This window comes from Aphelocoma coerulescens, chromosome 7 (assembly GCF_041296385.1).
Source record: "Aphelocoma coerulescens isolate FSJ_1873_10779 chromosome 7, UR_Acoe_1.0, whole genome shotgun sequence".
Lineage (NCBI taxonomy): Eukaryota > Metazoa > Chordata > Aves > Passeriformes > Corvidae > Aphelocoma > Aphelocoma coerulescens.
This window is the reverse complement of record NC_091021.1, coordinates 27,474,784-27,763,141: the sequence shown is the minus strand read 5'-3', so window position 1 is coordinate 27,763,141 and position 288,358 is coordinate 27,474,784. Positions and strand designations below refer to the sequence as shown.

Genomic DNA, 288,358 nt, shown 5'->3' with positions numbered 1-288,358 from the left:
CTGAATCAACAGAACAAGGCTGCAATAGACCTGCCAGAAAGCAGTGACCAATAATCCGATTACTTAAGGTAGGCAGGACACACTGAGTTCTTCTCTGAAAGTAGGATCTTAAATAATGTTAATTATGTAAAAAAGCACAATATCTACTTAATTATAGAAGCTGGCTTGTATCTATTTTCTTCAATAATAGATGAAGCAAGTATAACTCTCTCTGCATCCAAAATTCAGGGCCCCTATTTTGTCAGAACTCTTCTCAAATGTGATACTGTATTATGCATCCCCCATTCTCAATCACAAGTAATTTCTGCTTTTCTCAAGCTGACTCATTCTTCATACCTATTAGCTGAATTGTTGATGAAAAGGGATCTCTACCCGTGAATGGAATGCTTGTGTATTGAATTTTTACTGGTTTGGCTAGTTTTGATCAGACACATAGACCACAAATTCTTCTTCCTATTTCCAATCTGGAAGAGAACACCAGGGCACCTTATTTCAAAGCCTGTTTTTCACAAATATTGTCTAATGTTGGATTAAAATTTTCAGCTTCTCAAACACTATTACCATTACACTTAATGGGTTAATAATAGGAACTACAGATAAGAGGAGACATAAATGAAGAGCTATAAAAAAAAACCCCCACCAAAACTATTTGCATTTCTTTCTTGGGTTTGGTTTCAAAGTCTATAAAAGTCACAGAATTGTCTTCTTTGTTCTATTTGTACTGGACAACTCCTGCCTGCTTTTCAAAAACCCTTTGAAAAGCAGCATCTCTGTCCCTGATAGAGGTCCACAGACACAGTGCTATCTTGTAACTGCTCATCACTTGGCATCAGGAAATTTTCTGAAGTCTCTGAGGAAAACCTCTTACTCTCTAGCAGAAGCTGAAAGCAAAGTTGGAGTGGTAGTCTGGTCAGTCTCAGACAGTTGATCACTGATGACATAGCCCTAGTGGTAAAGTGCAAAATATGCTCATAGTTAACATTTTAAGAAGATAAACCCCAAAGGAAAACAACATGATAAACTGCAAGTATTGACTCCAAAGAGGAAACAGAATGTCCTTCTTGGAACATGTCTCCTTGGCATCTTACCTGAAACATTCTGTCTAGCCTGCAATTCAGTAGGCAAGATGTGACATTCTTCTTTACAAGTACAACATGTTAAATTACTTTAAATTTGTTTCTATAAATATAGCATGCCAATGCTTACTGACTGACTCTGCCACCTAGGAGCTTTATTTGCATTCCGCAATGAAGCAGTTGAATTTTTAAGGTATTTTGTTGTTAAATTTCAGTTAAGTTGTAAGGCTGCCTGCACCACAACGTCCTATTCATTACATGTGGCAAAAGTCTTTATAAAAATCTTTATAAAAATCTGACCACAGCCTTTTGCTGCTTGTCTAACCCACACTAAAAATACCATATGATACAAAGTACTGTATAAGGCTGTGTAACAGACAGCTGTGTCAGTACTCAGGTTTAATAGGGAGCAAGCCATGGTAATATTATTTCTGCATTCCCTTTTTTCCTGAGCCTCTTTAAGTCTTACACCTATGTACATATTTTCTGGGCCATTTATTCTATCTGTGCTGAAGAACACTATCAAGCAGGTGAGATGGCAAGGATTGGAAAAATTTATGTATGTCCTATCAGCATAAACAAATCTGTGGGCTGTGCTCAGGAAAGCTCTAAAGCTGCTGGAGCATTTCATTAGCCTGAACAGGGGTACTGTTCATTTAAACAGGTCTGCAAGAATTGCATCTCTTTCTCCAGCAGTTTATTCAGAGATGACCCAGCATGTAGTTCAGAACTGCACTTCTAAGCACATATTTGTTAAGATGCTGTTGCTCTTTTGTGCTTCAGGATACATTTTCATTTAGTCATGACAGCGTAACCAGCAGTCTATCTTTTGCTTTCCGTGGGCCAGTAACTTTAGTGTACTCCATTAATTAAAGCTATGGGTATTATTAAGTGGAACGGCCTTATCCTCTTGAGAGTATGAAAAAAAGTTACGTTTACATTGGCAGAAGGAGATTGCTGTGAGTTTTAAGTGCATTTGTAAAGTGCATTCCTTTTTTTTTTTTTTTTTTTTTTTTTTGTGGGGATCTTCTAGGTAATACTTTTGAAGTTCAGGATCACTGTAAACAAAACATATTCAGCTGATAACCTGAAGCAATATCTGAACAAGAAAGACTAAACAGGTCCTAAGCAAGGAAAACTTTTGTAAATATTTCAGCATTGCTTAGGTGATTAAAATATAATACTCCAACAGGATACTGAGAATAATTATTTTTATAGATTAAGGAGTTCATTCAACTTTAGAGTTAAGTCTAGTTTGATGATTAAAATACAGGGAAAAGAATGAGAAGGCATAAAGTCTATTTTCAGCATTAGCACTGACTCACTGTGTGATACTAAGCAAGCCACTTAATTTACTGCCTCGCTCTCTGTCTCACCTGTAAAATGAGGCAGCCTGCCTCACAAATTCTGTGTGGGATTACTCAATTAAACATTTGCTATGCACTTAACATTTCTTGAATGCAAGGTGCTGGAAAATTTATTTTTGAAGACATACATAAACAGGATACAAGAGCAGAATTAGATAGTTTCTATAAAGGAAACTCACATCTCTTTCATCTTTGGATTTCTTAAGGATGACAACAAAATAATTAACTACAGAACCTGCTGGTCACCAACACAAGTGAGCTAATTGGTGACATCAATATTGGTGGCAGCCTGGGCTGCCATGATCATGCACTGGTGGAGTTTGCAGTCCCCAGTGATATGGGTTAGGTGAAGGGTAAAGTCAGGCCCCTGAATTCTAGGAAAGCAAAATTCCACCTCTTCAAGGAGTTAGCAATAGGAGCCCCCGATAAACTGCCCTCAGAGAAAAGGGACCAGAATAGAGCCGGCAGATCTGGACATTTTCCATAGAGTGCAAGAGCTCTCAATACCCAGGTGTAAGAAATCAGGAAAGGACATGTGGGACAGGGAGGTGATTTGAGATATTCAGAGTGCTTCATCTAGGGCAAGTGGCCAACCTGGTGGCCTGACTACATCACATATCCTAGAATTCTAAAACTGTGAGTGAAGCCCTTGAAATAAGTTTATGAATTGAAAAAAAAAAGCATAGCCACAAACTAGACAGACCAAACTATAAGTAAGAATAAAAATATATCATTATTCTTCTGTAGATCACACAATTGAAAGACTAAGGTGAGTTTTTTCCATGATGTATAAGCAAATTTATATCCAATGGAAGTGAATGGCAGCGACTTAAATCCAGAGAAAGGAAATAATGTTCTTCTAAACCCCCGGAGTTTTTACTGAACTGATGGCCACATAACATTTTTGGAACCAAGATCTCAGTAAATTCAAGAAACAAACATTTATATGGAAATATGAACATCCACTGTGACTTTCTATTAAATGAAAGAGTTACAAATCCCTCTTGTTGCACAGTACAAGCCAACTACTAACTGGTAGGCTTGCAAAACCAGCTCCTGTGAAGCCTATTTGACAGCTGATCTCTCTGGACTTAGCTGCAGCTGGATCAGAAGCACCTGGTACAGGTCACTGCGGGAGGCAGAACCCTGGAGGAGGTGTTCTAATGGTCACCTCTGCTACAGCACTCTCGATGCTACTGAGGCTGAGCAGCACACAGCATATATTAAACATCCTGCTACTCTTATCATAACTGTGTTTAGAAAATGTTCTGTCATAAAATTAACTAAATCAGCAACTTTTAACCAAAGAGAAGTTTTCACCTCACAGTGCAATTTAGCAGACAAAAAAAGCAATGGTTTTTACTAACGCTGTGCTCTGACCCCATGAAGGAGCTGATCAAAACCACAGTAAGCAAATTAAAACCACAAAGTAATGTGATCAATGACATATGCAAAGGTTATGTGTTTCCTGTATAGTTGCTCACATCACCAAGGACTTTTTGAAGACAGTTACTGTTATCTCAAGTAGTCACAAAAATATCACTGCTGCTTTCTGTTGGTTCCATCTAATCCTAAATTGAGGCCTTTATGTAAGGCATGGTCATAAATCCTTTACAACCTTGGAATGAAGTTAGTGTTTGGTATTCTATGAGGACAACAGAGACAAGAAAATTCAGATGCTCTATCCTTTTAAAAGCTACTTTCTAGGTTAATAAATAAGTTCTACAATATCACTTGGTAGATATAAATGCATGACATTTATTTACTTTCATTATAACATTTTTTACACTGTGAAACATGGATCATACTACCTTATTCATACATATATTAAATAAAATCATAAATCATAACTATATTATTGATACATTTACCTAGTTTCTACTAAATTAGCATTGCAGAGACATCTAGACAAAACCTTAGGCCCTCCACCAAGAGTAACAGAGCCTTTAGCTCTGCATTTCAGAGCTACAGACCAAGATGGAAAAATGCAGCAGTAACACCACCACAGGTTATAGTTATACTAAAAAGAGCCAATGACTCACTGTGAATATTTACTTGGCCTGCATGCTTTAGGGATGAGTGAAGATTACTGAAGAGAACTATTTCTTTTCTTTCCCTTTTATTTTGCTTATTACTAGCTAGTACTACTACATTCTTTATATGAAACCAGATTAAGAATAAACAAGAGGTGCTTGTCATCCAGCATTAATACAATACCATGTGCATGGTATTAATACAATACCACAGCTGCTTGTCTATACATTTTAGCAGCTGCTTTTTCTTGTCTGTCTGTCCATCCACAGCAAATAGGTATGTTGCCTGGCACAGCACATGTACCTTGGCCCTTTTCTACACCTAGCCACACCTTTAATCCGATCTCTGCACCCTGAGAGCCTCCCATGTTGCTGCTGTTGCTTTTCTCACCCCAGCTGGGCCAGGGAACTCCCTTCTCTTCTTCACGTCAGTATCAAATACTGACAGTGAGTTGTCCTTTTATTTGTATCCCAAGATGCACATAAATGTAAATACATGGAGCAGTGATCAACTTGACAAACTGGATAAATTGGTTGCTCTCTCAGCTGATACTCACGGTGCTTAAAGGGTCGTTTGTCCTAGAACAGCAGTTTCTTAAGGAGCATGAATTAGGCAGGCAGGAGGTGGCAGAAGGAGCTCCTCTACAGTCTTGCACTCCAATTCACATGATGACTGTAGCTGGACTCCTCCTAGTGTCTCAGAAAGTTACAAGAAAAGGGAAGGGCTCAGGATATGATATCATGCACTCATTCTAAAAACAAGGAAACTGTTGTAGATAATTTAAAAAGTAACAGCTTAAAAATCCTGAATGGCCAATAACAGAAAATTACTTTTCTAATTCATCTTTCCTAGCCTTTCCAGTGAAAAGTTTCAATGAATAAAAATTACAAACTTAGAAATCTATGTTTGCATCATCACTAGGACTAGCCTAAGAAACCTATTACAACTGAGGCAGCTCAGAGCAATGCTTATTGCTGCCTCTGTCAGATTTTAAGCTTTCAGCTTATTACCAGCTCTGTTGAGGCAAATGTACCCAGCCCCAACACAGCTGGGTCTGCAGCCACAGCTGGGTCTGTGTAAGCAACAGGGACCCACGTGTATCCACTGCTTCGTAGTATCCTGACTTGTCTAATTGCCTTTCTCAGCAAAAATAAAATCTTTTAAAGCATCTAAGTGATTCAGGAATCCAATTAATATTTTCTAAAGCAATGTAAGCGAACAGGTTTTTAAATCTCACGGAAAGTCAATGTGATCTTGTGCAGATTTGCAGGGTTAAGTTTTACTCCTTAGATCTTTTTCTAATTGCAAGTCTGCTTCAGAAATAATAATCCATTTTCAGGGATATATTACTATAAATTTATTTACCAGGTCATTGTCTACAGCCTTTAAAAAAGAAAACAATAAACATTTGAAGCAAAGTCCTAACTTAGCACAATTGTTCTTTACCTGGGTTTAGCTTTGAATTTTTCTGCTTTTATTTCAGATCCAAAGCAGCATTTGAGTGCCTGGAAGGTTCTCTGTCCCTTCCACTTTTATCAACTGGTCTAATAAGCCACTCATTTTTCTTTCACGTTGTCAGGATAATTTTGTTTCTGTTATAATCCCATAAAACACACTCAGGGGAAAATTTAGCCCAGATTTCAAGCAAGCAACGTTTTTATGTAGTGTTAGGAATTGCAACATTCTCTGTTAGGGTGGTCATTGTGCTTAGCTTTCAAATGTCTTCTTTTTGTGTTAAAGATTTCCAGTGATTTTGTTAATGCAATTCATCCCAGACTCAGCATTAAGTCCACCCATGAGTGATACAATATTGTTTATCATCATTTTCATGCTCCTGTATTGGCTTTTAATTTAATGGCTTGGATTTGGAGGAACCTTAAATTAAATCAGTTTAGGGATCAGACATTTTATGTTTCAGTATTTGTCAGTACCCTTCTACTGAGCTGCACAACAGGGTGTTGCTCTTGCAGCTCTATTGTTAAAGAAGAAATATTTTGCTGCCAGATTTCTTGTTCTATTTGTGCCTTTTGTTACTGGACTTTCAATTTCAGGAACTTGTTCTATTTTAGAGGATGGGGAAGAACAATACTTTATAATATAATATTTATTAAACAGATGGTGGTATTATCAATGCTCATTTATCTGGCAGTGATGCATCTCCCAAATAAACAGCAGTAGTAGTAGAATAAACCAGAGCACAGAACCATTTTCTTCATAAAGATTCTGGGGATTTTTTAGCTACTTGTACTCTGGAATGAAGGATCTGGAGTTGTTCTGTCTAGTAAGGATCAGCTACTTCTCAAATTGTTTCTGAGTTTGAGGAGTGTGACTTAAGATCACTAATACATTAATTTTTGTAGAATTTGGGAAGTCGTTCTAAAAAGACTGTGATATAGTTTACATGTATATTTCTGTTTCTCTGCTCTCACCTTGATTTTTAGTAATACTATAAAACCTACATAGGTGATCACCTGGATTTGAAAAGATTTCCTAAAAGAGCAAAGGCTTGTCACAGCTCTGGATTTGAATTGGACATTTCATGTATTCACATACTGGACTGCAAACCATAATTTTAAGTGTTCATAAGACAAGGGAGCGGGAACTGCTCCTTGCCATGAAGAGGGCAGGGGCACCTCTGGTGTGCTCGTACTCCTCTGTGGCCCCAAGAGGGTTACCCTCCAGTGAACATCTGGCTGCAGCACCTGGGTCATTGCTCACCCCAAGCTCTGAGGAGGTGGGTACTGCCTGCATCATGTTCCTGCTCTGAATCTGCAGGAAATAAAATGGATGGTGCCTTGGAATATTCCAGAGGAGGATATTCTGAAGACAACACACATATTTCTAACCAGGCTTTGAGGTCAAACAGATGAAGTAAGTCTTGGCTAACCACAAGCACATTGGTGTTCATTCTCTTCTTGGTTCTCTGCAGATTTTAACATCTCTCTGCATCCTGAGTTACTTCAGTGTGAGCATGAGAAGCAGGATAACTGTGCACAGCTCTGTTTTGTTCTGTTGTATTCCTTTTGCTTCTTGCCATAAAACCATACTTTTCTTAAATTCTTGTGTGTTCACTCTCTTCCTCTTTTTCTTCAAGATTTAATTAGAATTATGAAACAATTTTGATTAAAAGGAATCACTGGACATTACCTCATTCTTTACCCACTCAAAATAGAGCTTCAAAGTTAGGTCAGGTTGCTTAGCACTTTGCCTGGTCCAGGTGTGAATATCTCCAAGGGTGGACATTCCAGTCTTCCTGGGCACCCTGTTTAAGGGTTTGACCACTCTTACTGTGAAGTCCATATGTAGTGTAAGTCATGTTCCTTTGTACAGGCCGGGAGGTTTCCTTACTCTAACATCCAGCATCTGGTAAAAAACCTGGATAAGGAAGTAGTTTCAAGCTTGGGAAAGAGGTGGAAGGGATTTATAGGACGGGGAAATGAGGAAAAGCCAAGATTTTACATTTATAGTAGGAGATACAGTGATGAGCAGGCGTAAAAAGAATCATGGCAGGAAGGGAGAAAAGAAAGGACTGTTTCACAGGTCAGGCAAGGTTGTGTGTGGGAGGAGAACTTGGATGATGACAAGGCAGGACCATAACTGAAGTGGTCACCACCCCCAGATTTGGGTACCTCTTACAACCCTAAATAAATCTTAAAGAGTGTGTCATAGCTAAAAATATCTTGCCAGTTCTGGCATGAAGTTGATTGCAGGAGCTTCCAGAGCATTTTGCTCTCTTGGCTCCCTGTGCAATTTCAGTTGGATAGTACACTTCACATTTAAAACAGTGCTGATCTTTTGGTCTGTTGCTGTTATGTTCCAGAGAAAGTTGCTTTTTTGAAGAAAGAGCTACAGGTCCTGCAGCATGCAAACACAGGCAACACATAATATTTTTACAGGAGATTGTTTATAGATAACTCCAGTTTCAATCGTAGTTAATTTTCTTAAAGAGTAGTGGAACTAAATCATGATTTATAAATATATGCAGATATTCTTCTTCATAACAATGCCAAGGAGTTAGAGCAGTTATGAGAAATTTTAGTAGTGAGCAATACGAGGTAGAAAACATTTTCCAACACTGATAAAAAAAGAGAACAGAAATTGAATAAGAATTATTTTCTTTTGCTGATTATTTAATTGTCCAGGAAAATACAGTGTGATTGTTAAAACTGTTCTCAGGTGTACAAAAGCAATGCTGGCAGCAATTGCACTTTGAATAGCAGAATGCAAAGAAGAATATAGATGTGTGAAAAGAGGGAGAAGATTTTTAAGAAGGGTGAGATCAGTTTGTGTTCATAAGAACTGAAGCATAGGTGATTTATAATAGGAAATCACTTCTAGTGATATAAACATGTTAACTGATGATTCCTCTCAAGACTCTTGTGAAGCAGGGAAGGATTGTGCCTTGTTTTGACAGATGGAGAAAAGGCTAAGTTCTTACCAGGAACTTCGCCAGCTCCTTTCAAAGTAGTTTCCAAGGAAGATCTTTCCCTTCAGAAAGCTTGACGCTACAGACATCTCTCAAAAGCTTCCCTCCGTTACTGTGGGAGAGCAGAGATGGTCACAGGTGTTGATGCTACTGGCCTGGCCTTTTTGGACCTCTGACTGGATGCAATCTGAACACAGAACAAGCAGAAACAACCTTTACTATATGATGACTCACCCTGCCAGAGGAAGATTAGTCAATGGAAATGTGTGTGCCTGTACTAGTCAGTAAACATGTACCCATCCCTGCACAGAGCCAGGGGCAAAGCACCAGGGCAGTGGGAGTGGAAGCCTGAGTGGAGGAGTCACAGCTTTTTTTGCTGTTGGCATGCCAGCATCAACAGAAGTTAGAGCAGAGGAGTCCTAGGCTGATTTCCAGCATTGTAACAGACTTCACGCGTGAAGGATGTCAGGTGCTGAGCTCTCCCATTTACCCTTTCTGCTCACAATCTGTCCAAGGCATACTCCAACCTTTCCCCAAAACATGGTCTTTTCACCTAATCTGGGGCCAGTACTGTTAATTTTTCCTAGATCTTTTCACAAGGAAAATTATTCACTCTAAAACTCATGTAACTCTATGTTCATTTTCTACTGCCCTATTAGTCAGTAAAGTGGTAATGTGATAACCAGAATCTCACAGTGGTAAAGGTAAGTAGAGATATAAGAAGTTCTCATTTAATAAATATTCATTAAAAAGCAAGTCTGCTTCTTTTTCTTCATTCTGGTCATTGGCCACACTTGCATCAGGATAGTTCACATGGTCAGGTGTACTTTAGCTTTGCCATTCTTTCCCAGAAGTTTCTGAAATAGAAAGAATTATTTGCCAGCTAAACCAACTTCAGCTCACATTTTCCTAATACTAGTTTGAATGTTGCCAGCAACCTGGTATATCCATGTTTACATCCTAAATGTAGCCTTCACTAGAGATCCAAACAGAAACATCCTTTCAAGGTCTCTTCACGGCAACTTCTCTCTACAATGAACTATCGTTGAAACAAATCTGGAGATAAATGGGACCTCAACAACATAACTGTGTGCCTCCTAGTTCACCTAAAACTTCAGGAGTTTAAAACCTCCAAATTCAATCACATAAATAAAGACTGCTAATACCTTTCTATAAAGAAATATTTTCATTAGTGATCCAGGAGCTGCCATATTCTCTCCTCTACTCATTAATTGTAGGACATTAATAAAGTTCCTGCTTCCAGTGTACCTTGATGAAACAATAACCAATAACAATAACCAATAACAACCCCCACCAACACCAGCCCGAACTACTGGACCCAGTCTCTGTGTTCCAAGCTCCTAATGCCATCTGAGCAGTGTTTAGATAACTCTTCCTATATAATTTTAATGGCACACACAGAGGCTGAGAATCTCTCCCTGAACCCTAGCACAGGGTCTTCAGAGGGGCTCCACATGGAGCTGGGCTGGAAGAGCCCTTTGCTTACTTATTCACCATTTCCTTGGCTTAACTATCAAGGCCTAGCTTGATAATTAAGCTTCTATTTTAGCCTGTTCAGAGGAGAAAGGGAAGACAAAATCCACTTGGCTAGCGAAGGATTTTCTTTATTATCACTCCTTACTCTTAAAAAAATTCCCAAGTTACACATCTTTGCAAAATAACAAGTGATTCGTCTTTTCTCAGTCTACTCTCACTCCTGTGGCTTCCAGGTTTTATCAGCATTTCAGGTGAGACAGAATGCCTCCTGTTGCTCTCTCCAGATTATCTGTCTTAATATTTGGCAGTGACTTGCTCTTATATGCAGCCTCCCTCTTTATATGTAGGCTGCCTTCTTTAGTCATATGCCCCAGCCAAAATACTCCAGCTCTGTCTGCATCAATGGAATTTGGTTTTTTGTGGGGTTAGGATGGAAACGAGACACATTCAGAGATGACAGCCCTTGACTGCCTGACATTGGTCTCTCAGTTTTAGTTATTGCAGGCTGAGGGGTCAAGTACTGTCCTGGTCTGAGCATCATAATAGACTTCATCCATCCAGACTTTTAGTACAGACTAGAAAAAGACAGAATGGCAAACCTAACACAAATGGGCTCACAATACAAAACCAGTGTATAATTCAATGCAGATATTTTTGCTTCTCTTAAGTGCACCTCATCTCTTGTACTACAACTATTGGGATGACAAGTAGTTACTAGTTAGGATAAGAACAAAAGGCAGAGAGGAAAACATGACTCAGAGTGGGTTACTTGTTAAAGAAACTCATTATTTAAGTATTAAAATAGGAAGCACATTGCAGAGAAATAAAAGGTTCCATTTAACTGCTCTTGACAGTTATTCCTTGTCATGGAAAGCTATCAGGTATCACAGTCTAATTAATCACATCCTGAATTGCCATGCATGAAATGAATTTGTTGGTTTGGGGAATCAAAAAAATGTATAAGTCTGTGTTGTGTGATTTGCTTCTGTTTCTTATCCACATATTCTGTATCCCAGCTTCTCCTAAGGCAAGAGGATGTTCTGTCCTCCTGAAATTAGGTACTGAATACATTTAACCTGTGTAAATTTCAAAGTCAGCTCACCTTTTCAAAGAAGATAGAAACACAAAAATAAAATTAATCGCAGATTATTTGACTCTTAGCTAAAGCAATTACATATATTCAAATTACATTTCAACCACTGAGACAGTGTTTAATTTTCACTGAACTGCCTACTTTGCACTACACTGTACCTTTTGGGGCAGGACATCTTCCTTTGCTATGTTCCATTGAGCCACTAGATGTCCCTCGTTCCTACGTAAAGCTCCAGGTAGGAGACAATCCATGAGGAAAAGCGGGATTGAGGTGGAACTCAAGCAGTGCAGAAGCACGTTTGTATTCACATCGTGCAGGAGTTTTCTGTAACAGGTGCTGGTCCTTTGAATCACACCACTGAGTGTGATTCTGTAAGTCACAGCAGTTCCAGATATTTGTGTTCCAAACAGGCAACAAATAGAACTGTGTTTAGACAAACCAGAAAATCAAGAGTCATCAAGATAGGAAAAGGCCTTCAAGATCATCAAGTCCAGCCTTTGAACAAGTATGACCATGCCCACTAAACCATATAAAAAAGTGCCATGTCTACTTGTTTTTTGAACACTTCCAGGGATGGTGGCTCCACCACTTCCCTGGGCACACTGTTCCATCCTAACAAGTCATTCAGTGAAGAAATTCCTAATATTTACTCTGAGCCTCCCCTTGCACAATGAAGTACATATATGGCAAATACTAAAATCAGATGACACTGAAGAAAGCAGATGAAGATGGCATTGAGGAAAATAGACTAGAAACCCAGGGATAACAGAGTAAACTGCGTCATTCTATTCTATACATTGACAACAGCATTTTCCATATACACGTTATTACTGACTTTTTTTGGCTACTCATGAAGTAAAATGTCACAGTCTCTCTTGGCAGTCAGACTAGATCTTATTTAATGAAAGCATACATTTAGCTGTAGTCTAGCTGGGGTATGGAAGGACCATATCACCCCGTAGGTAACTCCAGCCTAGCCAGGGAATGGTCACATCAGTATCCAGACTGTGAATGCTGGGCAATGTAAGCCAGACGTGACACAAGTAACAGCATTTGACTTACACTGGCAATGATGAAAGCAAAGTCAAACACTGCTCTGGAGGAAACAAAATGTTTGACCAAGTAAATAGTGTCAGGAAGCTGCTTGCAACTCCCCACGAGCTGTACAACTCCCTTTTCCCTTCCTGCGCCCTATCTGCCTTTCGCAAGTTTCCTGACCCCATCAGTTAATTTATACCATCAGCACTTTGCAAGATCCTGCCACAGAAAGTGCTGCATCTCCAATTCTGTTTTGGAAACTCTTCCTCAGATTGGGACTCACTTCCTTGGTATTTTAAATTCATGAAGTGGAAGGGAAGGGTCACATCTAAGGAAAAAATTGAAGAAACCATTCCTCTGGATTAGTTTTGCTTTTTAAGTCATGTGAGTGATGGCAAATTACATCCATAGAAGAAACAGGACTCCAAGGACCCATTGGCTTTTTTATGTAACCAAAATATTCATGACAGAAGTCACAACATGTCCTTTTCCAGTTGTTTTCAAAACAGGGGTGCTGTCATTTTTCAGTAAGGATACATATAGAGGGTTCTGCCAATTCAGTGTACTTGTTACCTAATTTTAATGCCACTGACTGAATGATACAGATTTTCCTTGTTAATTAAATATTATAATAAAGATTATGGTGCATGATCTCAATGTTATTCATGCTTTTAATGCCTGATGATTTCAGGAGGAGCATAAGCAGCTAAATACCTTTATGAGTCTTGATCCTGTTCTTAAAAGATGAAGGGAAAAAAATATGCAGTTCTAAAGAATGTATTTGTTTTTCCAAGGTATTGTCAAACCACGGAGAGCTGGGAATGTAAGAACTAAAACCTACAAAATATGCTTTTGGTCTTCTCTACAGGAGGCCTTTGAACTCTTCTTCTTATTCTCTCTCCCAGCTGTTCTCAGACTGACTCCACTGGAGTGAGTGATGGTTGAAAATACAGTTATATACAACCATTGCTGGCCTTTTGATTGCTGCATTCAGTCTGGAGCTGTTCAGATCAGAGTTAACAACAGTCTTGCTACCAATATATTGTGTACTGGTGACCAGTTTCCACCAGGCCATCTATCAGCAATACCAGAGAGGGTCAAATCCAGAGCCCAGTGGCCATCAGCGTGAAATGTTATTTTGTTTTCAGTGGGATTTGTTATTTCCACTAATGAAAGATAAACTATTTGGGGGCTAATAAATCTTACAGTTTCACATAATCCCTGGTGTTCTTTCCAATGCTTAATAGCTCTGCTCTCACCAGTTATCTAACTCAGTCTGAAGCTAAATGGATTTTTTTCACAGGCCAATACACACATTACACAGAATCTCCTTTCCCCTCCTGCTTACTCATGTTGTTGGCCATCTTTTTAATAGGAAACTGAGAACTAAGAAATTGAGAGAACAGAATGACCTATTGAACCAATTTTGCTCCACAGCAGAGCTGACAGGAAAACGACTGCCTCAACTCAGGGTTCCAGGAATGGAAAAACAGATGTTTCTGAACTACATTTAACAGATGCTATTCCAGCTTGAAACAACATTTTAAAATGCAGATCTCAAGAGTTTATGTATTTCCAAAGTATTCAAAGAATGGGAAAGTAGAAATTTCTTGCAAGTCTTCAAGTAGCACCAAACATGCCTTTTTTTCTTCCCCCCCCCCCCGTATTTTCCTAAACTAACTTCTCCAGTTTAGCATTCCTGTGGCTGATACATGCACCAGAACATGCATTGGTGCCTACATGCCTTAGGTAATCAGATCGGGTAGATTCACACTGCCACAGAACCCGCATGTGACCTTGGGCAAATCACTTGGTTTCCCCGGATTTCAGTTCTCCACTTGTGCTACCTAGAGCTTGTAACCTTTCCTTGAGAGCATCTCTCTCAACTACAAATACCTAGGGTAGCCAGTACATAGAAACCACAAACAAGAACATAGCCCTGGGGAATTGCCATAAAAGAGATTTTTAAAATTAAGTTACCTACCAGCTATTCAGTGAATGGCAAGGGTACATAACCAAGGTGGGCAAGACACACGTTCTTTATAAAGGAATTGCAGACTATCCTGTCAGCTGTGAATGTTCTAAGTCTCAGCATCAAGGGTAAAGATGGAAGGGCAGAAATGTGAGAAGACAATAGTTTCCAGGAAAGGTGTGTTGAGACATTCTTACCCTGAGCCTGTCAGGTTTGCCTCTGAGTATGTTTAGCACATGTAAGGAACTCTTCTGTCAAGCATCACAGAATTTGTGGGTTATTACTCTCATACTACAAATTGAGAACTGAAGTGACAGCAAGTGATAGCCAAACATATACATTAAAGATCCCAAGCCCATGGAACTGTGTATTTCCCAAGAATAAGCTTTAGCCCATATTGACACAGTTTCCTTCTTCCAGTTATGCCAAATAATTCACAAGAGCTGCCTGTGATAAAACACTCTGAGCACTTCCTTCCCTGGCTGAAACCAGAGATACGCTACCAGCCCCGAAACAGAAAACACCTCAGCTTAAACTGGTTACCAGCTCTCTTGATAGTTTCAGTCAAAGTGAAGGTAGAGATGATGACTTTACTGAAGGAGTTCTTGAACTTGCCAGATATTCCAAATGTTTAGAGTACTGTGCAGTTTGGGGTTGGGGAAATGAAGCTCTTAGTGGGAGAGAGGTGCCACCATCTTTACCAACAGAAAAGGAGCAGAAGCACAGATTTAAGGAAAATATTTCCCTCATGTTCCAATGTTCTTGCAGAAATCTCCCAGTGTTCTCCCATACACCCCACTGATACACAACAAGTGTAGAGAACATTAAACTAAATGAGTTATCTTTACTAAAGAGTTATTGTGAATAAGATTCTATTCCACTAGGGAGCTGAAAAAAATCACCACTTTTTAACAATGCAGCTTTAGTCCAAAATTGATTCCTTTTCAAAAACCTAAATATTTTCTGGAAAAATGTTGACTTTCACAGAATGATTATTCTATGGGGGGGAAAAAAAAAAGAGCCATTTTTCAAATATTTGAAAATAAAACCATAATATTTGGGATTAGAAATGATTGAAACACTCTCCAAACATTTTAAATATATATACTGGAAACCTTAGACCAAAGGCTTCAAATGCTGACTTTCAGAACTAAGGTAACTTCTTGTTTTAAGCCAGCCATAGTAGAATTTTCTTGTACCTTTAAAGAATACTGTGTATAATACAGCAGCCTTAAGGGTAAAACCACTGACATGTAACAAGGCATTAAAGGTCAGTGATCAGAATTTAGTGTAGATTGTAACAACACAGAAGAACTGAAGCTGGGTGCTCTTGGTCTTTCATGGCCAGAGCCCTTATTCTTGCTCCTTGTATTTAAGTCTCATAAATTGTTCAAAACTTTATCGATTGAATTAACAGTTAAAATATCGCTTCTCAACATCTGGTTCATATTCTTGTCCCAGCTATGCTGGTGCAACTCGAAATGAAACGAAATGCCTTAATGAAGCCACTCTGAATTTATGATGGTATTCGGAAGAAGTGGACTTGGTTCTCAGTCTTTAAAAAACGTCTGTGCAGCCAAATAAAATCACATGTGGTTACAGCCTCTGTGGCACAAGATTGCCATCCAGTGGTAATTCCCAAACCTGTAGTCGCTGAAGGCATTCCCAGAGAGTTGACCAGCAGCCGGGGTTGCTTATACCTACCAACCTGTTAGCTGTAAATTCAAACTCCTGAGTAGCCATTGCTAGGCTGAGAGGAACATTCCTGTTAAAAATTGATGACTTATCTCTTTTTTAAAAAAAATCAGCTTTCCATATTGAAATAGTTTAGATGATGAATGTAGATTTTTGCTTCCTTAAGAGCAGGAACATGCTGAAGGGGGAGGTCCCTGGCATACCTATACTCAGAGGTACTACCACCATCCTAACCCTGCATCTCAGCTACTTTTCCACCCCCTCTGCTGGCACAGCATTAGTCAGATCCGAGAGGAACACATCAGTGCTCATTTAAGCATCCTTGTATAGAGCTTCACCACCTGCTCTGGAGTGCCCTGTGCACGCAATGGAATTGCGGCTGTGAGTGATCAAGCTTTGAGGCTGGTTTCATGTGAATACTTACACACCCAGACATCAATATGACTACTGGTATCTCTGATCTGCAAAGAACAGGCCCTGAACTTAGACCTTCCACTTCCTGGATAAATGCATTACCTGCTCTGGTAGATCACAGAAATGTGTTTTAGAGGGAACAGGTACGGCTGCAGCTGTGGAGACTTGGCCTGGCTGGCATCCATTAGAGGGGTTTGAGGATTACCTCTTGAACTGAGCCTCTCTGGGGAACTGAATGAAGCAACACAAAGTTTGTAGCTCCTGATTGAGCCAAGATATGAAAGAGTGCCAAGCTGCTGAGCCTTGTTGAACTGGTGCACATCTAGGCACACAGAGAGGCATTCTGCATACAGCAGAATACAGCTTATGTATAAACAGGAAATGTGGTTTGGGAATCTAGGTGTGATGCAAGGTCAGACACAGCTCACTGGGGTTTTTCCACCATCTCTGTTGTAGATTTAGGAGCTCAAATTCTGCCCTAAACACTTATTTTTTGGACTTGGCCTGTAGCAAATAAAATAAATTCTAAAATAAAATAAATTACCCCATGTATTTCATGGAAATTGTACTGATCTACCTTATTCTCTGTTTCACCCTCCCCACATCTGTAATGTTTTCCTCTGTAGTTAACTGTATCTCTTGCAACGCGGATGTTTATGAATGATTCATAGATTTGTTTGGCCTGATTGCCCAGAGATTAAATAATTTCATACAATGCTCCCATTAGCATCGCAGGCATCTTACTTCTAAACAGGAATTAAGTTATCTGGGGTTGTGGAGGCACTATTGCCATTAATACTTGCAAGGTAGAGCTCATCCCAATGAGCAGCCATTTCTGCCAGGTCTCTTTAGGAGATGCAGAAACAGGAAAAACAGTACTTTTCCTTCTAGGTAAAATTCCATTTTTATACATCTCTTGCAGTAACATGTGAAATGCGATGTTGAAGGTTCAGGTTGCTCCTAAGAGCAAAACAACAGTGGAGTTTCTCCCTCTAACTTCTGAAAGAAATCAGTGGGGTGCACATAAAACTGAGAATTTCCCATTATTTCTATAATAATTTATTTCTTCTACTTCACATTTCACTCTGTTCAAGAATGGCAAAGTATACACTAAATTAGTACAAATAAATTTTACCTCAAATTGGTCCAGCCTAAATAGTCATATTCAAAATTATATAAAATATTAACAATTGTGGAAAAGAAAATAAAAAAAACCATTTTGCATTGAAGAATAAAGACTCAAATGCTGAAAATAAGACTCATTCTTCAGGACTAAAATTGATGAGTTGACCTATGAATTTAGTGTGGTACAGTTGCTTTGAGACAAGGAGAGTGAGAGACTGGTAAATCAGCTCTTTGTGTACTTTGTAGCAATATTCATATTACAGAGATGTGGTGGAATGAAACAATGAGTCATTTATGTGTCTTAGATTCACAGCAGGTAAGTCAAGAACAAAAAAATGTATCGTCAGACATTTTCAAAGCAGTTTGATTCATTTTCTACTTATGAAACGTGTGCTGCAATCCACAATTCATTCAAAATTTTAAAAAAAATCAGAAAAAAAGTAAGAAGAAAAAAAAATTCAGAAAAAAGAAGTCCTCCCTTCAAAATAAAGCAGAACCCAAATGCTTATTATCAGAAACACAGGTATTACTTGGTGTCTATAGGATTGATACCGTTTCCTCACATTTGTCCAATAAAATGGGACAAATATTTTGCTAGTCTTTTCTTAGGTAAGCAGCTTTCTCCTAGATAAAATTTTACTGCTGGCTCCTGTGCACAGGGAAAGGAAATTATCTTCTTGGAATGGAAGTGCTCTGTCAGTGCAAAAGACTGCAGTGGGCAGTTGCAGCGACAGGATTAATACTGCCTTGCTGGCAAGGGAAGCTTTGGAGCAAAGGTGGGATATGGACACAATCACAATTTACATTTTCTGACACCTTTTCTGAAGCTTTCTACTCAGGAAATAAAAAATATTGATTGAGGGTGTCTAAATTTAGTGAAACCTTCATACTTTTCATATTTGATCAGAGCAGAAATTAAAAGACAACTGGCAAAATCTCACCCTTCCAGGGTGCAGACCTCAAAGGAAGAGCCAAAGACAAGTACAGATCTGCCACCTCCTGTTTCTAGTGTGGACAATACAACGACGGAAATAATTAGCTAATCTTTCATTTAAATAAAGCCTTTTGGGGGAAAGGCTAAAAATAAACACTGATTCATTCCTTGTCAGGGAAGTTTCTTCTGTCAATTATCACATTGTTACTGCTGTTTTTAATCTAGTCAGATGGTGAGATTGGCAATCCTTTCTGCAGGGGCTTCTGGGTGTTATTTTGTGGAGAATCTTACTTGAAGGACTGATTACTGCTTTTATGGGAGCCAGTGGGAGTTTGGCCACGGTCCTTCATGCATGTTAATTTGAGGGACTTCCAAATGTTAGCTAATGATCTCAGAGTTCTTTTTATGAAATATGTGTGGGTTTGTTTTGGGGTTTGGGTTTTGTTGTTGGGTTGTTGGTGTTTTTTTTAATTCCTAGGAGAACACAATTAAGGCTAGAGAAAGTGCTGCACTGTAGCTCTGGACTGGCCTCTCAATAACATCTGAGCTCTAGAATGAAAAAATTCAGAAGCACACATCGCTACTACATGCAGATATATTATACATAATATATTAAAATCAAATGTATTCAAATGTAAAAATGTATTATTTATACCGTTCAGACCACACACTTTGCATTGCTACGGACTGGGTCTATCTGTGGCCTTCACTTGCAGCTACCTAAAAAGTAATTATGCTTTCTCTTTTTTAGTAACAATACTAAGGGGAAAGCAGTAGCCTCCGCCCCAAAGCAGGGAAATATGTCAGCATGGAAAATAGAGGCACGTGTGGGTGGGGGAGTTTCATTCCTGTTTTCTGAAGCCTTATGTATCTGTAAATGAGAAACAGGGGAAAAAGCGAGCCGGTGGCAGCTGAACAGAAAGCCAAGGACACAAGTCCAAACAAGCGCTGGGGCTGCGGCTCAGTGAAAAGCGTGCAAAGGGGTCTTTGGGCTAAACACTGACTTTAAAGGGCTTGGAACGGAGCACACAACAAACATAGCTCTCCGTCCTCCCCCTCCCCACCGCCGCTACCACCCAAAAAAAAAAAACCCCAAAGTTATAGATATGTTTGCTTCTGGCTGCGTTCAGGCCAGGAACAAGATTTTGCACTTTTCCCATGACTAACAGGGCAGTGAACGATTACGAGACGTTCTTCCCCGCAAGGAACACAGCCCGCAGCCTCCCGCGCATCCTCGGCTCAGCCTCCCCGCCGCCGGGCAGGTCCAGCCGCGCCCCGGCCGCAGGGACACGGACAGGGACACGGACAAGGACCCGGACCCCCGGCCGCTCGGCCCCAGCGCATCCCCCCGCGGCGCCGCGCAGGCTCCGGGCAGCGGCCGCCCTTCCGCCCGCCCCGGGCTCGCTGCCGGCCCCGCCGCCCGCGGCAGGGGAGGGAGGGTAAGGCCGGGGGAGGGCGGGCGCGCCCGGCCGCTGCCCCGGGGAGGACGGGGGTCGCTGCCGGGGGCTGCCGGCCATGCGGCTGCGGTCGGGGATCTCCGTCCTGCCCCGGTGGGGTGAGTGCCTGGGGCGGGGGCTGCCCGGGCGGGCGGACCCGAGGGGCGGCAGCGGGCGCGGCCAGGCTGAGTGCACCCCTGGCCCCATGCCGGCTCACGAGACTATTTTTCCTTCTTTTCTTTTCCTCCCCCCTGTCTCTGTGAGGACGAGCCCAGCCCTGGTGGGGAGCAGAGGAGAGGGCGGTGAGGCCTGCCCGCGGGCGGGGGCACCTGCAGCAGCCAGAGCCAGCCCGGGGCCCGCCGAGGAGCAGCGCCCGCGGCCCCGGGCGGAGAAGGGGCGCAGAGGGAAGGCGGTGAGGGCACGGAGCAGCGCTCATACACACCCAGCATCCCAGGGAACACCGGCACAGCCTGGCCGTGCACACGGCGGTGCTGCCGGGCAGCGGGGCTGTGGTACAGCTGTGTGCAGCTGTGCACAGAGTCGCTTTCACTCAAAGGTACGAAAGGAAACAAAGCGCGTGAAAGGAAGGAAGCGCCGTCAGCACTCAGCAGCCAGGAGACCGCTGGGGACAGGGACCTGCCACTTCCGCGATGCTGCGCAGGAGGTCTGTGGTAGGGATTGCCAGAGCTCTTACTGCCTGCTTCCAATTTAGGAGATATACCACCCTCCTCTTACTCATTCCCTTTTCCACAGTCAAAGAGCATAAAGCACCAAATGCCTTCTACCGAGCAAAAGACAAACAAAGAAATGCAACCATCCAAAACCCAAGCCAAAGTGCATCTGGCTTGTGATGAATACTGGACCATGTCAGCTGGGAGTGAGAATTTTTCAGAAGGCCGGACTCCAGTCCAAAATGGACCCTGTCATTTGGAGTCTGAATATGAAAACAGCTTGCAAAACATTTTTTCAGGCTTCTGACAAAAGAGTTGGTCCTTCTTTTGCTCTGGTATCTAGGCTACATTGTGCAGGCTCATGCATATCACTGGTTTTATTCACATGAGTAATTCCATTTGAATTTGGAGCGACAACGTGTATGTGTAAAGTTACTCATATGCTTTCTGTCTCCTTTATATATTGAAATGATGTGGGTCTGTTTTTTTTTTTCCATTTGATGGTGCAGCCCAGTAACTGTTGGCATCAAGGTTATTGTGAACCATCACAGTTATTATTGCTGTTTGTCAGCTGACACCTTTGTTTTCCTTGCCAGATTAAAATCCAGCTATTCCTCTCTATGCAATCTATTCCAGCTATGCAATTATATCATGTTTTTATGCAACCATCTTTCACCTGATGGTGTAAATTCATCTTCCCTATAAAAGATCTTTTTGTACTCAGCTTTTCCTCCAGTCATGACTGACAGTCATTCCAGTTGTGCCATCTGAGTCTTTCTCACACAAATCTCTCATGACTTCTCCCATACAGTATAATCTAAATTCATACTGATTCTAACAGGGTATCTGGATGTTTTAATATTTGCCAGCTGGAACTTTGTATTATTCTCATTGCCAAATGCCCTCTCTTTCCTCCTTCATATTTCTTCAAGCTACAGCTTCTGCTATTCTCATAACCTTGTATATCTTCTCTATCTCATTGCTGTATGTTTGTCTAAGGGCAAAATGTCACGGGGACAAGAAAAACACAATGTCTATCTTCCATGAAGTGTGGCATTAAGTTTTAAGTGTGACTGAGTGTTTTATTAGATGCTTCTTTTCCTCAGTCAGGGAATATAAAGAACAAACAAGTAAAATTCAGTGCAGACGTTTTGTTTTTAATGGAAGATAATAGCTTTTCACTGATATACTCTCAGCTGTCAGGTGTATACTCTAGTACCCTAATTCATGCCTGAGGAGAGTAGACAGGCTGAGCAGCCACTGACTCCTTTGTCAACCAGTCTTTCTTCCTAACCTAGAAGATTTTGTATATTAGTGCGAGTAGAGTCTCCCTTAGGAAATAAAGTATTTTGAAGTTACTTCAGCTGCAGGTCACAAGCTGTCAAGAAGATGCATTCAGTCACACCTAAGGACAGATTTATTACATTCAATCTCCAGGGCAGCTGCCTACTGTATCTTGAAAGAATCCAGCTAGTTAGTTTTTGTGAAATCCCCAAATGATGCCTTCTAGGAACACTGAAAACTGCTATTTCTGGGCGAAGGGGTGATGACCTGTGCATCGAAATGACCTGCTCCAGTGGTGACAGTACAAATTACTTCCAAGGAAAGGGTAAAAGGCCAAATACATCTTAAGACTGCCCTGCGAACATGGTGGGAATTTCTCATTTCTTTTATCATAAAGTCTGAGAACCAGGAACTCTCTTTCCTCCCTCTGTCATATCTAGAAGATGAAAAATCACCTGTTTGTCTCCAGTAATTTCTGAAGAGCCTCCTGCTGCAGCGACACTTCACAGGCAGGGTGTCCATTCCATTTTATGTGGTAAGACCACAACAGAGACTGAGTTGTGCCTATGGGTGGAGTCACCAACAGGACCCTAAATAAGATTTGAAAAGCAGATTAGGTTCCTGAAGTAAATATCCTAGTAAGGACCATAAATAAATAAAACCCATACACACATTGATTACGAGCCTACACTTTTGATCAGGCTGGTGCCCTGGATTTATATATCCATAACGTGCTATACTTGTGCCACCCATGGATGTGTATTTAGAGAAGTTCTTTCTCAGAAACTTCATTCAAAATTGAGATCCAGTCAAATGATTTATTGCAAATGTAAATTGTAATTAACAGATTGCCTGGGAAGATCTACTAATCAAAACTATATTAATTTTTAGTTTATAAAAAAGCCCCATTCTTTAAAAAAACCCTATCAAAAAACTAACAAACAAAAACCAAACAAAAAATCCCCAGGAAATGAAGTTTTAATTTACTAAGGAAACTAAGGTGGTAAAAATGTATTAATTTTCATCTGCACCATGAAACGTATTTAAATACAGTGGGAAAGGTAATTTCCTGATTCATATGCTAGAAGTGTATATAAAAATGTAACAATCCCAGAAATATTTTAAATACTGAATTTCTTTTTTCCAGGTACTTCCTCCTCTACCATTTTTGGGAAATAGATGAAATGTTTACTGTATTATTCTAAACCGAGTTTTTATTTTTGTATTTGTTTAGTTAAAAATAAGAAATATACCTAGCATACAGAAAATACTACTGCATATATTTATATTTATTTAGTAAGTTAATTTATTACTACTTAAGAGATCACTTTGTAATAGAGATGAAATAGTGCTACAAAGCACTAATGGCTAAAGGATTTTCATTTCTGGGTGAAAGCTTCCAGAAAAAACAAAAGACAATATATTAATAATGGAAATTTGCAAAATTTAATTTTGGAATGATATGCAAACATAAATTTATTATGAACTTCTAAAATTAGAGCTTTAATATTAATGTGATCTGAATTAAAGAAAAGCAGTATCTTGCCTGCAGAGCTCCAGAAACAGGCAGTGAGCTTTTCTCCGGGAGAGATCGATGATGTTTTCGTCTGTTGTGCAGTGAAGGTGCCAATGCCCTCGGTGCTGTGCCACTGCTCACTCCAGAAGGAGCAGTTACACACCGAGCCTTTCAGCGTATAGAGACTGTAATTATATGTGGCTGTTTCAGAAGAGTTACCCTCTTTAAAATACTTGTTCATGTCTAAAAGCATTTTGAAGCACTGAGATATCGCAGTGATAATGTTTATGAATACTGCCCTAAACTTGTTAAAATTCTCCTAAGAGCTACTCAAATAAAAGCCTCTCAGTTTTTTTGTCAGTTTTTAGTATGTCTGCTCTAAGCTTTATACAGACAACAGGGTTGTTATTGTTTTACCTGAAAGTACCTATCATTCTTGTGATGTCTGAAATCAGGATGGAGCTGTGTCTTCTGCTTTGATTTGTCATTTTACAAGTCCTCTTTCTGTCCTTCAGCTTCTCCCTGTAAGAAGCAATACCTCTTTCTGTTCCCTTCCTTTTGTCTTGACTCCTGCACTTGTAAGCTCAGTCATGTGGTAACTGCATGTTTTACAACACGTGGCAACGCCAGGCCCTTATTTCAGTTCAGAATTTTAATAATACAGAACTGTCACAGACACCCTATGGTCCTAGAGCCATTCACACTTTCAGGTTGAAACTCTGAAGCTGAGCTTCTCTGAAAATTACTTCCTGTATTTTGAAAAAAAAACCCAAACCAAACAAAAAAAACCCCCACCACAGAAACAGTTCAGGTTATCTTGAGTTTAGGAAAAAATAAAATAGCAAACGAGAGGATACTAAATTTATCACACATAGTGAAGCACTGCAAATAAACATGATATACTGAAAAAATAAAAGCCTTTTTCTCTATTCTAAACAAGTTGGGTTTGTTTCTAAAACTTGTTAAGGGCCTTGCAAGTCTCCAAAGTTTCCTCATTCATGCAGGCAGTCCCATTAAAACAAGACTTACAATAAAACCACCACTAGAGCCAAGGTTTCTAGGATAAGTGCAAATGGGAAGATCTGTTATTATTTTTGAAGAGCAGTAACACATCAAGTTGTCTAGTGAGAAAATGCAGTGTTCTGCCTTGAAAGGTTCAAGGCTTGAGTTCAGAAAACTGGGTCATTAACAAAAAAGCCCCAAAACAGAACAAGATTTCCTACTTGCCCCCCCCAGTGGTTTCATATCTCATTGTATTCCAAAAGGCTTGATCATTTTAAAAAGGAAACTTTTCTGAGCATACTGAAAACAGATGGAAATGAATCAAGGGGCCAGAGGTAGAAAAAAGCTTTAATGAAGATCTATTTAAGCAATACTTTAAATAAATTAATCATTTGTCTGAGAAGCCACATCTATCAGAAATATAAATAATTATATAATGAACATATAAACTACATTTCCTGAAGTAATTCCTGTCTTGCTGCATTTCCTGAATTATTTGTATTATGAAACAGTAGTGGGGCACCATTAATTGATACACGCTCAGTGCTATAGTTACTGCACTAATTGCAGCTCTCCAGGCCCTCGACTCTGCTCCTCCAGCCCTTTAACAATTGGGATTGATTGCACAGGAGCTATTTTTAGAATGGAATGGCAGAAGACTTTGGAGAGCAGCAGACATTTTTGTGTGTGCTACAGCTGTTTCAGGAAAAAAACCAAAAAGTTGGATAAAAATGTTTAGAGTTGTCTTTTTGGATTTTTTTTTTTTTTCTGAAGTCAGAGCTTCCTATTGGATAACTGATGTTGTATCAAGTTGAAACTGAGGTCAGTGGTGCATGACACAGGACATGGCTCTGTGACTTGTTCTCAGAAGAGGAGCAGCTTTTCTTTGGAAGTGGGACTGCTGAGGTTGACAGTAGCTGAACTCTGGTGGGCTGGGTTCTATAGACAGGCAATCCAGGAGTCAAGTTTGCAGTTTAAAATACCAATGATGAAAGGCAAGATTCATTATTAACTTGGTGGGGTTTTTTCCCCAAACCTGAAGTGGAGCAGTTAAGTGATTGTTAGGGACTGTAAGTCTGCTTCCAAGAATGCTTTTGCTGAGAGTAAATGGCCGAGATTCACAAGGGTCAGCCGATGCTCAAAAGGTGTCACTGGGAGGAGACACCCATTCAGTCCATCCCAGCTTGGCCTTTTGTTATCCCATCCTCCTCGCCTGCTTTGCAAGAGTTCAGCTGGGGTAGATAAACAATTGGACAGGACTTTGTTGCTAATCTGTTATATGAAATCAGAGCTGTCATCTTCTCTGAACATTTGTACAATAGGAGGCAAGGCTTGGAGGAAGAATAACAAGCAGAAATATGTAGGAAGAAGGATAACCAGCTTTATAACTGAGAAAAAAACCCCAAACCACAAGGGGACAAGCCTGTTTTACCTCTGTAAAGTATTAGTAACTAACCTATCACCCTTTTCAGAGTAAATTATATCAATAGCAGTAATACCTTGGCACTGTTACACAGCACTGCATCAGCAAATTTGAAGTGTTGTACTAAGGAAGTGACTGTCCCCATTTAGCTGTGGAAGTGAATGATTTGGCTGTGGTTGCACAGCATCTTAGCAGAGTTAGGGAGATAATCCCTGTTTCATGCCTTCAGCTTCTTTTTCCTTTCCCAAAGGATGCCAGAAAGCATTATGGACTTACACACCTATAATGTGTCATTACTTCATATCTGTTAATTCCCTTGGACATGAGAAATGCACACCTTGGTAAATGCCACCCATCTTTGTAATCCTTCAGAGAAAACATACAAAGAATATACTTCAGTTTCTACAGTAATAGCTTACAATATTGGTTTGCTTAAAAAAAGCTCCAACAAAATTGAAGTAGTTAATCTTGCCTGAATATGCTGCAAGAGATTCTCTCGCATCTTTTGGTCACTGAATATATATGCCAGTCTTTAAAAGGGTAAATTTTAAGAGATTAATTGGATGGTAAATTAAGTTAGATACAATCATTTCATATTAATATGAAATATAGCTAGCTTTTGTATCTAGCTTGTTTTACTGTAATCTTTGTTCTTCCTCAAATTACGTGAAACTTGCCCTGGACTTACACATTACCATCAGATAAATGACCATTTGAGCAGGTAGTGTGTGGTATAAAGACCATCCTTCTTTCCAGAAGATTTGATGTTGGCTCTTTGCTGGCAGGTCCTTCCTTCCTTCAGCAGTGGCCATGTGGGAATGGCCACAGCCACAGTGTGGCTGTGAACTGGAGTGGCTGAGTTTTGGACACACACCTTGCCTCTGCACCTGGGACAGCAGCAGCACATTGGAGCAGTGATGGCTCTGCCAGTGCTCATCTGCTACAGTCGTGAGGGAGGAGGTGGCATCAATGAATTTGCTGCATGATCATTCTGTTGAGCTGTGACTGTCTCTGACTTTATCCACTGGGAAGTTAAATACACACCTGCTTAAACCAGAGGAGTTAAGGGTGTAGAACAGTGTACCTGTGGAAAACAGGCATTACTTTGCAGTGCTGAAGAGTTAACTAAGTGGCCATACTGACAGACTCTCCCCTATTGATTTCCATCCTGGGTTCTCAATGCAGCTGGAATCTGGCTTTCACTGAAAAGGTCTTGGAACTGGGAGACTTTGTCACCTCAGACACATTACCAACACAAATTCCAAAATTTGGCCTAATCTTGGGGGCTTTTTGGGTGTGCTTTGTAAAATAATCTGTGTTAAAATAAGCCACTGTTTTGAAGAGGATTAATAGAAGAATGTTTTTCTGGTGCTTGTGTCTTCACAGAACACAGTGACATCTTGTGGCATGGGAAGGGCTGGTGTCATTTTTTTCCAGATGCATCCTCATTTCAGCAGGTTTACAGATAAAAGTCTAAACAAATTCTGGACAACTGCTAATGCATTGCTTCCATCTGTAATAGTCACTCTTTCAAAAGTTTTTTTTAAGTACAGGTTTGTCTAAAGTACTCTTTTAGTAGTGAAAAAAGACCAAGCCTTGGTATTGCAAATGTAGGGTGTTGGAGCTTCATTTCAGTTCACTGATATTTCTTGGAAAACTTTCATCTCCAGGAATGTTCCTGTCCCAACCTCACTGATACAAGAATCTGAGTCAGAATTTCAGGTGCTTTACTCAAGTTAGTGTATTATCACAGATGGACAAAGTTGTCATGTTGATTTTGATAGGATTGAAAGAAAACACAGTAACATTTTATCACAAGGTGGACACTTTTCCTTTTTCCCTATTGTTTTTTTTTTTTAACCTTAAACTTATTTTTTCTTTTTGCAGACCGAACAGGGTCTAGGCCCCGTCCCTGATATTTTGGGACCCTCCTCTGACATGGCTGCCCTTTGCGAGTTAATCCTTGGCTAAGATCCTGGTTATCAGCATGAAAGGGAGAGCTGCCCGCTGTGCGGGGGAAGGTGCCCGCGTGCAGCAGCCGCGTCCCTGTGACCGCTGCAAGCACGCCTGTGCTGTTTGCAGAGGGTTTGTTTATCTCTACGGAGGGCGCAGCAGCACCACGCTGAGGGACTTCTGGAGATACCACACAGGTGAGTTGGCCCCTTTGCTTGTATGGCAGGATTCTACATCCAGCCATCATGAAATTGAGGATACATTGTACTTAACGTTATCCTCATTTAAAGTCTTTCTGTCACAGGGATGGATAAACTGCTTTTTTTTTCATTGGGCAGATGGGGGTGTTTGTTCCTCTTGCAGGTGTCCCACAACGTTTTGAGTTCAGTTCAGTTCCTTTTGGGTTTTTATCTTTTCTCGACCATAAATATTGAGTCACTTAAAATGTCCTGGCTCTAGCAAGGGATATCAAAGAGCTTTCCTGACTCTCTAACACAGAAATAGTTCATGCATGTAAAGGTGCACAAAGGGAACACATGAATACAATACCTTGTAGGTTTGTATTATCAATGCCCTATCAAATATAAGCCTTTGTAGTTTTTGACTTGATGTATGGTTTTCCCTGTTCAGTTGTTGTTACTGGAATAAACCAGAATTGTGCTGCACTTCATGCTCATGGACTTGTCAAGTTTTGATGAAGGTAACAATTAAAATACAAGCAGTAACAAGTATTACATTTAAATATAATTATTACTCTTGTATTTAAATTTGCTAAATAGAAAAATGCATGTATTTAATTTCTGGGAGAGTATCTTCTGAACTAACAGAGAGGAAAGATGACAAAACAACACTTAATTTTGAGCAGCACAGCCACAGTCAAAGTCCACCTTTTCACCTTTTCCCAGCTGTTTATGTGTTGAATGCACCACTATCTTAACTTCAGCTTTGATTTATAGTGAAAAATGAATGGGAAATGTTGGATTGCTCAAGAGATGGTCCAGAAGAACTGGAAGAACATTCAATGGTGGCTTATAAGGTAGTAGACCAAGATTTATATTGTCCATATCCTGACATTTTATTTCCTGCTATACAGTGCAATAAAATGCCATAGATTATTATGCACTGAAATACTATGCCCAGAAGGTATTTTTGTGTTGGTGCAGTTCTGGATGTAGCTGTACCAATGTTTGGGAATCTTTCCGAACAGAGTGACAGTAATTCAGCTCTGCAGCAGCCCCCTGGTTTCCTCAGCCAGTGCTCAGTAAGTAGCAGTAATACCAGATAAAGACCCTGGCAGCACATTCTCTGACTTATCTGTGCAGTTGTAACAGTTGCTCTGAATTCATTTGCATGATCAGCTACGGCATAAAAACATTCACTCACTAAAGAACTCGTGTAGAAGAGGGACGGGGGAGTGAAGGGAAGTAAGAATTACAGCCCTGCCTGCGAGGGGAAGACAGAATTTAGGATATCAGGAGCTACAACACAATGAAATATTTCTACAAACATGCATAATCCAATATTACCTGAGCAATGCCTCAAGAGAGCTCCAGATTCCCAGCCCTGAAGCTGCCCCAGGCTGACGAGGAATGAGTGGTTCTGAAATGCCGTCCCCGTTAAACGGCAGAATGTTCATCAGGGCTTCCCACTGGGAGAGAATAAAGAGAGAATAATTAAAAGTTGGTGGCTTTTTGGGATTAATTGTTAAAAAGATCATCATGTTGTTAACTATATTTTGCTGATAGCAACCTTTGCATTTAAGAATTGTTTTAAAAATTATTTTCATACCATGTGCCTTCCTGTAAGCAACAAATATTTTTGCATTTTGCAGGGCAGACTGTATATTTTTGGTGGGACGGTGGATTCTGCTTTCACACAAGCAAGAACTCCTCTCTGGATATATGACATTGGTAGGATACACAATAGCCAGTTTTTTCCATGGGAAATTCCAAGTCCATAGGCAGTAATAAATAGTAAGAACCAAACTGGTTTCTGCTGCTTGTAACAGAGCCTTCCCTAAGCTAAGTAATGTGTGTAAAACTGTGTGTGTATTTTCCCCCAAAAATTAGGCTGTTAAGATATCAGAGAGTCACTTCTTACTTCAATTAGAGAGTATTTTATGGGAAAAATTTATGTATTTTAAGGTCTCAGAATTGCCATTCCTCCCTCTCTCCTTCTTAAATTTACTATTTGATCATAAGACCTGATAATTCATGTATTATTTAATTTTTATTTTTTATGCTATATACATTTTAAAAACCAAGCTCTTATGGAAGAAAGTAGATTAGTAATGTATATCTCATTTTGTACTTCTACTGAAGAAACACAAGCTGGAGCAGGAGAAATCAAATATAATTAAATAAGGTGGGAAATTAACATCAACATTTTATAACACAGATTTTTTTTTTTCTCCTAAGAGAAAACATTTGGGATCTCATAAGTGTACATTCGAATAAAAACAGTGCAGCATTTGGATTTAATAGCAGTGTCATACACCATGGATTTTCCCTTTGGAAATCCTGTGTACAGTAATGGCTGTTATTTTGATGTCAGATCGGGAGGGGAGAGAGAGGCTCAGTTCTTCTTGTGCCAGTAAATCTGGTGTCCAGACCAAGATTTGTGTTTCCTGGCTTCTTTTGCTACTTCACTATGTAACCTTAAGTCAATGGGGTTTTTTCAGTCCTTCCTTTGTGTTTTCCACCAGTTGTCTGAGATAACCTGCTGGAAGAAAGAAAAGCCTCAGAACATATTCTAAAGGAGAAAGCATCTTATTACTCACAGAACAGTGGAAATTAGAAATGAGTTATTCAACATTAGTTGTGTGTCTAGCAGTTTCATAGTTATTATTTAAAATCTTTTGGCAAGAACAGCTTTAAGTAATGCAAGCTTGCACTGATTTCTCATTGTACCTCTGGTGCTGGGTATCTGATATTTCCTCTCCTTCACGGTGATCCCAGATCTGTGATTTCTGGCTGTTATTTGAGGGCTGTTTAAAGGACCTGTGAGAAAGAACAAGAAAGAATAAGTCTGCCATAATAAGGTGTATGTGGTAAGTAGAAGGAACCATACATCCATCAGGAAATCTGGGAGTCCTACATGTTCATAAAATGATGAAAATCATAGGTTATTTCTGCATTGTGAAATTTAGCTTGAGGAAACAGGAAAACAGTGTGGTACCTGTGTGATTCTGTATCAGATAAGGATAGAGGAAAACTGTTCAAACTGTGTCTCCTGCAAGTCTCTTGGTGCTGCTGTCTTAGCGGGATTTCTTCAGCCTTGTCAGTAGAAAACACCAGGACGAGACTTACTTGAAAATGAGCTGTGTAATTTGAACAATTACTGTGGGAGGAGTGTCCTCTTGTGGTGCGGGATCTAAACTGCGCTTTATTAACTCAATCCCCCAGATTCCGCAAGATGGACAGAGAGCTGCAACGAACCAGCAGAGACGGAGGTAAGGAGCCAGGAAGTGGGGAATGTGTGAATCAAATGCCTGTTGCTTTGTTGATTAAACAGATTGCTTTGAAATATGTTCCCCCAAACAGTTCCAATCTCATCTCTTCAGAGACATGTGGCTATACTTTATTTCTTTGCACTTTCAATAACTTACGGCTTTTTCCTTCTTCAAAACAGTGTTTAAAAATACTGCTCTTAAATTTTAAGTCCTATATAAGAAGTTAAGTCTTCTCCTCTGCTGCTGCTTCTGTTTTTCTGAAATCCTTATCAAGAAAACTAATTTTAAATGGAGTATTGCAACCATACGTGAAGCCTGTGCTTTTAAAAGTAGGGTTGTGAAAACAGATTGGCAGCCACGCTAATACGTTTTGGAACGTGAAGTGCTGCAGCATTTTTTATTTCTTCAGTCTGAACACGTGGACTTACTGAGTTACTGCCACTTTTAATTGAAACCTGAGTGGAAGCATTTATGGCTTGGGCTTTTGAGATTGGTTTTGTATCACTACACATAAAGAATCACTAATTTTTGCTACTGAAACTTCATCTTCACAATGCTTACATACCTTGAAATTACACCCAAAAAATTATTAAGATGTGACACAGTTATCACTCTGGTTATGTGTGCTTGATGGAGGAGTCAAGAGAAAGTTTGGGACTGCAGGGTTCATTTGTGGGGGAAAAAAAAAAGGTGTATTTCCGAGACAGACATTGCTGCTGATATGACTTAGTAGGTTTTTGTCTTATTATTGAACTGTTCTAGAGCTCTGCACCAGCTAACAGAAAAGGTCACAGTGCAGTTGTGTACCATTCCAGCATGTACATCTATGGGGGATACTTTGGCATCAAGGGCATTTCTCAGGAGTTTTGGGCATTCCATTTTGGTAAGTTAAAAAAAGCAGGATAAGGTTTTGATCCAGTGTAAAACAACAGCTGCAGCAGGAGAGCATGGCTTGCTCTGCTAAGAAAATTCTTATCAGTAGAAACGCTCTAAGTTAGTTTTGGCTTCTCTTTGACAACATTTAGTGGTGAGTTCTGTCAATTCAATTAATTGCTGGCTGAAATTAATTAGACTATTGCACTGGAAGAAGTTTTGCAGTATTTACCAGTTTTACAGGTGAAAATCAGGGAGAATGTTTGTTTACTATTCACTAAAATTCTTCAGGGATTACCAAAAACCTTCAGATGCAGCAGAGACCCTGATTTCAGCCTATTAATGCCATCTTTTGATCTCAAATCTCCAACTGACCACGGGGAGCCAAACCTGACAGGAGATAGTTTATTAGCATATTCATTACCGGTCTGGTCATTGCAAACCAGATGATTTGCAGAGATTTCCTAAATGCATAACTTGTTATCTGATGGCCATTCTGTCACTATTTTGAAACAAATGATGGGTTTACCTCATCCTTCCTTCCCTCACAGAGAGAATAAGCAGAGACATTAATGAATTAAGGTTTTTGTTGACTGATTTCCCCCCTCTAACAGCCAGGAAAGTATCTTTCTGTGTCAGAGTTAATGAACTGACAAAGTTGTAGGAAAAACTGCTCTGTAAATAAAATTTCCATGGCATCTGTCACATGGCATCTGACATTTTCATTAAAAGTTTATTTCAAAACTGATTTTTTAAAATGCACATTTTCAGTGTCAGATTTTAACTCATAATAAGCTTAGAGCAGAAACCCTTACTCTCCAACTGAATAGTTACCTCCTCCATGAAAGAAATCCTTTTTCAAATAGTCAGATAAATTTGATCCATCTATAAATCAGTATTTTTGTTTCAGATACAAGGAAGTGGTTGTATGTCTCCAGCCCCAGTCACAGCAGCAGCCCCGGAGCTCGGCACGGCCACTCGGCTGTGGTTTATCACACAGCCATGTACCTCTTTGGGGGGCTGATGGGGCTCACTGAACAGAGGGACTTGTGGAGGTGGGACTTTGGAAGCAGCAGCTGGTCCAGCATCAGAACAAGGTAAACTATTCTATTTGTTACACTTAAAGAGCAGAGAAAGAGAGTTAATCTATTTGATACTGCGTGCAGGCAGAGAGGGGGACGATGCCCTCTTGGTTATTGTAGGGATTGTTCAGATCAGGATACAGTGCTGCTGCCATCCTGGGGCTCCAGTTGGCTTTGCTTGGGAGAGCTGTTGGCAAGGTGTTGATGCAGCTGTCAGCAGTGTAATTTTGATGTCCCAATGCAGCTGTTCAGCAGTCATCCTTCTGAGTCAAAAGGAAAACAGAAGCTAAAATCAGTGCTAAGTTTCTTGTTGGTCTCCTCTTAACTGCTGGTTTCTCTTACCTTCAGCCAAGGACCTCCTCCAGTGGTAGGTCATGCTTCGATAGTCTGCAAAGACTCTATGCTGGTTTTTGGTGGAGGGATTTCAAATTCCAGCCCTAATGATGACCTCTGGAAGTATCATTTCCACACACAGACATGGAAGAAGCTTAGTAGTACTACAAAGGGAAACTTTTCTCCTAAAATGTATCACTGCATTTTAGGAATTGGTGCAGCTTTCCAAACTACCTCAGATTTCACTGATACATGCCCCAGCCCCTGGATGAGGGAGCAGAAGGACCATCCCCAGATGGTGCCCATCCTGAGGCACTCTGGCTTTTGCAGCTACTTCCGCCCACAGCCCACGGAGCGGAGCAATGCCATTGAAATGAAAACCTTCAGCCTGCCCCTGGAGCCAGCAGAATTCCCTGCCTTCCAGACCACTTCAGAGGCAGGACTAGGCCCAAACAGAGACAGGAGCTCCTTGTCCAAGGACAAATCTCTCCATCTCTTGCTCTGTTCGGGAGAGGCTTTTGCTGCTGCTGAGGCTGTGGATGAAGAGGAGGGAACTGACTGCAGGTGCACGGCTGTGGGGGGTGAGATCAGCAGTACCAACACACTGCTGCTCATCGGGGGCAAACCTTTGTCCAGCTTCTCTGAGATCTCCTTCAGGCAAATGGAGTTTGATTGCTTGTGATTGCTTTGCTTGCAAAGTGAAAGAATAAATTTCCACCACCGTGGCAGTAGGTGGAAAACCAACTGCTTGCAACTGTCTTCAGCTTCCTATCAGCACGCTGGGGAAAAAAATAATTAAACCTTCTCATACTTGCTGTGAACAGATTTTTTACAATGTTAACAAAACCCGACATATATTTAAGTCACAACTTGCGTGTAAGTTGTGATTTCTGAGAGGAGCTTGTTGGAATGCTGCTCTTTTTGTTACTTTTCTCCTGGTCACTTCATATCCTTTCAAATTGCAGCGGCCGATGCTGCCTTGAAAATCAGAACTGCAGTAACCCCTATAGGCTCCACAAGATGCCATTTCAGGGGCAAAGCTTGCTCGTTTTGCACTGGCATAAGAGAGAAATACAGTCACATTTGAGGGATTCAATCTTAATAGGAACATTCTGTGAGATTTTTAAGATTTTATTTTCTTGAGTGTTCTTTGCACAACATATTTGCAACATGAGATGGGCTACAACAAAGGAACTCAATAGACAAATCAGCAACTGAATTCTAGAAGATGTTTAAGGATTGTATATAACCTTGAGGAATTGAAACAATGACTGCCCCCTGAAAATCATCAGCAAGGACCAGAGGAAGGGCACTATACCTGTAAGAAAAAAGGATTTGCCAAATAAGTGTTGGCTTTTATGACAGAGCACAGAATCAAAAGGGTTTGATTTCCCATGGCAGGGTGGGGAGGGAACAGAAAGAGGAGGGCTTGACAGAGTGACACAAAGCATGGGCTGTTTTGACTGGTAACTCACGCTTTAGGCACAAAGGGATTTCTGCCTTCCCAACCCCATCTCTGTTTTGCCAGCCTAGGTAGTACTGATTACACATTTCCCCTCTATACTAATAAATTCTGAGTTCATGTATGGTTTTTCTTTGCTGAAAAGAAAAAGTGCTTGTTTTGCAAGGTAATATTGTCCAGTATTCAAAGCATTTCTTTCCATAGAAGTTACTAAATACTGGCCTTCTGCTAGAACTGCAGCTGTCTGTAAGAGCTGCTGGTGTCTGAAATTACTGGAAAGTGTAAGTTAATACTTCCAAATATTTGAAAAGATCACTTTTCAAAAGTTTCATAGGAATAATGACTTTCAAGTCATTTACAGATTTCAAGAATATTTACAGATACTTTCATCATCTCTTCACAAGTAGCTGTCACATGAATTCAATAGGAAAATTATAGATGGATTTGCAAAAAGCTACTTAAGAGTTGTTTGGACCATCCATGACACTTATCTGGAAACAGAGAGGACTGTACACTGCCATGTGAATAAAGCCTGCTCCATTTCCTATCACTGTGTGTTCATTTTCACCTTTATGAGTCTAAAATATGTGTTTGTATTTTCAAACTGAGCAAAGACCTTACCTTTCTGACCAAGGAACATGATCCTGCAAGCCCCAGTCATTTCCTTGCACTTCGGCCGGCTTCGAGGGCTGCCCAGGCTTTGACTTTCTCCTCCAAGAACAAGAATTTCCCAGTTGGAGGAGGTTTGTTTGGAAGGGACATCAATACAGTGACTGAGCTGAGCATGTACTCAGCACTGCAATCTTAAATCAGCAGCTTGTTTTCCTTTTGCTGACTGACATGTCTGTTTTGGCATTATCCTGAGAGCTGCCGTAACACAGCCTTTTATCTGGGATTGACAAGGGAAGGAAATTTAACTGGAAAGGGCAACAATAAACCAGTGATTTTTCCAAGTCACGCAAAGGCCTCCTGCCAGGTAGCAGTTTCCTGGGGATGTGCAAGAGCCCCAGGAAAATGCCATCCAGCCTCTGCCATTCCTTTCTTCCTGCCCCCTCAAACTCTCTTCCCTTTGGCAGCCCCATGAAGGGTTTAACATTTACTCTGAGCCAACGCAGGCGGGACATGAGCCAGCCCAAAGGCAATGGCTTGGAATGGGCAGGAAAAAGCAGCTTGGAGTGTGCCCATCTCCCCCGTTCCCTCCCCGTGTGCCAGGTCAGGTGGGGCCACCAGCAATGGCAGCACCACACCCACGCCATCACCTAAAAGACCCCAAACCTCTCGAGCCGGCCCTAAGGGCCCCGCTGTGCCCTGCCCCTGTACAAGACACGAGTGCAGGGGCTCGGGAAAGGCCTGGCACGAGAGATGGGGGCTCAGGGCTGGCTTGTGGGAGGCTGAGCCGCAGCTGGCCCCAGTAATGCTGTGGAAGGGGAGAGAGCCCTGATGCTGAAGTGGGGCTCTGTGCCACAGCAGCTTTGCTGAAGCCACTGGAGGCTCTTTCTCCCCTTGTGGCCATTCCCAGGTCTCTGAAAAACAAGGGTGAGCTCAAGCTGGAAGGGAAGGAGTTTGGGATTTGAAGTGACTGTATCCCACAGAAGTGCCTGGCACCTCAGTCCACTCTGGGCATGCACGACCCATACTAAGTGCTCTCCAGTGTCAGGACCTAGGGACACAATTCTTGCTTACACCATTGTGACACTTCCTGGGTCATACCCCCTTTCAAAACTCAGTCAGTGCTATCAGCTACACCCACAGGGTTCTCAGAGCACCTCAAATGGTTTCACTCCTCTTTTCCCACCACAGTCACCTTTTCAGAGAGGGAGGAAAGAGCCTTCATGGATGTGCTTATGGTATTTCTCCATAACTGTAGCAGTTAATGAGAATTCATCCCAGGCCCAAGCAAGTGACTAAAAGCTGCTGCCATCTGAAAGCTCGGTGGTGGCCTGCATGAAATAATGAATGGAATTACTTCAGCTAGTGGCAAATATTCAGAAACAAAACAAACCACACCATTTTGGCTAGGACTGAAGGGGCTGCCTCTGAAGTTGGCTGTTTAGAATGTCTCTGAAAAGCAGGGAATTTGCACGTATCTGATATACTCACAGAAATTCAATCCACAGAACAAAAGCAAAAGGATGCAGCATTCTTGGCAATCTCATGTGAGACACAAGATGCGCTGTTGTATCATAAATTGTATATAAGAGAACAGATTGATCAGCGCTAAACATCTCAATAAACTCATTGTCTGTAATTAAGATTTGCTTTCAGAGCATTAAAATGCATGAATGGCAGAAATGTTTTCTTCTAAAATGCAGATATTCAAAGAGGGTTTTTTCAGTTAATAATAGAAAAACCTAAATATTTCATTCTTTTGAGTTGTAAGTGAATTGGTAAGAACAATTCAGTGATTTATTTAGTGGGATCACAGCTTGAGCTATACAAAAAATTATGCCACAAGAGAAATTATTTCCTATGAGCTTAGTCATTAGGATGGAATAATTTCTCTTCCTTTTGATACTTTCCAAATAGTTTTTGAGAAATGAAGATGATCAAATGGTTTAGTTGCCCTTTGCTGCCTTCTTTAGCATTTCCCCAAAGTCAGGGCTTGCGAGTAGAATTTCCTTTAAACAATCATTAGCAATACTGTACTTGAAAACACAGCCCAGTCCCTTGCTGGAGACAAGAGCGAGGGTGCTCCGTTAACTGGACTGCACTGGAACCACACTGGGCAGCTCGGGCTCCCCTTCTGGGCACACCCCTCGGGGCTCTGCTGTTCAAAGGCACTGGACACCTGACGGTCCCCCCGGCCAATCTCAGCTCTGTTGGAAAAAAGCCATCTCATTCTTCAGCATTTACCTGCAAGCTTAGTGCTGTCCTAAGTTCTGCTTTAACTGACAACAGAGGAAGTTTGGAGCAGCAGCCCAGTGTCCCAAGCCCCAGCTGACCCACCTCTTACTGCTGTGCCGGTGTAACGCAGCGGGGCTGAAAGATGACTCTGTGAGACTTTTGCACTGACATGGTGTATTTAAGACAAAACTACAGTATAAACATTCCAAGACTGGGTTGAGTGGACTACAGATCTACTTGTTCCCATGTACAGTTTCAATACAGATCTCAGTGCAGTGCCTAAGACAGTACATACATCTCCAGTGTTGTCAAACAGAAGCAAGAGGGTGCACTTCGTTTTATAAAAAACCCAACAAATAAATTATACATTGAGAGCTATTGCCAAGCTTTACATATAAAAAGTAAAAATACAGTAGTTAGTGCGGCTTTAACAAAACAAATCTAGCTAAAAAAATATTCTTATATACTTTAAAAATAAGTTTGTCCAGTTATATAGGTGGGGGAGGGGGTGTGTGTGTGTTTATGGAGCAGAGTGCCCAAGCGAAGCAGTCGAAAGGAGGTGAATTGTGCAGGAGAATCCTGTGGCTCGGGGCTCTGTGGGTGTGGCAGCGCTGCAGGGCAGTGCCTGCTCCTCACAGCCAGCAGGAACACAGAGCCACTGTGACACCGAGCCGGGCCCTGGCTTTAAGGGGCCGTGCTGAGCCCCTGCATCTCCCCACAGCACTGCCAGGAGCCACTGCAGCTCTCGCTGGGCTCCCACCACCTCTGCCTCTGCCACGGCGCTGAGGGGAGGGCCCTGCACTCGTGTCTGCGGTGCCAACACCCGGAGCAAACACACCCAGATCACACCTGTGTCACTGAAAGGCCATCAGCATGGATTGATCCTGTTTTTTGGTTGAAAAATTACGATTGTCCAGCTGCATTTGAAAGCTGTGACATTACAATGTCTAACAGCTACGTATATATGTATATAGATACTACAACTTCCTAAACTCAGGAACACTCTGTGCCCAGATAGAGCTTTAAATGCTAGCTGGCTGTGGAACAGAGCTGCTAACACTTCACCAGTAGATTTGGGTTGTACCAGAATATGTTCACAATGTGAAAAATACATCCAGTGCTGTTTGTGAAGGACATGCTCATCCCAACAGTAAGTCTTTGCTCATGAAACAAGAAGGAGCAGGGTGCAGACAAAGGCAGAACAGGCAAGGACTGAAAACAGTTTGTATAGACAGACCCACACATAACTGGACTGTTCATTTGAACTCTTCTAACAGGGCTGCAAATTTTCTTGCCAAAGTTGCATCCAAAAAATTGTCCAAAACATCGCTCTTACACAGCTGTCTTTGACAAAGTATGAGTAAAAATTAAGTTTAAAATCAAATACATTCAAGCTAATTCATTAACCATGACTGATTAACAGGTCAGTAGGTAATTTATGTTATATAACTTACCTAATACTAAACTCTATTACCACTGAACTAAAGAAGAGATTCCCTTAATTCTGGTGTAAGAAAGCCTCAACTCCCACATTTTAGTGCCCATTTCCTAAGCCTGTAATTGCACACAGCACGTGCAGACTCTGATGGTCTTAAACGGGTAAGACTGAAATGCATCTCCTCAGGTTAATCAGTTTGAAATAAGGGCTAGGATGCTCTTGTTATTATAAACACCAAGATTTCTATAAAACCTTTTACTCCAATCACAGAATGTGACTGGAGTAAAATCACTTTTACTTTTAGAGCCAATCACTTAGCATTCATTCATTCATTCATTCCTGTCAACTCTTTAAGTGGTTGGCAGACCTGCCAACATCCTGACATCAGATTCACACAAAAGTTTTATTTATAGATCTCTTTAAATAAATACCAAAAAATAGACTTTAAGAAAACACTTGGACCCTACAGCCAATCAATCAATAGTATAGCAATGGTAAGAAAATCCTTTTTTCTCAGTAGCACACAGGCATCAATTAATACTTCATAACACTAACTGTAGGAACAAACTGTAGGAAAATCCCTATTTGTGATTGATAAAATGCAGGTGATGAGTAATGCTGTATTACCTGCTAGTCAGTCATGTTGTAACACAGTATCCCTAGCTGCAAGGCAGAACAGTAATGCCAAACTACGGGATGTTCAGATCACAAACCTGTGTCACCTTGGTCTTGCCAGCCTCCTTATATAAGCAATGATTTGGGTTAGCTAAGTAAGCCACCTCGAGATAAATGGAGTCAGTATTTGCTCAGAGTATCAGATATTGCTGGGAAGAGTTGTGTTTGTAGCCCCAAATCTGTTAGAAATTCCAAGTTCCCAATTTACCAGTTGAAATGTCTGCATTTTAATGTTAAGTTTCTGAAAATTACAGAAAGCCCTGCCCCTTTGAAGTTTCTCTGTGTGTGCACCTGTGTAATTACAACATTCCCCTCCAACCACTGCTATCCTGACCATGCTGAAATAACAGTTGGTTATTTGGAACCATTTAGATTTTAGGGGACACACTCACCACACGTTATTTACTTGTTACTTGCTGTGATGGCTCGGGAGGAATCTAAGGATGGTATTCAACATGCAGTGCCGGAAAACTGTAAACTTCTGTTATTCCAGTTTTGGGAGGCATTCAAGATGACAGTTCACAGAGCTCCTGAACCCAACGGGAAGAGTCAAATATCAAACATGCCTAAGAAAATGCTACTGCATTCTGTCTATTTACAAACCCAACACATGTAGCTGGCGAATGCCAGCTCAGCTGCTGAGCAAACAGATGAATAGCAAGTGCCAAGTTTCCACACACAGTCCTGGCTTTGTGCAGGAAGCAGACTGTTGCAGCCATTGCTTCCCTTTTCCTGCAGGAACTTTGCTGGCAACTGCATTATTAATCCAGAATAAGACATTTGATATTCAAATCGGGAATATTCTACCTTTTAATAAGCAGTAAGGCTCAGACTTACAAGTATAAAAAAAGCCAATACTCAACTGGAAGTAGCACTGAGAGAGCTGAAGGGCTGGGAGCAGGAACGCTGGGACAGCAGCTCCACTCGCGGCAGTGCGGGAGCGGGACCTGCCCGCGCTGCTCCGGGCGCTGGCTGGAGGGGCACCCGCAGCACCTGCCACCAACCCTGAAACCCTGGCTCTTGAGGCAATGGCTACAAATCACTGCCTGCAGAGCCACTCTGGTGTGTCAGTCCAACAAGCTTTCTCTGGTCCCTACATTTCTCTATTAAGGCCTTGGGGGTTTTGAGAAGTGGCAGTGGGCCATGTAAAATCCACATGGCTTCTCCCTTAACACTCATTCAGCATCTTGCAAAAAGAGCACGAAAGTAACAGCAGCATGAATGCCTTGGTCTGAATGCAGCAGCCTTGCTGGGCCCAGATTACTTGCACAACCCATAGTGGTTTGGTCCAAACCTCTGTTTATACTGAGACATGTGCACACAGCCAGTGGGCAGAAATGAAGTTGTGCATACAGGTTCTGGAACCAATTTTCACATTTGTTTCTAAGAACACATGCATACAAATATCTATAAACAGCGGCACCATGCAAAAAGCATCCTCCAATCCCAATCACAGGTACAAACCTCTTCCTAAGAAAGATCCCGGTCGTTTCATCTGTGCTTCCCTGTTAGATGTGGGATTCATCACCTTTGTTTCTTCTCCCTCTGACTCTGCATTACTTTTTTCACAGGCTGTATCCCCAGGGTCCATTTGATGACACTGCTGCCCAGGGCTCAGATGATCTCTGCATTGTACACAGTGTACCCCAAACTTCACCTGAGCACCCTAAGACCTTCACCAGCTCTGTGGAGTGTGTGCTCTTACCTTCCTTCTACAGAGAAGTGAATTGCTAACAGAAATTTTTCATCCTTTTTTCTTGTTTTCACCCTATTCTTTCTATTATTTGTTCCACATATAACTATTAGATGACGCTTGGAACAGGATTCAAAGGGGTGTTAAGAACTGATCTAGTTGTACCCTCATACTGCAAAAATACCTGGTAAGTAATCCTGAAGGACAGCATCTGGAAAAAACACCCAGAAACAGCATGAAGAGAAACAAGAAAATTCTTTTCCTTTCTAGTCCTAGAAGACAACAAAACTAATCGATAAGCAGTTCCTGAAGTAAGCTGCACTCACACCTTCACTGCTTTGGCTTTTAAAATACACAGATCTCTAGTCTAAAATGCATGTATTTGAGTCATGTAGGAAATGAAAGGATCAGTGTCAAATGTGGGACCCTCTGCTGTATTCTGCTAATGCTACAAGCTGTTCGGCAGGTTAATTTGCATTTTCCTGGTTGCAATGAGCAGCAGCTCAAATCCAGTCTATGTAGCTGGTCACTGATGGGACTAGATTTTCATGCTTTCCAGGTACTGTAACAGGGTGTGCAAGGATTACTAAGGGGGTTAAGGCCAAAAAGGAGAGTATGTGTTGGTAAAACAAAGGAAAACCAGAGTGAATAATTAAACAGAAGAAAATGTCCTTGGCTGTACAGGACATTGACCACCATGGAGAGCCCTGTGCACGGCACAGCCACGAGGTGGCCCTGTGAGTTCTCCTCATCCCTGCGATGTTCATTATTCCACAGCCATCAGGGCCCTGCGCTCACACCCCACAGCTCCGAGACACCTTCCAGCAGCACCAGAGCCAGCTCAGGGTAAGGAATAACTAACCCAGCACGAACAGAACACAACTATTTTCTTTTCCTCAGTTCAGAACTAGCTCCAGTGCGACATTTCGCTTCTCCTGAGGGAGAAGATCAAATGTGCATGTGGTTTTACATCCCGGTTCAGGCTGCAATTCCAGTTAGATTGCAATAAATGGAGAAGTCTCTTCCTGGATCCTGGCATACCAGCCGGCTGTCTGACTCCTGTTCAGCACGAGTTTGATCCCAAGCAAGTCTTTTGGAAGGGTCCCTTGGAGATATGTTAGAAGATTTGAGTTTTTACAAGGTGAGAGTTTCAGAAACTTCTTCTAGAGTTCAGTGGTGAGCAAACATTTTGTTCTTATTGTAGCATCCTCAGTAACTGGGCTAAAGAGGAGGGAAAAAACAAGGCTCTGTAAACACACTCCTCCAGAAAGGTTTGCCACGATGTATTACAAGAGATGAGTATTGCTTTAAAGGGCATTCATGGCTATTCCCCTTGTAACTTAATGAGACAATGGACAAACCTTCCTAATGGACAACTGCAGAAGAGCAAACCGAATCAAATTCACACAGTGCAGCAGTACCACCACTGCCATTCTTTTAAGATGGTCACTGCAAGGCCTGATGATGTCTGCCCTCATGCTCCCTCACCACCATGGCAGAATGGAATAGCAATGGAAAAGGCCTCTCTACCAATCTGGTTTTCTGACACCCTTTCAGCTTGGAAATAACTGGGTGACATCCCTCTTCACCCCCACCAATCCTCTGGAAGGTACTGAAACACTGTAGAGATTTCTCAGAAAATTTTTCTGTACCATAACTTAAGTCCAGTATTAGAACATGTGAGCAGATAAGGAAAGAAACTGAAGTGAAATTATAATATACACACATCTGCTTATTTGTAATATTTCAAATGCTATAAAGTGAGACAGAACCACAGTTTATTAGCACAGCAGAACAAGGCACTGTGTCTAAATGACCCCTGTAACTATGTCAGTGGAAGCAATAAGAGTGCCCACACAGACTTGTGGAGTGAGCTGAAGAGACCTCACCTTGCAAGGACTTCAGGTGTCTGCTGGGATGGTGTCAGTCCAGCTGAGGACATCAGGGTCTCCGTGCTGCCTTTCACTGCCTTCAAAGATAAGGCAACATTATTTCCCAAAGGCCCGTTGGAAATCAGTCCCGTCTGAATGGGGGAGAATGAAAGAAGAAACTCAAACACCTGCCAGGCCGCTAACATTTCAATATGATTGAAAAGAAACACCTGCTAAACTTTTCAATATGATTTACTTACAACTGGCAAAAATAGGATTCATTAACCTCCAGTCTGGGCTTTACTAAATACAAATTCTTTAGGAAGTTTTATGGCATTTACCTGCAGTGCAATACAGCAAAAATGAAGTTGAACTATCAACAGGGTATGTTGCCTGATTTACTCCAGCTGAATTAGTTTGCTTTACTTTTGATCTGGTACTTTATAGACCTTCAAATTATTAAAATTATCTTGTATTTTACTATTTAACTCGAACTCCCGTTTCCTAATCATGACAAAAGCTTTATTTTTCTCTTTGTTAAGAAATAGTCAAGTAACTCACTGGCACTATCCACCTCGGTGTTACAATGGGCTGGGAAGATACCTACAAAAAGCAAACAAAAGCTCAATGAAAATGTTGAAAGGAGCTGAGAACACTCTCAAAATAGTATTGCCTCCCAAAACAACACTTCCCCCAAAACAATCCCAGATATTTGCCCCTCGTTAGCCTTTGAATCACACTAGTGATTAGCAGGAGATGTGGCACCCACTGAGCACAGAGCCAGACACTCACTGGGAGCAGTTTCAACTCAGTGCTCCCTTGCAAAGGAAAGAATCCCTCACCTTTTAGTGCTTTGTGCGAAACCTTAACCCAAAGCACACAACTGTGAAGAGTTTAAAGGCCCTGCTTCTTCCCCCTTTCTATTGGTGCATGCAATGCAACTCCATTTTGCCAATAAAAAATTTCTTTTTATCTATATAAAAGGGTTGATTTGTATTAAAAGTTTACTTTTCAAGTATTTGTTTTTTGTGTATATCTGTATATAATACAGACATATACACATGTACATACACCTTCCCATATAATTTCTGAAGCCTTATGTATCTCCAAAAGTGTGAGAAGCAGGCTGGCACTTGGAGGTCCTACTAAAACAGTACTAGAGGTTCCTGTGGCACAGATACAAATTCACTCTTCAGGTTCCTTCATTTCCCCTACAAAGCTGTAAAGTCTACATCCCTACACCAGCCACCCTGCAGGTGGGGGCCATATGAGCAAGTGATCCCTGTCCATCCCTTCATTCCACTGCTGCAGATCCAAGACTGGCAGACAAACACTAAAGCCAGAGGAGAGTTCATGAGTAAAAACCACTGTTACGTGCAAAGGAAGAAGTTTGGGTTTGAAATACATTTACCCGAGGTGTGGCTTCTGTAAAGTCAATTAGATTCTCTGGCAGTGATGTTAAGGAAACGTCCTGGTCATCTGGAGTGCTCTATGGAATAAATCAGTTTTGAATTGAATTCCCAGTAGTAGCCACATAGGTCTACTGAATACTCTAGTGGCTTCCTGAGTTATAGACCAGTATCTTTAATAAACACCACTTTTTATCAGGCCCATTTTTTCAAGTCTTTCAATTTGATCTTTTTTTAATTGCCTTTTAATTTCCCTTATTCTCATCAATGTACTGGAAACAACATCATTCCCATTGTACGCAAGCAGTGAAACTGTCCCTTCACCACTGCAAAGGTGGGGTACTGCACCATTTGAGATGTCAGCAAGGTCTGTGAGTGGGGTGTTTGAACTCAGAAGGTGAAATTATGACTGTTCAGCGGGATCAACTATGTAATACGGTTTAGAGGCACAAGAGCTACAGAGCAGGGTGCTTTAGTCATCCAGAGCAAGTTGTCGAGTCTGCTCAAGTAAAGGCAGCACAGGTCCAATGCTATTGGACTCTGCTTTTCTTTTGGAAAGGGACAAAAGAAAGTTTAATCCCCTAATTTGTGCTTTTCATGGAGTCCAGTTAAAAATTACCTTAAGGTACCTAGAATGTAACAAATGAACTTTGAATTTAAACTTTTCCTTCTGTGCTCCTTTTGATGGGGACTGCCTGTGTCAGAATTTCATCCCTATAGCCTCCTTAGAGGAGCATAAAATCGTTGGGATGTAAAGGGCTCCCTACCAGTGTAAGAAAAACAATCAGTTTAGAAAAATTAGAGTCACACCAAGAACCTGAAAGGACAGGCGGAAATGGCCTTTGGGAAGATCTGTGCAGTGTCCCTGCCTGCTTTAGAAAGCACTCTCTGGCATTCCTCAGTCCCTGGCATTCACAGAGTTATGAGAGGCATGCAGCAAGGTCTGCTGGGCTTGCCTGGAGGCATCGGGAGCTCAGAATGTGACACAGAAACCTTTCAGGCTGGCAGGTGGTGATACCTTTGAAACAGCAGCCTCCTCAGTTGGAGCCAGATTAGCTGGAATTAGCAGGTCCTCGTGGTTAGAGTCACCATTGTCCTCGTTCAACATATTACTGGAAGAGGAAAACATTCTCATTAGCACCCTGCCTGGATAGCGCAGAACAGTGCTGCTTCCCAGATAGCCCAAAACCTTGACACTAGTTCCACTGAGGCAGACAAAAGACTGATGTTGGTATGTTAACATAAATGCCTTCCAACTACCTCCACAGATTACTGCTCTCTCTCATAGTTCCAGCTACAGCTGTGTATAGACCCAACAGTATCGATGTCTTCTATCTCAATGGAGTTTCTTCAGCCCTTGAGTCTAATTTGCCTGAAGCCTTTCCTGTCATCCTCTTATCTTCCTCTTTAGAGCCAGGGGCAGCAGGATGTCAGGAATCTCAGTCCTTTCAGAAGATGAGAGAGATTCACTTGCTGCTTGCAAGGATACTCACCCCGAGGCCTGGCCTACACCGATTAACTGCCGAAACAATAATTAAAAATGCATCCCTAAATCTGTTTAGTTAGATGTAGCCTAAATGCTCAGCAACTGTTCCTCATCTTTTCAGACCTTTTCAAGATAATCTCCACGTGGACCCCTTACTCCAGAAATATGTTTTTCCAGAATCACTTACGGAACAAAGGTGTTTGAAGCAGGGGTTGCTCTCAGCAGCTCTCTTGGATCTTGAAATACTGGACTGGTTGCTGGGGGACTGCTCTGTGATTTACCTGACAGGAGAATGTTCCTGGCACAAACCAACAGAAAAACAAAACAGCAAACAGTTACAACCTTCCATGGAAAGCTCATTATGAATCACTTGTTAGAGCACAGTTTTGGGACTGCTAATGTACATTTTATTTACAATATTACCCTCTGCTCTTTGAGGTCTAACATGTGCATCTTCCCAAATGGACAAGAAATTAGATGTTGTAATCTTCTGAACTTTTTAAATGCCTGCAATTCCACTGGACGCTGAAATAATTTAGTATTTAGTAATTCTCAGGAAAACTACTGTCACTGTCAGGGGTTTGTACACTATGTTTTTTCTCCACTAGAAAACAGCTACTGTGAAGAGACACATCCCCTTTCCCCACACTGAAGCTGATCACATTTCAGAAATAATTAGTGATTGAAATTGCTGTTCCACCAATGGTTATCAAGTATGGGAGAATAAAGAGCATCTGTATTATCTTGTATATGATAAAACTCAGCAATTACAATCCTGGTTTTCATTTCAAAACCACTTCACAGTCATGAGGTTAAGGTACCCTATGCAAGATAAAATGCAATGATGACTGAGCCACTGGCAGACCACACCGAACTGCAGGTTCTCAGTTCTGTACTGGGGTAACTACACCACCACGTTTCTTACAAATCTCTTCAGTACCTGGCAGCAGCCTCCTGAATATTGGAATTCTTGACACCTGTCATGCTGTCATCTTTTCCAACCTGAGAGGAAGAAATGGACAGAGAAATATATTTCTGATACCTGTTTCCATCTTGTGTCAGTTCTGAGATACACAGTAGAGCTGAGTGTCTCTATCCCAGCACAAAAACGTTCTGTTCATCTATAGCTCAGGGACTTAGAGCATCAATCCTATGTGACAACTTCAGTGCAGAAATAAAAATAATTCACCAACATAGCCAAATAAAATACCATTATTTGCTAAGGAATGTACTACAACATGCAAGAAGCACAGTCTTAGTGACAGAGTAATTGCTTGATTAGAAGGCAACCTTTGGAGGTTACCTGTCTCAATGACCACTCAAGCCACTTGTCTCAGGGTCTTGTCCTGTCACCTGTTGAGTATCATCAAGGACAGAAATTCCTCCTTGGGCAACTGTTCCAGTACAGGACCATTATCACTGTGAAGAAAGGCTGAAAATCTTTCTGACTCTACCTCGGACAGGCTCTTGGAACACCCTTATCTGCAAGGCACCTTCTCCAACATCGGGCAGTTGAAGAGAAATAGAACATTTGAGAGTGTCACAGCCCTGTTCAGTCAAGTATTTACCTTGTGCCCTGCTTCTGCCTGGGCCTTCAGGATATTGCTTTTGAGATCTGCTGGAAGCCACTTTGCTGCTACGATTGGGCTCTCGATTGCGTTGTTAAGACATTTATCTGTCAACTTCACCACTTCGTCCTAGACATGAAAACATCTTTATCAGAAGCAGTTTCCACATGGGCAAGTATGGGCTGAAGTTTATCAACATCTCTAAATAACAACAAGGCTCTGAAGCCCAAGAAAAGTCAGCAGATTTATACTGAAATGAAAATGCAATTTTTTCCTTTATTTTGGAATTCAGTTGTAAAGTCACAGCAACACAAAGTAAAAAGAAGCACAATGCTTAAATGTGGATATGCAAAACGCTGTGCTAAAAATGCAGTGTGCAAGAAATGAAGTACATCCTGAAACTGCAGCCTAGTTTACTGATAGGAGATCAATATAACAGCCACTATATCATTTCAGTACAGCCCAAGTAAAGTTGATAATTTACTCTCAAATGCAAGTTGGGAAGATTTTTAATTTAAAATCCACTTATAAATTAGAATAAGAGTTTAATTAAAGTGCTACTAACCACCTCTCCCACCACTGATTATATCAAACTGGCAGCCAGATACACAATGAAGAGAAATAAGAATGAGATACCTTTCACTACAGTGTATTTCATTATGTGCAGTGCATTTCTTAATTATAAAATGTTAATTAAGCATTCAATCTACTAATTGCTATTTGATTAGTGGCAGAAGTTAATTAGCTGAGTGAAAACTAAACCCTGTGACCTTCCTTCTGAGGGTATGACTCAGCAGGGGGAGACAGAGTCCTGCTTTCCTCACCATATGCCATGGTCTATGGCAGGCTCTTCCCAGGAGGGAAGTGCTGCAGGACTGCCCGGAGCAGGGACAATCCTGCTGCACTCCTACTTGCACCAACCACAGCACGCCCAGGAGGAATGACGCCCATCGGAGAGAGAGAGAGAGCAGTGCAGAGAAGTTAAAAAGAGCTGAACACCTGTCCCCCCACTGCTCTCCATCCACCTTCAGCTTGTTACATTCCCTGGAAACACTGGTGAGAACTTGTAGTTATTTGGTCTTTCGAGAGGGGAAAAACACTGCCTTTTTTTCTCTCCCTCTAAACCATCTTTAGGGATATCCAAATAGGATCTTAAGAGACTATCTAAAGGAGAATCTGTTTTCAAATTTTGACCCCAGTCAGCAATGCACTTCACAAAATATTCAAGGGTCACTGTCAACATAAAAAGCTATAAGGACCAAAAACCAAGTGCTGCTAATGACTATTGCCAGCAGATATTAAGAGGTGCATCTTCACGTAATTCATGAAGATTAACAATTATTGGACACTGAAGTACTTTCATTTTAGAGAGGCTCCTGGAATTGCCAAAAGGAATAATAACAACCAAATTATTATTATTTTTACAGCTGCAGCACCTAACCTAATCTTTAAGTCTTTACACTGGACCTCACTGAACCGGATGCTGTGTGTAACAGCACCTGCACAGCATTTTGAATGCATTATTCCACTAATACATTACATCTCACCATTTTAACTGAGCACATCAGTACACTGGTGCTTGAAGTACCATTTTATTTAACTTCCTCTCAGCTTCCTCCACTTTAAATTGGACAATCAATTTAATTAGGTCACTCTAGTCTATTAACAATTAGACTCCCTACTTTTGAAAAGCTTAGTACTATCACAGAATATTTTAATTTAGTAGAGTGTAAGTTTCATTCCACCAAGGAACTATTTTCCTCAATATTAATGATCCATTTTTCTCAACCCTGTCTATTTTGAAAAAAGCATGCAGATAGAGGGGAAAGCATCCGGCACCTGCTAACCCCTCAAGATGTGTAATTTACAAGACATTTCAGTTGTTCACACAAACAGTAAAGCTGCTGGGGTTTGTCATTATTCTAGCTCATTACGAATGTTTGTTGTTTCCATGGACTAGACAAACTACACTTGTACTGTGTTCTTCAATCAAAACATGAAACTAGGCAGCGATGCAAAAAGGCAAGGAGAGATTGAAGACAGTAACAAGGCATATGATCCCAATCCTTTGTGCTTTTGAGTTGTCTTCCTGGTGCCACTAAAAATCACTTTGTGCAGGAAGATGGAGCCTAATACAGGCACATTTTGGAGCAACTTCCATGTATCTACAGATCACAACAAATTCAGAAAAAGTAAACCCTCATGGCCTTGCATTTCTGACTTGGGAGCAGACTTTGAACACGGGCAAACAGGGTGAACCTTTATTGTTCATTTCCCTTCAGAAGCTGATGAAAGCAGAGCGTTGGTGTATTTAAAGCTATTTGCTCTCTTTGTCAGATCTGGTCACTGCACTAGTGAAAGCTGGGAAAGGACAAAGTCGCATTCTTCCATCCCAACAGATTTTGGCAGTGAGCAGCAGGGAAGAATGAAGCCATTCATTCCCTCGCTTCCTCTTTTTCCCTAGGAGAACAGGGGTAGCTAAATAAATATTTCCCTATCAAAGAAATCAATCAGGATTGATTGATTGCAAGTATAGAATTACATAAAGATGACTGTCAGGCCATCTCTGTCCCCCGATGGAAAACAGTTAAAGATTTTTAATTAACAAAGCTGAAGTGAGTTGGCATAAAACAGTGTCATGAAGTCCAGAATGCAGCTCTGCCTTCGTAAGTAGAAAGATAACACTTCACCCCAATGCATTTTACCAAACCTCTTATGCACTGCAACAGTTTCTACATAGGTAAGTATGTTATGCACTGATAAACCTCAAGTGAGATGAGACGTGCTGAAATTTGTAATTGCACACATTCAGAGAGAATGCTGCAATACTGCCTTCCCTCTGAAGTAACAGCAAGCTCCAGGATCTAAGCTTATTGCAAGGTTTTAGTGGATATATTGCAGTCCCATGCAATTCTGCCAGAAGAGGATACCACAAACACCTCTTTTACTAAAAGATTAAAGAAGAAAAGTAACTACAGGAGAAGAGCCCATAGGTATATTTTATAACCAACACCATAAATGAAAGCTTCTATTTTTTTCTAAAGCAATTTCTAATTTTTTTCTATTTTTTTTTACTTTTTCTTCAAAGGCAGGAGCAAAGTATTTTTAATAGTGACTTTTAGGTCACTCTTTCCAGGACTGGCTTCCAAACCATTAACCTTTCTTCTCTGAAGGGTGTGCTCATTTGGTGCTACTGTAACCTACATGTCTTTGCAATCTGAAGCATTGGGAATTTCAAGTATGCAGAGAGTCTCTAATCTTTGTCTATCTTTTTTAAACAAACACTCTCAAGTGACTTCTTAGTAAGCTACATCATAGGCAGAAAAGTTTTATTCTATCTCTTCTACCCAAAAAACCCTCAGATGATCTACTCTTACATTTTCCTAATAAAATTTACATTTCCTTCTTGAAAGCTGAGCTCTCTTTTACCCACTTATTGGCATACTGTTAATCCATAATTCTCCGTTATGCAAATGATCTTGCTCTCTAATCAGGTTACTGTTCCCCCAGTATCTATAACCTCTAAAGTTACTTGGCACCTCATGTGACAGCAGCTGGATGACTGTGACTGTACTGTATTGGCAGCTGTTTGTTAGATTAGCTTATTACAGGAATCTTAGCTTGCTTACTATAAATCAGCCACAATTTAAAAACCACTGAAATACTTTTGGTCTGTTCTCTTCAATTAACCAACTAAATGTTTTTCCCCTCTCTGTCTGAACTAAAGTGGAGCTCAACAGGCTAAAATATTCTTAAATAAACGGTGTTCATTTGCTTTAGTTTATGTAGAAGCAGTGTTTCAGCATAACAGGACCTACAGGCTACTGACTAATCTTCTTAGAGACCTGGTAATCTTTGTAATGCACTCACCAAGCAGAGAGGTGCACCAGGCAGCCCTGACAGCAGCCCTTAAAGGGGACATGAGCCAAGCAGCCTGCAGCACCATCCACAGCAGCAGCCTTCTCTCACATGGAGGTGAAGAACAAATGCTTAGGAGCGGGCTTAGCTCAAACACACACTGCTAAACACCTCCTGGCACCTGGCTCCTGTTAGTATTGAGGCAACAAGAAAAATCATAGCTGCTTCACTCAAAGTTAGGTGAATCCTCAGGTCTCCCTACAAGGGAGAGTAGTCCAAACAGAGATAACACTGCCAGGTGTTTTACTCTCTCTGCTTGCCCAAAACACAAAAATCTCCCAAAGCTTTTGCATCAGAGAAAGCAGAGTAATGAAAACTAAATTTCACATTTTTTAAAGCTCATTAAAATACTCCAGAAGAATATCCTGTGTGAGGGTGGTTGTCTGATAACCAGTGAATCTATCAAAGTTCACTGCTGTTGTAAGGGAGGATCTTGGCCTCTCCATCCCTTCTAGCAACACTACTTATTTTCACTATGGTTCTGGCATTTCTTTGACCCCTTCCATGAACCTATTTAACTCACTATTTACCAACTTAAAGAACAAACTAAAAACCTAAAGAAACCCAGCACATCAACAAAAAGTTCAAAACAAAAGCAGGAAAAAAAATTGTTTGCCAGTTTGCAGATACATTTGTTCACTGAAACCTGCAATGATTCCTGCAGGTGACAGAGGAGAGAGGGAAGCTGGGGAAGAAAGAGTGAAGAGGAAGGAGGGAGAAGAGAGCCCTCGCCCTGTTCAGGGCACTCAGGCTTGTACTTTGGCTCAGCTGCCCATGAAGTGCAGCCTGATTTGCTCAGAGGGATTTGAGAGCAGTAAATCAAACCACATCACTCCTCTCTATGTAAACACAGAGCACCAACACCTACATCAGAGAGCAGGTACAAACTGGTTACTTAACAGGAGGGATGGATCACCGGCAAACCTGACTCAAAACAAAACGTCAAAACAACCTTCTCGGATTGGAAAAATGCCAGCAAAGCAGCTCAGCCCTTCCAAGAAGAGGATGAACTACACCACACCATGCAGGTAGTAGCCTACAGATAAAGACAACTGAGAAACATTTCAAGTGTTTATGACTTTTATTCCCACTAATTTTAGAAAATCTCACCAGGCTGCAGTCTCCACACACATGCACTTCTATGACGATCTTTATCTCACTGCCCCCTCACACGCAGGTTTATACACCATAAAGCATCTGTATTTCCTTTGCTATCTCCCAGTATTACTCACTCATAGTCTTAAAAGTCTTGCAAACAGACCAAGGCAAGTGGAAGACTTTTCAGAATGATCTGAACAAAATTCAGGGCCGTAGCAGAGAGCATGAAGGCCAAGTACCTGTATGTTTATGTTTACGTTGGGACGCTCAGTCGGCACGGGGCTGCTGCGCTCTGTCTCCAGCTGTTTTAGTTTTAGGAATGTGTCTTCAAATGCTGAAAAAGACAAAAAAGATATCATCATCATAATCCTAATGTTACTGTGGAGTTATTTGACTTGCAATTTGCATTATTCCTGAATACTAATTATATAATTTGGAAGTGTGCAAAAAAAGCATAGGGATGGGAGAATCTACTTGTTCAAGCTTCGGTGCAAATTTCAAGCATGCAGACTGTGTGCACCAAATCACAGCACTCTGCACTCCTGTGAGCTCATTTACCCAGCCATCCTCGCAGTCAGGGAGCAAACACAGAGTTAATTGCTTAGATGGCTGCACTTCACTGTATTTGTGGACACAGTCACATCCAATGAAGAACTGACTTTTCCCTCGTTATCTCTGTCCTTGTTGTTCCAGTAATGGGTAAAACTGTCCTTATGGATATAATCTAAGGGAGCTTCCTAAAACAGTTCTGCATTCTTTGTAAGAAACAATCGCATATCAACCTCATAATTTAATCTTGATCTCACGCAACATAAGGAAGAATCTGTCAGTTTGCTTACGATTAGAATCTGCTTTTTCCGCAGCAGTTTCCTTCGTGTCAGAAGGAGGGCAACTAACAGCCTCTTCTGAATCTCCTGTTGCCAAGCCAACAACTGGACGGCCCACAGCATCATCCACACAAGTTTCTGGCAACTCTGTGCTGTCTAGCAAATCAACAAGAGGTATGCTGCAAAGGCAGAAAGATGGGCAGAGAGATGCACAATCATGTTACCACTCTTCCTGTAACAAGAAAAAGCTTTAACACATGCAATTTCTTTTTTCAAGCTGTCTTCTGCTGACCAGACACAATCTAGAAAAACTGTTTCAGGTAACTAAAAGACACTGGCTTTCAGTGAGCTTAAAAAACAAGAAAAAGGGAACATTTCTTGTCTGTATAAGTGACTTCATAACAGAACAGGTCCATGTTGCCTGCTGTGTCATCACATAGCAGTTGGAAAAGTGAAGAGAGGAGGAGGGAAGCTTTTATCCATTAAATACACTTTTTGGAACAAACATCTGAAGTTTTTCTAACAAACTCAAGGTATCCTTTAGGATTTTTACAAAAGAAAAAGAAAAGTTAGGGGGAGGGAAGTTGGTACCACAAAAAACTGCTCGTGCAGCACTTCACCCAACACTTGTAAGCAAAAGAGAGGGCAGAAAGGTGCACTGCCCAGGTCTGCACTGACACTGTTATGGTCAGGCATACCTAGGACGAGTTTCAGTTTTGTTAACTTAGGCAGAGTTGTGAATGAAACCTTAACAGCCAGTGTTTTAAATGAACTATAGCATGTACTCTGTACCCTGCCAGGATCACTTCTTTCACTTCCTCTGGTTTCTGATGGAAACATCTCCTTTTTATTTTCCCCTGTGAGCTGTATTTTCAATGAACAAGTAAAAATAATTAAAAAACCAAAAATTATATTATGATGCTTATGTTGTGCAAGTAGTCAGGAGTCTCATACATCTCTCTCTAAAGCTTGGGAACAGCTAAAGCTATCCTAACAGCAAACTAACAAACACAGAAACCACTGCTGCACAATGCAATGGCTAATCAGACAGCCTGTGCACACAACTACAGCTTTACTGCTGCCCAGTTCAGTCAACAATCACCCTCACAGTTTGGCTGCAATGTTGGTTTAAGAAGAAAAATCTACGAATCAGTTTTGCAAGTCTTGTCCCAAATATGAGAACGATGATACCAAGCCCATACTCACCACAACAGAACCTACCCTCAAGCACAGACAGGTTTTCTACTTGACAGTTTAGACCAGCCTCTCCCTTACTACTACCAGGTTAATGCCTCATGCCTCTCCAGCCCTGGAATCTGCAAGCAGTGCCCTATTGTCACTAGAGGCTCCAGGAAAAAACTCCTTCCCACCAGCTCAAGCACACAAAAGAATCCTTTCAATGTTAAATATATACCTCTGAAACAGATTACAGGATATCACCGTTTTAGTGCTAATAATGTACGAATCGTTGTAAGTCAATTAATTGCTGAGGCCAACTGAGACCACTGGCCTGATTCTCAAAGCAGTGGAATAAGAAGCTACTAGCAAAGCAAATAATAGAAAAAGATTTCAATCACTTTACAGCCTCTCTCTGCCCCACTAATGGGAAAAGGCAAACAGCACACAATTTTGCAGAAAGGGAATTACGGACACAGAGATTTAATTATTAGAACTAACAGACAGGAATAGATGCTCTTCCAATTAAGGCAACAAGGATAGTGAGACTGAATCCCATACCTTACTGATACATGAGGGAAAATGTTTTATAATCTTCACATGGAGACAACAATTTTCTTCCTATTTTCTCACAGTTTTCTGTAAACAGTCTCCAAAATCTTTAATATGACAACCTTAAGAAGGTCAGATTTTACCTACAGCATGGAGTTGCTGACACCATGACATTTTGAAGCAACTTGGCATTAGCCAAGATAAACTCAAGGAAGCCTCCTAAGCCAAGATTCAAGTTGGAATTGACCCCATCTTGCCTTCAGACCCACTGAAACATCTCCTTAGCCACCCTGAGATGGGCAGTGAACAAGAGGAAAGAGGAACTTGGGAGACCCTCAGCCACTGGAATTTGCACGCATGAGTTCTCCGAAGAGCATAAAAACCTTTGAAGCCTCCCAGACTCTTCACTCTCTTCAGAGCACCAGGAGGAAGATTACCAGGCAGGCTTCATAAATGGCCAAACTATGAAAGCAAAAAGCACAACAAACTTGAATCACTGCACTGAATTTCTGACACCTCTTATAAAACACCGACAAACTGGGACATCAACCATAACGGAAATTGTCAAAGGCTTCCCAGGAAAAGTAGGGCTTCTACAACAGTCAGCTCTCTACTCAGGAATGGAACAGGCATTAGCCTTCCACATTCCTGCATTTACCCACATACAAAGGGATATTTTGAACTTTGCAAAGTAGTAAATGCCAGGTTTTATGTCTTCAAATCAATTTCTACCAGCATATTTTACAAAATACTCCCTGGGAAATGCTGATAAAATATACCAGGAATTCAAGCCACAAAAATAATTATGAATATAGGAATAATGAAGATAGTGCATGTAAAGGTTTGGCAACCCACTAATAAGTCATTACATGCTCAGGGAGCTCACACAGTCAAGGGAGCAGCTACTGCATTATCCCTTCTTTTTGCCTGACCAATATACTGGTATAAACATGTACCACACAGCATTTAATGTGTAACACGACTGAGAAAGCTCGCAGTTACATGTGCTGTGGGTTTTAACTTCCTAGTTGAAAAGCAAAGCAGTACCTCATGCTAGTTTGTGAAATACAATCTTCAAAATACAGTAACTGAGTCCTACAAAAGAGGTTGTTCTCTTGGAAACAATCTGATTTCCAACAGCACGGAGTACCATGCAAGCTCATTGATTTTTTCAAACTGGTAGTGACACAGATTAGTCTCTCACATAGACTCTGCAAGGTAGTACAACAGTATGAAATTCTTTGTTAATTTCCTTAATTTTGGAGCAACCAATATTGTAATTGAAGGTAAGAGCAGTAGTGAATTTGAGTCTTTTCAAATTGTTTTCTCCTGAACAAAAATGCAAAATATTAAAAAAAAAAAAAGAAAAAAAGAAAAAAAAAGCTTCCTTTTCCAAGTGAGAAAAGCAAAAGGAAAAATTGTGGGGATGTAAGATCCTACAAATGGAGACAGCTCACACACACTGACACACAGTTTCTAATCAAGCAAGTCCCATATTCCAAGACTTCTGCTGTCTTCCATTTGAGGATAATTCCAAATACTGACACAGCATAATATATACAAGTCAACAACTACAGGAAAGGAAAGGAAACATGCTTAGGAAAACATGCTGGCTGCAGAACCTTTGGGCATATTAAGCAAGGGTGTATCACCACAGAAAAACATCTGTGTGCTTCCTCACTGCAATTCACAGAGGACGGGACCCGTCCCTGTAAAAATGCAGCTTGGTGGTGGCTGTACCAGTGTGATAGAATTTCTTTGTCTGCTATTGAGAGCTGTCTCCCACCCTAATAGAGACCAGGATAATAATTCTCCCCAAACCATGAAGTCTTACCAATATAATACCAGCACAGAGGAAAATGGACCCTCAGGATGTATGCAAGAGTCAAAGCCATGTGGCAAAAGCATGCAACTGAAACAAACTAGTTCTAAAGGTAGGTGGGTTTCATGCTGCCTCCTCTATCCTGAGTCAGTCATGGGAAAAATTCACAAAAACCTGAGCCACAGCTTTGATTACCAAACTTGCTGTGAATCCCAGGGCAGTCCATGACCATCATTAGGGTCTCCAGCCCTCTGCTCAGCACTAGTGAGACACCCCGGAGTGCTGTGCCCAGCTCTGGGTTCCCAGGATGAGAGACACATGGATATACTGGAGGGAGTGCAGCAAAAGGCCACAAGGACAACAAAGGGTCTGGAGCATCTGAGCTAGGAGGTGAGCTAGGAGCTGGGACTGTTCAGCCTGGAGAGGAGAACAGTCAGAAGGATCTCAACAATGTGTATAAAAACTTGATGGAGGGAGTAAAGAGAACAGCCAAACTCTTCTCAAGGGAGCCCAGAGAAAGGACAAGAGGCCATGGACACAAACTGAAATACAAAAAATTCCACTCTAAACCCAAGAAAAAACCTGACTTTTCTTCCTGTGAGGTTGGTGAAACAGATCTCTGGAGGGTGTGAAGGCTCCATCCTTGGAGATACTCAGAACCTGGCTGGCATGGTCCTGAGCAACCTGCTCTACTCAGCCCTGCTCTTACCATGGGAGTGGACTGCATGATCTCCAGGGGCATCCTCCAGCCTCAGCTGTTCTTTAATTCTGCGACAGCTACGCAAAACTTCTCTGATACATGAGGACTCAGCCACTACTTGCAGTGGCCTGACCTCGACAAAAGCACATCTGAACTTAAAACTGCAATAAAACAGTCATTTCTTATTGCAGCAGTGTTCTTGAATTTTAAATACAAAACTAGCCCAAGTTCTTCCATTCAAATTAGCTTCTTCTCCCTCAACTACACAGACATGATACGATACTGTAAAGTTAAACAACCTGTTTTCATTTGCATATTCTTATGCAACTTTATAAATAAGAAAGAAACAAACGGGTTTGCTTCACTCCAGAAGTTTACAACATTCACCATTCAAAACCTAAAACTAAAAAGAGCACAAGAGATTGCTCCTTTCAACTTGGTAGATCTCACAGATCTTTAGTATACAGCTTACTCATACTTTTTTTTTAAGCAGAGTTGTAAAATAGAGACTCATATTTCATTAGCAAACCCCTTCCTCCCATCAGATATGGAGGGGAGGAGGCTAAAATACCTCAGGCAATATTAAGTTATGTCCTGGCTGACACTTACTTCTTTGGTTCTTCAGGTCTGGGTATCTGAAAACAATAGTTTTTTATTTCTGAGCTATGAGGTAATTTGAAACATAGTGAAACAATTTGAAAATCATTCAAACAACTCCTTTATCCTAAAAGCTAAATATAAATTAATTTTAAAAGCCCTCTGTTACAACTTTTCCTCTTTTTTTTTAAAGGAAAAGAATATTGCAATTTAAAAGCAACAAACTTCAGAAAACACAAGAAAACACAGTGTGTTCAAGGGTAAAGGTTTGTTCCTCATGTTGTTAAAGGCCCCCAAGAATACCAATGAGCCATGAAGCTGGAGTTTTAACCTCTGACTTAACAATTAACCTCATGAATCATATGGTAGGACTGGTGTTTGTCAGGAAATATTTCTGTTTCTTTTCAACTGGACCAGAGAAGCAAAAAAGAAAAAAAGAATTGTAAAAAGCAAATAATAATAATAAAAAAAAATTACTCTTTGCCTTTTTGAGAATTCTGATAAATTTATTCTTAAAAAATTGAAAATAATTCTGCTCCATTTCCAAACAGTATTTTTCAGAAGAGGTCTTACTGAGAAAAAAAAAAAGGTTAGTTTTCAGATCAACCATGTATCTTAGATATTTTTACACGATCATGGTTCAAAAGGAGGGGCAGTTACAACCTCTATTTCTCTTAGATTTTTGAACCCATATTATAACCCACTAGTTGCATGTGTAGCTTTACAGCAAATCTGACTTCCTGCATGGCTCTCAAACATAAACCCAGCTTAAAAAAATGAGTCTTTCTGTCACTGAGAAAAACTTTAACACAATTTTAAAAAATATATCTATCTATATGAACACATAGATAGATATGTACTGCTTTTAATGTTAGAGTGATGAGTGGTTTCTGGTCTATATGTTGTTTTTCTTTAAAGACTAAATACCAACAGCACAATCCGCAGAGCCTTTGTAATAAAAGCTTCTGCCCCTCTATAGTCAGCTTTGGGTCCGTTGTCCTTATCCCAGAGCGAGCTCAGGAGGTCATTTGCCAGCCTCTGCCGGAAAGCAGTCCCTTGCTCCAGCAGGGCCCACGTCTCAGAGACTGCTCATGGCGGTTTGGGCAGCGCAGGCACCGGCAGCGCCGGGCAGCCCCGCGTTCCTGGCGGCGCGCTCGTGGGCCAGCGCGGGGCACGGTCCGTCCGCAGCGCGGCTCCTCGGCGGGGCCCACGCCTCCCACGCGGCTCCAGCACGGTGACAGCGGCCGGCGGCGTCAGGGGGCCTGGAGCGTTGGGGAGCGGGAGGGGGAGAATTAGTCAATGGGCACGGAGGAGGAAGAGGGCGGAGAAGTAAAGCAAAGGCGAGGACAAGAAGATGGATGCGAAAAGGCAAGGGGCATTCCTGGAAGGTGAATTCTGGAGGGAAGAGGCATGCAAGTACACGTGCACATGGCGACACTGCCAAATAAACCCTTTTTCCGCAAAGCGCCGTGCAGGTTTTTGCACAAATCTGAATTGACAAATTAAGCTCTCTCATGTACATTGCTTACACTTCCCAAATGTAAAGCACTTCATATTTCAAACAGAACTAAGCAAGAATCATGTGCATTTTACAGATGGGAGAAAATAATGTGTTGGAGGAACAGACCTCTGAAACATACGACACGTTTTATTCGCAGAAAACAAGTTTAAATGGCAGCTCTAAACATACACCTGAAACAAGTATCTATAAGCAATACCAGTTTTCAAAGTGACTGGAAAGGGCAGATTCTAAAGCAAATTTTTTAAAATAAGGAGAAGAAAATAGAAACTCAGAAGAAAAATTAACATTACTGTGCAGAAGCAAACAGTAAACAAATCATCCACAATTTAGGTGACTAAGGGACTAATACTACTGAAGAAGTTGCTTGCAACTATAACTTGCATTAACATAAAAAATTTAATTGAAAAAGAACCATTTTACAAAAGGTCACAACACAAACTAAGACCTCACTTTCTAATTTTAGATATGAAGGCATAATGGTTTGTAAATTTTAAATTTAGAATTCCTAAAATCAAATCCACAGAAATGCTGTGCACAGTTATGGCCAGTCTTTGCCACAGGTGGAATAAAGTCCTCCAAAAGCTAGAAAGAGGAACAAGGGAGAACACTCATCACTATAAAAAGTGTTTTGAAAAAAACTATTATGCAGGAGCCCCTAGCCAGGAAATTGGATGGCTTTAGGCACAAGAATCTCCAAAGCAGCAGGGATAAGCAATTAACTGAAAACAGCCAGATTTTGAAATGCTTTAAAATGGACAATGATCTGTTAACTGTTGTCTGTGTAGCACTAGGATCCTTCACTCATATGTTTTAGGAGAGGCTGATACAAGGTACAGTCACATATCAAAAAAGTGCTTGGAAGAAAGCAGTTCATAAACTACTGAAAGTAAGGAAATTCCTAAAAAGAAGGTATTCCTTCAGTTTAATGTAAAAGATTGGACTTAATGAGCCAAATCTAAACAAAGTGGAAGGATTGTTGCTGTTCACATAGAGGGGTCAGATGGCCTTCAGCTCAAATTGCACCTTCTCATGATCCAGATCAGCCAAGTAGACAGCTGAGTTGGAAGATCACACGTGTTAAGGCAGGCAAGCAGAAAAGCATGCAGGATTCACAAGAGAAGTAAACGATTAACATTCAGGGATAGTCTTCCCTTAGAAAAGAGACAGGATTTGTACAAAGGTCACCCATGTGTATATTCAGAAGTTTGGTTTTTGTGAAATACACTGAGGAAGTGACCCACGAATACGGAGGGCTCCAATCCCCAACAGTTCATTCCTTTAATTTTACCATTTCTGATGTATGTGGCTATATCCACTAGCAAAAAAAAAAAAAAAATTCTCTCTACTTATCCCACAGTAAGGAAGCAAATATTAAACCTTTGTCTCCTGTCCTATCTTAGCACAAAAAGAGCTTCCTGGGGAAAGACTAAACTTGGAAAGACACTGATCATATTTTAGGTTTTCCAGACTTGCAGCTAATATTCCAGATCATTTTCAGATCCTGCAGAACAGTACAGCTTTCCTGTGCTGACAATTTTACAGGAATGAAGCAAAGGAAAAAAAAAAAAAAAAACCAAACCAAAAGAATTAAAAAAAAAATAAACCCAGAAATACTAAAATCCTTCCTATCTGGCAAAGTACTTTCTACAATCTGGCACAATTGCTGTTGGCAGCTGCCGCATTAACATTTTAAATTAAAGGAAACATTGACATTAGGAAGGGATCTAAGCTGCAAGGTAGCCAATACAGGCATCTGCCAAGCAGAGTATGGAAACCCACGAGGTCAGGACCTTACTTCTAAACCCCTTCAATCTAACTATCTACAAAATCCACAGTCCAAAAGATTTTGGTGTTCTCAACAATCTTTGGCAAGCTCTCTCTAAAAGAAGACTATTTTTCTGACAGAAAGCAAAGATAATTCATGCAGAAACAGGCCAATTAAAGACAGTAGCAGTTGAAAGGAGATCTTGTTAGCAGCATCTAGACACCCTTGCAGGCACAATAGCCAAGTCACAGCCCCCAGCAATAAATATGTATGTTCTGGCAATTACATTAACGTAACCCCACTTCCCATCTAGGAAACCAGAATGTAGCTCAACTCCTGACTCAGCTCCAAACTGCCTTCTTTTTCCTACAGCTGCATTTGCCCTTTATTACAGGCAGAACTGTTTCCAGTGAACACTCTAAAACCAGCAGACAACTACTTTCAGTAACAATGTCTCAACAAAACATAACACAGACACAGTAGAAGCACTGCACTCTCAATTAAAATGCACCAGTTGCCACGAAGCTTGTCTTCTTTAGGACACACTGTTTTGGGTTACATGCAGGTGTATTTTGCATTCACTCCCACTCTTCTATACAAGCACTACATCCTGCAGCAGCTGGCATGTAACCTGAGATTCCTGGACAAGGTTAATACAGACAGGCTCAAGTTCTCAACCCTAACAACAGGCATAACAAACCCAAAACTGAAACAGAGTGGCTATAGAGCCCTCTCTGCTTCAGAACCAAAGCAGCCGGATTTCAGTAAGCAACAGCAGCCTTGCAGACATGAGCAGGAACATTAGCCACAAATCAGATACCCAGGAAAAGCCGTCTGGAGCAAAGTCAAACATTTCCACCAAAGGAAATACAGGTGTCTAGCACTCATCTTGCAATCAGGCCAAAAGAATCAAAATAAAACCATTTTGAGAATGCTGAAGAGTAAAGAAGCCACCACCTTTCACCCACCACCACGGAAGGAATCGAGCGATCAACAGGATCCCACCATAGACAAGCACAGATTTCAGATACTAGATAAATCAAGGGCAAAAGAAAGAAAAAACAGCATTGATCACATGTTCTGATTGAAATGTCAATAAAATGCAACTCAAAGCAGAATTATCATCCCTCTTATCATTCAAAATTGATAGTATTAAAAGCCTTTAAACACAATTTACAAAATTAAAGTATATTTGTCATGTCACTGTTAGAAACAGGTATCATCTACTTGTAAGAGATTCTGAAGCAAAGCAGGTTCATATGCCTGACAATGGGAGAAAGACCCTTTCTCTTGAGGGCTGAAACTGCTTAGGATAAGAGCTTTCATGTCACTCCATTCCACCACTACTGCTCCTGATGAGTCTGGCAGAAGCCAGGATTTCCCTACTCGGATAAGCCATAGGCATGAGAAGCCAAAGAAGTTGAGATGACCTGTGCACAAGTACTGGGTTGATACATACCAGTTTTGGTTTGAAAATAGCTTAGCAATATAGAATCAGTGAAAGAAAAGATAAATGACATGTACATTTATCTATCTTCAAACAAATCCTCTTCATTTTGAGATGCATCCAATCAATAAAACAAATACTCTGATTACAAGAAATCAAAGCTCTTATCTTCAGCTTGTGTCATTTTCCTCAAGCTCCCATTCTACCCAAGCTCATGAGAAAAGTCAGTTTGCCTATTTCAGAAGGTTCAAAAAACAATTCAAAAAGATACTAGTTTACAAGGTTTTCTATTATCCTAAGGATCAAGGTAAGTCCTTGGGCCCCACGATACCAAGCAAAGGTTTACAAGGTCATGGCACATGAGAAGGACCCAACTCTCTCCAAGATTTGAAAATGCTACTCCTGACTTAATTCCTTTAACCCTTGAAGAAATTTTCTTTTGGTTGGCAATGACTAAGCATGTTGTCCTCACCTCTCCACACACGATGCACAGGAAGAAATCAGCTGCATCATCACTAACTTGATTGTCAACTTACATTACAGATACAAGGATGGCAGCTTATTTAAGTACAGATAAAGGAAAAGCTACTTGAATCATGTGCAAGCAAGCAAAATTCATTTCCCAGCAAAGCTGAACATACCACTTCTTATCTTGCTGGCTGGCTCCTGGACTCCTTGGGAGGTTTTCTATTTCCACTAAGACTGGTGCAGAAGGAACTGCTGTTAGGACAGGCAGGTTTGGCTTTGCATTCCAGCTCTTTGGAGACAGAATAAAAACAAGTTATTATACACGCATTAATGAAGTGATGACACATTAAAGAGAACAAAACATATCAACACTTCCTCTTAAGCACAAAGCCAAAGCAAGGCCATTTTCTTCCCTTACTTCCCTAGCACTGGATACCTATGCCCAGCCTTTTCCAGCACTGTACACAGTAGTTACCTGTAACTTTCAATTGTTCAATCACTGGATTTCAAGAGCAAATAACAAAATCCTCAAATCTGTTGAGACACATGAAAACTGCCTTTTGAAAGAATTAAAGAGAGTCCTTACTTGTGATCCATTAGTTTGGCTGGTAATGGCGTTGTGCGCAGCACTGAAAGACAAGAAGAATTTAAAACTGAATCTGATCAACAAACTGCTTCTGCAGGCTGGTAAAACTGTAAGGACTTTCAGAAAGAAACAGAGTCTAAGATATTTCCCAAGTACTAATCTCTTCTCAAAAAAACCTTCAACATTTCTGCTTTAGGTCAGTTGTCTTATTCTAGGTAACTAAGAGCTTCAAGTTATTTTTTCTTAGTTCAAGCTAAGTTTATCTACAACTCATCTGTTTTTAACTCTTCCTTCCCTAAGCCAGTTTGGTTTAAGAAGTCGTCCTGATTCAGCAGTAAGATGCGGCACTTCTGAAGCAAAAATTAAATCATTTTAATTAAAACATCCAGCAAAATGTATCATTGTCAAAATGCTGTACATTGTCTACATGCTGTAGATACTATGTTCGTTCCATAACTAGAACCCTCCTGATTTGAAGTTTCACATCACAAAAGTGTATCAGAAAAATTAATGAGTTTCTTGTGCATACAACCTCTAATGGACTTAAAAGTAGCTATTCAAATTTACATGCACAGCAACTCAGCACAGCACTAATAATAATTTATATTATTAAATATTTACTATATTTGATGAATTAAATAAGACCCATATCCCTTGATGATTTCTGAACCTGCAAGAGACATTTCACATTTCTGAGAGACTTAGAAGGAGTAATTATGCATTATGGATCTCAGGCAAAGCAAACTTTTTCCCCAGACTTCTAATCTTTTAAAAAAGGTTCCCATCTCCTACGACCCGTTAATTTTCTGATTTATGGTCTGGACAAGAGCTATCCAACTTGGCTAGCTGACAATTCAAACAGATTTCTGTATTTACTTCAGTGACTCTTTAGAATTTATTTAAAACACCGTAATGTCAACACTGAGCAAGCTGTTCCTTGCCTGTTTGCCCCTTCACCCCTTCTCTACTGAGAGAATGTGCGAGAATTAACAGAAATATCAAGGAATGCCTTCTAAGTAGCACATTCCCCTGTGCTGGGTTAACACAAAAGAATGGAACAACATACATCTTTCATGATGCATTTTAATTAGCAGCACTGGAGTGTAGAGTTTCAGAAATGGCATAGCTTGCTGTGGAGACACAACAGTGCCACACCTCAGTGCAGATCAGGAGACCGCAGTCTTATCAGGAGGAGAAACTGCATATGAAGTTTCTCTTCCCACTCTCAGAATGACCTAAGCAGCCTGAATCTTGGAGAAGGACATGACAACACAGCATGACAAGAGCACTAATTAATCAAACAGTCATATTTTGCATGCAGAGGATCTTAATGATACCCAGTTTAGAACAGTACTTTCCCATTGTATAAAAAGAAAAAACAGTACAGGAAGTCACAGAGAGTAACTGCAGCCTTGTCCCCACACTTCCTAGACTTTTCCCCCTCTCATGCAAGAATCAGCCCTGCTACTACAGACAGAAAATGGTAGGCTGTATTAAACCTGTTGTTTTGAAATGTTATTTTGGCATTCCTTACCCACCTCACCATGGTGCTCAATATCTATGAATACTGATTTTTTAAAAAATAATTTGGTTGCAACTGATCATTGCAGTGTTCACAAGTTATTAGGGCAAAGGACAGAAACCACAACTGAGTGACCTAAGTTTCTTCACTACGAGGTAGTTCCTTTTAACCTGGTTTCCTCTCTTCCCTTAAGGAAGGGTATGAAAATTATATGCTTCAGATACATATGAGTAATTTACATTGCAACAGCAAGTATGAACCGACACATCCAGGAAGACTTTTGGTCTTTATAGAAATAAAGAACCAAAAGGCTTCTCTTTCAATGTTGATCATGAATAAAAATAAATGCAAGTGTCATACAGAATATAAAACCATCTACTTATTTCAAAAATATTCATTTTACTGTCTTTTCCCTGTCTTTGACCCTTACTTGATGATGTATTTAAGTCACACCGCCAGAGCAGGAAGATTTCAGGAAGAACACCTCCTCATACATTTTTAGCTGATCTCTTTACATGGCAGCACATGAACTACAGCTCATATCCAGCAAGAACCAGAGTTAGAAATAAACAAACTTCCTTGTTAGCTAGTAAGAAAGTCTTGCAAAATTGTCTATGTGACAGCAACACAGGAGCTTTGCTTTGAACACTAACTTTCATGTAAAGCAAACAAACACAATACCCATGGCAAAACCACAGTTAAGAGGCCAACACACTATATCCTCCTCCTTCAGACACGTGCTCAAGTACAGGTGCCAAACATCAGGGACAGAAATTAAAATATTGGAATGCATCTTACCTTGTTTCTTCCAGTTTAGCAGTGTATGCTGCAGAAATATAAAGCATTAATTAAAATTTAATTTATAATTAGGTTATAAGTTAAATATTAATTATATGATTAATAAAAATAGCCTAGCACTGCCTAAAAGTAGGCAACCAGAGCAAAATTTGCACACATCCCATGTATAACATGTGGAAAAAAAAATCTAAACTGGAAAATAAAATAAAAAAATCGGAAGAGCAAGCCAAATTCAGATTTAAGCAAGTATCTGAAGGCAGACATGGCTGTCACACTTGACCTATGCAAGAGTGGGAGTCAAAAACGAGGTATCACATGCTGTCAGATCATGATAACGAAGTGCAACTCCTAACAACAATGAAGAAGATTTCAATAACAAAAACTTCCAACTCAATTCAAATACTATCATTAATATATCACTTTTTCCTGGACCCAAGTTTTCCATCTTCATACCGAGACCTACTGTGTAATTTTCATGGGTGTTTTACATGCTATGCAAGCTGGCTTGGACAGGCTTTGGACACAAGCTTTTTCTGATAAATACATGAGGTCTCCTAAATAAGTCAAAGAAAACCTAATTTTGAAAATTCAAGAGAAGGGCAAACAACTACAGGAGAATTCCTACCCAGGATTTTTAAAGGAGACGATTACCTGATTCTCACACTGGATTATACTTCTCAGAATAGACCTTCTTTTACCTTTCATTTGCAGTGTTCGCCTTGAGTATCTCTTGCTGGGCCTTCTTTCAAAGGATGCTGATCTCCTAGCTTTGTTGGTCTTTGTGGTTTGATATTCCGTTTTCCCACTAAAAATGCCATGTTAAAGTACAAAGCAGAAAAATAAATCACTTTTAATGACAGAATAGAGACACTGCTCATCGAAACATCATATTTCTATTTTAAATTCACAGCTTTCTATCTGGTGTCAGTTCTAATAAAACATCCCAAACTTCACACCTCAAAAGGCCTTTAATAAAAGAGGGTAAGAGTTTTAGAAACATTCTCTTCTTCACCCCATTTCCCCAAGACAAATGGCAGAAGCAATGACTTTTTAAACATTAAGCTACTGATAAAAGCCTTTGAGTATTTCTGTGGTCCCAGTATATGAGGTTTGGGAGAAACTGAAAATTCTAGAAGAGAATAAAGCTTAAGTAATACTGCCCAAAGTCCTAGAGAAAGACAACAGGACTAGAACTCAGCATGCAGGAAAAGCAAGGAATGACAGAAGACATGTGCCAAATGACAGATGACACGGACCTGTACCGGAACCGGGATCCCAAGCGAATGAAGCCAGATCGACTGGAGCTTTTCTGGACAGGACCTCGGAGCCGGAAGAAGGCATGGTGCTCCACTGCACATTTCCACAAGTGTTTGCAGGCTTTGGGATGATCCAGTCTAAAGACAAAAGTGTGCTCCTGCTCCTTTCCCTTAAAGCACACAAAGTACACTGATGACTTACAAGGGGCTTAAATAAGTCAAAGCTAAAATTTCATGCAAGCCAAATGAAATCTGGTTTTTATGATTCCTAATATATATATATTTAAAAAAATGTTTTAGGCAGAAAAAATGAACCTTTTCAGAAACTATAATGAACAACTGCTACATTGTCTAAGGTTGGAAAGGAGTTCATATATTTAACAAGTCTGAATGATTACAAATTAAAGACACCATTACAACAGGAAGATACTTGTTGATGAGGCTAACATGGTTTCACTTCCAAATCAAACCTTCTCAAATTACCAGTGCTCACTTTTTGTGAGCACTGGTATGCAGTTGTATGCAATTTCTTCCCCATAGGAATAACTCTGAAACCTGCTTAAGTAATTAATTCTACAAAAGGTGGTATGTGGGCTTTTTCTAAATGTTCTTAGGCAATGCATGCTGTTTCCAAAGTACCTGCTCTAGTTTTCACCAGGTGTTCTCTAAAAAAAATAGGTGACAAAAGATTTACTTTTTACTTAAGTCCCTGCATTTCCCTTCTCCCCTCCAAGTCACAATCAAAGATCTTTCAGGCATCTACATTAATTCTCAAAACTTAAATATAAGGAAAGAGATTTAGGAATATGTAAACTAGTACTGTATAAACAAGACTGAGATTTAACTAAACAGATATTTACCTACCTGTTCATCATCTTCAACAACAACCAGAGTGAGTTTGTTCTTCTTGAAGTCAAGCCTTGTTATCTTTGGCCTGCCAGATGAACAGAAAGTGCAGGTTATGTCTACTTTCAGTAACCTACTGAGAAGGTACATCATATTCATGGTGTTCTCATAACCCAAACTTTTTTTTTTGCTATCATAAAAGAAACACAAGAACCAAAATCAAAAATAGATTTTAATGTACAATCAGAGACCTTACCAGAAAAACAAACCAATCTTTGTGTCTCCTTCAAAGACAAGAACTCCTGTAGGTGTTAGTCCCAGGCTGTAATCATTGCCATCTCTTGCCTAATTGCGACAAAATAAAAATTATATTCACTTTGGTGTTTGACCCTCTATCCAATTTACTAGAGTGACTCATGTAGTTTGTTTTCCCAGTGTTATAATTACACACATATCTGCTTATCTTATACAACAAAACTCTAGAGTTTTGATGATCTTACAAAATGCATTTTTCTTGTTTGCAACACTTCAATAAAGCTGACTAAAGAGGAAAATTAAAGTTTCTTGATTTGTCTGTGTAATAAAGACATCCTTATGCATTTGCTGCACTTGCTCCTCCACAGGAGATCTAGGCTTATTTGTAGTTCTTCAGGTGGTAGCTAACTGCACCCCAGCAAATTTTAATTACTATGGTTTTTCACAAAACTTAAGTCTAAATACAAACTGTAGTACACACTTCCACATCAATCACACATTTAACACAGAGCAGATATGCTTGGACTCAAGTTATACCTTCAAGAAATATATACCAAAACTGGAATGTTGACACAAAGCCAGATCACTTGTTATGTAGATTGCATGAGAACAACATTCATTTTCTTTCTCCTCTCAAAGTAGAACCAGTGTTGAAATGTAGCACAATACTAACAGTATCATTTCCAAAGGTCACCATGCTGTGGTTAAACATACCTTGACTATGTGCATGTCTACACCATACATTTCCAGCCACTTAGCTTTGTTTAAGTAGTTAGTTTCAGCCTGTGCTGGTGTTTGCCCCCTGAAATAAAATTTTTGCTGTTACGTAGATGCCTGAAAAAGCACAGAAAGGAAAAACTGGCATATGAGGAAAAAGGAAAAGAACTTCCTGAAAGTTTGTGAAAAACCTAAACACTGGTGAGACTTGTTCACTTTAATGAACATCGAGGTCACTTTTTGTAGTTTTAATCTGAAAATGCTGCTGCAAAAATTACTGTGTTTCAAGATTTTGTATCTCATCATTTTACTCAGACATTTAAAAAGCTTCATTTTTCACATTATATTCTCTTACAAAATATGACAGGACCATATTAAAATTCTGTTTCTGAACAAGACCGCAGAAGAAGCGTCAGCAGTATCTTTTTAACAGAGTCTCTTCACAGAAAAATCAGTGCAAACAGCTGGGTAGCATTCACTGGAAGATGTAGTACCTGCATTCCTTCCACTTCTCAAAAACAGCTAATTCCATCTCTTCAGTCTGAGTGGGAACAAACCTAAACTCAGACACCAGCTCAGGTACATGTTCAGCAGGATCATAGTCTCCAAGTTCAGCTACAAAAGAACAACACTGTTAAGCACTGTTCCAAATAAACACAGTGGATATTTCTGCATAGAGTGGAACTTCTGCACTCTTTCCTAGTTAGTCTAAAATAGTAAATTTATTTTTGCATTCCTCCTTCTCCTCCAGTTCTCCCTATTTTTGAAGTGGAACCTTTTTTGACAGGGAAATTATGGACACCGAACCAATGGTTGTGCTGTCTGCACAAAAGTTTTGTATTTATGTTTACAAAGTATTATTCACATATTCCTTAACAAGCTTCCTATAAAGGGGATTTATCACCATCATTGAAACTCACCTTTTTTCTTTCTAGCAGAAAGTTTTCAACACTTTTATCTCTGAAGCATCTACTGAGACGACAGCTGACTAAAGTTAAAAGGAATTTTGCCTTAAAGAATTAAAACAGTATCTCTTGAGATTTATAAAAAGCAAAACCAGTTCTTATGTTTTTCATGAAACTATTTGTCCATCCTACAAATCAGTTTCTGGTTTTATTATTCTATATGGCCCTGTCCTGCTAAAATTACTCTGTATCAGGGCACAACCATGCAGCTGTTATTTGTTGGTCTCCTTTTCATCAAAGGACATAATAAATGCCCTCCTGGGTTGGTCAAATGGCTCATCGAGTCCACTGCTGCATGCTCAGAGGGGCAGTAAGAGATGCTATTTAGAAAGCATACTGGAACACATCAGTCAAGGGGTGTGCCACATCAAAAGCACAACTCCATCTTCCACAGATGCTAACAAGCCCAGTTTTAAAGACAGATAGATACCTAAAATGCTGAAACTCACAGCTATAAACCTTTACAAAAATGTCCTGATTTCCACAGTCACTAAGCACTGGCTCCTCCCACTAATTTCAAGTTGCTTCTTAATGTTCAGCTCATAGTCAAAAAATTAGGAATAATTCTGTAACTTGGGACTTTGGAAGTCTGATGCAGGCCAGTAATTGCTCTGTCTGAAAAATGAAACTACAGATGTTTGTAGAGAAAAATAGTGACATCTTTGGGAAGACCTGGAAAAGTCAAATAAATGCCAGTATTCCACAGGTACAGAAATGACACACACTATAAAACCCTGTTTCTTGGATTTCTGAATGCTGCAAGCATAATAATAGTCTTTTCACCCCCTCCTTTTTTTTTTTTTTTTTTTTAAATGCTGACTGAGGAAGTCCATAGTTCTATAATAATTTACTCCCACTAAAACGCCTGCCTCTGCTGAAAGGAATGCTGTCAAAGCCAGCTCAGGTTCCAGCTGATTTAAATAAAAGTACACAGCTGTCAGACAGTAAGATTAAAGCTCTGCTAGAGGCCTCATTCAGTGGAGAAAGGAAAGACAAGACCACCACAAAAAGCAGTGGGTATATGGCCTAATTAGATCACTTTGTTCTTCCAAAATCTTATTTACTGAACCTGTATCTTAAGGCTCTAACAATGCTAATATTTTAAACTATGGAATGTATTCTAATTGCTTTCCTTCCACACAAAAGAGCAGGTTAAAAAGGCAGGCGTCTTCACACTTTAATCCCAACTCTTATAAAAGTGAGCTGTGTTACTACATCAAAACAATTCAGGAAGGCTTCAGATGTCGTATCTTGTGTGAAAGTGGACAGATTTGCACAAAAACACCTGAGAAAACAACTTTAGGGCAAAGCTGTTTATGTTCAGAACCTCCTTGTTCTGCTTCCTGAGGAATTGAGTAATTTTCTGTACATGCTCCCAGCACAAGTACAATCAAAAAGATCTGCGTTTCACATTGGATCACACATGTCCGGGCAGAGTCTATTTCATGGACATAACAAGGACAGACTTTTATTTAAAACAGTTAATAAGAGTCTACACAAAGCTGTTTGTGCAACTTCACCCTTCCCTTTTTGCACCTACTCACCTTGCATGTTATAAGCTGCCAACTGGACAGCAGTGTCAAAAGGACATTCCAATCTGCCAAAAGAGAAATGTGTTGTTAAAACCTGAACTGACACCATTAGCAGACAACTTATGTAACTGACAGTAAGAAACTGCAAATGTCTGGGATAAGAAAAAGTATTAGTAGGTTTTCAGAAAATTAACAGCAGATAAGCTCTACATTATTTAAGCATTCCTCTCCTGATATTCATGCACAGAAAAGTAGTATTTTACAGAAAAAAAACTCCATTACATTACTAAGCAAAACTTATTAACTATCAAAATACGTATGTAATAAACTCTATGCTGAACACACTGTAATAGTTGAAAAGGCTGCTTACTTTCCACTAAGAATATCCAGTTTCAGCTGCAGAACAAATAAATACCTGTAGGATTAAATAAGAAATAAGTCATTGACTAATAGTGCTAATGTGTCACTCAGTGAACAGGAGTAAGTCAGAGCCTGACAAATAAAAATGTTTCCTATTCTTTACATGGGTTTTCAAGACGAAAGAAACTGCACTGTGACATTTCAAAGCTTTATCAGTTCAGTTTGTGTGTTTTGCAGGCATTTCAAATGAAGCAAACCCACAAGTACAAGTTGCCAAAGCTGAACTACAGTGTTGCATGGAAAAATAAACAGGATACCCAAGTAAATAATTTTTTCTTCTCTTGTGATCCTACTTGAGGCAAAGAACAACTTCCACCTTCCGCATTTCTTTCATTATTCATACACATACCAATCTCATAAAAGAATGGTTATTTTTAAGTCTTGCAAAAAAAAAAAAAAAAGAATTTTCCACTATGGATTGCTTAGCTGAAATCTAACCCGGAAAGCTGACTGCAAAGTGACAAAAATTAACAGTATTTTTTGAAAAGGCTGCAGCCTTTTCAACTTCACTCTTCAGAGCCAGCTTTCCTTCACTGCCTTGCATATTCTCTACTCCTTTTGCTAAGAAACTGGGCAAATAGTGGATACAAATCCCTTTGGTGTACAACAACAATTCTTCTGATCCAACATCCCTGATGAGCAACCCCCTTGCTCCATTATGGTACACAGCTTTCCTTCAACAAGAGAAGTCTCATCAAGTATAAAACACTGGCATCCACCATGGTATCCAGTCTGAATTCTAGCACAGATGCCCGGAAGCCTTACACACAACTTCCGCTTCAACATGTGCCTGTGTCTCCTCACACTTTCATACACAGACATAAAACAGATGCAGGTGTTTTTCCTACAGGTTCCATACAAATCCACAAATACTTTGCCAAACCACTTACTATCCAAAGCCTTTTGAACACTAGCATCTACATGAGGAATAAATTTGGTTGGTACTGACCCCAGGTATGAAAAAGAACACAGGCCTCCAGTATGTAGTGGGTGTGACCGGTCTGTGCTTATCAGCCACATAACTGCTTCCAAACAATTCAAGAACTCCCCATGTTGTGTTACATAACCACTGGCTGAGAACATGAGCAAGCTGCATCTGTGGAAGCTGAAAAGTAGCTCCAGCTGGGTGTCCTGCTGTTTAAAGCTGAAACCCTGGGAAAGCCCCTGCCAGTGACACCTATAACCCACAGCAAAGCTCCACTTCCCACTGCTTCTGCTACTTTAAGGCATCACACTGTCTTAAGACAGGAGGACAACTTGCTGCTCTCCTCTTCTGGGGGATTAGCTAAGCAGGCAGACAAGTGTTTAAAAGCCCTCAGGTTTCAGGTCTGCCCTGGTAAAACCTGCACAGCAAGGTCTGACCGGCAGAACTCAGTCAAAATGGATCAAAATGTTCCATAATGGTAGACGCAGATATAGGTCTGAATTTTGTCTATGGTTACTGGTTTTAAAGATGGTTAAATTTTTATTCAAAAATAAGAACAGGGAGGTAAAAGATTCTCCCCAGATCAGCAGGAAAGCAGTAAAAAGCAGCAGTTACCACATTATGCTACCACATGTGAATATGAAGCTGCACAGGGTACATATGGCTGGAAGTGGTAATGCTACTATAATCTTCCTGGTAGCACTCCAAGGGATTTGGCTAAAGTGCACATCCAAGATCCACACAGACATAAACCTGAACAACAAACAAATGCACTTCACACCCTTACAAATGGCTGAGGTATCAGCAATCACGAAAACATAACTTTGTTTACTCTCCAAAAGGGATCAGCAGCAGCGGTAACAACGCAAAGAAATGTTGCCTTTTACAACAGAAGTATACTCCTGACAGATGGTAGATCCTGCTCTTTCTCAAAGCACCCCTAGTAGTCTCAGCCCAATAAGAAATGGAGTTCCAAGAATGGATCTGCAAAATGCTTTAATCAAGAGGAACTGCTGCTCACCTGATACTACAAACCTACACATACAGAACTGTCAACTCAGCTCAACATGGCAGTAAAATACTACTTTCCCTTTCATAAGCTCTGCAAAGACCACACATCAGTGAAATGCTAACTGAACTTCTTTTTGCCAAAGAGAAGGTCTAACTTGCAATTCAATGCTTTTCTGCCTGGAGACAGGATGACTGCATGCAGTGGAAATGAACAGGTTAAGAATAAAGACAGAGGAATGATGTCTGTTCTCTTCAGTGAAAACCTCTGTCCATCCTGTATAAGCTACTCAGATCAGTTGCCAAAATTGCTTAATGAAAAATGGTGCATTAAGTAATATATAAATATTTAGATCTCTGTATGTCACAGCACATTTATTTCCACACACAAGATAGACACATTACAAAAAGAAAACTACATTTACAAAAAAGCCAAGTAAGCAAACAGCTCTAAGGAATTCTCTGAAACATCAGAAGTCTTTAAATAAACACCACAGAAAACATTCCCTGGCTTTGTTTGGGTCCCTCAAACACAAAATCCCTCTTACCTTGTTAGCTCTTCACGTAGATTGTTGGGCTCAGACGAGTAAAACTTTACACGAAAATGCAGACAATATGGGGGGCCAACTGCAAAGCAGAATTCATTCAAGACAGCAGTAACAGTTACTGGATGAGACAGCTTATTTATTTATTACATAGAACCACATCACAAAACTTGACTGAAATGGGTTGGCTATGCTCTACCACAAGGTCTTAAGGTAGGAATTCCTTTATGCCAGGGAAATCCATGAAGAACATCAGGGTGAAAGGACACTTAAATAATGCACACAAAATAGTTTTATGTGTTACAAGTCAACCCAATGGTCATATCACACTTAACTTGATTCTCCTTGCCAAGAGCACATGAATCTAGGTTAATCCCTATATTTCAGGGCTCTATCCATCACCAAGAAAGCTGTGCATCTTGGCTCTGCAGTTGACTAAACCTTCAGGAACGCTGTTGGTCTCTGCAACACCTTCCCAGGGCTCTGGGAAATACTCACTGCTGACAACTCAGGCCCTTCTATTCCACAGAAATTTAGACATACTTTATGGGAATTTAAGAGACCCTTCTATGGAAGAATCATCTCTTCTGGAAACCAAAGAGTTAATTCAGCAAAAGGGTGGATTAACAGTTCTTTAAAAATGTGCATCGCTCTGCTGATTCCTGCATTTGACAGGAGGAATTTTCTCCCTCTCAGTGCTTCCAAAACCTCTCTTGTATTAAAACAACACCACAAATCCCTGAAGACTTCCCACAGTGCAGAGCAAGGAAGCTGCTGAACAACATCTTATCCAAGCACACATCACTGCAACAACCAGGCCACACTGAATCCTTGTGCAGCAGGTGAGGACTTGGTGGACTGGACACAGATGCATGCATGCAGGACTGCCCCATGCATGAGGCTCCAAGACAAGTTTTCCTATAGCCAGGATAATGCTCTGTAACACTAAAACATCTTCAGCTGCCTTGACTCCACTTTAACTATAATTAATGAGCCCATAACATGTTTAATTAAAAACATTAGAATAAAGTACTATGAGCTACAGAGGGACGATGTCGTTATATAATCAGCAGCACCATGCAGGGCTTTTTGTCACTTGTGACCCTCACCCCCTCACAGGACACTGTCCCCCACCACCCATTTCACTCGCTGTGCTTCCTGTATGTTAAATACAATGTTCTGAGAGAAAATGGAAAGAACACTTACTTTTAACTTGCTTTTTAATGCTTTTTGTGCTGTCCAGCCAATGCTGAAAAATAAATTAATTTCACTGAATTATCAATGAAGAAATCTTCCAAAAAGAACAAAAAAGTAAGCGTTAGTGAAGACCATCTTGGAATAACAAGTAGTTTGTTAAAACAATCTAATTCAAATCTTTCACAATTCACAGCTCTCTCTGTGCTCACTGGAGATCCTTTTGCTCAAAGTTTGTAATGCAAAATGTCCATTTTGAACAACAGAAATATCCTGTAGTACCTTATTTAAACCAAATCTTCAAGACAGATCTATATACTTAAAAGAAAAAAACATACTAACAAACCACTCCACTAGATTTTCATCCTGTCCAGACAAACAATTCACACATTAGTAGGTCAGCCAGTGACAATGTGCCAGAGAAGCATAAATCATAGCTGGAGACTCTGGCACTCAGTTGCTGTGTGATGTTTACTTGGGGCAGGAAGAGGAGAGACAAAATAAATATTGTTGGCTTTCAGGCATTTTCTTCAGATGACTCAAGTCCAGTAACAGCAGAGCTGTCTATGTCCCAACATCAGAGTCGACTCTACCTAATTCTCAAAAATCGATTCACAGGTGACATTTTAGCAATTGTCACATGGGAGAACAAGTAGCTGCCTCACCTAGTAATGCTAATTATAAGCTATATGCTAGACAAGAAGCCAAAATAATGGCTTGACTTACACTGTGTACAACAGCATGTGAAAAGAGCTATGCTTGGCAGATTGAAACACCTACACATATACACTATGGTCCCCAAAATAATTGCACATAATCACACTGCTAAAAAGTTTATACCAGAAGTTAAAGCTGGAAATCCAACACACTGCTAGCGGGACACATCTCCTTCCTAGTGCTGTGCATGGCCAACAGCTCCCTCCTCCAAAGGAGGTGACTCACCAAAACAGGAAACATGGCACCCTATCCAGCCAGAGCCAACTACCTGACACACCATGTCCTGCATGGTTCATCATGCCCAGGGAACAACACCTCATCAGATCAATCCCAAATGTCACCTTGCAACTAACACAGGTGAATTATATACTTAGCAACACTCCTTTTGTTAAACTATGTGACATGAAGTTCACAGCGAGCCCCAGGGAGGACAGAGAAGCAACAAGGGTATGCAAAAGAACCGGTATTTTCAGGTTGCAATGCCAAGTGCAAACACATTCCTGCCTCCAGAACAGCCCTGCCTTCTGCAGAGAGCTGAAGTCAGCCTGTAACACAGCCGGGCTGTGACTGCATTAGCTGCAGATGAGAACGACTGAACCATCTGCTGCTGCTGTGCACACAGCTGAGAACGCTCATTGCCTATTCAAACTAAGTAGCTACAGAGAGCTATCTGAAATGTATCTACTACATTTTTAAAATAAAGCAGGAAGCTTAAGGAGGAACGAGGCATGCATTTACATAAATTTTGCTTACACTACCAGTGAAATGGAGTTGAGCAATTTTTTTTTCTTCAAGGAACTACTATGATCTTTTTTCCTATTCCATAAAATTACTTGCTGTAAGAGAAAGTTTACTTTCTCCTTCCAGCACCAAAAAAATATACAAACTACCCAGCTGCAGGCTTGCAGGTGATTTAGATACAAGAATGGCAAGAAGAGCCCTTTCTAGGCTCCAGGACTGGCTGTGCCCCCGGTTTCATCTCACTCCTGTTTTCTCTCATCTCCTCCACATTCCATGGGAAGGCAACAGAGAGGCAGGCCCACGACAAGCACCGATAGCATTTCACTCTGCTCAGCTCTGACTGCTGCTGACCACAGGAGCTCTGTTCAATGATGAGGGTGTGCATGGAAGAAGGGAAACAGAACTGCTTTTAAGTGGGGGTGGGAATGAAACAAAAAAAAAAAACCAAAACCAAACCAGCCCCAAAACCAACACATGAATGGACAGACACAGACGTCATGAAACTTGAGATTTATTCCAAGTGATTAAAATGGAATTCAAGTGGACCTAGAAAAAAAGTTTACTTTTGATGAGGGTTTGCACAGCACAGTCTATTGCTGAAAATCAGAGAGAAAGTTTGCTAAACAGAAGGCAATACAAACAACAGACTGCACAGAGTACTGGAAGTCCTTACTGAAACAGTTTGCTGCTGCAGAAATTAAAACCAAAACACATACAAAACCCCCTCAAATCCTGACCCAGCAACATTTCAAGAAGTTTGGGCAAATGAGGTTTATTTAACAAGATGTTGAGGCTAAAACTGGTTCCTTCCTAAACATCAGACTACAGTGAACACAGAAATCACATGAAAACAACAATTCTTTCACTTCACTAATTGTTTCAAGAACTTCTTTAAAGAAGCTATTACTTGAACACTAAAATCCAAAATACCAGGAAGAATTTCTATTACCTGGGTTCCCCCCACATCCTCATAAATCTTTAACACCCAACTAGTGATCACTTCAGCAGCAAAAAAAGAATGAAATAAAAGTAATCCTTCAGTTGTTCACAACAAAATCTACTGAAAACTCATTTGTAGTTCAAACAAGTGGGAGATTTAGAAAATTTTTGTATAACTACATGTTGCTAGTTTGCATCAGTACGAGTAACTAGCTCATATGGTAATATTCTCATATTTTAATTGGGTAGCAGAAAGATTATCTTCCTTCGTAGCCAGTGGACAATCCCATCTACAGTAAGGAAATGGATTCTTACACTGTTTATTTAACAGGTCTCCTGAATAATCTTGGACAAGTCACTTGATTAGTCTGTTCTTTGTTTCCAGCTGCAGATTGGGTTTCTGCTAGAACTTGCCAGCTCCTTTTGCAGGAATGGCTGCTATCACAACAGTTCTTCATTTCTTAAAGCAATTAATTATCTCTGGCTGTTGCATTCAGCTCTTCTGGCAAAATACAATCTTTTCTGCTTCATTATATGCAGTTCATCATTAAGGTCCAGTTTAAACAGATTGTTATCTCTACTCTGCTGCTTTTCAGTCACACATTGTTAAGAAAAGGAAGCAAACCAAGTTTGAAATCCCCTGTACCTGGTAGACTGTGCAGTATCAAATATTCAATCAGGTGCTCTCTGGACTGGCAGTAATAATTTGCTAGACAAAAGCAAGGCATGAGCCATTGCTGTGGCAGAAAAGATTAACTCTTATGAACACATTTCAAGATGAAATGGCTTTATTTGCTAACATATCAGGAAGAGAAAAAAAATTTATCATACAGATAATTCTACCAGTTAAAACTAAGCCACTGTGAACTCTTATGAGATCCTAGAGACAGGGAAATACATCAGAAGCCACATTGCAGAAACTGAGTTAGGATACCTAAACCATACAGATTATTGTTTTTCTGAAGCAAAAAGATAAATGCAATAGAGTCCTTCACTATCAATACTCAGCATCCTGGACTGCACATGCTGAGCACAGCTAACATGATTTTGAGAAATATAAAATGGTATGCAATAGGCTGTTTACTCATTTGTATTGGTATGCATGGTTCTGAATGCCAGCCATCCGTTAGTGTAATGGTCTTTTTCTTCTTAGTATTAAACGTCTCTGTTCTGCAAGAGGTTAAAGACCACTTTTCCTACTGGGAACTACACACCAGCAGCAGCTAACCCCACTAGCCATGAAGTTTGCTTCAGATGCTGAATGCCAACGATTTTCTCCGAGGAGTGTGTTCTCTACAATTACATGCTAAGCATAAAATTCGATCACAATAATTTTGAAAATAAGCCATCAGGTTATAAATGTACTTTGGGGTGGAGCACTGTATCCAAAGCTGTCAGCTTCTTTCAAAGGTTCAAGTTTGTGGAATTTTTTTTGCCTTTGTACAAAGCTGCAACCATTAAGAGATCACCTTCAAATTGTTCTGGACACAGACCTTCACAGAAATAAATGAATATAAGTCACTGCCTCCATTTTTGTATGCTGACCTTGAACAATTCAGATATTTAGCTCAGCAACAATTCTCTGTGCTTCCCTTCTGCCATCCTAACCATGAAATAATTCTGAAGTGGCCTTGAAACACAAAACCCATTAGGTTATACATCTAACAAATAAGACTGACATATGCAGCAGGAAAACTCAGATCTCATTCTACCTGGGGATGCTGGGCTAAGTGAACACAGGTTTAAGTTACAGGCATGAAGGACAGAGAAAAAAACATTCATTGCCTAAAGACTTACTTAACTTGCAGCTACCCTTGTGGGCAGGATTAAATACTTGACCACAGGAAGTATCTATTATAAAACTGCATAGCCCACAAGTGAAAGAATTGTGGTTGCTTCTGACAACACTCAGCTTCTGATTTCAAAACCTGTTACATTTTTAGAAACACACAGTAAAACACCAACAAACTTGGGCTTGGAAGAATCCTCTACTTGAACTGATACATACAAGCACACCCATATCCTCCCAAAAACTTGTAGCTGCAGGTCTGAGTCACAACTGATTTGAACAAACCAAAGGTATACCCCTCTTGCAAGCAGACATTAACAGGGAGAGTTTTGCTGACAAGAAAGCTGACAGCATTTGCAAAAGAAAACCTTTTCCTCTCTGTATAACATACAACAAAGGGCCAAGCAAACACTCTAGTTTTGCTCCTTCCTCTCTGCATCATCAGCACACCAAGTGTTTCTACGTGACACACCAGGCTCTGGGGTCCTACTTGACCAGCCCGCCTAGTGACAACAGGCAGTATGACAGGAACATGTGAAAACAAGAAAGGAAGAGACAACAGCACGGTAATATGTTAGTGCTGGAGGTGGAATTAAACTTGGGGACACTGAACATCACACACAACAGAGCTCACTTCTGCACAAAACTTAATTCACAAAAGGCAGCTTTCTTATAGCATTTTTGTCAATATTAAGATTTAACTTTCAGACCGTTGCTTTAAGAAGTGCATAACTACTCACTGCCACTTGTGCCGAATCCATGAACCTTAGTCCAAAGTAGTCGCTTTCTATAAGGTCCAGATGATACATGATCTGTTCAAACAGGAGCTGGCCTTTGGCTTTTTTCTGAAAAGATAACAGGATTTAGTACACAGCAGGTAGATTTATTGTAGCATCTACCTTTTTCTAGGCATATGTTTCATTCTAATTCCAAAAATTGAAATGTGGACACCTTTTTTTTTCCCCCCTTCATATTTTCTGATGGCTGTTTTTCTCAAAGGCAAATGTGCATCCCCACAAGAAACATATATAATATCCATAAAGAACTTGCATTATCTCCTCTTTTGGAAAATGTCAACACTGATTTGCCCAACAGGGTGTTAAAATATCATTTTATCATTTTTCCTTTTAGGCTTTCCTTACTCACTGACATTCAACAGAACTGGAAAAACAGCCAGTACAATTGCAATAACTAAGGTACTGGAAAACTTTTGGAGCCAAGTACAGCAAATTGCTTATGAATTTACTACTGTTTGGTATCTAGGCGTTCCACCAGTTTGGAAGCAGGTAGGAAAGCCTATTGAATTAGGAGATAGCATTCCATTAGCAACTGCTAGGAAACAGTCTGGGGCAAGCAACCTGAATAAACAGCACTTTGATATCACATTTACAAAACTAAGTTCATAAAACTAACTTCTAGATGCAAAAAGCCAGCTCATATGCTCATACATAATTTATGAAAAAAACAGCTCTGGCCCCAAGGAAACATTGCTTTTACAGTGATGATCTAAAAAATTAAAAAGTTGTTTTTAAAGAAAAGGTACATAAATAGCACTGAGCAGTTTCCACACAACATATATTTTTCATGCTATGAGCTCCTTTATAACAATAAATGGAAAGAATAGCTTAAGAGTTATTACACCTAAGATGCTTAAATGTAATAAAATACATTAATAAATCATTAGATCAGAGTAAAAGTCATAGTGTTAAAAAAAAATAAATGCAAAGAAATTTAGACATTATTTATGCTTACTCTGTGAGCAGCTTAAGGGTTTCTCTATTTCTAAAAATAGAGGGTTTTTCTATTTCTATTTCTAAAGCCACCATCTTGCAATCTTTTATCTCAATATTTATACAGTCACAACGTGAGAAATGGGATAATTTTCTAAGCATATTTTTAGTAAGCTACTAATTAGCATATTTTGTACACCTCTCAAAATTCTGGGCCAGCCAAATTTTTATTCTCAGAAATAATCTGGTTTAAACAGTAAGTAATATTTAAGTAAGTAAAGTTGCATGCCATAACTTTTGCCACCTTCCTCTACCCTGATCTTCATTTATATTCAACTTCGTAATCACAACCATTGGTTTACTTGATGTACCAGCTAAATCCAACCCAACCTATCACAGCTCAAAGCAAAATCTCAAAAAAAGTTCGTAAACTGAGCCTGTCTAAGCAAATTCTCACACAGTTACTTATTTCCAGGTACCGGGGAGAATAGCAGGAATGGAAGGCACTCGGGCCAGCAGGCAACTTCACAAACACAGAGCATCTACAAAACATTGTATAATGCAAATAACTAAATGTCAACCTCATCAAATTTGTTCAAAGTGTTTTCTGTTGGCCTCAGGAAAAAGTTATTTCTCAGGCAATAGCAGATTTATTAAACACCAACTCTAGCAGAAGCATCTATACATACAAGCCCACACTTTTCTTCACTAGTTGAGTCTGTAGCCTCGGTCTTGAAAGACCAAGGCATTGAACTGTTGATATTTTTTCTCAACACAGCATATCTTCAGCTTAAACATTAATATAATAATACAAGTGAAATCAATTCAGCACCTGCTACAGCAAAACTAGAAAAACACTCTATGTTGCATTGAAGCTTTCTGCAACTTGTCTAACACTAGTGGAAAATATTCCCTTATTGAGCAGAACATTCAATTCCTCTGTAGGTCATCTTTAAAAAGTGCAATTAACCAGTTATCTCAGCCAAATTCCCTGCTGGTGACAGGAGCACTTTGAATCCAGCCTGGAATACTACACATACTATCTCAGACTAACCACAAGCGAAACTTCAATTTCTGCAGTGTCAAATTAGTTTCACAGTGCCTTCACCATTTCGGAAATCTCAGCAGAGGACTCAAAGATTAATTAGACCCAGAATAACTAATGTGGGATAAAGTCCCTGAAGAAGCAGTGGAGCGGCTGTGGAAAGATTTGCAGGACTTCAGGTTGTTTTCTGACTTAAATCACCAGGGCCATCAACATGGAATTAATTATGTACTACTTTGCATATGACTTAAATCATCAGCAGCTGTATTTGGAGCAAGTCAGCAGAAGTACTGCACATGCTTTATTTAAAGTCCTTCCTCCTTAAACAAACAGCAACCAAAAATATTAATGCTTTGTAACCGGTCAACTTTTATACATAACAATCCATTTCTTTGTGTTCAGTAAAACTACGATCTCAAGTATTTTCAAAGAGCAAAGATACACTTTAATTACATTTTCTTGTGAAAAATTACCATAACTTTCTAATGGCAACATTGGTGCTAATAACATCAAGGTTGTGGGTTCAATCCCCGTATGGGCCATTAAGAGTTGGACTCGATGATCCTTGTGGGTTCCTTCCAAATCATGTGATTCTGTGAAAGTGACATTTTTATCTGGCTGCTGTCCCACGCTTTTTCCTCCCCCCTCTTTTCTTCTCCTTTCAGCAGAGCTCAGGTTACACTCAAAGGACAAATATTTTCAAACTGTTTAATGGTTACTGATGAACTATTAACAACTCCACTCACAAGAAGTCCAATCAGTGGCTGGTTCTCCCTCCAAGGCACAAATTAAACTCCTCATGAGTTTGAAGTTCAGTAAAACCTGACTACTTGATTTACAGTTTACTATTCTCTCTAGGAAACAACAGCAAACATCTCACAGCAGAAGAATCAACAATAGGAAAACGTAAATAAAATATACCATATATATACGGCAGGACATCTCCTGGTTTTGCCACACTGGATAAAAACATCTTCTGATCACTTCGGCACGAATCACATGGCCCCCGCCTCCCTCCCCCCAATGAAAGGGATGCTCCCAACTAATGACATCTCCTGCTGCTCTTAATAACTGCAGCTGCTGGCTGAGTAGGTGTAACAAAGGCTGGGCTTAACCCCGGTAGCTCAGCAACAAGGTTGGGTGTTCACCTCGGTGCGCTGGTTTGTCCCTTCACTGCCAGGGTAAGGTGATCCCGAGACACTGTCCTCGGCTCGGGCATCTCAGCCACTGCCTAAAACTTGAAAGGCAGCATTTATACCCTCTTCTCATGGTCCCAGAGTATCGCTTAATTCCATGGACACGCATCCATGAGGGTAAGCCAGCCAGGTGCTCCAAACCTGCCTGATGTCAAAGCCACCTTTAGTACTTGAGCAGCCAGTACAGACCAGCACTGGAGAAGCAACACAGGCTCACAGCAACTGGAGAAGAGCTTGTGCTGGGTGAGCACCAGCTGAATGGCTCACTTCTTTAAGGTTTTTAATCACAGCAAAGTAGTTCTTTTTCTTCCAAAACCTGAAAAAAAACCCCCAAGACCAAAATACCTACATAATAATTTTACTAATTAAAATACTTTTATCAGAAAAGAATCTTTCTCCTCTTTATTTCTTTCTTCGTGAAGAAATGGATGTCCTCATACAAGATGAACTTTGAAAAAAAATAGATGAATAAGCATTACCTTCATGGGACTTACTATCTCTTTTGTCTTTGCAGCTGTACTTTTTGTTCAGATTTCTTCAAATGATCATGTTACTATTTTTAATTAACAATAACTAACAGTAGCTATTGCCTTTTGCCACTGAGTGGCAAAAACTTCCCAGTTGTTGTCAACTCATCAAGAGGGTTACTATTCACATGCATACCAGCCTCCTTAGAAATACACCATTTACACACACACACACAGAAGGTATGGATCCCTATTCAGGATTTACAGCTACCCAGTTGCTAGGATGTCACCTACACATGTTTGCAGACCACAGGAGCACGGAAGCAGCAGATGAGCCTGCCCATTTTTTTAATGAAGTAAATCCCCTTCTCCCAAACCACAGGTTTCAAACAATTAATCCATGAGAAAGCTCCTACAGTGAGCTTTAAAGGAAAAAGACTTCATCTCAATATCATGCAAACGGTGTCTATAGTTAACACCATTAAGGTTTGCTGGAGAATTGGAGGGTTAAAACCCCTTATCTTTACAAAGGCAGTGTTAGAAGTACACATTATTTGTATCGCCCTGATCTTCTTACGGCTTTAAGTACTGACCTACAAATGGAGCTGCTCTTCTCAAACTCCAAGCATCAATCCTTCAAATAACTCTTCCAAACCCTCCAGTCAATTTTCTCATTCCTCTAAAGATGACACTGGCAGCAAAACACTAGTTCTGCTTCTTTCTCTGGCTTATCCTCAGTTTTTGACAACACTGCCATACACACTTGTGAATATAAAGCCTGGCAGGCTGGAATGCTGGGGAGAATTTCCACCTCCAGAGACAGAGCTTATCAATTCTTCTATTTACTCAATATCTCACAAATATAGGAAGGTAAGCATTTGGGGTTAAATATTTTGTTCTTTTATTCTCTGGAGAAAGAAAAAAGCATTTCCTAATAATCTTCATAACAAAGAACTGATTTCAATACCCATCCTAACTGTACATTCATTAGAGTGCTATGTAGAAGGATCTTAATGTACTGTGCTCAGGCTTAGTGACCCTATTACATAAAGACAAAGACTCAAAGCATTCATACCTGTCAGTTTGCTTGTGGAAGTCTCTGTTTCATCTGCCTGGAAGTTTTTATCTTCTAACTGCAAATCTGATTTAACCAATTTTTTAATTCTTTCTGATACAGAAGCTATCCAAACTGCTAGTTCAGCGTTAAGGTTTACAGATTAAATGCCTCTCCCTATTATACTGCCAAACATTTCAGTTTTATTTGGTGTTCCACCTGCAGGTTTCTCACAAGCACTCTGATTAAGAGCACCAGAGAATCCCACGCCTTTGAGCTCTTTGCAGAGGCAGTTCAGCAGGAAAGCAGGACTTAAGACAAGATTCACTGTTATGCTGTGAGTTAAGAATGCTAAACTTTCAGGCAACTAAACCAGCCTGCAGCACCAGCCCCAGAAACACTCTGGCAGCACACTGCAGGCCAAACAATTTACTCTGCAAGCAGCACAGATTGCTGCCAGCTGCTCCCTTCCTCCCTCGTTTCCAACAGTGCCAGGGCACGGAGCACTGCACCAAGACTGAAATGCTCTCCTGCCATTGCCCCGAAGTGGCTGGGCTGCCAGCAGGACTCGGGGCAGGCAGTCTGCTGCTCACACGGGCGGAACGACTCAGCATCCCCTGTCTCACATTCAGTCTCACCGTGCATTTCAGTCTGGCACCCCAGGAAGCACTGGCTCACCCTGCACTGCAGCTGGGCCCCCCCACACCACACAGACAGCACCTCTGCTTTGGAACACATGGCTCAGGACTGATTTTGTCCAGTTTCAGGTCCCTAAAGGTCTTTCAGTAGTTTAAGCAAACACTCAAAAGCATGTCAATACTTTCAGACGAAAGATCACATGGGAAAAAAAGTTTTAATCCAAAACTTTATAGCCTTAACACACACACAAAGTGGCACGTTCAAATGTTTATGTAATTACTACTTTTGTCAGCTGCGCTTTATTTTGAAACTTTAGAGGTCAGCCTTGAACACTCATAGTACTCATTTTATTTGATAACTAATTTTCCAACATTTTTAGCATTATTAGATTTTCATGTTAATCAGCATCCATGCCACAAACAGCATTATGTATTTCATATTTACATCCACAAATATTCAGCAAGTGGCCATAGATATTCTACACGTTTTTAATAAACCAGAGTGGATTACTGAATAAAATCAACTATCACAATACATCTCTGATCTTGTAGTCAGCTCAACACAAATCATCTCTCTCCAAACAAAAAGTCATTGGCACTCCTTAATGATTTTCACATTCCAGATAGATTTCTTAATTTTATTTAAAATAATCACTACAAATACAGTCCTTTTTACTGTTATTTTATACTCCAAAAGTCTAAACATCTTAGTTCAATCCCACTATTCCACACAGCTCTTGGACTGGTTTATACAAGACCTTGTTTTGATGATACTTCATTATAATAAGAACAAAACCATCTCATTTTGCAATCTCCATATCAAATTTCATGCATATGTAAGTAAGCAATATTCCAAGATAAAAAACTACTCAGGGAGCATCCATTCTCATAATTTGTGTCTTTTATCTTACACCACCAGGAAGCTTTTACCTAAAACTTAGGTTGCACGTACAGAAACTGGAATACAATTAACACTCTATTATCCATGAGAAGATTATGTAAACTGTGGGTTAGGCAGGGTCAGGTTTTTTTACTGAAACACCACTGGCTTCCACAAAGTACAGTTCTGCTTCCATAAAACCCTATACTTACTATCTGTCTCTCTTGTAAGGCTGACCTTGTTTCCCCACAGAAAGCAATCAAAAAATTTAAAAAAGGTGCATATTCCAAGAGCATGTATTTACATTATTTATGTTACCATTTCTCCCCCCATCTACATTATCCTTTCCCTCTCCCAATTAGTACTTTGGATAGCACAGAACTGATGAAAGCAAATACTCAATTTTAAAATATTTTGATTTTTAAATCCTCTGGAGCTCTCTATTACTCAAAACAGCACTTCATTTCAAATTCTTGACAAACATTTTTATTCCCAATTATTGCATAAGTTGTTGGTGACCCCAGATAAAAACAGCTTTCAAGTTCCCCCCCACCAACCTGTCTTTCCTCATAAACCATGAGCACCAGGAAAGCCAGTATTCCAGCTGTTGAGGGATTCCCTTTACAGACCAGATTGGTATGACTGAGCTGATGGAATCTTCAAGTAATAAACCAGGGCTGTTCATGGCTTTTGAGCTTTGGGAATTCCAGAGGTGCAGTGGGGGAAGATGTAGTTTAGTTTTGCATGGGAACAGGATGAAAAGTAAGATAAGGGATGTCAGCAAAACAGAGTTCTTGTCCTCTCACCACTCATACTATTCAGCAAACATTCCACCCATGTATCTTAAACAACTGGAAGAAAAAGCATAACCTGACTTTTGTTCAAGCTGAACTCAACAGAAAAGCAGAATGTATAATGAACACCAGCAGCAGCATTTACAGGCAACATCTATTTTATAAAAACTTCTTAACGAGAAACAAAGTAACAAGCTTCTTAGTGTTTCACAAAGCACATCAGCCTGTAAAAACAGCTGAATGCATTTGAAGAAACATAAAGCTTCAGAAGAGTAGTAACAGATGAGGAAAACTACCAGATCAAAACACAACTTTAAATCTGAGATGAAGCTGTGGGAAAAAACCTGACACCTTTCGATCTGCCCCAGAAGAACACAGATAACTCACACTAAGGTCATGCCTACCATTTTGAACATACCAAGGTGTCAGTAAATAGTATACATGACACTGACATTCTTCAGTCATTGACACAGCTACAAAAGCAGTAGATTCTTGCAAAGAATCCAGTGCATGTACTGTGTATGACTGCAGCTTTGATGAAAAGTTCAAGTCAGGCATTCTTCTAATTAAATACAACAGAAGACATAAAAAACCAGAAAAAGTAAGTGGCTTGACAGACACCAAAGATAAGATCAGTGGACAAAAAGCAGAGTAACTGATCAAATCTTGGCTCTGTGTTTAATAAATTAAATCTCAGCTGCATCATTTACAACCTGTCCCTTCTGTGTCACTGTCAATATTCGTAAAGTATCAGTCTTTGCTGCTTAATGACTCTGAAATGTGTTTGGCTTACATGCTAACATCCCTTGTCATTGCTCCTTGTTGTTTTTGCCTTTCCTTTTCTATTAAAAATTAAGCAGAAATTCAGCAATCTCAGGCTCAATTATATCAATGATTGTAAATACATAATACTCTTCTCAGTAGCAAATTCACTGTAAGGATACAGCTCAACAGTATTTTGAGCAAACTTAAGCCTGGTATCACCTCTAAATGCTTCTTCACCACATTTGGGGAGGCACATGGGGAACCAGATTGGAGAATCACTCCAGCTGGAAACTACATAACAAAATTATACCGATTATTTTCAGCCACAGCATTTTCTTGACTTAGCTTACTGCCTGGCTGCTAAAAAACTGTTTCTTCTGCCAAGGGGTATGAGAAAACAAGGACAAACGCAATAACGAAAGCAACATCTTTTCCTCCTGTGGCAGCAACAACTTATGCCACTGTAAAGTATTCGTGTAGCCATTGATTTAAAAAGGTATGGCATTCAATCCTGTCAAGACAACCCTTTCTCTGGCTGTGAACTAACCTGTTTGCTAAATGACTCATTCTTAAGAAAAGCTCTGTTATTTATTTTTTTCAATAAAACAATTTCACAGCGCTTAGGTAGACAATGTGACTGTGCACTAGTGAACTGGCAGACCAGAGGGCACCTCTTTGAGAGAAAGAGTTCATTTTAAAGCATATTTACTGCCAACAAAGTAACAATACCAGTCTTGGGAAAGATCTTAGCTCAAAGAGCACAAAGATTCTCAAAGAAAGTTTTTGTAAAAGAAAAAAATATATACACACGTATTTTTAATTTAAGCTTTACGTTTTAGAAAGTGATGTTGTTTTGCCAGGATTTTGTACTCCCCACATCATCCCCTGTCTCCCCTACCCTTTTTTTCTTTCCTTTTTAAGAGTCTACCCCAAAATACGAATGATGCAAGTGAAGAAACAAGGATAAATAGGGAGTTTAGGGAGTTTGAAATGAAACATTTAATTTACTTTTAATTTATTATATTTTAATCACTGAAGAAACCGGTACATGTCAACCACTGAGGATGCGCTGTAATTACAGCATCGTCAATATGCCAAATTAGCATGTTGGACAAATATGTCAATTTAGCACGATTGGTTACTGTTAGTCACAACTCAGATGTCCACAGTCAAGAGTCTATATTGGCTTTTAAAGAAAAAAATATGGAGTGAAAAGAGTTTCTTGTAGAAGTAAATAGTGCCCCCTGGTCTGAGAGTTATAGTCCAGGTGGCAGGTTGTGACACCTCTTCAGGTTCAATTTATGCTCCTCAAAGCCTTAGAAATGTTGTTAGAGCCGCCAGGAATTTGCCTACAGAGCCAACTAACTCCAGCTCCAAAGATTACTGCTCTGGTTATGTAGAGACACCAATTTAAACTTGAGTACTTTTTAAAGTGTTAACTCTTGCTATAAAGTGTTTGTGGGCATTCCTGGCCACAAATCAAACATCCTAGGCACCAAGCAGCACTGGATATATTCATTACATTGCTTCAGAGATTTACAAATTAATTTTACTGCCCTCTATAAACGCCTATCTATACAGTCATTTTGCAAATAAAGATGCCAAAGGGTTTCTCTAACTCTAGATTATTTGGGGTTCTGGATATCACAAGTTATTTCTGCTCACTACATCAACAACACTACTTAATCAACAAGTTGACTTCCTCACACTACCTAAATGCTCCATGACTAAATAAGAAAGGGAAGAAAGGGCTGTGAAGAGCAGCCAGTCTTGAAATGGCTTTTTTTTCTAGTCAGCAGTTCCAACACCAGCACAATTGTGACTGCAGCCAAAATCCTCTGCAACTAGTCAGGTCTCGCAGATCCACACCTTCCTAACTTCCTAATGCTCAGCTCTTCGAGCTTAAAACAAGTCACTAGCAACTATAACACACAGTAATGGAAAAACAGAGCACATCACTTCTGGTGCTACTGTTCATCCTGTTGGCCAAAACCAGGTATCTAATTAGGCAAACAGAACAGGCACGTGCATATTAAGGAAGCTTTAGAAATGTAAAACAGTGGCTAACACCTCACTCCCAATAAAGCACCATGCTATGAGACAATCCCTACTATAAAATCTGCCCTGAGGAGGGGAAGGAAGTAGATTTTTCCTCTTCCTCTCCCATCTCAAGTTAGCGTTAAAAATTGCATCCATCTCTGACACAAAACCAAACACAGTCCACACAGAAATTCCTGCTGGTACTTCTGCTCATCCCTCCTCTTCAACAGGTTACACCAAAAGATTCACCTTCTTTGTCAAGATACAGAGCTCACCAAAAAGAAAAGCCAATCCATTCAACAGGTCATCCTCTCCGAGTTAAACCTTGGCACAATTACATTAAAAAACATTAGAAAGTGTTCAGTGTGTAAGGCATGATGACATCTAGCAAAACACTCTCAAGTTTCAGTGAATGACAAAGTTAACTATTCTTTCAGAATCTTTTTATGAGCAGTAGCTTAGTGAACATCAAGTCATAGGAGTCGGCTGCCAAGAGCTATACACCTTTAGCTAACTTGCAAACAGCAATCCACATCAGAGTAACACAAGCCAAGTGTATTTCAAAAACACACTTGGATCACTCGTACCGGTAAGTCCACGCTGACATCTGTCCCGTCCAGCAGCGCTACTCGGCAGGTAATGATGGATTTGGCGTCCCCAGCTGCAGGGATGTGGGTGGCAGCCCTCTGGGCCTCTCTCAGCCTTTCCTTCTCCGCATGCTTACGCATGGACCGGCGTCCCAGCGTGCGGCGAAAAAAGCTCAGCATCTTTGCTACAGAATCCAAGAGAGAAAAGGAACAAGTTAAGTTTTTTGCAAAAAAAAAATCCCAACAAAACAAACAAATGAACAAACCCCCGTATACCCAACAAAAAAAAAAAAAAAAAAAAAAAAAAAAAAAAAAAGAGAGAGAGAAAAAGCCTGGAATAAAGTTCTTAGAAAATCCCAGACTTTGATAAAGAAGTGTCAAAGAGTCAAACAGGTTTTCACTTTGATTTAAACACCCACAGTCTTTGGCTGTGAAAGTCTTTGGAAAAAACCCAGCTCAGACCTTGAGCGGTGGTTGGGTGACTTTTTGGGACTACACGAAAGTACGTTTAAGGAGAAAAAACAGCGATCGTGCAGATCGCTACTACTCTCTGCAATCTTTCATTAATACAAACGCCATCGCGAGCTTCTCCGAGACGGTGATCTTCCACAGCTGGGAGTCAACTAAGCACTACATACCACCGGCTCCTTCCCCGGCTCACACCCTCCACCTCTCCCATCGAAAACAAGCGATAAGCGACCCTTCCCGCCCCAGAGCCGCGCTCACAGCTTTCCCTGCAGGAATGGCTCTGCCAGACCGGCGAGAGACCCTCGGGCACGGCGCTTCCCGTCGCGCCGCCCGGCAAACACCCGGAGCTGTGCGGGGAGTCAGCCCCGAGCCCGAGGGTCGACCCCAGCCGAGAGCTGGCCCCGCCCGGCGCCTTCCCCGCCGCGGCGCCCCTGCCCTTACATAACGCGCCGGCCCCGCGGCCCCGCTCCGGCCCCGCCCGGGGGCCGCGGCGGCCTCACCTGCCGGGCTCACCTGCGGGGCGGCGGGAGCGTCCCCGCGGCAGCTCCTCCAGGCCCGGGGGCGGGCGAGGGGCGGCGAGGGAGCCCCGGCAGGGGCCGGGCCGCCGGACATGGCGGAACGACGTGGGAGGCCCTTAAACGGGCAGCGACACGCCTGCCATTTCCTCCGCCCGCGCTCACTCACCTGGCGGCTCCGGCTGCCGGACTCTCCTGCTCGGCGGCGGGACGGAGGCGGAGGGCGGCGGGAAGGGAAGGCGGCAGCCGGGCGGGAGAAGGAACGCTTTGCTTCCCGCCGCGCCGGGAGCCCATCGCCCCTTTAACGGGGCGGAGCCCGGTGGAGAAGGGGCGCCCCCCGTCCCGTGCCAGGTGGTTTCGCCCGGCGGAGGGGCCGCCGCAGGGGGTGGGGGGGCGCGGCGCGGACCACGTGCTGCCCGGGGGGGGCCGCCGCGCGGCGGGGAGTGGGGGCGATAGGGTGGCCCCGGGGGATGGGGCACCCCTGGGGATTGAGCCTTCAGAACGTGTTTCAGATTATTTCCCAGAAGTTCTGGAGTTTTTGCTAATGCGGCGTGGAGGTTTCCCCTCAGCGGTTCGGCCAGGACTGTGACCAGTCCTCGGCTGCCCAGCGGGAACTGCAACCTTCAGGCAAACGCGCGCTTAAACCATTAAACTTATAAGAAAATCCTATCTTTAAACACTGCCTGTAGCACTGTATTAAATAAAGCAGAGCCGTCTACAAACGAACACTGTTAGTATTTACACACTGAAATAAGGCTGTGACTACAAAATGCAGTTTGTATTTTAAAGTCCTTCAAAGCCAGACGCGCAGCCTGTGCCGGCGCTCCGCGCTTCCATCTCTTTTCTTACGTGTTACTCCAGCCCCGGGGCACAAGCCCCGCTCCTTGGCAGCAATTACAGAGGGCTGCACTTCACTGTGTTGTTTTTTTTTTTTTTATTACATGAATATTTGTGTCCAAGCCAGTACTCGAGGAAAACCTCAAAAAAAACCTCAGGAAAGGCAATGTAAGTTCTCAGTGCGTAGTGTCAGCTAAGAGTGACAAAGCTCTGAGTAAAGGAGCTCCAGACCCCTTTAAAATCCCAGGATAACTGGGAATGCAGCCTACCTAATAGTCTGGGAAAGCAGATATTTGGGCTAAGGATAACACAGCATTTTCTATGCTCAGGTCTGAATCGCGGGCTGAGACACCCGGTCAGTCCCTGGCAGGTAGAGGAAGTGGCACAATGAAACCCATATTAATAGCTCAGCTCCAGTGCCTCAATATACATCGAGTTACCTTGATGTTATTTATTGGAGGGGGAGGGAAGTATTAAAAAGCTGCCAGGTAATTGCCCACTATTTGTTGACGAAGCAACAGGCTGATTTTACTAAATGTCTGTGTTGACAACAGAGCACTCTCCTGCCGCTGGGAGGAGCAGGGCGAGCTTAGAGGAAAGGTGAGATTCATGTTATTTATTCAAAAAGGCGAATGACAAAACGGGGGGGAATTTAGATACTTTTTATCAGAGGAGCAGGGACTATGCTTGCTCTCAGTCGGCTGTCATGAAATACCTGTGGGAGTTTGCAATAAAGTTCCTAAAGAAACCATACAAAATCTTAACTATATTAACGTGGAAAAATAATTTATCTTGAGTATTTGCAGATATCTTATGATTCTCAGTGCAGATCAACTAACTAATCGTTTGTATATCAAAGATGCTTAGTCTGTAGTGGAGATCTGTCAGGTAAATAGGAGTCTCCTTGCTTTTAAGTCTACACCAATTCACATTCTCCTATAAGACCAAGAATTCTGGGGAATTCCCTGATTCTTGGACATTGTCCCTAAATTTTCTAACCATCTTCAACTATTCCTCAAATTGAGTTTCTTTCCACTCTGTCATTCACAAGCTTCCATGCTGGTACCAAGATTATTTCCTTCCTGTAGCTTCAGTGACACAAAAACTTAGTTGCTCATTTTTGCAATTTCTACTTCACACCACCCTCTTGCTACTCTTCCTGTAATTACAGTCTACTCTTTCCTCACTCTTTGCTACTCAGATACAGTCCAAGTATGTACTCATTCAACTGTGTTAGAATCTGTCACTTGTCTTATACCCAATCTTTCTATTCCAGTTTTAAACAAATCTCCTCCTACTGGAATGCCTCTTCTTATGTCTGTTGTTCTCCTTAAAGTGCTTTCCCACTAGTTTATCTTTTTGTACTTCAAATCCAAACACCCTGTCCTCACTTTAAAGTCCTGTATTAATCAGTGGAATTAAGAAGATATCAGGGTCTCAGACTCTCATCCCTCCTGAGATTTTTGTCTTGCCTTCTAAGTCCTTTCATCATCTTTACCCACTTTTGTTTTGAACATCCCCTCACTTTTTGGCAGCAAGCATTTCATCATGAGCTTCCATCTGGAATTTTTGTTCTGTACATCAGTGTTTATCATACCCTCAGCTTTTTGATCAGATTATAATCTCTACTGAACAGCATCTCCAATACAATCCCTGTATACAAGACAATTTAGAAGTTATTATTCCATTATAGCAAATCTTGCAGTATTTAGATATTTTCAGGCAAAAACTTGGGCTGATGCTTTATCCAGGCAATTTAATTCCTGATAATTTAGCATCCTCTTCTAGTGCACAATCCATAGGGGTGTATTTATGTCATACAATGTCAAGAAGGAAAATACAAGGTGAACATTATCTGGCATTGGACACATGTAAATGTGGCACAGCAAAACCATGTGTACAGTAGCAAGAAAATCGCAAAAAAAAAATTAAACTTTAAATTACTAAAGCACATCTTTATTTTGCAATTAAACAATTAAGATCCACAAGTAAACTATATATATATTTTCAAGTCTGTACCTAGACAACTATTTGTCAACTGAAATTAAATATATCCACAAAATATGCATAACAGCATTTTTTCACATAATAGAATGAAATTTTACTTAAGACTAAAACAAGACTTGTTAAATGTTAATTAGCATATTTATCCTGGGAACTGCTGGTTTTCGGTAGAAGTTAGTGTATAATTTTAATGGCAAGAAATTTCATTTTATCAAAATGAGGACAAATACATAAGGCCCTTTAAAGCATACAGTAGCTGCAGTGACAAAAGCTGATTTATTTTCACATTGTCCAGTGTTGACCAATTTCAAGTTTCCATCGTCTCCCATCAACCGCTGCTTAGCCAAGATGGAGCATTTAGGTTGTTGGTTTGTTTTTTTTTCCCTCCCCCTCATGTGCTTTTAAACAAATTTATAGGCAGAAGTCTACTTATGGGAAGAGCCTTTGCATCCCCCCAATATTAATAAAGATACACAAGAGTTAGAACAACAAAAGAGCTATTTAACTCTGAGATGATTTACTCCACACTTGCAGTCCATCATTCAGCAGTATGAAACTGAGATGAAATTTGACAACTGAAAGCCACAGCTGGAAATGCAAATTAATTACCAGAAGTAGCTGGCAAAAATATTGCCACCATCTGTTAATCTTGTTAATAATGATCTAAACAATACTCTTCCCTTTGTATTTACACATAGTATAGCACCTGTTACATTAAAAAAAACCCAAACCTTACACAAACAGCCCTGCCAAACTGACTGGTTAAAATGGGATCACTGGTAAATGAAGCAAACCAAATGGAAAACAAATCTGGATACACTGGATAAGATAAAACCTTCACTCTCTTACCTTAATTTTCCTGTAAGATTATTATGGGTTGTTACTGTGGTGCCACAATGTACGGAGCTAATTGCACTGGATCATTTAAAGTCTAGTCCTTGTGGATATATTCTAGTTAAAGAACAAAACAGCTTAACGTAAACTGTTTAACCCTTTCACTCAGGTCTCGGGCCCCTGGCCTAGGTGCAAAAGGGTGACAACTTCCTTAAACTTTGTTGTGCATTATCTTTAGTTATCAAAATTCAAATAAGTTAAAAAAAAAAAAAAAGAATACTGATTTCCAGGTAATTTATCTAATGTTAAAAATAATGCTTAGCAGAAACATTTACAGTAAACATAGCTCATTTGCAGCTAGCTCAGAGAGATCACAGAGATAAATTTACAAGTACCCTGTTAGTTTCTATTTGCACCTTTTTTTTTTTTTTCCCTTTTTTTTTTTTTGTGGTTTTTCCCCCCCCAAATGCAGGCTTCATATTCATTTTAAGACAGGAAAATTGAGATGATAGAATTATCTTATTAATATCTATTTTCTGAAAATCCCTCAGAAACACATGAACAATCAACAAGAAATGGTTAGAACAACAGAAAGCATTCATACCAGGATGTAATCCGAATCATCTCTGTACAGAAACCCATTAAGCATCTCTCTCCAAACCCAATTTATTTTGTCCAAACGTTCAGTCAGTAGTAAGCATGAGATAAAGTGCTACTATTTAAACATCAAAACACTTCGAAAAAAATTATCCTTTAAAACATGTAAGCTTGCTAAATACAAAATACCACAACCAACAAGCTGCCAGCCAGTCCGTGACCCACAGTTCATGCTACAGCAGACTAGAGTCAGATATTTTAGTGGTTTTTTAAAATAAGGCTACTAATCAAAATGTCTAAATTTTTAAACTTGAATAGTTCACTATTTTTTAAAAGTCATTTATCTCTCCTTTAATACCATTGAGATCTCAATGAGCAAAACACACCAAAGCCAATAGCAAGAACTTACAGCTTGTGCACCAGATCAAAACTTGTAGCTGGAGAAACCCTATGAAAAGACAGACACTTGTGGGAGCCACAAGCACAGAGGTAAAATCCAGTGATAAGGAACTGGCCTTCCTTGCAGACTTCTAAACAAACAAGTGAGTTTCAATGTCTAAGTGCAGTGGGATAACAGAGACCAGACAGAACAGTTAAACTGAAACAAACCAACCATTTCCTCCTTCTAACAGCTTCCCAATCACCACTAATTGTAAATCCCTGCACATTCATGCAAGATCCACCGTTCATCAATGAATATTTTTTTACCAGATCTTAATACTGGATCCTAGCACTAGAAGTAGCAACGGGAAAGAACTTCTTCAGTCTCAAGACAAAAGATGGGTACTAAAATTGGCAAATACACCCAACCCAGCTAACTGGGGACCTGAGATGTAAGTGACAAAAAGACCGCAACTAACATTAGAAGACACCATTCCTGTCCTTGGTGGAAGTCCAAATATGTGAAATTTTCATGTGGACCATAATCAAAGCACTCCCTTTATCCTCAGGGCTGAGGGGCTTGCTGATTGACTGCAAAGTGGCTTTACAGTCAGAACTACAGCATATGTACTGGACAACCTTGCTTTTGCTTGGAAATTGGTGGATCTGTAGAGCTTTTCATGCTCATGCTAATTCCCTGAGCCATCAAACATCGCCCACACACCTGCACAGACACTGCATAAGCATAAATATATCACATAATTCAGCTCCACAGCATACCTGGAGCTCCAACATCTCTATGCCAGACCTTCCCTTCTTCCTGCTTCCCTGGGCAGTGCAACTGCAGCACATCCCGCTGCATTTTGGCCCTTCTACGGGTACTACAAAGCTTTTTGGAAGGTCTCCATGGAAAGTTGCCAGCTACACAAGTTCTATAACAAACTCCTCATGTTCCTTAATGTCCCAACTGCTTTCTCACCCTTTCTTTAATAGATGGTGTGCCACACTGTAATCAGATATTCTAGAAGAAGTGTTATTGCTTCATCTATATGGTGTATAAGCTTTCAAGATTTAACAGAGAAACGTGGAAGAAATGTCAGCTAGCATTAAACGTAGTGAGAAAAAAAATCAGGCATTCTCTTTTTCATAACTGGGAGAGAATAGATAAAAATAAAACGCATAAAAGCAGTATTTTACTGCTTAAGACCTACAAGTGACTGAAGATACCAAATGCTTCCAAATTCAGGATAAATGAACTTTTTAGTTCTCAGTTATGTGGGATATTTAACGCAGTATTTCTCAAAGTGGACTGGCTGACAATCTGTAGGTGCTTTATTAAACAATACCTGCATCTTATTTCATATTTAGCAAAACCAAAAAAAGCTCTCAAAAACACTCAAAGCCCCCACTAGAGCCCCATGTCTTTCTACTTTCTACTAAAAAAACCCCTTCAGATCCATTTTAAACAAGAGATGGTAATGGTAGTTTTCAATCCGAACCTAAAAGTAAAAACAAAAGTCTTAACATTTTACATTGGCACAAAATTGTAATAATATTGCTCTTATTTACAATGAAAATTACTTTTTTTTCCTTAGCTGGATTTATATCATGGAAGTGTTACAAACATACTCTTTCCCACACCCACCCAACATTTTTCCTAATCGAATGGTATGAAAATAATTATTCATAAAATCCAACAGTCATAACACCAATCACATATAGGTCTATAAGTCATTATGTCTGAAAGATACATTCATGTTTTGTACAGCATGAAACATACAAAAACTTCTTTAAAAAACTCTTAAGGATGATACAGATCTTCATAACCCAAAGTAAAATATTAAGCAGTTTTGCTTTTTTTTGGCCGTATAAAAATATTTTAGAGGCCATTTATACCACAACAGGTAGAAAAATTTAAATGACTGACTTATGGTGCAGAAAGGCTTCAGTGCTATCTCTTTCCCAAGCAGTTTTTGGTTACCTTTATCCTGCCTTTGAAGAAGTCAAAAGCCACTTGAGTTGCTGATGGCCAATTAACTAAGAATACATACTTAGTTCCAATTTTTTCCCCAGTGCAACTAGTTAATAAACTACAAGTCAGTGCAGAGGAAAATTTTGCAGAGACCTATTTTTCTTGCCTGTATTTGTAATCAAAACAGTAATGACAGATGACCAATACATATCCCACACTTAATTGTGGTATAAATGGGACTTTTGAACTTGAACTGCTTTGGCAATTTTACATAAGAATATTTAAATATGTGACAAAGCAACGCTATATAATGCTGCTATAACCTCAGTTTCTGATTTCCCTCAGAATAACAGGGCAAACGATATTTTTGTTTACAACTTAACTATGAAGAAAATTTCTTTCAGTATAATGGATGAATTATTTTACTTTTTGGACAGTAAGTGCTGAGTTCAATATAACCTTCTAACTAGCCAGCAAATCAGTTAATAACCTCATCACGTGGAAGTTAAAGAATTATAAAAACGAATTTTTATTTGTTGCAAATGGCTTACAATAGAACTGAGATTAAAGCTACCATATTACTCTTCCTCAGTTCAGTTCAGATCCAGAGATTCTTGTAAAATTTATTTTTCACTGAGGGATAATATTGACTTAAGCATCAAATCTAGAAATATAACAGGGCCACAGCCCTCCTAATATTATTTTATTTTCTAAAAATATTTAAAACTCTATCTTCCATTTGGCATTGTGGTTCATGTTCATTACTAAGTCATAAGCCAGGATTTCATGTTGCCTGAATCCCTTTTCATGTAATAGTTCATAGCTGATCTGTTTCAAATGTCCATAGAACACAGTATATTATACAATATAATTCTTCAATAGTTAAAAATTATTTAGCATAGAACTTTCCATTTTAATTCTATGCTATATATATAGCTTACAACAAAATTTAATGGATAAACATTTTCAGGAAACCAATACAATAAATTAAAACTTTTAAATAGAGGGCACAAAGTTATCCTGTCACAGGGCAGTCAAAGAAGTGACTGTTTTTTTCTTACAGTATATTACACTGGGTACCTTGCTTCTGACTTGGTTTCTCCTACGCTAGAAAAATACTAAAAAATGGGGACATTTATGCATCTTTAGAATGAGCTCAGATACTGTATCAGACAGACATTTCTTACAAATCTTCTACCTACTTAAATAAGAAGCAACCCATACCAACTGGAACAATTTTGCACAAGCATAACAGAAAGCGACTGGGGTCATTATGAAATTAAAATTAAGGTCTGGGATAACTTCATAGTGTTCTCCTCCCTTCTCCCCTCCAAACAAATAAAAGAAAATAAAAGGCAGACCTGTACGAACATGGCTTGAAATCAACTACGAGAACATAACAAGTTAGTTAGAAGGTAATGGAATTAAATCACATCTGATTGTAAGTTCAACTTAATTATCAGTGCTATTAAAGAGTTATGTCTAATTGAGTAAAACAGCTATTCTCAATAAAAGGATAAAACAAAGTATCAGCTTCTAATGACCTACCAGCATTTCATAGTAAGATGCTAGTAAGTTACTGGTTGGAAGGAATGAAGGAATGTGCCAGATTTTTCACGTAATTACAACACAGCAGCATACAATGCTCATTCATTAAATTGGCAGAGGTGCTTTTGCTACAGAGAGTAGCACACAGGTACTTGTATAAGGAAAGAGGGAATAGTATTTCCATGACCCCTTGTGGTAACACATTCTAAGCACCAAGGGCCGTTTTTAAAATCTGAACCCATTAAGATAAATATGACAGGACAATACCACCCCCATGGAATCATGAGTGCCTTTCACTGGATGTACGCTGTAAGTCTCAAGGCACTTAAGGGGTTAAGACATAATGCATGCACTAGTTCCCATCACATTAATCTGAAGTCACATGAATCAGAATACACCAGTGTATGACACACAAGCTGTGTCAAAGAAATGCTGCTTATTTTTATGTTGTTTTTTAAAAATTTTTATTGTTATTATTTTGTACAAGATGCTGGTAAGTGGGCATTATGCAGCTACTGCTGGGTTAACAGACGCCAGCTCTCCTCTAACAACCAGCTGGTCTCTAGTAAGGGTGTAGGACAAAGTGGGCTGCATCAGTAGGCAGTGTGTATCTATCTAGTATTGGCAATATTGCTAATGTTGTAAAAAACAAAACTGTGAGAGTCTGTACATAGTAAATAAACCTAGCACTGGAAAAAGACCATGGCTTAGTGTGTTTTTCATTTGAAGAGACATGGGTGTAAAACAGGGTGAAATAATTCCAAGCCTTGTTTGTAGCAATTCAACCAGAAGCGCAGTATATGGCACTACAATGAAATATCGTCGATTACCCTGAACACAATTAGTTCTTACAGTTTATGGTTTGTTCGGAGCAAATCACGAAAATAAAGTCTTCAAACAGATGAAGATTAGAAGAGTTTCAGAGACTGATTTTGTTTAACGTAAAGTGCAACAGTGCTGAAGTTTTCAAAGTCCTTTGTCAATTCTTTGCTGTACTTCACTATCATTTCCTGCAAGCAGTATTATGGCACAAAGAATGTTGCCAGTTCATTACAGAGGACAGGATTCCTCAATCGATATCATAGGTTTTTTGCTCTTTACTTATGCAGTGATGCTTGTAAAGGTTTAATAAATCCTTCTTCATACACCTTCAAAATAGCTTCACATACAAATCTGTACTGACTCTGAAAAGGAAAGTAGATTCAGTAAATTGAAAAGAAATGTAATTGAAAAATGTCATTTGGAAACAGAAAAGGCCTCTAAGATTTCCCCATCCCACTCTCTTCACAGGCCAAGAACTGTGCTTCAAAGTTAGTTTAGGAAACCCAATACAAAATGAACTTTAGATGAGAGCATGTTGCTTCTCAACAGAAGAATACGATGAATGGTACTTTGAAATACATGCCAAAAGTCATACTTACAAACCCAGTATTATTATTGTTACAACATCACCTATTTAGTAATTTTCTGCTCTTTATTTCCCTGATGAATTTCACTGACCTGATGTTTCCACGCCCTTAGATTTAGAAGGCATAGTTTCAAAGCACTTTTTCATACTTACATTAACTCTGGCATGTTACTGGCACCTCCCTCTCAGAATTTGATACAAAAGAAAACTGTTTCATGTTTGAAAAACCCAGAACTCCTGTTTCTTAGCATTATATAATGTCTAACTCCTCAATGAATCCAGGTCTAGCACCTGCATACACAGAGGCCACTAAAGGTTTGTTTTAAACAAATCATAGTTAAAACCCCTGACAGTAATCAAATTAGAATATAATGAAAACAAACCGAAATAATTGCAAAGCACCACAACTCCCGTCGCACCCTGCCCAATGTGTCTATGCTGGTTAGAACTCCAGCACACCCGCACTGTCAGGGTGGTGGAACGGCCTCTCTGTGCAGTAGTTAGCGATGTCAGACCTCAGAAGGGAACGCTGACACATGTAGCACTAGAGTCACTATTTGCTGTCCCGTGCCGTGGGCACGGAACAGCTCCGCTTCTCCCCGTCTGTGTAAGAGCTGAGGGCTCCCCGCGCTCCTGAGGGCGCCTGAGCTGGCCGCGCACAGCGCCCCCCGGCGGACACACGAACCCAGCTCCAGGCTGCCAACGGAGAAACGGCAACAGCGGATGCTCACGAAACCTTAAAAAACCCAATTCCTTCATCAGACCTCCTCCCTCTCATGCACTAAACACCTGCTTTTCACTGAATCTTGAAAATTTTGGTTTTCTAAAAAAAATGAGGAGACCAGATGATATTTAGCACATACTGTGAAAAAATACAGTTAAAACCCTTACCACTGCAACTCCTACCTTTACTAATAACATTTCTTCCCCTCTACATATGGTAGAGAGACAGCTATTCATCCTGTAGAACTGTCACAAACAGCAAGAGCCATCCTTTGCTATTTTTCATGTATCATCACCTTTCTCATCCTTCCTGTGCTACCTGAATAATACAACTTTTTAGTGAAATATGAATACTGGAACATGAATTCAGCTGCACCGAATGACTGATGACCTAGAAATGGAGACACATACATACTTTTGGTCAGTCTTAATACTCTCTGAATAACACAAAAGGTTTATTCGGATTTGATCAGAGGAATGGCAGCAGGGACATGAAAATTACTATAGTGAGTAATACCTTCAGGTAATTGTGATTTGATATTGGATCTAGTGCCTTTTCTCCTTCAAGATGCTTTCTCTCTAAATGCTGTATACTAGGAGTAAAACTATATCAATTACTCATGATTACTCCTTCAAAAAAATAAAAAACCTGGAACCATCCAAAGTTTGGAACAACCAAAAGCCCAAGTTGTTGGTTTTTTTTTTTTCTTTCTTTCTGAAAGACAACACAACTCAACCTTTTCACCCTTTATAGGTACTTTCTAAAAACATAAATCCAAACTGTTCTTACAGATAAGCAACACCTGACTGATATAATAACAAGTTTCTAAATCTGTTCTAAAACACTTACAAGTCTGAAATACACATGAATTATCTCCCAAAACTCAAACATTACAGGTGCATGAAAAGTTCTGGTATCTTAAGGTACATCAGATGTCATGAAAGCCCCAAAAGAATCCTTGTTGTGAGTTACCTTCTTAGACTAAATGTACTTATGATTGCTTTGATGCATTTTGCATCAGATTTAATAACACTGATTTTTAAAACTATTATTTTTCTGATAATTTCCCTTTAAGTCACTACAGGGCATAGTAAAGGTTTGTTTCCATTACAACTAAGGCAACATAAAATCACTGAATTTCATCACTGAAGTTTTTTCTTGCATGTCTTGATTCTTTCTGTCTTTATGTTTTATACTACTCCTATTCTTAACACTTGGAATCAGGCTCCTGCTTTCTCCTCTGAGTGATTTTTACATTGCTGAAAATTGACTCTTTTTGTCATTATTTGCCAAGTATCCTTCAAAAAGCTGCTGCTTTTTTTTTCAAGTTTTCTCTGTAGAAATTTAAAGAATTGTTCTTTTCCAATAGCCTTAGGAATTTATTCTTGCCTGGAGCCAAGGCTACAGCTACACTGGGTAAAGGTGATCTCTGCAATATGATCAACAAGTATATTAAAAATCCATCCAACATGACTAGATCATAGAAAACTATTGTTCTGCAACACAGAACAGCAGGGATGATACTCACAGGTGTTTGGATCATCATGGCTCTTTGATCTCTCATGGTTCTTACAATATCTAGTGGATAAACAGGCTGATTGCACTCAATGAGACACATCGCTGTCTCCATCGTGATCAGAACCCCTGTCCGTCCAATCCCAGCACTGAAACAGCAAAAAAAAAACAAAGTGGAAAATGAAATCAAGTGTTTGGAGTACAGTTCATTCTTAAAGACCTTCCTTCTCATGGATTCTCAGGGCTGATCATCATGACTCCCATACTGCTGGGGCAGGGGTTAGACTGGCTGTGTCTGCGTCTGGAAGCAGCCTCTGTCCTGCCTGAACAGGGCAGTACAGAAGTGCCACTCCTTGGAAGAGGAACTGCCTCACCTAGCCATTCCCCTGAGCAGAACTTAGAGAGATGTTTATTAAGATCACCTTATAAACCACACTTACATCTAGAGGATAACAAAACATGAGCATATGCTGGGCACGTTGTGCCAGCTTGAGCATTACTGAAATGATGATTTCTGCAATGTTGGGCCAATAAAATAATAATAATGTCTTTCATGTGATCCATACCTTCTTATATCCAAATAAGGAAAAGAACAATTACTAGAAGCCTCTGTAAGATGACAATAAGGATTGTTTTCTTGTTATTAGAAAGTACAATCTAGATCTAGATTGCATGGATTGAAAAGGAATATATCATAGCAATCCCTTTGAAGACAATGAAGTACCATAACATACACATCTCAGAATGCAAGATTATCAAGAGAGCTTACAAACATTTTTTTCCCTTAAAAATAAAACAAATCCGAAGATTTATCTACTTTGTTTTAAATACACATATGCTTTTCCAGAAGTAGCAAGCCTTAAGGATTGAATATTTAACCTTGAATTTGATGATCAGTTTCAAATTTTTCAATTAATGCTGCACTTTTGAAATAGAAAACAAGTGTTTCCCCATATTGGAATATAGGGCCAAATACATATTTTGAAATGCCAGCATTATCCCAACTCATACAATAAATCAAAATATTTGTATCTAAAGTGATTAATATAAACATTTCAAACTCTGAAAGTTACTTGTTCTGATTTTGAAGAGTAACTTCAAATTAAGTCTGGCTAAACAACTATTTAAATCTTTGTCCAGGAGGTGGCATTAAAGCTACTCTATGTTTCAGTGATGTCATAAGAATTTTAGGACAAGATGTAAATGTGCTGGTTATATAAAATGATTCAGTAGTATTTCATATTTCTATAATTTATACATACAGAATTTAAATGCAGAATGCTTTACCAAGCAGGAACAAACAGTAACTGTCAAAGAACCTAATGACTCATTTCACAACTTCAAAAGATTCAGAGAAGGACAAGAACGATGGAAAATGTGATAATTTCCCTATGATAAACATAAGGTAAACTCTTCAGCTTGGAAAAAGAAATCACTGACTGATGGAGCAGAGCACTGAGACAGGGCATGAAAATCATGAAGGGCACGGACAGGATGGGTGGTTCACCATGTCATGGTGAATTTACAGAATTAGAAACTGTTCAACAAAACCAGTAAGACCTTATAAAGATAAAAATAACCACAAGACGCAATATCAGAAACGAGTGGCTTATGTAGCTCAATATAACAAAAACCTTTCCAATTCCTTAAGGTCTTTGTTGCCTTATAATCTCTGTGGGTTTGGACCATTTTGTTTTTAAATTATTATTGTACAAAATAAAATAATTTTCTACTAGCTACTTGGATTCCTCGCACTAAAGCTGGTAGCTTAGTCCTGAAAACAAATTTTGTTACACTAATGCCCTGCCCTATTATACTGAAGAGATGTTAAAAATAGAGTGCATGCACCATATGGAGGAACACCTGGGCTCCTTCTGTTTGACTCCCTGATGGAATTTGGTCATACTTCCCAACAGCCACCAAGTTGGGCCAATGAAGTAAATTATGTTCAACTGTGATATTCCATCTCTTTTCTTCTGTGAAACCTAAATTTTTCATACAAGTTTCAATTACACATGGAAATTATCAGTTTGGAGCTGAATTGATGCCTCCTTGAGGTAAATGAAACTGTTCCTACTCTCCAATGTTGTTGCAGTGTTTCTGCAGACTTGCATGCTTTAGATCATAGAGATTGTATATGGCTGCCATTTTCACCATTTTTTCACAACTATATTAACCAGAAGTACATCAATAATGGGAGCTGAAAAACAGTATCAATTAAGACACTGGCATTCTGGTACTAGTTTCACTAGTCACTAAGATTCACCCTGACCTGCATAAAACAGAACTTGAGAGCAGAACTAACAAAATACAATTTCTGATACACAAGGTGGGTTTTTTTCTTTCATCTCCTTCAATACATGTCTAGTTTACCTGTAGTCTTTATTTTATCCCTTACACTTCTCAGCTTCTCTCTGAGAGGAACAATACATGCCTGACTCAGGAACAGTGACTGTCTGGGGAGCATTCAGGAACTGAGAGGTCAAATACTATTCACAGAACTGTTCTCCAAGACTTGAGATAGCACATGTTCCTTTGAAAACAACTGGTATTATTCTAGTTTGCTAATTAGTTATTTTAAAATGATTAAGATTTTGAAATTCACTACAGGAATGTAGAATGCTATTAAAAAGTACTGCACAAGAAAAAAACCCCACGTTTCCTGTGTACATAAAGATCTAAACAACAGTTATTTTAATTCATGATGAAGGTAAATTGTTGAGAAATCTGTCTCACCTTAATGTATGTATCATAATATCATGTACTGTAAGACTGCAGATTTGAGAAAAAATGTCTTTTAATCAATCTTTTCATAAACCACCCACATTCTCCATTATGGATCATTTATACAGCTATTCTAGAGCTTGGTAGAATAGGAACCTATTCCTCACGGTTACCAAGTATCTTTTGCCATTTCCCTGAATTATTATGTAGATTGTTAAGCATTTAAACTGTAAACAAAACACTCCAGCAAAATCCCTGCACAGATCAACACATGTTGCTATCCAAAATTTTGCTTATTGAGATGTGATTACCATGTTAAATATTTGTTTTATTTCAATGTTGAGTTCTCCTGTCATCCCCTAAGCAGATACAATTAAATATTTATTTCAAGAACAAAGCACAGAACAGCTATTTGATGATAAAAAGTTCACTTTGATGATTTATTAAAGTTGGAAAAAAAAATGATACCTGCAGTGAACAACAACAGGTTCTTCTCTGCCAGCCCTCTTCTTTCGCACAAGACACACAAAATCCAGGAAATCGCTGGAATCATCAGGAACCCCATGATCAGGCCATGCTATGTACTGGATTTGGGTCAGCTGGCGGCTTTCCTCTTTCTGATCAGAAACATTAAATTTAATCAAGGGGAATTCAGGTCCCATTAAAACCCCCCCCAAAAAATAATTAAAAAATCGATAGTACATTTATAGCAACTTGTACCCATAATCAAAGTGGTTTCAGGCAACTAGCAGTGCTTTATTAGTGTTAACCATTGGTCATCCTGGATTTTATAATTATTATTTTTTTTTCTTAAAAGAAAAAAGGAAATCCACAAATGCTTACATCTTCAACAGGTTAAAAAAATTACACAGCACATAATAGCAAAGGATAGTTCAAGGATACCAACAATCTAACTGAACACTAGATGTACAAGAAGGTGGCCATATTCTTAGCAAACCAAATTTAACAGAACGAGATAGTATCTTACAAGATCAAATACCAGATCTAGGGTAGGGAGGGTAGATCAGACATAAAAGCTTTCCTTCAGATCCTGTGTGAACAGCAGCATTGTTTTGCCTTCATCTCCACCTCCTACACACCTACAATGCACAATGACTTTGTTTTCCACTCCCTCCTGGCCCTTGCTCTGATATCACAAATATAATCAATCGGCCTCGGGTTAGGGCAGGGGACAGCCCGGGCAACCAGAGTCGCATTTCAAAAGAACAGGAGCCACTGCACTTCAAATAGCCTTTAGGCATTGAATCGTTTACAGAGATTCCACGGCTGATAGCAGATGAGCAATTGTCTCAACAGGACACAGGGTAGGAATTTTAACTGCACATCGACTAAAAGGCAGCTCTATAAAACTGGCTTTTCATCTGGTTACCCAAGCAATGAGAAATAAGTATGTGAACTAAATTCCAGATACTCATTTCCAAACATTTCTGAGATTGAAATGCTGGTTGGGGAGGCTCTGAAAACTACCCATGCCCTGAAAATCATGCAATGCATGTTCAAAAAGGTCCTTGTTTGCATGTAGTCACCACTCCAGATTCATCCTTCTCTCAACAGGATTTATGTTCTGTCTTCTTGCACATATTGTTCAAGATGGAATTATTAAGAACTGTTTGCCTCTACACTACTTTCAGTTGTGATGATGAAACACCTCTAACATCTCATGTTCTGAAAACATCAAGGGAATAACAAGTTTCTCAACTTCTTTTATTACTTTTTTCTTTGGCCAGGTTATGAAAGACACCAGTAAAAACTTTTAGGATAAATAATGTATCTTTCATGTGATCCAATTAATATGATTATAAAAATTAAATCTCTGTGATATTTTCGCTTATGAAAGATTTGTTATCATTCTATGGACAGAATCTCTCCCAGGTAAGTACATGACAATACGAGTAGTTTTCTAGAGGGTTCTAGAAACAAACAGTTGCATTTATATGGCTATGCCACCAAGTTGAAAAGAAAGTCAAAGTACGTTTTAGGTAGCATCCAAGGATTCTGCAGGTTAATACGTGAAAACATATTATGATTTTACCTCCAGATTAGTCAATGTCATTTCTCGAAAGACATAAGCAGGATTTCCTTCTTCTGAATGGCAGGTAATCTGGAAATTCCCATATGATGAGCTTCCTGACGGCTCTGGCCAGTACTGATGGCACTTAACCTAAGGTCAACACATTTTTAAAGATGCCTGTGTTTAAATTCAGAGTATTAGTTTCATTTTTTCTAGTTTTTAAACCTTTGTTTGTTACAGATGATTTTGATCATTTTGTAATCACTATTAATTTACTTACCAAGTAGACTTTGTTACCTAATTACTGTTTATAAAATAAGGTATCACAGAGATTTCCTGTTTCTCTTTTCAAGAGGACACATGCACCAGCTCTTGCAGTTAGTTTAACTGAAGATGGATGCCTTTAACTTCCATTACAATTTTTCTGAGTTTATCTACAAACATTCCATCTTAACACTTCAGTGACAAAGATGCTGCTTTATAAACATTTCTGACCTCCAAAATCCTAATGTGACCTTCTCAAAGTACATTTACATGGGAAAAGAACAAATGAAAAAAAAAGAGAGATAAGCAACAAAAAAAGTTGCTATGCTAATGCAGAAAATAGGGGGATGAATATGGTGGACTTCAAAGACTCCCAATCAAGTCCTCAAACGTGAAGGAAAACTTCAAACACTATGACTTTCTGATGTATGGCTTAAATGCCTAATTAGAGAGGTCATTTCAGCTCAAGTGTACTTTTGCATTTCCAACCCACCTGGCGATTCTTTAAGAGCAGCCAGATATGCAGACTTCCTGCTCCACTGAGACATCCCGGCATGCAGTGGGATAGTGATGTCAGAAGCCTCATGATCAGCTTTAGAGCAGGGAGTCTGCCTATGGGTATAAGACAGATAAGTCCTTTTATTTCATTATTAAGCAGCTCTCCAAAGAACTCCACAAATATCATTATTGAAGGGGTGGGGGAACCTCAGAGAACTGCTATTGCAAGTCTGTTCTTAGCAGATCTGCAAAGAAAACTCAAAGTAAAAGGGCACTTGTACTGAAATTTCCTCTAATCATGTTTATTTGGGAGCAGGCAGCATCATGCAAACATTGAGTCACTGAAAAATGGTTTAAAAACACTGCAACTCCCCTTCAATTATTTTAATTCTGTTTAGAGTCCTGACCTCACAGCAAATATATGGTTATTAAAAAGTCAGAATATATACAGACAGCTGAACTGCAGTTCAAGTTGATCAGAACAGCCACAACCCACTATAAATCCATCTTCAAAAGAAATCCTGATATGGAGGAATTCCACTACACTATTATTCCAGACTATCATTTCTGTCCACCCACTTAACCAGCCAGTGCTAGTGGGAATGCTCCAGACTAAACCAAGGAATTCTGGAAGTACACTGTGTATATGACCAGACTTGATTGTTTTGCCTATCTCCAAAGCATAAAACCCAAAGCTACCAAGGAAAAACTACAGCTTAAACCAAAACCAAACAAGCCACAAAATACACCTGAGGCCTTTTACAGCACCATACACAATGATTGTTACTAATTTTGACTCTAATTATTTTTTTATTAGTATTCTATTTTTACACATTTTATATAAAAATTAAAGGACAATGATTATTTTATACGATTAAACAAATCTTTATAGACACAGAATAACATTTTATGGAAAATTTTAGACATCAAGTTTTAAAAAATCCTTGATAAGACAGCCATCCAGGCATGGGATATTAACACTACAAAGCTGTGTTAGGCTGCCTTAAAAATTAATCTCACTACATATCAAAGAAGTACTCTACAAAAACTGATTCAACTTCTTGGAGTTCCCTCACTTGAAGTTTAGAGACAAAAATTCTATGAAGGTAAATTCTAGATGCCTTTTACTTCACAAAAAAGAACCAAACAAAGCAGACTAAAAATATTTTAAGAAATACATGAAGACTTAAGTGCATTTCAGGACTGAACAAAGTTTAAATAATAGCTGCATTAACACCACCAGAAGATTTAAAATCTAGGACTCATCATTGCAGACGTATTAGGAATGCACCGCTTTTATGAAAAACAGTTACAGAACAATAGAACAGTCTGGGTTGGAAGGGACCTTTGAAGGCCATCCAGTCCAACCCCCTGCAATGAGCAGGGACATCTCCAACTAGATTTGAGTTGCTCTGAGCCCCATCCAACCTGACCTTGAATGTTTCCAGAGAAAGACATTCACCACCTCTCTGGGCACTTTGTGTAACTTGTGTATTTCACCACCCACATTGTAAAAAATTTCTTCCTTCTATCTACTCAACCTACACTCATCTAGTTTAAAGCAATTCCTCTTATCCCCTTGTCATGTTTTATGCCACAATGGTATATTCCTCTAATCTTTTAAAGGCTAATCACTGACAGTTTTTTAGAAGATTATGGAAGTGATATTTAAGGAAATGTTCTACTTACTCTGCCCCGTTCAACTTGAGTTGTTAACATTACAACCATAGAAGAGCCTTGCTCCCAAGTCATCTGCCAAAAATCAGGACATGTGTTCGGTAATGGACCTTGACAAGCAATGTACTGGTTTATTATTGTGGAAGAAGGGATTTCCATCTAAGAGAAGACAAAATCATTATTTCAATTCCTACAGCAAATGGAAGGCAGGCATCAGACATTTACAGTTTAGTAACTAATAGATTAAAAAACGTCCACGACATTAATTCCATTTCTTAAAGGCTAGCAAGCACAAATTGGCACAGATAAAGATTCTTTAAGTGTTTCACATGCAAAATTACTACAAAAATTCAAATACACTCTTCATATGAACTGACAGTCAGGTAATTGCCATAATGAAGATTAATGGTTGAAAAAAGAAGTAACAGAGCAGTTGGCAAATAATTTAGGTGCAAATATTTCTTGCTCTGTGGGTTTTTGACACTAGGGTGTTAACACTGGTCTCAGAATTTAATATCTGCTTTTTTTCATTAAAGTAAGTAGCTGTAATTTTGCTGTTACTAACAATGAAAAAAACAAGATGCAACCAAATTAAACTTTACTGCTGTTGAACGCAACTGTTAGAAAAGTAATCAGAAAAGAATTAATTGCTCTGGAGAGGGCTGGCTTCAGTTATCATTTCTTTACTTTCAGTCACCATTCTTTCATTAAATGCGGGGCTAGACTTTAATATTTATGAAAAGACGTGCCACAAAACATTTGGAAGTAAGTTTATCTACAGGAAATTTCAAACCACCTGACTAGAGGTTTAGTAGCCATTCTAGCCTGAACTAAATTTATAAAAAAGAGATATTTTAAATTAATTTTTTCATTGAAAAACTGTAAAATTACTTAATGTCAGAAGCACTTCTGAAAAATGCAACTCACATTTATATAATTTGCATTGATGTAATCTTCATTACTTTTTAAAATAACCCGTGTAGCATCATCTGAAAAAAAATTTAGAAAGATGTTACAGTATTATTTACTAACCACAGTGAAATACTTTTAGAGCACATATTCAAATAGAAATACTTACAAGGCGAAATGTCTCTGTATCTATTTTTGGAAATGTTTTGAGGTAATCTGGCACAAGACATTGTCATTCCAGGCTTTTTCCTATACAATTGCTAAAAGACAAAGCTGATGGTCAGAACATAATAGATGCAATAGACTCATTATTATATTCTTTGCCTAAATAGAATTGTTCTAAAAAGAGGTGCTTTTCAGAACAAAAACTACTGAGCAACAGTAGCTTCAACAAACATGAAAATACTTTTAAAAATAAAGCACTATAAATTTAGTTATGCTCTGAGATCACTTAAAATGACCAAGATGTAACCAAGATTTGTTTTAAGACAAAGTGAATGTTAAATTTCAAGCTTCCATTAGAACACTGATCCCAAGAAAAAGTAATATTATACACTGATATGTGAACTCACTGATACTGACATCCCACTTGGTCATCTGGGGCAAGCAGATTGTGTCATGTATAGGCATCTATCTACATTGCAGGTAGATTTTTTGGGTTTTTTTCCTTCTGTATTCCAATAACTGTAGAGCAAATCCTGGATACCTTGCACTTTTCCTGCACAGGAATTGCCTTTGAGAGGTTCCTGCTCTTTCGTGCCTTAGTCATGCATTGCCACAACCCTTGTGCTACAAAAAATATCAGTGAAATGATCCAGGTTCAAAAAAAGCACTTTTAAAAACTTTCATACACTGAACTTGCTAGAGAGAACAAAAACTTATATCAAAGGAGAATTTTAAATAACTTAGAAAAAATCTGCTTTCTAAACATAAAAGGAAATTTTACCGAAGTTCTTAAAGAATAGTATATAAAATACATTTTATGAACTTATATTGCAAAATAGAATGCTAGGTGTCCGTTTGGTGAGGAATTCACAGAATTCGCACTGCTGTGTTTTACAAAGCTACTGCTTCCTGCTTTAAGCCACTTATTCTCATGCATTGAAGATGGGTATCACCAAGGCACAAGTCAGTGCTGAAGAAAGACCATGGCTATCAGCAGCTTAGGGCCCCACAGGAAGTGCATTACTATTCTGAAATATGCCAGTAAAAATCAACTATTTATAAAATACAGAGTTACATTAACCTTTAACATTAAGGCAGTAGTTTCATTGGTTATTTTACCTTCCCTCTTTGAGAATGCCCACAAAATGTCAATACCTCAGGTGTCATTCAGTTTCTACAACAACTTAGGTATGGAGTGAAGGCCTGAGTACAGAATATGTATTTTGGTAGACATTCTACAGCCTTCATCTTTATGAAAGTATTTTATTAGCATGTCCCTGATAACCACAAAAAGTGTAAGTAATAAATAAAGCTATTTATGAAATAAAAACCTAGGATTAGGCATTCTTAAGTTTGCACATACAATACAGGTTTGATTTTTTCCTTTGGTTATTTTTCTTTTGAGAGTGTAAGACAATTGTTTTGCTAAAAGATGCTGACTGTACTGAGATTTAACTGAAAACTGCTCTGTTTAAAATAATTGCTATCCCAAAAGACTTGGAACTTGCATCCAGCTCCAGGCAATACAGTACTTACATCAAACTGAGCCAAGACAGTTCCAGTGATAAGCCCCTCTGCTAACTGAATCATGGATTCCCTCAGAGCATTATCATCTTGATGGACACCATCAAGTGGAGATTTCTCAGGGATGTACTGAAAATCAGGCTCGCTCTCCAGCTTCTCTTCCACAACATCATAGACAGCTAGAAGAAGCAAAGGTATGAATGCTTTGACTGAAGATGCTGTTTGACTAAAATTAGCTCTAAAACATTTATTTAAAACAGCAAAAACACCACATTCCTCCTGTAGAAAAACACACATTTATTAGCACATTGATTTTAGTCCCCATCAGCAAGGACAGATAGCCTTTACTGATCATTATAATCAACAATAAAACTTTTGGTTTTGGTGTAAAAGTAACTTTATGTGAAAGCACAATCACTGACCATTAAAATTTTTATCAAAACTCACATTATACCCTGCCTTGTAACTCCCTAATCTCAGAATCTCACATCATGCCTCTGATGTCATCACAGCTGCATTTACATTTTACTTACAATTCACTTAGAACTCATTTTAGGCTTCAGTAATTAGGGCACGATGTGCAGATCACCTGAGAAAATTGCATTAATACATGGCATTATAAAGCTATCAATGCTCTATATGTGCCTTGCCTGTAAACTCAGAAATCTTCTGCTACACGTAACAGAGACATGTGCTGTTCAAAAGCCTCTTTTTAAATTATATCACATCACTACAAAGGAGGAACTGGCAACTCCTCACTTCTACAACTCACATGTTTTTCTCCAGAATACAAAGATAATCCACACACAAAGGGAAAGACAGTTTGTTTTAGCAAATTTGCAAACAAAGCTCACAATTTTGACTGAAAAAGAAAGTAAGACCACAAAAGCTGCAAGAGAACTTACACACAGAATGACAGGACATGTAAATGCAGAGTGCAAATTAGCAAGTAAGGGAAAAATTTTTATAAGGTGGGTGAGGTACTCTGCAAAAGTAATTTCAATTATTCCAATTAAATATCAATATTTTTCATTTTGTTTTTTCCTCTCCAACTCCGTTATAGTTAGGAGGTGCAGAAGAATTAAATCCAGTGCCCATCTGCTGGCTACAATCCAACAGTGTATTTTGTGAATACACTGCATAAGCTTTTATTTAGACTGCATTTTAGCACTTCTACTAAGCCTCCTCAAGTAGAAACATTACCAGTGGTTTTGAATTGTTTTAAAAATGTATGAAAGTATTTTGTATATACTGACCTCCAAAGTCATCCAAACACTGGATATTTGGTGAGGGGTTTTTGTTTGTGTTTGGTTTAAATTTTCCTTAAGGGAATAACAGTAACCTCATGAAATATATTCAATATCATATAGCTTTCTGGACACTTTTATCAACGAGAGTGAGAACAAAATTTAAATTAGCTCTCTGTTAGAAATATTTGATCTCTGACTTTTTTATCAGTTTTCAACACCTAGTTATACACAGCTCCTTAGGTATGGGATCTTTACACTGTGTTGTTGCAATTCCTTTTCAGGGAAGGGAGTTCTTTCTTGGAGGTTAAACATGCCATCCCAGGAGACAAAATGGAGGTTAGAAAACAAGAGCAGGGTGTGGACTTTTATTTTTAATTATGATATACAAGTCACTCACCATTGGGTCGAACTAGGAGCACAAGTTCCCCTGAGTGTCTCTCACAGCTAGCTTTAATAAACATTACAACTTGGTCATGGGTATGCTCTGCTATATCCCTGCCGTTAATCAGCACAACCTGGTCCCCTTCATTCAAACGAGGGACACAGAGATCAGCCTGCAAGGTTGGGGGAAAAGCACAAAACCATCTGTAACACAAGCCATTACCAATTTCTTACCTTAAAATAACAATTTAAAGTAACTATACTTGGGCTCTTGAGTCCTAACAGCCCCGTTGCTATGGTTGCTGTACTGTATTCAAATGATAAATCTAAGCATTACACAATACACAGGCAGTGCCATTCCCATAAAGGAATCCATTTGCAGCTGGGAGTGACTGGCACTGTAACATGTCTTTCAGCAGCAGTTACCCTACTCCTCAGCTGATGCAGAAAGCTCCTCTGTTTGAATCACACTTTGTACAGGCAATTAAAAAGCAGGATGTTTTTATCTTTGAAGGGATGGGAGTAACATGGCAAAACCTTGTCCAAATCAATTTCACAGGCTTATATGCTTCAGGTCTAAAATACTGCAATGGTAATGGCAAAATACAATGCACAACTCCCAGTAATCCCAGAGAGAAGAATCAGGTAATAAAAATTGTTATTATAATCACAGTCTAAATGTCACTGCAGAAGAGAGAGAGCACAAGCCATTACCAACAATCTTCTCCCTACAGAGTGCATGTTTCAAGCCAAAATTATTCACATTATTAAAAATCTCAGGGATAATCATTAACAAGAACAGTGATTTTGGCAAAAATTTCAATAGTTTCAAAGAGTAAAAAAAAAAACCAAAAAACCCCTCAAAACCCAAAAAAACTAGCCTGCAAAAGAAAGAACTTCTTAAAGTTCTTAAATAAGCAAATAAATGGTTAACTCCACTCTAACTCTCAAAGGTATAGACAGAGCTGACTCCAGTCAGTTGAATACCAGGTCAGTATTTCTGGCAATAAATTGACAAATATTGTGCCTAGTTAGAAGACACTCTTATAGTCACTAAACATCAGTAACAACATGCAATCAGACCTGATGAATGATTCATAATGTCTGGTTTTAATCTACATCTTGGCTTTACTCAGCTACATCTGTCACTAAAGTAAGACATTTGCTATTTTAGTTATTTTTAACACTTTTTCAATATGTAATTTATGTGAAATTACTAGATGTCTGTATCTAAAAAAAGTAATAAAGTAGAAGTATTTTTAGGATGGCACAGCTCAAGTACCAGTGCATACTGAGCATCTGTAATGCCTTGTAATTTTCAGAAATTAAACTTTGTTTGAGTAGGAAAAAAATACTTCTGAGGATTGAAGAACTTTAAAAAATATATTATAAAGCCCCATCAAATTCCTACTGCACATAATTTGCTTTGTTCTGATAATGTTATAGGAAAAACTAATTTTCATAGGCAGCTATGAAATAATTTATCATTTTCAATACATCTTTTAAGACAGACAGATATCACTACCAAGTTTGCTTTTTTGATCACTTACAGGTGTTCCTGGAGCTACCCTGGACACTATTACCGGCATCTTCTGATCATATCCACCCTTTAAAAACAAATCAAATTATTAGTAAGTCCCAAATGTCAAAAAATAACCTTAATAAATGTGAAAGGAATAGATGTACTGTTACCTTTACATTGAAGCCAAACCTTCCATTCTCATCTGGTTTCATCCTGATCATAACAAGATTGTCATGGGGGACACCACCATTAGGCTAGCAGACAAAAGTGATATTATATTAGTACGTATTTTGATCACAGTTAGACTTTGAGGATATTGTATCTAGTAATTCTGCAGTTTCCTCATCAAATAGTTGCTCCTGGACACTTGAGAAAACATCAAGCAATAACACAAATATCTTGGATTTGCATAAAAGGGAAGAATTACACCTTGAAGAGTCTTGGACATAACTAAGTTAAAGGTGTGTTCTGTCAAAGCAAGCTCAAAGTAAGAAAGAATATTAGAAAAGACTACCTGGCTTCAAAATTCTAAGAAAAACAGCTTACCAAATGGAAACTTCTTAAATTCTTTTTAAGTAAGACCACAGTGAAAAGCTGGCATAAGAATGTAATACAATGTAAAGGAAGATAACTGAAGGTGTCCTTTTGTTTCTATTAACAGCAATATGCCAGTAGTAGGCAAGGAAATCTTGGTAACCTATCCCTTACTCTCGTTCCAGAGTAGTGGGGTATGAGGCAAGACATATGCTCTGCACTGATTCAACTCTGAAAATTTTAGCTGTGTTCGTCTTGGTTTTATTTGGATCACAAAAACACTGTTAAAGGAAATACCAATAAACTGAGGAATACTAGATATCTTTTTAACCTGAAAAATACCAGCTTAGTGCATTAAAGTGATTTTTACTTGGTTCCCATCTTTATTTATTTCACGGACTGAACACTAGCTAGTATTTCTATAGTTCCTGCAATGAGGATGCAAAGTAATAAAGAAATGTGTTTTAAGGAAGTTTTCAATGCTACCAGTTACAGCAAAGCATAAAACTCATACTCAGAAAAATAAAAAACGAACTCAGAAAAGCAAATATTTTTATATGTAAGAAAGTTCAGAACCAGGAGTTATCCTAGGTTAAAGAAGTCTGCACAACTTGGCTCATTAAAAGTTAACTCAACTGCAGGTGGCTTCTGTTCTTGGTTAAAACAAAACAAAAATCGCCAAATGCATTCACAGTAATGAAAAAGTGAAAAATTAGGGAAAGGAAAGTAATGGCTCAAGAAATGTTAATGAGAAGGTAGGGTCTTAGGAAGCCTGATCATAAACCAATCATTTCAGCCTATGCTCACTGGCATGGGGAATCAGACACAATGAACATCAACCAAGTGCTCACCTGCAGCGTTTGGCAGCTTTTGTGCCACTGCATTCCCCAGAGAGAAAGGAATAATTTCCTGCTTTAAGATGCTGTTTTGAGCAGAAGTTTATAATGAAAAATGCGCAGAGAGCACTGTATGCCATCATTAATGTGTTTGACTGAAGGGACTTTGGCCACACCTGTTTTCAAATACTTCTGACAAACTGGATACTTAGGCTGCAGATGGAGTAAAAAAGTTGCCATTCCCATACGTGTCCTACTACCTTTCTACGCAGACTCTCCATACATGCAACAGACAAAGGAAATTCAGTAGCTTTATGTAGTGAAAATGATGAGGGGTTTTCTTTGAAATATTTGAGATGGTACAGCAGACTTTAGTGGCGCAGAAACCTGAGTTCTGGTCAGAAAAGCAACTTCGAAACAAAACAACATTCCAAAATTTCAATCATGTTATGCTCCTTTTTCTGTAATCCCCAAAATAAAAAGTCATCAGCAGATCAAATTAGATGTTCAATTACAACAGTGTGCTGCCTTCAGCGAGATTGCATAAATGTGTCCCACTGGAGCACAGCAAACAATCACACTGACAGTGCACAGAGAAAAAAAAACAATCTCATTCACGCAGCTGTGTTGGTTTTGCAAAACTAAAAGGAGTTAAAAAAAACAACTGAAAGTTATTTTTGTCAATTTGGTAAAGATAACGGAATACAGGACAGAAAAACTTGATGACTAAAGTAGTGTTATCTTTCAAAACAGAACAGTACTTCAATGTGACTCAGGTAAGCACTGGCTGAAGACAAAGCTGTTACAAATTCTGTTTCATTACTAATTAAACCAAAAATTTTTACAACATTCCCAAAACACTCAAAAATTTAAAAGTTTCACTTTTGAGTCTTTTATTAAAACCCCAGCTATGAAATTAAACAGCAGTTTTATGGGAATCTTAACTTTGTTATAAGGCCTGAGAGAACACCCTAGGTTTACAGAATGCAAATAAAATCAATTAAGGCATTTCTAATATCAGTTTGGGGAGGTGACTCAAAATTTAGAACGCCAGAGGTTGACAAAACTGTTTACATGGCATTTGCTACATCTGGATGTTAAACAGTTTTCCCATCCTGCAGCATGTTTCTTGTCCCACATCAGTATAAAATCAAGAACCCTGGAAAACTTCTGGAAGGACAAAAATCACAAAAACGGTCGGGGAGATCTCACCTCAGTCAGACAATCAACTAACTACCTTACTCATCTCACACATGCTTGATTGTGGAAGAAGAACTTTTTGCTCATATTTTTATATTTGCTGTCACAGGTCTCTCTTGATAGACTCCTTCTTGGAAATTCTGGTGAGAAATGCAACCACAGACTCAGGAAGCCTCTCCTGATAAAACCACTCTAGAAGCTGGTAGGCATTTTCAGGTTTAGCCTTTTAGCTAAAGCTAGATTAAACACCTGCAGTGTCTTCTTTAAAATCGATGGCAAATGACTTCTCAAAGAGGAGGTTAGGTAGAAATTTCTGTATGTGCTGAAAAGCTAATGCTCAAAATGTATGCATAACCATCCCAATGTAGTGATTTGTTGTCAACTGACAAAGCACTACTCCAGCAGGTGGAAAAGCCAGCAGGACCCAGAGAAGGGACAGTATGGATAACAGAAATGCTGCAAGGTAATGCACAAACACAGCAGCTCTGAAATGCCTCAGAACCAAGCTGATGCAAAACAGGACTATCATTCTGATAAAAAGCAGAATGGTTCAACTGGATTAAAAAAACTTACAGTGGATTTTTCAGGTGATGCAGGAACATCAAATGTTTCATTAATATGGTTATCCAGTTCTTGCTGTGAGTGTGAATGATGAATTTGGTTCCAACTGTTCTTTTTAAACTGTTTGGGTGGTAACGCTGGAGGCTGCCCATCTATAGGAGTCTCTTGAGATCTAAATACCAAAATAGAAGTATAAAGTGGAATAATCATGAGATATTGACAGTTCTTTCAGGGTTGCAAATAAACTGAAAATGTTAGAAGAAACTCAAGAGTTTGAGAGATGAATGTATGCATTTTTAGAACCTCAAAAACGTAGTGCATTAGAATATATTGGCAGTCTGTTTCCACCTGTTGAAGCATTTTTCTTGAAAGCAACCATACACAGAAACAGCAAGTTCATCTTTTACCTATGACCTTTTCAAAAATGGTTTTAGCATGCTTAACCCACTACTTCTGATCTGCAAGCACTCTACTCTAGATAAATGAAAATGTTCTCTGTGTTTTCATATAATATGGAGAACTTACTTTTCTTAGTCCTTTTGGAATAAAAGCTTAACTGTGTAATTTGTATTACATAAATATATGATTCATTTTTCATGATATGGATTTATATTTAAGAGTTAAGAACAACATTTGGAAAGGCTCAAAAGAGCTCACAGTTCCCATTAACTTGGTTTGATGCCAGTTTCTAAATACCAGCAGGATACGTCGTTCTCCACAGGCACCCCACTGAAAGTTGCTATTAAGTCATTTAACAACTTCACACAACAGCCCACTGATACCAGATCCATAAACCATCAAATATGAAGCTACAGGTTATACCTAAATCTAAAGAGAATGATACCACGAAAAATGGGGGTGTCTGTTCTTTCACCCACATCCCTGGCTGCTTCCCTGAAGAACTGGTGCTCCTCCCTTGGCTAAGGCAGCTTACACCAAACAACTAAAAATACACTGACTTTTTGGACAAGCCTGGGTCCTCTGGTTTATCTCAGGAGTGACCACCACACCGTGAGGGAAGGACACTGGCAGAGGCAAAAGCAGGACACTGCTCCTTTTGTTATCAGCAAGCAGTAGTGGCAACTCATCACATAACTCCCTCCAAAACGCACACGTAGCCACGTGAGCAGCTCTACTGCTTTCAGTGGTCCCGCCTCAGTGAACTGCTAGCAGGGCAAGACTCTCAGTATGAGACTGCAAAACAGTTCAAGTTGATGCAAATCAGAAAACCTAAGGCACACATCAAACTCCATACCATGTAATTTGTCTCTATGCAATTCAAGAAAGGCAGTTCCCAGATACATGTTCTAAAATAAAAAAAAAATCTGAGCAAAACTGAGTATAGTGATTTCCAAAAAAAAGGATGAACCTCTTTCACAAAGCATGAAAACTGGGAAATAGAACACTACACTTTGAAATGCCAAACATTTTCTGCTTCAGTTTTAAAAAAATTAGTCAATATTCTTAGAAAACAAAACTGGTAACATTTTTGTCAGTCTATGAAAACAGCACATTTGAAAATATCCCAACAGTATTTTTCTGCTTAATTTCAACTTTCAGAAAATACTTTTTTCATGAAGTGTTAAAAGAAAAAAAAAGTACTAATTATTCAGTCTGATGTCTGAAGAACCTCATGTTCAAAACACACTCGGAAAGAAAAATAGTATTTCTTAACACTTTTCAATGCAAGTAACAGAAAAAAGCACATTTCATTTTTCAAGATAAGCAGCTTTTCTAAATTCATTTTTGTGGGGAGAAAAATATGATGATTGTCAACATTTGCAAAACAAATCTGCAAGGCAGCTATAAACTATTTAGACATTGACTTACAAAGGTCACGCAGAAATTTTTAGCTGCCTATGCATTCATTCATTCAAGTCTGGCACAGATTACTCAGCCTTTTAAGTTATGTATTTTCCTGCAATTACTCCTGAGAGTTTTAAACCAAAGAAAAAAAGGAACAGAAAACACAAATAGAAACACAAAAGAAGTTATTCTGATAAAAGTAGAAGATGGACCTTATGTTTGACTACATGTCTGTACATACATGTCAACAAACACAAATAAATTCCTACCGAACACACAAACTTACAGAAAAGACTTGAAAAGTTACTTAAATGAGCACTTTACAAGCAGCAATGCAAGTACTGTAATATATTAGCATAATGAATTGTGAGAACTAACAATCAAGCCTTGGGCATAAACTTCACTGCTTTATATTTGCCCAGTCAGCTTTGAATTTCCTTATGAATGCTCAGACAATGGCAGTGAAAGTAGCCTATTTTGCAGGCAAAGCAGCTCTCTGTTACTGAATTCAGCAATTTACATAATAATAAAATAACACACAAACCCTGGCACTAGCAAGCTTTGGGTATTTTTGTTACAGATATCCGGTCTGATCTTTTTAATATATTTAGCAAAAGTTTCATACACACTCCCATAAATTTATTAAACTAAACACTTATCACGTGCTTTTAGAATTTGAGGTTAAAATTACCTCAGGGAACTACATGCACCAATCTCTCAATTTAGTTTTGAATAGGACATGCAGATGGAGAAAAGATGTGCAGTTAAAGGTTATATTAGCTAAGCTGTAATATCCTTCTGAACTACATGGAAACTGTTAATTTCTATTGCTGTGTTGATTCCAAACTGATCACGGAACCTATTGCCAGTCAGGTTAGCCCCTCTTTTTCACACATATAGATTTGATCAATAAATAAAAGTTTCTGACAAATTAGCACATGGACTACTCAAATCTTTTAAGCCAGAAAGGTCAAATTGGTTAAGACATAGCTTTTTGGACAGTAGAACAGTATAATTTAAAATTATATATCTACTATTAACTTCATGTCTACTATTTTCCTTCATAAATGTCAAATCTTGGATCAATAGCATCACCTAAACCTTCAAAAGACCTTAATGGGGTTCATATGTTTTCGACAGTCAACATCCTCATTCTTAAAAATATCTTGTACTAGAGATCTATACTGGGATATTAAATTTCACTTTTAAGCTTCCAACAAGAGGGAAAAACCCAAAAACTGAACCCGTAACACTTGGTGATGGAAGAGCAATACTCTTCTTGCTTGGGCATAAAAAGCGCAAAACCATTAAAAAAACCCCAGCCAGAGTTGCACAAGTAATGTACAAAACCACTTCCTCTCTTTCTAAGACTTATTTCTATGGTGACTTACTCAAGAAATCAAACACTAAATAAACAAATCCTAAGAACACTCAGGAAGATCTTGTACAACTTAGAGTAAAGGCATATGAATAAAAGAGAGTATTTAAGAATGGTGCTTACTTCACTGTATCCCTCTCCCATTCAGTAAGGGCTTCTCATAACTGACTTCAGATGGAAGTCCTTGGAACAGAAGGAACCTGACCCTGCGTGGCCTTTGGACAACAAAACTCTAATATGAGAAAAGATTCAGAAGTGTTCCGGTTCTGAGAGTCCTTTGACATGTGAACAGGTTAAAAAGTCCACCAAAAAAAGGAGAATTTACATGATTAGGTCAAATTACTATCACATAACCCTGAAAGTTAAATAACTAGCTGAGGGTCAAGTTGTAACTATCGTAGCCTATTGAAAAATGTGTAATGTAATATTTTATAAAACTTTAAAAATTTTGTATTCTATTTCCCTCCTAAAAATTACACATAGTTGTTAAAACTGGAAGTACAGTGTAAGCAAGGTTTTAAAACTGTGTTTAAATAGCTTCTCAGAGTCATCTTTCCTGAAACATACTATTTGTTTATAAACATGTAATTAGGTATTTGCTGTGCTCTAATGGTTTCGAAACCAGTTGCACAATTTCCCTGCTAACAGAGATTATACAGAATTATGAGGGCATGTCTGGCATTACATGTATAGCTAATACTAAGAGGGTACAGTGGCAGTGATAAAATGGTATACATTGCACCTTTTTTCCCCAATTAATCTGTACTCTGAGCAAAATTTGTTGAGTATTTCAGTATCTTCGAAGAACTCAATGTGTTTTTTTGTTTGTCTTCCTTCTGGACCTAATAGACAATAACAGTTTTTATTTTGTCCACCATATCTTAGAGTAAGTAAGCTTAAAGTATAAAGTATTTTCAGCATAATAGAAAGAAAGAAAAAAAAAAGCAGCCCGACAGTGTCATATTAAAAAAATAAGCTCTGTAAAAATATACAAAATACACTAGCAATGTCCAAATGTTGTTGTGCCAAAAAGGTATTTTGGCTACATAGCTTGTAGAGCTCATATTCTCACTCATACTTCCGTGCCTTGACAAAAAGCAACATTGCCAAACTTGTGGGAATTAAAACTTTACTTCAATTCTATCAAAAACCCAACTTTTGCTTCCACATCCAGACACTGATGGTCACATTACAGCAAACCCACACCTCGGGTCGATGGGGATGGTATTGTAATCCTGAACCTGGAATATGCCAGATACAGGTCTTCAGCTCTGGATCATCTAGTTCTTCCTCACAGTAAGACCTATACTAATACTCCCTAAATAACAGCCACCTTTTTAGTAAATTGCCTGGCTCTCCCTGACTCCACATTTAACAATAAATTCTTCAAGGCCAAGATTTCTGACTTCTCTTCAGAAGCCCTGCATGCTACAGTGGTGTGGTAAGAGCAGAACTTACGGGGATGATTCCAGTATGATGCTGTTGGCCTGGGTGGAAGATGGAGATCTGTGATTTACAAATACTTCACTTGGGGAGGTGTGAACCACGTGATCCACTAAATGTCCAACTGATGAGGGTCGTAACCGGGCTCCTTCTTGAGTGAAGGCAGAGTTGCGACTAAGAGGGAAAGCAGAGCAGTGCAGTGTGACATGAATATTCTTGTTATTCTACATTTCTGATACCACCCACTAAAATGGGATGCTAAAAATATTATTTTGTCTCAGGGCAAGCACATGTTTATACACATATTTTTATTAAAATTTCAAAAATCACTGAAACAATTATGTTGTCTGATCAAGATGTATATCGTTATTTTATTTTTTTAAGTGTTCAAAAATTATTTTAATAAACACTAAGGGCTATTTAAAAATTATTTACTTTTAATTAAAGAAGTCTGAAATCATTATGGTCCAATGAACAAGCTGACAAGCCCAGTCAACAAGACGAAAAATGGATTCCCAAGAAGACAAATCCTGGCTCTGTTCATGGCAGAACTTAACCTTAAGTTAAGTAACATTAAGATGAACAATTTATTCCCTGCATCTTCCCCATGATGAATCATAAGCTTTGCACTGAGAGTCTTATAATTTCTGGAATCCAGTATTTTCCCATTTGAAAACTAGCATGACAATATTAAAATTCTTTTAAACATGCATGATTAAGTTTGTTATGCTTTAAGCATCATTATTGCACAATTTTTCAGTAATTTTTTAAATGCTACATATATTTACAACATTAATCTTGTGAATATTATACTGCAGAATCTTAAAATCTTCTCATTTATGCAATACAAAATTGAGTAATACTGATTCTTAAGCCAGTTCCAGCACACTGAGAAAATTGGTCACCTTCCAAGAGAAATCAGGAATGTTTTTTCACTAACTTAAAACAGAAGGCTCTATCTATGTGAAAAGAGTGAACACAGAAAGGAAAGGCAGAAAAATTGAGAGGAATAAACCTGCAAGGATTTCCAATTAAGGAATTTTCCCCAATGTTTTAAAAAGTGGTATTAACCAAAATAAATTATTTTTAAAATATCACATAGATTTTACCATCAGGGTCTTTTTTTTCAAACCAAATTAATAACTTAGTTTTAACTGTGCTTGAGAAAACTCAAGCTCTCAAATTTAGGGTAGTGTGATACAACTTAAACTTTTTATAGGTCAAGTGAGAAGCACCTAAAACTTGCCCCTAAATACTTATTTTTATCTGAAGCTACATGTTACAGAGAATCATTTGGCACAGAATTTTTGAAGCTATTTGTATACATAACACATTAATCCTTTTATGACACAAGCAGGTCACTCACATTAGAGGTAGGGAGTCATTTCTAGGGAGAGATTTGATGCTACTCACTGATTTGGGGTTCCAGGTGGAGACCGTGATGGGAGGCTCTGTGTTTCCAACCTATCATCAGACAGCGAGTTCCTACTCACTACTTCCCAATCCATCCCACTCATTAATTTCCGTGCCAAGGGTTTACTGGGGGATCTAGAAGAAGAAGAAAGTAAAATGGCTAACCAAAAATTATATGGTGTAAAAACAAAATTACATAAAACTCACCACAATGAAACTGATGTTCTATCATAGGAAACCAAATGATATGTAAGAAAGGAAATGTAATAATGCAAAGCTACATTTACATGGGCAGTTCTCAATCTACTGTACTTCATTTGCTGTACTTTGAATAGAAAGCCATTGAAATAGCAATAAACTACTGTTGGCTGCAAGGGAGACAGGCAAGACAGAATCTGAACTCACTAAACTTCTAATGCCTCAAAGACAATCTGACTCAGAATAATCATTGAGAGATCTGAACTTAAAAATGTAGATCAAAATGAAGCAAATAAACAAACAAAAAAACCTCCTCTAAGTAACACAATTGTTTAGCCACCTCAGAAAAAATAAAGCAGTGAAAACATCAGGCCAAAAAAACTCCCGAAGACTTTGAAGAACTGAAAGTGGGGTAAGCATCAACATGACAATAGAGTTACCAAGTTTTGCTTACACATCAGGGGTTCCCATCAAGATGACATGCCTTCTCCCAGAACATGCCCTGTCACTTGTCAGGCAGATGCAACAATACTATTTAACTGTTTGAACTCCTTTGTGGGGAACAGAACTTCATTTGGTTCTGTGCCAGAAATGTCCTTCAGGTTAAAGGTCATTATCACCAGTGCTTTTATACAAAAGGAATTCTATTTTCTACTCGCTGTCCTTTCTTGACATTAACAAAACTTTTTTTTCCCATTCTGCAGTCATTCCAGGATGCCTACAATCTCCTGCTGTTTCTTTCACCTATTTCTTAAGCACAAATGAAACCACACTTGTAATCTCTCATTAAATACATTTCCCTTTTATATTGGAAATCATCAAATGAATCACCCGAGGTTGCTTTTTTCTTAGCATTGCATTGGATGGTTCAGTCATCCTGCAACTGAACATACCCAGACTTTCACTGTTTGTTGTTTTCAATTGAAAATTCTTCAGCTAACAACAAAAAATACTTTTAAACAATTCATACATGTCCTGTATATTTTGTGTTACTGGGTTTTTACTTTACTTCTACTGCTTTGATGGTGCTACATAGTTCAGATTTCTCCTCTATCATTACCCAAACCATCTCTTGTTCCAGTGATACTTCAATCTTTTGTGACATGATAATTTCATTTCCATTTGCCTTCCTATTCTATCTGTAAATTCTCTGGCTTTGCATAATGAGGTGACAACATATTTTATCAGCAGCACAGCTCCATACATCCATATCACAAAATAATTTCTGGCTTTACTGTCCTTGTGACACATGATAACTTCTTTATCTTTGTCATTATTACTGGTTTACTGAAAGAGTAACTCCAGAAAGAAGGAACTTAAAAAAATTAAAGAACTACCTGCACACAAACGACATCCTCTGAAAATGAGAAACTTGATTACAAATGTATTTTTGCTTCTCAGAGAACTTAAAACTCAATGCAAGTAACCACCTCGAGCAGATAATATTGTCCTCAATATTATCAAAAAAGTCTACAATAACTATCAACCAAGCATTACATTGAATAAGCTTCACATACAGAAGTAAGAAAGATGTCAACACTGTTTGATACTAAAGGAGTGGTGGTCTGCATGTGGAGGGTTTATTTTTACCCCACCAAACAGTTCTGAACATATATTGCATTCTGCTTTGCTGCTCTAAATTTCTGACAAATTTCAAACAGTTAAGCGAGATGGGCTATTCTAAATAATACTGTTTCAGGTGTTATTCGACCTGAGGGAAAAAAATCTAACAGTATACTGATATTTGAAAACAGGGAAAATATCAATTAATTCCTCAGGAGAAGCATGTCCAGTTTCTTAGCACGCTTCACTGTATTTAAGTATTAATTTGATTTGAAAAATAATTAGCTTGGTATCGTACCAATTAAATCAAAATTCTGATTTCTGTTGTTTGCTTCAAATGTGAGCAACTCAAACTACTTATATATCTTTCTTCACAAACACGTAAGTGTGAGCAGTTCTGAACAGGTAAAATAACATGAAACTGAAATAGCAGAACTGAAATGCATGTCTAATTCTAGCCTTTAATTATTCTTTTATTAATCAGAGCTATGATTAGCTGGACCCTGCTGACAGCTGTTTGCAGCCAGCAGATGAGCACCAAGAGCCAGCTCTTCCAAGAGGTGGATTCTACTACCAACCAAAGAACAGTCTGAGGGAAAAAAGAACATAATATAACCAATGCTGAATTAGGTAAATATAGGATAGCAGATATAGTATTTGCTGACAGACATGTAAAGGCAACTACTGAACCTCATTCACCTTCAGTGAAAAAGCAACAAATGAAATGTAGGAAAGTTGGGGGGTGGGGGGGCTTTTCTTTATTTGACATTCAACAACAGTAAAAGTGCACCATCCTTGCCTCTGTGAAACTAGATAAATTACAAAGAGAGACACACAGGAGCATATAGGGTGGAGAAAAAAAAAAATCCAAGTTTTTCCAAAAACTGCATTTTTGACTGCTTCAGAAACCCCACTGCTTTATATCTTAAGCCACGGTCTGTAACTATGTTTATGCAAACTTCCTCAATCTACACAACAAATGAACACAACTCTAAAATGAGCAAAGCATCACCTTCTTCCTTATCAAAATATCCAATGTCAAGAAAACACTCACCTTTTATTGTGGATAGGGTCTGATCTTTCAGAAGTAATACCTTACCACCATGATAAACAGCTGCAGTGTTTATCACCAAAGCTTCGTTTCAATTATTTTATTAACAGCTCTAACCTCAGAGTCCCACCCACTCATGTTTGTTGCCCCAATTTCCTGTCTTTGCAGTAATTTCAAAGAAAAAATTACCACATTGCAGCATTGAACTTCTTAGGGCTGTGGCTTTTTCATTTTAGTTCTCTTGTCAACACTTCTAAATCTAACAATAATTTTTTTTTAATTAACATTCAAGATTTATTGTGACATATACCTACAAATTTGTCCTGTATGTCTGATTTCTAACAATATTAAAATAACATTCTTATGTCAGAGTGCACCTGAGGAGATAGCAGAGAGAAAAACCAAGCTGTAAAAAACTTTCAAATTTGAAATTCTAAACTCCACCTTTGTCTGCTCAACCAGGATGCTTCTATTGCACCCAGCACAGGGCACTGATAGTTAACAGCACAAGCCATTTTCAGATTTAATTTTGGTGTACCTGCAGGGACATTCTTAAGAAAGTTGGAAGCAGTTCCATCTATTTGAGTAGCTATAGAAACTGAAAACTTTATCTGCCCCAGAGTCTTATGAGCCGCAATGTTACAGCAAATACAAAAAAAAAAAAACCCCAAACACCCAAAACTGAGTAGCAGGGATGAAATGGATGAAATAACGCAACTAAAAAACCCCATGACATAATATTAGCTCAGCTACAGTACAGAAAAGCCATCAAAGACAGAATTTGTTTGGCATCCCACAGCTGAAGGGCTAAAATCTTGCAGAAGCTGGGAAAGAACAAAGGTGTTGTTTGGAAATACAGGTGGGAATTTTAAAAACTATTTCTGTCCCAAAAAGAAACATAACCTGGAGCCACAGCCCTGCTCTGTATTTTGACAAGAAGTACAGGGAATGCATTTCTCAGCAAAACTGACAAATATTGCTGCAGAGCAAGAAACTGAAACTATCCACAAATCTGCATGGTACATTACACAAATGACATAAGCAATTTAAAACACCTGAGAAATTATTTAATTAACCCGAATAAGTACATAATTGAAGCAAGATTGAATTTTTGGAAACAGACTGCAGTTTAATGAAGGGAGTTTGCAGACACAAATGACTGACATCCACTCACTCAAAACTCCCTTCTCTCAGCCCCCATGCACACCAGAAATGAATGGCACTAGAATATTTTGCAAGGACTTTATGAGAAAGTAGTGCCCTTTAAGAATTCTCTCAATTAATGACTTTTACCTTTTTTACTCCTATTATCTACTTTTATTAAGTTTCTGGGAATTCTTACAGGGTTTTGTGGATTGAGAATATCCTGCAATAAAATGAGGCCAAGAGAACAGCTGTAATGAAAATGAAAAAAAAAAACCAAACCAAAACACCTAAACAATGGCAGCAACAGCCTTCAGAATGCTGAACTTAGTGTTGCACAAAGATTAAGAAAACAGCACCTACATAATGTATGCAATTTATTACAGTATATATCCTTCACAGTAATAATTTCATTTTTAAAAAGAAATGTAAATGTTTCAATGATTTGGAAAAAAAAATCTTTCAGCTAATTTTAAAGTAAAATCCTGAGAACAAACAGCTAAGCCTGCTTCCTGTAGGTTAAAATTGCTTGTTTTATTCAAATGGCTGTTGAAAAATTTTATTTCCCTGTCTTGTACTCTGCACCTACATTCCACTCAGCATGCAAAGGCCACATCAGCTCATTGCTTGTGGCGATCACCATTTCCCAATTTAGAACAAACAGATCACTCAAGTAACATCTCCATGTAACTCTCTGTGTTCATGTTCTTACCATGAAATAATTAAAAGGTTTGTTGAGATAGTATTATTTCAAATAAGACAGTTTTTAATTAGATACTGTTAAGAAATCCAAGTGTCAGTCTGGATAACCCTACAAAAAAACCACCAGAAACATTTTTTAAACTGATCTTGAAAAAATCTTCTTATGTAATAAAATAAAAGCAACAGCAATTATTTAAATTTATGTGCCCACCTAATTCTCAAGAAAGACCTTGAAAAGCAACCAAAACAAGCCCACTGCCTGAAAGCTTAAAAAGCTGTTCAACACCACCATGACTTTGATAAAGGCACACCATAAAAGAGAAAGGCAGGTTCCAGGAATAAAACCCCCATCACACCTGGAAAATCTTAGAAAACAAAATTTATCCTCTGTATGAATACAAAAGGGCTGACATCTACTCAGTATGTCAGCTTGAAATGCAAATATTTAGAAGACAAAGAATTAACGTTCTTAGATTAAGTTTCTTGCAAAACACTGTTCTAGAAATGCCTTCTATTTCAAGTTTTTTTCACTCTTGAAAATATTAAAGGCTTTTAAAATTTAAAATACATTAATTGCACATTGTCATGAGGAAGACATGAAGAAGAAGCAGCTGATTTATCAGAAGTCTTTTGAGATGTATTTGTTACAATACACCATTATTTCATTTCACTGACATAAACACATACGCCTCAGACATCAGTCATCAACATTTCTAAGAAACTCAAAATGTGTGGATAAGTGCTCTATTCCTTATTCAAAAAAGCAACAGTGGAAAGTAAAATTCCTGAGGACGGAAGAGCCAAGCACTTTATTAACTAAAAAAAGCCAAGATTTATGAAAATAAGAGCAGTTCTAGCCATGGCTTTTGATTTTATTGACTTCATTGATTTTATCCAACTGTATATATTATAAACTAGAAGTGACCCCCAGCAGCACTTCCTGGGTTTTGCTGCAAAGGGAAGAGTGCCATCTACTGCATAAGAGTTTCTGAAATGATAAAAACACTCCTCAAAGCAAAGTATCAGCTCTCCTCCACCCAGCTAACTTGTGGGCAATTGCCAAGTTCAGAGTGCAACAAGAAAAATAGTTTTTAACTGATTAATAGCTGTCATTTAGCAAAGTAAAGCTCACCTGTCACAGTGTTGAGTCTCTGAGTACTAAAAAAAGTTGCTCCAAGTACAAATCTAAATTCACTCAGATCCCCAAAGTAAATTAAATAGAGTAAAAAATAATTTTACATAGAAAAAAAAGGGTTTATAAAATCTACTTGTTGAACCATCATATTACAGCATTTCTGCCCCTCAAACCTAGTATGGATCTGTCTGTCTATGGTGAGCCTAGCTAAAAAGCCAAATTATAATGCACAGGGGAAAAGAAGGGGTGGAAACAGGGCAGGAAATCAAGGCAGAATTCACCAATGCTCTTAAAAACACTGACTGCAGGCTCTTGGGAAGGTTGCTGGACTTATTACTAGAAGTCTGCACGCATAAATTTGAACTCTAGAGTTCCTTAAGGGGCAAAAAGACTTCTTGGATCTCAGTAAAAGTAGAAGCACAAAAAAGGGACAGAGCTGCCCCCTCCTCACAAGGATTCTATTAATGATCAGAGCAGACTGCCAAGTGGATGTAGAAACTGTCTTACTTTTGAAAACAGCATCATAATTTCTGAAGAAAGAACTAAATCTATGTCTTGACTGTTTTATTGTAATCACTAAATTCCTCAGGAGCCTGGAATAAAATTAAGTAATGTATTCTTGATTAGCCAACTACTTTGTGACCAAATACCTTCAGAAGCAGCTCACTTTTCATAGCAAAACCCCTCATTGAGACTACAGTGATAAAGCTGTTCTCACAAGTAAGACTCACTGTACTTATTCTAAAGGAAATACACACATACAGTTGCAGGTTATTATCACATAAAAATACCCATTAACTCAGTATTTTAACGGAGTATTTTAACAGCACGAGACCATTCTTTGCTATAAAAACAGCACAAAGAGGGCTAATACATGTAACAACAAACTATGTAGACTGAAGGCTATTCTGAATTTTGAAAATATATAAAGGGGGAAATATTAAAGAATGTTAGTTACTTACCTTGCAAATACCCTGTCTTTATTTGCTCTCTCTTTACCATACTGCACTGATTGGACCTCTGTTCTCCCACTGAAAAGCAAAAAAAAAAATCAAACTGCTAAATCCAACATGATTAAATAACAATTTCTTGTTTAAAATGGAACCATCTCAACAAAATGCCTAAATTCTGTTTTCAGTCATGCTCAAGCAGTTGCCTGAGCTTCAGTACAGTGGAACCTTAGAAAGCATTTGGTAAAAATGTAGGTCTTTCCAATTAATTTTAGATATAACAAAAGCTCTCTCTTCTATTTGCTTTCTTATGCAAAGCAACAAGAAATATCTACTAGGATCTCTGGGTAACACTTAACACTTAATCATACTTCCTGCTATAGCCACTGTCAAAAACTTACAGCATCTCTTCCATACTCTTCCTAAACTATTCTCTGAATTGCTAATAACTTAGTTGCTACTTAGTTTAGCAAAATACCACAAAAAAAATACATGATAAGCACATCAGGATTGTATTCTTCTATGCAACTTGTCAAAACTAAGTTTAGAGCTTGGAACTTGCTGACTTTTCATATAAGACCAGATGTCTTGTGTCAAATCAAAGATTCTTTACACTATTTCATAATTTCGCTTCTAGAAAAAAATACCATTTTTGAGTGTCTATCAGCACTTAAGAATTGGTGACAAGATACCAGCAAGACTTGCTCTTGCAGCCACTTCCCCATTAATAACTTCAGACCAAGCACAGAGCCTCCTACAGGGATATTTACATAAGGAAACCAAAGAATTATCTATTTCCACATTCATATTACAGAACTACTGGATGTGTGAAGACCTGAGAAATGAGCCAGCTGGAATCTCATGAAATTCAGTGAAGGAAAATGCAGACTTGCAACTGAGGGGGAATAACCCCATGCACAGGCTGAGTGTCAACTGGCTGGAGAGCAGGTTTTCCTAGCACAGGTGAGGGCACATCTGGAATGCTGGGTGGAGTTTCAGAGCTCCCCAAGTCAAGCAAAGAGCCACAAAGACAACAAAGGGTCTGCAGCATCTGATGGATGGGGAAAGGTTGAGAGAGCTGGGACTGTTCAGCCTCAGGAAGAGAAGGCTCAGGACGATCAAATGCCACAAAGGAAATACCCTGTCTTTATTTGCTGTAAAAAATACAGCCAGACACTTCTTAAGGGAGCCCAGAGACAGGACAAAAAAAATCAGCACAAACAGAAATATGAGAGCTCTTACTCTTGCAGGCAGCAAGGACAGGGCTACAAAACAACAACATCCTCACCACCCACCCAAACAAAAAAAAGTTTTTACTGTAAGATAGTTTAACACTGAACCAGGTTGCTCAGAGATGGTGCAGTTTTGCTCCTTGGAGACATTCAAAACGTGGCTGGATACTCTCCTAGGCAACCTGCTACAGTGGACCCTGTTAGAACAGGGCATTGGACTCAACAGTGTCCAGAGCTGCCTTCCAACCTCTGCCATGCTGTGATTCCAGAAAATTTCTCCTTCCAAACCTGCTGCCTGCTAAATTGCTGGGGTTACACATTTTTAACTCCAAGAAGTAAGTTGGCTGTATTTGCCTCTATTGCTTTCCAATAACTCTATCATTGTATTTGTCCTTCTATAACTGCTACTAATAACCGATTTAAGGTTTTCAGAGAATCAATGTTCCTGCTCTTTCCTTCTCTCTGTGTAATTTATTTTGCATTTTTGGGCACTGAACTTGATCTACTATTTTATTGCCTACTCACTCCTCATTGTGAAATACCACCAAAACCTTCTACTGTTGACTTCAGATTTTACAACAAAACCCTGTATCACTCCAGTGGTAACTTCCCTCCGTTGTGAAAAAGGAATCTACTTGTTTCCCATCTGATTATAAAAGAGATGCTAATACACAATAAAACTCCCCATGTTTTTTCATGAGTATTTGGTGAGGAATACTATTAAAACCACTTTGAAAAAGACAATGTACAGAAGTCACCTTTTCTTACTAACAGTCTTCTCGATCCCTCTTGGAAACTTAAAAAAAAAACCAAAACAAACCAAATTTGCTTTAAAATTTGCTGTATAGAAGTATTTTAAACCAATGGAAATATCTTATGTAACAATTTAATAGTTCAACAATTTTATGTCCCCGATTTCTTTCAGAAGTGGAGATAATTCTGTCTAGACCTGTCAGTTCTGTATTTTAATTGGCTTGTTTTGATCATAGAAATGTTGGCTAGAAGTCTCTAGTCCAATCTCCTGCTAACACTAGGTCACCTCTGGCCATGGCTTTGTCTAGCTGAGTTTTGAAAGCCTCCACTAACAAAGATCCCACAGCCAGTCCAGGTAACTTGTTTCAGCATACACTGTTCTGAGAAACCCAAACACTTTCCCTCATGTCCACCCAGAATCTTTAAGGTGAAATCTCACCTGCCTGTTACCAGCACCTCCTTTGGGTCCATCAGTACTGACATTGCCCTAGAAGTAGCTTTAGGCTTGCTACTGAATTCCCCCTTAGCTTCCTCTTCACCAGATTAAATAAGCCCAGTGCTCTTAACCTCTCTTTGCGTGCTGTATTATTGCCTCTCGACAATCTCTCAAACTACTTGCAGAAATTCCAGCCTTTTGGCTGTTTCAGCAACTTTAATGACCTTCTTCATTTTTATGCAGTTTCCCTTCTCATCTCATGTTAAGTTGAATGTCATCATCAAAGAGCTATTCTGTAATAGTAACCACAGTGATTCAGATTCAAAATCCTTACAGAAATGAAAAAGCTCCCTGAAATTCTCTACAGCAACATTGAGTCAAGTCTCAAACACTGTTCAGGATCATAGAATGCTGTTTCTCAAATGGGTACTGGGAATGCTGGTCAAAAAACAGATGCTATAAACAGTTAGCCACTGAATTACTTTCCTCTTTATACATTTATGCAATTCACAAATGTGACAGAAATAGCCTGTTATTGTGTTTTCTAGCTTTTCATCATGTCCCTTTGTACGTCACAGACACTACTGCCATTCTAGATGGATGATTAGTAGTAGCTCTGTTATTCTCTATTTCAGGCACAATTTAAACCATTGGCATTCTGCACTACTTGCAAAGGCAGTTAATTCAGTCACTGAACAGAGATATATTTTTTAAAATAAAAACTATAAAATAACAAAACCCAACACCACCCACTCCAGCATTATGGGGATTATAGTTATGACACAGTCATTCTGTGCACCTCCAAGCTTCTTGCCTATTATTTTAAGTTCATCCTTAAGGGTTATGGATTTCATTTCCTCCTTATTTTCTAAAGCTCTGGTTTTGATACAGAACATGTCCTTTGTCTTCACCTAATTCCTATTTGTATACATGTAGATAAGTGGGTTTTACTTGTACAAGCTTCTTTTCAGTAATTCATATTTGGTATTAACTTAGGTCTGTCTTGTTGCTGCTGCTGCACACAGTATCCGAGACTCAATGGTTTTCAAAAACACCAGGTCAAAGGCTTTGAAGTTTTGAGACAACATTTTTAAGATAAACATAACCCAGCAGGAAAACAGGCCAAGAAATGCACCTTGGGAGACAATCTCAGAGTACTAGTGCAATAATGGCCACTAATAATACAATAATTATATTTTCAAGCCATCTTAAAAAATTACCAACATTTGAAACTTTGGCCAACAGGGAAGGGGAACAGTTGCAGGATTCAAAAACTTGAATTATGTTTTAATATAGAATCTAGATAATTCCCTATGTTTATTGATGAGCTGCCTATTCACTCACATTCCTTCCCACAAATTTGAAATCAGCACTTACCAGTACCGGAACTTGGAACCCAAAGTGAAATAATGTGCAAAAAAGTTCTTCTGAGGGGCCAGTGGTCTGTCCAAACGGAAGAACGTGTGATGCTCAACACAAGCCTTCCACAAATTCTTACACGCTCGGTAATTCACCATATTGAATCCCAGTAACGTTTCTCTAGATTCATGCTAAAAAATGAGAAAAATATATTTCAGGTAAGAATTATTTCAAGTTACTTTTGAAACTAAAATAAATATTGTTGACTTTGGGGCATTTTTTTTAAATCATGCTTTTTGAAGTGGTACTCTAATTTTCTATTAACTTTATGTACAACAAACCCTTTTTAAATACCTTTACAATTTCTTTGAAGAATTTTTTTTGTTCCCCTGGGTTATGGTTTTTTTTTTTAAAGAGCCTGCTCAAAGGTTAACAGTCTGTTTAGTCATCTAGAAACAAGTCTAAAAGGTACGACCCAAACTACATGAAAATGATTCCATGATCTGAGAGCTCAAAGACAATGTGCCTCTCTGTTGAAAACTACAGTCAAGATGAGCAATTGTCATGCACATGTGGCAGCTGGAGATTGGAAACAGGTATTGATTTCAAGAGCAACTGATGTGCCTGCTTCTAAATGATTCATTAAATTCCTGGGAAATGCAAGAAGCAAAATAGCAAAGCAAGCCAAGCTACTCTGCCTGTTGAGAGAGCTTGATAAAAACCCACTGTAGGTCCAGAAATATCATCAGCATTCTTCTTTCTCTTCCCAGTACTAAATTCTCCCCAACATTTTGCACACCTTAACTGATTTCACTTAGTAGTAAAGACCTTTTCCAAGTTAAGCTTTTGTTGGTGTGCTCATCTTTAGATCTGCTGAGAAACCAAGGCAGAGACCTGCAATTCTTCACCCAGTGTTGTATTCGGGAACAAGAATGACACTGTATTTTCAGCTACATGACAAATTTAAGGCAAAATAAAATGGATTTAAAACAAACAGCAAACTCTAAGTATTTATTGATGATATTTAAGAAATTATATCCAAGAAACTAAACACTGATATTTCAATTCAATTACAAAGATTACTTATATCTCTGTTCTTAATTTCCAAGTTTTGCCAATTGCTCTCTGTATTTTCTAGACATGTGAACCGAAGCATTTAAAAATTAGAAGTCAGAAACAAGATAACAGAAATTAAGTCCATTACCTATGCAGCCATAAAAAGCTTTATCAACAATGTAAAAGGCAAACAATATAAACAAGGTAAATTACTATTCTGCAAGAGAGCAACTACGTAAAATTATGGACTGCCCTCATCTGGATCCAGTAAAGGATGAAACAGCTAAGATTTTAGATTCTAACAAAAAGTTCTCATGATGTAGCAAATTTTCATGTTCTGTCAGCCTTTTGAACAGTTGGAAAAGAAAAATTGACAAGTTATATGAGCTGATGATCATGCATTTTAATGTCATTCAAAGTATTATAATTATGGGTTGGGGAAAAAAAAACCATAACCTGCTGTTTCCCCTAGTTTATACTCCAGAAAATGAGCTGATCTGAATCTCATGCCACCATCTGATCAGTAGATCAGACATGAAGCATGAAGGAAGAGCTGGTATGGCAGGATGAGAAGGAGCTGCAAAAGATCAACTTAATTGTAATTCGAGACAGCACTTTCACAGGAACTTGGTGCGCTAGAGCTTTAAAGGTACCTTAACAATAGTTCTATTCATAGCTTTTAAAGCTTTCATTGCAGTGCGGGGAGAACTGATTCTCAAACCCTTCCCCTTCATCTCAGTTACAGCTAGGAAACATTGTTTAAGATAAAGAATAATATATGATATTGGCTCCTAAGTGCACTCATCCTTCCCCTATTCACCTCTGCAGGTTCTGTAATATTCCAGTGTAACTTGGGCACCTGAAATTCATCTTTGCTGATGATTCTGGGGTGCAAGATCTGGTTCTACTTCTGAATTTAGAATAAGGTTGCCCCTGTCTTCCCTGAAAACAGCAGGCTTGAATCAATGTGGGCTCAGCATCATTTGTAATGTCCATGGTACTTCAGCCAAAAGCACATAAAGTAACAGGACAATTACACTGCAGCCCTGCAGCCCATGGAATGCTTTTACAGCACAAGGCTCCAGCAAGATGCACAATGCTCTATGGTATGATAACGACATACAGGCATTTCAGGGGGTTATGTCTGTTGAGATCAGTGTTAGAAGACTACATCATGGAGTCACAGCACGATTCTGTTCCAAAATTATTATCTTACTAATTGTGTCTGTGGTTTCTATTAAAGAGAGGAAAACTGCTTGCTATGGAGAGGAAGAGGGAAGCAGCTGGGATGCAATACTGGTAATGAAGCTCTGGGCCCCAGCACAAAACTACAGTAAGACAAATAAAGGTGGGGTATAGTCAAGTCCAAGTCATCTTTGTGGTTCCTACTATTAAAAAGGCAAAAAAAACCAAAAAGCAGACTGGATACTGGTGCTCCTCTCACACAGAACAGCTCAGTACTTGAACAAGCACCTTGAGTGGGGGCCATTCATTCAAACCTACCTTTGCCTGCCTTGAAACAGTGACTCCAGAGCAGATCTCTTGCTGCTCAGGAAAGAAATTGGGTTGAGAAACTTACTCTCTAATGAAACCCTTTTACTTTCGCTAAGCAAGGAAAAATCCCAGAAAAAAGCACTAATTCCCTACCCCATCTCAGAAAGACAAGACTTGTGCTTTATAAGGGCAGATGCTCCCCATACTCAACATATTCCAGAAATAGTGGGCAAAAGTCCTGTGAAAGCTTAAATGCAGCACAGATACTTCTGCCAGTAGTATTTGCTATTCACAAAAAAAAGTGCAACACAGAAACTTTGATAGGATTAGGCAGCAATCAAGTAGGCATCTAATGAATGCCAGTGCTACTTAAGATCAAATATGTGCTTGGGCAGATAAGCCCATACATCACCTTGTGATTTCAGACCAAATTTTTCTAAAAGTCAGTCAAAAAAAGTCGAAGTTCAAAGCACAAACTTCAGATACATAAACTATAATTTAAAAAAATAAAATCAATTATTTTGGCCACTCACTGAAACTAGGTTTCAGTTACGGCCAGAAACTTATAATCTTGTTTAGTTCCAGACTCAAGTCATTTTTCAATAGACATCTGGCCTCCAAAAGAGCAAAAGAAAATGCTGAACAGCTTCTTTGGCTGTCAAAGAATCAAGACCACAAAAACATGCTGGATGGCATTAAGAGCTTGATGCTAGCTATTGATATTACTACAACTAAATCGTGCAACTAAATAGAACCAGAGAAGTTTAAGGAAACATCTAGAAAAATGAAACTACTGAATTATTCTCAAACAGCTTCAAACATGTAAGGGAAGCAGCATATAGAACAGGCAGAACAAAGGAAGATACAGTGGAAAAACCTGCTATTGAAGTAATGGCTCAGGGGGCTCCTAATGTTGGAGGAATAAGTCCTACATATAACATACTTTCCCCCCACAAAACCATAAAACAACAATGGAAAAAAAAATGTACTCCAGTGGATATATGCTCCAGCTATATGATTGTCAGAATACTCCACCATACTCAAGATTGTATTATACCACCACAGGAAAACGACTATGACATTAAACTGCTTCATCTCACTTCATTTAAGTGATTTATTTAAACACAGATTTAATCTAATAAAAGTAGGCAAATAGTTCTTTACTTATGTTGATGCCTTTAAGCTATGCCAAGTCAGGGAATAAATTTAACAGGTGATTACAAGATAAGGCACTTGCACTTTTGAGGACAGTTGCAATTAAAAGCTCTCAACACTCATTAGCAGCATCTGAAAAATATCTTTTTATGATTATAGAAAAGTGTATATAGCCCAGCTGGGAAAAAATAAAACCAGTGGAACATTCCTTTCCCAAGTCCACTAACTTAATATTCTACAGCATCTCAGCTTTGCATTCAAATAAATGCGGTTTCTCAGATGTACAATTTGTTACATATTTACACACAAGTTTGAAACACATCATCAGCATACCATGAATGTATTTCCCCTGCCGTATCGTAAATAGGTGATTTAAAACATGCACTCAAAGCACTAGACCAGAGATATTTTACATACCAAATGTGCAATCACCGAGTCACTTCACCTAGTTTCTGCTGCCTAAAGAGAGTCATTTAGGCTCCCTTTATTGTTAATGGGAGTGAAAGCAAAAGGAAGACTATACCACCAGAGAGCAACTTAACCCATCCTAAAATGTACTTCCAGTTCAGATGTTTCAGCCTTCGCACCTTTGTGTGTGATTACTACAGAGGAAGCTAACGATGAGCCTTGGTGAGCCAAGTAATCATGAAACAGAAAATACATTCTTTTAACCTAACTGAAGCTGAATATAGGTGAGATGAATCTTATCCTATGAATCTAGTCAGAGAAAGTAAATCTGGAAACAAGAATTTTAATATTAGCTGTGATTAAAAAATTAGTTTAAGTATGACTTCTTTGGAAGCCAAATTTCAACTTTGATCTTAAGATATTCACTACTTGGAATGAATGAAAATTAAGTTCTCGCGACCAGTTTTCATCTGATACACAGAGTTTAAAGAAAAACACTACAAGGCTTTTTAATTTGTTGGCTTGGATAAGATGTCTCAGAAGAGAAATTACATTAATTATAAAAACTACATTCTCATGCAAGTAACAATATGTAGAGTATTAAAAAGTAACAGGGAAACAAGATGAGAAAGTTATCTTTGTATTACCTTCTCTTATAAGCAGAATTTTTCCGCAGAAAATAGAGGAAACAGTCAAGTACACAGTATGCAATCCTACTTTATATCTAGGTATCTTAATGTTCAAGGTCCTGAAATCTGCTGCCACAGCATTTTCATCAAGTTCTGATTTAGAAAACAACTGCAGTTTGTAATTTCTGAATTCCAAATAAAACTCCAAATTCTCATCTCACATGCAAACACCATTTCCTGCAACTGTAATGGAGGTTACACACACTGGTATCAAGACTAAATTTGACCTCTGGGCTGTCAGAGATCAGCCTGCCTTTGAGAACAAGCCTGTAGCTCCAGTGGGGTTTTACAAAAATGCTGTGTCACTGCAATACAACATTCCCCCCCCATCTTTTTTGTATCACCATTTTTCTGCTCATGTTGCACGATGTCTGCTCACATTGACAGACACTCCTGCTCACTTCATGATTTTATTTAAGATACACCCGTTGTGTACCTGTATGACCCCTGTTTTCAGCATTAGTACCAGTCACCAGACATTGGCCTGATCTGACAGAACAGGTGTTTCCTCTTTGTATTTTTCTTGTTTAACCATTATTGTCTCTAAACCTGGAACAGCCCTATAGTACTCAAGATGCATTTCTGCACAGAATCATCTTTTATATCTAGTCTGTAACTCTGTATTTCAGGTCTTCAAATCATAGAACATTAAGGGTTGGAAGAGACCTTAAATAGATCATGCAATCCCAACCCACCTGCCATGGGCAGGGACATCTCCCACCAAACCAGGTTGCTCAAGGCCTTGTCCAACCTGGCCTTGAGCACTGCCAGGGCTGTGGCACCCACAACCTGTTCCACTGTCTCATCACCTTCACAGTAAATCCTTTCAGTTGTAAGAATTGCACAAAACCTCTTAATTAATCTGACGAGTTAATCACATAGTCATATTTTTAATAAATTTCTCCATCTTCCCCCAGTGCTATGCCTGTGATGGAAGCTCATCTCTTGAGGGCACAGAACAATACATTTCTTGCTGAATTAAATGCACAGTGGTCCTGTGGTGCTTCATGGGATAGCAAACGCACACCTCAAGCAGTGCAACATTCAGCTCCAACCTTTTCCACAAGAAATTCAGAAGTAGGCATAAAAATTTACCACATGTAATTTAGAAGTACTAAGAAATTCTTATCTCTTCTATTTAAATATAAGTAATAAAGTCATCATGTATTACCAAATCTGAATAATAGAAATCAACATGTTTATCAAACATTAACTTACAAGCATATATACAACTGAAGCAGCATTAAGCACTACCTTTAGTTTTAATTTGGTTTCTTATGACATTTAAATTTAATATTGATTTACTTTCAACCTTTTCCACATTTATCTTACATAAACAAGTTACATTTCCTGCATACAAATGCAAAACTAAAAGGATCTAAAATGTAAGGCAAATCAAATTAAAAATAATCTTATAAAGCATTGTAATCATCTACTTGAAACATGAAACAGCCAGAATGTTGGTGAAACTGGACTTTTAATTGCAGACAAAACCAAGAATCAACATAGTATCAGTCAGTATAATGCAGACATATGGTAGAAATTATTTCATTGCTTTCAGATCACATTTAAGATAGTACTCACCAATTCTTTCCTAAGTTGAATAAAAAACTGCTTGCACTTAAAAGAAATTTTTACAATCTTCAACCTAAATGAAAAATAAAACCACAATATTTAAACATTTCATATACTGAATCATGGTTAAAGGCTTAAATACACCTACTAAAAATATACTTTCTAGAGAGATGAGATTTCATTTCCATAGACAAAAAGTAAGGTATCAAAGATTAAATAAAATAGTTTGTATAATTTGAAATTTATGGGCTGTGTATTTACATTATCCATCAAATTCAGTTGTTTACATCCTAAACCCAAGGCAGTTGCTAATTTTGGTATCTTTTCCCCATTCCAAAGCCCAAAGAGCCTTTCTATCCCCAGGTCATTCCAGGCAGATGTTCTCTTTTCTGAGGCTGCTTTCATTATCCCTCAGAATATGAAAAAAATCCTTTGAGCTTCACCTGATCCCTGAAAGACATTCTTTCTCTATGTTCTTACACATCTTTAAATATAACCAGAATTTGTTTTAGTAAAATAGCTAAGATAAGATATGAGCACAGAGATAGGACTCACGACCTTGGTTATTATAAAGTTAAGGAAAATAATCACATTATTAGGAGGAAAAAAATATTTACAGTATCACATGACAGGGAAAAATCTGCCTACAGATCTGTTCACCTTTCAAGTTAGCTATAAATATATGAAATACTGACAGTAATTCCAGACTGTTTTGGATGGTCACTCTAATACTAGTTATGCAACATGGCAAAAGACAGGCTGTATTTCCATCACAATCTAATTATATACTTTTTCAAAAAATGTAGTATTAGGATAGTCGACATATTTTATTAAATATACAGGAGTATCACTTTGGTCAAGAAAAAAGTGAGGTTCAAATTGTAAAAAGAAAAACATGGTAACTTTCGTTACTTGAAAAATGAACAACTGATACAATACTGCAAAAGGACTGGAATTACTACTTGCATATTTATCACTTGCTGAATAAAGAACCCTTTAGACCAGGAAGGATGAGAAGCAAAACATTACAGACACCTAAGTTGGATATCTATATATAGAAATTATCTTCTTAACTTAATCAAATAAAGACATTTTTCTTCAGGGGATTATTCAGAGCAGGAACCTAAGTGGGATGTCCTAATTTGTTGGGAGAGTCTCTATCTGCAGTAACATAAGGGCATTCTCTGAACATTAGCGTTTCAATTATGCTTATTTACATCTGTTCCCATTTCTTTTTCCTTTCCTAGCCTTGCCATTAGTTTAACAGTTAGCAATAACAAAAAAAAAAAGGGAGCAGCAATAACTGTCCTATTTGTTAGTCTGTTTTTTTTTTAAATTCTTAACAAATTCTTGCTATCAGAGTTAGTTTCTCAAGGATTTGGAACTTTAAGGGGAGTTACATCTTATGTACTAAAACCAAATTATTCCCCTGGCAATCAATCTTCTTAGAACCTCCTGTGACAAAAAATTGCTTAAGGGTAATGTAGGCTGGATTTTATATTTGCTGGATAGGACACACACTAGTGATTATTAACAGTCTGACTGTGGGAAAAACAGAAAAAAATTATTAGACTATTTAGGCTGCAGTTAATCAACAAGTATGTTATTACTAATTTTCTAAAATTTTGGTGTACAGTGCAATTAAAAGAACATTTTAATACATACCTTTTCTAAAAAATGAGTTCCATACACTCTGCAACATATCTGATTTGCTTAGCAATTATTCTGTTTATAAAAACATTTACTATCTTTTATTCTTTGGGTTTCCTCTTCTGCTAAAAAAATGACTGCCTTTGGTGGTTTACAAACTCAAAGAGAGTAAGGCTAATACATATGGAGTTTTAATCTCATCCCATAATTTAGGCTCACAGAGTGAGGTCAGCTGACTTTTAAGACTGAAACCATTTGGAACAGACTCAAAGCTGTAACATTAGCCAGTATGGTCTAACTCAAATCAAAAGAGCTGCCATTCAAGTATAAAGAAATGACTCAGCAAAGCTCATTCTCATCTATTAAAAAAAAAATACAGCAAATAAGAGAATACTCAATACTGCTAATACCCTGCTAGGCACTGAATGAGCATACCCATACTCAGCCCAAGGAAAAGGCATGTCTGCCTACATTTCCTTTCTCTGACTGTTGGCAATGCTGCATATCCAAGGAGAAGCGTAAGAACAGGCAGGCATCAGTATTACTTTCCTGGTATGGTTTTCCCATCTACAGTCACCTCAGACATCCTAAATAATAAAATATATATTTTTAAATTAAGAGATATTTAAAAGTCCTAGTCTAAAATGCAGATTGTACTCAAACACATGGAAGGAGTCTCATGATACCAAGCCCTGGTTCTCACTAAGGGCTTTACCACCCCGACCCTTGGGAGGCAGGACTTGAGCAATCCAGCAAATTTCTTGAGCAAGACCTCTTTGGCACAGGTTCTGGACCAGGCACCCAGGGAAGATGCTCTTGGTAGCCCAAGTCACAAACAAGAAAGGATTGTTTAGATTTAGTAGCCAAAGACAAATTTGGCTCCAGCAGCTGTGAGATGGCGAAGTTACAGATTTTAAAGTGGAGGGACGCAGCAGACTAAACCATTGGTTCAGGAGAGGAAACTCCAGTTTGTTCATTGTTCTGGTGGGCAAAATCCCACAGAAGCTGCCTTTTGGTCACAGGAACAGAGGACAGTCAGTCTGTCTTAAAGGACAATCTTCTCAATCCAGAACAATCCCGATGTGCTAGAAAACATGCCAGCATGAGAAGAGGCCAGCCAAGACAGAACTGCTGACAGGGCTCAAACACAAAAGGAAGTGTACAAGATACGTAAGCAGGATTAGATGACCAAGGAGGAACACTGCACTACCTAATCATTCAGGGATAAAACCAGGAAATCCACAGCACAACTGAAGTTTCAACTGCCACTGGATGTAAAAGGCAATAAAGCTTTCCAGAGATACATCAACCACAAACAACAGGCAAAGGAAAGCATGCTTCCAACTGCTGAACAGGTGGTCTAGTAACAAAGGAAAGGGTGACATACTCCATGACTTCTCCTTTGGTCTTCAATCTCCTTGGATTCCCAGGTCTCTGTGCCTGGTAGCAAAGTCTAGGGAAAGGAGGAATTATCTACAGTACAGGAAGATCAAGTCAGGACATGTGGGATAAAAAGGCAGTGTCCTTTGTTTTCCCCTATTTCTAACTTGTCTTCCTCCTGTTTAATTTCTCCCCATGATCAAAAGGTTCAAAAAAAGATATAATGTCAAATTAAGAGGGAGAGGGCAAAGACATTTTACTTGATTGTTCTCTAAGCAATACAGTTAAATCTTTATTTCCTCCCACATATATGCATGTCTAGCCTCTCACTCATCTCAAAACTCACCTTCAGGAGTACTGAAACACAGGTATCCAGATATCCACTGTACCCATAAAGCACTGGGAAGACATTACACAGCTCCAGTTGTACAGGAGCAAGAATAAGTGGAAGCAAAAAGAAGAGGTAACAGTACCACTGGCATAGGAGCAGCAGCATGATTATGGATAAAAAGAAAGGGTAATAGGTCTATTACTGAGCTATATTGTGGAAACTGGTATTTCAGATTATTACTCATAGCAAAAGAAAGCCTCTAACAGGGTGAAATGGGGAAGGGTGGTTCTTTTTTTTCTTTGTAAAGACCAATTTCAGTGGTAACTATAGTCTTCACAGGAAGAAATTAATACCCCTGATGTCAGCTGGTATGGTTAAATACAAGGAAGAACTGTTTAGGTAATTACACACATACAAAAAACCACACTAAGAATTTAGATCAGCATCCCTGGCATGCAAACAATATGAAGCAGAACTCACAGAAACCTCCAACTTCCATTAGGGATGTGTAGCTTAATTATGACTTAGATCATACATACTCAGTAATTTACCAGTGTGCTTTACAGAACCTATTTCTACTACTGCTGTTTTCCCCAAAATAACAGCAGTAACATCAGACTGAAATAAAACCTTCCTTATTACACCACTCAATTTATAAAGCAGCCTTAGCCCAGAAATGGCTCCAACACTTCAAAACTCTCACCACATGAAGGATATCTTTCCTAGAATGTGTCACTATTATAAAGGCAGGTCTGACTGACCAGTACAGTAGTTTCACGCTTATCATTGCAAGATCCTGTTTTAATTTACCCTATAACCATGAAGACAGGAAATTTACATGCTTTGTCTCAGACTTATTTTTCTTCAAATACATATAAGTAAAATGTTCACCATGTTCAGTTGTACTGGCTGCAGATAACACTTTGATATAGCTTCGTTTTTTCTTTCTCTCTGAAAATCTACTAGAATTCAATCACTCACACTGTTTCTTAGCTTGGTAAACCACAAAATATATAACACCCTACAATGAAGCTCGAGACTAAGCTTAGCACAGAACCAGAATATCTCAGAAACTCACTGGGTTGCAGAAAAGATCAAGCACACATCAGCAGCAAACAAAAATGCAAAATCAGTAGCAAATGAACAGTTCTCATCATTTCTCTAGGATGAACAGGTTTTGTGCCTGATGAACTAATGTCTGTTATGATAATCTTATATGACTGACTTCACCCACTCAGAATGCAGCTATAGCAACTCAGTGACACAAGTAGTAAGGCTGTCAAAGTGGATTCCAGGCAAAGGAAACCAAGGGAAGGTTACTTCTGCAGGAACTACAAAAGGCATCAGGGAAGGTGATTCAACTTCTGTAGAGCACCACAGAGCACTTCTAAAGAGCACTACAGAAGTCATAGTACAGAAGAGAATTTCTCTTTCTTTCCTGATCTTATATGAATAAAGAGTAGGATCCCAGCTTAAGCAGTAGGATATTTAATGGGGATAAGTCCATCTTTACAGAACAGCTTTAAAACTATTTCAGATAAGAGACCAAATAAATGCCAGCATTTTCTGCACTAAATGCACTATCATAAAAAATATTATCTATGGATGAAGAGATTATAATATCATGAATGCTCCACCTCAGTTATTCAGAAGTACCATAACTACATTAAATTTAAAATTACAATTAACTTACAGGTCACAAAACAGGTAAGAGCAGTCCATCTCCAGGTTAATATTTTTCAATTCAACTGTCTCTTTAAAGACTGTAAGCTAGACAATCACACTGGCCCAGGCTATATGGTTAATTAAATATTAAGTATGCTTACAAACTCCTGAATTAAAATTCATTACCGTTTCATTAGAGTATCAAAGTTGTTTAAGAGCACAGCAGGCAGACCAGGACAAAACCCCTCCAAAAAATTTCCCATAGCACAACATAAGATAAATAATTTCAACATATGATACAACTCAAGTTTCAGTCTTTCTCAGAGTGGTAAAAATATTTTGAAATAGCAAATAAAAACATTAAACAGCTGTCCTTACCACTGAAAGGTATTAATTCGTACTCTGTTCTTAAAAATTAGTATTCCACCTGACATCACTCCAATCATTATTTCATTGTTACTCTGATCCTTTAAAAGAAAAGAGAAAATTACTTGGAAGAACAAAATAAATCTCTTGAGACTTCATATGTATTCATTCTCATCTCCCTCTAAACACACAAATTAATGTGGAACGCAATGTGTTTTAATAAGACAAATAAGAAATTAAATTATTCACTCATATTAAGGACAAACCTGAAGGTTTGCTCTGAGTTCCTTATAAGTTACCACAAAAATTTAACTTCTCAAGTTAGATCATCTGTCTTTCAACAACTTTGAAGAAATAAATACAAAAGTATTCTAGTTTATTAAGAACAGCAGCACTAATAGACTGGTTTGGCAATTGCTACACTAAAAGCAACCAGCAACTTCAATTCCTACCTGAAAGGAAATTGCAATCTCAGAACACAGAGAGGACAGATTCTAAAACAAACAATATTGTAAGCATATTTAAATAGCACGTTTTTCCTGAAATATCTTTGCACTCTAATCAAGCACATGCTATAGAACTCTCAATATGTGTGCAAAAGCAGTGGATACAGTGAGCAGCTAAGTGGGGTAAATTTCCAGTTCTATTCCAACTTTCTCTAGCCTTAGGGTATAGGACAAGAATACTTAAAAACTAGGGATGTCAATTACTAAAAATAATTTTATTTAGAGGCTTTGCAGAAATGGTAGCACTGTACTGACATGTTAAGATCATTTGCGTTAAGAGCTTGAGCTACTTGCTTTATCAGGTAAAAAACTAACACTATCAAATTATAGTACCTGACATTAACAGTTCACTCTGTATTTTGATGATTTATAATTTGGTTCTAGTAGGAACCAAATTAAATATTTTCAAAGCTGACAGATCCTTAAATATCAAATGCACATTCAACAAGCACATTTTTCTTATTCATCAGTAGCCAACTGAACTGGCATTCAAGCCAACAAAGCTCAACCTCATTGACACGCAGATAACTAAGCACAAATTTAAGCAAAGAAATACCCTCACTAGAGTGAAATAGTGGATATTCACTCGGTAAATCCCAGTTAGGCACCTAGTAAGATAATATTTTTTTCTTTTTTTCTCTTGTAAGCAGAAGCCAGGAAGGCTCACTAAAAAGGAAAGTGTGTTTTTCCATAAATCTCAGAGGAATCCATCCTTACATTGCAACACCAGTTCATCCAGACTTACCCTTGCATAGTGCAATTCAACTCCATAAAGTTCTAAGGTACGTGCTGTATTGAGATAATTGAACTCTGCTTCTGCAGGAGACAACCCTCTGAAAGAAAGCAGCTAAATCAGAAATGTTCTAACACGACCTCCCACATCAGGCTCCCCAGTGAGTGCAGACAGAAAATCTGCATTCATTTTACTACTTCTACCCCCACCCTGAAATCTGAATTTCCTTTCTCATGATAAACAGACTGTAACCCAAAAATATTAACAGAAAAGAATGTTTCCACAAGAACCAAGTCTTGACAAGAGCCCACAACACTTTTTATTTTAAAGCACCTTATCATTTAAATGTTTGTGGAGCCCTAGAATCTGGAAATTAGTTTTACAATCCTGTATTTGGCACTCGTAATTTAAATTACCATCAATTCATTTAAATGTCTTTACCCTAGCTAAGAGAATTTTCTAAGCCTTTATCTGAACTGTAACATAACATTCAGTAGTTTTGAAAGCAAACAACATGCCCCAATCAAGCAAATGTTTTACAAATACTGCTTACATTTTGTTAAATTTAGCTGTAACAAAAGGCACCTAAGCTCTAAAATATGAAGGAACCATCACTGGAAAGTACCACAATGTTACATACGGGAAAAAAAAATATTTTCCATTGCTTCATTGCCTTTTCCTCTTTCAGAAAGGTCACAGACTTGCACACAGGAAAGAGCAGATATTGAAGAAAAGGACTTTGTTACTTCTAAAGTAACTCTTTTACTGGTGAGAGCATCATGAAAACAAAGCCCCTATGCTCAGAACATTCCCCCAAGACCAAAAAAAACTCTTAAAGAAAATATATCCAGCTAAGTTAATATCCTAGATAATAACACAAGTACTGTTTTCAGAATACCTTTAACTTAACATATTCATTATTTCACTAATTTAGATATAGATATTCTGTATAGACCATCAATGGTATTTATTATACAGATAATCTCCAAAGAAATCACATTATCTTAAAAAAACCAACCAAAACCAACCAACCAATCAAAAAACCCAACACCCCACCCACCCTGAAACCTTTAAGAAAAAATACTATTTTGTTTTATATAATAGCACAGCATCAGCAGTCAGGATTTGACAAAGTCAGTATCTTCTGATGTAAATCCTTACATGTGCTGCTGATGTAATTTTGCTATTTCTTTTTCAAAGTCTTGAGGCTGGCTAGGGATGAAAGAATATTCTGAGAGGTAGCCTGGCAAGTTTTCTGAATGGTTGTAGTCTCCCAGCTCGGCTAAAATATTAAAAAGAGAGGTTATTGTTTATCACTGATGTACTTGGCATTGTGCAATGCCCCCAAATTCACATGAGTCTGCTCCCACATAATTTATGATCTACAGCAAACAAAAATAGAGAAGACATTTGAACTCCCCTTTTCCGTTTAGAATAAACAGTCACATTCTCAGTGAATACCATGGAGATTATTTAGAGAGAGCTTTGATTATGGTCTTATGAAGGAAGTTTGTAATGTTTAATTTTTAATAGACAAATTAATCCATAAATGCTGTTATTACAGCTAGCACTAAGCAGGATATAGATATATGTAGGATAGTATTCAATTTTTTTTTTATTATTTTACCTTTGCTTGTTTTCATATGATTACATGTTTTTATTCTTTTAACACTACAACTGCTATTTCATCATGAAGATCTGCAAAAACCACCAACTCATTCTGCACCAAGATACATTCAGAAGCATTAGAAAAATATTTTTTGCACATTCAGTTGTATGTACGGAAAGAAGTACACATATGTACATCTACACTGAAACTACTAAAAGTGTATTTACGTAATTTCTAACACTTTCCTAAAATTATAAGAAATAAATTACACTCACATTTTATAAAAAAAAAAAAATATAAACAACATTTGCTAAAAATACAGTCTTTGATGCTTTTGTAAATACAGTAGAAAAAAATTCAGCTTTAAATATCTGCAATCCCTGTAACAGATCTACAGTGATAGATAAGAAACATAAAACGAAAAGTGGAAAGACAACAGCAACACATCATGATGTGGGGTCCCGGGCAGGCCTAGTGACACTGACAAGATGGATGAAGGCACTTATGGAGCAGGAGGACGAGGAAAGGAAGGGAGGGTAGGAAAAAGCTTTGGGTCACTTGCATCAACACAAACAAATCCTATTTTAAATAATTTAAAAACTAGGAAATTGGGCCAGGTTTTGTAACAGAATGCATTCCTTGCTGAAATCCAAGAGTACAGGACTGAGATCTGCATCTGCTCTTTACATGTATTTATAAAGAATACAGGAAGTTTATTACTAGGCAAGTACAGAAAACATGAGATAGAGCTCTGTATGCTGAAGAACTTAATGGCAGCAGGATCTCATGGATAAATGTAAATACAATACACTGTGCATGCCCACCAATTCTACAATATTTAAAAAAAAAAAAACCCACAGTGCATTCTTAATACCCTAAAATGTTATCAAGTTTTCATAGTTCCCATTACATTATCAAATACTTTATCTCTTCTAAGACAACTCCCTATGGCATGACAGCATTTGCAGTACATTTTTCAGGCAGCTGAAGTGTGGGAGTTTTGTTTAAGAGAAACAAGTCCATTGATTGCCCTAGAAAAAGGTGACCACTTAACAAAACCATGCACAAAACATGACATTAACATTACTACACATTTTTAATGAAAATATTAACATGGACACTATTTGTCCAATATGTACAAAGTATACAAAGCACTAATGTGGATGTAAGTATCTTTAACAGTAGAAAAACACATGAATATAGATGAATTTATCAGGATTGCTTAATTTAATTTAAGTTTATGAAGAAAAACTGAGTGAGGAAGAAAACTAAATCTCAGTTTTCAAGACTCATCTATTCACTGGATGGCTTAAAATTCCCAAGATGGGTATTGAACTTTTTGGCCAGATATGACCAGAATTCCCTTTTCCACACTTATTTGGAGGTACACTGTATGGTATGTTAAAGATGTTTTAGTGTCTTAAGAAATACTTTTTAGTATCGTTCTCAAGGCAAAAGCCACAACTCTATGCCTCAGAATACCCAGGAATAAAAGAGTATTGATTTGGGGTTTTCTAACAGCATGGCTTTAAGTATTTTTTCCATCTCCAATTCAGCAAAATATGCTGGGGGAGGACAACCAATCAATTTCCTTAATCATGAGAAAATTAGCACCATGCCCACAAACACCACAATATAATGCCATACAAAGTGCATTAAGAAACTAATCAATAAGACTTTTTATATATTTCAGTACTAACAAGTACACAAACACTAATTATACTTACATTGAACAGCATAGGAAGCCAGAAGAGCAGCAGTATTGTAAGGACAGGGCAATCTGTTTTGTTTTTAAAATAAGAAATAAATAAAATTACGTATTTCATATGACATTTGGCTATTTTGAAAACCCTAGTCTTTTAGAGTCTATGGACAAATTTGACAGGTAATTATTATAAACACTTCAACTTCCATAGAGAGTGATTTATTCTTAATATATTTTAATTTTTGCAGGCAAAATCTCTCATTATTAAGTTTTTCTTGACCAAATTTGCATTTAATGTTTAATACAGCAAAAATGTCTTACCTTCCAGTAAGAATGTCCTGCTTAATTTGCAAAAAGTACTGGTACCTTATTTAGAAAAGCAAATAAAAAAACTATAATTAAAAATAGAATTATTCCATCATTTTTCATCAATTTAATGCATTTTTCTTTCAGTTAGTGCAAAACTAAAACTTGGCATTCTGCATGCTATTTCTTAAACTCTAATGGGAAAGAAATGAAACTTTGCTTGCTAAAATAATAATACAACTTTGTAAATTAAATTACTTACAGGCTATGAAGTCATACATTATATTTCATGAAAAGGCTACAAATTTCACATTCTTCCTGCTTTGTACAGCAACCACAAGTTGAAGTTTGCATCTGTATATGGAGGTACCCTCATAGGAATGATTTCTACTCCAGGTAGACAGAATTAATTTATTCTCACTGTGTTTGATACTACCGTGTTTTCATTTATCTTAATTATTCTTAGTATTTTGAAGTTACATTGTTATTACAAAAGTTGTGGACTCTATTATGTCAAACACCTCTCAATTAACTTCCCTTGAACTTCCACAAAGTTTTCTTTTAATTATGATGTGAAAAAAGCTTGTTTTAAAAATTAATCTAGTTTTTCCATGCCCACTCTTTCAAGTCAGGAAGGAGATGGATATAAGAAAAGGAATGGCCAAACACTTTAAAACAAACTATTTCCCACCAAGCAGGGGCAGCAGAAACACCATGACTTAAAAACTCCAACAAGCCTGAAAGTACAAACAAATTTCCCTCTAAATTACTTCCTTTGTTTCTCCAACAAAAATCAAGTATTTTGTTAATATATCAGAATGAGCCTTTTGTTCATTCCATTTAGTTCCTTCATATTGCACTCAGAGGTTTTAGAAAATTTCAAAAAAGTATCATGTTTATATAAAGTGGCAAATCACACTAGAGACTGCAATGGGGTAACAAACAAGACTTACTAAGGTGGCAGGATATTAGCAAAAGCTTAAATTTTCAGAAGAAAAATCCTTGCAACAGAGCATAAAAGCTGCTGTAGAATTTGTCTCTACTGCCTTTTTAATTTTTTAGTAATAGTTACACTGAGTGGCAAATTTAAACATCATTCCTGCTTTCTTATAAATTTATTTTGGCTTGGAACCTCCTACATTATTACTATAATAATAATAATCTGGTTTCCTTCTTGTAGTTCTGATTTAAAAGCTGGGATATACCCATTAATTATAAACACCAACATTACTTACGAAAAGCATCTAATATTAAATATTTGCCAATAATAATTTAAATTAAGAAATTAAAGCCAAAGTATACCACTTTATTACACTTAACATGATTTCTCGTAACTGTGTGGTCCTCAAAAAGTGGATTAACTACCACTTTAAAGGCTTCCATAAACATTTACAAATACACACACAGAAATCCAATAATTTACAAGCTATCTAACAGTAGAAAGGTAAAACATTCCATGTTTGAAAGAAAATAAGGGAAAACATTTGTGAACTGACAAGCTAAGATTAGTCCCTGTGCTCAGCTACTACAAAACCATCAAAGATTCTTTAAGTGACCAGAAAGGCAAAAAGCTTAGTTTAAAAGGTATTAACCTCAAGAAGTTAAAACTTAGACATGAGCTAGGCTTTAGAGACCTCAAAATACTTCAAATACTTAAAATGCATATTGAAACAAGAAGATAGATAAAGCAAAATTTCTTTACCAATTAATAAATGCAATAAATTACAAGTTAAATTTATATATTAAATGGATATGCTTCACATGCTTTGCTTGAGCATCTCTTCACAAATATACAGCTGCACCTCCATTTTATTTTTGTTTTTTTGGTATAAAGCTTTATCAGAAGTATTTCTTGGTAAAAAGGATACCTTGGTTAAGGGACACCAAGCAGAATTCACGTTCTGTCCACTGTTTTCAGTGAACAGTGAGGTTAATGGCTTGTTAGCCAACCACCCCAGTTTGAACACTGAAGCCTCACATATTATTGAGCAAAATGGGAAATCAATAGAAGCTTTAGCAAAGCAGATCAGCAAAAGCCTGAACAACTGACTCCACTAAAACAACAAAGGCAGCACTGCATTGCCATGTTTTCATCTTGCTTATATAGCTGTAGCTAGGAAAGGGCAGGACAGAATTATTGCTAATGGATTCAACGTCAATAAGCAATTCTTCCTGCCATGAGGAGAACTAATGAAGCTTCACTGCCTCCCAAGACAAGCTCCTGAAGCGAAGCTCTCCAACACACACTGAGCTCCCGCCGACCTCTCCTGACCTGGGGCATTCAAAGCTGCCTCGCTCACGTGAATTCACAGAGGTCTAACAAGGCACGAGCTTGCACTGAACCTTTCCCTGACATCCATTCACACTGCTTCATGTGTCTAGCCATTCCTCTGTTCTCATGGAATTTGTAAAAACGGAGCATTTTTGAATGCTGGAATTGTCAGAAGCTTGCACTTTCTTTTCTCTTTTTGAGATGGGAATACCGATTACGTGAAAGGACCCGTATTTGTGAAATGGCATCCAAACTTCACTCCAAAAAAGCCCATGGATAACTCTCTTTATAAGAATTTCAAATACAAATCAGTTTTCTCAGGGGCAACTAGGCCTATTAGCAAAAAAGGCAGAGCTGACCTAGATAAAGAAACCATACATTATTTCTCATTTAAAAGAAAGCTCCATTTATAGCTTTGTATTTAGAGAATAGCACTTGAACAGTTTTCTCCTTTATGGTCTACTTCACACTGATCAACATTTATCCTTTTTTTCACCTCCTCAGGAATACAACATATTTTACTTTAATTCAAATAACATGTTTTTCATTATTTTGATAGAGTAAATTGACAAATTTTCCTTGAGTAAATATTTCAGCAAAACAAAGTCTCATCCAGGATCTCTGGGACTCATTTTAGTGAATTCTGTCTGCATAGATATGTGCAAAATTTTGTCCAAAATATGACAAATCAAAGGAAATGATAAACAAATGTGGACTCAAATTTTCACAGTTTTGGTACTTAGGTTTCAAAAGCTATCCTCGATAATTTTTTTGAATGGGGCTGACCTGTTTTCAAGAATGGCCGACATCCAAAAATTCCAATCTGTCAAATCATGCCATTTATCTAGAGGGCCAGAAGTAATTAAAAATATGGAAAATTTGAGGCATTTCTTCAGGGCCTAATTGCAATTCGCAAGCCTCCTATTTTGATTCACACTGAGCATTTCCTTCAACAGATTTCCATACACTGCTATCAAAATAAGCTTCTGTGATTCAAACTAGCACTACAACCATAGAGACATTAATTTCATTAATGCCAAGCAGAAAACTAGGGGGGAGGAGGGTGTAAAAAAAATGCAGAATGCTCAACAATTTTTTAGTCACAAAGGAGAACACAAGTAAGGATAGAATTAAATTTGTACTTATTGGTAAATACTGGGATTAAGTTTTTCCTCTGTTCTCTATTTTCCCTTTTTCTGTTTCTACTTGGTAGTATTTGCTTCATGTAGTTACTTCATTTTGTATATAAATTCATAAATTTATTCACAGAGGCTTTTTGTTATATTTACTTGGTACAACTGCATAGTTCACATCTCTAATTATTAGAGAAAATTAGAAGCTTATACATACAACAAGAATGAGCTAAAAGAAAATTTCCATGTTATACTACCTTAAAGAAATTAATGATTGTTCTAGAAAAGTATTTTATTGACAAAGCAGCCAGACCTACCTTGTATATTCTTCTTGGAGCTTGTTTGGGTCACTTACAAAAAACTTAACTCTGAAGTTCAGACTGTGAGGAGATCCTCCTATGGTCAAGAAAAGTTATTTCTAATTAATCAGGGCACCCTGGAAAAATAGCATAATAACAATAGATGAATTGACGAAATACATACATTACTCACTTTTTAATTGTTTCCTGATAGGTTTGTTTGGATCCAACCACCTCTGGAAAGAGACAAATTATAACACCAACTTCAGAGAAACAAAGTACAAATCATAGCCTTATACATCAAGAAACTGGTGCTTTTCTATTACTTTTTACTTGGTCTTTTACCAAAATGTCCCACTGGCATACACAGGCTTATTACTGATTCTGGAGACATCACCACTATCATCAACAATTGCTACTACTCTTCTTCCCCCAAGATTAACATATGTTGTCCAGATACTTGTTTTACAGCAATAATTCTACTCTGAGTTGCTTCTGTGATTGTCACAGGAGCCTGAGAGAGGTCAGAACCCAATTACGCTGTGTTTAACAACCTTCAGCTACTCTTTAAGAAGAACTACCTGTGGCAGCAAAGAGCTGTAAGCAGGCTCATTTACTCAATGCAGAAGTTAATTTAACTACTTCCAGTACTTCTGACTCTGGATTTTGCAGGTCTGGCACATCCAGGGAGTGATCCCACTGGTTCACAGGTTCTCTTCAAATTCTCAGCCTGAGTGTCACCACTGGTACATCACTAACTGGGATCTTGGAAACCAGAGACTCAGCACTCAGCCTACTGGATTAAGGACTACAGAATAATTTTACTAAACAGTGCCATATCTTGAACATTTCTACAGGAGAACACTGCTTTGTACAGGCAGAACTTTATAAAAACCAATGTGGCAAATTTCAGATAAAAGTGTGGCTGCCCGGAGAGTTCTGCAAGTTGTTTAAACCACTGCCCATCAGCAACCCAGCAGTCTCTGTACATATCAACACAGTCCAGCTAACTCCGAATTCCATCTTTGGTATAAATATTGTTCAGTTCCTCATGTTACCTTGCAAGGCAAGTCCACAAGCCTCAGGAAATGGTTATACAGGCACAGTTCCTATGGAGTGACAGACATCTAACCCTGTACAGTATGTGACTCCCTCACACTTATCGCAGGGCTTTTTATTTTTTCAGGTGAGGGAGGAGGAAGTAAACACACAGGGTACCTGAGCTACCTGATACACATTATGGATCTGAAGCTAGCCCTGTGTCATTTTATTCATGAGGAATAACAAATAATGATGATTAGATCCATGTGCTGTATCTTTGTAGTAATTAACTCAAGAGGAAGTAAAGAGACAGTTTGATACAGCCTCAAAAGCATGATTATTTAAAAAAAAAAAAGCTTCATGCAGGATCAATTAACTTTTAAGACTAATGTAAAGGCTTAAAGAACACTCTAGCCAGAGATATATATGAACTTTATATAAAAATCTTTCAAAACATGTTGAAAGATACTTGATTTTTACTTTGATATTAATATTATAAAAAAACCCCAAGGCTTCTGCAATTCATGAGATCCATGTTTAAACACAATGCTGGAGGTTTCACACTCAGTTAGCAGGATCCCCTTTTACCCATCATCTTTTATCTTCTGCTGCATTAACTGTATCTTAGCAATATTCTGCTGTGTTATTTCACAAATAGCTAGAATATTTGTTAATCCAGTATGGTTTCCTTGTCCAAATGAACCAAGTGTAAAAGTAAACATATCAAAAACTGAAATTAAGTCAAACCCATACATGCTTCAAGCTTGCATGACTAATATTGGTAACATTTCTTTTTAGCTCTGACACACTGTTTTCATGGCAACTAGATATGTGCTGAAGAGACAAAATATTTAGAAAAAAAATACAAAATCTTTAAAGTATGTGCTGGTATCAAATACTTAAGTCATTCTTTCAGACTAACCCTTAACCAGATCCTTCTATTACAGTGTTGTGTTCATATGCTTCCAGACAGATAAACGAAAAGTAAGAGAGCTTAGAGGTCTACCCTCTGGAAAGCCAGATAAATTTCTGAGTGTCGAGTAAAATATTGAGTGATATTCAATTAAATACTTCTTAAACAAAGCTGAAAAATAATTCAGCCTTTTCTTCTGCTTGCGTATGTTTCTTCAGCCTGGAATAAAGTTTAGAATAAAAATACTACAGAGGCCAGTCCACCAATGTCTTACCAGAACTACCAACAAGTGAATGTGGCTGACTTTTGATACACAAGCTGGGAGGTTAAGTTTTGACCCCATCACTGCGCTGCACATATAATAAGAACTAGGTAGAGAACTATAAGGAGTAATACTTAGCTAAATTGCACTTTAAAACAAGTATTGACCATTTGATACCTATAAAAGGAAGTATCCAAGGAATGTTCTTTATGCAATCATGATCTCCACAGTACCACTGTAACTAGTGCAGTAAATGTTACATTTGCATCTCTTTATTTCTACTGGTGATTTACAGAGTTTCAGTTGTGCACAATTTCCTTTCAATTAAAGCCCATGAACTATTGCAAATACTCATTTTCAAGGGAGTCCCTTCTTTGTTAAGGTGATGAGATGACTGCCCTTGTCAGATAGTGGACTATACGAAGCACTGTTGAAAGATCACCAGGTATCTGGGCGAGAAATGGAAACTCCATGCATGAAAATCTAAAATCCCCTTGCTATTCTGTAAAATCCTAATGACAAAAACAAACAAACAAACAAACCACAGAACCAATTTAAAACATATTTACTATTTTTAACAATGATAATGCAATCTAGCAAACAGATACAATAAAACAAGCAATATCCTATTAAGGTATTATTTCATAAGCACAGAACTCAGTATTTTACTCCAAGCCTGTGACTATTAACATGTAGCTTTATCACAACTACAAGATGATACAGGCCCTCGCAAATGACACACTTGGGGAAGATGGCACAATCTTGCAATGGTTTCTATTTACCTCTCTTTAAATAACACAGAGGACAGTGATGAACATGCTTATGATTTTTAAAACTGTACTTATAAAACAGAGTCAACTTACAGGGTTATCAGTAGATTCATCAGCCAACTGTAAACCAAAGTAATCTCTCTCTGTCAAATCGAGATGCTTGAAGACTACGTCCAATAGAACTTGGCCCTGATCATGTTTCTGCAGAGAACAAATACAGACCTTTTCTTTAATGAACAAATACATAACTGGACATACATATTTCAGGCAGGTACAAGACATATAAATTCTTTCAGATGTGCTCTAGCAGCAGTATTTTATATATCACAAAGTGTATCCCAGCAGCACTATTTTTAAATGAGCTTCATCTCTCTTCTTGAAACATATGTAAGGAAATCATTTTTCTTCTCTGTCATTTTCTGACAGTAAGAACTTCTCACTTCTCAGCTAGCTACATGATTATTTCTGAAAGCCTTTCATTAGCCAAATTTGATATTTAAAAGGAGTACTGAAAAACAGAAAAGAAAAAAAAGTTCAGGAATTTATAATAAAGAGCTTGGTGCAAACAAGAATCTTGTTTGGGTCACTGAATTCAAATGTACAGGTCTGTACAAATTATTCTCCCTTATCTGAAAAATCTATTCCTGATTTTAAATGAACCAGCATATTGAAAATGTTTCCAAAGTTTAATGGCAGAGATAGCTGGAACAGCCAAATATCTAACCAAGATGTGTCGTTTACATACGTTCTAAGATAGCACTTCACTCTAAATGAATTAATTCAAATTAACTGAGTAACAGTAACACTTCTTTTCAGAGTCAAGTGAACAAACTTGATTTCTACTACAGGGACAAATGTTACCCACAGAATGATACAAAAAGAAATCTGTAGTTGTTAGTACCTAGCAATTTTTTGCCTAACCTGAAAATACTGCCAACACAGTAATTGAAACGCTGAGTGTGTCAATACAACAGGACTCACTAAACACATTTGGTGAAATCTGAAGGGAATTTCCCAAAGAAGTTAAAGTGTCATAGCATCTTGAAATACAAAAGATAAGCAAAATTCTGCAAGAACTGTCAAACAAGAAGAAATATGAAAGAGATGATTGATACATTTTCCACTCAGATTTTCTACTTTTCTGTCACCAAGCAGAGAAGCTTCTAATAATCTTCTAGGTGCCAAGTATTACTGCTACTGCAGTGGATTTGATACATCTTGCCTTGTTTACTGTAGGCAGTAAGATATTGTAGAGTTTTAAAACAAAAAATCCCTGCTGTTCTGCTCCCAAAGGACCCCACTTTGCATAGAGATTATATAACAATTTACCTTTACATCTGTTAAAATAGAAGTATGTAACTAAAAGATCAAGAGAAGGTTGTAAGAATTTCATTAATATCCATATAAGAGAAAAATCTACAAAACTACCTCCAGACATTTGCTAACATCTAAGAGCATCCTATCAAAACTAACTTTTTTGTTCAGATGAAATTACACTGAAGTTGAATAAACTGTCAGAGGCAGTTATTTGGGCCTAAAAACTCCTAGAAACACAATAATTTATTTCATAATAATTCAAAAAGTAGAGAATAATTATCCACAAATTATGTTTGAAATAATCCCAGGAGGACAATCATACCCATAGCTCTGTACATAAGTTGAAATTACATAAGGGATATATTTCAGGTCCCATATAAATCTGGCTAAATTGAAGTGACCCAAGACTTGGTGTATTTACTTTTCAAAAGACCTTATTTCTTTTGAAAATGTTAGAGAAAATTTCTTGATCTTTAACAAAATGTAGCACCATTGTTAAAAAGTTCACCACTGAAAAATCTTCACAAATTACTAAAAGCAAGCACAGAAAAAAACAGATTTTAACACAATAAATGTTCAACAGCACAAATGCATACGGCATTTTTTATATACAATCCAAATATATTCACTTTAATTTTTACTAAATTAGGAGTTTCTATTATATTTTGAAATAAACCAATAATCAGTTCAGGTTTTACAGCAAATAAAACGAATTTTACAATTACATACCAACACTAATTGCCTCTTGGCACTTTTCCCACGTAGATTTAAATAAGAACACAAACTAAGATCTTACAACAGTAACTACCAGAAAATGGGAGATGTCTGAAACCCAAGTTTGGCCTTGCAATTACCACAGCTGACACATTACTTCCTCAAACAATATACAGATAATATCTCTGTAGCTTTTTCCAATCTAATCCTGACAATGTATACTGTTTCTTAAATACATGATGTTTCCTAATGAAAAAGCTTAGAACTGGCTGATCAGTCTGAATTAAGAAATACAGCACATCATTTCACGACCGCAAGGAAGGTATTTGTCCTGCAAATTGAGCAGCAAATTTGGTAAGAGAAGACAGGTTTCAACATGAAGCATTTGTTTGGTTCACAGTGTTTTACTCAGTGCAAAATAAAGATAAGCATCTAGCAAAACCAGACCTCAGCTTAACCCATCTCTGACATTTATGTAAGTGTTGCAGCTTGCCAAAGCAGATGAAGGTCACAATCCTGCTTGTTGAGAAAGATCCAAAATATTTGTAATACTATCATAACATTGAATAGCTGCACAAAATTATAAAAAGTATGATAGCAAGTTTAAAAATCTGATTTTTTTTATAAAAAAGCAAACCCAATACATGTAGATGAGCATAAAAAGAAACTTGCTTTGTTGCTATAGATACAAGTTAAACATTATTTCCTCATAAAATAGGAAATAATGAAAACATGTATGAAAAATGGAAACTACCTAACACAAAACTGCAGGAGTTAGACACAAAAACATCCACTTTTTCTCTGAAATGAAGAATTAGACAGTTATATGTACTTGTTAGTCATTGCTCAAGGCAGAGTATCTCAGAAATTTTGGCCTTTTAGACCAGATTTGACTTAAACACTAGACATCAACACGTTAACTGTACTTTATGAACTATTTATCATCTAGTACCACTAGATACTTACAGATTCATTTCTAACTGCAAAACGATTGCCACTTGTTCACAAACACCATGTTGGAAAATTGAGGCAGACACCTGCAGTCACACAGGTTTGATGCCTGCTTACCAACCGCCACCCTCTTCTCACTCTGCATTACTGACATTCTGGTTTTGTTGCTGCCAACACAACTGGCTGCATCCACAGCAAACACCACGAGATACTGCTGCCATATCAGCCCAAACAAACTTGGACTTCTGATGACAGAGGAAGGGGACAACAGGTTCTGGGCTTTCCTGGAGCAGGTCACAGCTCTGCTGCTCACATGTTTGTGGGATGCTGTGCTGCTCCCTCACTACTGACAACACAGGAACCTTTCCCCTGGAAGCTCACCGCAGTGCCGGGGGTTGCTGCTCCGGGAGGTGCATTCCCTAACACTGCACAACTTTCTCCTTTCCTTCTACAGCTGATGCTATTATTTTAATCTTTCTTTGTCAAAGAAAAAAGGGCAAGTAATTACGTAATGCTGGAGATTAAACTATTAAAAATTTTAACTTCTAAAATTATAGGGGAGTGGTATGGGGTTTTTTTGTTTGGTCGGTTCTTCTCTTCTTTCATTTGAGTTATTTTACAGGTTTTCAGATTTTACTTCCATTAGAGTGTAAATTCATTAAGTTTGAAGAAAGTTCTGGGATAGTAAAGGCTTCAAATTGAAACATTTGTCCATGACCACTAACCTTGCTCACAGAACAACCCAGCCCATCTACCTTGACTTAGTTTCCCCTCAAGTTTAGTGTTATCCCTAGTGTTATCTGTGTACTGGCTTTCAGGGAGTACAAGTAACCCAGCCTGCATGGAAAAGATATAATTTATTTAAACAAGCAATTAAAACAAATTAAAGTAATTTGATCTTGAAGAAACAGTTTTACAGGGATGCAAATCATCCTGATCACGTTGTTACGTCAGCCTCCTTTCTTCCAGCTATGTTTTCTATTGAAGTCTACTTTTCAGGATTGAAGGAAGATTTCTTCATTTGGTAAGCAGAGCATTTTAGAGAAAGGATTTCTACTCCTCAAACATATGCACAGGTTAATTCCAACTGATTCTTCTGCCTGGAACGAATGCAGCCTTTGTCTGGCTACAGTCCATGGGGATTATCTGGTTTGATTAGTTACGCTCTCTACAAGGTAAGGCTTAGCACAAAGGTGCCTTTCTTGCAGATCAATGGAAAGGGCTGGTTGAAATGTGAACTTAGAACATCACATAAATTATCAAGAGACACAGTCTGTGATCAGCACTTTGCTGTTGGAGAAGAAACAGCATTTGAGTACATTTTTATTAATACACCACTGCATTCTCCAGATGATTAAGTTTTACAATCATTAGCATACAGAATACCTATAGCAATCACCAGGATGGGAAAAAAAAAGCGCTAATTTATTTGATGGTATCTTTGTTCTTCCTATTTTGAAAACAATTCCATAAATATTTATGGTTAACTATAGTGTCAACCACAATAAAGTAAAACAAAGCTATAAAACCTGAGAACCTGTATACCATGTAGGTTACATTTGCTACGAATGAATACTTTATTACTCCCTATTTGTGAAAAAACAGACTGAGGCTAAGACCTGAGATCAGAATGTTCAGCACCAAGGAACTTTTTATTCCCTAGACTCAGTTTTAACAGACAAACTTGCAGGCTGATTTGTATAAGCAGTAAAGCATGATCCATGCAACTAAAATATTTAGTACACTAGGGAGGTGGTAAGAACATATTACATTATTTTTTATTGGGAGACACAGAACAGACATTTGAGGATTTATACCTGGTGATTCTGCTTTTCTGAGCGGCACTCATGTCCTCTAAAAACATACAGCTTTTGAACACCTAGATTGAAGAGAAGCACATCTCCCATACCTACTGCCCAACAATTATTCCTTATTTTACCCATTTCTTATTTTCCTTGTAAGAAAAAACTGCAAGACAGATACTTTAATGGAGTACTCATGCACCTGAAAGCAAAGATGACAACATTTACAACTTCTTGTGCACTTCTAATGCTTTATATCCAACTACATTTTGCACATACTGCATTTTGGCAGGCAGTATAGACTGGGAAACTCTTAGCAAGGATGAGACGTTAAGAGATACAGAAAAGGGGAAAGGATATAGAAAAAATTACCCCAGAAGGGAAATGAGGCTTGATGTTGATAAATTAAAGTCTTTGAATATTCATCCCTCAGCTCCATCATCCAAAATTCCCACACTTTACTACTGAGAAGTCCTGAAAAATTAAGTCTTTTTTGAATGAACTACAAAAATGCCTCAAGAGAATATCCTAAACCCTTCTATCTTGACTGATATATCTGAAACAAATAACCACCAGATCTGCCTCTGAACCTTAAGCCTCTTGACTTTGGATCCCCACAAGTTTTTGCCAGATAACAGATTTCACTTTGGATGAGCAGAGGCAGGCTCTAACCACTGATTACAGAACTGCAAAATGCAACCCCTCTCAGAAATCTTCTCTGAAACCTTCAAATATATCAATATCCTTACTGAACACTGGATATCAGAATTCAATATAATTACTGAGCATTAGAACTTTTTCAAATGGTCTGAATTAGACTTGTCCATGCAGACTTGACAACTGCTTCACTTTCTCCTTCACTTCCCATCTGAAGTCTCACAGCCTTATTTAATACTCATACACTCCATTTGCTGAAGTTCAACTTCCTTTGGAAAAATTTAATAATCATGCCACCTGTTAACTTTTACCATTGCATTATTCAACCTTTCTCCATATAAGTCATCAATTCTATAGCTTAAAAAGTAAAAGTAGAGTTCTACTACCACAGAAAAACCTACAGCTTCCTTCCTGTTGAGTTCTGGTTCTCCTCACACAAAGATGACCTTAAACATTTTAATGTTTTCTTGTGAGGTCCTTGCCAATTTTTCATGGTGTTTTTTTTTCTCAAGAAGTTGGAAGAAAGGGTTTTACTTGTGTAACACATACACAGCACCATGCACATTTTCATTTTAACTCTTTAACAAGATTACAGATTAGAAAATGGGATGAATGACCTATTTTAAATTCCAGGTTCATGCATAAAAGCTGTTGGTTTTTTCCATTAGCAGATCTCAGCAACAGTATTCAGCAACCACCTTTCCATTTTCCTTCCTGCCATTCTCATTAGTGTAGTAGAAGGTGGTGAAGCTTAAGTGAGGGAAATCACAGAAGAAGAATACTATCTGAAAAAAGCAGAGCAGGGAGATACTTTAAGATGGTAGCTGTGACCAAGTATAACCATACAGGTGATTGAACACAGTTGGCTACACAGGTACAGGAAGAGTTCCCACTCCACCTTAGCTGTGGCTCAAAATACAAAAACCAAAATGCAGCAGAACAAAAGCTTCATTCAACTCAATGGCAAAACTGTCCTCCATTTCCACTGGACACCTTTAATCCATGAAGAGAATTACTAGAAATAAATTATGCTTTGTACACTGGATTTTGAAATGAAGCTGTGTTAGTATTACAGAGGATGCCAGAATGACTAAGTTCACAGTAACACTGTGGACGTGTACAAGCATGCCTGCCTGAACACAACTTCCCCTTTTATTCGCTACTTAACACTGTTTCAAAGTCAAACTCCAGCCATCCAAATGCAGCAAAGGAAAGCAAGGCTGGGATATTGATTTGCAATAAGCCAGATACTGATTTGCAATAAGCCCATTACTTACATTAACTCTGAAAGCTTGTACAGTGTTATCCAGGAGAAGAATGTTGCAGACCACCTCCGTATGCTGCCTGTCTCGTGCCAGCTCAGATGCTCGTACATTGTAGGTTCTGCCAGCAGGCAATCGGAAACGTGCGGTCATTACTGTCCACACAGGTCTACAGGCAAAACAAACAGAAAATTAAAAAGAGCCCAAAAAATGCAAATGCAAGAATGTCTCACTTCAAAGAAAGGTGAACATACAGCAAGCTCATTATTTAAAAACTCCATTACAAACAAAAGAAAAATGAATACTAAATTTACAGTAGCCAATAACAAAACAATGTCTTACAAGTTACAACACAACCTTATACCAAAATACCCAGTCCCTTACTTTCTGCCCACTGTCCACACCCTCCCTATCTTAAAGTTGTTTTGTGGGTTTGCTGGGTTTTTGTTGGGTTTTTTTGGTTTATTTTTAAAGATTCACGACAACGTTTTCAATTCAAAAAGTATTGTAATTGTTGGGCATCATGGCTACCAGCTTCCCGATACTAGATGCAATTAAGTAACTAATTTCAGTGCAAAACAGCAAAAACAATGCTTACATAAAAAGCTTTATAGAGAAAAAGAAAATAGCAAACACACAAGACTTTGATGCATTATTCTGCATCAAGGCCTGTGCATTCACTGTAAAATCATTAAACATGAGAATGCACAGTGGTAACAAAAACATAAGCATTGTTTTTCCCCCCCCTTTTTAAAAATTTCAAAATGAATAGTTTAATGTTTGTCAAATACTGAATCTTCTATGTCAATTTGTTTAGATTTACACATCTAGTTTGGGAGCACAAACAATTCTTATCCTCTCAGTAAGCAACCGTGACCATCACAAGTCTACACCCTGTGCTGAGAGCCGATAAATAAAATGCAAGAATTTGCTTCCACTTTTCAAATCTAAGATACTGATGCTTATCATCCAGCCCCAGTCCAGCACAGTCCTTATGTGCCCACCTGAAACTATCAGCTCTATCCAATGATACCAGCTACTTTGTCAAGTGCCTCACAGGATCAGGGCCTGTGATTCACTTAATTACACACTCAGCAAACTATTTCTACATCCTTTAACAAGGGTGTAAGCAAACAAAGTTTCATAACTTAAGTAGAGAATAGGTTGAGACATAAAATACCTTATGACTAGAGTAAAAGAACACAGCTATTCTCAAAACTGAATATAAAATGATTGATTTTCCTTATCTTGCATATGATTATGAAGCCTTCAAACACATCTACACATTAGCTTCACATTTGAGGAGGGGGAAGGGAGCATATAATGAAAAAAAAAAAAAGGAGAATTTAGCAGAGGACAGCAAACATTCCAGTAGTGATTAGAGAGCTTGCATGGATCATAAGAGGCATCTGTGCCCCTATATACATAAACAAAGAGGGAGGGGGGTAAGGAATGAAAGATCAATCCCTCCTAAAAAGTTGGTAACTTAGATACATAGGCTCTCATGGGAAAGTGGAAGACCAAGATCCAAGCTGGGACTTTACAGATTTATTTTTTTTTTACATCTTTCCACTGCCTCCATACAACCTCCTGAGCAACTGCCCTAAAAACCCCTGAGGTATTTTGCTTTTCTAGATCACATCTTCGGCACTTTAAGTATGACCACACACCTCAGACAAAAAAATCTTCTTGATAATAATCCATCCTTGCAAAATGCTTCAGTTTTGACTTACCCAGCATTTTCAGATTAACAAGTACTTGCTTCCTCACCAGACAGCTTTTTTATTTTGGCTATTCAAGTCACTCCGGCTTCAGAACTGCAACGCTGTACTCATGCAGAACTACAGCAAGTTTATTTTTGTTTTCCTAAACTAACATGACAAACTGAATGATACAGACACCAGATAAAGCCACCAGCTGCTAAATTTATGACAGTGTCTTAATGACCAATTTATGAAAAATTGTGCTGCAAACATTAAAGCTCTCAAGTAAAGCCTAAAAACAAAGTCCATCTGACAACTCCTCATGGAGAGGCTGCTTCTGCTATATCTGCTACAGATATCAAAAGTATAAAGCAGGAGACAACCTTAAATAGAGAAGAGGAATTGAAGCTCCATACCAGTGATCTGAGCCAACCACATAAAATTTCACAGTGTTCCGCCACACAGACACAATCTAAAAGCCAAGCTCCTTACCAATCATAATGGCACAAAGGTTGGCATTATCAGTGCAGAACTGATAACTACTGCCAAGACTTTAGGATGGTATTTGCTGCTGACCTGAAACTAAGAAGGTTTCAGAAAAGCACACAATTAGATTAAAACCAGTTTCTCCATACCACAGAAACAACCCTTAGGCAGGCATATTTTACAAGGATTTGAAAAAGTAACAAATCAACCAAGAAACATGAGTGTAATCTTCAGAGCGCTTTTCCACAAATACAAACACTAGTGCACAAAGGACTGGTCAGCTTTCAAGTAAGTACTGCAAGCCTCACAAATCCATTTGGTAGTGAGCTAGGAGGGTCTAACTCAACAATACAGTTTTGCAGCAGAAGGGAAAAAAAAACCCAAGACTTGTTAAAAGCTAGAAACCATCATGTTTTAAGAGACGAAAAAGGCAAGTCTCACCTTTTCTCCTGCTCTTTACTCTATTTTTGTCTTATTTGCTGATCAAGACAAGACCAGCAATACTTCTTCCTTCCTCATCATCGCCTTAAACTAGACAGAAAACTTCTGGGTTTCAGACACAGCAACAAATCCATAAGAGAGAGCAAAAAGAACATTATCCCTCAGTGACCCTCAAAATCCTTTAACACCATGAAAGCATTCACTCTGTCCCTTCAACAGACCCAACCTGCAGATCTATCACACAGATAGATCTATCACACAGATAGTGTTGCTGTAACACAGATCATCCTTGCTCCAGCCAAACAAAAAACACTGCATAGTTAGACAACGACTGGATTTTTCTCAACGTACATAAATGAAATTATCAAACTCAAGAAAGAAGGCACTGTATTATGAATTTGCTATGGAAACAGGAGCAACTATATTGGGCCAGAACAACAGTTCACGTAGCTCGCAGACTGGAAGGGCAATGCCTTCTCCACTTTAAGGAAGAAAGAAACAAATAGGACACACACACTTCTCGTGCTGTTCCACAGTGTGGAGTTTAGCATCTTCCTGGTGTGAAGCTCATATTCCCACCATGCTGGACATAAGTCATTCACAAATGTTTTCTTCATGGACTAAGAAACTATGTTTTGTACTTTCAGATTATGCACTGAAACATTATATTCCATGTCTCACATAAAATACACAGTAGTTGGAACCACCATCTCATAGCAGACAAGTTTCTTGCATGAAACTAAGAGGTTTTTGCAACCACAGAACACAGTTTTACAAGAATAATGACTGAAATCCTGAAATGCATCTACAAAATGGAAATACAACAGCCATGAAAGTAATAGAGAGGAAGGTAACAAAAGACTGTCTTCTGCAAAACACATTCAAAGTTACTCTTTCCCTTCGTATCAGCAAAGAAACTATGGAATTATGTAGGGAATATGTTAAAACACTTCACCATCACATACACTTTCAAAAATACTCCTCCTTCTAAGATCTGCCAGGATTATTACACGGAACTGCTTAGCGGCCAATCATATGCACACCACCCATATTTAAGCCTCTATCAGCACATGTACACTTAACAAAAAGGACACAGTTGTTAAGCACAGATAGACCCTGCAATTACTGGTTTTACTGACACACTTGTTTTACAGCGTAATTGGCCCCAAATGGTATCCATATCATCTTCACTACTTGTTTCTTCCAGCAATACATGCACCAAGAACACAGACAGTATTATGTCTCCCAAACACATATTGCCATTCTTGCTATAAATTTTGAAAACTTACTAATAGTGAAATGGCTACCTATTGCTTATAAGATTATAAATTATAGCTGATTTCCTAACAAATACTGATATATAAAATGAGAAAATCTGGTAGAAATTCAGCTACACTCATTGCATACTTCTGCAATAAAAATATTATAGCTAAATATAATATAGTATGGAACAAATAGAGGACTGATTTACAAAGTAAAATCTGCATCCCCAAAAGAAATAGAAATAAAAACAAAAGCTGAGACTTAACCAAAAAACCAGATTGAGAACAACTGGTTTAAACAGCAGGTTAACTTAAGCAAGGTACTACTGTGTGTGCATATCCATGCCATGGGCAGTGCCTTGGCCACTTATGCTAAAATATTTTTATACATGCAGGTGGATTATTTACATTTGACTTAAGATTAATCCTCGCATATGACGGAGGTTTTCTGCTTGTAATTTTTCAGTGTCTTCTGCTAAGCGTGTAATACTCAGGTGTGTGAATTAACAATCAAAAGAACATGCTGCTACAGCAACTGGAGAAGGACAGAACTTGTGCAATGTAACTCCACTTACCTCTCAGGTCTGTGGAAGGAGTAAGTTGTACATTTCCTGCCTGAGCTCAGGTTTCAAGTGGTGAAGCAATTCCAGGGAGTGTTCCCTATCAAAGGGCAGAACATTCCTGCAATACTGGCTTGGTTAGGGCACTAAAGAACATACAGAAGCTTCACAAGTGAATTTTCGGCATCCTTTATTCTGTTATGTAAATGTATGCAGTATAACGACAATTTGCTTGGGCTTACAATAAACTAACTGATTTTAAGCAGCTTAATAAATAAGCAGTTGGTTAAGCAGGTAATTAACTGAAATTTAATTTATCCAAGAGTGCAGCCAATTTGCTGACTTGATGTGAACTTTCTTTGAAAGAACTCTTGATGTAATGTACAGAAAAACAACCACCTTAACACATTACTGTAGGCACATGTGCATGCAAGGACATGAGAAATTTCATTTTCCATGGCTCATCTAAAGCAGCTAAAGACGCTCACGCATTGCCAGATTTCCATTTGTTTAGGAGCTTCTATTTTAGCAACCCAGAAGGCACGGATTTGCACTGTGGCCCACCTGCTCGTTTGGGTCCAACACATTACATGAATTTCTTACAAGAAGTAGAAAAGTAGGTCAGACTCATAGAAGACCCACATCCTTATAACATGATGCAGCTTGAATATATGCAGATCCCATTGTTACTAACATTATCCAGGCAACCTAATTTTATACTTACATCTATGCGAAAAAAAACCCTATTAAAAATACAAAGACAATTTTGAAGGTTTAAACAGAGTAATACAACATACTGCAATTCAAACAAACCCTGGGGTACACCTAGAGCCCATTTTCATATACATTTACTGAAAACATGCTAGTGATACCACATAAAATGTTTTAATTCAAACTAGTTTGAAAATGCTAAACAAATGGTTGCACACATTTCTGAGGGAATTCCACATTAAGTCCAAAGAAAAGGTTTGAATTTTTTATCTTTCTAAAATTTGTTTTGAAAGCTTTCAGCAATTCTGATACAGTACACAGCTTCAGGACATTCCTTATAAAAAAAAGCAGAGTAGAAATGCATTTTCATTTAAGTGGATCGACCCATGCACTACAATCCTGAACTTGTTCCAATGGGAGTTGGACTCGATGATCCTTGCAGGTCCCTCCTAACTGAGGATATTCTACGATTCTGTGATTCCTTCCTGCTTTCTGCTGACCAAATAATGGAAAGTATCCATCATTCATTAAAGTTGATATGTAAACATTGGCTTATTTCACTTTGCAGTCACGAGGTGCAAGGCTTCCAGCAAGACTTCTAGCCAGGCAACAGCATCATTAGTGATTCCAGGCTCTATCAAACCCTTTTGTTTTATTCCTAAGTTTATATAATATCAGTTATATATAAATTGACCACATTCATTCTACTTAAGAAAGATCATATAACTCCTGAAAAGTTATCGTATGGCCACTTACTAAACTTTCCCTAAAACTTTCCCTGAAAAAGAGGGATATCACATTTTTACTGTTGACCAACTGGGACAGTTACTGGGACTGTGCAATGTAACTACAGCCACTGATTCTTCAGTGCGACTGCATTCCCAGACAGTTGTGGAAAGAGAGCACTGGATACAAGGAGATACTGGCTTTGGAAGTTAGGAAGCTGACTCCCCAACTTCTCTCCACTGGTGGGCAACCGGACTGTGGTCTCTTTAGCCTGGTACCTGCATGGGGCTGGCAGCTCCAAGACTCCAAACTCTCCTGCTCCTGGGTCAGGGGGTCCTGCATCCTTCCTTACAGCCTGACCCTGAGCAGTCTCCACGCTTCCTGTGTGAAAACAGTACACGTATTTAGTTGATATGCAGCTGCTTCTACACATTCCTCCAAGATTTCTGCTATCTGCAGACACTCTGACCTGCTTGATCAAATCCCTCATGGATGCCAGAAGCACAGAACAGCAAAGGAAAATCCTACTGCACTTCTGAAAGCCATGAAGAGAAACATACTCATGTGCTCCTCAAAATATCCATTATCTCACCTGCATTTCAATGAATAAGGTACTCTTAAATCCTCCTTTTCCACATCATCAATCATAGGAAGAGCCAAATATAACAAAAAAAGCATCGGTTCTTAAAGTATATATGACAGTTTCTGAAAATTTTGGGCCCAAAGCTCAACAGCTGAGAGAAAAGAAGTTGAATTTAGCCCCTCTCCTCCACCATCAGCTTTTCCTAGACATGAACCAGTAGCAGAGAACTAATTTGATACTCTAGCCACTTACTCAGGTAAGTTTCTAAGATTGTTAATGCATCTCATTTTATGAAAATAAGGATTTCATGGGGTTGGCTGTGGATTTCAGTGCAGTCTTGATGCCTAATTAGTAAGTATTCTCAGTTAAAAAATTACTCAAGGACTTCTTTTTAAATTAAGACATCCTTAAATAATGCTTTTTATCTACTTCTCTGAAACGGGGTTTCAAATCTGAACAACTGCTGTGTGATATCAAGGAAGATTTTTGCTGTTAAAATCACGTAATTACTAATAGAGGCACAGGTTAAAGATGAAACACCTTGCTCTGCCACTCCCAGATTTTCATACTTTCTAATGTAAAAATAATAACTAATGAGTGTTCAGTCACTCTACACAGGATAGTGGCAAATCTGTTAGAGACAGCTGGAGGCTGTACACCAGAATACAGCAAATTACTGAGATAGTACTGTAGCAAGCAACTATTTCCTCTGAAAAATAAACTATTTGGACAATTTGACAATTCCCTCCCTTGCGCCTCCCTGCCCCCAAGAAGAGGGCACAGCTAACAGAGAAGCCTATTATAAATGACACTTGTATCTAATTAAATGTCAATACTCATTATGCTTGAACTGCATGCACCACACTCACAAAAAAGCCTCTCAATTTCAGCTGATGCCTTTCTCTGTTTTGAGTCTGAAGTGGGACAGTACAGGAAGACTTATGTGCTTTACTTTACTCCTGTATGTAACATTTCAGGAAACACAGAACAGCAAGATAAAACTCATTACTTTGAGATTACAACAACTGCCGGCAGTTTAACAGCAATACTAAGAAAAAAAAAGAGTTCTTACAAACCATGCCATCAACACTGACAATTATTTTGAACCTAAAACCTTTATGTCCTCCCTTTTTATGCTCAGTCATGTTTCTCATGCAGACAATAACCTTTCCATCTTCACTGTCCAGGGCTCTAGATGAGATAACAGCCTGAGAAGATATTAAAATTTCTCTGGCAAGGAAAAAAGTGAAAAAAAAAAAAAAAAAAGAAAAAAAAAATGCAAATAGACTTATAAATTCCAAACAGCTCAATATGGTTCATTTTAAACCCATTTTTAAGCTTCAAATTTACTCTTAGTGAACACCCATCCAAACCACATTACCATTTCAGAGTGTCAGAGATGCTGAAGAAATTCGACCAATAAAATAAAAGCCTGCAGCCAAGAAAGAGCTAGAATTAAAACAGTCAGACCCTTTTTTCCCCCCATCCTACTTCATCAGGGCCCCCACTTGCCTTTTCACTGCAACAGTCCTACAGGCCAGAGTGTGAACAAATGCAAAGACAACAGAAAGCCTCCTTCCAGCTAGTTCCTGCCAGCTCATGGCTCAGTACCCACTGATACCAATACTGCAGAAGAGCAGGACCTTTGCATCACTTTCAAATGATGCAAGAAATATGTCCAGAGTGCACGTGCCTTTAGGCAAAGCTTCACAGCCAGCACCTATGGTTATTCACAACCAACACAAACCCATCTGTCCTGCAGGTGACACACTGAAGTCATAATCAGACTGGAAACATCATATGAATTTGTGCAGCTGTTTTGTTTCTGACCTGAAGACTTTTCATTTCTAGGAGCTACTCAGGTTAGGGAAGTTTTATGAAACAAGTCACATACATTTGAACAAGATGTGTAAAGAACCTCACATGAGGTTTCAGAGACTACTTTTGAGCAAAAGTATAGAAAATTTCTCTACAATATGCAATACACCCATACACACCTTAAGAAACCAGAAAAAAAGCACATTTATCGCTCTGTTAAGCAATGGACTGTAATTGATCTTCAGGAATCACCTGATCACAGTGTGACTCCTTTACAGAATGGTTTAGGAAAGCCGTATCATTGTGTGAAGAAACAGAGAGAAGGCAGCTGAGGCTAGAAATGTCTTTAAATAATGATATTGCTATCATTTAAGGCCTGTTATGTGAAAACACAAGTTGATGGCAAGCACCAGCTACAGCAGTGCCAGCTTGTGAGGCAGGAAGGCCACAGAGGGAAGAGGCCCCGGGTGCACAGCTGTGGCCATGGCACAACTCACGACACTTCAGCTGGGGCCAGGCAGCAAACACACAGAGGCACTGTAGCAGCAGCAGACCACACTCCTGCAACAAGCCATTGAGGATGGAAAGGACAAAACTAGCAGGGAAAAAAATTAAATCTAACCTTACTTTAAAAAAAGCCAACCAATCCCTGTGGAAGGACAGATAGCTGAAGCAGTCAGTAAATGATATGTCTACCAGGAAAATAACAAAAAACCAGGAACAGGAGCACTGTTTAAATATCACTAAATGGTGACTTCAACTATCCTCCTATATTTAAAAAATACTATAAATTAAACAAATATACAAATGCATTTATAGGACATAAAACTTCATTTCCTAGTATGCAGCTGTCCGCTTATGATATTTGGAGGTGTTTATCATGTGTGAAGATTACTAGGAATAAATAGAAAAGTTTTCCAAGTGAGTTCCACCTCCATTATTTTAAACTCGATTCTATCCATAACCTGCCCTTGTTTGAAAATAGCATTAAAAATGCTAATCCATGACCCCCACACAGATGATTACAACATCTAACTCTTCCCATTCCTGGAGCTGGATCTCTTATTCTTGCTTTTATGACTCAATGCTATAATAGGATGTAATAAATGAAGACTATAACGAAACATTACTAAAATATCTCGATAGAGACTTCTCAAAATAAATCTGCAGTACTTTTTAAAATGTGTTCCTAAACTAGGTTAAGTACATTTAAATAGATCTTTCATTATAGGGAAATCTGGCTCTGATACAACTCTAATATCAGGAAGCCTAAATATTTACCTATCAAAAGAAAAAAGAGCTGAAATCCATGCAAGTTCAGACAAAGTACAATCAGAAGCACCAGGTGATAACAACTTAGTATTTACTATCTTGCTTAAGGGGAGGAGGGAGGGAGAGGAAGAACATAGACCCCCCCACCTCAAACCCCCCAAATCCAAATTCCTTCCTCCAGTTTTCCTCAAAGGTATCAAGGCATAACTAAATTTGATTCCCCTTTCCAATATTACTTAAAAGAAGACTTCTTCACCTATTAAAAAAAGGACTTTACAGTTCTCTACAGACCCAGTAGAAAACAAAAGCTCCTTAGTATATAAAAGGAGTCTTTTAAATTTTTGAGCTTTTAATGACAATGCTCAACTGCCTGTAGCTAGAATAACCAAGTACAGTCCTTTCATGACACTAATTATCAACAGCTCTAAACTTGAGCAACAGCCTGACTACACACGCTGAATCGAGGAAACGTAGCAAGTGAAAATTAGGTTCTGATTTCAGCTTTTCCATCTACAAATAAGAAGGCTTTTTAAACACAATTTAAGAAATCAAAAAAAGGAAAGTTACGTGCAAATAACTGCTGGTCTTCAACAGTTGTACAGAATTAAGCAGATAAAAGGGGTAAAACACCAAATGATACAAAGTTACACGTTCTAATCTGACGTGCCTGTAAATGAACACAAGTCCCATATCTCGTATGCTGTACAAGCCTCAACCACAATTATCTGAAAACAACACAGACAGAAAACATATGATGGATAATATCTGTGGGCTTGCTATGAGCCACTTGAGCACCCACACATCAATACTGCTGCACGCTGAAGGACCCACAGGTCCAGGGCAGCCAGAGGAACTGGCAGCTGTACTTCCAGCCATGGCATCTGTGTTGTGAAGCCTTTGAAGTTAAAGGCAGTCTGAACTGAAAACAAACCAGCAAAATTCAGAAAAAGCTTTTACTCTACTCATAGCCAACTTCAAGTTGAATTTTGGCTGGCACTAAAACTGAGGTATTAGACAGGGAGAGGAAAAGTTGTCTGTATATTTTGTTCAGAGTTGCTAAACCTAAGCCAAATTATCTCCAATAGATTTAAGCGCAGCAGATGCTAATTCTATGGCTCAGTGTAACCAACTGGACACTTTCCATCAAAATTAGTTTTTAATCCGAAATGCCATTGCCATAAAAAATAGAAATTTTCACGTGGAAAATTTCAGTTTTGCCAAAACCCACCAATTTTCTGCTGGAAACACTAAAATAATGCCTATCTGGCTACCTGCCTGGAAAACGCTTGCCAACTCCGCTTCTTCCTCCAGCAGAAAACAAACCAAGGGATGTCTTCTGGCAGTGCTGCCCAGAGAAGTGACCTCACTCCATCCGTGCCCCTGGCTTTCAGCCACCCTGCCTTGCACTCCGGGCACTTGGCCTCTCCACAGCGCTGTGGCTGTGAAAGGGAGCAGGGCGCATGTTGGCTGGCCATGGGATGAGCACTCAAGAGACCCCAAAGCACACCAGCGAACTGGAACAAGTTGCTCCTGCATGAGGCAAGATCAGTTTTGCTGGTGCACCTGCCCAGTTGCAAAAGAACCATCCTATTTTACATCATCCCAACTGTTAAGGGCATCCTTTTATTTATTTCTTTATTTACTATATTTTTCAAGTTCGCCTCAGCGTAAGTAAGTATTCTTCTGACTTACCTCTGCCTCCTGTCAAAGACTTTCTTTATAGGAAACAATTTCCATTTTCAAGTCAGTTCAAGACTAGAAACTCAAAATTATTTGAGTAAATCTGACTCATGTTCAAAAAATCAAATCTCATAATCATTCACATGCAATGGAATTTTTAAAAGAAAAAAAAAAATCACAGTTTTGTGGGTTTAGTTTCTTCAGCAAAGTATCTTAAAGATGTCTATACTCTCCCTATTTGTAAATTGTACAAACCCACTTTGTAACAACTGTATCTGTACTTCTTACAAAGTGAAACTCTGAGCCAAACCAAGTTTTCCAAAATTGTGGCATACTGACCTGAACAGTCACACCCTGTCAGGGTTTATGACATGCAGACTGAAAGCCTCCTGCACTCATCTTTATGCATTCAGAGTTTTGTAAATTGTTAAACTACACTCAAGTTTGGACACAAATGAGTAAGAAGATAGATTATCTTCACTCATATGTCTAAGAGTATCTAAAAATACTTTTCCTTTTGGGATTGATTTTCTTCTCTTGAAAATAAATTGACAAATTTACAGAAGCATCTGTAAAAAAAAAGCTGGATGAAAACATAATGCAAGAGGAAAGACAAGATCCGAAGTTACATAAAAGTTTATCATTCTTACCAGGGTTCATCAAACCAGACTTCCAAAAAACCCTTAAAGTTTTATTTTTTTGTTTCTGAATATGACTGTTTTCTTCCTTTTAGCTTTTGTTCTTTATAAAATTAGACAGTAATACTTGAAAGTTTCCACAAAATTAACCTAACAAAAATAGCAGACACTATTAATGGTGTGAAAAGCAACATAACACTGTCAAGGCTAACTATGAATATACTGTGGGGGGGAGGTGGGGAGCAGAAATCCCTACATTCCTACATCCAAGAAGTAAAGGCACAAAGTTGAAGGTATACAATTGGAAAAGGCAAAAAAGCTAAAAAGACAGAGTTTTTAATGCACTACAGCTCCAGAATAAAGATACCATGTTACCCAAGTGAAACTAAAATTCACTGAAACTGTATTTCTGTATTATATAGCTCATCTATTCAATCTCAGACCTTTAATGAGAAGTTAAATTTCTTTTACTAGCATATTAGCAAATCACTTTACAGGTATAGAGTATAAATTTTCTATAAAGAAAAAGCCATCTAGTGTATTTACATTTAATAAAATATCAACTGAGAAAAAATTATCTGACTATTTTGCTTGGAGCTGGAAACTTCTACAGTGAGCTTCCACTCAGAACCAGCAAGAAACTTTCAATTTGGTTGGTCTGAGATTAATTAAATGCAATTATTCTACTATTTACTGAGTTTATTTTTAGAAGGAAAACAACTTCTACCATCTCCTCTAATGCATTCATGCTCAGGAAGACACAGAGGCTTTAATACTTGTTTATCATATTGGCTCAGTTCAGTATCAAGTTTCACATCTACTGAAAAAACAGGCACCTAACCATGGTACAACCAGTTATTCAACTAAAAACAAAGCAATAAAAGAAACATCACAACTCCAGTGGAATAAAACATTGCCAAGAAGGGCAAATGAACCCACCCATGCAGAGTTTGTGTACGCTGAAGTTAAAGAGCAAAAGGCTATTAAAAGGAGAAAGTACTACAAAATTATAAAAGGCTATTTATAGGCTTCATGTCATGCTACTATTTAATCACACTGCTATTTATGCTTTCTCTCACGTATTTACCACCTCTAAACAAGAACAAAACCCCGAATGAAGTTTAATCACCTGCATATCACAGGGCCTTCAGCTGCACTTACTTAGTTCTCTGCTGCTCCCAAGAACTTTATTTCATCTGGCCAAATCGATTTCCTGCACACACCCCCTTCCACAACACAATGTGGGAAGGAAGGGCCCATCGGCCCTCTCGATGCCTTGACAGTAATCAAATTACCTCGATTCTTCCTTGTAACACAACCAGAGGTGTGGAAGGACCCTGTAAAAATATGTTCTCTGTCACTAAAGCTGCAGTATGGTTCAAATCCCCACTCTGAGCCTCTTCACTGTGCTGCAGCTGAAAGCACACAGTTATGTCTCAGCTGCGAGGATGGGAGCAAGTTCAGGTTTTGATTTTTTCCCCTACCACAACTCTAAATGCCAACTTCATTGTAACCACAGCCCAATACAGAAGCCCACACGTCATCATGGCAAATCTTCTCCAACTTGTAGTATGAAAGACCGAACCAATTTTTTTTTTCCTCTCAATAAAGCCTAATCCTAAGAAAACCATGCTGTCAGAGATGATTACATACCTAGTCACTAAACTCTGAGTAAGTTTAACACAAATGAGCTTTTCTACTATATTGCCTATAACTGACATCTGCATCTTCACAATAAAATAATCCAATCACAATAGTTGCTCTCAGAAGTCGTCTTAATCCACTGATTAATTTAGCTTTCTTTGCCAGCGAATCCTACTACGTGCACAGAAAATTACTGTTAAAAATGAACCTATGCTACTTTACTGTTCAACTGTATACAGGAGAGACTGCCATGTTCCTTTTCCCACTATATTAAAACTAAGGACATAGCATTCTTTTTGTCCTTGAAGTCAAAGGACTAAAGCTGTAGATTTAAGAGCCTTGTATGCAAACTAATTCACCTTTCAACAGAGAGCAGCTTTACAAAATCCTTGGCAAAAACCCCATTTAGATAGTGTCTTCCACTATACTGCAGCTAATAGAGATTACTGTAAGAGAACAGAAGCAATTATAGCCCCCAGGTTGTTAGAAACCAGAAGTTTGCAGGGCCGTCCCATTTTCCCTGCAGTGAGTTCTCTGCTGCCCCAGGCAAGTGCTCAGCTCCTGAGCCCCACCTCTGCTGAGCCAGGGGCTATGCAAGGCAGCAGGTCTGAATGACAGATTTGAACCAATTTCCTCGGTGTTCTCAGCTCTCCTTTCATTCTACTGAAAAAGTACTTCCCGTAATGTGTGATTATGTTGGAAGTCTCTCTGTTTCAAACTCGTAACAAACACTGGAAGCATGTGGTAGCCTATGAAAACATGACAGCAGAGACCTAAGGAAAGGCTTAGTGAGCCTGTCTGCAGCGAAGTTGGCACACTACAAATGCCAGAAAGGAATTTCATGGTCAAAATAAGAAGGTAATGTGAATCTGCAAGAAAAAACAAACATGTCATGATTTCTAAGCCACTCTGCAATGACAGCATAAGAAACAGTCACAGTGTAAAACTCACCCTGGTACCGCATTTGTTATTTTTATACAACAGTATTCTGACTCCAAGGCTACCTGAGAAGCGTCTCAGTTACACAAGTCAATGTATTTTTATGATAGCAGACCTTCAGTATTTGGAAATTCATACAAGCTTTATGCAGACATGCTGATGTTAAACCCCACCCCTATGAAAGACGGCAACAACTCCTCAGTCAGAACTAAGCACAGAAACTGTGCTGCAGTCCTTAAATCTAGGACATAACTATATCCTCAGGTGTAATTATGGCTCAAGCCAAACACAGCAGAGGACTTAGTCAGTAAACAACTTTTTGCCCAGCGTTTCAGTTCTCAAGGATCTCTATGACCCATACTTGCAGTGTGAATTGCTTTGTGGAGATGCAAATCTCCAACAAATGAACTCTGAAACTCCTCCAAGCCTGTAGAGCCAAAATTTCAAATCTTTTCACAGCAATTATAAACGTAAGTGTCCCTACAGAGCAAAAGATTTCAGAATGCACCAAGTTTAGCAGTTTCTTATCCTTTTGGTAAAGGTTAGAATAAAGATTTTTGGCTGTTGTCTATAGAAGAAGTGGAAGGGAAGCTGCCAGCGAGTACAATCACCACTTCCTTAAATACCTTTCCTTTAAATCCATCATTAAACACATTTTTTTTTGCTCAACTGTGAAGCAGTCAGCATTCTGGGACAGATTCATTTCTCTTTTCTAAAAGGGAACAGAAGCTACTGTGGGAGAAAAAGACAAAAAAGCCACAACCTCTCAAAGTACAGAGCACAAATGACTGTATGTCCAGTGTTGCCTCTGAGTAATGCCATACACAGAGGCTGTTGATAGTCAAAGGAAGGAACATCTTGAATTCAACCTGGGGTCAAGCCTGGGCCAGCACCAAATTACTGGCAGTCCTTAGAAGAAATGTCACCATTAGATCAGGTGTGATTACTACTCACCAATAGTGCTACTTTGAACAAATAAGAAATCTTACCTGCAAGAATAATTCAGTAAGCAAACCTCAAAAATAATGAATGAAGCAAGTTTTGAGAAAATTCTGGATTCGTTTTCCAAAAGCTCTAAAAGCGTTTTCTCAAGACATTTATGTTTTATATAAAGGAAAATGCAGTTGGTAAAATTTCCCAGTACAATTCTTGCTTACATTCAGAGTTCATTTAGTCACAATAAAAAGCTCAAAGGTATCAACACAGATTTGCACAGAAATGCAAACAAGTTACAATAATGAATATTTGAGTTTTTATAAATACCGTTACAGTCAAAAACCAGTTCATTAAGTTGATAATATAAAAAATACAATTTTTTTCCATATACTTTCTTGTTTTATAAAGACACATGGTTTCCCTTGGGAGAATCCTTCTATAAATATTTGACATGAAAAGCAAGATTTTTTTTGTCTTTTGTGATTCCTGACAGAAGTAATAGATAACAATGGACAGTGGAGATACCACACTGTTAAGCTGAACATAAAACTGTTAAGTTTATATTGTCAGACATTCAAATGGGGTCCTTTAAAAGTCATTAGGCCTCATCAGACAATTTAAATAATATATTAACTAAGTAATCTCAAAATAGCCTGGCTCTTGCTCCTGTTGTTTTCCCTGGAAAGGCAGGTACAAACATGGGTCAGATTCACAGGTTGATGACGTAGCCATGCTGAAGCTACAAAGGTAATAATTCATCACTAAAACCATCAGTCCCTGTACCATTCACTTCCTGCAAATACTCCAGATCTCTTCCATGTATGTTCTTTCCTTCTCAAGGCCCTAACAGTCCCCCTTCTAACTGTTCAATTCCCTTCATCATTCAAATCCTTCCCTACATTTTGTCCATTTCTCTAGTCACATTTCAATTTTCCTCTGGCTTACTCGATGCCCTACTCCTTTGGGGTGGGTACAGAAGATGGCAGCAAAAGAAATCACACAAATGTGCCCAAAATGCACAGAAAATCAAACAAGTTCCACCAGGAGGCAAGAAGAAAAACTGTAGCCAAGAGACAAGAACAATGCCCAAGTCTGCTCCCAAGCTTCATACAGAGATGCCAGGTACATCCATAGTCAGTCACAGGTGTAAGGGTCTCATGTATTCTGCTGAGATGCTTTCCATATGGTTATGAATGGAAAAGATGGATGGCAACATAATCACCTATGCAGCATTACCAAAAATCATTAAAAGGCTTTTAAATTTTACACATTTTAACATGTGGTACACAGAAAGATTTCCACACCATTACAAAAACCTGTAAAGAACCTGCAAAGTCAAGTTACTTCACCCTGTCTCCTGCATGCATACATTTTGACTTAAATCTGTGTTTTAGAACTTCTCCCTACTTTATTTTTCTATTATCTTCATCAACAAAATTAATTCAATGCCTGTAATGCTTAGGGACAACCTCCTTCAGAAAAAAGACTTTCAGAACAGAAGACCCAGAAGGAAAACTGATTAAGTACAAGTTTATTGTCAACATGCACAAACATGTTGACAGTGATATGAGTAAGTCCAGTAGTTAAGTTTTCTGATACTTAAAAAGAGAAGAAAGCTTTGTATCTATCAAACTCGACATGGATATCTAATGGTTGGACTTGATCTTTAGAGGTCTTTCCCAACCTCAACAATTCTACAATTCCGAGTGTGAAGAGACACTTGGATGATAAAAGATTAGACTCATCTTTTCTTTACAGTGAAAATATTGTAAAAAGTGCACTGAGAAGGAACAATGTACCGATATACAAATGAAGATGGCATTAAAAGGCAACAAGCTCTCAGAGTCAGCACATCTGCACTGCTCCTCTTGGGCACTGTGTTTAAAAACTCTGTTCATTCATATACCCCTGCAGTCAGGCCCAAAGGCTTTCTTACACCTGCTTCTTTAGGCCCTCTTTTGTAATTAAACTCAGCTTTCCCAAACTCTTTACATCTATAGCATCCCAGAATTAAAAGGCTACAGAAGAGAGACATATGGCAGGATATGGAATGTGCACATTAACAAAGAAAACCAAGCAACTGGCTTCTGCTATTTTCCAGTGTCTATTCACACACACTTTCCCTGCTGGCAGCTCGGCAGCACAGCCCAGTTCCCCTAGAAGCAGCTGCAGGAGCCACAGGTGGAAGCAACAGGAGTGTTGGTCTGCAGAGAGAGTCTCTCTGAACAGCGGTACTATGCTTAGCTGAGGACACAAAGCTCTTCCCCATGCTCCCATAAATGCTCAGAAGAGATATTAAAATGAAGACACTAGTATCACTCAAGCAATAGCCACCACACTCACCGATGAGACACAGTCACTTTTCTCTCCGAAGAGCATGACAGACCCATTAGAGTGTCATGGATCAGACTCAGTTCTTCTGGGGAACCAAGTCTTTCAATACAAGAAGTACTTTAAATCGGGACTTTAGGAAATTCAGTATTTTCAAAACTGCATTGGTAAACTCAGGTAGCAAAAAGCTTCCTCTTTACAAAGATGTACAGACCAGCCCAGAATAGCAAGGCTCACCAAGGGCAGAGTGTCAAACCAAAACCACTGGCTTCTTAGCTCAGTTTTCCCAGTTATGTCCTCTCTGAAACAATCAGGGGATCAGTGACAGAGATGAACAACCTTGCCATATTATGAAGAGGCAAAAAACTTCAACCCACAAAAAGGAAAGGATTCTTTTCCCATTACAGGTTAAACCTGGGAACAAATGTAGCAACTACATTCTTTAACAGAATAAAAAAGGAGATCTGAAACCACTACATATGCATTATGATTACGCAGAGCACTCTGTCCGACAAAATCCAGATTGAATTGATCCTTCTGAACTCCAGCCACTACATCTGCAGCATTAGCAGTACTGACTTCAGAACAAGTACACTTCAGCAAGTGTCTGTTGCCATGACAGACACATATGGAGTAATCACCTAGGTACAACCATGCAGTTGTTGAAATGGGGTAACAACAAGAGAATTCAACAGTGTCAGAACTGTCAGCACACTAACACCAATGATACCACACCATGAAATTGCTAATACCTTCTGTGGAAAGATGTGACAACATACAATTTGTTCCCTAGATCACAGGAAGGAGATCCTGGTGACCCGTGACTGGAAATGTTTTGGTAGCTCCAGGAAGTTCCAAAGAGAGTAAAACCAGATGAATGAGTCCTTTTACAGTCCAGTAAAGGTTTGCCAAGTTTCAGCTTTGTCCACTGCTGGAAGAGGTCCTCTCCTCAGAAGTCAGCGTTAGTGGGTCCAATACTGGAGTCCGTGAAACCAGAGAACAAAGGTGATGCAGCTCCAGATGGATCACACAGTTACTGAACTGACGCTGCCAGGAATATGCACTGCCCGTGGAACAGTGGGCGGCCACTTCCATGCACCATGACACTCCTTCAGCATTAGTCCACAGCAGGGTATCTCAAGCTGAAGAGTTTCTGAAGAGTTCTTCAGTTCTGACTATTCAGAGGAGAGACAGGTATCAAGGCTTGTCCTTTCCAGATGCAGAAGCTGATGTCAGGATGCTCTGGCAATTTCTTAAGAATGATGAGCATGATGTTATTATGTACATCAGAGGGAGACGCAATGGTAAAGAGCTTAATAACACCACTACATTAACCTTATGAAAAGTAGCCCCCACTCTCCCAGAACCAGCACAGCATGCTTATTTACCAGGTCACCGAAAAATCTGAGGGAGCTTCTCAGCAGCTAAAACTATGAAGAATCTACAGTGTCCATCTGAGAATTTGCTGCTCTCAAATTCTTAAAGCTAGAGCCCAGAGAGCAGAAATCCCTGTTATTTAACATAAAATCAGCTTGTGTCTTAACATAAAAGAAGCTTGTGTCTGCTACTGACAGGCAGGCAGACTGCTAGGAGCTATTCTGATTCTTCATGAAGGATGTAACATAAGCATTATTAAATAACAGACGTGTCCATCTGTCCTCTGGAAGTATATAAAGAGAAACACAAATTAGAATTTCTTCACAGTCTTAGATCATCCGCCTTTCTGTAAGAAAATCTGCTGAAAAAAACAGAGAGAAATGAAAAGGTGCCAACTAGACTGAACAAGTGCTGACAGAGCTCATGAAAGTGCAGAAAAATCTCATCTAGCTCTCAAGAAATCCAAAATAAGTAACTCAAGAGCACATACACCCAAACCTACAGCTTATGCATACTTTGTGGTAGGCTCTGGTTTTTAACAGATATATAGGCTATACTACATGTACATCTCTGTCACATGGCAGTCACTAAGGCAAAATAACTCAAAAAATCTAGGACTGACCACTAATATTTTTGCCACTATATATTCTATTAAGCCACTTTGTAAGATTACTGTAATACACCGCTGAAACATGATATGGGAAGATGTTGGTAGCTGGAGTAGGAGTAGCCATGCCACCATTACATAGCAACTTTTAATACCACTACAAATCTGGTTCTTACATTTCATCTTGCAGTTCCATGGACTGATGAATTTTTAGTCTCAACCACAAGGGATGAGAAAAGTGTTAAAATTGTAGGTGTTTGAACATTTATCTAAAATTCACTTTTGTAGTTAGCTTGTTTTCCTGTTTTGTTGGCTTCAATAAGAAGTTTTCTCAATTTTCTACTGAATATGATTGAGAGTTTAAGAGAATAAAAAATTGCTTTCCAGAGTAACTATATCAGAGTTAAAGATGATCAGAGTGCTATTACTTAAATGCCTGTTTTCAGAACACTTACAGATAAAAACACAACATCTATGGAAAGTATATGAAATCTAGGTACGGCAACAGGAGACATACAGAAAACTGAAAATTTGTCAGCAACATTTAGCTGAAGAGAACACAATCATTGTCTCCACTGGCAGCAATTCAAGAAAAGTATTACCTGAGAAAACTGAGAACAACTCCTGAATGAAGATCATGCTTTCCTTTCAGTTGGGAAAAAAGAACCGTGTTCAAGGGCTTATGGAAAAGAGCAGGCAGCAGGATCTATGTTACCAGCAGGCACCAGCAACACAGAACTGGTACAGGCTAAAAAGACATTATACAACTACTGAGAACAGGAGGAAGGTGATGGAAAGAGCTCCCAGAGGAGTGCTGCCAGCCTGATGACACAGGCATCAGATCCCCAAGCATACACATAATAAGGCCGTAGGATATTTTGGGAGAAGGTCTAGAGAGGAACCCACAAAATGTCATATTTATTTACACTTTATATGCCACAGACAGTTTGCTTTCCATTTCCAGTTTGGAGTTATACTTCAAGACATTGGAATTTGGTGGTTCACTTTCATCAGGACAGCGCATGAACTCTTGGTGTTAAACTTTGGAAAATGACCCATTTACTGAAAAAAACCCAATACTGAATGATCATGTGTAACCTGAGTGAGCTTACGTTTGTTTCAGTGCATTAAGCTCAGATTCCTGTTTTACTTCATAGCTCAATCTTTTAAAGAACCAAACATTGATTCTTTTGTCCTAGAAACAAATGGAAATTTGGAAAGTCAGTAACTGGGATTATGATACCCAGAAAGAAGTCATGGACAAGACAATGAACTACAGCTCATATGACTGACCAGAAGGTAACTAATATCATTCCTTTCTGAAAGGATGTACACACCAAGCTGCAGAAACTGTCTCCATGGTGTGCATCATACTGTTAAACAACACCACTTTTTCTCTTACTTTTTCCCAAGTACAGGAATAGAGGGAACAAAATATACATGAATTTTTAAGAACAACAAAAAGATATTCTTACATTAGGTGAGACATTTTGAGACTTCAACACATGCAGACACACCATTACATACAGGCTTGGATCAAGTCTATTACATAGGAGCACGCAGAATTGGATTTATAAGTGAATTCATATTTTTTGTGGGCTTTAACCTAAGACCAGTTTTGAAAATTACTGTATTTGCAGATAACTTTAATTCAGATGTATATGTTCCCATTTCAGTGTCAGTTTAATATCTGTAGAGTAAAACAAACATCCCCCAACAAACACAGAAACAAGAAAAAACTACCAAACATTTTTATGATGCTTGTTAATAACTTGACTGCAAACTAATGAAATGCATCTCTGCAGACTTAGGAAAAGGAAGGGATTATTTAGTGCATTTGTTTACCAAGAGCATCTCGTGATTGATTTCAGGGACATGAAATATCGTGTTGTCAAGATATCCAGTCACTGCCGGAAAGACACTATGAAAGCAGATGAGGTTGCATTACATTTTTTTTTGTTACCAATGATTCTACCAAAATGGCTTAAAGTTTTTCAAATTTCACAATAAGCAGGTACCATACCATACTGATTTGGACAACTACTGATTTAAGTATTTTTTTTTAACTTATACATATCCAACCCCAACAGCTTACCAGTCTAAAACTCACTGTAATTACTTTATGGGTGACAGTACAGGTTTAGCTAATGATGCCCACACAAATGATTCAAATAGGAGGTTTTCAACACATCCTGAGGACAACAGGCTCCACCTCCTGTGCCCACTGAGGCTTTCTATTGATGCTGTTATTGATCACTTATTATAAGAAAGAGATTAACAAGGAGCTTCGGAAAATATGTTAAGCAGCAAGGGGGAGAGGGAAAGAGGTTAAGGAAAAAAGCAGCAGAGATCAGGATTTCCAGAAGTAGGATGCGACAACATCACAGACAACTACACTTTACTCTGACAAACTCTTTTTATTTTGACATAACCTGGCACTGTTAGCTAACACAGCATCCCTGACCCACTCCTGAGTCTGGCCTCTCACTTTCAGCCTTGCATCATCCTCTCCCTACTGCTGACATAGCCATTTGTACAGCCATATGGTAAACCAGAGTGGGGAAATAAGCAATACAATTTTGGCAAAATTATTCCTCAGTCAGACCAATTCCCCAATATGACTCACTGTGCAGCGGCAAAAGCACTACAGCAGCACAAGGAGGGCAGCAGGTGGCCATGAGGAGAGGAAGGCTTCCCTCATGGTCAAAACAAGGAGAAGAGTAAAGGTATTAGCATCCAGCCAAGGGAGTATCATTCGTTCATTTTGTTAAAAGCCATTTCCAGAAAAGAACAGAAAGGTGAAAAATGGTGAAAAGATGAGGAAAATGTGAAGATAAATTCAAAACTGAAGCTTTCGACTGTGTATTTACTGAATTTGGGGCAGAACACAACCAGATAAAATAGGGTAATAACTAGAATCATTGATAGGATAATAATTTTTTAAATGATGAAGCTAAAGCAAGCATTTCAAATGATGAAAAAAATCTAAGGAAGTGTGCAAATTAAAAGGGGATTAAGAATGATGATAAATGGAATGGAAAGAGATGAAGGTGCAAAAACAGAGGGGCAGTCACAAAAAGAGACAACAGCACATTCTTCCTTGAAGCACTGGAGACCAGAAATTTCATGTATTCCCCACCACTTCCACAGCTACTTATGGACTATCACAATAAAAGTATGACTTTATTAAAAAACCAAAGCATAAATCAAACCTGTTAACTTCCATATGTCAGTGCTGAAATAATGCCAATCTGTTTTTATCCAAATCATCATATATATATATACACCTGAAACTGTTGCATCATTTCCCTACTTATCTGCTAAAGACCTCCCTTAAAATTTCCTGCATTATTTAGGTCCCTTTCACCACAGAACACACAAGGACTTGCATACAATACAGCAAACAATGACAATGAAGAATCATTGGGAAGAAACAAGTGGCGTGTGATTTGTTTTGTGGTGTCTGAATCATTAATTTGTATTTTGTTTCAGGAGGTGCCAGGGGACAGATTAAGACTACAGTGTCAATGCAGACAATTCTGAAAAGGTCAAGTTCCCCAAAACATCATGAAAATTCAGTGATAAAATGCAGCCAAAGACATAACGTGACAGAGGTGATGGAGATTGACAGAAAACTACTCTAAAAGGCTCCCTGTACTGTTTCATCTGAAGGCGGTGCAATGTCTGGCGTATCAAACAAAATGGAATGGTAGTTACCAATGCAGACATCAGAGACGTTTTATTGAAGCTGTGCTTAACTACAGAAAGAAACTGAACAGAATACACACTGAAGTGCTAAATCTGACCTAAACCCCTCTCTCTGTTTGTACATTAAGAGGTCTTCAAAAGTACAACATGGCTTAATACAATCCATAATGAGCAGCAAGACTCATCCTACTGTGTCTGTACTGGTAGAAGACTTCCACAGAACCTGGTATTTGCTGCACTTTCTATCTTCAAATTTATATACTCAGTAGGCGTACAAAAAATTTCTCCTTTTATCCAGTGATCTCAGAGTTTGACTGGGAAACTATTTCTCATTTATAAAGGAGTAGAACAAGATGCAGAAAACCAAGTAATTTGCCTGTCATTACACAGTGAGTCAGTGGCAGCAGCCCACACTGGTCATACATCTCTTGCTGTTCTTATCAGGTACTGGCATTAGAATAAGGTCTTTTATAATAGTTACATCCATATGTATCAACAACATGATCCTCACAATTTCAAATTTATGTTCGTTCTTTCTTTTGCTCAGAAAATGAACACTAAGCTTATACAATGCACTCTATTTAAAAGATAACACATTAGTGCCTTCCTCTTTCAGCCCAGTATTTCTTTGACTGAAAGATACCAGGAATGCTTTTGGGTTTCAGTTTACCAGGAGCATTTAAAAATAGTTAAATATTCTACAGGATAAAAGTTACAGCTATCAGTACCTACATGTTAAAACCAAACAAACCTAGGAATGGATTTATAATCAGTCTGTATGTGGCTACATCAAGGAAGGTTCACTGTACACAGGATACGAGTCTTACACGTCTCCATGTTATTCATCACTGTCAGGATTACTGAGTTCCGGATCTTTTATCTGATCCAAGTGAGCACTCCCGTTCTTATCTGCAGCACGTGCTGTGCCAGCCTTTTTGATGCAAAATTTTTCTCCCTGTGGTATGAAAAGTGACTAGTGCATGAGGGGTGGGGGGAGAATGATGATGACAGTACAAATGAACAAGGAACAGTAACACATAAACAAAAGATAAATTGTTAGAAAAAAGGTTAATTTATGCAACTCAAAGAAAAAAAATTCCTCTAGTTAACAAGCAATCCTTGAATCCCACAGAACTTGGCATAAATTCTATTATCCCTTAAGCATATCATCTTTGGCACACAATCACAGGAAAGATTGGATTTTATCTTGATCAATGACTTTGGCAGACCTTTCCAAAAAGAAAGACTGTTGTAATTGGTGCTAATACATTTTCCTACAACCTGCCTCTGCCTCTGCAGCAGAACTTTTACTTAACTTTCTTACTGTGTGCTCAGTTTTACTATTTGCCAGAATATTGATGGAGTCTAGACTTGTAATTCACAATTATTTTTCTTATCCTGCAGATGTCCATGTCCAAATAGATAAACTTATATTGGAAATAATCATTGCCACTTTTGCCAATGAAAGACAAAGAATGATATTCTGATGTGTGGAAATACAGTGGTTGTGCTATGGAGAGTTTCATGCCAGTGCATCCAACATAACTGGCTTAAAGCTTTCAGCTCAGGCAGCAGGGGGTGGGTTGTCAAGGCCAAGTTGATTATGTAGCTGCTTGATGTATCTCCTCCCAGCTGAATATGTCATGTAACTGTACAGGGATGGAGTCCAAAGACCTGTAACTGATGCCCAGTTGTGGGTAAATCAGAAAAGCAGCAGCAGCTGAAGGAGTAAGAAAGCAGGATCTGGTCCTTCCTTTCCTAACATCTGTCATTATTGGATCTTTCTAAGAGTTATTTGAATGCAGCATCCTGGATCTTGACCCACTGTATGATTGCTTCTGCTGCACCATGCCAATCTAAAGCCTATCAACCCACACCAGCAATGAGCACACACCCCCATCACACCCTGGTGACAGAAGATCATTACATGTACTGAGATGGTGGCACTGGACTTGGAAAGGCAAAGGCAGTTGGAGGAAACAACCTCCCCCTAGGAATGCTGCAGGCTCCCCACAGGTATAGGGAGCAGCCCCACCTATCCACATGCTCTTAAGCTTGTGTGAATACAACTCTTAAGCTGCCAGTGAAGGTATACATTCCCCTAAAAAGGCAAAGTATGGATAACATTTAGAATAATTATATCTTTAAAATGCACTTTGGAATCTGCATAGCCATAGATAACCTTGCTTCATAGGGTTTGCAGTGCTCAAGGGATGTGTTACTGCTATAGTCAATAGCAGTCAATACAGCTGTGAGAAGAGCTGAGGAGACATGGGCTTAACTGTGCATGGCTAAGCTAACATCTTCTGGAAAATGACTACCAGGCATCCGTGTAGGTCTTGGAACAGTAATTGCTACAGAAGAAAAATATTTATACACAGTAGCCAATGTTTAATTGGGCCTAGGGAAAGGAGAAGAAAGATCCCTATACATTTTTAGCTGTACCTGTCTATTAGACAGCTTAGTTAGCTTTAGGTTACAAACTGAAAGATGACTTTCCAGAGAGCAAGTAAGACTCTTCAAAAACAATTGAACTGATATAGAAACCAATGTTTTCTTTCTAAAACAGAGACTGACACTGAAATAATATTTTAAATTTACTTTTCATTAAAAAAGTTGTAAGCAGTTAGGAGTCCAAGTTATATACAATTTTTAAACTATCCCATGATATGTATTCACTTCTTACCTGTTCAAATCTTATGTTCCATACATATTGATACTTTCTGCTTCCCTGTATTTTGATAAATATATATATAGCATAATAGACTGATAATCTTATTGAAATATGCTGTAAATCTGAACAAGGACACAAATGTTAAGAGTGAGCTGTAATTAGTGGTGTTGCCACCTTAGTCCATTTGACAGTCAGATCCAGATGTTCCTGTTGATCGGCCTTTTGTCTGTCCTATTAGGCCACCAGTAGCAGCGTTCATTTCCAGAGAAACCAACCTCAGCTGGTTTCACCACAAACCTCTTCAAGTAAGAGGCCATTATTTCAGTTTGTTGTCATAAGGTCAGTAAATCAAGATATGAGTACATCAAGATATAATGCAGATCACTGTTAAAATGGAGATTCTAACATTGACACTAAAACTGTAAATGTGTCTTATCAGTTGATATCCAATTTATGCAATTCCTTTTTAAAATTAAGACCTTTCAAAGCTCTCTGCTTTTTCTTTCCAGGTGTATTCTCACACAAAAAACAAAGTCTGGAAAGAACTGCACAAGAGAACCTGTCTTAGAAGACTGAAGTATTTCTTAGAAAATAGCTTTATAAATACATTTTTAAAACATAATCTATGTTCTATAGACACGAATGAATTTGACTCTACCATGACAAGTTTACCAGACAAAAAATTTTAAAATTCTGCACTGAAGCTTTTTTCCCCAATATATTCACAATCACCCCTAGTTTGTGCTGTGGGTGAGACTTTCAGAGCTGCTATCCCTCAATTCTCTTCTGTTATCCAAGCCAGAAATAAAGATCATTAGCCAATGCAAGAGTGGGTGCAGAAACTCTTCCAATACACTTTGCTCTAATGGTGACCCACAGATAAGTATTAGGTGGGTTATCCTTGCTTGTGCTTTGCATTGGGAGCTATTACTTACATCACTATCACCATTCCCAAATTCCTTTCCTACTTGCCAATTCATGACTCATAAATTCAAGGAGAAGTTCTTCCGCCTGAAATACTTGATTTTGTATTATTAAATAATATTAATTTTTTGAGTACTCAAATCTTGAGTTTATCTTATTTGCCTTATGGCGTAATCCAGTTCTCTGATATACTAAAATTTTTTCTGAACTCTGTATTATCTACAGCTTTCAATAAGAAGAGACATAAATGAGATAGGATTAATTTCAAGACTCATTTTTGAAGAGCATGACTAATAATGCTTTTAGAATATAACAGTTTGCAGGGCTCTCTCTGGTCAGCTTCTGATCCAATTTATGCTTTCTCTGCTGATCCCAGTAGTTTTCACAACCCCTCATGGACACTGTATCCAGTCACTTACGGAAATGTACATTCGATCTACTTCGTTCCCAGTAACACATGCTTAAATCTAGCAAGAAGTGTCATCAGTGTGTTCAGAACATAAGAACAACATTTATTCTTAAAAATTAAGTTAGAAAACTGTTTTCTGAAAACATAAATTTCCTTTATAAGTTTGGACAATTTCTACACTCTATCAAGCAGGCATAATTCACTGCAAAAATACAGAAATTGCATACAAGGTGGTTATACACCAATTCTGCTGAAAAGGATCTTAGAAGGTAAGTGGGAAAAAGAGAGTATTTTTAGTAGGTCATAAGATACAAACATAAACCAACTATGTCATGCTGTTGTAGAGAGGGAATTCCTCATATGAGGATACTGAGTCAGGCGCACAGCCCACGGGACAGATGAAGGTCCTCTCTCATGATTCTCAGTATTGCAAAACCTCAAAAAGATTCGGTTTTAAGCTTCCTAAACCAGATGCAGGTTAAATAAGAACAGTCAAGAGCCTGTTCCAATACCAAGCAGTACCAAAATGAAACACGTGAAAAAGCAGAATAATAAACAAGAAAGAATTCTAATTACTTCATCCAATACTGCAGAAATTGAATGTATTACAGCTTTTTTCAAGCACTTGGAAACACAATTTTTATCCATATATAGCTGATAGAATGTTTATTAAGACACTCAATGTTACACCTATTAGATAGTAGCTTTAGTTTTTTTATCATGGTATGGAGGAGTCCAACACACTCACAGACCCTGCCCTGGCAGAAGAAAGCACTTCTGGAAAAGGAATGACAAGTACAAAACACAGTAAAGTGGTCAGGGAAGGATTTGGTTCAAATTTAGGACTACATTTTTTGGTCCCTGAGATAAATTTTTAACAACCTGTTCTACAAGCAGGATACATACTTGCACATACTTTGAAACCATGGTCAATAAAAGGGATTACCTGACAATATGGAGCTATGAAACATAGTGTGCTGTACCAGGCAGTACTTAGTTCTTGCTTATTTCTATAATTATATTTAATTTTATCCACATTTCAGGTTTTCTGGCACCTACTTGCATGAGCTGGATAGATTGCTTCTTGCCCAGTCCTCTCCATCTCCTACCATTTCTGGTATTTTCGAGGGGGTTCTTCCTCTTCTGTTTCTCCCTCTTGCATTCGAAACAAATTACAAACATTTGATGCAAAATGTATCAAAATGTTTCTGACATATTTGAGGTTGCCTGTGTAAGAGCAGCAGCGCAAAAGAGGATTAGTAATGTCCACAGTGGTTTCAAATAAAACATTACGTATTGGGTTTGTCTTGCTTACTGTCATAAACTGTATTTCATAAAGAAGCAGAAAACAGAAAAACATAAAATACAGAAGGATGCTTGCTTTTAGACAAATCTAAAATTATCTTTAGCATAACCAAGTTTCCCTAACTAAACCATTTTTAGATGCCATTATAATTTCTTCCATCTTATAAATTTGTTACATTCAAAGCACCTACAAGAACAGAGGAAGGGCAAGAACGTGTTTTAGGGGAAAAAAAGCCATGTTTAATAAACTTCAAACATTAGGCTTACAAATTGTGCCAGCAACGTTCCATTATCTTGTTTCAATAAATGCTGAACAATCTGGGAAATTAAAAGAAGCTTCACATTGCAGTGACAAAATTAAGATAGGTTTTGGTGCACCTATCAGTCAGTTGAAATGCAGACATTAACATACTAACTTTGTGGATCCTTGAATGACATAAGTGTCAAGATGAAAGCAGCTGACTCAAATGCAATCTGAATTAGACAGAAGTGGAAAAGGAAATGGAGAAGAACTTTGAGGAACCAACAGAAGATCCAACTTCACTTTCTATACTATTTTTTTTAAGATAACACCATAACAGCACTCAAATCCTAAATGCATGTAATTCCAAATGACAACACTGAACACTAATGGCCCTGCAGTTATGACATTGTCTGTGTTACCAATCCTGCTCCTCACCATACTCTACCTTGCCTCTCTTTCCCCTCATCACCACCAAAACCCTTCTCAAGGTACAGCGTAAATTTCATCTGAGTCTTTCCACTCCAAGTGTTAGGACAGGGAAGGACTAGAAACAGGCCATACTTCCTATGTCTCCACCAAGATGAAATGTTTCTCAAGTGCCAAAACATGCACCTGCTCATGCAGCAAGGTCAGTGAGGAGGGGACTGTGGGTCTGCATCTCAAGGTGACTGGACTGGTGGCAGCAAGTCTCAGCATCACTTGGTTCTCAAGATGAAATTCCACAAAGAAGCTCTTAACACCTCCTTCTCCTCACACAGAACCAGACTGTCTGGTGAGCACGAATTAGGAGATTGGGAGGGTGGGGAAAGGCTACTGTCATCTAAAAGGCCCTGCTGGTAGCTTAACTTGGTTTTCTGAATTATCAGCAACAGAGAAAAATAAAACTAGAATACAGAAAAACCCATTAATCTGAGTACCTTGCTGACAACCAGAACAAAACTCTTCCCTTCTAGATGTGCTGCCCACCCCAGGTAGTAACACTGTACCCTCACCTGACGGAAACTGCATGCATGAGTTGCCCAAAAGCAACAACACTCAAAGGGTTCATTTATAAGGCAGTAAAGCACTACTGAACACAGAGTGCTGTATTTCACATCACATCATCTTTGAGCTACTTCAAAAGAAAAACACCATCAATTTTCTAAAGCTTCTGGTGTGCCCAAACCACCTCCTTGGAGATAATCTCACTTTCTAGAACCCACCTAAGAACTTCAGGATCAGAAGGACTGTTCCAGACAACATGGCCTGAGGTGTAATGTGAACATTAAAGCCTGGAAGTACTTCCAGTGTAACCCTGCACTACCACAGGCTGGTCACTTCTGTGGTTGTTAGCATCAGAAAATTGAGCATTTTGGAGGAGAGGATATGCTTTACACTGTATCAGTTGAACAGAGAAAAATTAACCAAACAACTCCATTCTTTGAAGACTTTTTTTTATATTTTCATCACAATATAAGAACAGGAAACTATGCTTAACATTTAGTTGACCTCTAAGGAAAAATCCACTAGTGAGTATTTCACTGACAACCTTTGCACAGAGCTCAACATGCAAATTAACATGAATAGAGCTTGCGAGAAAAGATTAAAATTACACTGTTTTGGAATGGTGTATGTAAATACATCATTTTCAAATGAAACTGTCAAACATCTTGTTGTGGTGGTAAAAACCAAATCACTATGCAAAATGATAATACAAGAAAAGTCAATTGTATGTTTCTAATAATAAATGCTCTTATGGCTTTTGAAGTCACAAAAAAACTCTTGGCTGAATTGAAGCATTGATTTCTGTAGTTATTTATGTGCAGTTCCTATTAGAATTCTATTGAATTCCTTGAATGGTGAATGGAAGTGCTTTTGAAAACACACACAAAAACTGTTAAACAAGGGACAAAATAAATGGAGAGTGTCGCATTGCCAAAAAAAGTTTCAAAAAGTCAACAGAACATTTCAACATTTTTTGAAGTGCAAGCATGTATGACATGGTTTGACAGAAAATAAGTCTAATACAAAAACAATATACAAAATATATTTCCCCATCACTCTTGAAGAGGAGCATAAACACTTTGCTTCTCAAACATTATTTCTAAATAACTTGCAATACTCTTCAAATATAATCTATAGTAAAACATAGTTCTATTGTTAGAGAATTTTAAAATGCTATCACTCCATCTTTTTGTCCACTATTCACCCAATACGATGATATTTTATTTACTATGTATACAGACATATCTGAAGTGTACAATGTATGTTAATTATGCTAGGAAAATAAGGATATTTATACATTGCAAAAGAAAAGGTTTCACTGTGTGTTTTTCTGAGTACTAACAAGAGACATTTAAGTCTGGAAAGCAGATTTTTAGAATGTAGATTTCTGTTTACAGCAGAAAAATAATAACATTAATAAGTTTATCTTCAGCACTTCTGTATCTGCCTATTTTTAAGTGAAACCACATTTGTTTTCTCATGGGAAGTAATGAACACTTCTGAAGAAATCTTACCGTAGAGTGCTCTTCAACAACTTAAGTAGTATCTTATTTTGAAGCAATTTAAAATTATTATTACAGCACTACTAAATACATCTAAAGATTTTTTTTTTCTATTTTTCCTAATTACTCATTGCAACTCATTCTGCTGAACAACGGCAACTCCTTTGAATCTGCAGTTACACATCTTTGTCCCTAACACAATGACATGATTGCTATCGTGTGCTGCTCTCTGATGAGGAAATCTCTGGTCATAGAACACATCCCAGCGTAGTACACAACTGCTGCAGCACACACAGTTATCATGGCACACCACAACACAAAATATATTCAAATTAATATGAAAGACTTCAGTGGGAAATGCCTTTTGCAGATACCACAGTAGCTACAATCATTTCCCACAACAGTTGGAATGAACCTGTCTGGCAGACATACGAAAAAATATACTGTAAAGAGGTGGATTGGAAAATGCTTACATCAGTGTAACTTAGAAAACGGGGATTTGACAAAGTAGCTTTACTGGCAACATAAGTTCTATTCAAAGGTGGCTGAACATGAGCTGAAGTTTCAGATGTTAATCAGGTTTCTCTTTCAAGCTACTCTCTCACATACATTTCATTAGTATAATTTCTACAAAGCACCTTTATTTGTTTTCTCAGGACGGTGTATGTGCTTCCAATGCCAAAGAAGTTATTATCTGTATCACCCTTATGCAGAGAAGAATGCTTTTTATGAAAATCCTGCAGAAAGCATCTAGCATTAATGAGCTCACATATAGCTTTCCTGTAAAAGGAGGGAGAACACATGTAACTGGGGAGGGGACAGCACCAGGATCATTAAAAGGAGGCAATGCTTTTGCTAGTAACTACAACAGAGTCTTTTAATTGCTTACTTCAGTTTTATTAAATAGCTTACAGCTATCTAGAGAATTTCCAATCTTTCATTTAATTAATCTCAAGAATGAAGGTCTCCTGCAGGAATTTCCTCTTGGAGGACTTTTTGTCAGATGTTCATTTTCAATCTATTTTCTAGTCCTCTGCTGAGGAATTCTGTTCTAAGTGTAACTGTATATATACATCCTTAGTAGTTACTCACACCTCATTTTCTTACTGTATGTCTCTCCATCTTTCAAGTGGCATGTTTTTGAAAGTAGCGATATTTTAATTAATATCTTTATTATGTCTGTTATTCAATTCCATAAAATTTACTTAACTATTGCAAAGCTTGAAAATAATCCAGAGTTTCTGCAAGCATGGGGATTGTGGAAAGTCAAAACCAGCTTTACCAAAAGAACCCAGGCAGCATCCACCATACTGCATCCCTCCCCAGGTGCACACACAGGCACTTCCCCAAGCAGATCTAGGAACTGTAGAACAAAATAGTCAAATCTATACTGTGAGATAAGGGGAGAGACAGTATTACCAATACCTTAAGTCTCTTAAGTAATAGCAAACCTATTAAGTGAAGATGCTCAAAAATTGTAACCACATCACACCACCCAGAACAGCAAAGCAAAGTAAGGTTTTCCCAACAACAAATTCCAAAATTATTTCTGTAGCCTAAATTTGAATATCTGAAGTTTTAAAAATTCAAGCCACTTCCAGCCTGAGTAGTTTACAAATTTGACTTACATGATATATGTTAATATATCATACAATGAAAGGAGAAGCAAAATATTAATCAGTGAAAGGTTAAGAAAGGTAAGAAACTTTTGTCACCATTAGTGGTTGGTCCCTCCTCACCTAGTTGCATGTACAGCAAACTTGAGAAGAGATGACAGAACCACAACTAGAAGCAACTGTAACAGACCTTAGTACTGAAGGATCTACACCAGCAGTCTAATTTAAGCTCACAGGAAACATGTAAGCCAAAAAAATATTCAAATCATTTTGAGGTAAGACCCCATAAGACAACCATCTGGTCAGCTTATTCCATTGTAATACCTCTTCTGCATTTCAGTTTCTCCCTCCTGTGGTTGTGTGTAACACAGTAATTTCAGCACAGTAACTTCTCAACAGATCATGAGATTTGCTGACATAAAAAAAAAAAAAAACAACAAACCTTTCCTTTTTCACTATGTTTACCAAAACCCTACATATTTTAAAACCATTGCAGGGCAGCGTTCCCTTTCCTCTTTCCCTTCTCCTCTTCCCGATTTAGACAAAAATTATACACCCCTTCAGTTTTAGAGGCAGACACATTCCAGTCTTTCAAAACCTTTTTTTCCACATTACATCCTTCCAAATATTAAAGAGATCTGCTCCACAGAAAGCAGGTGCACTTGGATGAGCTAACAGGACACCCTATCTTCTTACAGAGTCAACACACAAGCCTAAAACATAGTAAATGGGGAATTACTTGTAGATTAGGATTCCCAAGACTCATCCACAGCCTCATTTGCACTCAAGTACTAAAAACAGACTGTGGCATCAATCCTAACTGAATCCTACCTCCCAAAAAAAAAGGCAAGAGCCTCTTCCAAGGGAAGTCTTATTAGCAGCTCACAGTTTGGAGGTTACAGGCCACAGATTTAAAACTCAAATGCCAAGTTCCATAAAATTTTATTTCTAAGTCAAACTCATTGATACACATCCCTTCTCCAAAAGTAGAGCTCTTCTAAATAAGGGCACTCTATAAACTCAGGAAAACATTTTAAGAGCAATACTGAGGCTATATGCAGTTTAGAGACAATACAAAACTGGCATATGCAGTGCACATACACAATTCATACGGGAAAAAACAACTTACAATGCAACACATCACTGGACATCAGCATCGGTCATCTTTAACCCTATTTACACACCAAAAGACAAAAATATGTCTCACTTTTTCAGATGACATTAAAAGCTTGTTGCATGTATCAAGACAGACAAATGCAAAGTGACATATGCTAATTTTAACTCTCTCCAAAGCCAATTTTTCATGGGAAGACTGCAGGTTTTTTCCCTAAAAACATCCCTGAATTCACTGACAAGGTTAATGGAAACAAAACAAACCCAGTTTTATTATGTGATCTTCCTCCTAAATTACTTGTCATTTTTTTAAGCAAAAGCATTGAATCATTGCTGTAAAATCTGAGAAGCATTATTTTTTTTCTGTACCAAGAGAAATACATCACATCTTGGATTATCTTTTTGTTCAAATCAGTTATAAGAGTTTTAATTACAATTACAATTAACATGTTTTGCAACTTATAACTATTTGACATGGCTTAGGAAAATGTAAGGGAAACACAGAAAGAAAATATTATAAATAAAGAAAATGTAAGGGAAAGCACCATCATGAAATTATCTCTTGGTCCAGATAAAAAAAACTGTTCTAACATGGAAGTTCAGAGACCATTAATAGCAATAACTGTTCTTCCACTGACTGGTATATTTCCCACGTGCTCTTATTGACCATGTGGTAATTTCTCTACCTGAAGGACAGGAATTAACATTTCTAGTTCTATTCAAGTCTGAACTAAGTGTGAAGTTACTTCAGCACTGCATCTCTGTTGGCATATACAAGAGAGCACAAGTTCTGCTCTGTCACACCTGAATCCCTCCTTTTAAAAACACAGCTTTGCAGTGCTATCAAATCCACTTGCTTGACTCTTTTGCAAATACCACCTTCCGCTGTGACCAGAAAACACAGGAATCTTGCTTGTTAACCTCCTATAAGACAAAGCATGCCAGCGTATCTCTGAGACAAAGGAGCCACAGCAGGCTCTTTTACCAGCTGCTGCTCTGGTTTACATGGACACCGATCTGCTGCAGATACAGTTTCAATTTTTGGTTTTAAACCTGACTGATGCCGTAACAAAAAAAAACCAAAAATAGCAGACGACTTAAGAATCGTTTTCTCATCTAACAAAACACCACTTATGTAACTTTCATTGCACTCAATGATTAACACTAAAGTTTCAGAGCAGTACTGATATAACTCATTTCTGTCTTTTGCAGCAGACACAAAACATTGTTTGAAGGGTTGGTTGGTTGGGTTTTTGTGGGTGGTGGTTTGTAGGTCAGAGAGATGTTGGTACACAAATGCAAAAAACTGGCCAAAGGACTCAGGAAAAGCTAAAGTACACTCAACTGTCTTAAAGGTTAATATCCTTTTGGAGACAAAAGGAGGGTCACTTGCTTAACCCAAGCACATTTAACAGCACAAAACCAAATCAATTAAAATTGTTACTCCTAGCAAACACCAGAAAAGAGCTTACATTTAATTTTTTTACAATTAGCTTATTAAAACTATCAAACAAAATAGCAAAATCACATAGAATTTAATATCTTCTGACTAGAACATCATCCCAAGAAAAAGCACCAGTTAAAACGTTTTGAGTAGCAGATATTTAGTGATTTTTAATTTAAAGTCTAAAACCCAGGTTAATAAGAGAACTTACTACATCCTCCTTAAATCTGATCTACAGCATTCTAATTAAAAAAAAAAATCCAAGTATGAAAATGTTAATCTCTAGCAGCACTACGTTTGATTGTCATTTGAAGATCTGGGCTTTTGGTCATGCAGAATAATTCAGTTATTATTCTCTAATCTAGTTACCCTGAAAAAGATAAGAAATACCCAGAAAGGCAATGTAAGAATGCACATGCCATAGGAAGTGGATTGTCTATTTCTTCCTCTTTAATCTTAGGGTCAGAAGGAAAATTGTGAAGTGGCAATGAAGAGCTCACTTCACACCCCAATCAGTGAAAATATTTCCCAAAGCATTCTTCATTACAGATCATAAGTACTCATAATTAAAAGACTGTTTATTTTTAAATGGATATTAGCCATTTCCCCCTTCCTCATGTAACTGTAGAGATGGCAGTGTCTCATAAACCACACAAATGGAACTGCATTTATCATCCAACAGTCACTGTGAACTTGTCCAAGTAATTACAGTGTGAGACAAAGTAGTGTGCCAAGAGAGGTCCAGCTGCATCACCCTACCAAGCCTTTTTTTGAAGATGCATAAACTGAGAAAGGAGGAGCCAGTTCAATTCTCACATTTCACAGAGAAATTCATCGAGTTGTGTTTGATCCACCTGAGAACCTCTGTGACCATAAACTGCAATATTGTCTGGCATGTACTGGGACACTGTGCATACAACCAGCACAGACTTTAGTGTGCTGTCAACCACATTCTTTTAACCTACACATCTGGACATTGAATTCTGGTAAGACAGCACATCAATAAAACTTCTGGGAACCCTTTAACTCCTATAAACTTGAAGTAATTTATTTTGTGACAAATTAGTTTTCTAATAACTCTGAAATTCTCCAAAATAAGGATGGAGATTTTGAATATGTACCTGCATATATAATATTATAATAATTACATATATTTTTTAAAACTCATAAGAAACTCCAAAATTTTAGAAATTAAAGGTTTTCAAAAGCCTACAGGAAATTGTTTTTGTGCTACTTCAGTGGATTACAAGTCCTGAAGGAAAAACAGCCTCTGTTCCCAAACAAGCATATATCAACAGCTGGTCCAGACAGCAAAGACCTGCTGTTGATTACCAGCCCACTGCTGAGCTCCTTGGATTTTTTTCTCCTGCTCAGGCCATTCTCCCCTCCCTTTTCTCTTCCACCTTCACAGTTCCTTCATTCCCCCATGAACAATTCCATATTATATACATACACAAACCATTTTTACAGTTATTTAGGTTGGAGCACATTAAAACCCATGAGAATTTTATGAAAAGTGACAACACCAGAGTGAAAGTGTGGTATTAAAAAAAAAAAAAAAGCACAGTCAACCATCTGCTGAAATATTCTCTTGTTTGACCACTTTATAATTGGTGAGAATGGAAGTGAGGTGACACAGAAACAGGATGTGAAGGCATGGGATTCATATGATCTTGCACCAAATTTAAACCCAAACTGGGGGAGGGAGGGAGCAATGCACAATCATGACGAATCAGAGGATCAAACTATTGGTAGTAAGAAGACCCAAGAAGACAAACCACAGAAATGTAGTGTTTATCAGTTTAAGAAAAATAGTCTTAACATTGACTCCAACAACAACAAAAAACATGCGCATGACTACCGTGTGTTTTAATTAAAGTTTTGACCAGTTGAAAAGTTAAAACAGAATATCCAATCCACTATAATTTTCAGAAGACATTTACCCAACCCACTGACTACATCCAAAGTCTAAACTGCCTGGAGCAAGCTATTCTGTTTCCCACATACAGGCGAGCTTATGGCTGACCCATCCTGGTTATCTTCCCCTCCAGTTTAACTTCCACTCAATTCTCCAGAACACGCTTGCAGAGTGTGCATATGTGCACATAAACCAACGCACAAAACTCCCATGTGCACTCAACAAACTCCTCATAAAGTAACAACCATGAATAATGACCCAGTGAAATGGAACCCCCAGATGCTGCTCAGGACCTTTCAGCAGTGCTGTTACAATATGAAAGAAATCTTTTACAAGTCCCTTTATCCCCGAGTAATCATGTCACACCCCATTGTATTAGGCTGCCAGCCCTGGAGCCCTGCATGCCCAAAGCCCCTATGACATCACACAAACACAACCAGTCACATACAGCAAATGAGGCCTGTATTTGTCCTGATGTCTACTGAGTGACAACCAATGTTTGAGCTCCAGTTCCTGCAGCAACTTTTGTGTAGGGATCCCTCTGCCCAAACAGGGGTCACTGCAGAATCTGAGCCAAAATTAGGTACCCTGAGTATTAACTTACCATATATTTCAAATATGCTAATGGCAGTGACATGTAAATAGTACTATATGAACTCTGCTCATTAACAGAGAGCTCATCCTCTCCACAGAGTAATTAGCATTACTTCTAAGATTACAGGATTTTGGTTTTTATTCATGCCTTACAAATATAGCTGCTAATAACAAATTAATTCTAGTCACAGAAAAACAGTATTGGCTGAACTTTCCTGCTGCTATAGCGAAAGTGTACCCAACCCTGAAAGTATTTTTAGCAAGGGTGTTCCATCAATACTGCTATGTACAACCCAAATTAGACATTAACAGGACATGAGAATTGTAAAGCATGGCAACAAACAATACATTTCACGGACAATTTTGCTGAACAAGAAGTAACCATCAAGTACGCTCTAAATAGGTAAATCTGATTCCAAACAAATTTAACTGCAAACATAAGGAAAACATACTGAAAGGTGAAATTATTTAATACATTTCTGCTAGTAAGAAAAATGCATTTGTATTTCAATGTTTAATCTGACTTTAAAAAAATTACAATTAAATACACACATCATCTAAAAATACAAAGAAACTGTAATGACAACAAAATTATAGCAAAAAATCAGACGAATAGTACATTTCTGAGTTTATAAAGTATAAACTTGCCTGGGAAACGTATTGACACACATGTACATATTTGTAAGCTTATCACCCAGAATCCTATTTTATCAACATGGTGCAAGCCAGAATCATGCCAGTATGTAAAAACAACTTTTTAGGTCAGTGAAGCAAGAAATCCATTGTCAAGAAAATGGCATCCATAAGATTACAATACTGAATATATTATGTTCAAGCAATGAACTGGAAAACTTTCCTACTATATACATATCTAATAAAAAATGGGTTTACCAATTCTAATGTAACTCATTCCTGTACGCCTGCAACGCACATTTACAATGTGAAGAGCACACAATGTCTGCATGCGTGTGAACACGTCGGTGGCTCCCAACATTACAGAGCACTTATTTGCCAAAACAAGCAGGCAAACGTGCACTCACAAAACCCCCTTACCACAGAACGCTGAGTTTAGCTCAGGGCAAGAGAAATGCCCCGTGGGTGAGCAAATGTATGTGCACACTGCAGTCTAACAATTATTCTTGAGCTGAGATCCATTAGCACTTCTACAATACACAAATATTTTCTGTCTCACAGTTCAAAAAAATTTTAACAGCTTGGCCACACTGAAGTCCTGGATGGGTGCAAATAGCACCATAAAGTTCATTCACGTGTATTTTGCATCTAAACGATGTGTAACAGACCAGAGGTGGGAACATTTCACGTACACTGGCAGCTATCTAGTTTTAGCTACTAGGTCTTCGAGATTTTTGAAAGGAAAAAGACGTTATTCCTCTTCCAGCCGGTGCTGCAACAGCATGCACGAGTTAACCCATCACCAGGTACACGGAAAGCCTCTGTCGCATATAGACACAGCGATTATACAAGCCTTCTGCTCGAGGGAGACACTAAAAATGTACCAGAGGAATGCAACGACAGCACTCAAACCTATTTTCCCTGCCCATAACCAGGGCAACGCGCACATGTGCCTAGAAAGCACAGGATCGCAAAGTTTTATATTAAACACGCTAAAATAAAAATGCGTTTCAGGCGTTCGGCAGAGTTCACCGCATTTCAGAGACCCCGACCTGCCCCCGCAGCTCGTTCCCCTCGAGGCTGTTTAAGCGCCCCCCCCCCCCTCCAGCTGCACACAGCCCCCACACCCCCTTCGTCAGTGGGGAGCCGGCTCTCCTGGTTTATTCGGAGGGGGGAACCGGAGGGAGAGCGCACACACGCGCTTCCCCCGCTCCCCAACAGGGCTCAGGGCAGAGCCGCTCTCCGCCCGCGGCGACCTGAGCGCAAAGTTGCGGGAGGGGGAGCGGCGCGGGGGGGGTCACAGCACAGAGACGCGGCTCGCAGCACCCCTCGTCCCCCCAGCCCGGAGCCCCGAGCGCGCCGGCGGCCGCCTTTACCTTCATGTAACATCCACGTCCTGGTTCCAGATGGAGCGGGGAGCGCGGAGGGAAGAGGCGCGGGGGCTGCGCGCTCGCGCCGCTGCCGCCCCGCGCGACCCCCAACCCGCCTCCGCGGGCGCGCGCACGGGCACGCGCCCCGCAGACGCTCGGGCACGCGCAGCGCCCGCACCCCCCGCGGGAGCGGGATCGAGACCGGGAGCGGAGGCGCCGCTCGCCGCTCCCCCCCTCAGTCTTCCTGCAGCGCCCGCCCGAGCCGCAGCCTCGGGAGCAGCAACAGCAGCCGCCCCGCGCCCCGCCGCAGCGGCGAGCGCCGCATCGTACTGCGGTGGCTGGGCGAGGGAGCGGGGGGAGGAGGGGGGAAAAGAGCTGGGGAAGAAGGGGACGGAGGAGCCCCGGGGGGAAGGCGGAGGACACCCCCACCCTCCGGCCTCTCCTTCCCCCCTCTCCTCACAGCGACCGGCCGGAGGGGCCGCGAGGGCCGGGGCTCTCCCTCACGGGGCGCGGCACTGCCTCGCACGGACCGGCGGCTGCCCTGCTCCCGCCCAGGAGGCAAAAGGGACCGGGGGTAGCTGGAGCGGCGGGGCGCTGCAGAGGCGCCTTCTCTGCCGGCGAACGAGCGAGCGCCCGTGGGGGAGGAGAGGGGAGGACCTGCAGCCTCCTCCCCTCATCGCCGCCCTCCCGCCCGCCTCACGCGGGCAGCATAGCAACCAACATGGCAGCTGCGCAGTCAGCCGGCGGGAGGCGGCCCCCGAGAGCTCGCGAGAGCCGACAGGGGGCGGGCGCTGCGCTCTCCTTTCTATTGGCCTTGTCGTGTGTCCGTAAAAGGGAGGGGCAGGACCGAGAGTGCGCCTGGCGGTCTGATTGGCTGGGTCTGCCACGGCTGAAGGCGGCGGTGAGCACGGATTGGCCGGCCGAGCCGTCACTCACGCCTGCAGCCGTGCGCCGAGGCGGGAGGCCCGCGGCGGCAGTCGCTGGATTTGCTTGGTTCTCGCTGCTCTCCCTTGCCTGTGGGACGGCGTTCTGCTGAGGGAGGTTGGCAGGCTCATTTTCTGACCCGCGCCCTTCGGAGGGAGAAAATGAGCCACAGAGGAGCAGTGGAGGTGTCTTAATGTCGTAACCCTCCGTCTTGGTCACATGGCCACCCAGCCTCACCCTGCAAATGTCCCAGGGGGTCATTACTGCCTGTAGGTCCTTGCGGAGCTTTCCACAGTATAAGATATATTGTGCCTCTTGGCCACATAAAGATAGTCATATGTGGCCCATGGGAAGTTTTGCGTTCAAAGACGTGGTTTAACACAACTCGGTCCTTTGATGTACTTACACTGTGTATGAAAGAGTTTGGTTAAAAATGTCTTTAATGTCCACTTAACTAAAATACAACCTCTCACAACAAGCTCTTTACCTAATAACAGACACATAGAATATATAGAATCATTTAGGCTGGGAAAGACCCTTAAGATTACTGAGTCCAATATTTGGGAATGAGTTCTTGAATTTCACAAATTCCTAACCATAGCAAGATGTGGAGTAATACTGAAGGAGTTTGCATGTTCTCTTCCAATTAGGAAGCTTTCTAAAATCTCATTCGTTTGATGTTTGCAAACCTTATACATATTGCCAACCTACACTGTTCTTGTGCCAGTTTTGTTCTTTTGTTTAAGTAGTCCTTCCCTCTTAGCAGTGTTTTTCCCCAATTACTTTTAATAAAGCAATCGTACCCCCTCCATGTTAATAGGCTTAATAATCCAAGGACCTGTAACCTCTCCCATTTCCTGAATGAGTATTAGAATATACAGGATACTCCACATGACTTCTTTCAGGAACAAGTTGAATCGGGGGTAAGAAGACTGAATTTGGGTAAGACAGTCAAGCAGAAATTTCAGATCACAATCTCTGGAGTACTTTTATATAATAGACTTCTTAATGATAACGAGTAGAAAAGTTATAAGTTGCTGAGATTTACATTTTATTAACAAAAGTCTATAAGATGACAAAGTTTGAAATATGAATGATTCCCCTGGATTGAACAATTTCTAGACTGATGATTTCATAAAGCCCCAAAATAATACAACATCAGTAATGCCATTCCTTACTACATTCATGTTTGTCCAGCTCTTCTTGAACATCTCTGTAGTTATAGAGACAAACTTATTGTGGTGCATGTAGAGACATCCAGCAACTGCATCCTGCATTTGTGAGCTGCTGCCAGCCTCTTGAGCAGGGCATATGTTCTTCTGTGCATTACAGGCATCCTTAGCTGCAGAGCTGTCTTGGTTTCCTGATAATTTGGATCACGTCAAATTTAGTCACAAATTGCATACACAGATTGTAATCCATTTGCACTTAAGCTTCCAATTCTGCCTCTCACATTTTCATATCATTTTCTTGTGCATGGTTTGTATTAAACATACAGTTATGCTCAATTTGAGAAGAACAATAATTAATACATTACTTTCAACAGAGTGTGATAGAGCAGCAGCAACCCAAACCACTCAATGTGGTGACCGTGGAACTACACAACATTGTTTTGGCAAATGTAACCTTGCACTGTTACAAAGGGATTTGTTTTGCTGATCTAACACAAAATCAGTGACCGTACAGATACTATATATACATTCCAAAGTTATTTCCTTGCAATACATTGTCTTTTCTGCATTTTATTGTTTACAGAAGACTTGATTCAAAGCCCTAAATCAAGGCAGTGGAAGATTCCCACCATTTGCAGAGTACTTCAGGTCAGGCCTACTTTGCAAGAGCGCTAAACACATATTGAGACAAAGTTCTCCAGCTCATGCTCTTACAACAGCAGTGGAGCAGAACTGCACTGTGGGATGTTTGAGTGCAGACATTGCTCAGACCTTACAATGCAGAGTTCAGCAAAAAACTTACTTTGCAGAATTCTGAGATCCATGTTGTATGCCCTGAGCAATCACTTCCCAAAATTATGAATGAGAGAAAGCAAACTGAAATGTCACTTTGTCAGTATTTACTTGAAAGTGCACATTCCTTTCTCATGTAAAAAGTGCATTCAGCTCAATTCTCTTTCAGGAGCATGGCTCTTTCATATAACAGCAAATTTTTGGCTGTTGTCTGCCTGTGTACACGAGCAATGAAAGCTGAATTTTGTGAAGATATTTTGCATAGCAAGAGTTTAATTTTCAAACCAGTGCATGGGGATTTATCTGTACTCTGTTGATGTATTTTGGGTAGGATATGTTATCACATGACTCGTTGTGTCCTGCTAGTTAAACACCAGTATCTTAAACCATTTTGTACAAGTTAAACGTCTTGTGTAAATATAGAAGCATACAAAACCTTCTGCTTTACCTAACAGATCTGTGGTATATGTTTGTGCCAACAACCTTATTACTCATGCAAGACCTGCCAACCAAGCTGTGATAATTTATGTGAGAAAAATGTATATTAAAAATGTGAATGGGATTTTAAGCCTCTCACTGAAATACATGCAAACTGCTTTGTGGCCAAGAAGATGCACTTAAACACTGCATTAAAGCAATTCAAGATAAATGACTCTCGCCACAGGTGGAGTTTAGCTGTGAAAAGAGGAGACAAGGCACTTAATCTTAACGTTAAGCTTGATCAAGTATAATATATGTTTATAAGCAGATACATTTTCTATAAATTAGGGTCCTAATTCAGCAAAGCCCTTAGAACATACACACGTTACTCAGGGAACAACCTTAAAGTTGGCCAAATCCCAAGTGGGAAGTGCCACTGCTCAGCATAAATGGCAGAGAAGTTTGTGCTGGAACATGGCTTTGGGATCACTGTTAATACATCCATAGTCCATAGTATGGACATAAATACTGAACATGGGTGTTTGGCAGTGTCCTAAACTAGGGGGACAGAATAATTTCACTGCCTGGGACAGGGACTCATTTTCTCTTTAAGTTTGTGCAATACCTGGTGCCATAGGGCTCCACAGTACTAATTGTTAGAACACTGCAAAACAGTAATTTGTGGTAATAAGCCTGTTGCAGCTATCATCCAATCTGGAGGCTGGCTGTATTTCTTTTATAAATATATTTAACAGATAATGCTCAGAAATACACTGAGACTGAAAGGGAATGGAAACATCAGTACTTAAAGTTTCTGGACCATATTTCTCTAAGTCCCTTTTTCTTCAGCCAGCCTTTGACAAACTCCTTTGCCTTTAATGCACATCAAAGTACCACAAGGTTGAACTTCTACATAGCCACTGCAAATAGCCGAGCCTTTTTGTGAAGTCCACTTGTGCATTCACTTGCGGAATACTGTTATTTTCTGCTTCTGTCCAAAAGGAGTAGCATAAACTCTGGCAAGTAGCATAAACTCTGGAAAAAAAACCATAATAAACCAGGTCAAAAATATTTTGAAGCATAAAATTTTTTCCAAACACATCAAGAACAGATCTGCCAGAAAATGTGAGGAAGTACCAGGCAACAGAGATGTAACAGAAGCATTCAGGGGAAACAGGAGAAAACTAAGTACTTTTTTTCCATCACTGTTCTTTATGGCAGATCTTGAGGTGATTGCCACAACAAAACCTTTTTAGGGGCACGGTCAGAAAAAAACATGTTTGCAAAACTGAGTACCTGTGGTTTTGGAGCCAGTCAGTGAACTGTACAGTACCTGACTGGCAGGACAATGTGTTTTTCACCCCAGGGTTCAAAAGGAACTTGGATCTGAAATCACCAAACTATTAACTGTGCTTTGTAATTCATAGTTTGGAGTGAACTCAGTTCTGGAGGAATAGAAATTTTTAGACAAGACTTCAGAGGAAACAGAAATGACAAACCAGTCAGTCCAATCAGTCATCACCACGTAATGAGAAGTAGAAACTGCAAACCTGGTAGTGCTTTAAAATGTCAGCAAAGTCAGCAAACATTGATGAAGAGGAGCTGGCTTATGTAGTCTTTGTACAAACACTGGGACACCAGAGTCCTCAGCCATAATCAACTCCCTGTTGGAAGAAGACCAAGGTTGTACCATCTTCTGCTACCTTCTTCCTCCTCTCCTCTTCCCACCTTGCTTTCACTCTCAATCTAATTTCCACAGAAAGGAAATTCAAATGTATGGGACTCAGGGAGACACAGAGTATGTTCAGGGTATCTTCCAGGTCTGACTGCTAAAGAAACTGCAGACATGATGTGAAGAACATTTAACATGCAGCCTGGATGAAGTAATCATGTATAAAGATTTCCCCAAACAGTTTTACAAAGCACAGGAGGGGAGCTCTCTTTGGGATTGGTAACTGCTGCAAAGGGAAGAAGGACGGGTAGATGATCACAAAGAAGGGAGATTCCAAACGCACCTGAGCTTTACAACCTATTCACAAGTGGTAAGTGAAACAGGATTGGACAGTGTTTTCTACGGATTCACAATTATTCAGGAAAACCAAAACTGCTGACACAAAGTAGCCAAAAGAAAAAACTTCATGATAAAGATGGAGTAGGCGATGAAATAGCAGCTAAAATGCAATGATCACAAATGTCAATGAAAGGAAAACAAAAAAAAAATCTCTACTAGTGCAACATAGTAGGCTCTAATTAGTTCACATCAGTCAGCAAAGGTATCTTGAAGTCACTATGGATAAGTTTTCTGAAATTGTTATCTCAGTGCTCAGAGAGGCAGTTAGGACTGATAAGGACAGAAGAGAATGAAAAAGCAGCAATAAAATAAAATGCTACTGTATTAATCTTCAGGAATAATATTCTGTCCTTTAATTTGAGACAAAATTCTGCTTATAGCATCTTGATATGTGGTAGCATCTTCAGCATTGGAAAAACATGAGAAAACAGGAAAAAGAGTGACTAGATTGACCAGAAAGATGGAATTCCTTCTAAGATGGATCAAGTACTCTGGAACTACTCAGAAAATAGATGAGAAATAGGAGATGTAATACAGGTATCAAAAATCAAGTCTGACATGGGAAAGGTGAACAGGGAACAATTACTCATTTCTTATGAGAACAGCGATGAATCTAAGAATATTTTTTCAGATGGAAGTGTAAAACAAGCAAAAGGAAGTACTATTTAAACAACAACTGCTTAATTTGGATAATTCATCATCATGAGATCTTTTAGATGCCAAAAATACTTAGGGCTGCAAGAAGTTCTTAGACAAATTAACAGAAAAACAGGATGCTTTGCAGAGAAATGGACAGAGCCTCCAATTCTTTCCTTAGATAGTCAGAAATTGAACTAGTAAATAGGAGGAGAAATTAAGCTGTAACTGCTTTGTCCTCATATTTCTACTGTAGGCAACTGCAGGGCACCAGGTTACCTGGACTTTGATGTGACTCAGTGTCGCTGTTGTACCGGGGACGGCGAGAAAACTGACATAGGCTTTGGTCTAGGAAGGAATGGAATTATTTATTTCCAAACTCGTTTATATAACCTGGTTCACTTGAATGGCATAAGGTTATTGGTCTTTTGACCATCTACCTCTTAGAATGATTGGTTAAACTCTACAACACTCATTTCAAAATATTTCTCCAGTCAAACTACATAACAAACAAGTGCAAAATAAAAAATTACTTTACAAAAGCCTCTTCATTGTTCTCAGCCAGCATCCGTGTGAAAGCAAGACTTTCACAGGATGCTGGCAGAAAGCTAAAAAATTTCTCTGCATCAAGCTTTTCAGCATCTACAACTCAGGTCGGCCTTTCTTATATTACAGCTGCAGCAGAAAGATGTCCACCTCAGACCTCTTGGTTCCTATCATATCCTGTGGGGACTGAACTTGAGAAATCCCAGTAAAACATTTAAATCGATGAAACAGCTAATGAACACTTTTAGAACCTTAACAGGGATTTAATAAACATTTTGAGATGAGATCCAGTGATCTTAATTTAGCAAACCAGTTACATACATACAAAACCAAAAATGACGGTTTAGTTAGACCCTCATTTTGACTTAGCCCAAGCAACCTCACCCAGTAATTTCTGCAACAGGACTATAACTTTGGTTTGAGCTGTGTTGCATGTTTTAAAATAGTTTTTTTTTCTTTTTCTAAGTCCTTCATTAAGCAACCCAGCACTAACAACTGCCACTAAAGCCTTCTGGATTTGGAACTTGTCAGAAAATTTCTGGAGTATTTGGGAGGAGAGAAAAAGACATGCAAAAAAGCAAGAGTATCAGTGGGCTCCATTTGTGAGGAATTAGTTCAATTCTACTATTGATTTCTTTCTACAGTGATAAAAAAATTCAATTAATATTTGAAATGAGCAGCTCAGACATACAGGTTTCACCTCCACAGGCTTTATTTTATTTTTCCCTAACTTTACCTTGACCTGTATTTGGCTGAATAGTAGGTAACTATCAGGAAAGTAGACAGTTTTCTTTCAAAGCTGAAAGTCAGATAGCACTGGTTCTAATAAGAATGATGCAAGTGCACAGGTTGCTCTGTTTTGTACTCAATGCTATTTAAATTTCTGTTGCTGAGATCTCTGAGTGAAGGCCACAGCACTTCATTCTCTTAAGGTGAGAGCAGCTTGTGTAGATAAGCAGCACACACTGTACATCAGTGAAAAAGTTGCTTGTGTTGGTTTTGCTTCCCTGATCTACAAGGCAAACACTGGAATGAGTTCAGGCTTTCAGATGGGCAGTTTCATATTTCAGGCCTGTTTCCAGTAGAACATCAGGAAACCTTTTGAAAAATACCAATACATATAGAAGAGGAGAGGAGAAAATGGCCTCTCTGTCATCCCATTATTTTTTGCTGCGGATTTAAAAAAAAAATACTGTAGTGCATGGTTACTTTGGCCTTTCCCAGGCCTCTTTACAGAAGTTTGCACAGAACTACTCACTTGTGTGAGACACAGCGGAGACCGTGTGTCACCTCTCACCGCGCAGCTTCACAGTTGCGGTTTTGAGGTCGGCATTGTCTGCCAACAGCCAGCAGCAGTGCAGGGCTTTTCCCCTGCTGGTAAACCATAGCCAGAAATGCAACCCCAGTCCTGAAAATGGCTTTCTCCATTACAGTATGACATTACATGTTCCTGAAGTAAGTGTTCTTTACAAATATCTCTGAAGAGAAAAGTAAAAGAGCGTTTATTGACTGTTGTGGTTTGCTCTGACCTTGAATTAGAGTACAGTACAGAACAGTGCCAAATTTGGCCTGTCCTGAGAAAAAGACAAAGATGGCACAGCAGCAACTTAGCTAAACAAAAAATATGTGCAAAATACTTCCTGGTACACCCACATTCTGGCCTCCCTGCAAAAAAATTGCCAGGAGGGATTTTTTGACCGGTTAAGTTCTTCCAGGAACTGTGCAACCTGTTCTGCATTTTTGATTCATAGAATGTTCACTTTCTGGCTTCCTGATGTGGTTCCAAAGTTCATGTCATAAGAAGCAAAAAATATTACAAAGCTTGGGCTGATCATGTAGAAATTAGCCAGACTAATTATAATAACAAACATCAACATTTACAGAAAATTCAGCTCACTGCATTTTCTAATAGAGTGGAAATATATTTTCAGATCAAGAGTAAAAAATGTTGTATGTGTTCCTTTTTATTTAAAAATATTTGTACCCTAAAAATAGTATGGATGGAGTGTATCAGATGACATCTGAACCTTCCAGCAAAGACAAGAGGACCAGAGAGCCAGTGGAAATTTTCAAGCTATTTGCCATTTGGTGAATAGAGCCCTGGAAAGATGCTTTCACAGACACAATATTGGCTTCTGGGTTACCAGGGAATAGGAGACGAGAGTTGCCATTAGAGGGTGAGTTGCCAGCCCTATGGACTGACAACACTGAAACCAAGGAAGCACTGTATTGCACTTACACCATTACTCTACCTGCACCTTTCTTACTCAACCCCGAAGGGACCACACACTGAGGCCAAGATGTCTCAGTGCTTCATGGTCTGGTGATACCACCACCAAGGCTAGCATTTAGTTGCACATTTAATGTGGCTTTTATCTGATCTATAGCAGGTCTGTAATATTACCCACAGCTCGTAAAATTTGCTTGTTATCTAAGAATCTTAGCTTTCATGTACTAGTGTTATAAACAGCCATGGTACTGATGATAAGAGTGATAATGATGATGTTTCTAGTCATAATAGATGTGGGGACTTGGAAACATGAAAGTTGAAAAAGTCAAGAAAAAACCCAAAGAACAGCAGAATGAAAATTAAAATGCACCTATGTTATTTCACAGTCTTGGAAACAAACTTTTTTGAATGCTTGGCTTTACCAATAGTATTGTTACTGATACTCCTAAGTCACCTTTAGAAGTAGAAAGTAGTAGTAGAAAGCGTGCATGAATTCTTCTTTGTGGAAAAGCTCTTTCTCTCCAGCCCCAGGCTCTGTCACTGACTGGACTGCAGTGAGAGGTTTTCTTTTGGTGATGTCTGCTGGTCCTTTGTAAGTACTCAAAAAACAGGATACTTACCCTTACTGCAGTGGACTTGTTCTGGGATCACCAGACAGGACCCCCAGCAGTTCAGAAGAATAGGAAAACATCAAGTAATGAGGGGTTGGACTGAGATTAGGACAGAGCTGAAAGAGGCACTTCAGGAGATGACCTGGGAGGCACTTCAGGAAACAACCTGGGCAGTCCCACTCCTTGCAGGCAGCCCTCTCAGCTCTAGTCTCTGCACCAAGGTAGGAAAATGGGAATCCCCCCTACTTTACACATGCCAATGTGCTAATGGTGATGAAGGAGTGAGCAGATCTGATCACATCTCTATCTTGCTTTGAAGATTAAGCAAGGACAAATACAGAATGGGGAAGCCTTGAGTCTGCTGCTACATACTGGTTAGTGCCACAAGGCTAATGCAGATTCTTCTGTAATTGCTTGCTACACATATGTGGCAACATACAGAGTCCTCATGAATTGCAAAAGAAATTGTATCTCAGATAATTTTGGATTAATCACAGTGTTCTCTAGAGGTACTGTTAATGAGGGACATACCCTCTACTTTGTATTCCTGCCCAAGGCAGCACATTTCCATGCCGTATCATGAGGAACGGGCTCTGCAAACCCTTCATTAATTTCATAGCTCTCTCCCCCCTCTAACAGTGGAGGACTCTCCACTATAAACTGTGCCTAGAGGCAGATTCTGGTGTATGGATTTGTGCTTCTTTGTTCACCTCCCCATAAAATACTAAAGACATTATGCACTTGAAAAGTCACAATAAAGTTTAAAGAAAATAATTATAAAACATATAAAATTATAAAGCCTTCTATACTTTATTAAGGTCATGGTTATTGAAAATCAGGCTTTCTTCTCTTTTACCATGTATATGCAACTCTAATTTGTTTAAAAACAGGATACAAGAATGACATTCAGAAAAAAATTATATTAAAAATGTTACACTAAGCTTTTTTTTTGCTGCTGTTATATAATTACACAGAGGACCCCATTTTTCGGGACCTGCTGAGACTTGGTATGTCTCGAAAGCTAAGCCCTTGAATCCCAGATTAAATATGCAAAGGCAGCGGGAACAATTCCTGCTTTGCTTGTGCATTCACAACTTCCCTGAGCCCTGCGAGCTCTGGCTGCACTGTGGGTCCTGGACTAGTCCTGAGCCAAGTCCCCTCTGCGCCAGATCTGGCAGTGGTGTTTCCAGTGTGACCAGCTGCTGCAGCAACACAGACATCATTTGGGTTTTGCAGGGGCTAAGTCAGGACACAATTTGGGGAACAGCAGCTCCGGCTCTGTAGTTAAATTGGAGACAGTATTAGCATGAACTCAAGAAACACAAAACTGACTAAGCCAGGACAGAAGCATAATTGTTGCAGCAAAAGCAAATTTAAAGTAAGTAGGGAAGTTTCTAAAGGACAATTTGCCTTCATAGCAATTGTGTACCTCAGACACAGAGACTCTTCTGAGCTCAATTCAGGCCAGTGATACCATCCTGTTCTGCCAGGATTAGAAGCCCTGCATTGTACCCAGTTAACTGCAGCCACTTTGCAGAAACCCTCCAAGTGTTCCACTGAATGGTTTGAGGGAGTATTCCCAGTATTCCCCCTCCCCAACAGGGCACATTTTCATCCCTGCTGTGCACCAGGGTTAATGGCACAGTTCTGCTTTGCATTTTTTCTGTTATTTACCCTTTCTCCACTAGATGCTACACTGAGACCATCAAACATTTATTGAGTCAAATAACATAAATTTGAAGACTCAGTGCAGAATAGTGTGCTTAAAACAAAACAGTGACAGCATCGCTCTGTGTGGTGTGAGGATGAGACTCGTGCATTTCACATTGGAGTAACTGCTCTGACTTCATCAGAGCTTCTTACTTGGCACTGCATGAAAGAAGGATAAAGCAAGTCTGTGTTTCCTGGCATAATTACTCATATGCAATTGTATCAAGAAATTACCTAAATGTGTGAAATTGTTTACTGAGAGTGCCACAAAATCTAATACTAACCAAATAATGTATGTCAATACAATGAGCTAGTCCTTTTTTTCTCTTTATATCTTAGAAATTCAAAATTACATGCTGAGCTGGAAAATTACACCAGATTATATTTTTAATGAAGCTTCTTCAAATAATATCACAGATACACATTACTTTTCTTACGTTATGCAAGCCTTTGACCTAGGCAGCTGGGGAAGTGCTATGCAGTGTGGCTCCCACAGAGCCTGCCAGCCTGGTTTTAACTTGTGCATTGTGTAATACCTTCTGGTAAACAACCTGAGATCCTCTTACCTTTTGGTGCAGGCAGGCCCAACCAAGCACTGCTGCACAGCCTTTCCCGTGTGACAAGTTTATTGGATAAATGTGCTACACCCTGTCTCGGAGGCTCTACTTGGACAAAGTGAAGCGAAGGTCAGAGACTGTTTCAGCTAATTAAGGTCTTCAGGACTGTGTCTCTATCAGGTCTTTGGTTACCCCCTGTTCCTAGAGGTCTGCTTGTTATGTACCACACTATTCAGAAATGTGCTGTGTTATGGCCCAATTAGCAGCACCTTTATTGTTTTTTTAGAAGCGGGGCAAATATAATTTGGGGAAACTGCAATGTGACCTGGTTAACTTACAGCATCAGTGACATACTTCCTTTCCAGCAAAAATCAAAACACAGCTTCAAAACCCTGCTATGTTGGCCTATCTTGCTGTGACATACTTTAGTTTGCTTATCTGGACTTAATCTGGGAAAAGAGCTAGGATAGAGAAGAATGGTTTGTTGAAGCTGAATAGGGCCTCATAGCAGTCAATATTTACTGTTCAGGAATACAATCTGCTGCTGGTGTGATGAGGTTCAAAATATAAATTATACACATCAGCTGAGGATCTAGGCCAGATGCTCAACAAACTGGGCCTTGGCCTCATTGACTATTCACAAGCCCATCTTCAGATTAGTTTAGAGAAAGGTGGATTAAGAGCATGGGGAGGGGGGAATCTCCTTTTTTGTTTTTCCTTTCTTCCTGTAGACATGGTTAGGCTTATATCAGTTTAGCCAGTGGCAAGATGCAGCATTATTCTAAGCTATGGACTCTTTACAGTGTTTCAGGCCAGAGGTTTCATTTTGGCAGAACTTCATGTAATACTGTGCAGTGAGGTATAAGACACTTCATCAAGGTTAGGAGTAAAAGCAACAGATTCAGACTAGTACTTGTTAGATTTACAAAGAAGGGCCCTAAATATTTTTACGTTACACTGGTTACACTAAGAAGCTATAAAAATATTAAAAATAAATTAAATTATTAAAAGTATTAAAAATAAATGCTTGTCCTCTGCTAATTAGCTTACGTAGTATTTACTCCATCTGAAGAGTTAAAAACAAGCACAAAGCCCAGCCACAAAGTAGGTCATAATTCTCTGAAAAATCAAACATAAGGTCATGACCTAAATGAAATAGAGTTTGCTTCATAATGATCCTGGGAAAGAAGGGATCGGCCAGTGTTAGGGAATCAGCATGTCAAAGGGAATTGTAAATGGGAGCTTTGCAGAGCTTCTCATCTCTTCCAGATGGGTTCATCGCCAGCTCAGGTCAGTATTGATTGAAAACTGTTACTCTGCACAGTCTGTTCAGTGCCCAGTGACTCTATCTGGGAATTGAATCATGTTCCCAGCAGACAAGCAGTTGCATCACGTAAAACCACCGCTAGACCTGAAATTAATTTCTAATTTTGCTGGCAGCCTTCCAACAGAGGTCAGGCCAAGGAGTAACCATGAGAATTCCTCCTGGCAAAGCTGGAGGCGTACGGGGGGCACAGACCACGGGGAAGGGTGGATGTGGCAGCGCAGCAGGAGATTTGTGTGTCTGCTGTTCAGGCAGGGACTTCAGTCTTCTGAACACTGGTGGGACAGCAAATTCCAGGGCTGCTCCCAGGTCTCCCCTGTGAGAGGTGATTCATGGCAAGAGAACAGGCCGGAGAGAGACCATTACAGCCGGGCATGAGAACCACAGGGCCGGGCAGCCTCTCCCACGGCCCTGCCGAGCACCTCCGTGAAGCTGCTGGTAACTCCAGGCAGGACCACACAAGTGACTCCATGGAGCCAGACCAACAGAGGCAGTGTGACAAGGGCTGACTTACAGAACTCATTTTGTGGCACGTTATTGCCAGTGGGGGAGGTAGGAGGAATACAAATTTGATAGGGTACTACAAAAGTTTAAATGATTTCGTGTGTGCAGATAAATATTGCTCTTTATCTGCATGAACTAGGAAAGAAAGCAAAAATATTTCCATGTTTCTTTTCTGCTCCTGCTGGCGTCTGTGTTTGGACAATGTCAGACTATTTTTGGGTGGAGAAATTTTGCTTGCTAAGGAATACTGGGGAGGAAGCATTTAGTTTTCAAAGTCCCTGGGTTGGAGCTTATTCTTGCCATTTGTAAGGAGAAACCCAAACATTATGTGGACCTTTTTGGCTCCAGTTAGCCATACAAGAAACAGCAACAAAGCCAGGAAGTGTTGCAGTTTGCAGTATTGGAAAGCCTGCTTAAAAAGAAATAGTAATAAGAATTACCGAAAGCAAGGAAGTAATTTTTTGGACCAAATTTCTTTAACACATTTATATTCCTATAAGATTAGTTAATATTCTTGAAGGAGATTCTTACATGTGATGAATCACACTGCCCCAAGCCATGCAGAATGATGCACTGCTGATACTGAATAAATTTAACTTATCTTCAGATCAAATTGTTGAGTGCCGGACTGTCATTTTATGGTAAAACTAATCCCAGGAAAGTCTGGATGAGTGATACCACTTTCAGGTATCAAGCATAGGAAAATGCATGCTCACATAAACTGACCCTATGGTATAAAATCTCAACAGGTCACCACTTTTCTATTTAGCACATTAGAGAAATACTGCACTGCTTTTGCACTGTGCTGGTTTGGGCTGGAGTAGAGCTCAATTTCTTCACAGTAGCTACTTTGGGGCTGGTGGTTTGGATTTGTGCTGCAAGCACCATTCATAATTCATGGTGTTTTCATTACTGCTGAGCAGTGCATACGCAGACTCAAGGCCTTTTCTGCACCACCCACCAGTGAGCAGGCTTGGGCTACACAAGGAACTGGGAGGGGACACAGCCTGGACAACTGACCCCAAGTGACCCCAGGGATATCCCATCCCATTGGCATCATGATCAGGACACAGAGCTGCGGGAAGGTTGGTGAGGGGCCACTGCTCAGGAACAGGCTGAGCATTGGTCTGTTGGTGGTGCCCAACGGGTTTTTTGCATCACCTGTCTTCTGGGGTTCTAGTTTTCTCGCTTTCATAATTTCCTTTCCATTACAAATTCTTATTATTTCAGTTATTAAGCTGTATTTAGCTCTACCCAAGAGTTTTCTCACTGTTACCCTTCCAATTGTCTTCCCCCATCCCATCGGGGCAGTGAGCGAGCAGCTGTGTGGGGCTGAGTTGCCGGCTGGGGTTAAACCACAACGAACAACTTATCCCTCCTCGTTATCCCCTCTCACTCACCCAATCCTCCCTGCTTCTCTCCCAGTTCCACTCTATTTTTTGCTAACTATCTTCTTGTCTGTAACCTCTTGAACTTGAGCAAGTTTTTCCAGACTGCTCATATGTTAGGCTGGTACAAGACCATTATTTCTGGATTTATCCAAATGCTGTATTGATCCTGATGCACTCCCCCACCTCTTCTTACCACAGCATCTGACAGCACGTCCCTGACTCGTTACACTTTGTTCCTTCCAAAAACTTCCTCCGTTGGAAGGTGGAGGGTCTGATGTGCTGTTTCTGAATCCTTTTGCTGTCCTTTTTTGTGGCTCTGAGGATCCTAGTGAGACACCTCACACACATTTTAGGCAAAGCAAAGCACCTCTGAAGGTGCAGCACAGAAGACATTAAGACTTTGTGCAGGATGGCTAAGCCACACAGAGCAACCATTTACCAAGTGTGTTTCAAAAGCAAATTTGTGGGCAGGTGGACAAAGTGGGTAACACAGCAGTTGTATCTTGGGGATTCAGAAAATGTCCTTACATAGAAATAGGAACTGTGGGAAGGCTCTTTCTTCATGTCTGCCTTGGGTCAGTGCTTTCATACGAGGATGAGACAAAGGGCTTCACCCAACCCCAAGCACAGCAGGTCATGCCCCACATGCAGTGCCAGGGTACACTGGCACCCCTGCACTGGCAGCTTCCCATCTCAAGGGATAAATTACTCATTTAATCCCTGCCCACTTTGCGACCCCCGACTCCCTTGCCTACACCAGCCAGGGTGCAGTAGCAGGTGCAATCTTGCAGAGAGGATGTGCTGCCATGTCCCCTCTCACTATCTAGTTTCTCATGTGTCAAAGTGATCGTTTCTCACACCACTGAAATACCCTCTGGTGGGGCACAGCACAGGTTTTAAGGCTGTTAGAGGGCAGGCACAGAGGCAGCTGTAACAAGTGACAGATTTTTATATCCACCCACTGAAGCGCTGTTAATGCATCATACATGGAGTTTGATGCTGTAATGGAAAAATCAATGCTAGGATCACACTTCCACCACAAGTGAAATGGCTTGTTGTGCACATCAGTAATTGCACTCCTTGGGGTTTTACCCAAGGCTCACAGTGGTTTTTGTGGAGATTTTTGTCACTGTGTATTAGTGATTTTTCCAAAGCTGAGCCACAAATAAAAGGAAATACAGTGCTCAATTAAAAGCAGCCCAGATGCAGTTATCTAATTTGTATGAGGCAAATTTACCAGCTGCAGTGGGTGTAGTTCTCTGATGGATGATCAGATTGACTGGTCCTGTAGCCTCATCTGGCCCCAAAACCTGGAATAAGGTCCACATAGGGAGATGCTCTGAGCCCACCTGAAGGCTCATCACTTGTGATTTTTACCTTCACAACCCACCTTAGGAGGAGAATACAGCAGCCCAGCTCTGGGCTATCAGCTCCAACACGCCAGCAGTACTGTCAATGGGGTGCATGTCTCAGAGCAGCCCAGGGGGCTGCCCTGCCAAACTAAGTGTAGAAGTTTGGCCAAATGTGCCTCAAATCTATTAACTTAATTTCACAACTGAAGGTCAGTTTTGCTAATTCTTATAACACACCATGCTGTATCTGGTGAGGGTAATGAAGTCTTGGCTAATGCATCGTTTAATACTGCTAAAAATTTGCTGAAACTGCCAGGCTGGGGGGTTTTGTTGTTGTTGTTTGTTTTAGCAGTGTGAACATCTTGGGTTTGCTTGAGTGAAATAAAGAATTACCTCCTGTTAGAATAAAATTTAAACATATTTTCTGAAGCTGAAAAATGGCATTAAGTTAGGTCTTTTCAATACAAACCAATTGACATTATTATTGCATGAACAGCCTCTCAAGAGAAAATATAAATGGAAAATATATATTTAAGATACAACTGCTCAGACACTCAGCAAAATAGATGCATTTCTGCTTTTACATCACACAGCCTGTTAGATCTGAGGTGACTAAAACATCAGGCAGGACCGTGACTTGGCCTACAAAACCTCATGTCAGAGCCTGCTCAGATCTGCAGTGTGAGCTACCCTGGAGCTTGGTCTGAAGGCACTCTGTCCTGTCTCAGCATGGAGGCTGCAGATATTTATTCCTGAGGTTGCCAATAGCACCTCATTATCTCCTAGAGGGGTCTTCAGAGGAAGCCAGGTACTTACCAAGCAAAGCTTTCTGGAATGAAGGATGCTGGGGGAAGGGAGGCAGCGTGAGGAGCCAGAATACACTAGCCAGAGGCCAGATACCAAGGATATAAAGGAAAATAAAAAGCAGAGAGGATTTTGCCAATTTGAAACAGGTCCTTAATGAACATGCTAAGATTTGATACAGCAGAGATCAATGACTTCCTAAAAACACAGACCACTTGTGTAGATAACACCAGGTATAACACAGGGAAAAAAAACCCAAACACCTGAGAAGGCATCTCTCAGAGAGTGTTTAAGGGTAACTCTCTCATTTAGAACAGCATGTTAACACTAGCTCTCAAAAAGAAAAGGAAAAGAAAAAGCAGGTCAAATCTGCAAAAGTGATGAGAAAGTCTCAAAATGAAAGAGTAATGCCTCTAGCAATGAGGTGTCAATAAGAGCTGAAGCGTGAAGTTATGCTGTTTCTGCAAGGTTGAAACTTCTGTCTCAAGGGAGGGGGGAAGCAGATTTGCCTTAACGCAGAGTCCTGTGTGATCCCAAGGGAGCCTGGTTGCCTGTTACCCACAGCTGACATGTACTGTCAACTTCTGGTGGATCAGAACCCTGCTCACATTATTTTCTAGTCAAATCCTTTATTACTTTCAGAAAAAGGCGGTCCTGGAGTTATAACACCAGCCCTGCACCAAACGTCTGCACTAAGGAATCATTTCACAGATACTGTTTTTCAGAACGGTCTACAGATAAAAAATGTGGGCTCTAAATGAATCCTTACAGGATATCCACTAAGTGGATTCATGGCTGATCATTCACATTTACTGCTGTCTCCTGAGGGGATGCTGCTTAACAAGCTCACCGGATGGCATGGCTAGTTTGTAAGTCAGTGTTTCAGCTTTGTCGCTTACAGCATGCAGCATCTTTTTATGCAGCAAGAACATCTTTAATTTACATACTCAACATCATCAAGCTGCTCAGGTGTGACCATGTTATAAAACCAACATGATTCTAGTACAGCTTTGTGTAAACATTATTTATTTATTTGCTCTATCAGCCTATGTCAGCACAAAATAAAAGCAGGCAGAAGAGGCACATCTGTTTTCTTTAGCTTGAAAATCAGCCACAAGAATCTTGTTTCTACAAAGACCATATAGGCTGTAAACACATATTTTATGTCTAAATATATCTGCTTCTTGCAGTCTTTTCCAGTGATTTACAATGCCAATTATGCTAGAATTGGACATATGGAATGACATCATCAGGGATGTGAAGGTCTGCAAGCTTTGTATAAAATAAAGGTGTTTTAAGCAACACAGCATTTAGTGTCGATGCTTGTTTTCCAAGAAAACCACAATGTATAGCTTTCTGCAACCAAATTAAACCAAAGCCTCAGACCAAACACAAGCAATACATCACTAGAGCAAATAAAATGATGAAATACTTTTACATATGCATCCATAAAGGATATCAGAGTGATCAATTTGCATACCCAATTCTGAAATGAGATTCCTGTGTGACTACTTGGTTTTGTTGCAATCTTTCGTCCCATCTACAGGAGCCTCTACCTGTGCTGCCAGGCAGCTGCAATAGGCTGTTACACAACTCAACACATGTCCCAGTGTCCCAGTTAGGCCCTAAAACTGGTTTCACTAAGCTCTCAAGATTTCATTTCTCTTGAGAAGAGTAATTTACTACTTCTGATGTGTACTTAAGGCTTCTGGTAATGTCCTGTGCCTTCAAGGCTCTGCTGTCATCGTGTTCCTGTGCTCTTGGTAGCCTGCACTGTATTGCCCTGCTTTTCTTCAGTGAACTTCAAGGCATGGCTTCCTGGTAAAATAACTCATGTTTCATTAGCACAGTCTTGTCATGTGTATATCCCCACTCTAGGGTCACTGGATAGTTCAATGTACAGAAGTAATGGTCTGTTAGGATGTGCATAAAGATAAGCCAAGAGATATAAATAGATACAACACTTTCTTAATGTTCTGTTATTAATACATCTTCGTTATGGCAATAGGACCGCTGTGTTATCAAAACTGCTTTACAACAGATGCAAACTTTTAACCAGGCATATGGGTTGATACAGTCTACAGAGCTCTTTGAAGTCAGAGGGTGAATAATCAAACCAGCTTAAATCCTCTCAGAAACCACACAGTTTTTGGAATCAAGCAACTGCAGTTTGCTTTAGAATGACGAGCTTTTAGAAAAGCTAAATCGAAAGGAAATGTTACTACTCTTTCACAATCTGTTTTTCTCTCTTCTCTTACACATACCTCATAAACATCTCTGTGGCTTGGAACATGGTTTGTTCACTGCCTGTCCAGGGCTTAACAACAGGATGCCACATTCACAGCTATTTACATTGCTTGACTCCCACTGCCTGCCTAAATGTCAATTACAATGAAACAGAAGTAGAAATATGGTGGGGAGATCTTTCTGTGTGAGTTTTCTAGATTATGTGTCTTGTTTTTCACAAGGGTTTGTCATCTTTCATCACAGTGTCCAGTAATCAGTCTTATCCATCTTTTGGTGTTTCCCATCAGCAATCTGTTTAGATTCTAATCAGCTTTTAAACACTTAACTGTATCCATTTTAAGCATGCCTTTTGTATTGATAATAAAAGGATGGTTAGGGTGAAATGAATATACACAGAGCCCTACAGAACATGTCCCTAGTTTGGGCTGCTGCATTATCCCTCCATGCCAGTTCCAAACAACCTCCCTGTGACTAACATTGCCATGGCCTGATTTACACACAGATTAAGTATCTGCAACTCATTATCATATTTAAACTTCTGGGTGGCTCAACTCCTTTGAGAAATTGGACCTAATAGCATTCTACACAGAAAAAGATATAAGTACCTATTAACCTGTAGCAATTTACCATAGCATTTATAAAGATATGAATAATATGCAGAGTCATGCACATCTTACTAATGCAGACTGAATTATTCATTGCAAAGCTGGGCAATATTTTTATCAAATACTTATTATGGATAAATGTTTTCCTTATTCAGTACCTTGATATATGTTTGAATAACACTTTGCAAATAATTCTTCATGCAAATGTTGCACTGAAATATTAGCACTTTCCTCCTTTGAATAGTTATTTCCAAATCAATTTCCTTTGTGTTATTTATTTATTACAAATGAATAAATGGTATTCATGGAGCTTGGTTCTCTCTAGGCTAATAAACAGGCTTGGTGTTAGCCCCCAAGTACTTGTAATCTCAGCTTCAAACGTGCAAGCACACAAGTGGATTTCTATGCTATCACAATATTTCTGGCACCAACACAGAGATAAAAGAAATACAGGAAACCAAGGAAAAGTGACTCAAAATTTCAAAATATGAAGTCATTGCATATATATTGGTTGGTATGTCCTTATTCCATTGACTGTCATTCTTTATGTTGGTTTTGATCTCTCTGCCCTTTTCTTCCTTTAATGCCTGAATACACTCAATCTTGTATTTTCTTGTCTATTTGTTTAAGATTGAACAATTTAAATTTGCTTGTAATTCGTCCCCAATTTCTGAGCAAATACTGCTCTTGCAGGACTCTAAATAATAAACTCTATAAATAATTCTCCAGCCATGCAAATGTTCTCCAAGACTTAACCCCAAGGCATGTAGGTGCTACTTTTGTCTCCTTTCCTTTAATTTTCAAATATCACCACACCATCACCATGAACAAAATTCACCTTTGTCACCAGTGGCCAAAACAGGACAGCCCTGGTATTTTGTGGTGCAAAACCTTATGGACAGCCTGTACTTCCTAAGTTTCAGGGAAAGTACTTCTTCCTATAAATTATTAGACAAGATGTGCATACTGTGAGGTAAAATTTGGCAAGTGACTCCCAGCTCCTGCAGGCACAGGCTGGCTTGTGTCCATAATGATCAGGGCTCCCTCCCTCTTAGAAAGGTCATGCTCACATTACATGATGGTCCTTCTTGTTGTGAGACATCATCATTACTATCATTATTACTGTTATTACTGCTACTATGGTAATGCCAACAACAAGGAGCTGGCTTTTTCCAAATGCACGGTGTGAAATAACGTGGTGGCTATGCTGCAGCTCTCCAGAGCTTGGCTTTTCCAGGTCATGCTGTTGGCCTGGCATGGGGTATGCAGGAACATAGAGGCTCTGGGGTGGCACTGGATAACCAGCCAAGGTGATGGGGAGTCACACCTGGCAGAGTTAGGAGAGACATTTCAAAATCATGCTCCTGAGCCAAACTGAAATGCTGGTGCAGGTGCACCCTACAGTGTGTGCACAGATGTTTACTCTCCTGCAGCAGATCAAGCTCCATTCTGCTAAAATAAAATGCTGCTCAAAAAATGCTTCTAGCTGCAAATTGTCATTACTGCTTCCTCCCAGTAATGAGGCTTTGGTAAACCATTTACTAGCATTACAGTTTACCTGTACTCAGCTTTGCACTTGTGTTTGCTGATCACTGCAGCTGAAGCAAAAGAAAATAAACACATCGAACACATGCACACATTGCTTAAAAAATAATGCACGTTACTGTGTTGTCCTCAAAATAAATAAGAAAACAGAAAGCAATTCACAGAACAGGGTCTCTGTATACTTTGCCAGATAATTAAAAGTCCGTTGTGGTCTCTGATCAGAGAGATCAGAGTCAGATATTTATGACTGTGTAATTTTTGAACATAGAAAAATCTAATTCTTAGCTACTTTTAAAAGAAAACACTGGTGTGTTGAAAAGGAAAAGGTAATAGCAGCACAGGTCCTGGCCAGATCTAAATCCCAGATGATGCTGTTGGAGAGAGAGAGTGGATTAGGAAAGGATACTGTGGTCCAGTGACAGACATGGTAAATGGTGATTATCCAGTTCTAGTTTACACAATTTTGCACTCACCTACGTCATGTCTCTTAGAGTAAAAGCCACAGGAATTTTTTTCACATTTTTGTTTACTGCCACTTTTCTGCTGTTGCCTTACAGATGAAGGCTGCAGTAGTTATCATCATGAAACAGGACCATATGGCTTCAAGATCAGAAACAAATTCACTAAACCCTGACTTTATTATTTTAATTCCTATCTTGATAATGAAACACCAAATGAGAACAGAATTCAGCCTAAGAGATGAGGTGTCAGAATAATTTTATATCTTGTCACTAGGTAATGACTGTAATGGTATCTCTTACTTAGGTACCTTCATTAACGACTTAATGGTGAGAGCATGTTTTAGCAATTGTGAACATGTGGAATACTTCATGTTCTGGGGCAAATGATTAGCTTAATGAGGAGAGAGCCAATTTCCTGAAGAAGTGCCTTATACAGTTCCTGCTTTTAAAAGAAGAACAGTAACATGGACAATTTATCATTACAAGGTATAAAAACACTTAACTTCATGGTTTGGTGCATTTATAGCACTCCTGCAGAGGGGAGAGAGATTAATAGATTTTTCTCACGTGGTAAAATAGGTGGAAATAGGTTCTTCCAAATCCTTTTGCTCAGTAGAGAAAGATTCATAACCAGGAGATTGGGTTCAAAGAGCAAACTATCACTTAGCCTCTCTTAGTCTCTTACGTTTCTCTAGATGTTTATTATGTTTTTAGGCACCTTTGAAAATGTGGCCCACAGACACCCAAACCCTGCGAATAGAGCTTTGATAAATGCTCATATCTTTCAAATACAATGTACTTTATTTTGTTATGGGCAAGCAGCTTTAACATCAGTAGTCAAGAAACAATAGCAACAACAAAACCTCAAAACTACAGTGCTGCAATCTTTAGCAGAAGCAAAGAAGCTCTAGCAAGGAACAACCATGAACATTATGTCACCTAGTCAGTCCATCTTGTCAACAAATGATGTTTCTTTACAGCCTTGGCAAGCAAACCTGGTAATTGGGCTTGCAAAAATAAAAACTGGCAAGAGCTTTGATACCTGATGTGCAAAGAAAAGAAATGAGTACAAACCTAGTAATTACTTTGTCTGCATCTTTTTCAGAATTGAAACAGAAAGGCTTCAGTGTCCTTGAATGTTCATCCCCAGGAAAAAGCTGTACTAAATTTGCTGTGTCTTGGTACTTGACAGTTCATGCCATCTTGCATTTTCCCAGTAAGTTTAAGTAGAAAAATTTCTACAGGGAAAGTTTATTTTTTTCCCTATTTACTGAAGATAAGATACACTATTTACCAGCCTACATCTGCAAGTTATGACAAGCTTACCATAATATAAAAAGACGGTGAGTTTAGGGAGCTGAGATTTAGCACATTAGAAGATTATAGTTTTAGACAGTCTCAAGCTCTCTTACTGTTCTGCAGCAAAGCCCTTCTGTCTCTGAGTTCTCAAGCTAGCAACCCTTTCCCAGTGCAACCATTCTACTTCTTGTTGACTCCGAATAACATACTTGCATAAAGAAAGTGGATTCTGTCTGTCTTACAAAACTGTATCATGTTAGAGGTCTTCTGTTATACAAGAAAGATTAAATAAGCAGGACAGACTTCAGGGAAAACATCCTCAAATAGAAGATATCCTCATCCTCACATAGGAGTGAAGTTACACGAGATACTTGGAAATCTGGATGGCAGCAACCAGTTTGGTGATGAATACTTCACTGGACAAAATGCTTTTCCCTATAACGTTAATTTTTGTTAATGCCACTCACCAAACACACCAGACCAAATCTGGTGGATCTTTAGGCTGATAGTGCACAAAACCCATTCTGCTTTGAGGTTAGGGGGACTGGAATGGTGACTGCCACTCTCCCCAGCCCATGCTGGGCTGGCATATACAGCACCCTGAAAATCCAGAGGGAGAAGCCATGGCCAGGATGTGGCAACTGCTCCCCGGCTATCTTGGTGGGACAGCCAGTGCTGTGCTGCTTTGAGAAGACAAAAGGACACCCCTGGAAGGGCTCCTGTATTGAACAGAAACTAGACAGGCATCTTACGACCAAATCCAAGGAATAGGAGGAGATGTTTATATAAAATATGCATTATTTGATCCTTGTCAACTAGTAGACCTTTCTGTCTAGATAAGCTTAGCTTTCAGGACAGTCAGGCTGACTATTTGGGGCTCTATTTAAAACAGACTGTCCAGAACTTATGGTGGGATAAATTCCTGTAACTCTGCTGACTTCAGAGGAGCTGTTGCAATTTACATGGACTGAATTTCTAGTCCAGAATTAAAATTGTGACTTGCTTCTAACATATACACACACACGTGGAAATGTTGTAATTTCAGTATTTTACTGGAAAATAAATCTTACAGGTGATTTATGTACTACAGATACACAATAAATGTGTAAAACAAATGAATTGATATTGCATTCTTTTCAACTATATCTTCCTTTATATAATACCTAAGTTTATATAAGCTGTGGCACCACATATTCTGACTTCCCTTCACTCCTACCCTGTCACTTTTGGTTATGAAATATCAGAGATCTCAAATATCAAATAATTAATTGATTCTGGGAAATTTGAACAAAAAAAATTATTTTCCCAATATGAAACTGCTGTTCTCAGAGAAACAATAAGAAGCAGAAAATGTTAAATCTATGTCCATAGAAGAAAACTGTCTGAAAAAAACTCCCATATATTCAATTTTACCATGCATCAGAACCACCTGTCCCTTCTGATGCCCCAGCCTCACTTCTAACTAACTACCCATTTATGGTGACTGCCAATAAAAATAGAGATTCTCACACATCAGTATTATTCTACCACTAATAGTGCAATGTTGCTAATTTTTATCACCTAAAGATCTCAAAAACGTAGTGCTCATGGCTGGGGTTACACAATAAGGCTTTTCTACAAAAAGTGATGTTTTTCTGTGATTCCTTGAATTAGTAAACAAAACAGTGATCAGAAAATGAATAAAATAATTTTAATGGAAATTTATATTCTCCTAGCAAAAAGCTGTTTTTGAAGAGTAAGTGATCAAGGGATGCCAATCAATGAGAAGCTGGCTCAGAGACAGAAAACAAAAAATAGAAATATTTGGCAATTTTTCTACGTCACATAAACTTGATTGCAAAATACTTGTATGTACCATAATAAAATCAATCTGTTTTGGTAAATTTATTAATGAATGAGTAATGAGAGAGTAGAGAAAATCAGCGTCTTGTAGGCAGGAAAAAGACCAGAAAAAAAAACCCTCAGTAGAATTGGACAAAACTAGAGAATGGGTCTGTTGATGAAAATCCCCATAAAGATGTATATTAAAACACACTGCAGAACTAAAAGGGGGTATCCACCCACAATATAGGTTTCCAAAATCCTTCGGGATTGCATTAGTATCCAATCAGAGAAGCCAGCAGGCTCTGCTCTCAGAGGCTGCAGACACACCCACCACAGTCTGGATGAAGGCATTGGGTCAACCTAAGCATGACCATATTGATCAAGGTGTCAGGTTGCTCAAATATTTTCTTCTCTTTCTTATGTACTTCTCACCTAAAACATAAACCACTGAGATCTCCTGTGTTAGAGGTAATTTCTATAGCAAGTGGTTAAAACCCTCTTTTTTTCAAAACTATGCAGAGTAAGCACAAACTGAGAGCTGCCTGAAAATAATACACACATCAAGCCTATGTGGTACCATTTGCTTGGCCAACAGATACCACAGAGTAATAGCAATGCTGTGCTGATAATTTTTTTTCCATTATTGACCAAACAGAAATTTTTAGGGACAGAACATGATAGACACCTTGGAACTACCCTGTTTTTGGAGTGGCAATCTTGGCACAAATAAAAATCATGCCTCTTAGAGGAGGTTCATTCAGTTCTTTCTGAGGGAACAACAGGCTGCTAAAGTGCCAAAGCTCACTGGGAAAACGAAAATGGCTCAGTTGGCAAGACAAGACACCTGCTGCATATGCCTTACACCAGGCTTTAAGCAAAACCAGATCTCTGACAGCAGTTTCTGGCCAAACTCTATTGACTCAAATGGCATCCTGTCCATCTGTGGTAACTAAATAATTCACAGTTGCCTCAGTGTGGAGACTTCATTTTGGTCTTATTAAGAGATGACAGCAACTTTGGGCCAGTCTCCCTTCCCCTTGGTTTGACTCTCAGAAATCAAGCCCTCGAGCTAGACATTAGTTTTCCTATGAGCATGGCCTTGGCACTTAAAAATCCAGTATTATACATGGCAGATGTAATGTTAGGTGAACCAAAGAATCTCAGCCTGCAACTCAATTCAGCCTGTTAATTCCAGGAAAAGCAGTCATGTCCTCAAAGTCTTTGTGCTTTGCTGAATTCCTGAAAAAAAAGTTCTCTTTCAGAGAGAATGTCAAGTGTAATCCCCACTGGGCAGGAGTTACTCAAGCACATATGCTCACTGATTTGCTGCCAGTGCTCGTGTGAGTGACTGCCTGCCAAGAGGGACACAAAGTTCGCATCTGACACACAGAAGCTTACCCTGGATGTTCTCTGCCTGGCAGATCACTGCTCTTTGGTCCACAATATTATTTATTATCATCAGAAACAGGGCAGGGGAAAACTTCTGAATTTGTGATTTTCCTTAAATTATTTATTAGGACATTGAGCAAACAGAGTATTTTTAAGCTAGGGGAATCACTGTTTCATAGCTGACAGCCTGTGAACCCATCCACCAACTGCAGGGTGGAAAACTTTTAATAGATGAGTTACAAAACACAGTGATGAGTTTATGAGGGCATGATGGATGCACACATTAAATGCCAAGAAAATAAAACAGCTACAACATGATCTGTATTTTACACACTGCTTTTCATGGAACCTGTTCATGCAATAAGAAATTCATGTTGCATATTCTTCGATAGCCTGGATAGAAACTAACTTAAAAGAAATTACGAAGTGCTATCAAATACTGTAAAGATGGAAAATTGTAAAAGACACATGAGGTGATAATACTTGTGTGCCAAAGTCTATAGAAAGGGGTTTTTTGGATCATAATGAAAAAATTTAGCAGTCTTTTTGCTCTCCATAACCTATTTAGTAGGAATGAAAGTGTTGGGGTTTTTTGTTGGTGGTGGGTTTTTCTGGTGTTTTGTTGTTGTTGTTGTTGTTGTTGTATTTTTTTCTTTTCTAGGAAGCCAACATTAAAAAAAAACCAAAGGTGAAAAAAGACTTGAGAAGGAGGAAGAGGGGACACTGGTCCACACTGCTGAAAATAATCTGTCCAAGGAAAACCTGATTAGTGCTTTGTGGTTAGGTCATCCACCTTGTGGGATTTCTTGGTTTCAGTTCCTTATTTCCCAAGGAGTTAAACTCTTTCCACATTAGCTATAATGAATATGATGCAAATGTTCCTTGGACTGCATGATACAAGTAGCCCAGTCTTCATCCTGTTTAACCTACCATAATACTCCCTCTGTCTCTTCCTCTTCCAGAGCCATAAGTCCTAAATTTCCTCCTGCACCATGACACAGGATACCCTTAATCCATTCGTGTCGGCAACATCCTCTTTTATATAATCTCCAGGAGATTAGGGTTTAAATCTACAAATCATAAGCCTGACGAGACGATTTAGCACAGGTTTATATCCTCGACATGCACGCTAGCACGTTACACAACGCAGTGGGCACAATGTCACCTCCTCCAGCCATGTGTTAAAAGGACATCCCAGATGCCAGTGCTAATGGGTTTGATCCTAGCAGTGAAGCTTCGGATGGCTCAGAGCATAGGAACAATCTGATCCCCTCCACAGATCCAGAAGCAGTGACCAAGTGGCCGAGCAGGAATCTTCACTGGCTGGCAGTAGCACAACGGGGTCACGTCCAGACCCTTGCTGCATTCTGCCTGCCAAGTAAGCAGAGGTGCTCATGCTTGGGTGATGCACCTTTCGTAACTTCCAGTTTGTATCACAACATCAGCCATGCCTCCTGCTGGTTTTGGGCAAGCATCTCTGCTGGATTTGGCCATCAATATTGGCTCTATCTATATCATTCAAAACAAAACTCAGTAGAAAATCTTTAAAACCAGAGCAACACCATGAAACAAAACTAGTGCACAACAGGTCTGTTCTTTTCCAGAGGCTTTCATAGTTTCAGCTGAAGCCAACATGCATCCAACACCCATAAAATACCAGCTAAGGAACAATTATTTCACATCAGACATCAGATTGGAAAGTCCAAGGTAACGATGTTCAGTGAAAGGATTAAAAAATTTGGACATATCTGATCCTGCAACATGCACACACACATTCTGCAGAGTTCAAAGCTGCATCGAATCTGCTTTCAGCCTCAGAATAAAAGAAATTTCAGAGACTGCCATGGTAAAATTTGGGAAATCTGTGCCACAGGTAAACTTCCCTTTGGTATCTCCACGTAACACTTCTCCAGGGCAAGCAAATTTTTTAATCTGGATCAAGGAAATAATAAATGTGTGTGCCAGCTGAACTGCTTGTTTAGAACATGGCACCACATTTAGTTTCTTTTCTTCTGCTCACTGCATAAGCAGAAAAATAAAAGAGCTGGTCACAACATGAGTCTAGAAGAAAATGCACCTTTTTTGATCCATCTATTGTGAGGTTTCAGCAGAAAGTTTTTCCTTTAATACTAACTGAAAGAAATCCCTAATATGTAGAAAATCCCAATTATTCTTCTTTTTATTCAGCTCTCAGATAATTTTCATGGCTCTACACATCCAGTTCTGCTGTTGGCAAGTAAGAAAAAAATGGAAAGAAATGTTTTTACAGTTCAATTTGCAATTGCTAAAGCATGACTTCAATTTGCAACATGAATTACGTTCTGGCCAGAAAAGCAAGAAAAAACTTCTGCCTTTTCACCTGCTTCATAGGTGTAAAGCCAACACACATGCCAAGCTTTCTTCCAGCCACTTGCAACTGTGCCACAGTTGTCTTCAAATATGATACAAGTAAACACTATTAGGATCTCTAAACTGTGATTGCAAAAAAACTACATGAATTTACGTCTTCCATAAAATGATGGATTCAACATTTCCTTTTATAAGGTGCTGCCATGCTTAATGAAAACTTTAATAAGAAGTTTGTCTGGTTCTTGATTTTACTTTTTCAGTATTCAGTATGATACTTTTAGGTTAAGATGAAGAATGTGGAAATCGAAGGGAAATAACTCTTAGGGGATGAACACAATTTTCTAAATTACTTAAAAGAATATATAAAAATAATAATCTTTGGGATCACTGGCTTTTATTTTCCTATGGCAACTTCTAACCATCATAGGCATATAATGAATGTCTGAACATTAAGAATTTATGTGTGCTGCCTTAGATGAGCATAATTCTCAACTATTATTAATGAGGAACTATAAAACACACTTCAAGTTTTATGCCTAAATTACATGAAGTTTCAAAAAACCATAAATACATCTGTCTGTGGGTATCTACAGAGAATTATATAACACGCTTTTAAAACACGGTCACTGAGGCAGTGAAACTCATCCCAAATGAGAAAAGATCTTACAAGGAAAACTTTCTACAGAGTAATTCTTCCCCTGCTCTGTTTTCTAAAATATTTATATAGATGCCTCCAGTATAGTCAGAAAATGAAGAATAAAAAGAATGCGGAAAAAAATGTTGTTGTTGTTTTTTAAACCAGGCTTGTTATTTACAACATGGCTTGATCTTAATTTTCAATCTTCCCTGAGAAATAGATCCAGTATTTCATTGTGTAGTAATTCAAGAGTCAATATAGCTTTCAAATAGTAATGGAGATTATAGTTTCATCTTTGTTTCCATATGTTAAATCTCCTAACAGTTAGAGTGGTGTAATTTACTAGTTTTCACTTCTAAAATTTCACTTCCAATTTTTATATCACAAATTATGGCTTCGGTGTTAGCCAATTCACATTGATATAGACAATTATATTTGTGGTAGCTCAGAATTCTGCAAAATTCCATTTTCTCTGGCTGGAAATAAGTAGTAGCATGGACTTTTCAGATCAGCATACCTGGTAGAGCCAGTGTGGTATTGCACTGCCACATGTTGCTGAGTGCAATTTGGAGAGGAAACCATCACATTCAGTCTTCAACTCCTGTAAATCAGGGGCTGCTCCAGTGAAATCTGCAGTGGCTGCTTCCAGGGTAAATGAAGCCTGAGCTAAGCCAACACCAGTACAAGCACTACTACATTAGTTATCATTTCTCAACTCACAATACCTCATCTAGACAGAAGTATACGAAATATCCTGCAATTTTCAGGAACAGGAAATAAAGTTCCTAAGGGCTTAAAGGGAATAGCAGCATCTTTAAAGTGACAGAGGCAAATTAAGATCAAAAGTGAACTGGGTGCCACAGACAGTGAATAAGAAATACATCTTTTAAAAGTAATGCTAAATGGAAAATTCAAAAGTAAAACTAAATTCTTTTCTTGTGGCAAAATAATAAGAGTTTTAACCACAATGCCTATTTTTCATGTAGACAAAAGCATTTTTCCCTGAAAAAGCATGTAGACTAAATGTAGTAAAGCACAGGAGAACTGAAGCTGCTGTGGTCTTTGGCTAGTAAGTACTGTAGGAAAAAGCAGGAGGTGCAAATGAAAGTGCAAGCAGCAAGTGACTTAAAAGTTCACAAATCTTGCGTGAGCGAGCTAAAGCAGCTTGTAAGATGAGTCAGCAGGCAGAAGAGGCAATTAGAGTAACAGAGCAAGGGGAAATGAACAGAGAATAAAGAAACAACAACTTTCCCACTGGAAAACTTCCAGCATATGACAGAAACAAAGCTTCCAGAGGTCAGCAGGTCTGCAGTAAACCACTGAACAGTTACTGGATAAAAGTTGTTTGGATACTGCATTTCCTTTCTTCACGTTCACTCCGCAAGAACTTCTGGAACTGTGAACCTGGGATCAGGCTCACAAGGTCTTGTTTTCTAAGTACTCTTAGTCACCCTAATGAGATCTGCTGTTTTGCAAGACTTCTACAGAAGTAGTTTTGCCACACACAAAGGAGGACACAGCTTCACCTGTTACTCATTTATATTGAAAGAAGCTGTTAACACCTCGACTACATTAATAAGGTAATGCTCCTGCAGACCAAAGTAGAAATGGATTCTGAGAAACCAGGTCAGGACTGGAAAAGCGACCAACTTTCCAGATGACAGCAGTTCAACCATGGGGGAAGAAAAAAAAAAACCAAACCAGAAGAAAGTTCTCCAGTAAGCGTGATTTGGGAGACAATTATTTTTTCAAACAAGCACAGAGCACCACAAATTCTCCCTGCAGTATGTTTTTCCTACAGAAAAACTAAAGTAGGGGTAAAAAAATCATACACCTGGGTTGGCTGTGTTTTTCAAAGTGCATTTTTGGACACAAACTGAGTTCCTTCTCCCAAAATTGGAGACCTGGATAGATTTTGGCAAACTTGGTCTTACTGAGGACAGTAAAAACTTCCAACTGCAGAGACATTTCAGTGTTCATTTCTGGCTATGAAGCTTAAAGAGTATGGCATGTACTTTTCCAGACGGGAAAAACAGACTGGTTTCTGGCCAGATTTTAGTAATTTTCTCCACTTTATGGATTTGGCAGTTTGAGCAGCCTGAATATACTCACTTCAGCTTAACAAACCAATATATTCTCAGTGAAAAAGATGCCCAGCAAAACATCCATAAGCCATTTTTCAGTGCCTTCAGTTTAATTTGTCTATCATACCAATTCCTGAAGAATAATGACATTGTTTTTCTGTTCTTAAGTCTGGCTTTGACAACAACCAAATTTCTCTCTTCCTGAAGGTGTCCTCCTTATTCCAAGATCTTAAGTATATCTTCCTACACTAGCATTCTTCTGCTTGAAAGGCATTCTGCCTGTCCATAATATACACTTCCAGCTGAGATGAGTGAAATCAAGGAGGGACTGCATGCATGGATAGCAGATTGTCTGCAACTTACTAATTTTTATATTAATGTAATCACACCTGCTACAGAGAGCTTTTAATGAACAGGACTGGATACCCATTTCAGGATGTGGCCCACATACTGCACATAGCAGTACCAACTCCTTGACGGATCCTCTGCATTTGTTCCTCTGGTGAAAGCCACCTGTGTTTCAGTCATGGTGATTGGATTCATACATTCGAATCCACACCCACACAAGCCATACTTTGTCACTGTGGTTGTTTCACAACTGCTACAGCCAAGGGCAAAATGACAGCAGTAGGCTCTTCTCAGCATCACCTCTCCCAACACCACCAGCTTTCCCTGCAGGGCAAGAAGCTCCACAGCTCTGCAGTCAGCTCTCTCACCATCTTATCTGTCTAATTCTGGAAACCACTTTGATGTGAAAAGGTGTGATAGCAGTGCTCTGCTGTAATAAAAAAGGCTGTTTTCTAAAGGACCACTACACTTCAACGGAACCCCTCTGGGCAATTCCACATCCTTCACTCACATGCCACCTGGGTGGAGATTTCCCTCTGAAGCTCCTGCATCCTGTAAACTGCAAGAGAAGCCAGATACCCATAGCAGCTGATTGAGGAATTGCTGTAATCAGATGACTTCCACAGCTTGTTGGTCTTCAAGAAAACTGTCTAGCTCTCAATCTTGCTCTTTTCTGACAACTTTTTGGTTTTGATCATTAAACAAGCTGAAGGTATCTCCACAATGAGAAACCACAATTTTTAGGATAAAGAAATATGTGAGCCAGGCCCTGGAGTACATTTCTTGCACTTCAGTGGGAATTCTGAACAAAGCACCTAGGTGACCCTCATTGCCTGCAGTAACACCCACTAAAGCTTTATGTAGCAGCAAGAATTAGATTTATATGAGAAAGAAGTTACAAGGATCACTTTCTTTTCAGTTACCTAGAACATTCAGGATAATAGCACAAATAAACCAGTAAAGCAAATCTCTCTTTAAACTAGATTTTATATAAATTTAAACTAGCAACTCATTTTGGTCTTTGCAACTCGTACTTCTTCATCCTTTAATTACTTTACCAGACAGAGAGCTTCATTTCTGTAGATAGTATCCATTTTTATGAGAGCTCATTACTTCACTGACACTTCTGCTTTTACGGTTTTTAGGCTTAGACTTCTTTTATCCACATCTCCCAGCAATTCCTTTTTGCTTAACATTTTTTCTTGCTTTACTACACAAAAATTTGTACAAAGTCTGCCTTGTCTGAGCAGCAAATTACAAGACAGTTAATACTAAAACAAGTTCTTCAAATTCCTCAGATTTTCAGCTTCAGAGCTGGGGGAGGCTGTTCACTGACACTATTTACAAACTGATTTGTTTGGCCTCTTCTGGGCCACTAAATGAACATGCTTTCCCACATCAGACCATTCTTAGTATGGAACATTTCCACCTTTAATTCTGGGGTGCTTGCTTCTAATGAACTCTCAAAACCAGACCATTTCTATCACCAGTATGAGGAGTTCATGTTTAATTTCAGTGATAGCTCTACCTACAGAAAAACATTTGCAGTATAATAAACGACTGCACCAATACTGTCATGGCCACGTACTTGAGCTGCGCTATTCTTACTTGCCACATAGCATCAGTGATCTTGCAAGCAACAATTAGCTGGCAGTACACACACAACAAATCTTTTCCAGGACAACCTGCACATTCCCAAAGTTCAGGGAAATCTTACTTAGCAGTTGTGATTTCAGTTCCCATTTCCCCTATACTGACAGTATGACACTATGCTCGACTATACAGTGATGGAGGTGTGTAAGCCCTTGGCAAGAATCTCTTTGGAAAGAAAGGGAGTGTGTCTTAGTAATACCCAGCCCTTCCTAACCAACACCACTGTGCCACAGCAAGTTCAAAGAAGGGTAAATGGGATACAATTTATAGATACGTGGAGCTTCTTGGAGAATCCCACTGTTAAGAGTCAAGTGAAGTGCACAACTGCAAAACCCATTAGCACCACTGGGGCTTTACACCCTGAGAATGACAAATAACCACACTAGCTGCAGGCATCTTGATGAAAAGCAACAGTAAGGAGTGGTAAAAGACAAGTGGATTACTTTAATTTAATTTTCTTTAAACTGCTACTTGTAAATCTCCAAGATGGCTTTAATTTCCTCTCTGCACTCTTTATGTAGCAGCAGCTCCTTCAACCACATAAACCAAGTGGGCCAAGTTTTCTCTGAGAATATTTCATGGAGTTTAGACTTGTCCGAAGGAGTAACAGGAAGATGAACTGAGCTCACAGGCTATATAAACCAGGAATATATTCCAGTCTTGAATCACTATGTCACACTACCAATGAACTTCTGTGATGCCTTATAATGGATTTACCTGGAAGACAAGTCAAATAAAATACAGCCTGAAGCTTTTAAAGACCCCTGCCTAGAGGTAAAGTCTCTATTCCACAGACCAGGAAATTTTATCAAACTCTTTCACAAAGGACACAAAAACAATAGCTTTATGCCCTACAGCCAAAAAAGCACTAGAGAGGCATCTCATGACTTGATGAGATGAGGAGAAGTGCAAGCAGTAAGTGATGTTTCAGAAGCACATGGCACAGATTACTTCAGCAGAAACTCAAACATCTCACATGCATGGCTTCAGCAATGGAAAACAACAGCAGTGCTTCAGCAGCCAGAATGTCAACTTTATGTCACTGTGTGATTCAAAAGGAAAACAGAACTCAGTAATGCTTTGGGCAAACACAGGCATGACAGTTCTTACTGTAGCAGATGAAGAAAGGACAAAGCCAGGGCAAAGACAACACTCAGCACATCTCTGACTGAGAAGACACAAAATAATAGAAGTTGCCAGTAAGAATGATGACAGAGGTGAGGAGAATTACTCTGATGTCACCAGGAAGAGCTACTGGAACAGCAGTAAAAACATAGAAAAGAGGGAACCACAAAGTTTGAGAACTATCACATTGAAAAATCAAGGTGAGGCTATAGTGGAAAGTTTACTGCCCATGCACTAAAGACCTCTCCAGAAGATTAGTAATCCTGGGCAAAGCTTGGCCTGCCAGACAAAAATCTTCTTAAGCCAGCTGGATACAGGAGAGTAATTTCCTTCGGCAACTCTTCATCAAAGACCTCACCAATTTCTGCACTAAATGCTAGACTTATGTCTCATACCTTGCCTTCATTGACATAACAGGTGACATACACCTATGTGTATTTTTAAATGAAACAAAAAACTATACCAAAGCAAGCAGAAAAACCTCAACACACTTATCCCACTTGTGAGAAGACAACCAACCCACGACAGTCCTGTTACATACTACTGCTCCTGGGAAATATCCATGGCAATGCTGCAGTCACGATGTCCTGGAGACAGCAGAACTAGATTTAAGCAAATGATGCAGGTGGTGGTAATACTCTGCCTGTACTGGTAGGAATTGCAGTATAACTAATGTGCCCTACTGAAGGATGGTGACTGTAGCATAAGAATTTACACAGCACAAGAACTTACACAGAACAGAAACATTATATCTTGGTATTTACGATATACATGATAGAGATTGCCCCTTTTTTTAAACATCTTTGTGTTGTTCCACAGGAGAAACAGCAAACACCCCAGTTTAAATGATAATGATCCCAAAACTCTCCATTGGACTTGCCCCTCTCAATTTGCCAGACTGAAAGGGCAGGAAGGCAAAGCAGTGCAGCAGAACTTCGAATCAGTGTCTGAAAAGTTTCCCTCCTCAGCAGTCTTGTGATTTGAGATGCACACAGAACTGAGCACTTTGGAAGCAAGTCTTTAATATTTTAAGAGAGAATTTTTTATTCAGGAAACGTGCAATAACTCTTCCCAAACTATATGCAAAAATAAACCCCAAAATTCTAATGAAGATACAGAAGGAAAAAAAAAAGCAGCACAGCGGTGTTCCAAAATACATAATTCACAAGTTTAAAATTCAAGCACTCCCATCTGATGCCTGGAGCTCTCTTAAAATATTAACAATCAAAGTTCTCCGGTAAGTGTATGGGGTATACTTTATTCTGAACCAGTGCCTTGGGAAAAGGTTACCACTCGGGGCATACATTTTCACTCCTTGTTTGCCCATCAGACCACGAAAAATCCTGTTGCGGGACAAGATTTTATCATAAAATTCAAGGCCACCTCTGGCGTAGTCCTCGGAAAGCATGGCTGCCTTCCTGTCAGCCCTGCAGTCCAGGTGGTAGGTGACAGCGTCGGCAGAGACGCAGTAGCAGAGCAGTCCTCCCATGGCAGTGACGAGGTTACAGAGGCCACGGAGGATCACGGGGCCCGTGGATAACCCCAGAAGCAGCTTTAGAGCTCTCCCACAGACAAACATCCCAGCCAAGCAAGTCGGAGCCACAACTGCACTTGCTAAAGGGCTGCCATTCTGCAAGTACACAACTTCTCTGGCAATGGCAAACTTCTGAGCTTTAAGTGAAAATGTGAGAGCTTCCTTCAAAGCCACGCCTTCACTGCTCTCCCAGTCTACTTCCTTGCCATTTATTACAACAATGTGGTTGACTATTCCTTTTTTATCCTCAGCTGTGCTATCAAAGTTAGGTGGGATGCCCACCAAAGAGCCTGCTGGCAGCCAGGGAATTCCAGCACTCACAGGGTGGAAGCTAGAAGCTGCAAAGGCTCTGTAGGAGTCAGTGGACTTCACACCAGTATCTTGAAGGACATCCTGAAACACACCACAGAGCTTCTCCGAAAGCTCATCTGGCTGCCCCTCTGACCAGCATTCATGCAGCAATTTGAACGTCTGCTCAGGAAACACATGATAGGAAAGGTTAGTGCCAAGCAGTCCCACGCAAGAAACGGCCAACACAGTGATCTTGTGCTTCTTTAACCACACAGATGCCTTCCGCAGGAACTGCACTGCCATAGTCAAATCCTAACCTGTTCATAACACAAAATCAGGAATTAAAGTGTGCATAGATAGATTTGTCCTCTCTCTAGCCCTAAAAAAAAAAAAAACCAACAGCCAAAGCAAAAAACATGAGAAGAAGCAGAGCACAATAACCAAAGAAATCTTCTTTTACATTAACAGAACACAAAAAATCTTTACAGAGGAAGAGATATGCAATAATTTTTGGGCCTTGCAACACAGGATGATTGATATGAAGAATTAACTTTTCCCTTTCCTCCAGTAAATCAATTTACCGCAAAAAAGACAATACTAAAGCCACCACACTTCCTCCTCCCCCAGCAATCAATACACACCCTGTATTTACCCAACAGACTTGTCTAGTCCTTGCTAGCACAATTCTACTCTTGCTTTCCACTATACAGTCTATAGATAATGAGGTCAGAAAGAGCCAGTAATTAGATCAGTCTATGGCAACCTCCTCTACAGTACAGCTGCAAAAATTTTAATCAGTAACCTGAATATAAATTCAATAACTGGAGTTTGACTACAACTTTCAAAACAAGATCACATTTTGATTTGAAAAATTTCAGGAGGCAGAACTTTCCTTTAGGAGTTTGTTCTACTTGATAATCAAGCTCACTATTAAAAAAAAAAACCCAAACAACAAAAATACCAACCAACCAAAAACCAAAAAAACCCCAGTATGTGTTTTTTCCAGGATGTTTTTTTTTTTTTTCTTTCTTTCAGATTCAAGTTCCAGGCAGTGGTTCTAGCTTAGTCAGCAAAAAGCTATTTTCAGAAAGCAGAATGCTTTCAGTAGCTACTTTTAAAAATTTGTCTCTGAAATAATTTCTCTGACAAATACTATGTTCAATCTGGAGCAGAAACTGGAACAGAAATTGTTTCAGGGCCCATAACTATGTGTGACTCTTTAAATAAGCAGATAAACTTAAAAACTTTCAAACCTGCCAACTCCTTTAGTTCAAGAGTCCTGCTTCGCCTGGGAAGCATCAGTTCTTATGATCCAAGCTATATTATGTGCTATTCCCAGGAAAGCTCCAATCTCTTCTTAAAAAAAATTCCATTGGCTACAGAATTCCTCCCTAGAATGATGCTACTATGAAGATATTAAAGTGAATTAGGCACCTAAACCCAACAGAAATCACTGAAAATGGGATGCCCCTCTTTCCATTTGCAGCGTCTCCTCTCTCAGGGCTTTAACACATGAGCTTCACAGAATCTTACTGCAGCTGTTAAAGACATGAGTGTTTCCAGCTGTCCTCACGGGAAGCCGAGGTGGCAGAAGGAAACTGTGCTTTCATACAACAACCAAAGTCTTAGTGTGGAGTACCATCAAAGGTGCGTCTCAGCTATGCTGCTGGGCTTTGTATGGCAGCAGCTGAAGCAGGGACATATGCTCTCTCCTTCCACATGTGCTGAACAATAACTTCTCACAGAGGGGTAGACTGGACAACTGGGGTCTGTATCATCAAACAACACTACATGACAGGCCAGCATACACCAGCCATGAGCAACAGCAAATGAGTATTAACGGCAGGAGAACTAAAAGGGATTAATTTAAAGGTGGTGTTTTAATGATATGTTATTACTACTCCTTCCTATGAAGATCTTTCAGACTATAAATTCACCGGGGAAGAATAATCTTGTTTAATGTCTATGCTGCACTGAACACACACTGAATGCTTCATAAAAACAATGATGTATGTAAGCATACAGTAATTTAATATGTATTTCTTAGTGTAATAAATGCTTACATTCTTACATTCTGCTGAAGACAGAGGTGGTGAGTTGACAATATTATCTAAGAAAAACATGCTAAAGAGCTTGGATGAAACCCAGTTTCAGGAGAAAATCTCCTTGATAATAAGAGCTAAAAACCAGAAAATGGTAATGCCAAACTCAGATGACCACTTTGAAGTTTATGACCTCTGAGCAAATCTGGTAGTCTAGATGTGACTGAAAAGGTCACGTCACTTACAGTGAGGGGGGCAGCACTTCTAAGGGGATGATTGTAGGGAGCCTATCACTTGATCCTTATGTGAAGCTGAGGCAGGGGCTTTACAGGTTTCTCCTGTTAGAGAATGCCCCCTCACTGGAGCTGGCTAACATCTTTTAAAGATTAGAAATGCTGCTGCAAGGAGAAAAGTCCCTCTACAGCTTACATCCACACCCGTGTGGGGAAGGACAGACCACACTGACAACTCTCCTTTCTTTTATTCCATTACCAAATGAAAACTCCATTCTCCTTTCTTGCATGATCAAATGTGATCTTGCACATCTAATGCAAGAGTAAGCAGGAAATGCCATGGAGTATTTGTTTTCTCATAATAGTCAATGCTCATTAAATAAAAGGAGAACTGCCCCACAATACATTTTAGCATTTATGTTTTCAAATCTTCCCCAAGGGTCAGTGCAGATGCTCAGTTCCTGCAGATATCCCACGACAGCCCTAACTGCGCATGTTATTTTTACTTTTATTCATAAGCTTTGTGCAATTTATGTATGAGGAAAGCAATCGGAAACTACAAGACAAATTATATGGTCCATATCCTACAAATTTAATCGTTTAGCTCCCATGAAGCCATCACATTTACACGGCGGCCTCCCCCAAATGCAGAAGCACTTCCTATCTCTGTGGTGTCACGGGCATTAATTCTCACTGAACTCTGAGAACTGTAACAGCTGAAGTTCAGATGAGGGACATCACGCAAGTTTGGCCATAACACGTGTGCGTTACTGAATTTATTGCTTTATAATCGCACTTAGTCGAGGGGAAAGCCTAGCTTAAAGCACGATCAATCAGGAAACGGCGCGCGGGCCGGAGCCGCCTCCAGGGCTCGGACTATCACAAAAATAAAACTATAGAAGAGGACGGTGGCAGAAATGGACAACCCCGGGGCCCCGCTGAGGGAACCACCCGGGCCCCCCGCTCCGCGCCCGCCCAGCACCTACCGCGCGTCCCGGGCCGAGGCGGGGCTGCGGGCGGAAGGGGCGGCCCCGGGGCGGGCAGAGGCGCCATGGCGGGCGGGGCCCGTTCCCCTCAGCGCGGCCCAGGCGCGGCCGCACTGGCGCAATTTGGGCCGCGGCCCCCCTGACACAATTTGGGCCGCGGCCCCACTGGCACAATTTGGGCCGCGGCCCCCCGACACAATTTGGGCCGCGGCCCCGAGTAATCGGGCTCCGGGAAGGTCCCGAAGGGGAGATCCGAACCGCTGCCCGTGCAGGCGAAGAGCGAGAGACACCCACCCCTCCCGCAAAGGGCAGCCCGCAGCCTGAGGCGAGGACTGCCCCTCTCTCTCCCCGCGTCATAAATTAATTCTGTACGTTTGTATTCTGTGCTGTAACTCCCAGTGTTCTTCCTGCAAAATGCTTTACATCTGTATTATTAATAAGGCCCTCTCCACTGCAGGGCAGGAATGCTTGCCGGGAAAGCAGCAAGTGGCATAGCTGGCATCCGTCATGTAGGATTTGTTTTCTCTGTCATTCCTAATGGGAAAATAACACATGCAGGGATTTTTTATTTGCTTTACAATTACTGTTTGCTCAAAGCAGATGGCCAGTGCAGTTTCTCAGTAAGGCTGAGTGGATTTGTTCCACAAACTGGCCTCTCAGAAAGCCCTGGAAAGATGTGATATGCAGAGGAGGTGGGTGGCAGAGCAGCAGCCTTTGGAAGCATCCGAGGGCAGAGCTCCGGGAAGTCCAACCTTGCCCCTGGGATGTGCAGTCCTTGCAAAACAAGAACACAGAATAGCTTTTGGCCAGGTTAGGATTTTATTTAGGTAGCGGACAGTAGAACTTCGGATTTGTCTCATTAATAGGAAAAATTTGCACTGGTGCCGGATGATTGTTTAAAGTGTCCCTTCACACCAGGCAGTCATAGGGTAATAATTTTTCACTATCCAAATGGAAATTATGCTGGGTAGTGGGTTGAGAGACAACAGAATAGAAATAAAAGGATGCCGTTGTAATTTTCTACGTATGATTAATTTTTGGCAGAGCTTGCTTTCTTTGTAGCAGCCCCTGAGTGAAGCATTTCTTACCAGCAAGGGTTTAGTTCCCAGGCATTTTAGCATGACATTTGAGTTCACATGAAAAGATTAAGATCATAAACTGAATACTTAGGAGTTCTCATTCAAATTCATGGGCATTTTTAGGACTTCGAGGAAGGTATCCTAATGAAGATATTTATCCTATCATTATCCTACTAGATGATCTGATTTGTAGAAATGCTAGAGCTAAACACGCCTGGCTAGGCATAGCCTGTTCTGAACAGAAGCTGGTAATGGCAACCTTGGTTTTAACTTCCAATAGACAGGTTGCTAATTGCTAAGAAAACACACTGCTTCATGACAGGGCACAGTTCTACCCTTAAGTTACGGTTTTATGCAGTATGGCAAGGCAGATGAATAGTTTGCTGCCACCCAAAGGGAGAAGTCAGAGGAAAGATCCCACCTTTTTCACCTGTCTCCCTTTGAGACACTTAATTTTTGCCAGCTCTGTCATCCATCAGACTTCTCATGCGTTTATCTCACTATTAGCAGAAAACGTAGTAACTGACAAAAAGGCATCATCTTCTGCTAGGGAACTGAATGGGAGTGTTGAAAACTCTGAGAAGTGCCAAGGCTTTAACAAGGTATGAGGCAGCCAGAAAAAAAAAAAACAAACCAAACCCAAAAAACCAAGAGCTTCATCTCCCTCTTTATGTCAGCAGAGATCTGTTATAGTCTTCAGTCTGCAGCCTCAGCATGAAGCTTCATCATCTGCCAAAACTTAAAATTTGTATGTTGGCATTGATATTAATACTTCATGCCGAAGTACAAAGAAAAAGCGTGTGTAGGTGATGATGGACAACAGACTCCTCACTAACTGAAACATACAGTGTGATGAGGGATTTTAAAAGCCCAAGAGTCACTAAGACTTACTTAACTTCCTGGTGAACAGGAGAGAGGGTTGGGTGGGTTTGTGAAGTTTGGCTGTCTGAGAGGTGCTCCTGCCTTCTGCACTGGCTGGAAAGATCTAGAAAACAAGGGTTTCTTATACTAAACCTCAAAAATCTGCTGTTGCATTTTTACTATGGTTTCTAAGAGATTTATAATAAATACAGTTGGGAAAAACAGACACCCCAGCTTTACTAATCACCACACCGGCACGGTTCTGTTTTGAAGAAGTGGCTGTTACATCAAGCAAGGTGAAAGAAGACAGAAGTGAACCTTATTCTGATGCATACACGTCGTTGTAGTCAGGGATCCAGGGACATGGACCACTTTTAAATTAGCCTGCTAGGTGGTGCTGTAGGACACGCTCTGCTTTACTCATTCGGGAATATGTTCCAGTTCTCTCGCATATTTTACCATAAGACAGAGGTGCCTACACTCATCTGCCTCTTTAACTTGCAATCTGTATGTATGAAGCCTTGTTGCTACATTAGGAAAAAGGTTGACATTTAAATACAGAATTGAAAATCATTGATTTTGCTTAACGATTTATGTGGTCTTGCAGTCTGTTTTGCTCATGTGATTTCCAAAGTGGAAACGTGAATGTGGTCAGTCAGTGAGTGTCCACCAGCCTAAGATATCTACATGTCTCTCCTCGGCATCGTCTTCTTCTATGGAGTCTATTTATCTGATTTATCTGCCCTTTTATGCAAGTTTTTTCCATAATCCATCCTGTAGACGTGAGCTTTAATGGAAGGTAATAAGAACCTTATAGTTTTGGCACAAATGTATGCAACACTGCATCTCCCAGGTGTCAGATGGAAGAGACATTGCAGGAGTCTGGGATTAGGAAAATACACTGTGTGAGTGTATGTCTATAGAGTTGCATTGATAGCAGGAAGAGAAAGATTTCAAGGTCTGCAGGACACAGATCATCCACCAGTTACCCATGGAAGCAATTATGAAAACCAGGGAACTGGAGTGTGGACATTAGGGGGTTTTACAAGACACGAGGACAGAGAAATCTGATGAAGAACAGAGGAAATTTTAGAGGGCAAAGAGATCCTGGACTGAGATGTGTTGGCTGATCTGGGGAAGATTGTATTGTGAAGGAAAGGTATGACTTGTGAGCCTCATGTTTGGTGCAGCTCACTGGCCCACTTTTCAATATTGCTGAGTGTAGTGCTTCTGTAATGAACGTGCAGAAGCAGTGCAATGCTCTGAAGCAAAACATGTGCCTAGAAAGTAGCTGTACTAAGGTGACTTACACTGGCCTGTGCTGGAACTACTTCCAACTCAGCAGAAGGCAGCAGAAAATGCATTGAAAACTGCTGTATTAAGTGACTTTTAACATTCTTGACAGGTGCCAAAAGGTTGAGCCTGTTCATACTTAAATGGTCATCTTACTGCACTGAAGGGGAAAAAGAGCTTGTGGTAAAATGGGCTTTTCCAGCCTGTCATTCTGAGTAAGTTAGCCATCTCCAAATTGCAGCAAATGGCACAGTGACAGTGGGATTGAAGTGTACACAGCATTGAGCAAAAGCATGAAGGTTCAGCTCTTCAGATCCCAGCAATTTCTGTTGCTGGAAGGGGAACGTATCTGCCAATATTGATAATATATCCTTGCATGTCCTATTCCCACTGCTCCTCTCAGTCTCATCCTAGATGGAACATGCACACTCACCAGCTGATGGGGAATACAACTGCAATTTTTGCCTGTATGCCAGGATTTTGCTATGGGCTCAGTTAGCACAGGTTAGAAACCACGTTTTCCTTTGTGTATTGGGTTTACTGACAAGGTTTGGCTGAAATGGCATTCTTATGCTGATAATCAAAGCCATGTATAAGAAGCAGTAGGAAAAAAAAAAAAAAAGGAAGAAGATGAGCAATTCACAACTATTTTTCTTATTCTTGGGGTGTGTGCATGTTCTTAAAGATAGATATAAACCTTATGTTTTGTCTCAAGATGGGTGATGTAGACAAGCATAATAAAGAATAAGCATTCAGAAATACAGCCATGGGAAGAGAAGAGGGAATTCTCTTTCTGGTCTCAAATGAAACCTTCAAACCCCAGTATCCAAAGAGAATTAAAAAGATGACTAATTTTGTTGTTGGGATTGGAAGGTATATGGATCACAATAAAGCACAGGGTCTTTAGAGGGGCGGGGAAGATATTTTCTTCCTAATGTATTGCAGCTTGGAACTGATCGGGGATGAAAGTGTTTTAGAAGGCAGCAAAGAGGCTGCAAGTTATTTGGATGGCTACACAACTCTAGGACTGACTTCTCTTTCCAGAGTCTTTGAAGTATTGATATGCTGATCCAGACCTGCCTAAACCTCAGACGGGCTCTTTGTGATAGCGGACATGGAAAAAAAGGAAAATATGCAGAGTTTTTTATCTCTTTGCTACTGCATTTTCAGATCTGGGGACTAATTGTACAACCTCCCTCAGCTCTATTTGGATGCACTAGAAGCTGGTAAAGAGTGAGCACCCTGTTAAGTAAAAGTCCTTCCCTCAGGCAGGACTCCTTTAAATATAATCATCAAAAAATCCTTGATCTGAATGTGCTTTGCTATCTCTGATGATGCTAATAGACACACATCCACTTTGGGGGTGTGGTTTAGTGGTGACTATGGTGGTGCTACATTGATGGTTGAACTAGATGATCTTGAAGCTTTCTTCCAAACTTGATGCTTCTGTGATACCCAGGTGAACATGCATGCTAGTGGAAAATCTGGATACCAGCAACAGAGAGCTGAGAAGCAAAACCACTTGCAGATTCTGGTCAAGTCAATTCATGCTGAAGTCTGTGGTTCTGCAAGTAGTCTACTGCTATTTAAAACTGCTTCAGGTCTCTCCACATTGTGCAGACAGACCCTATACCACATTGCATTTTACACTGCATTGTCTAGTTGTATTACAGGCACTATTGTGATGTCACTTGGTGGAATCAAAATAAAACTCACAAACATAAATTCATTGTCTAGCTTGGGATTTCTTGACAAAGCACATGTTAACTATAACTAATAATCCAAGCTGTTAACCAGGATGATTGTTCACTGTCTATAACTAACATAGCCTTCATTTTTAAGGGCTCTGGTCCTGCAATTAGCTAGCTCTCCTAAAAGGAAGGTAGCTGTAGTGAATTAAGATGTCACATCATAATACAGCTAATTAGCACCATTTCCCTTCAGAATTGGAAGAAGTGTGTCTTGGGAAGGGGAGGATGCCAATTCTTAGAGGCAATGCTATAATATTTAACAGATTGAATCATACTGTCTAACCTAGGGAATATTTAAAGTTACCACAAAGTTAATGATATTTGACAGCAAGTAGAAATTGGGGCTGTTTCACTGAGTCAATCAACCTAGGTGGTCACTGAGCACTGCTCCATGGTGGGAGTACTTCACAAATGCTGTGACCTTCCAAAGAGGTCCTTATCATGGCAGATAAGAATAATTTTTCCTGTCTCATTAAAAGCTGTAGAAGCTACAAACAGAACACAGGCTATTCTAAAAAACAGTACATGCTACTGTAGCAACAGACCAGAGATTCCACTCTGCCTCAAATCAGTTGAAAAGACATGCCAGTTCTAGGGAAGAACTATCAATAGCAATAACAGAATTAAATTATGAGAAAATGCAAGATGAATGTTAAAGTGAGATCTGTTTGGAACATTGGATTCCCATTAATTCAATCTGTTTAAGACTTGCCTTATTCACTGTTATTACCAAAGCTCAGATCCACATCTTTACTGTCTAGGAAAAGGAGACTCATGCTGATAATAGTAAGAAAAGACACATTCTGTTAATGCAGGAATAATTTTCTTTGCCACTGAAAATCTGGCATTTTCTTTATGTTGCCCTACTGACTGCCAGCTTGCCTGGTGCTTTGCTGGGGAGCTGGAAACCCAGGCCCTGTTGAGTTTCTAATGCAAAGATAAAATCTACCTGGCTACAGTTTTTTTACCCACTCTCAAAGTGGCATCTAGTTTTTTTCTCAGTCAGAGCTCTTACTTAAAAATACTTAAGGTCATCATGAGAAGATAGGATCATGTATAGCTGTAACACACAGCTTTTTTCTTGGCCAGCATGTTTAACAGAAGAAAAATAACAGCTTCTGAGTGGGAGCTGGTCAAGTCTTACACAGAGTGTGTGAAGCAGAGAGCAGCTACTGTAAACCAAAGCTGTTCTCCATAAACCAACTGCTCTGCCAAACCAGGTGAAATCTGTCCGCTTTAGCACTGTGGTATGACTGTGTAGGAGGGAAGGGGTCTGATCCCACACTCTTTTCTTGGGAAAACGTGTTCGGCCACTCTGTGTTTCTATTGCATCTGTCACTTAAGGATCTTCCAGAACTTTGGAAACTTTTTTGAGCTGTTCTTCAGACTTCACAGATCTGAGACTGCACATCTTGCAGCTTTATATATGACTGAATCAACTCATGTGTGCTTGCAAATGAATTAAGTTTTGAAGAGATCCCCTCTCAGCTAAAGTCTAAAGAAAGCAGTAGCACCCAGAGAGACGCATTCCTGTTTAAGCAGTAAGTTTGGTTTGAAAGAGACAGGTTTGTTTACATGGTTTATGAGCATCTCTTTAATCAAGTAATAGCTTTCCAGGTCAATAGCTTTTTCAGGATAGTTGCTAAAGTGAAATCTGGATACCATAATATCAAGTTCATTTATACATCTACTGCCACTCCAATTATATGTTGCTGGTGATGCCTAATGAAGTTTGGGCTATGTACAATTTCATATGTCTGGCTTGAAGCATAAGCATCCTAATCTGTGAAGGTGAAGCTCTAAAGAAAGATGTAGTGAGTACCTTTTAAACCTACACAGCTGGTGCAGTTGCCACCTACAGTCACACCAGAACAAATTTTTATTTTGTCTTCCAAGAGTTGCCTAACACTAACATCATATTCCAGATCTCAGTACTGAAAAGCAAAGGACCACAGGTTCATTGTCACTTGAAGTGATAAAGCACGTTCATAGTATAAAACAATAACCCTTCTGGATTTTTTCACATCCTAAAATAACTCTACATGAGGAGAAACAACCATGAAAACCCAGAGACAAATTTCAACCCAACCAGCATCTTATGAAAGGCAATGTACATTGGCTGGCAGAAATCAGTTTTGTTTCAGAGTCTATTGTTTGTATCAGTGGTGTTATATCCTCTTCAAGTCACCTCACAACTTGTTAATCAAATCCAAAGTAGAAACTGTTGTTTTTCTCCAACTGAAGGTATTCTTCATGTTAAAATAAAAACAAGGGACTGAGAAGGTCTGTGGACTATGGTGAGGATAAAATCCTAGGTGCAGATAAACAAGTATGAAACTGTGACAAAGAATATGCAAGGCAGGGACCTGTGATTGTTAGACCACACCTGCAAAAGGCTCTTAGCACCAAAGTTTACATTTGTATGTCACAAGTCACAACACAGGGATAACTGTTAATCCACATTCTGAAACAGAAGTTGTTAAATGCCAAGAATACTTCTGATGAATGCAAACTAATCTTCCTGCTAATCTGGAGCTGATAACAGAGACTGATCTCACAATTGCATCTGGAGAATCACATGGGACCCCACAAACTGGAGCATCAACCAAAAAGCTGGAAGCTGCCTTTGAAGGAGCAGTCCACATTATCCATAAAAACAAAGGAAAACTTAACATGTATTATGATAACTACTTACTGGATAACTTGTCACAGATAATTTAGTGCTGAAAACAAAAGTCAGGAGCAGCCATATCAAGTGCTACAGATAGCCAAAGTGGTTTTCAGAGAGTAACTTCACAGATGAGGGACAACATCTGAGAACCAGGTGAGAAGGAGTCATGGTGTCCACAGCTCAAAAACAGAAAAAAAAATTAATAAATGTATCTATTTCTGTCACATGATTTCCTCATGTAGAGTTAACAGATTTAAGTTTAGGAGAACTTTCAAAAGAGCACTGTAACCAGCAGGAGCTGACTGTAGCTTACAGCTCCCTCTGATACCATGCTTTTCTGCACAGAGATGTCAACATTCCATCCACTGAAGAGTTACAGGACAGGAAGATTGTTCCTGAGTACTCTTGGAGACCATTCAGGTACTTGTTTTTGCTTCATGCAAAGGAAGAACTGGAATGAAAAATTTACATGGAAGTACACGTACAGACAGAAATCATAATGCAGGCAAAAGAAATTAAAAAATTGAAAAAAAATTAACAAACCTTTTTGTCCTCCAAGGCTGTCCTCAGTAATGTAGTAAGTCAGGAACAGTACAAAAAGCTTCATTTGCACAACAACCAGCAGCATAGGGGGAACCACCCCCCCCCCCAAACAGTATAAAGAAACAAATAAAACCACACTTTCTTCCAAAACAGACTCAATTCACTAGCAACCTCTCTGCCCCTTAAATGTCCTCCAGGTTAATTGATTCATCTCACAATCCAGGCCATCTGAGTCTTGTTTCCTTTCTAACCTGCAAATTCATAATCACTAAAGAGGATTTCTAAAGATGTGAACAGTGCTAGTTAATAATTTTACAAAGAAGTCAAGATCTCAATTGTGTGTATACTGTTGTTAGTGTTGGGGAAAGTCTAATAAAAACTCTAAACCTAAACCCCCTGTTCTGTTAATGACCACAAGGAGAATGTAGTCCTAGCAGACTTTCTAGCCAAAAAACCCCAGTGCCTGAAAGGTTCAGCCTGCTCCTTTCCTCTTTTATTTGGCTGCTACATATCTTGCTTTACTCTGTAGAGCTGTCTGTGGTGCAAAATGTAGGCTATGTGCAATCTGAAATAAAGCTGCTTATTGCACAAGGGGATGCCAAAATTGGTAGCTCTGAATTTTAATAAGGAGATGCTTGGTTTCTATTCCACTGGGATTGCAGGAAGTAAGATAATTCTCATGAAAAGAGGGCACGGGGAAATAAATAGATAACCAACTTTGTATAGGAGTTAATCCATTTAAATGGCTGTAACAAAACCTGCCTGCAGGTTTCTGTTTTTCAGAGACTACATGGTTAAGCTCTAACAATCTGCATTTCCACGTTACTGTAGGTCCAGGCAAGGAGTATCAGAATGAGGGTTTGTTAGGGGAAAGTTTGCCGCATTCAGGTCATTGAAGAATCAATCTGTCTGGCCAAATTGTGCCAGATGGACTAGACCATTTGAGCACTCATGCTACTACTCTTTATCCTGCCAAAGTACCTCGGGAGTGACCTAGAGAGCTTCTTTCTCCAGTGTGAAGGTCCATGCTGAGCCCCTTCTGTCCACAAATACTGGTTAGCATCTCATTGTCAGACTTGTTTTGATTACATATGCTAGTAGTCAGGCGCTGACTAAATGGCTATTGGCAAAGGTATTGGACTAAAACCGAAAGAAATAGAAACTTTCTTTTGGACTCCAGTGGGCTTTGGATCAAGCATAAAAAGAATAAATGCTCTAAAGCAAATAAAGCAAAACTTCAGGTTTCCCACCCTGTCTAATCTCTTGTAATCAGAGGTGCCAGTCAGGGTTGTTCAGGTGTTAGATGCCATCAAATGTGATCTCAATCCAAGGTAATTATAAGAGATCTTCAGAAAAGCAGCAGAGAAAAATAAGTGCATTTTTGTTGACATAATCGCTTCTGGATAAACAACACACAGCTGAGTCTCAATTCACTATCCTTCCCAGGAGGTCACTAGGGCTGCATGTGCTCTTTGGTGGTTTAACCTGGGGTTTACTCTCTTTTTCTAAGCAGAAGAGTGATCTGCTTAGACTTATCCAAGAGATTTTTCCTTTTGAAAAACAGACTGTCTTTAGTTCTTCCTCATGCTGGTCCTGAATTAATACTAGTTTAAAGTAGCTGGGGGCTTTATGCAACAACCAAATGTGTTCAGAGCCCTAAACACGATGTAGATAACACTGGACACAAGGCTCCAAAAAGTTGATGTGCCATCTAAGATCACCGGGGAAAACACAACAAGAAATAGGATTATTGGTTATTGTTGCATTATTATGGATAAGAATGGTTTCAAAACTCAACCCAAAATCCATCTCCATTTTCTCTGCTTAATGAGGAATTCTGTTCAAGGGGAAATGCCTTATGATGATTTAAAAAGTTCTCCCATTTCACTCATCCTTAATGCACATGTGGCTACCTTGCTCTTCCAACCAACCCCTGGGAATTTTACCTGTCCCCTGCACAAGCAGCCCCTTCCCTGCAGCACCTGCTGGGCTCTGTACCACACATGCCCATTTCCATCATCTGCCAGCCAGCCCTGGGCACCACTCTTCCAAAAACAGGCAACAGTTGCAAGAGGTTGTTCTCACCTTCCACATATTGGAGGGTTTCATATGGCACTGCAGGAAAAAGAACCAGCAGACCAGGTCATCCTTGGCACATTTCCTGGTGCTTTATGGTCCAGACAACAGGACAAGGTGTCCCTGCACTTCCCAGCTAGTGAGTGGGGGGCGTTTGTCTGCTTTGGCATGGCCATTGACTGGTGCATGTGATGAGAGAGCAGGGTGGTGCACAAGCTGGCAGAAACCAGTATGGGCTTACTCCTTGTCAGTTCTCCAGGGGTGGTTTCATCTTGTCATCCCCAGTGACAGCACCTTGTGCACTGAGAGGATTAAGGTATTTGGAGGAGTCCATAGGGTTTTCTACCTGATAATTTTTCTTAGGAGAAAGGCTTAAGCTTGGTACCAGAGAATCCCCTGATGGCAGGGAAGGAGAAAGGGCTGCTGACAGAATGCCCATCTCTTGTTATTTTTCATCCACCAAAGCTGAATCTGATCCAGTTCCCTGTGAAGGGCTGTTGGACAGGCACTCTTGACTAATTTTCACTCACCTCTTCCCAAGTGACCTTCTCCTTCCAAAGATGATGAGGAAATCATTTGTCTCAGCTTCATTCTCTGGGAAATGTTATCTTTTGCAAGCTTTAATTTATCTTCATTGAAAGGAATTGCTTTTCATTTGAATTTAGCTTCAAACTTGGCTGTGTGACGGGGAAGAGCTTCACTGCAGTGCAAAATAAACATTGTATCCTGTGCCTCTTCTGTCCTTTAATACCTGCACAATAGCAAGACCTGGATAGCAGAAACACTGAATTATCTTGGTCCAGGAGTGTCACTTGCTTCTCTAAGAGCAGCCTGCAGCGTCACACATACCACATACCATGTAAGAAAGGAGCCCGTTCTTGAATGCACAGATCACACAACATGGCTCATTTAACTTGCAAGTTCAATGCTTCATAAATGATACTTTCCTCCAGGGGCTGTTGCAGGAAGACATCAGAGCAGAGAGCCGTGTTTCAGGCCTCTGTTTTCTAAAGCTTTGTGCTAACCCAGAAAGTCTCCTCTCCTCCCAAGTAAGAACGATCGTTCACTATAAATCTGTTCTTTACAGTTTTGTACCCCTTCAGATTTTATGGAAAACACCTCTATTTGACAGATGATGGTAAATGGTTTGTAGGGAATGCTTCTGATTTTGCACAGTACTCTGGGAGTCATTATCTTTACTCTGGGATAATGATTGGAAACCAAAAGAACACAGGTTTAGATTAGATAAAAGGAAGAAATTCTTCACTGTGAGGGTGGTGAAGCACTGGAACAGGCTGCCCAGAGGAGCTGGGGATGCTCCAACCCTAGAAGTGTTCAAGGCCAGACTGGATGGGACTCTGAGCAACCTGGTCTAGTAGAAGGTGGAGGGGTTGGAAACAGATGATCTTTAAGGTCTCTTCCAACCCAAACCATTCCATGATTCTGTGATCAGAGAGTTCATTTAAGAACTGGTATTGAAAGCATTGAAATGCTAAAAATGCCCTCTGGGTTTAAGAGAGCAAAACATCAACACATTCTGTCTAAACACAGTTATACAAATTATTTAAATTATCTGTATGGGTCGTGAACAAGTCAAAAATTAAAACCCCCTCCTTCTTATGCCATCCTGCTGCTCCATGTTATAGTTCCTTGCTTGCACAGTAAGCCTGCATATCTGAGAGCAGGTAACATTATCCACTTTGAAGGACTTTCAGTAAATATGAGTAGGAGCAGAGGTAAAGACAAGTATGAAGCCCCAGTTCTCTTTGTTTGAAGGCACCATACATTTTAAGGACAAATTCTGAAGCTGAGCGTGCTGTGTTCTCTCACAGAGGTCACCACATCATGCTTTTGTATGTCCTGGAAAGTCTGATTGTTATTTGGAGAAAGTCCTGGGTAGAGGAGGTCCTTCTATAAACTGCCACACTGGGAGCTGCTTGTGAGACACCACAGTGCCGTAGTGTCAGTCCCCTCAGGTCCTCCAGCCCACTGCCCTCCAAGGGAAAGACTGACACAAAAACATGGTTTTGAGGAACAAAAGTGTAAGTGTGTGCTGTGCACATCCCACTCTGATAGCCACCATCTCAAAAGATTCTTGATCCTGAAAAATTTGCATTTCTATAACCTGAATAGTGCACACAGGATGATGTGCTTTGCCTCTACTATGTAGGATCAGGATGACTCTGCTGTCTTCTTGGCCTTAAATTCCGATCCTTCTGGTCTTCTTTTAGTGCTTTTTGGGTGTTACTTGATAAATAACTGAACTGGACTTAGCTCTCATGAAAAAATTTGGGAAACTGTATAACCCCTTACATGTATCTCTCTAATTAAAAATTCCCCAGTTTCATCAAGATTCCAAGATAGAGTACAGATAATTTTTTAATGAAGACGGGTTCTGCAGTTCTGATAAAATAGCAGGTAAACATTGCAAAGGGAGAACAAGTGACCTCACTTCTTTTTTTCCTTGCAGCTTAGAGAATCACATATCTCATTCCACTTAGTCCTGAGAATCTCCCTCATGGACTAGCCACTTGATCACACCACATCCCACATGCACGAAACCTTCTCACAGCACTGACAGAGGAGGAGGAGAAACACACCCAGCATTTCTTTACCAGCCTATTTCCAATCCCAAATTAATCCTGCCTGGACATCCCAACGACTAATCGGATTTACTGACTCAGCTTTAACAAAACCTCGAGTAGATGAGTGTCCACTTCATTAATCCGCTGCCTGATCTCCCAGTGCACAGTCCTTATAAGTGAGAAGGGGCAGACACACTTTGAAGACATTAAGCTACAGCCATTTGCAAACAGATTTTCTCTCTTCCCCCAAACAGACAAGTGCTCAGTGCCTCTCAGCATCCGAATTCAGGATAATTATAGTGACCTCCCAGCTGTCACTGACAGAAGTGCGGGAAGGCGGATTATGCACATGAAGTCCTCTGCAGCTAAAGCTACCATATGTCCAGGTTTCACTGGGCATGTTTCACAAAGCCAACTTTCTCAGGCTGAAAAAAGACTTTGACCATTTGTCCTGAACCCGTTTGTGGCTGGAACCCCTCCCAGGCTGGCTGACACTTGGACTGAAGCCCTGAAGCACACTCAAATCCCCTGCATATGCTGGCTTCAGATATGCTGGAATCACCATGTTTGTGCTGCCCATCTGCTTGGGCAGAGCCTGAGGGGCCTTGAAAAGCCAAAGAGGAAGGGAGCTTAAACCTTAGTGATGACAATTTTAATCAAGAGAGGGAAGTGAGAGCTCTCTCCTGCCTCAGCTCCTGTGGGCAGCTCCCAGCATTGGGCAGGAGCGATTTGGGGCAAGAGGTAGAGCCTGAGCTCTGACAGGGGGCTGCTTCTCCAGACAGGAGCCATGACCTGCATCACTGCTGTGAGGAGTGCTTGTGGCAAGGCAGGGGAGGCAGCCCTGCCTGCACAGCCGCTCTGCACAGCTGCTGCTGTGCTGAATGCCCCATGAGAGGGGCTGGCAGCCACAAAGATCTTGTGAACCACAGTTTATTACAGCATGAGATACATCTTGATTAGAAAATGTTTTGTGCAGTACATTGCCTGTAGCTCAGCTACAGACTTGAGGTTTTTGACCTCTTGGGATTTAAAAGGCCAACTGTATTCTTTCACTTCCAGAGATTTGTAGATGTCCTGCTGACATCTTACCATAAAATGAAATCACCTCCCCTCATCATGTCTGCATTGAAAGATTCAGGTTGGTGAGTCTCAACTGGTTTAATTCACCAGGAACTTTTTGAATGCTGAGTCTGGAGAAATGTTTGCTTAACCTTATATGAAAAAAAGGAAACCTATGCCAAGGAAACTGAGAAGAAAACAAACAATTAGAACACGCAGAGCTTGACTTTTTCCCTCCAGTGAAACAACACAGGCATTTTAATAATTAAGGACTTTCATAATGTTTGTAAAGGGAAACAAAAGTTTATTGCTTTTGCTATTTCTATAAAGGCACAGGGCAAAGTGTAGGGGCTTGTGGGGGAGAAGAGTTAGAGAAGGAAAAAAAGTGATGGTGCTACAGGGGTGAAAGAACAAATCTCTGACTCCCTAGGTGATAGTTACAGTACTGCAGTGGGAGTTGAGTTAAGGAACATGTGAGGCAGGGTTTGGGGCCTCATTTGTTAAACCACTATTTTTGCACATGAGGAGCTTGAGGGAGTATGTGGTTTAAGAGAGGTTCTTTAAGCCTAGCCCAATGAAAATTGGGTTGTGCAGTTCTGACTCATATTTTAGGATCACTCATGCTCTAATTTAAACCAATGGGAATTTTTTTATTGACTTGAATGAGAACAAGATTAAACCTTACTCCATTGTGATTCTCTCAGAGAATGTGGGACTAAGGTAAAATTAGCTGATGGTCACTAGAAGTATCAAAATCAAGCGCTCACATCTTCCCCCTTCCTCAGAAAATGTATAAATTGGAAGAACCACATTTATTTAATTTCTTTAGACAGATGCACACTTGAATTAAACTCCCTCAAAGTTAGGCAGATTATTCTGCCTTTGTGTCTGTGCAAGAGAAAGGCAGACTTGATTCAAGACATAAAAAGCTAAGAGATTTAAACTCTGCCAGTTCCTACATAGTGCTGAAATTGATACAGTGTGTCTGGAATTGATTTTTCCTTGGATGCTTGCAGGCAGATCCCAGAGATGCGTTGGTGCCTGCTCTGTGAATGAAGGAATGGCTGTAAGTTTACAGATACCTGGTTTGTACTTGCAGGATTTGGGAACAAAGAGAGGGAAAGAAATCCAAAGCATGAGCAGCAGATAATATGAAAAGCAGTAAAAACACAGAGCAGTGATTGACAATTATATAGCAAATGTAAGAGCCTGCTCCTACCCTTTAGTGGGAATACCACGCTGCTCAACATCAAATTGACTGAAATAATACATAGCATGGTTGGGGAAGATGAAGGAAACAAAATCAGCTAGATCTCAAGAGAGCGGTAATGGTGGGAGTTTAAAAAGTATCTAGCTTTGTTTTTCTGATATAATTTTGAGGTTGGGGTCTTTTTGTTTTGTTTTTTTTTTTTTTTTTTATTTTTTCATACAGAGTGATAGTGCAGTTATTGCTGAAATAATGATTTCATTTTCAACAAAAGAGATGACAGATCCCAACAAATCACTTTTCCAATACAGAACTGCTTTACACGTGTCCTCATTCACCCACTAACTTTCTTGTACTTCTGTGAAGGCTTTGTCTTGTTTGGGGGAATTGACCACAGAGCTCCTGGGGCAGGGTCAGGTGTGGAAGTGCTCATGGACAACTGTGTTTTGTGACTTAGTGCCACTGAATGCAGTTAGGAATGGGCACAGTGGGAAAATCTGAGCTGAGTCCTCCTTAGATCCTCTGATGTCCCTCTCATTCATTGTGTGCTTGGCAGAGTAAGTTCCTGTGTGCACATTCTGGTCTGGAAATAAATATACTTTATTATAGAATAGGAAGCATAGGAATAAACCCTAATTTAGTAGCAGCATAGGAATAAACCCTAACTTAATAGAAGTCCCTCTTCCATCCAAAACATACAAAATGACATCAATTTTTTTTTTAAATTTTTTTTTGGTGGTGGTGATGGTGGCAATTATTTTTGAAATCCAGGCTTCACTGTGTATGCATTGGGATTTTATAGCATAGTGTAAGAGGAACTCTTACTTGCTTGGCAAGAGTAGTTGGATCTCTGTGACATACTACATTAGTTTCCCAGAAGCAAAACCACTTAAAATGGTTTGAGGTTAAGGTTAAGTTAGCACACCTGAATGGGGTAAGCACCTGTAGGTAGGGGCTTGAACTCAGACAAACTTCTTGGACAGGCTTTGCCATCAGAGCGATCCTGATGGGAAACCATCCTCTCAGTAGCAGAAGAGTCTTGCCACGGGGGCAGCAATGAGCTTTCTGCTGTGAAACATGATGAGGTGACAAAGCTGTAGGGAAACACAGATGTGCTTGCCTTGCAGCCTCGGTAAGTGAGATTCTGCTTTGATTGTAGTGCCAGATGTCAAAGCAATGGTGAATTACCAACCCGAGCTAACTAATGTGGGGGGGTGAGGGGAGGAAGTGTGAAGTGCTGACATGTCTAAGCATCATATAAATTGCACTTGCTCTGTAAAGGATAGGTCCCCAAAGGCCCATAGCAAATGCCTGTGCCTGCTTGGACAACATGGTCTGTGCAAGGATGTGCACACTTGTTCAAATACTTTATCTTGTAGGAGGGGACCTGCAGTGAAAGAGTATTTGAAGTGTTTTTGCTGTAAGCATAGAAATATATTTGGGATTGGAGTGAACAGAGGTGGTAAATGACGGTTTCTCACAATGTTCACAGTGTTTATGCTTCTCTAGGGTAGGAAAAGGAGGAAAGAGTTGTTACTGCTGACAGGGGAGGAAAGTGGAGGAACAGAAACCCAGATGAACACACTCGTTCACAGTCCTGTCAGTAATCTGTGGAAATAATAGAGATTATAGCCCACATTAGGAGGATGCCTTCTTAACTAAAATGTTAAATGGGATGGGAAGAAAGCCATGCACAGAGACATCAAAGCTTGAGCGATGAAACCACAGACACGTTGTTCCTGCGGGTTCATGTAGAGGCAGAGTTCCATCATGGACCCTCCTAGATCAAGGAAGGGTCATCTCCATCCCAGCCTTCCCTTCACCCTGTGCAGCAAGCTGAGGTCCTTAATAGCATTTGTCTTCTCCACTCATTTGATGAAATATGTGAGCACTCGATACATTTCAGATTCTATTTTCCTACCCCCTCAATTGGTTTAAATCTGGGTGATACAAGTGACGGTGATAGGACTGGGAGAAGAAGGATGTGGGTGACAGTGTTGTTGCATAAGCCAGTTTTCAAATGGTAACATGGCTAAAAACTGAGCAGTCTGGTGTTTTGTATTGTCAGTTATAAAAAGGCACTATCAAATCCCTGCCAATGAGGAGCACTGCAAGGTGTTGAAATAGACTGTGATTTTATAATCACAAATATCAATGTAACTAAGTAGCCACTCTAAGAGCAACTTTTGGTTGTTTAAGTATCAGCATAGTTTTTACATAGGGGAGGGTTTAGTTAATTATTAAAGCAGGTTCCCTTGCTGCATGTTTACCTTTGCAGAGAGATTGTTGCAAAAATTTTGGAGAAAAATTTTGAAGCCTCACGACCACCCTATTTTTCATGCCCTAATTATCTGGTCAAAAATCCTACTTTCCAATGAGTCAGTCTTTGCTGAGATTAGTGGAAATGCTTTTGGTTTACAGTGAGATATAAATTATCCAGAATGTACCCCGAGGAGAGAGAGTGAATCTATTTAATATCATTAAAAAATGAGAAAGAGAAGCTCAAATAGCTTTTGTCAGTGGCATAATGCTGTTTCCAAAGAGTTGTGACATCTCTGTATTTCCTAGGGCTAGAAAGGCACAATGTTTTGATATTTTGTCCTTCAACTCCCCTTCCCTGCTATCACCCTTTTTTCTGGGCTATAATAGCTTCATATCCACTTCAAATTAGTTGAGACCTACTGAAAGGCAAAGCAGTCAGTAGGGACATGGAGTCTTTAAAGCTCCTCCTTCATCAGCAATCTAGGGATCCTGGCAGTGCAGGGGTTAACCTGAGGCCAAGGAAAGTGATGGGAAGAGACAAACTGGGGGAGTCTTGAATACATGGAAAAGCAACAGCAGAGAGAAAGAAAGGAGCAGCAGTGTAGACAGGGTACGGATGCTTCACCACGAAGCAGCAATACCAACCCTACCTGAGGGCAGCAATACTATATATAACTCCTGCAGCAGAGTCCTGCAGCTGACAGATGCTTCCCAGGCTCCCACCTACCTGCAGCTGGGTCAGCTGCTCAGCAGCCCCTAGGAATGGCCTGTGTCATATTCCCGTGTGTGCCCTGACCTGCCCTGATAGCCCGGATCAAGACCAGGTTGCCAGCCCACAGGATTGCAAGTGTGGTGGAGGATCTCAAAGCCCCAAACCTGACCCTCCACCCCAGCATACACACTTTGTCCCTCACACAGCACACCATGCACAGTTTGTGCAGCCATGAGCAGAGCAGCAACTGCTGTAACTACATTCCCAGGATGGAATGGATGTCGTGCAATGTGCTGGGGTGCACCCATTTGCTTGCCCAAAACTAGGAGGCAGTGAAGAACTGGTGCCAGAACCTCTTTCTCAGAAGAGTGTGCAATCTGGTGCCTCAAAGACAGTATTGATTTCAGCAAGAGCTGCTCTCTGGATGCTTGACCTGAATGTGGGTGTTGCACACATCACGCATGGCCACCCCATATTCTCTATAAAAACACGCTCCGGAAAAGGGTGTATTCCTGGAGGAATCCAGGATGTAGTGTGGTGGTGTGCATGGAGGATGTTACAAGAAAGCTGGCAATGTCAGGGTATTAAACCTATGTGAAATATGTGAGAGAGAGCTGGGGAGAAAAGGAGGATGAGCATGTGGAGAAAGCGCTTTTGAGTAGAAGCGGTGGAGCCTCATGCCCTTCCTCTGCCCTGCCATCTCTCCCTCATCCAGTCAGATTTACCTACAGAATGATGGAAGTGGGAGGAAGAGGGTTGGTGCACAGAGTGTTTGCTGGAAACATGTGTGGAGGCCTTTTCTGGCCAGTAGCCATGTAGCCTGTTAGCAGGAATACAGGTGCATCAGGGAGCAAAAATGTTACTTGCAGAGGGAGCAGGTTGGTGCTACTGGTCCTGAAAATGTGTGTATTGTCCAGCCTCTAGCAAAGGTTTGTAAATGTCACTTCATGGGGTCATCACAATTTCCACAGCCTGCCTCAACCCCCTGCCTTCCCCTTTGTGTGTGAGACTGAGAAGGTGGGGTGGCACCAGGTTTGTTACATGTCCCATTTGCACTGGCACCTGCAGCTGTTTCTCCCACCTGCACTTCTAAAAGCTGTTGGTAGTGTGATGCTGGCCCAGGGCCACCTGGGCTAGAGTCCCTGTGACCCCCTGGGCATCTAACAGCGTTACCAGCATTCCTGCAATTAAACAGTGTGAAATTCAAGCACAGAGACAAGGCTTCTCCATTTCAGTGCCAATTGCTAGGACATGCTTACTCCTTTCAACCAAATGGAAAATGAAGAAATAAGAAATCTGAATGCCATGGCTGAAAGAGAAACACTGATTCCTAGAAAAATTCCCAAGGGTTTCCTGATTCTCATTTGCTTGGGTCTGCTCCCCTCATAAATTGGGCAACAGCTGAGCAATTGGGGAAGAGAGTGGGAACTTAGATTACACAAAAATTTGACTTGAGGACTCTGATTTGAGACCCATTTTAACCTAACCCTTCCCTTTACTTCATTTGCTTTCTCTGGTTGGTTGAAGCATGTTGCCTTACCGATGCAGACAGAACAAGGGACTTGCAGTGGGTTGAGAGGCTCCTGTTTTTTCCCTCTTTTGGAAATATCTCAGAGCAACCATCTGTCAGTTCCCACCAGCCTGGAGAGCTGCTCTGACAGAAGATAAACACAGCATCTCCCTGCTGAGCACTGGCACTGTGAGAGGAGGGGATGAGGGAAGAGCTGTGCAGGGCTTGGGAGCAGAGCTGAGGGTTGCAGCTGGTGTGAACACCTTTTGCTGAAGTGAAAACCCACCAAATGGCTTTTCTCTTCCACATGCACCTGAAAGGGCTTGTTTGCTACAGTCAATAAGCAGAGATTTCATTTACTGCTTTCTGTGAAGGAGAGGAGGGCAGTGTGGCTGTCTGACAGCCACCTGTGCAGATTTGGTGAGATCTCCAGGGTTAGTTGGAAAGCCTCTTAAGCAGCATGCTGCAGGAAAGGGGCTGGTGGTGACTGTTTTGTCAGTTCACCACCAAGAGATGAGAATCACAACTTAATATTCTTGCATCTTAATGGGTTTTAGGTGAAAGTTTGCCAGAACAATAGATAAATAACATAACAGCAAAAAGCCAGTGCCAAAACCAGCAAGTACCAACACATGATGAGTTACTGCTGTGTTTATAAGGCACACGAACAGTGAGTCTGCTGTGCAGGAGTGAATGCCGCTGCTGCACATGAAATGTCAGAAATCAAATCCTTTATCCTTCTATGCAAGTATTTGTTCTGGAGGGGTTGTTGTTGTTATTCACTCAGGAAATGGAAATCTATCTTGCATTTTCGCTCTACCCCATAAAACTGCTTTTGAAGAGTTTCTAGCAATATGCTAATTGGATACAATACTTCCAAAATTTGGTTACCAATAATTTACCAACAGCTTTACCTAATGCCAACAACAGGTTGGACATCAAAAAAACCCTCATGTTTTATATTTCAAAGTTTTCCCCCTAAAGTTTTAGCCAAATTCTAGACTCCAATGATTACACCAAGCCTTTATGCATTTTTCCTCCTGCCTGGGGTGTGATACCCATTTCCCTCCTTGGTTCCACATTCCCTGCTCCAACTGCTGTGTGAACAAATGCAGACTACACTCACTCATTTAACATAGTCCAAGTCCTGCATCCAGATTAACAAAATTATCCTGATTTATTTTTGACTCTAGTCTGCAAACAGTCAGCTGGTGCTGGCTACCAGTTGCTGGTGCTTTTGATCTAAGGCTTGCACAGGTAGAGCCAGAGTGGATATTGCTGTGCCCAGGTGCTATAGATGCCACAGCTGAAGCCCAGACAGCTTTTTTTCCAATAGGAGCTGAGAATACACATGCATTTTATGTGGCAATATGGCTGCATATGGTTAGAGGCTCTAGGTAAATGCAATTTTTAAATCACTTTCTTTTTAATGAAACTTTCATGCTGTGGAAATCCATGGAGGAAATAGAGGAAACAGATCATACTAGATACAAGAAAAGCTCACTCATGTTTGATCTGTCTCTTGTACCCTTTGGAAGCAGATATATTTATTTGCAGCACGATCTCATCTCCACTGAAGTCAGCAGGAAGTCTGCCACCATCTTCACAGGCAGCAGGCTGGTGCCTCTGCAGGCTGGTGCCTCTGCAGGCTGGTGCCTCTGCAGGCTGATCGGCTGAGCACGCTCTCCTCCTCTGCTGCAGAAGGAAGCACTAATGCGTGCCCTTGGCTGTTTGCTGGGCTAAACCCATTTATCTGAACCATGGCAGCATCAGAAGCAGTTTTAGAGATTAACCCACTTTTGCTACCATAAAACTAATCAAGCTGCTTCTTTTTATTTACTGGGGGAGTCCGTTTTAAGTTCTCAGATGCTGAATTGTAGGGGGGGAAGGTAAGTTTTGCATGTTTAAAATGGAGTATTGTATTCATTTAAGGAACAGGAGGGGAAGGGAACAGCAAGCGATCCTTTCCCTGCCCAGAGACTGACAGCCTGGCAGCCCCTGAAACAGAAAAGCCTTTGTTTGCTCCTTCATGGCCACAGTGCCCACAGCTGTCAGGTCCAGTGCTCCCATACTGGCCAGCTCCTAATATTAGGAAGAAGCACTGTATCCAAGCCATCAGGGACAAACTGAGCAGATCCATCAAGGCAGAGTATGGGAGACAAGCCAACAGGTCAGGCTGTGTTTCAGGCTGCTGATTTCTTAAGGTGGGAAACCCTGAAAATCCAGGAGGGTTAAGATTCTCAGCACATCTGTAAGGCTGTAGAACAAATCTTCAGGGAAAATAACAGTTCAGGAAAGCTGTCAGATGTAGTGGAGGAGGGTGGTTGGAAGGTACTGCTTCTCTTTGAAGTGGGTTAGCGGCATTAAATGTGCACTTTAAAGATCAATTATAATCTGAAACTGTAAACTATCTTACCTCCAACTGTCCTTTGCTGGCTGGGGGGCATGAGCAGCAGCTCCCTCCAGGAAAGAGTGTGTGGATGGGAAGAGAGGTTGGGAGGTGAGGAAGTCCTAAACCATGTGCTTAATGTTCACGTGGAAAAGTCCCAAGAGTTGCCAAGCTGAGTTATCCCTGCTGCAATAAGAATGTGGGGTGGGCAAAAGGGACAAACAGGAAGCATTGCTCTTCAAGTTTCAATAATAAGAGGCCCTTAAAGCACAACACATCCTATCCTCTGGATTTCTAGCAAGAGCAGTTCAGATGAGCACCTGTGGGAATTAACAGCTCCCTTAGGGCCACAGAGCCCACCTTCCCCATGCTTTATAGCACAGAAAAACACTGGTAATTCCTCTTGGCTGTAGGTGGTGGCCTGCCGGAGGGGTTAAAGCTCTTTCCTCAGCTCTGGTCCAGGCAGACCTTGAGCCAGCATCTAAACAAAAGAGCTTTGCCTACAGCTTCCCTCAGCCAACTTCAAACTGCAACTTACACAAACAGTCCCTGGCAGTGACTCGGAGCAGTGCTGCTCCCGGGCACACAACCAGGACCTGCCCTGCGCCTTGCCAGCTGCCAGTTCAGCTAGTTGTGAAGGCCCCCTTCTTGCTCCTCATGTTTTCTAAAACACAGGACACTTCTCCTGCCTCCTTTATCCTCTAGGAGCCATGACAAACATCTACTAGAAGTATCAGTGAGCCTTGACTCGCCAGAGCCACCCCACTGCACTTGCTGCCCCTTTCACCACAGCATTTGTACCAGCCCTGCTGCTCCTATGTTCCAGCTGGGGAACCATGGGCAAAACTAGTCAATCAAATATTGTCTCGAAAGCATTAAGGTTATACCCAAGATTGGGACCTTTCAGAGACACTGCAGCAAGCAAGCTGAGGGCAAAGGTTTACCTTGCAGGGGGCCAATTGGCAAGAGCTCAGGCAGTAAGGCAAGACTTGACCACAACTTCTGGCCCAGAGTGAGCCATTTGGAGTGCTTGCTAATAAAATAGAATAAAATAGAATAAAATAAAGTGAAATAAAATAAAATAATCATTAAAGTGGCACAGAGAAGCAGTTAATAGCCCTCCTATATTTTAACCGCTGGAAATATGGAAGACAACTGATTTAGACCCTCTGTTGTTCTGTCTCGATTAGCTGCAAATGTCAGCAAAACTGATGAAGACAGCAGTGGGAAAGCAGCTTTGTTGTAACAGTAATTGGTTCTGAATTGCTTGACAATTCTAATAGCTTTCAGCTGACTTGGACAAAGGGCAAAGCTATGGGCATACAGCAACACTGAAGTGAGATAAGGGAGTATGAAAAGGTGACAGATATATTATAAAATGCAAAAAACCCCACCATCATTTTCACAATCTTTTTCAGATGTCAAGTAGGTGCCCACAGCAGGGGAGAGGAGTCTGAGGAGCACTGGTAGCACTCAGGAATTCCCCCCCAGGAGCCACAGACAGGGTTTCAGAAACCGTTTTCCTAAAAGCAGCTGACACATTGCTTGCTTTTGGGCTTTGAACCCAGGCAGAGGCTAAGGAGGCAATGGAAACAGAGGTACACCACCACTGAAGCCAGTCTTCCACAAGAAGCAAACCTCCTGGGAGTTCACGGTCCACGCCCCTGCACTGTTCCACTGCAATAGTCCATCTCATTTTTGCTGTTCCTTGGGACATCCCAAAAAGCACACCCTGCTCCTCACACCTCTCTGTGATATTTTCCCCATGTTTTTATCTCCCCTTTCCCATTTGTTCAGGTCTTTCACTCCATGATATGGCTTCTAAGCCAACTTCCCAGCTGCCTCCTTGCTCTCCATCACCTTTTTTGCCTCTTGTCATGTCAAAAGGTATTATGGGATTTGGCTGATCTGAAGCTATCAGGGCTAGCTGGCAATCAGCCACCAGCAAAGAAAAGGGATGGCCCTCAATTTTCCCTCAGCAGAGGCATTAATAATTTTATCTTCTCTCCAGCCATGGATTTCTACACTGAGCTTATGGAAACTTCTTCTCTTGGACGCCTCCATTTGTCTGCCTAATATATTTATATGGACAAGGAATTCAGATTACCACAGGCAGACAGAGAAACAGGCAGAGGGACTGCATGGATGCAGTTGTCTTAGGGAACTATGTTAAAAAGCTGGAATGCTATATTTATGTATGACTGAAAGAAAGAAAAGAAATCAGTAATAAAATAAAGAGGCCTTTACTAGCTTCAAAAGGAAGATTTCTGGGGAGCTGACAGGTAGCAAATAGCTCTATGTGCATCATCTGATGTCTAACATGTGCCACTAGGGAAACAAAGTCCATATTTCTACATGCTCCATTCATTCTTTGGGAGCCACTTCTTCCTCAGACTGACATTTTGGTTACGTTCATTCCCTGAGGCATTTTACAGGAAAACATAGGAATGTATTTGATTGTTCAGGAGGTACTGAACTTTACATAGATGACATTTGGAAACACAGAGCTCACGCCTGGGAGCTTCAACGGCTCTGAAAGAAGCAACACTGCTGGGCTCAATTATTTAGAAATGTAAATTTGGAATGGCAGTAATACCAAAACAGGGAGAGAAGTTAGCACTGCTGGATTGCACTAACCTTGGCTGCAAAGCATACTGGAATTTCACAGTGAAGTGCCAAAAATTAAGCTTAGAGAAGCTTCTTTTGTGGCAAAAGCCTGTGTGAGGAGAGCCACCTTCCTTTGGCTGTCTAAAGCCAAACTCCGGGAGCGCCATTGCGAAAACATCCTAATGAATGTGAAATGTAAATGTTATAGGAAACTCAGGACGTTTCCAAGGTCCCAGTCCCAACAATGAAAATCAGTCATGCATTTTGGATCATGCCTTGGTTGAACTGGCTGAGCTGAAGCAGAGTGTGAGGGAAGCACAGGAGCAGATACTTTACCCCTTTTTAGCCCCTGCAGAGGAGTCTGTGTGAAGGAAAGTGGGTCCAAATAACAACATGCCACAGATGAGAGAATGTACCCAGTCAGCCTCTACCCCGTCCCCAGCATTGTCAAACCACAGAAGAGCACCAGGCAAATAATCTGTCTCATGCTGCCAGCAGAAAAGACAAGTACATGCACTGCCAAATGCAGTCACAGGAGAGCTACAGTGACGCAAGGAGCTCGGCGAGCCAAAAACCCAAACCTGCCATCCTGGTGATGCCTTAAGAGCAGCCCCCGGGAGATGTTTCATGTTGTGGGTGCAGTGGGGAGTGGCCTCAAGGGGGCTCAGGTGTTACTGATACAGGACAGCTCTATGGTCAGAGGAAGGTGGAGGTCCCGGGGGCGATGCCCCCTCCGGTGCCCAGAGGACAAGTTGGCCAACTTTGTCCAGAAGATGGGCCATGACCCAGGAAAGATGCTGGATCATCATCACCCTGCACTTGCTTAAATGATCACTTGGCTTTTACCTGCTTCAGGCAAAGCTGCAGTGTGAAAAAAGGCACAGGCTCCTGGCCATCATGAAAGGTTTTATTTGAGCCCAGTTTGTTCCAGTGACCAGCAAAAGCTGAGCATTTGGCCCCATCACCTGCATTTACCCTGTCAGACCTGGAGTGAATGGAAATGCACAACACAGTGCCATGAATTTACAGAAACTTGGGACAGAGGAGGGAGTCTCAAATGTAAAGTCAAGATATGGCAAGTCTGTGTAAAATACACATTCCTCACTTGCAAACACACACACATATGGTCTCTCTCCCATTGCTGAGTACATCTTCCAGTAAAATCTCCTCCCAGTAAAATCTCAACTCCCTTCTTCCAGGCCAGAGAGTGCAAATGGGTTTGTGAACCTTAGTACATCATTTACAGCTGCTGTAAATCTGGAGCAATGTACACTATCAGATGTGCAGGTTTCATTTATAAAGCAGGATTTATGGTTTCACCCCTTAGATCTGCAGATGGGTTTTATTGTGATTTATGCCTGTGTCATGAAGGACCATATATAAGAATTACCTGATATTATCGAGGGACCTATTCTTTTTGGCCCTTATCTTTCTTCTGAAAGCAGAGACTACTTAATCACTGTTAGCTATATACTGAGTACAGTGTCCTTTGTGAATTACCCATATCCCTGTTTTCAGTATTATTAGCTTGTGATGTTAGGACTAACCCAATGAAATAGTCACAGCACTTGCTGAATTGCAACTATATATACAATTTATAAATGACTCTTTGGTGACCATGTTGGTAAATTTAATTACAGTCTTTTTAAAAAAGACATTACCTCAGCATTAACTGAATGCCAGCCTCAAACTGAGGTATGAAAAAGGCTCTTTGGGTCCTCTGGGTAAAGTACTTAGGTTTCTACTGTTATTGTTAGACGCTACACCTCAATAGCTTAAATCATAGGGGAAATTTCCCATTTCTGAGAAAGGTAGAAGCCAGATTTCTGAAAGCAGTCAGCTATCTAGCCACCACTGATTTTAAAAGGCATTGTAACACTCCAGAGGATCTTGCCTGAAGGAGAGTGACACCTAATAGAGTTTCACTACATTCCTGTTCATTAGGCTCCCATGGTTTTCACCAGGCCTGGATACCCAAGGGTACTTTGTCAGAATGCCACTTAGGTTTCCCCACGTTTCTTCCAGTGCTAACACACCCCCAGAAATCAGACTGAATACATGTTTTTCTTTGAAAGCTAATAAGTCATAGGGTCCTGGAGATGTTTTGGTATCTTACACTCACCAGAATCACCTTTGATGGCCTGGGTCTAACAGCATAAAAAAAGATAACCTATGCCCCTTAAGTGGGTTTGAAACCTGCAGTAATTGCCAGGAGATGCTGCAGTATTTCAACTGATCTATTTACTCTCAGTTATACTAACAGCCAGGTGAAGGCCCAAAACATGAAGCTCCAGAACTGTGCCCTATTCCATATGTGCTCCTTGGCCTCACAGGCCTGAAGGTCCTTTTCTTTTGGTCCAGGAGAGATGGACTCAAAAACTCCTATAAGCCTGGAGCAAGGCACTGTCTTGATGAAAGAGGTCTTTGAATCTCCTCTGAATCCTGCTTCTTGCTGATCTCAGCATTAGGAAGCTATACACAATGTGGCATTGCTGCTGCCTTCCTAGCAACTGCACCTGTGTGTTGTAAGCGGAGGGCCCAGGAGTGTTTATGGCTCCAGCCGCACAAACAGGTCTCAACAGGGATTGGGCTTGAGCCCAGTTTTGGTCTCAAGCACCACAGACCCACCACAAGGGCAAACCTCACATCTAATCACACGTTTATCTAGATGAGGGGATAATTGGAGCAACAGCCCTTTCCCTCCTTCCATTTCTACCTCAGCAGTAAGAAGTGTTCCTGGGAAGAGGCTGGGGCAGTCAAAGGAGCAATCCCTCAGAAAGCACCAGGCTGTGAGGTGTGACTGATGAAACTCCTCCCACGTTCTCTCTGTTGGCCCTGACTGATGAGAGCAGCAGTTTTTGCAGTGCTGTCCCATGTCAGGGAAGGTGTTAAAGTGCTTTCAAGGAGCATTTTCCTCCCTTTGTCCCCCAGGATGTTTGTGAGAGCAGTCAGATAAGAATTGTAGGGAGCACCTTCTTATCTCATGCTCCCTAAAGCTTTTTGCTTTGCAGGAAAAGAACTTACCAGGCATACATCCCTGTTCTTGCCTTACCTGCCATGATGGTAGCTTCTTCCTCACCCATGGGGGAAAAATCCCAAGATTTCTGGAAAAAAAGTTGGGAATATGGATCAATCGAAAAGATTCCAGAGAGGATGTCAGGGTCTGATGGAATGGTTCATTTAAATGAATTTGGCTTCAGGAAATGACTCTCAAGATTTGAGTCCTGAGTGTTTTTTTTACATCCATGTGAAGGTGTGCGATGTGCCAAGACTTTGATCTCAGGTCCTGGCACAGAACCCACAGAGGGTGAGACATCAGGCACTAGGCTTCCCTTGCTGTGGTCCATGTGTGGATGCAACCTCTAGGAAGTCCTTTTAGGAGCTCAGGAGTGGCCTAAGCTGCTGGGATAGGCACAGTCCTTTTGTCTGAGGTGTTCTTAGTGCATGCCTACCAGGCTGAGCCTGTGCAGGGAATTAGGGAAAGAAATGCTAAATTTCTGGATCCCAAGGAGCTGTAGATGCACGTGACATTCCTCAGCAGCTCAGCCTGGATGGGGTGGGAGCACTTTGGAGACCCAGAGATCAAAATGACTGCAAACATCTGGGGAGCTTTAAACAGGGAGATACCTTTGGAGTTCATATACACTGAAAGTCTGGCAAAGGCTGAATAGGGTTTTTTCAGCATCGCAGTATTAGATTTAGGCACCCACATCCCACTTTAAATTTAAATCCTTAAGTAGCTCTAGTTCATAACACTCAAATTTACTTGAAGAATTTTCTTATTCTGTGGGCAGCTTCCCACTGACTGTTCAATTTGCTTTCAGGCTGACAGCCTAAAGCACCTCAGTTTAGATACTTAGCTGCTAAGTAATATATTTTTTTCATCAAAGCAAGTAGAAAACTTAAATGAGGCATATAGATTCTTACCAAAAATTCAGCTTTCAGCAGTTCTTGTTACATCCATTAAAAAAAAAGTGTAGGCAAAAGTTTTTTAAAAGTGCAGAAACTAATTTCTTCTTCAGATTCAAACAGCAATTTTAGAACTGCATGACCCATTTTTAGTGCATTCTATTACATCTCCCTATTTTTTCTCACACAAAAATTTAAGAACAAAAGTCTCATCCCCAGAGGAACATCCCACATAGCACAAGCGCTTGAAAATAAGAGACTGTGATGTGATGCTCGGTGTTTTGTAGCTTTCTAAATGGGCCTAGAAACATTTACAGCCTTAGCTAATCACATTACATTTGCTTAATTAATGGGAAGAGCCTATGCTCTCAAGCTGACAGGCTTTGATAGATGAGTACAGCTGCCCTGGCTTTCAGCAGCATGTGTGACTGCTTAATGGGAATAGGCTGGGGGACAGCAGCGGGGGCAAAGCAATGAAACAAGTGTAGTGTGTGAATACTAGTCATGCTTACCCTGTGCCTGAGATGGAGAGGTAGCCCCCAATCCCTGTTTGGGTTAGCTGTACTGAGACCCCCTATCCCTGCCTGAGGAGGCAGCCCATTCCCTGGCACAGCCCAGACCCATCATCAGGTCCTGGGTCACCAGTGCCTGAGGGTCCTCCCACCCAATTGGCATTGTTTTAGGCAGCTTGAGACAACCTTACTGTAAGAAAGAGAGTACTAGGAGCTAGAGGATGGGGAGAACATCAGTGGTTTCCCAAGCAGAGAAACAGAAATCCCGTGCTAGATGGCACAGGAAATCACCTGCATTTTTCAGAGCTTCTCCTGTACTTAAATCAGAAAAACAGCCTTGTCTCCTGAATTATGTACTCCATTCCTGTCCAAATGATTCCTTGTGTGCTTGCATTGCAGTACACGAGCCTGAAACACATGATATAAGCAGCTGCCAGGCCAACTGCTCTGATGATAATTGAGCCAGTTGTACACACTTTTGTGCATCATACCCCATCCCATCCGACTCTTACCCAGTTGCCAACTGCTTCTTGTCTATTTTCTCCAGGAAACAGACTTTATCAGTGTAATTTGCAGGAAACCCTCCCAATCCCAGCTGGAAAGTCACACTCTCTCCCACCTCCCTTCCACCACTTTCTTCAGGCCTCTAAGTTGCTCAGCAGGGCCAATTAAGAATTCAAACCAGGTAGAAAGTGAATATAGAGTAGCGATAAGAGTCAGTGGCATGATTGATGATGCTTATACACATGCTTCTGGCTTGAAAAGCAGTGTCTGGGTCGATTCCAGGAGTTGGGTCTAATTTCAAAAGGATTTTCTGACAGAAAAAAAAAAGAGGGTTAGCAGCACATGCTACAGAAAGCAACTTCCACAGATTATTCCATCCCTAAAATATCAACAAATTACTAAGAGCAAAGTGTGAGAGAACTAACAAGAGCTTTCATTCATACTGATCCTCCTGCACATTTACTGAAATAGGGCTGGGACTGTTTTTTCCTGTGGGTTTCCCAACATTCAGAGCTGAAGTGGTCTAAGGTTTTAAATTTACTTTGTTACATATATTAGGAATAAAGGCTTAAAATTTTGCAAACCCGAGTAGCTATTAACCACAGTAAAAACGCAAACACTGAATTTCCCACTGGATTCAAATGGATCTGTGAAATTTTTGGAGACAAGAGATTTTCATTCATCAGCCACTGATTTTACTGATATTTGCTTGCAATGCCTGTGGGTCTGTGTTTGTGCACAGCTTCGACATAGTTAAACCAAAAACCCTCATTCCTTGCTTGTCCTTCCTCATCAATCAATGGCTCTTCAGTACTGTCCTGGCACATCCCCTTCTGCCAGCCATGGCAGGAAGGGAACAGAAATCCTATGGAAAGATGTTGACCCAGATTTACCCTGGAAGCTGCCAAGCCCAGGAGCAACAGAAAATGAATGCGGGGCAGACGTCGAGGAAGTGTGTGGACCTGCCAGCTCCACAGTGGCGCAGGCAATGAGCTAGTGGATATCTGGATATCTGCCAGCCGGGCTGCTGGGCATCCGGAAATGCTGGGAAAATGCAGAGGGACGCTGTTCCACACGCAGCAAGCCCTCTGCATTGGGATGTATCAGCCTTCTCCTACATGTGCAGGGGCTGTTCAGAGCAATCTAGTTCAGGATGCTTTCAAACACACTTTTGGACCCAAAGGACTGGTTAGGGTTGTGTATATAGGCTGTAACAGGACTGGGAGAGCCCCAGAGGGCCAGTGCACAGGCACTGGAAGAGTGGTTAAAGATGGACAAGGGAGCTGGAGGTCTCCACTAATACTTGGTGCCGTGATGGGTATATGCACAGCCCAAGCTGAGGCATTTAAATGAGGTGTCTGAGTTTGGACTGTGGTTGCCAGAGCCCCTGTACCTTCCTTGGAGAGCAGTAGACTTTCCTGTGGCATGATCTGCAGCAGAGCCTGCATTACATGGGAGAGGAGCCCATCTCACCCAGCAACTGCAGAGGGAGCCATGGTAGTTTGGACTCTGCCCTTGTACACCTAAGCCAAATGCAGAGTTAAATGCTGTGACCAGCATGCCTGTCCAAGAGGGAAGAGCCGTAGTGTTTATGTGTTTAAGCAGACATCTGGATGGGGCAGCACATCCTTGGTCCAGGTGTAAGACCTGTAACCCTCAATGGACTGTATCCTCGTGGTCTAACAAAAACCACTTCCCTCTGGGTCACACCAGCAGGACTGCTGCTCCTGGCCTTGCTCTAGCTCTTGCCAGAAGTGTACAACATGATTTTTGTTTAGTCAGGTGTCTGAGTCATCCTGGGATCTGACAGGCACTTACTGCCCTCAGTCTATGTGTGGTTCAACTGGTCCATGGCTCAGAGGTGGGAGTTTCATCCTGCTGAAAAATGTTAACCATGGTAAGACATCCCACTTCTCTAAAGGTTTTTGCTCCCTTGGTGACCTCTACTTCTTTGCCTTTAAAATGGGACTATCCTTAGCATCAGTAGAGTTCTTGAAGTAGGTTTAGGGTTTTCAGGGTGCTGCCTGTTCTTGTATTTTGTAATCACTGAGCCACAGTCGGATAATCACCAATGCTTCGTTTAAGGCATTGTTGCATGTGGCAATTCATTACAAAGCCCCAGGGGACAGGAATGAGGTTTTTATTTTAAAAGCTATAATCTCTGGGACACACACAATGTTCTCTCCCAACCCAGATTTGTCACAGCTGGCTGCTATGAAGTGCCATTCTCTGCTGTAAGCCATCTTCAATGTATTGTCATTATAATTCACTACAGACTTTTTTTCTTCAAGTGACACTCAAGGCGGATTGGAGGATGACAGCACATGGCAGAGTAAATATAGTTAGGGAGACATAGGAAGAGCTGACTTTTCCCAGGGAGCTTGTGGCTGTCAGGCAGGAGTTTCTTTTTTGTGTCTGAAGTGGGATTAAGCCTAAAGGCTCACAGGTTTATTGCCATTCGTGCTCTGGTTCTTTGTAAAAACAAGTAAAACACTGTCTATTTTCAATACACTAGATTAAGATCTGAGCTCACATTTTCCAGGGTTTGGGCATCAGAGTGAGTCCCTGGCAGGGTGTGGTGAGCATAAAGGGGTTTGGGAGACTGGGGAGAGCTGCCCATGCTGGTGCCCTGGGCTTTCTGGTATGGTCATCAGTAACCCCTTTGGCCCTTGCCAGGCTGCTGCATTGTATGAACAGGGGAGTCTCCAAGTTTGCTTTTGGGGTTTAAACAATCTCCCTTCACCACTTACATTTCAGGCAAGAAGTGTTAAGTTCTTCTGTGCAATACTGCCTGGCCTCCATCTGAAAGGCTCCTCTAACTCTTCCAGCTGACTGAGACCCCTCCTGCCTTCAGAAGAAGCTCCTGTTCTGGTGGCACCTCACAGGCACAGCCCTGAGCAGCAGAACTGCAGTTTAGATACTACATTCAAAATGCTTCAGCAAAGAAAAAACAGTAAATGCCAGTAAGTCTTAAACAAATGGAGAGTCAGTGGCAAAAACTACAACAGAGTACTCCAAAGTACTCCAGAAATGTCATGCAATGAAGAAAGGCTCTTATACCCACCATGATGGATAATATGGATAGAAGATGGAAAGGTAACAACTGAAGGAGTAAAAGCAACAGAGTATGAAAGGCAGATAAGATGAAGGAAAGTGTGAAAGGAAAATTATCTGAGTGCTGATTGTGGAGGCTTATCTCTGCTTGAAAGTACCCTGCACCAGCAATGCCAAGCATTTTTTGTGTAATGCATGCATTGGTGAGCACTCTGGATTACCTTGTGATGGCCTGCCATAAGTCTCTTAGGTGTAACTGAGTGTACATTTAACCATAAAGGTTTTATGAGGTTAGCAGGTCGGGTGGACTACAGCCCCTCTGCAACCCCAGCCTCTTACTCTACTCAGCAGATACTACTTCTCCTGACATTTTTGTGGTCTTAGAGATTAAATATTCAGTTTTGGATGGCAAATGCAAAAACACTTGCTACAGGCTACCTCTGCATGTCACTGTCATATGTATGTGGTCTGGCGTGGCTAACCCCAGTGAAGACAGGCTCGCTGAGCGAGCAAGGCACTGTGCAAAGCAAACAGAAGGGTGATTCTCCAAGCACAAGAAATAGCAAGATTCAGAGTGCAGACAAATAATAATAGCAAAACCCCCTTCTGTTTAAAAAAACTCACACCCATAAACAGACAAGTGATCAATTTACCTGCGTAAGTGTCTTTCTGCTTTTCAGGAAGATGTTACGGCATGAAGACAGGAATAAATCTTGTAGCAGAATTGAATGTTTTATGGAGAGGTCATTTCTTAATTGAAATTGTCTAGAAAGAAGGATGGCTATGAGTTAAGGTGTAATTGCAGGGCCACATGCCTTTCATATGAATAAAGAAGCTGGTCACAGCTTTTCTGTCAAAATGATTACTGACTCAAAAATTATTGGTGAAGTTGGCATTTTTTGTGGAGTGTGTCTCCTTATAGAGAAGTGTTCTCCACTTCTGTTCCCAGAAGCCTAAACCAGTGCAAGGTCTCAGCCACTTCTTTCCCTTATGATGTATAACTGAATCATATCTGATTATTATATTTTATATTTTATTATATTTTATTATTTACTACATTATATATTATATATTTTGTCTTTCTTGATGAAAGTCAGTATTTTTTCTGCATTTCTCTCCATTGCTCTTGCTTGCCCACTGCTTATGAAGGGAGAAACTGAGAAATAAAGCAGCTACAGAATAGAGCCTCCCAATACCTCTGAATGGACAATGTGCTTTAGCAGTGACTGAGGACTCCTTTGAAACCAACAATAAAAGCATCTTTTCTGTCGAGGAGTACAAGGCTCACAGGGGAAAGAGACTTTAATGACACCATTATCTTTCAGGCAATTAGGACTCGCTGGCACAATCCAGCACTGGTACAGGCGCTGTTTTGATTGCACTGCAATGGCTTAGTGAAATGAAGACTGCTGAGACTTAGCAACATTATAAATCACTTTTAATCTCAAACCACCACGGATCAAAATGTACTAACACAGGCATAATCAGAATTCACAGGCATATTTTCTCTTTTAAAACATATGCCTGGGAGCAGAGGCGTCCCCTCCTCCCGTCAGCTCCCCACACACACGGGCTGCGTGCGGCTGATCCTCGCGCTTCTCTCCCGGCCGCAGACACAGGTCTGAGCCTGCCAGCTGTGGGCATGTTTGTTGTCCGCTGTGGATTATATTTTAATGACATACCCTAAGCCTCTTATGCTCGAACAAATGTGCATTTAACTGTCTGTGCATTTGTGCCAGTTTATAAGGTAGAGGGTCAGCCAGCTTATCCCCCAGCTTCTCTGTGAGGGCACTGTCCAAGAACTTTAATGGAGCTTTCAAAAGCCTCCTGTTATGCAAGGTGCCTTAATGGAAAGTCCTCCTGCCTCTGAAAGTTCCCTCTTGTTGCTAGACACAGTGAAAGGCAAACCATAATCTCTGTGGAGAGTGCCCAGATTTTTTCCTGTCGCAGTGTGTAGCTGGGATGCAAAGCACAGCTCGCTCCATTCGCCTGCCACAACCAGGGGGATTCATTTCATTAGTTTGGAAAGCTATTTCAGAGGGAAGGGAGGTTATGTAGGTCATCAATTCATCCCTGCTGCCTTGAAAAAAGAATTCATTATGAAATTTCACTTTAATTAATGCAATGCACCAGCTTGTAATAGTATTTCATCAGGACATCTGGTAAAAGCACATTAGCTACAGTTTAATGTTAAGACATAATTGATCAGGACTCATGTTGGAGCTTGGCTTTTGCAATATGTTTTACTTCTGCTTCTCCTGCAAGCTGCCAAATAAAGGAATTGTGGGACTCCCTCATCAGAAGGTGATGGACCTGACCCAAAGTCTGTTTGACATAACAGAAAGGCTCCAGTTAACATTCACAGGCTCTGAAGTGGATCCCTGAGGAACAAACCCAGCATCCATCCTGTATTTACATACCAGGTACTACTGGTACCTCCACTGATCTATATTCCCGAATATAAAGTAACAGCCTTGGTTTTTTGTTCCAGTTCTTTTTGAAAGGCTGTGATCAAATGGTCTTTATAAACCATTTTCTATTGGCTTAACTTAGAACCTTTCCCTATTCTAATTATATGTCTGCATAACTGTTTGTTTTAGTACTTATTTGATTATCTGCCCAAATTAATGTCAGTGCAGCAGCTTTCCAAACAGCCATATTAAACATTCACATCCAAATGGGATTTCTTTCTGCCCTTTGTTTTACAGCGATCTGGACTATAAATATGAACTCTCAAAAGATTTTAGTTATTTAGTAAGTACTAGGTCATGATTATTTAAAACTAACTAACAGGCTAAAGAGTCTTTGGAAGATTAATATATTTAGAAAAATTTGTGAACTGTTTGAAATCTGTTTGATTTGAGGCTGCTGTCTCCACTTCTCCTTTTCTTTTTTTGGGTAAGTGTTTGAATAGCCAATAACAGTAATAAAAAACATCCACCACCAGTGCAAGTGCACATTGTAGTTTCCCTTTAACACTCTCCCCCTTCAGCATTTTTTAAACCATTGTTTCTGGGACAGTTTTACTCCCCGCCCTCACTGAGAAGACTAAGATGTTAGAGAAGCTTTGTTTGCTGTTTAGTTGCTCTTTGGGTTATTTCTGCACCAATAGGCAAGAGAGGGGGGCAGGACTGATCTGGAAAAGCATAGTGTGCCCTTACTAAAAACCCCAGTGCATTCCCAGTGGTGCCAAGCAGTCCTGCTGCCAGCACCTACACTTCACACACATGAAGGGTGTATTGACTTCCCTGCTCATTCCAGAGCCTACTCCCTGTGTGTGTTTGCTGCTGGATATTTTTGCAAGGGGCTGACAAGAGACTGGTCTGGGACACGGCCAGTCCACATGGCATGTCTCATCACAGATGATCTCCTGGAGTTTAATCTATATATAAACCACCTAATTCTGATACCACCTGAAAACGTAGCCAAATTGTTCCTGCCCTCAGCTGGTCAATGCAGATAATTCATTTCTTGGAAACAGCCAAATTGCCCCAAAGAGATGCTAACACCCCCTTAATGATAGAGGCATAGAGCAGACCCAAGCCCAGGCCCACACAATCAAATTCAAGGCACTTACCTCTCTCCAGGGAGAAGCAGCAGCTCTGTCCCACCTTTACAGAGCCTGTGGTAAAAGGCTGTTGCAGACAAGAGGCAGCTGGGCAGTAATGAAATGTGCTGTGGCCAGACTGGCTTTTCAGTGATTTTTCAGTGCTACAAGTCCCATACTGGTCACAGTAAGAGAAAATCCAAGTTAGACTGTTGGTAGACCTGACTAAGCCTGCAATTTGGCATTAATTGGCAGTAAAACATAAGAAACATATAGGCAGTAGCCTGTAGCATTGGTCAGGCTGATGCAAAGTCCTGTCTCAAGAAGCAGAGATAGTTTATTCCGCACAGGCGTCAGTACCACTATTTACACAGCCAGGTCTGGGGGTCCTCTGAATGCTGGGAGGAACAGTCACACTGGCATTAGATAGTGCCATTTCCTTGTTATTGTCTTAGGACAACATTGCCAAAGGACCTATCATTTTAAAATTAAGCACTAGCCTCCAATCCTTGGAAACTTCAAACAGCAACTCCTCTGTGGGCTCACATGGCTTACACCTCGTGCTCACAGGTTTGTTTTCCTCAGGTAGCCCATCACTGATCCAGTCACTGGTATTGAGGGCTCCATGGGATAAGCAGGAGTCAAGCTTTTGTTCTCTAAGAAAAACAAAGGCAGTCCTGTAAATAAGTCCAAAGGCATTTTACAAAGGATATTTTTTTCCCCTTAAGTAAAGTAGAACTTGTGACCTTTTCCATTTTTAGTTGATCTCTGTGATGTGATAAGATGAATCCTAAATTAGGAAGGAGATAGATTGCTTAGGGGGAAAAATCAATTGAAAATACTGAGAAAATGCCACTTATGGAAGCAGCCTATATCTAGTAGGTATTTACAGTTTTTATCAGGGACTGAACCTCTTGAGATAGCTGGCCTTAGACCTCTTCTTTTTGCATTTAATATTTATTTTCAGCTAAGTCCATGTTAATTAGAGTTTCACAGCTTGAAGCAAATTGGTCACAAGTCCCAGCAGTGTTTGATGTTCAGGCATCTCATCAGCCCCTGTTCTTTCTCTACGTTTCAGATGTCTGTGTTCTTGTTTCTTCAGCCTATGGAACAGGATCTGCCACTTCTAAGTGTCCTGACTGCAAGAGGTTTGATTGTTTCTTGAATGCTTTAAGATCCTGAAGTGAAAAATCATTAGTTCTCTACTTCTCTCATTAGTTCCAGTTCTCTATTCTTATGGTAGCAGGTGTCACGTGAATTTTCCCAGAACAATTTTTATGTGCTAGAGTAAAACCAACAAAAACCTAGCAGTGTCACCTTTGCTTTTAAGTGTTTTATGCTGATGGTGTGACTGCTTTGCTTTCCCCATCTCCTGCTGAACCTCCTCTTCCCCACAAAGAACCTTCTGCCAAAGACTCCCCATCACCACACTAACCCTGCTGGCCAAAGGGTGCTGGGGGAGACAAAGAGGCTTCACCAGGCCAAGCAAAAAAACCGTGGGAATGAAACTTTGTGACCAGCTCTGTGGGAAACAATGCCAGAAACCAGCATAAGCTCTTATGAAAGTTTGGAGACTGGGATGAGACGAGGCAAGGCAGGAAGCTCCCAGGGGAGGGTAAGTAGCACCCTGTCCCCAGCTCACATCATTGTGCTTTGTTCGACCTCAACAATTGTGTGAGCAAAGCCCGGAGCATCAGCCTTAACTTCGAATTTCCTGCTTTCTGTCGGCTCCATCCCAGGGACTGTTTGAAACACAGCTCTTATTTTGGAGCCTGCAGAAAAGAACTCCCTGCTTCATGGGGACATAGGCAGTTGCAAAGAGGTATGCCCAGTGTCTGTCTGGGTCTGGGCTGGGTCTGGTTGGGCTTGACTACTGTAATGAGAGGAGCCCCTGTCACAGAAGCCACATGATAACCACGTCTGTGTGTAGCAGCCCACGGACCAGCTCGTGACTTGTTCTGCTGGGCTGACTTCTCAGCAGAGATTGTCTTAATCACGAGCTGTACAATGTCTCTTGCCCAGATTTGCAGAGGATTTGGCTTTATAGAACAGGGTCCTGATTCACAAAGCTCCTTCCTCCGCCTCTTGCTCCTGCTCTCTTACTGACCAAATCCAGGATGTTGCCTGAGCCCCTCCTCTTTGGCTCCTGGATCTGACCACATGCCCAGTCTGAGCTCTCAGACAATGTTGTACATGTCCTGGTCTGTAGGAGAGAGACCTGGGAGGAGGGATGGAAACCAGAGAAGTAGTAACGCTTGTGGCAAGTCAGACTGCTGTGTTTGGCTTGGCACAATGTTGCCGGTCCCCCGGGATTTGGCAAAGGGATCCCTGAATTCAAAAGAAATAAAAAAGCTCTCCCAGAACTGCCAGGATTAGGAGATTTTGGCTGCCTCCCCTCCACACTCAGCACTGCTGAACATCCCCCTCCCTGATGGGAGCCTTCCTTCCCTGGCCCCTCGCTTTGCCACAGCAGTGACACAGTCCCACATGTTTCTCCTGCCTCGGGAAGTCTTGACCTGCCTGACCTGCTGACCACTTATGAGTGACTTCTTGGAGCTGGAGGGAAGCAGCAGTGATTTGCCACAGTGGTGGGAAAGCCCCTGAGACCAGAGCCTACTTCTGTGCTGTAACTCCTTGTGTCTCTCCATCATGGGATCCAGTGCACACAGTCATCTGTCTCCCTGCTCTCTTCTGCGGCAAGTAAGTCCTGTGTCATCCCAGAAACCATCTGTGGGATCATCTATGAAATATTTATTCCCCTTGCATGCAAGAGAAAAGGAAGCAAAAGGCCTGCATAATATTGATGGAATCCCTGATAGCCAAATACTGAATTATTTACAGCCTAATTGTGCAAGTGATTCTCATGAGATTGCCCAGGCTGCAAGATGCAATTAATACATTTCACAAGATTGGTGACTTCTACTTCAGACTTTGTCTAGATGCATCAGTGAGTCCCTAAAACACAGATGACATCACTTTGCAGGAGAAGAACTAGGGTATCCACAGACACTTGAAATACCCACTGACTTTTCTCAGAGCACTGTTATGAAATAGAAAAGGGCTCTCAAATCACCTACTGGCTGCCCCAAGGTACATGTCTGGAGCTGTTTCAGGTGCTTTGGTGAATCCTTGCCTGGCTGATGGCTGCTACTCCAGAAGGGCACAGATTTCCTATAGGTCTCGTGTTAGAGCTGAAACTCACAGGTAAATGCCCTGGCTACCCCCAGGCATATCAGATGCCATTAAATAAATAAATGCAAGACACACAATTTAGGCTATGTGACCACTGGAGACCTCCCAGCACAGGGAACAGTGACCAAGAATGACACCACTTCCCATGCCACAGCATCCTTCCTCTCCTTTTCATTGTCATGTTTGCTGTGCACTCTAATGCAGTCCTTAATAAATGCACTAAAGCTCCTCCTTTCTGCCCACCCTACAGCAGATAGATTAGACTGGCCACTGAACCCCAGCTCACAGAAAGCAGATTTCCAGACACAGAGCTCTTCTGTCTGTTCCAAGGTTGATGTGGCACTTGTCACAGGGCCTTGGCTATTTCCCTAATGGCAAACATCTCTCAAGCCCTCTCTCTGCCTCATCAATAAATGACTATCTGAACTCTGACATTCGAGTAGACCACAAGTTGGGTCTCTTAAAATATCTTCTGTATTCCTCATTATAGTCTACTCTTAGCAGAGCTTTGGGGGGGATCACCTCCTTCCCAAGCAGCATTTAGGGACCAAGCCTTGAAATCACTGGAGCTGAATAAGGCTCTGGGCAGTCTATTTTGGCCTGAGGATGGTAACAAGCTAAAACAAAAATCTGAACCAGCATTACAATGCTGTCCTCTCTGTGCCTAATAATGCTCATTTCCTCTCCAGATGAGACACACCATGTATGCCTAAACCCCTCAGCCTGTCCTAATTTTCACATTCTAGTACAGCTGTAGGTTAAAAGAGCCAGCCAAAATTAATTATTGCAGATTAAGGAACCGAGCAGCATATGGCAATGGCCTCTTGTTAAACTGAAACATCTGATCCAAACCAAGCAATTTCAGCCCCTTGTTAAATCTTGCTTCTCTTGTTCACCATCTCCAATGTTTTGCTGCTGACCACCATCATCTGAATATGGTTTATTTAAATGTACCCAGGCTGTCACAGAGCAGCTTTGTCAGTGACAGCACTGGCCTTGGCTGAGGCAGCCAAGAAAGCAGGTTTGTAGGTGGCCACCACCTGCAGGCCCACTCAGATGTGCGGTGGTGTTATTTGGTTTTGCTGTTATCAGGCTTTTGTGCCATTTAGAGTTGGCAGGCAGAGAGGGACAATTAAACTCTGCTCATGCCAAAGGAACATGTATTTATTTCAATTGGGTACTTTTCCTTTTCTTCCTTCCCACCCCCCCTTTCCTTAAATGAGAGACAAAGGTAGACAGAGAAGCAGGTGACTTGGCTTGTACAATAAATGTCATGCACCTCAGAAGTTGGTAAGAAAACAAAGCCAGTGGCTGCCTTATAGGCAGGAGGAGCTGAGGGAGAAAACAGCAACATGATTTACCTGAAGCCAGTGGTATAGCTGTGATGGGATGCCAGGTTGGGGAGGTGATGACACCTCTGCAAAGCCAAAACTTAGGTAGATTAATACTTTTTGTTTGTTGTTCTACAAATATTATTCAGTGTCTAAAATATAAAAAGGAGGTTATTTGGTTTTTAAATACCAATAAATCTGTAAGGTTTTACCACTTTTCATTTTGTTTGAAACTGTATGTTGAAAGCAAGGTGAGGCTATGGCCAGTTCTACCTTGCCAATTCCTGTTTAACAGAAGAGGAACCAGATTGCTCTGAGACAAGGGAATGCTGATTTACCCAGGGGCTGAAGATGATGTTAGGTCACTGGGAATATCAGCTTTTTGGAAATGAGCCCCACATGTGCCCTT

At 39.7% G+C, this 288,358-nt stretch overlaps 5 protein-coding genes across 33 annotated transcripts in view; 1 reads left to right on the top strand and 4 right to left on the bottom strand.

Annotated features, from left to right (window-relative positions):
* RALB (RAS like proto-oncogene B) overlaps positions 1 to 5,115 on the bottom strand; it is a 49,073-nt gene extending 43,958 nt beyond the window's left edge. The window contains exon 1 of the mRNA XM_069021027.1: positions 5,034 to 5,115. The gene's annotated coding sequence lies outside the window, so the exon portion shown is untranslated. The remainder of the gene's footprint in view (positions 1 to 5,033) is intronic.
* A 14,978-nt stretch (positions 5,116 to 20,093) lies between these two features.
* LOC138113122 (putative protein tag-53) lies at positions 20,094 to 36,151 on the top strand. 10 transcript variants are annotated; one of them, XM_069021019.1, is made up of 9 exons: positions 20,094 to 20,110; positions 20,372 to 20,771; positions 27,891 to 28,153; positions 28,913 to 28,992; positions 29,788 to 29,866; positions 31,361 to 31,407; positions 32,170 to 32,290; positions 33,191 to 33,377; positions 33,711 to 36,151. In XM_069021019.1, exons 3-9 carry the CDS (start codon positions 27,991 to 27,993, stop codon positions 34,375 to 34,377), a joined length of 1,344 nt encoding a protein of 447 aa, XP_068877120.1. In that variant the 5' UTR covers positions 20,094 to 20,110; positions 20,372 to 20,771; positions 27,891 to 27,990; the 3' UTR covers positions 34,378 to 36,151. The 10 variants fall into 10 exon arrangements, with proteins under 10 accessions (XP_068877120.1, XP_068877117.1, XP_068877116.1 ...); XM_069021016.1 differs by lacking the exon at positions 20,094 to 20,110 and adding an exon at positions 20,139 to 20,226; XM_069021015.1 differs by lacking the exon at positions 20,094 to 20,110 and having other exon boundaries at positions 20,255 to 20,519; positions 20,664 to 20,771.
* Positions 36,152 to 38,158: 2,007 nt separating this feature from the next.
* Positions 38,159 to 93,272, bottom strand: EPB41L5 (erythrocyte membrane protein band 4.1 like 5). 8 transcript variants are annotated; one of them, XM_069021007.1, is made up of 26 exons: positions 93,137 to 93,272; positions 91,985 to 92,169; positions 81,529 to 81,633; positions 76,615 to 76,657; positions 75,412 to 75,490; positions 72,881 to 72,925; positions 72,523 to 72,575; positions 70,508 to 70,628; positions 70,011 to 70,098; positions 69,298 to 69,386; positions 69,060 to 69,129; positions 68,196 to 68,365; positions 67,638 to 67,744; positions 66,940 to 66,967; positions 64,620 to 64,662; positions 64,207 to 64,322; positions 53,997 to 54,163; positions 53,397 to 53,491; positions 48,142 to 48,270; positions 47,514 to 47,575; positions 46,761 to 46,871; positions 46,106 to 46,199; positions 45,090 to 45,167; positions 44,240 to 44,281; positions 43,697 to 43,830; positions 38,159 to 43,028 (listed from the first exon to the last, which is right to left on the bottom strand). In XM_069021007.1, exons 2-26 carry the CDS (start codon positions 92,162 to 92,164, stop codon positions 42,971 to 42,973), a joined length of 2,307 nt encoding a protein of 768 aa, XP_068877108.1. In that variant the 5' UTR covers positions 92,165 to 92,169; positions 93,137 to 93,272; the 3' UTR covers positions 38,159 to 42,970. The 8 variants fall into 8 exon arrangements, with proteins under 8 accessions (XP_068877108.1, XP_068877106.1, XP_068877110.1 ...); XM_069021005.1 differs by lacking the exon at positions 93,137 to 93,272 and adding an exon at positions 92,966 to 93,055; XM_069021009.1 differs by lacking the exon at positions 93,137 to 93,272 and adding an exon at positions 92,953 to 92,987.
* Positions 93,273 to 95,643: 2,371 nt separating this feature from the next.
* On the bottom strand, positions 95,644 to 208,299 carry PTPN4 (protein tyrosine phosphatase non-receptor type 4). 3 transcript variants are annotated; one of them, XM_069021003.1, is made up of 27 exons: positions 207,606 to 208,299; positions 167,463 to 167,616; positions 160,838 to 160,945; positions 157,952 to 157,994; positions 157,777 to 157,855; positions 154,070 to 154,114; positions 153,771 to 153,823; positions 151,596 to 151,716; positions 150,447 to 150,534; positions 149,208 to 149,296; positions 143,813 to 143,876; positions 137,445 to 137,617; positions 133,659 to 133,727; positions 126,905 to 127,039; positions 125,507 to 125,665; positions 120,877 to 121,036; positions 117,904 to 117,987; positions 117,762 to 117,818; positions 116,228 to 116,384; positions 114,593 to 114,759; positions 113,061 to 113,151; positions 112,910 to 112,971; positions 111,995 to 112,141; positions 109,565 to 109,693; positions 107,980 to 108,128; positions 104,801 to 104,936; positions 95,644 to 102,324 (listed from the first exon to the last, which is right to left on the bottom strand). In XM_069021003.1, the coding sequence occupies exons 2-27, from the start codon at positions 167,598 to 167,600 to the stop codon at positions 102,238 to 102,240; spliced, it is 2,790 nt and encodes a 929-aa protein (XP_068877104.1). In that variant the 5' UTR covers positions 167,601 to 167,616; positions 207,606 to 208,299; the 3' UTR covers positions 95,644 to 102,237. The 3 variants fall into 3 exon arrangements, 2 of the variants coding, with proteins under 2 accessions (XP_068877104.1, XP_068877105.1); XM_069021004.1 differs by lacking the exon at positions 207,606 to 208,299 and adding an exon at positions 195,936 to 195,968; XR_011152013.1 differs by lacking the exons at positions 95,644 to 102,324; positions 104,801 to 104,936; positions 107,980 to 108,128 and adding an exon at positions 110,301 to 110,419 and having other exon boundaries at positions 109,612 to 109,693.
* Positions 208,300 to 209,565: 1,266 nt separating this feature from the next.
* TMEM177 (transmembrane protein 177) lies at positions 209,566 to 276,076 on the bottom strand. 11 transcript variants are annotated; one of them, XR_011152009.1, is made up of 4 exons: positions 275,828 to 276,076; positions 274,953 to 275,004; positions 269,321 to 269,479; positions 268,400 to 269,118 (listed from the first exon to the last, which is right to left on the bottom strand). XR_011152009.1 is itself a non-coding variant. In XM_069020999.1 (3 exons), exon 3 carries the CDS (start codon positions 244,335 to 244,337, stop codon positions 243,387 to 243,389), a length of 951 nt encoding a protein of 316 aa, XP_068877100.1. In that variant the 5' UTR covers positions 244,338 to 244,351; positions 274,953 to 275,004; positions 275,828 to 276,074; the 3' UTR covers positions 243,229 to 243,386. The 11 variants fall into 11 exon arrangements, 5 of the variants coding, with proteins under 5 accessions (XP_068877100.1, XP_068877099.1, XP_068877102.1 ...); XR_011152007.1 differs by lacking the exons at positions 268,400 to 269,118; positions 269,321 to 269,479 and adding an exon at positions 209,566 to 211,942; XM_069020999.1 differs by lacking the exons at positions 268,400 to 269,118; positions 269,321 to 269,479 and adding an exon at positions 243,229 to 244,351 and having other exon boundaries at positions 275,828 to 276,074.
* Between the last annotated feature and the right edge of the window lie 12,282 nt (positions 276,077 to 288,358).

Coding starts and splice junctions, on each gene's coding strand:
- LOC138113122 (XM_069021019.1), top strand. CDS start 27,991: ATGAAAGGGAGAGCTGCCCGCTGTGCGGGGGAAGGTGCCCGCGTGCAG. Junction 28,154..28,912: donor CTTCTGGAGATACCACACAG/GTGAGTTGGCCC, acceptor TTTGATTTATAG/TGAAAAATGAATGGGAAATG. Junction 31,408..32,169: donor ACGAACCAGCAGAGACGGAG/GTAAGGAGCCAG, acceptor GAACTGTTCTAG/AGCTCTGCACCAGCTAACAG.
- TMEM177 (XM_069020999.1), bottom strand. CDS start 244,337: ATGGCAGTGCAGTTCCTGCGGAAGGCATCTGTGTGGTTAAAGAAGCAC.
- EPB41L5 (XM_069021007.1), bottom strand. CDS start 92,164: ATGCTGAGCTTTTTTCGCCGCACGCTGGGACGCCGGTCCATGCGTAAG. Junction 69,387..70,010: donor TAGACATGCACATAGTCAAG/GTATGTTTAACC, acceptor TGTCGCAATTAG/GCAAGAGATGGCAATGATTA. Junction 69,130..69,297: donor AAGATTGGTTTGTTTTTCTG/GTAAGGTCTCTG, acceptor TTCATCTGGCAG/GCCAAAGATAACAAGGCTTG.
- PTPN4 (XM_069021003.1), bottom strand. CDS start 167,600: ATGACCGCACGTTTCCGATTGCCTGCTGGCAGAACCTACAATGTACGA. Junction 149,297..150,446: donor TTGAATTGCACTATGCAAGG/GTAAGTCTGGAT, acceptor TTTCTTTTAAAG/GATCAGAGTAACAATGAAAT. Junction 125,666..126,904: donor CCACCTGGAACCCCAAATCA/GTGAGTAGCATC, acceptor TTTCCCTCTTAG/TCGCAACTCTGCCTTCACTC.